At 49.5% G+C, this 270,323-nt stretch overlaps 5 protein-coding genes across 10 annotated transcripts; 4 read left to right on the plus strand and 1 right to left on the minus strand.

Moving 5' to 3' along the window:
- Positions 1–416: 416 nt before the first annotated feature.
- Positions 417–11,044, minus strand: THOP1 (thimet oligopeptidase 1). Its single transcript, XM_065422163.1, has 13 exons — positions 10,926–11,044; positions 9,470–9,673; positions 7,181–7,329; positions 6,499–6,606; positions 5,658–5,760; positions 5,078–5,238; positions 4,389–4,524; positions 3,936–4,302; positions 2,813–3,014; positions 2,096–2,282; positions 1,625–1,753; positions 865–1,001; positions 417–603 (listed from the first exon to the last, which is right to left on the minus strand). The coding sequence occupies exons 1-13, from the start codon at positions 10,939–10,941 to the stop codon at positions 445–447; spliced, it is 2,058 nt and encodes a 685-aa protein (XP_065278235.1). The 5' UTR covers positions 10,942–11,044; the 3' UTR covers positions 417–444.
- Positions 11,045–11,803: 759 nt separating this feature from the next.
- Positions 11,804–26,777, plus strand: SGTA (small glutamine rich tetratricopeptide repeat co-chaperone alpha). The gene is made up of 12 exons (XM_065421953.1): positions 11,804–11,911; positions 15,360–15,495; positions 18,014–18,117; positions 18,389–18,473; positions 19,880–19,979; positions 21,193–21,297; positions 21,489–21,627; positions 22,457–22,519; positions 22,927–22,964; positions 24,324–24,413; positions 24,834–24,957; positions 25,307–26,777. The coding sequence occupies exons 2-11, from the start codon at positions 15,396–15,398 to the stop codon at positions 24,946–24,948; spliced, it is 939 nt and encodes a 312-aa protein (XP_065278025.1). The 5' UTR covers positions 11,804–11,911; positions 15,360–15,395; the 3' UTR covers positions 24,949–24,957; positions 25,307–26,777.
- An 8,769-nt stretch (positions 26,778–35,546) lies between these two features.
- Positions 35,547–37,080, plus strand: SLC39A3 (solute carrier family 39 member 3). The gene is made up of 2 exons (XM_065422301.1): positions 35,547–35,753; positions 36,340–37,080. Exons 1-2 carry the CDS (start codon positions 35,547–35,549, stop codon positions 37,078–37,080), a joined length of 948 nt encoding a protein of 315 aa, XP_065278373.1.
- Positions 37,081–62,634: 25,554 nt separating this feature from the next.
- On the plus strand, positions 62,635–63,231 carry DIRAS1 (DIRAS family GTPase 1). The gene has a single exon (XM_065422246.1). The coding sequence runs from the start codon at positions 62,635–62,637 to the stop codon at positions 63,229–63,231; it is 597 nt and encodes a 198-aa protein (XP_065278318.1).
- A 23,806-nt stretch (positions 63,232–87,037) lies between these two features.
- On the plus strand, positions 87,038–216,130 carry GNG7 (G protein subunit gamma 7). 6 transcript variants are annotated; one of them, XM_065422022.1, is made up of 6 exons: positions 87,038–87,220; positions 111,514–111,590; positions 167,314–167,339; positions 206,831–206,870; positions 211,532–211,650; positions 215,769–216,130. In XM_065422022.1, exons 5-6 carry the CDS (start codon positions 211,570–211,572, stop codon positions 215,892–215,894), a joined length of 207 nt encoding a protein of 68 aa, XP_065278094.1. In that variant the 5' UTR covers positions 87,038–87,220; positions 111,514–111,590; positions 167,314–167,339; positions 206,831–206,870; positions 211,532–211,569; the 3' UTR covers positions 215,895–216,130. The 6 variants fall into 6 exon arrangements, with proteins under 6 accessions (XP_065278094.1, XP_065278095.1, XP_065278097.1 ...); XM_065422023.1 differs by having other exon boundaries at positions 87,038–87,201; XM_065422024.1 differs by lacking the exon at positions 87,038–87,220 and adding an exon at positions 87,252–87,292.
- Positions 216,131–270,323: the final 54,193 nt, after the last annotated feature.

Below are 270,323 nucleotides of genomic sequence, written 5' to 3' on the forward strand. Positions count from 1 at the left end.
GAGGGCTGGGGAAGTCTCAGCTCTTAAACAACGGTGCCACTTCTAAAATAGTGAATCCAATTTTTAACACGCCCCCCCACCCCCCTCTCGAGCTGCGCCCTGGTGCAGACCCTCTGGGTGCAAAGTTTCAGCTTCAAGCCAATTTGTATGGGCTACTTATAACACACACACACACACACACACACACACACACACCGCGCCAAAGGGTAACAGATTGCACCGCCTGCCCCGGTCATTCCAGAGAGGGGAAATGGCAGCGCCGGATCTAAACCCCTCTGCCGGAGGCCCTACGTTCGCTCTGGGGACGAAGAGCAACCGCGGTGTCAGCCCACCCGGCGGGTGTTTGGACGACAGAGGAGTCTGGTGCAGCCTGCTTCTCTGGCTCAGGAGGACGGGTTCGCAGACACAGGAGCTGGCTCTACTCACAGGGCGGCGGGCGGGTTTTCAGCAGGCTGAAGGCAGCGAGCTGGACTCAACCTTCAGTCCTTTACTGGCCAGGAAGGCATCCTGCTTGGGGTCTCGACCCAGGAACCTCCTCAACATGTCACACGCATCCACGGACCCTCCAGGACGCAGGATGTAGTTCCTGTAATCCATGCCCACCTGCAGGGGGAGACGGGGGGGGGGGGGGGGAGAGAGACAGAGGGGGAGGAGGGATCAGGGCATGGGAGACCAGCGAGGGAGAGAGCTCTCATCCCGCAATGCTGCTGCCTGTGCTAACCCCCTCCGCATGCTCTGGGCTGATCACAGCCAGGGAGGGTCTCCCCGCGGATCACCTCGCCCCTCCCACGGGGCCGATATTCCCACAGCAGGCAGCATTTCTATCATGCACTGGGGAGACAGACAGACAGGAGCTTCCATTACCTTACAGTTCATGATCCCCTCCTGCTTGAAGCGCGTGTGGAACATGTCCATGGAATACACTTCGCTCCAGAGGTAGCCATAGTACTGGGCATCATAGCCTCCAGCCAGGTGGCCAAACGTGGCCGGCATGTTCGTACCTTGGGAATTAAGACAGACACATGGTCTGCTGAAGAGACGCGCTGCAGGAGTCAGGCACTGAGACAATTGCCCGAGGAGCGGGCGGGGGGAGACACACTGGCCCATGACATCCTTGATTCAAGCTGCAAAAACCCGATGTGGAAATTTACCAGCCCAGGCATCATATCAACTTCCCTGTGATCGGGGGGGGGGGGGGGGGAAGGGGGAGATGATTTTCCACCATTCTCGGCACTCGCTTAACGCTGCTCCCAATGGAGTGAACGGCTCGTTCCCCGAGCCCAGCGCTCCTCGACATGCCGCCCTAACTGTGGCTGACATGCCCAAGCAGAGCAAGGCAAAGCTGCCTTGATAGGCTGGGGCTGGGAATAGCCAGTGGCTCTAGTCCCCCTGCTGTGGGGCACAGGGGAGCGATTTCTGCTGGTCTTTCGCCGAGTTGGCACCGGGCGTTTTGAGAGTCTGCCCTGGACCGTGCGGAGGCAGGAGGCCAGGAAGAGAAGAAAAGCTCCTTCCCCTTGACGTGATCTTCAGAGAGAAGATTTTACCGTGGACTGGGCGGGAGCAGCCACAGCCCCTCTCTCCAGTGCCTGTAGAGCCAGCCTGCCCATCAGTGCCAGGTGGGTACCTGGGGTGGCGGGGATGCCCAGCACCTCCTCGCACAGCCGGGCGTACTCCTCCACGGGGTCTGCCTTCGTCTGGGTGTGAAGGGCCTGGTCCACCTTTGCCAGGACGATCTGACGCAAGTTGAACAGCCCTGTCACAGGAGGGGAGAGGGAGGCAAAGCGTGAGCCAGACAGCGCCTCCGCGGGGAGGCCACGGCGGGTGGGTAACAGCCGGCCGAGACCGGCTGCGAGTGCCTGCTCCCCACCCCCCCAGCTCTGCCACGACCCCCCCAAGCCTGTCCTGCAACCTCCCACTATTCCAGTACTGAGCCCCCCACTCATGCCCCTCAATCCGGACCTGCAGCCCCTCCTGCCCCATGACTGCTAATGATCACAGGTGGGTTCCTTCCCCGCCAACCCCACCCCCCACCGGCACAGCAGGGGGGTGAGACAAGGCCGACCCCAATGGGAGGGGAAGGCACCATGGCGCCTACCTGTGTTCGCCTGCCTGGATTGGATGAGCTTCTCCAGCAGCTCGTCGGGCATGGGGCTGCCGGTTTTGTAGTGTTTGGACATGCGCACCAGGGGCTCCTTCTCCCACACCCAGTTCTCCAGCATCTGAGACGGGGCTTCAACAAAGTCCCGCTCCACGTGCGTCCCGCTGAACATGGCAAACTCCGCCTACGAGACGCACACGCTGTTACAACGCAGCCCAGTCGGAGCGGACACAGAATACCGACCCAGATCCCCCCTGTCCCAGTCAGTGCCCACCTGGGGGTGAGGAATGAGCCAACCCAGCTGGCCACTGGAAGCCCACAATTCAATGATCGGGCTTGGCAAGCGCGGAGATTGGAATTTAGAGCCTCCATCCGAAGTGAGATGAGTTTGCTGCTCTCAGGCTTGTCCCCGGGAGTGTTCGCTTGTCCCAAGCCGCCGCACTGCGTGGCACAACGGTCAGTTATCGCGTGAGTGTGGCAATGGATTGGCAAAGTGGGGGCTGCGGCTCATGGGCAGAGCTGGGTGGGATAGCAGAGTGTCGGAGGAGCTGCAGGTCAGGATCGAGGGGCACCGGCAGAGCTGTGCAGGAGGACGTCTGCACCCCTTGCTCTCTGCCTGGCTCTGGCCAGTGCTCCAGCCTTCTCCCCTTGCAGCGTTCTGTGGCGCTAGGAAGAGACAGCGCCCCGCTGCCCCCCATGTGGCCCCGCCCTTACCTGTGAGCAGAGCTGGTGCATGACATGGCCGAACTCATGGAAGTAGGTCTCCACCTCGTCATGCTGCAGCAGGGACGGCGCGTCCGGCGTGGGCTTAGTGAAGTTGGCTACCATGGCAGCGACGGAGATCTGACGGCTGGAGTCCGGCAGCAGGCAGCCCGGCTGCAGGCCGAAGCAGGCCGCGTGCCCGTACTTCCCCTCCCTGGAGTGGGTGGAGGAGACTGTCAGACGGACGTACCAGCACATCCAGCCCAGCCCCGTCACCTAGAGAGTCTATCAGAGCCCAGGGGTCGCCTACAAGGCACTGACGGATTCATGCAGGCCAAGTGCTCGCTGGGATCGGCTGGACCAACCGGACCCCTGTTCCTTCTCCATCGGGATCGAGGGACAGAGCCAATCCCACTGCAGGAGCACACAGCAGATCTCAAGCTGACCCTAGCAAGTGGTTTGGGATGGCAAAGCCCCCCAGCTGCCATCTCCCCAGGGTGAGTTATATAGGGGAGCTGGATGTTCGGCGCTTGTTGTGCTGCTTTGGTGGGAGCGGAGGTGGTCAGGCACCCACCAGAGAGAAGAGGGAGGCTGCAGGACGTGGGATTCAGGACTTCTCTGGCAGCTGTGGGGGTGGCTGTCACTGCAGCTCAGAAGGGATGGGGAAAACACCCCAGGGCTGGGCCTGACGGAGGTGTCAGACAAGGAACACACCCCAAAGCAAGGCGCAATGGAGAGCTGCTGGGTGACAGTGGGAAACCCCACTCAGCACCATATGCCCTCACCTCGTAGTCAGGCCCTGCTGACTGCAGGGATAAAGCTAACGCCGCTCTGAGGGGAAGGCGGGCAGTGCTGACGTACTGCCAGGGATGGATGGCACAAGGAGAGAGCCACAAACACAACTGCCACCCTCAGATGGCAGCGCCACACCCTGCCCGACTAGCCATAGGCAACCGGTTCCATAGTCACACTGGGAAGGAGTCCAGAGCCCAAAACCCTCCTGCAGACAGACTCCCCAGTCACTCCAAAGGGGGTGCAGGAGGTTCCCCCGTGTGCCTGGGTTACAAGATCCACCGTCCCCAAGGATCTGGCCCCTAAGCCCGTCTCCCTCGCTCTGGTGTTGCGGGGGACTCACCGGGGGTACAAATCCAGGTAGAATTGCCCGATGGTCTTGCCCGAGGCGATGTCCTTCACTGAGTAGAGCTGGACGTCCTCGTGCCAGACCTGGGCGTGCTCCTCCGGGTGGAAGCTCAGGCCCAGCAGCTCCTGGTAGATGTCCAGCAGGCCAGCAGTGACCACCTGCATGGGGAAATACTCCTTCAGCAGGTTCTGGTCCACGCTGTACTTGGTCTCCTCCACCTGGTTCATGTAGTAGCGCATGTCCCAGGCGTTGATGCGGGCGTCAAACTCCAAGTCCCGCTTCTTGCACTCTTTCTTCTTCAGGTCCAGGATCACGGCCCGTTCCTTCTCCCCCAGGGGCTTCAGCTTCTGGGACAGCTCATCTGGACAGACGAAGAGGGGGAAGATGCATGAGAGAAGGATGTGCAGGAAAACCCAGCCCCTCCCCTTCCAAAGCCAGGTGCGGTACCTAAGAAGGAAGCCACGGTCCTGCTGGTTTTCGCCATGTTCATTTCCAGCACGAAATCAGCGTGAGTGTCGAAGCCCAGGAGGTCGGATTTCTGAGCCCGCAGGTCCACCAGCTCCTTGAGGATCAAGCAGTTCTCCTGCAACGGAGAAGAAAGCTCAGCCCGTGGAGCTGGAAGTGCCGGGCAGGGAGGAGGCACAAAGGCCAAGGTGGAACAGAGCAGCCACCCCGGGAAAGCAGCAGCAAGTTAGTGCCCTCACGCCCAAAGGCTAGGCTAGGACCCCCCAAACCAGACAGCCCAGCCAGAGCCTCCACCACCCTTTCAAACCCTGGGCTTCTCCACTGAGAATGGTTATTGGGATGGCGGGTTGGGTGGCGCAGGCCCCTGGCCTGAGTCCCACCACGCTCGTTTCAAATGGGCCACTGAACTGTCCTCAGATGATGGTGGCCTGCAGTCGCCACTGATCTGGGCCAGGGTGACGCTTCCCCTGTGCCCTTGGCCAGCCGGCACCAAGGGGCTCCGGGCCACAGCTGGCACCGGTGACCTACATACGGAAACACTCTTTGGCGCTTGGCCCCCACGTCAGTGGCCTGGATGGGAGGCTGTGGCTTAGGGTGAAAGCCAGTGCTGTGCTCTAGGCTAACAGGTTTGCGTGCTCAGGAGTTCTGCCCCAAGACCTTCATCCATCTACCTCCTTGCACCTGGAGTTGAACATTTCCTCCACCTTCCTCCTCGTCTCAGGCACGTAGCATTTCTTCATGAGGGGGAAATAGTGCGGGTACTTCAGGGTGACCTTCAGCTTGCCGTCCTCTGTCTTCTCCAGGGAGTTCAGGAAGTCCTCGGGGAGCCCCCCTGGAGGAGGAGAGGAGACAAAGACGGACGGACTTTGAGGGTTACCTGCAGACCCCCACACGGCCATGCCGCTCCCCAGGCAGTGCGCTCTGGGGCAGCTTAATCAGGAAGCACGGGAAGGACCTTCTTCCCTGCAAACCGGCGAGCGCACCAGCCAAAAGGGGCTTTGTAGCTGGGTGTAACTGGCAACTCTCACGCTGCTTCACCTGGACCGAAGCAAGCTCAGGCCAGCAGCAGCTGCCAGTTATTTCTACTGGCAGATTCCCGCTTGATCGGGCAGTTACAGAGTGAGCTCGGAGAAGACGGGTCATCGTCACAGAAGGGGGATGAACCAATCTCTGGAGACTTAGCGCCAGGAGAAGCAAATCTTTCTGGAGGCGCCAGTAGGCCTGGTTCCTCCGACCGCGAGCAGCCCTTACCCAGTTCCTCCTTGGAGAAGGGCAGGTAGGTGGTGTCTTCGTTCAGGTTCTTGTTGAAGTCAATGCAGAGCAGGCTCAGCCTTTTCTTAATGGCTTTGACTTTCTTTTGAAAAAATATAGACAGACACGTCGTCAGACCCAACTACACCGGGGGAGGAAGCTGAGCATCGCCGTTGGCAGTGCGAGGTCAGTTCTGTGCGCACCCGGTCCCTTAGTGTTTGTTACTGGCTTCTCTCCCAACAGGGCCGGCTGTGCAGACACAGAGATCTCAACCCGGGACAGGCAATCTCTGATCACGCCTGCTGGAAGCCTGGCCATCACGCCCCGGGCCCGTCTGTGTGTGGCCAGCTCAAGGAGCGGTGGGTGTTTAAGGTCCATCCGGCCATCGGCTGATTTCATTTCCCCTGCTTGTCAAGTCCCCCAACCGCCCTCTAGCCCTTCCTGCTGCAGTGCGGCCCGTGAGAGGAGGGTTACCCTAGTCAAGCTAAATCTGCTCACTGTTCCCCAGCTCCCTTACAGAACCTCTGCCCCCCACATGCAAACTTCATGTTACTATCGCTCTCGGGCTGAGGGCTGCTGTCATTCCGAGGCTGCTATGTTCTACTGTGGCTCTCTTCAGCCCGGGATCCCAAAGGGTACAGAGATTAGCTCCCCCGGCTGACAGGTGTATTATCCCCACTTTACAGGAGGGAAAATCTGACGTGCCCTGAGTCAGTGATAGAGCCAGGAATAGAACCCAGGAGTCCAGGCTGACAGTCTTCTGGTCTAGCCACGAGATCACACTCCTTTAGCCGTAGTTACCCCTCTGTACAGCTATTTACCATACTATTGACAGTCTCACCTCCTGCGTCTCCTCCGGGAGGTGAAGACCATTTCGTTTACCCAGTTTAATCAGCCTCTCTAGATACCTCTTCGCTTCAGGCCTCAGGGAAGCACTTTCCGCCTTCTCCTGTCAGACAAAAAGGGGGAGCGTCCAGAGCTGAAGGGGCGACAGTGCAGGGAGTGGGGTTTGCTAATCTACAGCTGCGACACAGCCACAGCAAGTTATCTGTGTAGGTCCTACGCACGGCCTGTTTCAATGTCTGCGGACCCCGAACTAGAGGAAAACACCCCCCTAGAAGGGTTAGATTCAAGAGGCTGGTCCCCACGGATCCCAAAGCCACATTACAAATCATTAGCCAACCCTGAGCCTCCATGGGATGTAGGTCAAGGTCACCAGCCTCATTTAAAAGATGGGGAAACTGAGGCACAACAAAGGGCCGGGACTTGCTCAAGGTCACACAGTGAGTCAGAGCTGAGACTAGATCCCAGAAGTCCCAATTCCCCAGTCTCTTGCTCTAACTACTAGACGATATTGCCCTCACATTGTGATTTAGTTCTAAACTGAATAGGACCGACAGTAGGGAGAAGGACTCATTGAAATTATAGGGAGGTCCCTGTGCACTCCCTGTTGGGATGCTGGGCCTGTCGTCTACTCAGCACTGTGAGCCACTCAGGTTATCCTCCCCCCCCTTCCTCTGAACCTGGAGCCAGACGATCCTCTGGTACACGTCCTGCCTCATGCTCATCTCCACGTCGAAATCCGAGAGCTTTTTGTCCGCCTCCGTGCTCGCCGTGCGGATATCTTTGCGAGGGGAGACGTGCTGGGGGAAGTCCAGCGTGTTCCTCTGAACTGAAACAACAAAGCCAGGAGCTCAGGCTGCAGCAAGGGCCCCGGAGCGCTACAGGGTTAGTGTTTGAAGTAGGTGCCGGTTTCACAGTCTGGAGCCTGACACATAGCCCAAGTGGGGACAAGGCAAGCTGCTCCCACTGGCACGTCCCACACCTCACCCGGAACAACCCCTTCTAGCACGGAGTTCGATCCGCCGCAGCTCATTCAGTCCTTGAGATCTCTGTTGAGCCTCCTGGTCTCAGAGCCAGATCTGTGTGTCAACGCTACATTGCAAGTTCCTTGAGGCAAAGATCTTGGCTTCTGACTGCTCCGGAAAGCATCATATGGCTCTGTTTGGCAATACTATGTAGGGTGTTGGTGACACCTGACCCTTGGCACCCAGCCTGCCATGACACACAGGCAGAGTGGTGTGGGGAAGCTCGCACAGCGGTTGCCCATCTAACTCCTGGCTCTGACCGGTGCCATCTGTCTCCCATTTTTCATGAGCACTAGAATTCAAGCCCTAGTTCTAGGGGAAATCCTATGACGCTGTGGAGGCCAGACAACGTGTCCCTGTTAAAAGATGCTGCCCTATACACAACCACTGTTGTCTGCTTAACCGGAGAGACAGGATTAGACAGAGCACTGCTGGGTAATCAGGAAATACCTACACATCCCGTTTGCCACTCCCAGGAACTCGGGGGTTCAGGATTGGGCCCTGGGACTCTCCCTCAGGTCAGCGTGGGCTGGGAAGGATGCACCCAGCTATCACCGCAGAACTGGCATGGAGAACACCACTGTCATGCTAGCAAGGCACCTAGCAGTCAGAGTACCTAGTGCTCCCCTCCTAGAGATCACAGCGACTTTGTTGTGGGCACTGGATCTACCTCAAGGGCTACACCTCCCGCAGCAAACCTCATTACTGTAACTCCTCACTGGAGCAATCAATGCTGGAAGCTGCATCATACAAAGAACTTGGGCGTTTTGCAACTCAGGGATTTGATAAAGTCCAGCAGGGTTGGATTTTGGCCAAAGATAACAGGGTAGGGGGAGGTGCTTTGGTTTGGGGAGGTGCTCCAAACTCTGATTTTTTTTAATTGTTTAATTGCTAGGAAGGTCTTTTGAGACAGACTAAAAAAACCCCAAATAATCACATTTTAAAACAATGCAGTTCTAGCGTGGATGCTTCTCAAAGCCTCCGGGTCCACAGCCTGTGTTCTCCTTGCCCATTTCCACTTCAGAAGGCAAAGGCAGGGAGCATATCCCTTACCACCACTTCTGTGCAGCCCTGAACAACAAAACCCCGCAGCAGGGCACTGCTGTCCCCACATGAGAATTCTCTGTTGAACAGAGAATTCGGGTGTGCCCGGAAAGGGCTGACAGGTCTGCAGATTTTAACACCATCTCTGCTTAGTAAGGAATCTCCCACACACACTTGTTTTTTGTGTGTGGAAAAATCAGAGAAGGAGGGTGCAAACTCATGACACTTCCCTTGCACCACTGGTGGTCAGACTAGGGAAAAAAGATACTGCAAGCAGGGAAGGTTGTCTGATTTATGCACCATTGAGAATAAACAGGTGTTACCCTGAGGCCAGCTTCATTTATAAACACGGTGTTATTTTTTCACAGCATTTTAACTGTAGTTCTAAAAAGAAATACATTGTTTACACAGAGAAGGGAGCTCACACCCATGTGTGCCCATCCCACATCTGATCATAGAAGCTAGAGATGGAAAAGCCCTGGTCCCCCAATCGTCTTTCGGCCGATGCCTGGTTGTTTCCTACAGCACACTGTCGAGCCCTCTGTCCAGATACTGCAGCAATAGGCAACTTCAAAGTCCTAAGTGTTGCTTTTAAAAATCACAACTAGTGGGGCTTCCAGCAGCTCCTCTTGGAAACCATCCCACTGCCAAACTCATCGTCAGGCAGATTTTTCCTGACATTCTGTCTCTGTTTCCCATCCAATTTCATCCCACTCTTCCTAGTTATGCCCCACTGTATAAACACTAACGAGGACATGTAAGAGAGAGGCTAGTGGAGTTATGCAAGGAAAAACCAATTATTCTAGACACTAGAGATGCACACGAGCTAAAAAGCACTCAGCTACTAACAAGAGCTATAGAGGGTTCCAGAAAACAGCCAAATCCTGTTCATCCACGTACCTGTATATTCCACCTCCACATCAGCCAGAGCTTTGAGGGTATTTTCATAAGAGACCTCCCCCTGCTCCTGGGAGCCCACCCGGTCATACACCTGCTTGGTCCTCTCTAGGAGCTCCACGGTCATGTTTTCTATTTGCTCTGCTGTCAGGTCCCATCTTAGTCGGTTCACTGGGGGTCTGTGGGACTGGCTGTCCACAACGTTACCTGAATAGGTAGGAAAGAGATCTACATATAAGATATTGCCCTAGAAGAGTGTGGCGAGCTCACCCACAGATTAATAAGGCAGGGACTCAAAAGACAGGTCTGGCAAATACCACAGATGCCCTGTAACAAGCTCAGAAGAGAACCCGATCTGTTTGAACCAAAGAGTAAACGGAACTGTTTCCAGTCAATGTTTTACCCCCTCATTTATGGCAACCCCTTAACCAAAACTTGATCCCTTAATTACCCCGCCCTCAATCAGACACACGTAGGTTTGTTATTGCAGGAGGGCTGGCACAGATCTGTGGAGGAGCTTTGAAACTTTGGTTTGGGGGGAAAGTAACACACACAAAGAATGACAAAGAACTGGTGCAGCAGGGGGTAGGTGATGGGAAGATTACACCTTAGCACCTCAGTGTAGCCTTAATGAGGAGACCAGTGACTGCAGCAGACCCAGATGCAGAGCTGCCACCCAGATGCTGCTGGGAGTAACTCCACAGCAGCGAGCTTTATCTCACTCCAGCCCGGCAGCCCTTTACAAGCTGGGGAGCAGTCTCTCCTTGCTTGCAAGGGAAGTTTAAATAGACAGTCAGGAGCAGATGCCCAACTGAGAGGCGGAGAGAGAGAGAGAGAGGAATATTGGTTGGAAAGCTTCAGATTTACAAGTGATCTCCTGTAGCCGAGCTGGTCCCTGGATATGAGAGAGACAAGGTGGGTGAGGTGAAACCTTTTACTCAACTGGAGCTGGTGCAATAAAGGGTATTACCTCACGCACCTCGCCAACTTACAATCATCGAATTCCAGCTAAACCTGCCTCACCGCTTCCCATTCCCTCCACTCCGCCTTCCCATTCCCATCTCCTTTACTCTGCCCCCCACCCCAACTTCCCATCCTCCTTCCCCCCCCGCCCCAACATTGATCTCGCTGCTCTTCCTCTCCCCACCATACACACTGCCACCCCCCCAACCCTATACCCTCTCCCTATGCCCTACTCCCCTCACCCTATACTTTGCCTCCCCGTCTACATGCCCCCCACCTCCACATCCCCTCCCCAACCCTGCCTCCATGCCCAACCCCCACTCCAGCACCATCTCCCCTGCCCGTTTCCCTTCCCCCCCATTACTCCCCCTGCCCGTTTCCCTTCCCCCCCCCCCCCCATTACTCCCCCGCCTGTTTTAATTCCTCAGCCCCAAGCAGCCCTTCTTACCCCTCCCCTGGCCCCCCACGTGCCCCTGCCTCCCCAGCTGGGGGGTACCTGTGGGGGGAGCCATGGCGTGCGGGAAGGGCGGATCCAGCGGGCCTGATCCTGCTACCGAGCTCGCCCCAGTCCGAGAAGCGCGGCGCAGCCCCACACACGGGAACTTGCCCTGGGTCCTGCTCAGCCAAAGAACTGGGGGGGGCGGAGAGAAGCGGGCGAAGTGAAGGATTCTGGGAGGGTGGAGGACTGCGCTTGGCCAACCCCGGGGAGGGGTGCGGGGATGGGCACTGGAGTGGCCTGGCCACCGCAGGGGGGCACCCCAGGGACCCCCAGTCCGAGAGGGCACTGCCCCCCCCGGACAGGACCAGGGTCCTGATCCTGCCCCCCGCATGGGGGAACTGCTCCCTGCGGGTAACAGCACTGGGGGGGGGGGGCTCAGCGGGGCAGGGAGCCCAGCTCGAGGGGGGCTTGGGGGGGCTGGTCCCTCAGAATTAGCCCCGGGGGGGAACTGGGGGCACGGTGCTGGGGGGGGGGGGCTGCTGGACAAGGGGGGCAGAGGCCGGCGGGGGCTCAGCGCCTGGGGCAGGGCAGGGGGCACACACCCCGTGTCACAAAGGGGGAGAGGAGGGGCGGAGCTCTCTCTGTGTTGGTGTCTTTAGCGCCGCCCCGCCCTACATCTCTATGGTCAATCTCGGGGAAGAGCGGCTGCATGAGCTACCCTCCGCGATCCCACAATGCATTGGTGCACAGCCACACACGTGTCAGTGCCCGATAGTAAGCGCCTGGCTCGGAGCACTTCCGGTTACACCCTTTCCGCTTCCGTGTGACGGGTCCGGGGGAGCGACGCGCTGCGCCTGCTCGCCTGCTAGGGCTGGCCGGCCCCGCTCCTTTGCGCATGCGGCGCTGAAGGGAGGCTCCGGGGAAGCCTTGGCGCCTGCGCAGCTGGAGAGGCGGGAGGGTGGCCGGGAGGGGAGCGGGTCCTTGCGCGCTTGCGCAGTGTGCGCCTGGCTGTGGTGGGGGTGAGAGGAGCTCGGAGGCGCTTGGTGAGTAGCAAGGTGCACTTGGGGGTGGGGCCCCCCGGGCTGGGGCGGGCTCCGTCCTCCTGCTCCCCCCCCGGGGACTCGGGAAGGTCCCCCCGGGAGCAGCCCCCCCTCAGCCTCCCGTCTCTAGAGCGCTCTGCTGGGGGTGGGGCTCCTCTGGGGAGCTGGCTGGGGAGGGGGCCGGCTGGGGGCCTCGGGGGGAGCCAGCTGTGGGGAGGGGGCGGGGTGCTGAGGGAGTGGGGCTGGCTGGGGCGGCGGCTGGGGAACGAGGGCGGCTGGCGGGGGGAGCCGCTTTGGAGGGTGGGGGCTGGCGGGGGATATCGGTTATTGAAACTGCCATGGGACTCCTGTTTCCCAGACGAGCTGTTTTCAGAAAGCAGCTGCTGGCCTGGGGCTTTCTGTGGGTCGGGTTTAAATAACGGCTGGCAGCTGAGTCTGTTTTCCTGAAAGCAAAAGCGAATGTGGAAGCTGTGATGCGTTGCACAGCTCCTGTCTTGTACCCATCACTGTCGTGTCTCTGGAAAACCCTTAGGCTTTGTCTGCACACCGAAGGTGTGCTGCCTTAACTACACCCCTGTAGCTAAATCAGTACAGCCACCTATTGTGGGCGTAGTTATACCAGTATAAATATGCTTATACCATTGCAGCTTAATCTTATATGGGGAGGGGAATAAGCTTTACCAATAGAAGCATATTTATACCAGTATAACTATCCTCACTATGGTTGGTACTAGTATAACTACAGTATTGGCCCAGAAATCACATCCCGAACCAACACAGTTATACCAATACAAAAACCGTGAGCAAGCTTTAAGCCACGTCTAAACTATACTATACCAGCAAAGAGCTCCTAGTGTGACACAGCTTATACTTGCAAAGCACATTTTTACTGATCTAGCTTATTCCACATACACTCAAACAAAACCAGTAAACGTGCAGTTATGGCAGTATAACCATATCTGTTTTAGCGGCTTCTTCCAGTACACTGATCAAGGATCGCACCTCTGTCCAACATAGCTATTCTGGCAGAAGTCTATAGTGTAGACCTGGCCTTTGAAAAAAGTATATCTCTGCATGAGTTCCTGGGCATTGGGGATAGCCTTATATGTTCTTAAATTTGATTAAAAGCAAGGGTGGCTACCTTGTATTGAAATAGCAGTGGTGACTCTGGAAAGAGGCTAGGACTTTTCAGCTTGGAAAAGAGGAGACTAAGGGGGGATATGATAGAGGTATATAAAATCATGAGTGATGTGGAGAAAGTGAATAAGGAAAAGTTATTTACTTGTTCCCATAATATAAGAACTAGGGGCCACCAAATGAAATGAATGGGCAGCAGGTTTAAAACAAATAAAAGGAAGTTCTTCTTCACACAGCACACAGTCAACTTGTGGAACTTCTTGCCAGAGGAGGTTGTGAAGGCTAGGACTATAACAGGGTTTAAAAGAGAACTGGATAAATTCATGGAGGTTAAGTCCATTAATGGTTATTAGCCAGGATAGGTAAGGAATGGTTTCCCTAGCCTCTGTTTGTCAGAGGGTGTTGATGGATGGCAAGAGAGAGATCACTTGATCATTACCTGTTAGGTTCACTCCTCTCCCCCTCACACATGCATGCACTCACACAAGACTTAGGGAAGTTGCTAAATTTATGGATGATTGGCCCTGTAAAATGATCTGATGTGCCATCTGATTTATAGACTGGCCCCAAGTTTCAGGAAGGAGGAGAAGTTGTGGGTTAATAGTTACTCACCTGAACTGTCCATGGAGAATTGATAGGTAATGGTACTGAAGATTTTGATTGGGATATCTGTGTGTTTTTCTTTGCTTGTGGAGGAGATTCTAATCATTTTCAGTAGTTTCCATCTGGCAGGCACATAAATAGTTGTGAATCTTTCTGGTAACTGTTGTTCTGTGCGGTAAGCACCCAGTGTCCTTGTAAAGACACTTTCCGTCTAAGACTTGAAATATGTTTTGGTCGCTTGCCATGTTACGTGGCTGTTGTATGGATCAGGGTTTTCTGCCCCAGGACATACTATTCTAAGTTTAAGGAAGGATAGAAACTTTTTCCTCCCAATAAATGAGCCCTACTGATGCCTGCATTTATACAGTTGTGAAATGATTTAACAAAACCCATTTATTTTATTTCTTTGGACATGCGTTCGTTTAATTCCGTTCAGTGTGAGACTGATCAGAGTTTCTCTTTTCTGAGAAACAGGTAGAGCTTATGTGGGTGGGAGTATCTTGTTGATTGAATAACTTAATGAATTATATGATATTGGTTTCTAATTAAACTAGATAGGGGTTAAGGTTCATTGGCTGGGGATATGTGGGTAAACTTGTCCTGCTGCCGCATATGCTGTGTCTATCTTATGTGGATAGAGGACTTCAGTCCCCAGGACTCTCAAGCACTAAAATCACACATGCAACAGTAGAATGACTATAAGTATTATCCAGCAAACAGGCTCGTCTCCATGTGGTGGTAAGTGTCTTGTGGAACCTTTTTACTGTCCATCTGGGCAGAAGGGTTTTCCATTTAGTGTCTCATGGTCAAATTGGTCCTTGTGCTACACGACTGGTGTCAGTTGTCATTGATGGGTGTGATCCCAAGTCATGGTATGAGCTTGACATAAGACCTTTATCCCCATTTCCCTCCCACTTTTGAGATCAGCAGTGATAACTTGTCCCACTCAGTTCTGATCTGTGCTTTTCAGGTGACTATTATTTTGCTCTGGTGTCTCATTGAAATTTAGACTCTGCGAAGTTTAATTGAATCTTTACCCGCTCCCCTGCTAACTGAACCCAATCACCTGTTCAGAACGTCTTCTGACTCTGCACTAAGTTTCTTTTATTGTTAACCTGGTCAAGTTGCATAGGACTCTAAAAGTTTCTTTTATTGTTAACCTGGTCAAGTTGCATAGGAGCCAAAAATACCCAGAGCATGGTAGGAAGCTAGTGGACTGGCACAGGACTGGCAGTGGGGTATCCCTGAATTTTTTTCCCAGCTCTGATATTAATGTTGGGCAAATCATTTTGCCTCTTGGGCTCAGTTTCCCCTCTCTGAAATGGTTGTATATGCTCTGAGTAGGGGGTTGTGCTAGATTTTCAAGTGCTCAGTGTCTTCTGTCTTGACCGGTGTTTCAAAGGTACTTATGTGGCCCACATCACCGTAGTATCTGAGTGCCTCACAGCACCCTTGTGAGGCAGGGCAGTGCTGTTATCCCCATTTTACAGGTGGGAAACTGAGGCAGAGAGCTGAAGTGACTTGCCCAGGCTCACACAGGGAGTCTCTGGCAGAACTGGGAATTGAAGGCTTGAATTGTAGGCTAGTGCCCTAACCAGTGGACCATCCTTCCCCTCCATATGGATAGCTGTATTTTACTTAGTAGAACCTCACTGTTTGCCCTGTTGCTCATTAAATTGAACCCTTTTTTTTCTGTAAATTTTTTGTTAAGAGACATCAGAGCAAAAAGTTCTGACGGGGAGACGAAATGGCTGACAAGAGGCGCCTGGCATACTCCATCATCCAGTTCCTACATGACCAGCTACAGAATGGGGGTCTCTCTCCTGATGCCCAGGAGAGCTTAGAAGGTAAGTGGGTGGGTGTCTTCCCTGTTCATGCCTTCTAGAGCAGAGGTTTGCTCCAGGGCTCTTGGGGAACCCCAAGCAGATCAGTCCTTACTGCCTGCCTCCCGTTCAGCTGTACAATTCCTGTGGTGCTGTAGTCCCTAAGCCTTCCTAATCAATGAAGTGAAATCTTAGTGAGAAGGGAACCCAAAATGTTAAGCAGCCAGACAAGAGAACAACTTTCCTGCTAGCCTCTTCCAGGAGAAGCACAGGCTAACCCAGGAAAGGAATCTATCTATCTATATATCTATATCTATATATCTGGCAATTGAAATTTACACTGATCCAAAGTCTGAGACTTGCTATGTTGGGGCTTAGATAAGGGCTTGTCTGCGGGGGGCAATACGTCCTATGGAAGTGTGATTTCTAAAGTGCACTAATGTGCTGGGCATTCACAGGTCCGTGTAGAACCTGCAGGTGTGCACTGAATGTTTCCTAGTGTGCTTTAATGTATTTGTTGCTCACCAGCAAGGTGTACACGGACCAATTAACGCACGACACGTTAGTGCGCTTTAGAAATCCCACCCCATGGTGCACATTATCCCACTCTGTAGACAAAGCCCTAAGTCTCAAAATGCTCTGCAAGACTGAGAGATCAGGGAGCTTCTGATAGTACAATGCAATGCTAAAAATGAATACCTTATACTTGTTGGAAGCTTTCCAACCCTGATGTTAAGAACCTTCCCCGTGGGCGACCCTGGGTATTACTATGGGAGGACTGTGCCAGCGATAGGAGCGTATGGCCCTTCACCCAAATGCAGCACACACAGAGACTAGTTGAAAGAGAGGGTGCAGCCAGAGCCAGGATAGGGAGTGACCGTTGTAGGCAAAGGAGAAGTAGAGAAGGTTCTTTGAAGCATGGAAAAATTATTTCAAGTGCGGGATGCTGTGTATATAAAGGTACAAGGTAGAGGGGCTCTGCTAGGCTGAACTCTTCCAGCATGTCCTTAGGTCTGTCCTTAATGCACCGTCCTTGACCCAGGACTGGGAACGTTGGTAGGTAATGACATGTGAAAGAGGGGGGCAGGAGCCAGTGTTAGAGGAGTATCAGAGGGGGAGCCGTGTTAGTCTGGATCTGTAAAAGCAGCAAAGAGTCCTGTGGCACCTTATAGACTAACAGACGTATAGGAGCATGAGCTTTCGTGGGTGAATACCCACTTCTTCGGATGCATGTGTTAGAGGAGTTGCCCATTTTGTTTTCTATCTCTGGTATTGCCAGTGTATAGCCAGAGAGGCTATAGCAAGCAGCTCAAAGAGCTAGTAAGGAGCAATTAACCCCCTGCATTTAAGTTTTTTAAAAACATGCAAACGATAATTCAGCACTTCAGATGCTGCGTATGCTTGCAGGAGTGTAGATCTGCTTTGCCATCTGTGGGCAATATTGATTTTTTTCCTCCCTAAAGTCATCTGAGACTATGGGGAGGTTGCCCTTGTGACTCACTCTAGAAGCTCTGTCTTTGGAGCCAAGGTTTGCACATCTCCATTAAGTGTGTTGGGAAAACACCGGCATGTAAGGTACTGTGCCAGCTTCAGCAAGATAATGTTCATTCCAGCACCTGCCTGCCACTGTAGCCAAAGGACTGCTGCAGTCTTCTGATCCTTTAGAATCTGCCTTGTGCTCAACAGCTAATGGCTTGTGCATGAGGTTTTAGATGCTCTAATCAATGCGGTGTTATCCTTGATGTAAGGAAAAGATGGCCTTTTGTGGCTAAGGTACTGGACTGGGATCCAGGAGATTTGGGTTCAATTCTTAGCCTTGCCACAGACTCCCTAGGTGACCTTGGACAAGTTACTAAATCGCTCCATGCCTCAGTTTCTCCATTTATAAAACTGGGATCGTTCTTTCACAGACGTTGTATGGATAAATTTGTTTGTTTCTGTCAGATACTACAGGGATGGGGCCATATGAGTACCTAGCTAGAAATGTTTTGCTTACACAACCGCAACTCCATTAGGGTTACTTTTGTGTTCACATACCTTGTAAACTTTGCAATTCTCTTTATTTCTAAATGGGATTTTTTTCTCTTGTGGTTCCACGTTTCTCTTCTGATTGGCAACCTGTCCTAAAATAACTTTGCCCTTCTAAATGATTTCTTTGTCATACTTTTGCTTCCGTAGCTCCTTTCATTGAAGGGCCTCTCCCTAAACACTTTAGCAAACATTAATCCTTGCAATACCCTTAGGGACTTAATGTCCCTATTTTACAGATGGGGAAACAAGCAGAGAGGGGAAGTGATTTGCCCTAGGTGTGTCTCACGCCTAGTAGCAGATCTGGGAATAAAACCCCATAGTCCTAGGCACTCTCAACTGTTCCACACTACCACTCCATAGCTAGATTATGCCCCAATATGTAATCTGCTTCATATACATTTATATTTCTGATATCTTCATAAATTCAGACTCCACTGGAGGGAGGGAATGACACAAACAGGTGTTTAGAGGATGTGGGGAATGTTAAATGCCCACCTTCCTTCCCACCCAGTTGCTATCCAATGCCTGGAGACTGCTTTTGGAGTATCCATGGAAGACCAAGATCTGGTTGTGTCTCAAACGCTCCCTGAAATTTTCGAAGCTGCTACAGGAAAGGTTTGTGTCCTACAGACTTCTCTGATCTACTAATGAAAATCATTGTCTAAGCTCAAGGTATTTATTAATAATATTATAGATCTGAGATTTCAACTAAAACAGTGGAAAGCTACCCATTGTGCTTAGTTTCACAGCTGTCGCCCCGTTGGGGGAGTCAAAAGCTGGAAGCATTTAACTCTTAAAGATGCAGTGTCAGGGAAATTAGAGCACTGGTTTATAGTAATTACCAATGATAAAGCACAGCTTTCTTATTCTTCTTTGATATTATAAGGAGCCTCATTACGTCAGAACAAATTCTGAGCCAGTCACCCCCTCGGAAGAAGACATGGCTGAAGCTGAAAGACTTAAGACTGAAGGTAACCACATACTGGGCTGGTATATTGACAGGGGAAAGATAACATGGTATATACAGCATAGGCAACTAACAACGAAGGAGGCAGGCAGGCTTAACTCAAAAAGTATCTGAAGGTCTACACAGCAAGAAGGAAGAGGAATTGTGAGGGGCGATGTAATTAGGAGCAGTGGGGTGGAATTAAGAACGGGTTCATCTCTGTGTATACCCTTGCGGGGTCAGAGAATGCTCCACCCGTGTGGGCGATTCACCAGTTTTTATGCTCCGATGAAAGAGCATGCCTTTGTCTTGCTAGTTCCCCAGAGTGCTGCTGAAGCAGAAGGGTGCTGGAATGTTGTTCAGACTGTATGTATAGGAACTGCTTCCACCACCTAAAGGCAGCACCCTCTGTATGGGCATCTGGCAGCTCCTCAGCAGGCTCTCAAGCAGGAGGGGCAGAATCCTATGTTCAACTAAAACTGCAGAAGTGTATTTAGGTGGCAGAATGTAGTGGCTCCAGTTGGAATCTAGCTAGGAGACCCCGTTAGCGTTCGCTCTGATCATTGCATCCTGGAAAAGAACACGTTGACTGGAACATGGCAAAGATGTGCACGGTTTTCTTCTCGACTGTAACCCCTTTCCCCGGCAATGTTAAGACCGCATGCTCATCCTGGAAGAAAGTGAAACTCTCCCCACTCTGCAGCACCCCTAGTGGCCAGTTAGAGCAGTGCTGCGTGGCTCAATGAATCTGGGGATGGAGACTGAAAGCTGTTATGGCGATTGTGGGCTTGAAAGATGCTGAAGGGAAATTAATGAGGGAGCCTGCAGGATCCCTTCTGAAATGGCCGTGGTTAGCTTGGAAGCCCAATAATGCTAAAAGACCTACAGTTTCCTTGCTGGAGTCTTCTCCCTGCACTGTTTGCTGAGCAGATCTCCCAGTTGCACATATTCTGAGGCAGCAGTTCTCAGTCAGGTGGCCAAGGCCCCCCGGGGGGCTGTGAGCAGGTTTCAGAGGGTCTGCCGAGCAGAGCCAGCATCAGATTCACTGGGGCCCAGAGCAGAAAGCTGAAGCCGTGCTGCCCAAGTCCCTGAGCGACTTAGCTTCACTGGGCGCCCTGTGACCTGGGGCCCCAGGCAGTTGCCCTTCTTGCTACCCCCAATGCTGGCTCTAGCTTTTATATGCAGAACACAGTTGGTGTAGCACAGGTGGGCTGTGGAGTTTTTATAGCATGTTTGGGGGACCTCAGAAAGAAAAAGGTTGAGAACCTCTGTTCTAAGGGATGTGCAGAAGGGTGGAGTTTTCAGCATATCTACATGCTCCTTTTTGCATTATTTTTTAAGCAGAGGCTAAGAAGAATTGAGACCCCGGCCCATTGCTCTAATTGCTTCATCTGTTTGACCTGTTACAGAGACTTTTGTTTTTCCCTTTAGGTAATGAACAAATGAAGGCAGAAAACTTTGAAAGTGCTGTGTCTTTCTACGCAAAAGCAATTGAATTAAATCCATCAAATGCAGTATATTTTTGCAACAGGTACTGACAGTTAACTCTTTCTCTGCGGGTTTTTATATTCACATTCTTGTATTTTGAGCCTTGCCTCATTTTTCATTGTTTATGGGGCCCTCGCATGGTCAGACTCCTGATTTGAACCTTATCAGACTGTTCTTAATTTATTGTTTGTCCTTTGTCTTTTGTAAACTTGTGCTGACGTGTTTTCCTTTGACTTCTGCCTGCCTTGTGGCACTGGCATCTCTAGGTAGGGCTGTTTTCCATATCCCTGTCCTATTAAGCACTTGATGAGATATATGGATACCAAGTAACACTGTCTGGCTCTACTCGAAAACCCCTTTGTAGCTGCGGCAGACAGCACAGATTTGGAAGGATTGTGTTGATAATGGACGAAGCAGCAAAACAAGATCTGATCTTTCAGAGGTTGAGGATTGAAGGCCTGGTTTTCAAGGAATTCAGCATGCAGTTGTGTGCACAAAATGCTGATCTAATGTTCATTGAAATCAATGGAAAGACACCCATTCACTTGGCTCAGAGCCTGCGTGCCCAACTTATACTTACAGTTATGTTTGCATGTATACAAATGGCCATGTAATTAACCTATTAGCCTCAATGCATGTCCAACTCTTTGGAAAAATCATTTCATAAGCTGGCTTCCCCTCCTGAATTTTGCCTGTATCATGTGACCATTGAGGGCTTGAGTTTGAGGTGCTGATTACTTTCAATAGAAGTTGCAGGATTGAGGCATGAACAAGCATATTCCAGTATTTATATATATATTTTTGCCTCCACCTGTGTATGTGCGTGATGAGGGGGGGGGAGGGGGAGAAGACTGGGGGCGGGGGAAGAGCATAAACGTTATTTTGACCTGAGAAATCAAGGCATAGAGCTGTGATATCTTGTATTAAGAGATCAATTTCCATCCTGAACAATACCAATTTGAACAAATCTACAAACTAGTAGATACGTCTCCTTCACTCATCAGCCACTTCTGAGACAGCGCAGGGGCGGAGCCATGCTCCATGATATGTTTGGGAGAGAAAATGAAGGAGGATAGTGCATTCACCTGAAACTACAGGGGGAGCTTAGGATGGCAGTAGGTTGTTACCCAAGTTAGAATCTGAGCTGAAGTCAGGTTTTAAGTTTAAACCTTCCCTTGGGCGCTGAAGAGGGAGCATGAAGGGTGACCTTGATTGGCATATTCAGCTTCCTGTGCATTGCTTTCTCCACTCTCCAGGGCTGCGGCTTACAGTAAATTAGGAAACTATGCTGGAGCCGTCAGAGACTGTGAAAGAGCGATCGGCATTGATCCGAACTACAGCAAAGCTTACGGCAGAATGGGGTAGGTACTGGCAACTGCTTTTTTATAAAGGTGTTGACTTCAAAATGAATGGCAAGTCCTGTGGTAATGATACTGGTCGTGGTGCTCTACTTCAGAATGCTAACTAGGGAATATCCAGTGCTTAATGGTCTGTGGATCTTTGATATGTAACCTTCTATAACGGTCCTTTATTTTATGTCCCCTCTCAATAGCTTAGCCCTCTCCAGTTTAAACAAACACGCAGAAGCTGTCATTTACTATAAAAAAGCCCTGGAGTTGGATCCAGACAACGAAACGTACAAATCAAACCTTAAAATAGCCGAACAGAAAATGAAAGAAACCCCTAGTCCAGTAAGTTTTTTCCCATTCTGTTTGAGGGCCAAGCCAAGAATTATGCTGGGTTGGGGGGCGAAAAATAAATGTCTTCATTGTGCTACTTTAAAGTGTTACTGACCAGCTGTAACTGCTACATTAATGTCTCTCAGTATCTGACGGCGTTGTTAACTTGGGTTAAGTCTGGAATATAGGTGTACCGTATAAGGTGGTAATGGTGGGGAGGAGTAGGGGAAAAGGCAGTTTATAACACAATTAAAACCCAGTTAGAATAACTTCCCTGCAGCGCTGGGAACCCAAACACAGCAGCACTGGGCTTATCTGGAAAATGCCTAGAAAAAGTGAAACTAAAAAGCAGAGTTTCACAGCCCTAAATAATGTTTACTCTCTTATTGCATTTTAACCATGAAACTCTGTGTTCATTAGTTCTTACTAGTAGGAAGGAAGGAGATCTTTGAAGTATGTTTTCTTATCTTGATGGCCTTTTAAAAAGGGACAAACTTCGGAGGGAAAAATATCCTTGATCACACTCAGTTTTCAGGCCAGAGTATTTAGAGTTTGACTGATTCTCATTTCCACTAAGGGCCCTTTACACTGGACTTTAGTGCAAATGAGAATTAGGCCCTTATGGCAAGAGTATAAATGAAGAACCTTAAGCAACAGTCACTCTTACCTTTGTTTAGGTTTAAATCAGAAATCTGAGTACAGAATGATTTGCAGCTGTATCGATGTTCTGTTTAAAGACATACACCTTTAGGTTAATTGCAGCATGCTGTGAACTGTACTGGAGGCAGGTGGATGTTGTTATTGTGCCTGTCTACATTTATATTTGGTTTCCTCCTTGCAGACTGGAGGCACAGGAGGATTTGATTTAGCTGGATTGCTGAATAACCCAGGCTTCATGAGCATGGTAAATTTGCACACATTAGATCCCAGCCAGCTTGCATCTTGTCTGTGTATTTGGATGTAAGGAACGAAATGTATTGATGCATGGCCTTGGGAGTTCAGACATTTCACTAGCAGATCTGTTTTCATTTCATTCATCAAAGGATTGCTTTGAGGAGACTGAATTAAAGCTAAAGAGCCAGTTACTTACTCATAGGCTTTTCAGTGTGAGATGTGAGGATGTGATAGAGGCTCCCTGCTTTGCATGATCAGCCTTGTCTTGTGTGTTGTACTGTGTTTCTCTTGTCGCTACTCTTCCTATGAATATACCTTAGTGTCGCTGCCTTCACTCTGTGGAGTTGAATGGCACGACATCTGTATATCCACGCAGGCACTTCTTAAATAGGATGTAATCTTTTTCTTTTTAAATAGGCATCGAACCTCATGAACAATCCACAAGTACAACAGCTGTAAGTTCGATACCGTCTCGTATTTCTTCTTTGAATCACTCATTTGACTTTGTGCTTTGGTTGGCTGTTGGGGTACGGCTGAAGTGAGGTTCTGGTGGGTTCTGGGCTCATAAACGTGTATGAAGGCATTTAAAGCAACACGTTATTTTGTTCTGTGTACCAGTTGTGTTCATCGTGGCTTGACATGCTAAGGACTTGTATAGTAAAGATGTGCAGAAAGGGGAGGGAAGGTGGCCTGGAGTTACCACACTGAGCTGGGGCTCGGGAACTCAGGGTTTGATTCATGGCTCTGCCAGAGATGTCCTGCGTCACTGGCGAGTCACTTCACCTCTGTCTCATTCCTCGTCTGTGAAATGGGGATACTTTCCTGCATTGCAGGAGGGCTGTGAGCACAAATTCATGAGTGTTTGTGAGGTGCTCAGGCCATAAAATCCATAGATAAGCCTTTGTGACTCTTCTATTTATCCACTTAAAAGCACAATTACAGTTAGAAATGGGGTACTCGAACGGATTTCTGGGGATGTTATAATTTATTCTGATTTCCTGATCCCACTGGCTTGGCTTACAAGCCAAAGATCTGGTGTCCCCATATGCAATTGGCTCTTTCTGCCTCGTCCATCATCGCTCTGAATAGAGGCTCTGCAGTTGGAACTGAACAGCCAATGTTGTTAACGACACAAAAGGCCGGATAAGCTCCATCTTGCCCGCACATAGTCCCTCTGTCTTCCGTGAGTTGAAACACCTTTGGCCTTCCGGTGTCCCCAGATCTGACTTGAAGACACACCGTGAGCAGATCTCTTAATGCATTAGAACCTCCTGTATAAACCATGCATGCACAAGGCAGAATCTTCACATCTCTCAAGACCACAATAGCAGATACTGTAGCAAGGCCCATTATTACGAAGATCTTTACAGTATCTATACTGCAGCCCACTTGCTCTTGTGCTGTTGATAACCTCAATTACATTAAAATGAAACTGCAGCTGATGAAATTAATAAACAAATGGTGAATTAGGTTCTACTGTATGTAGCTTTTTGACCTTAAAGCTCAGAAGGCAAGCGGCAGGGGTTTCAGTACGATTCTCCTGAATGTCTGGCCAAGCAGTCAGCAATAGAACTGAGGAGGGAGGGATTGGATTACGCTTAATCCCATAAGAAACTCTGGCTCTTCACACTAATTGTAGGAGCGCCTTAATTTAAATTTAATTCTAGCAAGCCAAATCTTTTCCTCATTAATCATGAAACTGACATGCTTTGTGCTGCCTTTCAAAAAAAGTAACTTTTGTGCCTACCAAAAAAACTTGTAGTAAATGAAATCTCCATCTCTCTTTATTCTGAGCAATAAATATTTCTTTGCAGAATGTCTGGGATGATTTCAGGTGGTCAGAATCCTATGGGAGCAGCAGGAGCCAGCCCTTCCCCAAACGACCTTGCCAGCCTTATCCAAGCGTAAGTCGAATGACTTTTTTCCACCTCTTTGAATAGTCAATAGATGCATTTCAATCTTCTTGATCAAAAGTCAAAGCTTCATTTACAACCAAGCACCTTCCAGAAAACTTTAGTCTCGCCCCCTGCCTTTCAGTAACATACCCCAACTTATTTTCTTAAATAGAACAGGGGGTGTCTCTTGTGCCATGGGGAACTTAGTATCCCCTGGTCGCAGTGCTAGACTTCTCTGTGCTCCAAACTGCCCTGACATTAGGGTGATCAGTTAGTAAGTGTCAGAAATCGGTGCGGGGATAATAGGCACCTATATCAGAGAAAGCCCCAAATATAGGGACTGTCCCTATATAATCGGGACATCTGGTCACCCGGCCTGACATGCGTGATGAGACAAATTGATTAGATGTGTCGCTTTCTCTCCTTCAGAGGTCAACAGTTTGCTCAGCAGATGCAGCAGCAGAATCCAGAGCTAATAGAACAGTTACGAAGTCAGATCAGGAGTCGAACCCCCAGTGCTAGCAACGAGGATCAGCAGGAATGAGAATACCAGGTGAGTTCATAAGCCCTACGTTATACAAGCCAGCTCTATTGAGCAGGGACTTACTTCTATGCTGGTTACTCAAGATCCGTCTCATGTCTTTGGACAACCTACTTCACGCATTCTCTGTGCCTGTTTCCCTACTTGTAAAATGTGTGTGATAGCACCATACCTCAGAGAGACACCGAGGGTTAGTGGTTGTAAAGTGCTTTGAACAATACTATAGAAGCACAAGGTGCTATTTACATGTCCCTTGCTGGCCATCAAACAAATAAGTCTCATTCTATGTGCAGAGGGGTTAGGAGAGGGGCAATTTGAAAAACAAAAATCACAAATATGTCTTGTCTTCCTGTCTTTGCAGTGCTACCCATGGGAATTCTTCATTATAAAAAACTGGAAGCCATGTATGTGTTGCCATTTCTCCAGTTGGAAAAGAGAGAAAAAGGAAAACAAACCAGAAAAAAAAAAACTTTATATGACCTGCATGTTAAAGACAGATTCTCATTTTCTTCCCCTACTCCCTGTGCCTGCCCCTAAATCCCTCTTTTCCCTCTGGAAGATCCAGCAAGCAGTAAACACAAACCAGCATCAATTGTCTTTCTAGAACTCAGAAAACCAACCACATTGTTACCTGCTACGTTGAGGATTTTAATCCGTTTTCAAGGACACAGCACTCTTCACTGTAAGAAGCCTCCACCCTCCTGACCGGCTGCTTAAAAGGAGTGAACAGCTCCATTCCCCTTCTTACATCTTTTCATCATATTGAAGAGACGCCAATGTTTAAATGCAATTAACCCGTCGCAGCTCACTGAATCTCCTTGCACCCAACAGCTGGGTGTCAAAAATTGCTTATGTTCACTGCATTTCTCATTCGGGTGCATAGCGATACTGCTGATGCGGTTTCTACACAGGAGATTAAGATGGTGGACATCTCTAAAGGCATTTGTGAGTGTAAGTGTATTTTGAGGCATGGGTTGCCTGGAGTAAGACCATTTTCTGTGACTCCTTCAAATTGAGCATTTTTGATACACTTTTTTCAGATCTTTTTTGCCAATAATGACACAATTTATCTAGTGTTTTAAAAAAACAAAAGTCATGGTTCTATCTTTGTCAGCTGTCCTCTCTGCGGTAGTTGGGGAGGGAGAAGATTTGACTCCTTTTAGTTCAAGTTTTTAGAAGTTTTAGTTTTTATTGTCTCTCGCGTGTGAGTGGTTGCAGAGATCAGGGCTTCTGTGATAGAGATGGGAGTTGCAGATACCCGTTTCAGAGGGGCTCAAGTTGCTGAAAACATGGGAATGTGAGCTGGTGGAATAAAACTGCTGTTTGGATCCATAATATACTGACTGGTCACTAACTGTGGGACTGGCAAGGAGCTCTTATGCCTCAGTGTATTACAGGCAGGGTGGGGAGGGGACCCATGTAATTTATCAGAATAAATGTCCTGCATCTACCAGGACCTCTAGTATTACCAAAATGATTCTGTAGTTCAGGCGCTCAGTAGCGGACTGACTTCAAAATGTGTAAGTGAATCCATTGGAAATTCCACTAGTCAAGCTCAGAGGGACTTTATAAACCTGAGGTTCAAGCTAGAGTAACTCAGAGAGTAGGAGGTGATGTGTGTGAAGTCTCATATTGCCAGGTGCAAGAAAATCATCTAGTTTAAAGCTGGGTAGGTGTAAGAGATTAAAAACCCTGGGGGGGGATGAGTGAGGGGTGGGAAGTGTGCGTCCAAGTAAATAGGTTTTTGTTGTTGTTTTGATACCATCTGTAAACAACTTTTTTTAAATACTCTAACTGTGGTCACTGTAACTTGTGGAGAATAAAATACTTTGATGCTCTCTTTGTCATCCCTTTTGACCAAAGGTGACCAAAACAGCAAAGCCTATAAGCCACAGGGTGTGACTGGCTTGCCCAGTCTTTTCATAGGAATAATTAATTTGGGCCCCAAGCCTGGGACAGATCGCTCATGAGTGGACTGCTGCACCTGTATGGAGCTCTGCTCGCTTCAGTGGGATCTGCCCAGATACAGCAATCCACCGTGGTGCCAGCGCTTGCAGGATGGAGACCTTGCTTTCACTGTGCAACAGTTACAACTGGAGAAAACCTACATGTGGTTTTTCTTTCCCCCTCACTACCCCTCTTTGCTGCTTGTTTTTCTCCTTTACGTGAAACTCTCTCCCTGCATATTTCTAAGCAATTTGGCAAGAGAAACCTGACAGGATCTTTTATAAGTTACATTGAACATTAATAACAAGGGAGAGATGCCAGCTAAAATTCATAACCTACTTAGCAATCTGTGTCTCCATTTGTTACCAATTCCACCTTAGACTGATACAATTTACATTTTAAAATATTCTAATTTTCCGTTTCATGCAGCTTATTTACTATTGGCTCAGCTTGGCCATTGAAAATAGGCTAGTCAGTTTCACTTCATTTATATGCAGCTTTTAATCAGTTTCACTCTGGGTGTCCTACATTGGCAGTGTGCTGCAACCAGGGGAATGTTGCTACTTTGAAAATTAACTGGTCCCATAGCAATTTTTTTAAAATTGGTGGAAATGTATCATTAAATGTTGCAATAGCTGATTATTACTTAAACTCCTGGAAAATATTGGACCTAAATTCTTCCCTTAAACTATTGCAGTTTAGCAGTAGTTTTTTAGATACATGTAAGGACGTGTTTTAAAGGGACACTATCAATTTAAAAATCATACTTCTGTCTCAAGATTTTTATCAGTAACACCCAAGATTACTTGAAATGAAAGAGCTCAGTGAAACAAACAATGTCTTATTCTTGTTTCATTTTGTGCATTTGACAGCATTGTATAAAGACAGTTTTGTTGCTTTCCCTTTTAGAGTCTGTGTCCTTTGTTTAGGTGGGTCTTTCCCAAAGTAATGAGAGAAGAAACAGTTACAACCAGGAACATGAAATTGTAGAACCACAAAGCTATGGGGCAGTTGTGGAGCTAGAGATTAGTTTAAATTCAATATTTTTAAGCAATAAGGTTTCAGGCTGGTGATGTCCCTTTCGTGTGACTTGATTAGAGTAGAATATTTTATGATGTTTTTTCACATTAAGTAAAACCTCTTACGTCAGCAAGGCAGGACACATTGCAGCGTGTTCTTGCGTGAGCAGTGGTCGGGGTCTCTCGTCCCTTTTCGAGGCTGCTGTAAGATCACAATTCGAGAATCACTCCCGGGGGACTGCACTCTGCTTTCATTTCCCTTTTTTTGACTGACTTTACTGCTTTGGTTCCTTATGCGTCTTTCCCACCTGGGTTGTCTTGTCACCATGTTTATTTTCTTGTGTCTTTTTGAGCGTTACCCAAAGGATATTTTAAATTCAGTGTTGTAAAAACAACATCCACCTCACCACAAATTTTATTATGGACTGTTCAAGAACGGGCATGGCATTTTAAGACTGTTCTTAGGGCTTCAAACTTTCTCCCCCCATCTTCCTAGCAAAAACAGATAACTTTATAGGAAACGGCTGTGATTGGATGATCCAATGTAGCATGTGGAAAACAGCTACTATTTAGTCATGTCTAACTCTCTGGAATACCTGCATCTACAGTCCAGCTCACAAGCTGAAGGGGTGCAACTCCTCTCACTGCGTGTACCCCGTGCAGAGAACTTTTTGCTTTGGTGAGGCTTTCACTTTGTCCCCTGGGACCTTCTGTGGCTAGCAGTTCACATGCAGCACCTGCAGTGCTACATTTAAAACTAACTAATGCATTTAAATGTTTTTATTTTAACCCCCCCTCCCCCGCCCCACTATATTATAAAGATAAAACACCTAGAAAGTGAAACTGCGTGATGTCCTTGCAGTTTAGAACTTCAGTGTGGGAGCCATTGGCTAACTCTCTTTCTCTCCTCCTTTTGGTGTGATTTTTTTTTAAACAGTGGTTCACAGATACTGAAGGGTTTTTTTTAACCTTCCAGTTTAAGTCTTTCTAAATGGCAAAGTAGCATTGCATTCCTGGAGCTGGGTGAACGGTGTGTGTCTAACAAAAGTTTCCCTGGCAGCAGCGTTCATAGCCGATGCCTCAATGGATACAGTGAGGTTCTCAGCCAGAGCGGTGGCCTCCAGCTCCATAACCAGGCCCCCACCCTGGAAACAAACTGGTCTTTTCTGGCTTTGAAGTTACTTGTAGCTTCTGTTTTCCTCACAAGCATGATTACTTTGCGCAGGTGTAAGAAAGATGCAGATCTACAGAACAGGCTTTGCCAGGCCTGATTATAACTTCGCTCCCAACAAGAAACAATTTCTGTGGCTCTGTCACCAGCTATGAAACTACAAACTATGAAACTCAGCCCTTGGACAAAGTCCATCCCTTAAACTAGAGTAGTCCCAGGGAGAAATTGGACTCTCAATGTGAAACTTGAAGCTTCCAGTTAAGGTGCTGCTATGCCTCTCATTTCTATTCCTAGAGGTGAACTTCAGTAGTGAATATTGGTCTTAATCAATTCACCAGTGCTTGGTAAGTTTGAGCCTGGTGAGGTTCTTCGAGAAATACATGCTCCACAATAGGATGTCCCTTGGCCCTGATCCTGGGTTGTGCTTTCTAAGTGCTACAGTAATATCAACTAACATCATGTAGCTATGATAACTATAAGTATCCTCATCTTTTCCCCCCAGTTCCCACCTTCCCACTGTAATCTCAGCCAGCCACGGAGCCCTCTGGCACAAAAGAAGGCCAGATGTAAATAGGGAAAAGCAAAGATTTCTTGTGTCTGTCTCATTTGGGAGCTGGCAAAGGGAAAAGTTCTGTTGTCTCTTTCCTTTCCACTGAGCAGCCCTGACAGACCAGCCCTGCTTCATCATTCATCTTACCTCCCCGTAGAGGAGAGCACCTGCTGTTACCTTGGTGCAGCCTGTGACTTCCTGTTTCACTGTACTGACTCCTCTGCTCAGGGCTGTAAATGTCTGTCCTTCCCAACAGCACCTCTGTGTATTCAGAGCCTTCTGTTTCACAAAGCCAGTTGCTTTTCATCATCTTTGCAGATTTCCAATGAGCTTGAGAGGATTTCTTGCCCCCTGCCTCCCAAACCTTTGCTTGAAAAGAAGCAGGTTTGGTTTCTCCTCTACGTCCACCCCTCAGACTGGGAAATGCTGTTTGTCTTGTTGGCTTTTCGGCTTTGCTACTATTACATGTGCATGTGTCAGCTGATAGAAATGCTACTTAGCTCTTCCCCATGCAGGATCTTCAGTGCCCAGTTTGTGCCAGAAGCACAGCTGTTTGAGATGATGTGTGGTTGAAGGAATAGCGTCAATTTCTCCCCACCTTGCACTCAATTCATGATCATTCCTGACAGTATGTATTCTTAGGGCTTAATACAGTCCACATGGTAATGATGGGGCTTCCATTACCTCCCTTGCAGCTCTTCACAGTTGAAAAGCTCTTCGTTGGGAAAGTTTTTCCTTGGTATTCAGCCTAGATGTTTTCCTTTATTTGTTCCTAGGTATGTGTTCTTAATCTAGCCAAACCAATTCCTCTTCCTCTTTTGTGTGTACACCCATCCAATACTAGCGGCCATTGCCCGTCCCCTCTTAGGAAGTCCTGCAAAATGCATTTATTTTACATCCCATGGATTCTGATCTTCTTTCCAAACAAAATTCATTGGAAAACAGCATCTTGTGCATCAAAATATTTGCTGTTACCTATAAGGCCAAGGGTTTGTGGGGATGTGAAGGCCTCCTCCGGTAGCCTGGCAGGTGCAGAACTGATGTAGTGGGGAGAGAGTACCTAGGGTCACCCACCATCACTTACAGATGTTGAACTGCTCCTTGCCTTGTGTATTTACAGCAGTTTTGCCAAAGGTTGGGAGAATATTTAGTACAGGTGGACGTTTCCTAAGCTGTGGGTGAATGTGTCAGCCGGATTTCACCATAGCCCCTGTCCAACGGTTTGTGCAGTCAGAGGTGCAGAGCAAACTGCCTTTTCTGTTTGCAAATGCAATAGTAGGACTTTTCCTGGGAGCAGAAATCCAGACCTGTAAGCTGGAAGGCGAGTCATGCCCTAAGGAGCGTCTCTAGAGGGGGTATGTGGGGAGACACTTCTTACCTCTCACTCTTGATCATCCACCTACAATGCAGAGAGAGGAAGGTTCTGTGTTTAGAATTTTTATTTTTAAGGGAGAGGACCTACTTACTCCCCCATGAGAACGAAGTCCTTTAACTTCTCAACAGGACAGCAGCACAAGTGGTGGTGCTGGTTGTTCCCATAGAGACTACCTCCACCACTATGTGTCAGTCCTGAATTCCGGTCACCTCTAGAACTGAGGGTTCAGTCTCTGTTGTCTCTACCTCTCTGCTTAGACAGCCAGGGAACTGGTCCACACCAATTAGGCTAGTGTTTCTTTGTGATGTGGATGTTTGGCTGCTGCCCTGAGTGCCCCCTACTCAATTGCTTCATATTCTGCAGGTTGCTATTTTCATTCACTCCCACCTTGTCTGTTCTAATGACTGATGTAGGGCTAAAATGTTCCATCTCCCCATTGTGAGCTACCTTGGCTCTGGCTGATGTATACTGTTTTGGTAGACTTAGACTCCCCTCTAGCAAGGCAGTTGCTGAACTTTGCTAACAGCTTCTGCTCAAGCATTTTCTCTTTCAGAGCAGAGGCCTCTGTTGAAAGCTGCTGTTCTCATACTAATACCACCACTCTTCTCTTGCTCGAGTCTTATTCATCTGAGGGTCCCTCAGAACTTTAGATGCTAGTTCACTGTAGTGGGGCAGGGGGGCTAGTGCTTGTCCTGTTTTCCAGTTAAGGAAACAAGTACAGGGAGGGGATGAGAGTTGCTCATGGTCACCAAAGAAGTTCCTGCTGGAGCTGAAAGCAGAACCCGGGAATCCTCCTCCCATTCCCCAGTGCTGCTGGAACAAATGGTATAGCAGGGGGTGCTGAAAGCCACTAAACCAAACTCTAACCCCTTTATATAATAGAAACCAATTCAAGCTCGGGGGAGCGGCAGCACCCTTAGTTCCAGCACCTCTGCCCTCCCCTGCTGAAACCACCAGCCCCATACGTACAATGCCACTTTCAGCACCCATTGCCCCTGGACAGCTCTGCAGCCTCTAGAACAGGCACCGGAACCTTTCACAGCGGGCTCTTGTTTCTCCTCGGGCCCTCGTCAGCGACGCACCCCGGAGCCCGGGGGGGGGCGGGCATTGTCCTGGCTTCATGGGTAGGCGAGGCCAGAGACGCTGATTGGCGTTCCTTCCAGCCAGTGAGAAATGGCGGTTTCTCGCCTGGCGTCCCCAGCAGCCAATCACAGGTGGACGTCTCCGGAAAGGGTGGGACCTCAGTGCTGGGGGGTTGCCTGGGCGTGGAGCCGGCCAAAGATCCTGAAGGTAAGTGAGGAGGGACCGTCCCGGAACCCGGGCGCGCTGGGGGACAAGGCCCTGTTGGGGGGGCAGGGCAGGCAGTGGGGGCACCTGGGGGGGTGGGACATGGAGGGGGCAGACAGGTGGGGGAGGGGGATTTAGAGGGGAGGTCAGGTTGGGACAGAGGGGGAGGGGGAGGTTGTGGGGGCGGGGGGAGCCTGGCATGAGAGATCCAGGCCCTGGGTGGAAGCCTGGGGACGGGTCATTAGAGGGTCTAGGAGCCCTGGGCCTCCTGGGAGTCAGAGACAAGGAGCTGGGGGTGGCCAAGGGGCCCCTGGGGCAGGTGGCCACGTAGTCCTGGTGCTGGGTGAGCCTGGCACCAGGGACCAAGGGGCTAGTTTGAGGGGATGGGGAGGGGCAAAGACAGGGGTCGTGCTGCCGCCTGGATGCAAAACGAGGCGACTTTATCCTGCTACGGCCCAGCTCTGTGAGGCGGGTGGGATGTCCCCCCACATCCCAAGGCTGGCAGGGCTTTAAGATGTCCGGCCATACTTTGGGGGCAGTGTGATGGTGTAGTGACCCAACAGCAAAGCTAGGTGGAGAGTAGCCCCCCAAATGAGGGACTAGCAGCAGCAGCTAGAAAATGCAGTTGGGGTTCCAACCCTCATGTCTTGGGTCAGCATTTTTGATGCCCTAGGAACGTAGGAGCTACTATCCTCTGTCAGAAGACTGTTCAATCTAAATTTGCCGTGCCCAGCCCAGTTTGATAGGGCTGTCATATGAGTTACAGGCATTAACAACCTTCCCAAATATTTTCAGGGATCCCAGCATGGTCTTGTTTGTATGACAACATAGCATGATCAGAACATCATATCGACTTTCTCCTGGAGATCAAAGCATTTACAAATGGCAAACTTGATTCGTCACTGTCCCTTTTTTCAAGTCACCAGTCCAGTTTTTGTGTGCCTTTTCAGGGGGAGAGAGGGGGCATTAAAACAGTCTTTGGGTCTGGTACAATGTTATAATGCAACAATTTTGTTCTGGGAGAAATTATCTACAAAATGGTAATTCCCCTCTGCTATTAGAACCATGCAGCTCAGAAAGGAAAACATTCTGCAGAGGAGTAATACACTGTTCTTAAAAGATTGTGGGTTGCTCCAAAGAAACTAAGGGTGTTTCCAATCAGAGTGTATATTCAGAATCCTCTGTGGACTTTGATTGCTAATTCAGTATAGGCAAGACAGCTAATGTTGAATATGTTACCTTTAGTTAGACAAACATATGTTTTAATACACATGCATTGGGGAAGATACTTTCTTCGGGATTGACAACTCTGGAGAATGAAGTTCTCTCTAGCTACAGATCAGGCACAGTGAAGGTAGTGGCAGATCAACCTTACTGGCAATGTACCTAAGCCCTGACCTGGACGGACCACCTTGGAAACATGATAGAGGAGTTCTCTCTCTGAATTTGTTCACTCTTTGGCTTCTCTGCCAAGTTTGAAAATGGAACTGGTTGGCCCACTTGTTGACAAAGGTATTTTTTCATGATTGGGCATGCCTCTCCACCGAAAACTTGACTGAGATCCAGCAACTCACTTCACACACACCACCAGACAGCCATCAGACAGTAACCCCTTTAATTCACTACTGGCTTGGGGTTGAATTGGAACTGTTAACCTACAGATGAAAGGCCCTAAATCCTTTTACCAGACCCACAGCCATTTAATTTTTTTTAAATAAACAAAAGTGTAGAATAACCCAGACCAAGGAAATCTGTAGCCCCAAGGTTTTTTGTTTATAATCTCATTTGCTGGTCCAGTAACCAGGTATCCAATTATCTACCTTGTCCATCATTGGTTTGAGCATTGGTATGGCTATGAACATTTTATCTTTGTTCATTAGAGTGAAATATATTGTGGTTCAGATTGCTGAGTGCTCCCGGCCGTAAGGAACTCTTTACCTTTGAGTCACGGCAGTAAGAACCTCTCAACATGCCATTGGTTTGACTTTGTAACTTAGTTCAGTGTAATAGCTAAGGGAAGTGGGCTAGAATCTTAGCTGTGCTTCTTCCTAATTTCTAGATCTCAAGGGAAACATCATTGATGATCGTATACCTTTAAAAAATGTTTAATCTTAATTTAACCCATTTCTTCTTTTAAAGTGCTTTGTGGGATACAAATTGCACCCTGGCTGCATATGCCATGTGGGGGGAAAAACTTTTATGTTTCAGAGTAAATTGTTTATAATGATCCAGGGAGCTTGAGTTTTACATCTTTGTCTTCTGCGAAGCTACCATCTGTTTGTTCTTTCACCCACTCTGTTGTTGTTCTGTATGAGAAAATAAAGAATAAACACTGAATTTCTGCCTAGGGCTTCCCTTTAAAGCGGCATACTACAGATGGTTTAGGTTTTTGCTAAACAAAAATAATCATATTTCAAACCCTAATAACATACATGATTTCAGGATTGTTTATTCATTTAATTTAAAACAGGCTTTTTAAATAATTCAGCCATTCACCTGCAGAATTGGCAGCCCAAACATTGCAGCAGGATTTTCAGCCCAACCATAGCTACATTGCAATCCGGGCATAAGAAACTGAAACTGACCCAGCTAAGTAAAATTTAAAAAGAAAACCACATAATTGGTAAAAGTGTAATTTCAACAACATACCCTAGGTGAAGTAATATTCTTCCAAGGTGGCTTGAATTAAAGCCCTTATCCTGCAGTTGGATTTTGGTGGGTGCAAAGTTCTGCCCATGTGGATCCAATTGCAGGAGTGGTACCTACATTCTCTGCGTTTTACTGTGCCTGGGTCTCTGATGGTGCCTTAAAAACGGAGGCTGTCTCTATTCAGTATGAAAGATCCGGTGGTGCTTTTTACAGGATTATGAGTTTGCCCTGTGTCCTAACTTTGAAAATTTCCCTTTTCTCTGCTTACCTCCCTATCCCCATTTGTGCGTGCTAGCTGTTTGGTTCCCTCCGCTCCAGAGATGGCTGCATTTTAGTGGTGAGTGACGTAATTCCTGTGTATAGACTGAAATGCAAGTTTGGGATGAAAGGCGCTCTGTTAGATAGTATAACTATTTATTTACATAGGAAAATATCATTTGTCTTGCTCCTTTCCACAGCTAGCGAGCTCAGGAGCATGATTCTCTGGACACTTGTTTTTGCTGTTTAAATGCTGATGTAACAATTAAAGTAACTATCTGAAGGACCCCAGCAAACTCACTTTTCACAGAGTCCCTGGCAGGGGACATTCTCCAGGGAGACAAGATGAATATCAAAGCAGTCAAAGTTCTCTGTCTGCTGGGGGTCTTTTTCCTCATGCTGCTTGGGTCCCTCCTGCCCGTCAAGATAATAGAAGCGGATTATGAGAAAGCTCATCGCTCCAGAAAGGTCATTGCCCTCTGCAATTCCTTCGGAGGAGGGGTCTTCCTGGCCACCTGCTTCAACGCCTTGCTCCCCGCCGTACGAGAAAAGGTAGCTGTGGGCAAACTCGTTGGGGTTTTGTTTTGCAGCTGTAATGACTCCAGATAGTCCCTTCTGTTCTGATGCGGGGATTTGGGAGAGTCTCTGCTTTCAGATGATATTGCTTTGAAGATGTTGTCCGATATGATAATGGTGCTATGGGTTTCCCAGCGTGTTCAGGAAGCTACCACGTTATCAGACTAAACCCTCTGCTCTGCCAGCTAGTGCCCAACATCTCCACATAGGGGCTTCTCCTAATCCCAGTCCTACAAAGGCACATGCATGGGCTGCCCTTAACCCCAGACTCATCATTATGAGACTAGGCCGTCCCAGCTTCATTGCATATTAAAGTGCACACCATTAAACAGAAGCCATGGGAACCCCGGGAAGAGGCTGATCCTTAAAGCAAGGTGGAGGATCCTAGAGACCCAGTAACACAAGCCTGATGTACCCTAGCGAATGCCCGTGGTTGGGAACCTGCTGTGGTTCCGGCCTTTACATTGAAAACTTTTCAAGTTTAGGGAGGAGTCCCCCATGTCATTTTTAATGGTGAACGACGCAGCCAGTTTCACTGCAGATTCCTTTTCCTTTGTTCCAGCTTCAAGAAGTTCTCAAGCTTGGGAAGGTGACCACAGACTACCCCCTGGCCGAGACCATCATGCTGCTGGGCTTCTTTATGACTGTCTTTGTGGAGCAGCTCATCCTGACCTTTCGGAAGGAGAAGCCTTCCTTCATCGACTTGGAGACCTTCAACGCCGGCTCAGACGTCGGGAGCGACTCAGAATATGAGAGCCCCTTCATAGCATCTTCCAGAGGGCGCACGCTTTACCATGAGCACAGCCACCACTCCCACAGCCATGGCTTGAACGTCCAGGAGCTTTCCCAATCCAGCCCCTTGCGGCTCTTCAGCCTGGTGTTTGCCTTGTCTGCCCACTCCATCTTTGAGGGCCTGGCCCTGGGCCTCCAGGAGGAAGGAAACAAAGTCATGAGTCTGTTCTTGGGCGTGGCCATCCACGAGACGCTGGTGGCTGTGGCACTGGGCATCAGCATGGCTAAGATCTCATTAACACTGAAGGACGCTGCCAAGCTAGCACTTACGGTGAGTTTGATGATTCCTTTGGGCATTGGGATCGGCATGGGCATCGAGAGCGCCCAGAACGTGGCCAGCAGCGTGGCTTCTGTGCTCTTACAGGGCATTGCTGCGGGAACTTTCTTGTTCGTCACCTTCTTTGAGATCCTGGCAAAGGAACTGGAAGATAAGAATGATCGCCTGCTGAAGGTCCTCTTCCTGGTCTTGGGCTACACGGCCTTGGCGTTGCTCGTCTTTTTCAAGTGGTGAAGGCTGGAGCGACGGACAGTAAACCCCGACTCCTCCCCGTTGTAAATGGTGCCGAGAACAAGACCCCTTTCCAGCCAAGTAGGGACGCAGAGGAACACCACAGTCTGGGGATGTTTACGCATCGACCTGGCAAAGGGAGAATTGTTCCCTGGGGTGCACAGAAAATAAGATTGGGGAGTGTCCAAGAAGAGGTTTCGTGTGGCATTGGAACAATGGTTGGGGAGTTGGTGCAGAGATTGCTGGAGGTCGTGGTGAAGTAGTTGGCTGTAACGTTGCTTCCGAAGGGACCTTGTCAGCTGTGTGTTCTGCTGTTTGTCTAGAGATCCCACCCCCCCAGCACAGGATAACCTGTGTCTCCTGCCTTCAGGCTCTGGGCTCCAAGGAGGTGAAAAGTAATGGAGAAATCAAACAGAAAGCGGGCTGGGATAATGGAGCGTAAGACAGCACTAAGCTGCTTGTACCAGTTTAGTTTTGAGTAGAAACCTGGCTGGTGTTATTACCTGCCAAAAATATCAACTGTTCTGGGATACAACAAATGTCTTTTAGGTGTGATTTGGGCCAGGATCCTCTGGTGGCAGAGTGTCCGTTAACCCACAAAAAGTCCATCGGGTCGGTATTGTTCCTGAGAGATATTAATCAAAGAAACAGGCCAGAGTCCTTTTTACCCCCACGTGTCATGTTCCATCACTGTTGTCTGGCCCTTCGTTGCACAGTCACTGATGTGAATCTCTAGGAGTTTGGGTAATGATCACTTTGAAAAATGTAGCGTTAAAATCCAAAATCCTTTCCAAAGCATCCAGGTAGCTCTGGCTACATGGTCTTGAATTTGTACAAATGGATGTTTGCAATTTCCAGAATCCATAGTTCGGTCATTTCAATTGTCTGAGGTGGATTTTGGTTTGTGGGGGGGTCACCCTTGGATGGATCTGAAATGACTCTCCCAAAGCCATGTCTTCTATGTGCTAACGTGTTTGCTTCTCTCTTATACCGGCACATCTGTCCCATATGGTGACTGACGAGGACCAACTGATGGTGTCTGGCAACCAATATTTTAATTGCTACAGAACACCAGAGTTAATTAATCTTACTTGGAAGAAATGGGGAGGGGCTAATTTTAGGCCTCAGATGACCCCAGTTAGCAAGGGCCAATTAAAATTCAGTTTGGCTTGATGTGCCAATTTGGTTCCCGAATACAGAATTGTGGGCAGGTGGCATTGTAAACTTTCTCTCTGTTTTCTCACTCCGAGCTAGCCACCACATGGAGGTTTGGCTCCTGCGCTGCAGACACAGCCTATCCTGCTGCTTCTATCGCTCGTCCTTCATTCTGGCCTCTGGCTGTGATGGCGAGACAGGCATAGTGTCCATAATGACTTGGCTATTTCTGCGTGTAAAAAACATTCAATCAGATATGCAAACTACACAACGGCTGGAAAACATGAGTGGCGAGGGAGTATCCTTGGGGGTCTTTGATGCCGTGAGATAAGATAGATTGTATTCTTTCCTGCTCTCCCACGCCACCTTAGTATCCGGGAATCTATCCGTTTGATTTGGATCTTGAATCGTCCTCACCACTGGAGTGACTGAGACCTGGGGAATGAGTCTAGATGTTCTGAGTTCAATTCTGACCCTGCCACAGAAGCCCTGAGTGACTTTGGGTAGGTCTTTCCCCCTCTGTAAAAAGGGGCTGATGATCTTTATCCTGCCTCCTGGGGGTGTTGTGAGAATTAGCCAGTTAATGTCCCAGCTACGGAAGTGCTGAGTATTATCATTAAAAAGGGGTTGTGCGTGCAGTGAGAATGGACCCCAACGGGTTTGATGTGGGCTTTAATGTGAGGCCACGGGCAGTTCACAGGGGGCTGCTTTTATGCTGTTCATTTTGTAAATCAAAGGTGGGATGGGTATTGCTGCTGGTCTGTGTCTGGCTGCAGACCCTTTTGTCCTGCGCAGGCTTCATCCTGCAGGTAGGCGGCCAGAAGATTTGAGCACCTCCCAGACAGTGGAAGTGGGCGGTGTCTGAGTGCCAGGGTTTTCACTTGCCCATTTGTTCAAGAGCATTTTGTTTTCCTCCACTTCCACATTCAGAAACCTCCCGCATCTTCCAACCCTTAGCTGGCCAGGCAGGGCTGATATTACAATGTGGGAGCGGCAGTCTCTATCAGACTGTCACATGTACAGGCCTGTCAATTCTCTTATGCTCTGACTGTGACTGGGGCTGTGTATTTTGGGGTGACGTGACCCGGAGAAGCGAGGTGCAGACGAGTTGGCTCTCCCTTCTGTCGTCAGCTCTTTCCTGTAAGAGGAGCCAAAATCCCAAGGTGGTATCCAGATTTGCATCTCTCCTGTGGCAAACCACAACCACTGGCAATGGCTGCCTTTTTACTGGAGCTCCCACGCACCTCTGCCAGCGCTTGTAGGAGCCCCTCGTATTTGCTGAATGTTAATCAGAGCAAGGTAGGAGATGGAGCGTCTCCCTGTAAGTGATCCACAGTCTGAAGGATGCTCTCAAGCTAAATCAATAGCCAAGGCTCATCCCAGCAAAGCTCCAGTGATTTGCAGGAACGTGCCTACCCCAGTCCAAACCAGGAATAGATTTCCTGGCCCAGAAAGCTGCACTTGCTCAGTGGTACGTCTGAGTTAAGTGCCCCTCTCTGCAGAGTTTGTCCAGAGGAGAGAGCAAGAGTCCACGTTTCCTTCTCTGGGAAGTTAGCAGCATCTTCTGTCAGCATCCGTCCCCCACCCTGCTACTGCTGAGTGGGTGCCTGGCTCAGGCCTGCAGGAAGCCTCTTCAGGAGTGCAGGCGAGATTACTTACTCTCTGCTGGGACACACAGGAAAGCTGCCCCGTGGCTCTGGGCATGTGTTTGTGCGTGCGCACGTGGCGCCCCCCGGCGAGTGCTGCAGGTATCCTTCCATGGACCGTGGCTTTGATTTCATCTTGACGTTCTCGTAGCAAGATCTCAGGACAGATTGCTGGTCTTTATGGATGGGGAGCTGCAAGGTCCAGCCCAGGCGCTGCACCGTGTTGAAATCCTCCCAGTCGCATCAGATGGTAGAAGGGCCTTTGCAGCCGTTTACATGGACGGAGTTAAACTGGGGCAGGCGAGGGGTCATTCAGGTCCTCTAACGGAATGTCATGCGCACAAATACCATGCAGAGGAAGGGCTCCTCCTTTCCAGCGTGGGATGAGCGATGTAGACGTGCGCCCCATCCAGGCCCCTGGGATGATGGGTTTGGTCTGCCGAGGTTTTAACTTGTTCTAGCTACCGCTCAGCCTGCAGATTCTTGTATCAAGAATGTCTATACTGCCATTTCTAGCCCCGCAAGCCAGAGTCAATTCACCCAGGCTCGGTGCCTCGGCCCCCCAGTAGACACACCCCACGACACAAAAGGAGACAATGGCCAAACTTAAAACTAGTCTTTGTAACAAGGAGAAATACCTGGCTTTAGCGCAGTTGCCTTCCCGGCCCAGACTAGAAAGAACGATGAAAGCTCAGGGAACTCGAATGGCTCTGAAAATGTCACTCCCATTTTCATCTCTCTCATAAATGCTGGGTTTCTCCAAAGGAGTGTCAATTCGGGAATAGTGCTGTGGTTAGAGAGAGATAGCAAACCTGTTAGTGGAAACATCCCCTCGGCAGGGCAGAAGGTGTGTTCTCCAATCAGATATCCGATTTTCACCTTCTGTTAAAGACCAAGTGAACTGTACCACTTTGGTGTAGATTTCAGTTTCAAAATAGTTTATTTTACAAGCGTATGTCTCGATTCTGCAGTCGGATCCATACAGAGGGACCCTGCAATAGCACAAATCCGATCAGAAAATCGGCCCTAATGAAGGGACAAATAATTGAGTACACTGTGGGGCATGAGGAAGTTGTGATCGTTGTCTGTGTTGTGTGTCCATATGATTGTTGGTTCCCAGACGCGCTGACTGACCCTTCTTACCCTGCCTCTGTACCGTATTTCATTGTGGTCCGGGGTAATGTGTTTTTGAGCTAGACAAATGCAATGAATTGAATAGAATCTAAGCGAAAATCCATCAGCTGCTCTGAGTTTAAGAGCGAGGAGGGCTCCATGGGAAGTGAATTTTAGAGCGCATTGGGGTTCTTCAGTGCTTGTGTCACATCCTAAATGGATACGTGCAAACAGGGGCATGGTCCCGGTGCTGTGGTTGCCACATACAGACTCCTCCTTGGAAGAAGAGGCAGTCCCTGGTGTTTTTTTTTTTTAAGCAAGGGCTAGGCAGACACATCTGCAGCCTTTATAAATGGGACAGGGCGGTGGTTGTAAATAGGAATGCTGGTGTCGGTATTAATATCTAATATGGGACAGATCTAAATGTCAGATAACATGGGTTAGAAAATCAGGGGCTATCTGGATTTAAATGAGTATTTAACCACTGGGCCTCGTTGGGCATTTTAGATTGTAGTTCTCTGACCTTCTGGGGATCCCTTTGTAAGGGGGAGAATCTCTTCTTGGCCCATCTGCCCTCCTGGCATCCAAGTCCCCCATCCCTGATCTTCACTGTCCCCTGCTGTGGCTCTGTCCGGAGAGATGTGTTTGTCTCCTAGCTGAGGGGTTGGGGTTAAAGTCCTAATGCCAAAGCAGACAACACTAGCTACGAGATTTCTTTAAAAGAACTCTGTGGTGTCCAAGGGTCATCTGCTCAGGATGGGCAAATCTCTGCGTGTACCCCAAGCTATTACCAAAGGGCTAAAGGCATTTTCAGATTGTTTACACACACACACACACACACACTAGAGAGAGAGGGGCTGACACTGTGGGGATTGCTCTTGTGCAAGAGATTGTGTTCACAGAAGAGGAAAGTGAATTGAAAGCCCTCCTGGTATGGACTGAGGTTTGGTGCTGGATGCAGTCCCAACCCTCAACGCAGGATTGATTGTACTTGTTAATATTCCTGCAGAAGTACCCTTTAGAGCCAGCCTGGCACACGTGGGGCGAGGGGTGCTGGTCAGTCGTCATCCTCAGTTTCCAGGGTTCCAGCTGGGCTGATGGAAGGGGCGAGCCCTTTGCAATCAAGGCAGGTTTCTGTTTTGATAGACTTTGGGATTTAACCCCTTAAGAGCCACAAAGGTGGCCCGTTTTGCAGGTGGATCAGGGCTGTGGGGTTGCTAAAAGCGCTGTCTAAGGTCACACCTTTTCCTGTTACTCTCTGTGCCCCAGAACGAGCCACCCGTGTGTGTGATGGGAATATTTATTTAACTGCGCGGGCAACTTGTGGTGGTTATTTGTACGGTTGTTATTTTGTTTAGAAAAGCAGAACGCTGACAACTGCTCCCAATAAACACTTTGTTCTTTTCTTGATTTGTTTCGTTCACTTGTTTAGTTCTTAACGTTTCTGGGCCGCTCCGCCTGTTACGCCACGCCCCAGGCTGCTTCTCCGGATGATTCCCCGTGACGTACACATGCAGTGGTGTGCATTGAGCTTGTGGGTAAGGGGCCCCGATGCAACCAGAGCCTTCCATGCCATGGTCCAGTTCCAGATTTACACCCTGGGCCTGACTAACCGCAGAAGCCACTTGGAGTTGTCTGCTTATTCCAGGTAGGAATTTGGCTTATGGGGGCCAACTGCTCGTTGCCTTCCACAGGCATTTATACCCGTGCTCTGTGGGTGCACCAGGCCCCCATTCTCATCTGGGTGGGTTGGTTTTACAGCTGTGCACTGCCATGACTGTCCCAGGCACATGGTCCCGGTGAATTGACCCACGGCATCTAGTTGAGTAAACTAGGACGGTTGCAGCCAGGGTGGTGGTTCTGTATTTGTGTTCTGGTAGCGCCTATCCAGGGACCGGGAGCCCCGGGGCGCTTGGAGCTGTACAGGCAGAGAACAAAAGACGGGCTCTGTCCCAAAGTGCTGACAGCCCAAGTGCAGTAGTTGGGGAACAAACCTCACCATCCCTAAGCTTGATTCCACCAGGCCAATGGAGATGCCCCAGGGCATCTCTGACATGCTTCAGCAAACGCAATGCAGCTTGCAGGATTCCTTCCGGCGGGAACCTTGGAGTGAAAGGAACGAGAGGAGGAAGAGACCAGCAGCCGTTAAAATGAGGGAGGAGTCTTGATTTCTTTTTTTAATGAGTAACGGTTCAGCTCCTTCCACTCCAAGGGGCCAAGGAATTGTTCCGTACATGCTGCAGCTGGGCAGTGGGGGTAGGTTTATGCACCTAGGGAAGCCCCATCTTGGCCCTTTATCACTGGTAGAGGATGAGACCGTCTCCCCCAGGGGGTCACTGCCTACCATCCCTTGTAATCGGGGCGGGGGGAGGAGCATCGTGTTCGCAGCAGAATCCTGTCACTTGCATCTCCAGGGAGGAGTCTCCCGAGGATGCGGCGACCCCTCCCTGCTGGCTCTGTGCTGTTACTCGCTTGTTTCTCTCAATGGGAGCTGGGCTGACAGCTGCGTGGGAGCCGCACTCATTCAGCGACGGCCAGGCTCCTCCGCTGGCAGCTATTAATAGCCGCTGCAGATTTTAATTGCTGCTGTGCTGGCGTTCGCATGAGTCATCCCGCCTCCGGCTCCCACACGGGGATTCGCAGAGAGGCACTCAGCAGCCTGGCAAGCCCAGTCCACCAGGATCGGAGCTGGGGGCCCTCAGCAGAACAAGGCCTGCCTCCGCGCCCTCCCTCTAGTTCTTTCCCGGCTTCATTCATGCAGAGACTAGAGCCGCGTCCTGCCGGATTGATCTCAGGGCCATTTTAAAGTCTGAGCAGATTTCAAAAAAATCCCCCCTGCAAAGGCAGTTTTACAGCCACCGGATCAGGGTGGTCCTGGGGGTAGAGCATTGGCCTTGGACACCTGGGTTCCATTCCCAGCTCTGACACTGACCAGCTGTGTGACCTCAGGCAAGTCACCTCCCCTCCTGCTCTTTGTTTGGCTTGTCCGTTGGGACTGCAAGTTGGAGACCGGGACCCTCTCACTGTCTGGGCAGCACCCGGTATGACGGGGCCCTGATCACAGACACTCTATTGTCATTCATTCCTAACAATAATGCCTGTAAAACTCTGGTTTGTCCAGGCAGCCCCCAGCAGCGTCTGGCCGAGAGCTCTGCTATGTTACCTGCAGTGGGTCATGCTGCCAGCTGTTACAATAGCCGGAAGAAGAGTTGCTCTGGAGCAGTAGCTGTCATTGGAAATTGCCAGACTGTATAGCCCTGGGCTGATCCGCACCTCGTGTCCTGTGGTGTAAATCTGGAGTAACTCCCTGAAGGCAATGGGGTTACCGGGCTGGGGGAAGCTGGGTGCTCGGAATGTATCCAGTGCTCTGGTGACAGCAAAATGGGCCTGGTTGACTTGCGCAGGGTGTGTGGGTGGCAGCGACGCGATGCAAGAGGCAGGGTGGTGCAGTGGCTGGGGCATTCACCCTAGGGCTTGGGAGACCCGAATGCAATTCCCCTGCTCCGCCACAGGCTTCCTGGGTGACCACGGGCAAGTCACTTAGTCTCTCTGGGCCTCATTCCCCATCTTGAAAATGGATAATCGCACTGGCCAGCGCCGGGGGGGTTGGGATGATAAATTCGTTAAGGAGCGTGAGGCTTAGAAGGAACACAAGGGTCAGCTAGAGTAACCCCCTGCAGGATTGGTTGTGCCTAAACCATCCAGGATAGCTGGCTCCCCAGCCTCCTTTTGAGAACCCTCTCTTGAAGAGCTCCAGGGCAGATCGATGTGATTGCCCCAAGACATGGCTTCTTCAGCTAGGGGTTGCAAGTGCTGGTCCAGTGGAGTTTACACCAGCTGAGGATCTGGTCTAAGGGTGAGGATCCCGTCCCCGCAAAGGTCCCTCGGCGCCTGCTCCCCATCTCCTGTAAGCCAGTGGGACAGCATGAGTGCGTGGGTTGCAGCGACTGACTCTGGGGTGGGTGAGCAGAGGGTCAGGCTCTCAGGCAGGAGCATTTCACTTTTTGAGTCTGCATGGCAGCCTACAAGGCAGGATAGGGAATTTGTGCCTGATCCTGATCTCCCTCCGGTGTAAATCAGGAGCAAATCCATTGAGGGCAATGGGGCTCCACAGGCATGAATGGGACCTTGTCCAGACTAGCTGGTTTCAGCCATGGGGGCAGCTGCACCTGTGCAAATCCTCAGTGCTCAGGCGGACGGGTTAACCACCGATCCCCCGTTTGCACTGGTGCCTAGCGGGGGCTGAGCTCAGGTCAGTTGGTGTAAATAGCATCTGTGCCTGTTTGCATTGAAGCTGCTACAGTGACTGAAACTAGGGCAAATCCCTAGTGGAGATAAGGCCTCGGGGGGGGGGACCCCCATGCCCCCCTGTCCCAACCTCACCTGCTCCAGGAATTTTGTCCCAAAAGACTGCTGCAGTTTGGTGCATTTCGATCTGTTTCATGATCTTATTAAGCCTTGAATGGCTCTTGGGGATCAGAGCTGGATACGATGCAGCCTCCCAGCTCGGTGGCTGCCACTGCTGAGCAGAACCATGGCTGCGCCTGGGTGGCTTCTGCAGTAGCAGAGATTTCCCCGGGGCTGCCTCTTCCACCGGAGCTGGGATTTAACCTCAGGCAAGGCAGCAGCCAACAGGCTGGGTTCGATTGGGGCGGAGACAGGTCAGAAAACCATCACCCCATTGGTACCGTGTGCTGGCAATCTCAGCAGAGAGCCTGGGACGCATTAGGCCACGGAGACTGGAAAATCTTCTCCGAGGCAGAGAAGGTGGGGGAGGCTGGGGGGAACTTGCTGCACAGCTGGGCCAGCTTTGGGGTGGCCAATCTTCCGGGCTGCTAAGCTGGCTCCTTTCGGCAGCACTAACCCTTGTCCCTGAAGCTAAATGCAGACGGGGGGCAGACGGTTTCACTTGGACGACCTTGTTCAGAGTGGAAGCTTTAGGGGCCAGCTTTGTCCTGTGTTTGTACAGCGCCTAGCACAGGGCGGTCCTAGACCATGACTAATAATTAATAATTCCCTTGGTTTCTCGGATGGGCCTGCCAGCAAGGTTATGTCTTTAATACTCCCATCCAGTGAGAGGATGAAGGCCACCCAGTCATTTGTATGATGGTAACAGTTTCTATTAACCTCCCACCCGGGACGGGTTTGAAGCAGTGCCCAAGAGGCAAGATATTGCACTGGGTATCCCATGAAGAAGTTCCTGGGCCAGGAGATCTCAAGGACCCAAGACCGTGATCTAGGGATTCCACTTGGCATAAACGGGGGGGGGGGGGGTTCTGCAGTGGCTTTGGACTGGGACCACAGCGCAAGATCAGGCCAGCAAAGGGTAGAACTGGGGTTGTTCAATTAAAATCTGAAGATAATTGAGAGGCAGCACATTTTTTCTAAAAAATATGGCAGGAAATACTCTCTTATGCCATGTGCAATTAGCCGGTGGAACTCATTGCCACAAGATTGTGCTGAAACCCGGAGTTTGGTAGGGTTTACGAGGACGTTTTGATGGAGAATGAGATACAACGCTAAGAGGTATTTGTTTAAAAAAAAAAAACTTGGAAGGATTCAACCTCCCCCATCCCTCCCCACTTCAGGGCATGAGTCAGACACTAACTACCCGAGTCGGAAAGAAACTCATTCTCTGAGACCGAGATGGACCTTGCTCTGAGATCTACTGCTGCAATCCCTTCTTAACTGTAAACCAGTAGCAGCTGTAAAGACCTCACATGTAGAAAGAGACAGGCCCTGTCTAAAAAGTTTGTCTAAATAGACAAAAGGTAGAAGGAGAAACAGAGGCAGGAAGTGACTACCCCTGACCTGCTGACTGACTTTGGGTAAGAGGTGGGACTAGAACTCAGGTCTCCTACCCACTAGGCCATACTGCCTCTCAGCAACTCTGCTCCCTGTAAAATGAGGCAGAGAACCCAACCCCTCCACAGCATCTGCAAACCTTTCTGCTCCTGGTGAGGCTTTTAGCGCACAGCCTGAGACACCGCTAGTTTGTTGGTTGTCACCCGCATGTCACTTGAGGATACTTTCTCCAAGGTATCACTTGGGCTCTGTCAGGAGGGGCCAGATGTTGTGATGCTGTGAGACCTTGTTGGCAAAGTTCCAGCACCCAGCTGGCCATATATAATTTGCATATATTTACATACTTAAAGACCCACCCCCGTAATATTTGTGTGACCTTCCCCTGCAACATCATAAACATTGACCTGTTGGTTATTAGGGGCAATACGCCAATACATTAATAGGAGTATTGGGATCAAATAAATCAGCCCAGCTCTATTGACGTGAGCAGCAGTGCCTCCGTTGACACCAGCTGAGGACTGGCCCAACACAAGCAGGCTTTCAAAATGCTCAGGGAACTAACGGCAATGTTCGAGCGGCATAGCCGAGGCAGCCTTCCGGTGAGCCCATCACCTTAACTCTGCCCCTGCCCCGCCTTTCCAGGCCCCCCTTTCCAGCTGCCATGGCCAGACCCGCCGCAGGCACTTTCCTCTGGAAGCAGCTGGGCCAGGAGACTTCAGCGCCCGGTCGCCCCTGGGAAGGAGCCTCCAGCAAGGTCGCTCAGGTCTCTGTGCGGGGTTTCTCCGCTGGTCCATGTCCTCCCCTCCTTGCTGGGTTATCACCTGAGCACCCGGTTGCCTCTGCCCCCTGCCCTTCTCCTGGCTCCTAGGCCCAGCGGGGGCTGCATGAGGCTGGGGGCAGGTCTCCGGCCTGGGCCAGGCAGGGGTCAGACCCCCAAAGCCCCCCCTGGCCTGAGGGTCTGAATCCCCCAGGACCGGGGGGGGGGGGGGGGGGCTGCAGCATCCTTGCGCCAGCGGCTCCTGTGCCTCCCACCCCGGCCTGGGGGAGGAGTTTCTCTCCCCCCCCTCTCCCCCCCCCCCCCGGGGCTGGAGCTCTGCTGAGCCGCCCGGTGTCAGGCGCTCGCCAGCCGCGGCTGCCTCTGCGCCAAGCTGGCGGTGCCGCGCCGCGCCGGGCGGGGAGGGAGGAGCCGGGGTCGGGGCTGGGGTCCGGGCTGCGCCGCTGACCGATGAGCGAACGCCCCGCTCCCTGCGCGAGTGGCCGGGGCTGGCCCGGAGGCGGGGGCGGCCGGAGGAGCCGGCCGGGGGGCTCGGAGCGCGGCCCCAGCACACGCCGCGGGAAGCCGGCTGCAGCCCGGGGCCGGGCGGACGGTAAGACAGCGCCGGGCGCGGCTGGCGGCGAGCTCGCCGGGCTCGCTTGGTGCCCCCCGCCCAGTGCAGCCCGATCGCGGGGGGCGGGGCAGGGAGTCTTGCAGCGGAGCCCCGCGGGCCGGGGGGGCTGGCACTGAAAAGCACATCGGACCCGAGAGCCCCGGGCCCTTGGGGGGGGGGGGGCGGGTGTAAATGATCCCCCCCCCGTCCTCAGATCCCCCTGTCATCAGATCCATCCGCCGTCCTCAGATCCCCCCATCCTCATACCCCCCCTGTCCTCATACCCCCCCCCCAGTCCCCAGGTCCCCCCGTCATCAGATCCACCCCCCGTCCTCATACCCCCCTATCCTCATACCCCCATCCCCAGATCCCCCCTGTCATCAAATCCACCCCGTCCTCATACCCCCGTCCTCAGATCCCCCCTGTCATCAGATCCACCCCCCATCCTCAGATCCCCCTGATCCTTATACCCCCCCATCCCTCTATCCTCATACCCCCCCATCCTCATACCCACCCCCCGTCCTCATACCCCCATCTTCATATCCACCCCCCATCTTCATACCCCCGTCCCTCTATCCTCATACCTACCCCCTGTCCTCAGATCCACCCCTCTATCCTCTTACCCCCCCATCCTCATATCCCCCCTCTATCCACCTATCCCCATACCCACCCACCCATCCACACACACCCTGTCCTCAAACCCCCCCCCCCCCCCGTCTCCATACCCCTCTCTCTATCCCTCTATCCACCTATCGTCATACACACCCCTCTAGCCATCTGACTGTGCGGGCATCTATCTCTGCAGTCAGATCTTTATATACACACCTGTACATCTATCTACACAGGGAAGGGCATCTCTACATGCATGTGTCTATCTGTGTACATATAAATATATGGAGATGTGTATGTATAGAGGTATCTATGTATATCAATTGATGTACATATGCAGCAACCATGCGTACGTACTGAGGTGTATAGATTGATTTATGTACGTATTTCTGTATAGATCTAGCTATCTATCTTTCCTCTCTCATTTCCCTCCACCCCATATCTATCTATCTATCTATCTATCTATCTATCTATCTATCTATCTATCTATCTATCTATCTATCTATCTATCCCCAGCCACCCCCATCTATCTATCTATCTATCTATCTATCTATCTATCTATCTATCTATCTATCTATCTATCCCCAGCCACCCCCATCTATCTATCTATCTATCTATCTATCTATCTATCTATCTATCTATCTATCCCCAGCCACCCCCATCTATCTATCTATCTATCTATCTATCTATCTATCTATCTATCTATCTATCTATCTATCCTGTAACTGTTTATGGCTCCATACTGTATAGCGGGCATCTTCCTTTTGTGCTTTTTGCATTCTCTAGTGCAGTATTTCCTCACTGCCCATCAGGAATTAGCCGTTGTTTATTCCGTGCCGAGCTGTACACGACTATTCTGACCCTCTGTAGGCAATATATAAAAATAACCCCCCATCCACAGCGCTAGCTACGTGTTCTGTGCTGGAAGGTGATCATAAGGCAGCCAGCTGGCTCATGGAGCCCCCAAAATAAACCCCCTCAATTACTCCTCCACACACTCAATTTCCTAATCAGAGGGTTGTGCTGCTAATGAAGGCGCAGCCTGCTATTAGGTGAATTGGATCCAATAGGTATGGTTGCAATCAAGGTATTTTTGTTCAGAGCATGAACAGACGCGTGCAAACCAGGCGTGAGCTGTTAACGAGCTCTTGGAGTGGATGTGAATGTGTGTACGTGTGTGGATGCATGTGTGTGTCTGTGTGTGTATGTGTCTGTGTATCTAGAGTTCTATATATATACATACAAAAGAGAACTGGATAAATTCATGGAGGTTACGTCCATTAATGGCTATTAGCCTGGATGGGTAAGGAATGGGGTCCTAGCCTCTGTTTGTCAGGGGGTGGAGATGGATGGCAGGAGAGAGATCACTTGATCATTACCTGTTAGGTTCACTTCCTCTGGGGCACCTGGCATTGGCCACTGTCGGTAGACAGGATACCGGGCTAGATGGACCTTTGGTCTGACCCGATACGGCCGTTCTTATGTTCTTATGTAGAGCAGACACATATGTTTAGCTCTCTCTGTATATACATACATACAGGTCACACATACATGCGCACACGCATATCTAGAGGTCATACACACATGTTTATGGGTATATTTATCTCTAGATCTCTCTCTGTATATATACATAGAGCACACACACATATGGCACACAACACACACACGGCACACGCACACACACACGGCACACGCACACACACACGGCACACGCACACACACACACACACACGGCACATACACACACACACACACACACACACAGGCCATTGCTTGTGAAGCACCGTGGGAACCCTTGACGCGGCCCCAGGCCTGCACTCAGCTGTCCAAGGCTCCTGTAACCCAAATGGGAGATCAAACTGGTTTGGGCAAACCATGCAGCATAGGGGGTTGGGCGGACAGTGCTGGATACCGGAAGAACCCGGCTGGCAGTCCCACCTGCCCACACACACACTCCACCTGGTGAAACCCACCATGTTTCAGGCCCTGCCAAATGCCAGAGATGAAGGTGGGGCACAGTGGGTGCCAGGAGCACCCCCCCTTCTGGGCCATGCCCCCCCCCCATACCAGAGAAGTGGCTTGGAGAGTTAATCACCATGTGTTGCTCTAAGAATATGAAGGTTCCCCCCCCCCCACCCTGAAACTTGCCTTATCCTGGGTCCTGTCTGCTCTGGGGACCACAGGATAATGGCCTTGCTGTACGGATTCTGCTGGCTGGGGTAGCAAGGGGATGTCCTGATGAAGGTGACCGGGTGGGGTGCTGGGTGCCGTCTGACTCCCATCCATCCTGGATGAACTGAGGGTGCTCGGCTCCTCGAAGGATCAGGCCCCTCGTAATCATCTGAAAAGTGGGGGGAACCTATACTGTTGTCAGCAGCGGGTGCCTTGCCCCCCCTGGGGCCGTGGGGCTTTCTGAGGTCCTTGGGACGTCCCTGGGAACGAAGGGGCAGGACAGCTGTTTGCAGCAAAAGGAGGGGCCTGTCCCGTCACCCCGACAGCTCGGTGCCCCCCTCTGGCCTTCATATCATAAAGAGCAAGAGAGCCCAGCCCAGCGCTGCGTCCTGCACACGCCAACCCAAGCATTGGCACATGAGCTGGGCAACCCCCGGGGACGGGCGGTGTTTGCAGAGGAGGGGGGAGTGATGCCTAGGGGCTGTAGAGCTGTCTGCTCGCTCGCTCTCCCTGCACCCCTGGAAATTTACCACCTGCGATTGCTTCTGTCACCTCCTCAGCCCAAATCTACCCCCTTGCCAAGCAGGTCGGGAGCCCTCAGGCCCTGGGTGAGGCTGCCCAGTGCCACCAGTGATCTCCTCACAGCCTCCTGAGGGGCCTTGGGGGCGCAAGGAGGCTGCGAGCTTGGCGGGGCGAAGGCACCAGTGGCTCAGGGCGAAGCACAGGGATTTTGCACCCGGGGCTGGTGTCACCCGGTGAAGCAGAAGGTGGGAGGGACCCACCTCCCCTGCTGAGGGGCTTCGATCGCCCCCCGTTACCATGGGGCCCGAGCGCCTCACAATCTTTGAAGTATTTATCCCTACAAGCCGGCGGGGAGGGGGACGGCTATTGTCCCCATTGCACAGATGGGGAACTGAGGCACTGCCCCCACCGCCCCGCCCCACTATTTAGGCACCTGACTCCCATAGGAATCAGTGGGAGTGAAGAACCTAAATCCCTTTGAGGGTTCGGACCTAATCAGCTCACCCAAGGTCACCGAGGGCATCTGTGCCAGAGCCGGGAATTGACCCTTGTCTTCTGTGTCACAGGCTGGCACCCCAACCACTGCTTTACCCTTTGGCCTATCTAGCCCATCCCCTCATTTCTCTGGGATGTGCCCACCAGGGGGGAGCTGGAAACCATGGCACCAGAGTGGAACCCTTCGTGTGATCTGAAACAGGGGAGATGGGGATGGGTGTTGTCTGCTGCAAGTCTGGCTGTGTCTCCACTGGGGAGATGTAGCGTGGTGGTGGGCTGTGTGCTAACATGAGCTTAACCCTGAAGTAGCACTTAGTGTGGACATGGACAAATGTGTTAGCTGCTCGTGGTTAAGGCCAGAGTCCCTCGTTGCCTGGACATGACGGTCCCTTTCCAGGGCAAAATCATATTTATTATAATGCTAGCCTCCAGAGTTCCCAGCTGAGATCAGGGCCCCGTCGTGCCCGGCGCTGCCCAGACACACAGTGAGAGACAGGCCCTGCCCCAGCTGAGATCAGGGCCCCGTTGTGCCAGGCGCTGCCCAGACGCACAGTGAGAGACAGGCCCTGCCCCAGCTGAGATCAGGGCCCCGTTGTGCCGGGCACTGCCCAGACACACAGCGAGAGACAGACCCTGTCCCAGCTGAGATCAGGGCCCCATTGTGCCAGGCGCTGCCCAGACACACAGTGAGAGACAGGCCCTGTCCCAGCTGAGATCAGGGCCCCATTGTGCTGGGCTCCTCACAGACGCACAGCAAGAGACAGTCCTGCCCCAGCTGAGATCAGGGCCCCATTGTGCCAGGCGCTGCCCAGACACACAGTGAGAGACAGGCCCTGTCCCAACTGAGATCAGGGCCCCATTGTGCCAGGCACTGCCCAGACACACAGTGAGAGACAGTGCCTGCCCCAAAGAGCTGACAATCTAAATGGACAAGACGAAGGGCAGGAGGGAAACTGAGGCACAGAGCAGTGACGTGACATGCCCAAGATCACCCCGTAGGTGAGTGGCAGAGCTGAGACTAGCACGCAGGTCGGCTGGCTCCTAGCAAAGTGCCCTCACCACAGGGAAACACTGCCTCTCTTAATGTGCCTTCTAACATGGTCCATTTGCCCAGTGTAGACAAGGCCATCGAAGAGCTCTGTAGTTTAAAGGGTGGCTCAGTGCTTGGGTTCGGAACAGCAGAATCCTCTGTGTTCAACGCTTCAAACCCCAGCCTTTGTCTTTCCAAGGACAATAGAAGAGAAATCCCTGGTGTCTCCTGGGTGGTTCCTCTCTGTCCAAGATCCCGGCTGGCTGTTCAGCAGGCCTGGCAAACTCATTCCACTGAAGTTTGAATCCAAGCTAAAAAGCTCAGGAGGTTGAAAGCCTGGCTCAGGCTGGGCAGCTGTTCGCGTTCCGCTGAGGAGAGCGGCTGGGGACAGCAGAAGGTCGGCTGGGGGGAATGTGGGAAACTGCAGCAGGGAAAGGGAGCAGAAAGGAGAGAGAAGAAAACGCAGGCAGGTTCTGTGCAGTGGCCAGACAGAGCCCCCTGTGCTGGCCTGGATTTCAAGGCAGAGAGGGTCCCATCCTAACACAAAGCAGGGGCTGGCTGGGGAAATGTGTTTGGGTCTGGACCTGGACCTGCCCTTGGAGGGAAAAACCCGTGAGGTTAAATGACAAGGGGCAAAAAGGGTGATGGATCCGGGACAGTTTTGCAGACCCAGAGTATCAGTTGAGGGGTTCACACCCCAACAGCCTCCCAGCCCGCTCCCCAGCCAAACACACACACACAATCAGACCAGCCTCTTGTCCACCTGGCTGCTCCTCCTCCCCAGAAGTGGCTGGTTCAGGTGAGGCCACATTGTTAGGGGAGCTCAGCTCCCACTGAGGTGGCTGAAGGATGTGGCCAGATTTTCCAAAGTGCTCAGCATCCATTAGCATTAACCACAAGACTAACCCCCCCCCCCTCCCTCCATAGTATCTTGGGTTTCCCTTACCCCTTTTGCCTCACCCACCACTGAAATGCAGACACCTCTGGGCTGGAGTGCAGCGGCGGTTTAACAAGTCCCTTTCCAATGCCTTACTACAAGCCCATCTTTCCTGGGTCCCCCTGTTCAGTCTTTCACCAGCATTACATGAACTTAGAACAAAGCCTAACCAGCGATGGTTTACAGACACAAACAGGGCTGGGGTGGGGGTAGGGAAGAGAATCGCTAAAGCAGCCAGACTGGGAATTAAAGCAGCTGGTGAGGCGTCAGATGCACTAGGGGGACTTTTCCATTGCTGGCCTGTGCAGGCCCCTTTCCCCCCCTGTCCTCGCACCGGTTCCCCTCCCAGCTGCTCGGACCGTTGTGAAGGGATCAGGATGTTTTGAGAGCATGACGGGAGGGCGAACCAGCCTTGCCTAGGCCAGCCAGCAGATCAGAGGGACCTTCAGCCTGCAGGAGCCCTGGAGCAGGGGAAAGACAAAGGGTTTTATCATCTGGTTAACCCCCCCTTGCTCCCGCCCAACAGTCTCCTCTGTGCTGATTGCTCTGTGGCCCACCTGCCTACTCAGAGCTTTCTCTGCTCAGATGTTCAACTGGGGCCAGGTTTTCAAAGGCCCTCCGTTCCCATTGTTCTCAATGGGGCTCAGCTCTCCATTGTATTGGGGAGGAGGGGGGTGGATTTGACATTGTTCTCAATGATGAGTGGATTCTCCAATGTAACGGGGGGGGGGGGGGCAGGGTGGTGGATTCTCCATTGTTCTCAATGCAGGGGTGGATTCTCCATTGTAATGGGGAGAGGGGTGGTGGATTCTTCATTGTTCTCAATTGGGGGGGGTAGATTCTCTGTTGTTTTCAGTGGGGGATGGGGGTGGATTCTCCATTGTTCTCAATGGGGGAGGGGTGGTGGATTCCCAGTGGGAGCTGCTGGGTGCTTTGGAAAATCTGGGTGCCGATGTGGTTTTGTGTCTGTGATCTGAACACCCTGGGAAGATGGGCTGAGACTGAGCAAACTCATTACGCACAGGCCACCCAAGAGGTAACAGTTGCGGGGGGGGGAGGTTGGAGCTGGTGATCTGAAGCCGATGGTCTCTGGGAGAAGCATTTGTTTCAAGGCCTGGAGCAAGAGCTGGCCTAGAGAGAGATAGGGCAAGGCACGCCTGGGACTCTGCCAGTCTTGGGGTGTGGGGGAGCCCCCGTCCAGCCCAGCATTGGGCTCTGAGATGTTTGTGTATTACTGAAAAACAAAGGATGTCCAGCTGCCATGTAGCTGCCCCGAGACTTCAGCCTCCCATCTCCAGGGTGCTTGTCTTCACTTGCAAAGTAGGCCCCAACGTCAGTGCATGACCTTGCCGGGTCAGGGTAACTAACCCCGTCTGGGCTTGATTCTCACATCACCTGCTCCTTGCGCGGCCGCTCACACCAGTGCAAAGTGGGTGCGCAAAGTTTACCATTGTGCCCTGGTAGCATTTCACCACCACTTCACACTGGCATCTCTGAAGCAGGGCAAGGCGATCAGGTCCTCAGGGCAGGCTGGGATTGTTATGGTTAAAAATCCCTTGGGGACCAGCTGGGATGGTGTTAATCCAACCGGCCCTGTCTACACGGAGCGCTGGGGCTGGGCTATTTGCAAGAGTTCGGCACCTGTCTAGGAATCTACGAAAGTGACCAGATTTTCCCCAGCGTTCTGCACATTGGGGGCCCTGCCTTGAAAACCTGGCCCCAAGCCACATTCAGTCTCCTGTTAATTACTGGGTCTATACTGCGACTGGGGGCGAGATGCCCCCGGACCCCTGGGGCTGGGGGCTAGCCTGTGTCTCCGATGGAGGCACAACATCCACGCCGCTGTTTTCAGTGCACTAGCTCGAGTCTGTCTCTCTGGCTCGCTCCCAGCTACAGTGGAGATGCTCTTGTTGCAATTGGCCGAGGAATGATGCTAATCCCTGGCTCTTATCATCAGTCACGCTCAAAGCGCTTTACAAAGCAACTGTCGGTCTCGTGATCCCTCTTGCACAGATGGGGAAACCGAGGCACGGTGGTGAAGTGACGTGCCCAAGGTCACCCACCAGGCCAGTGGCAGGGCTGGGAATAGAAGCAGGTGTCCCTATTCCTAGCACAATGCTCTATCCACCACACCACACTGATGTCCAGACTCAGGTGCAGTCTATGGGGCAGATTAGCTTCAGCACCTCCCCAAACCTGTCTGGTTTTCAATGTCCCCATTCACTCACCCTGGCTTTACCCCACTGACTTTCACTGGAGTTGCTCATGAGGTGCAGTGACTAGTGAATCGGGCTGTCCAACACGAGCTCTCTGTTGTTTGGAGCGATTTCCGTCAATAATTGATGGGGACGGCAGAGGGAAATTTCTGAACGGTATTAAAGAATCTCCAGCGGGATTCGGGGCTGCTGGGTAATGCAATACACCAGAGGGGTGATTAACCGCAGCTCCTGGGGGGTGCTGTTGTTTTTCACGCTGTCCCCGGGGTTAGGAAGTGGCTGATCAAAAGTGTCTTTCGCTGCCGCCGCCGTTAAAACAGCCACAAACGCCTGTGTGAAAATGGCAGCTGCTCACTCAGCAGATCTGCAGCTTGTGTGTCTGTCGGAGACGGAGTCAGGTCTGCTGACTTGTGTGTCTGTCGGAGTCAGGTCTGCTGACTTGAATGCAGCAGTGGTGGCTTCACTCCCATTAGCCCTCCAGGAGGTGCTATGAACAAAATAGATGAAAGCTACGTGAGGCAGTGTGGTCTGGCAGAGTGGGCATCAGGACTCCTGGGTTCGAATCTCAGCTCTGCTACTGACCTGCTGGGATGGGGAAGTCACTTCCCCTCCCACCCTTTGTCTATTATGTGCTGAGCTCCTCCAGGCAGGGCCTGTCTCTCACTGCGTGTCTGTGCAGCGCCTGGCACTATGGGGCCCTGATCTCAGCTGGGGTGCCTGGGCGTACTGTAATCCCAGCAATATTCTGTCCCGGAGGTCACTAGCAACAGCATCAACTGGCTTCTGACTGTGGAAGCTTTGGGTCCAATTCTCTGCGGCCTTGGGCAATCATTCACATTAGTGCTGAGCCGGTATACGATGCTACGAGATCCGGGTGCCTTTGCATTCACTGGGCACTGGTGTGAATGACTGCGCGAGGCCCAGAGGAATTACGTCCCTTTGTTCTCAGTGTTGCTATAAGTCCGAAGAATTGAGTAGGACTTTTATGTCCCCGGTGGCATTCGGCGCTGCTAGTTACAAAGAATCCTTCCCTTTACTTGTAAATTCGTACCGTTTCCCTGTGCGAAGGGCAGAATGCATAGACTGAGTCTAAAATAACCTTCAGGAAAACAGGGGCAGGAAAGGACAAATGAAAAGTCTCCATTGGCGAGAGCACGGGGTGTGTGTCTCATTGGTCTGCACTGTGCACTGAGCCCCACACGGCTGCTGAGCTGGCGGCCCCACAGTTTCCCAGCTACCTCCGCCCCATGTCAACAGAGCAAAGCAGGTCAAGGATGGCGCACGTGTGGGGTTCCCAGTGCTCTACCCCAGCCCCCGGCTTTGATCATTCCGGTGCTGGGTTCATCCCACGGCAGAATCGGAGCCGAGGTTCTCCCCAGGCAGCGCCCACCCCTGAGTGTTGCAGGGCGCGGGGGGGAGTTTCAATTTCCCAAGCGTTTATTGGCGGCTGAAGGTGCCGATTTGAAAGCCCTGCAGACTGAAGCCTTTTATTCATCCTCCAGCCCCTGACTTCTCCATAGGCAGAGAGGGGAGCTGCCTCTCTGTGGCCGTCTCAATCCTCAGCTTGTCTGCTAAGCCTGCCGAGAGCCCGGCTGACTAGTGCTGGCGAATTTAGTGTCCTCCTGCTACTGGACTGAGAGCCCCCAAACTCGGTCCTTTCACCTTGGACGGCGACGCCACTGGCTTTCTGTCATTGCTGAACCGAGTCAGCTCCAAGCCGGGGACCCCAAGGCAAAAGGGGGCGGCAGCCAGCCAGCCCCCGCCCCCTCAAAGACTGTGATCTTCCAGCCAACCCTGCTACAGATGCTGTGCCGGTGGCAGCAAACTGGCCATATGGCTGCACTGTGGCATCTTATCAAAATAGAAAGTGCTGAGCTATTATTGGGAAGTCCACCCCAGGCAGCAAGGCAGGCCCCAGCATTGCATCCTGCACGTTCCCTGGCCCAGGCTGCTCTGGGGCAGGGGCCTGGGGCTTTCTCAGTGGGGACGATGCCACAAGGACTCTTCAAGGGCAAACAGACGGCGCGGTTCTTGGGCAGTGCCACCCCTCAGCAAGGGGGCTGTAGTGGTTAGAGAGAGGGGACTGGGAGTCAAGGCTCCTGGGCTCTATCCCCAGCTCTGGGTGTGGAGTGGGGGCTAGTAGGTTAAAGCAGGGGGCTGGAAGTCAGGACTGCTGGGCTGGCCCTTTGCACAGGGGTGAATTTCATCCAATAGGCGGAAAAAACGGACCCTTTGCTAGCGATGAGAAGGACATTTAGAAGAATGCCCCCCCCCCCCATTCCCAGCTCCTCTGGATGTACAGACCCCCCCCACACACACACCTTTTTATTTTTAAATAGCTAAAACAGCAGCTGCTGGGCAGACGTGACCCACGGTGCCACCGCAGAGCTGCCTGGCAGTGCAGGGCTGCTTGGAAACCCAGAGCGCCAGATGCTGCGAGTAATTTCCCCACCTGGCCTCTGGATCCATTGCCCGTTGCTGGGGAGGGGTCAGAAACCCAGCTGGAGTGGAGAAAAAGAAAACCCACAGAGGGTGGGGAGAAGTGGTTACCCCCTGCGGGTCGTGAGCCATCTCTCCTCTAGGCCCAGCACTGGCCCAGCCAGGATCCATTCCGGGGTGGGCACAGACCTCCAGCCCAGGGGTTTTCAGTGTCAAAGGGGAGATGGGAGTTAGCAGAGGCGCGTGGGGAAGGAAGAGAATTGGAACTGGACTCCTGTGGGGTGGACTCAGGGACCGATGGGCGCACGGCAGGAGTACCAGACGTTGAGAGGACAGGTGGTTTAGCTGCGAGGAGATTGCCCAGATTTTTAAAGGTGTTTAGGCACCTTAATCCCTTCTAAAATGTGGGCCTTAATCTTTCTGGGCTTCAGTTTCCTTTCTGTGAAATGGGGTTAATGAGCCTTCCTTTGTCTAGACGGTGAGCTCTTTGAGGCAGGGACTGGCTCTCACTGTGTCTGGGCCACGCCTGGCACAAGGGGGCCCTGATCTCAGCTGGGGCAGGGACTGGCTCTCACTGTGTCTGGGCCACGCCTGGCACAAGGGGGCCCTGATCTCAGCTGGGGCAGGGACTGGCTCTCACTGTGTCTGGGCCATGCCTGGCACAAGGGGGCCCTGATCTCAGCTGGGGCAGGAACGGGTTCTCTCTGTGTCTGGGCCATGCCTGGCACAAGGGGGCCCTGATCTCAGCTGGGGCAGGGACGGGCTCTCTGTGTCTGGGCTGCGCCCGGCACAAGGGGGCCCTGATCTCAGCTGGGGCAGGGACGGGCTCTCAGTGTCTGGGCCACGCCTGGCAGAGTGGGGCCCTGATCTCAGCTGGGTCCCCTAAGTGTTAACGAAAGAACAACATGCAGAAGTCTGATTTTGCCACCCCCTACTCACATGGCTAATTCTCACTCAAGTGAGTAACTCTATCCACTTCCATGGGACTATGCCTCTGGGTCAGGATTGGGCCCCAGGGGATGTGTGCTCAGGCGTCTGGACCACTTCCAGCCCACACCCACCAGTTACCCATTCCGAGACCTGGGATGGGGAAGTGAAACCTCCGTGGGGTTCCCCCCTCCATGCACACACTGTAGCCGGCCCTCAGGAAATCCTGGGTCTCTCAGCCTTCCCCAGCCCCCATTCTGCTGCTCTCCTGCCCCTCTGCACCAGCGCTGACGGCCGTGCCCCTCCCTTCCCCTTCTGAGCCTGCTCCGGAGCTGTAGGCTTGCTCTGTGGAGCAAGAGGGTAGCGTCCAACCGGACCCACACTCCGATATCCTGCCAGCTGGGGGTCCTGCGAGCTCCTGGCTGCCTGACCCATGTGGGGGAGGTTGGATGGCAGCAGATGGAGGTTTCCCGGAGGAGGAGGAGACCCCTGATATGCTGCATCCAGGGGGTGGGGGAGATTTTGGAGTGCTGGCTCCCCACCAAGCAGCACGTACCCCAGCCCCCACCCATTGCAAAGCAGGAGTCACCCCACGGGAGTCAGTCCCTCCGGCATGAAACCCAGGGAATCCCGGCCCCATCCCACGCCCAGCCAGCGTCTCCCCGAGCCCAGGGCTCCCTTCTGCGGCGTTGGGGGCACGTGACAGCAGCGGGGGAGGTTCCGGCTGATCGCCATTCCTCACCACCTCCGCTTGGCTGGAGAACACCCAAGGAGGCTGATTAGCATGCAGGGCCAGGCCGACCCTCTGCCAGCTTCCCTGGTGCACCCGGGGAGCCGCACTGCCCGGAGTCCCCTTCACTCCCAGGCCTGGGCTTCCATGGCCCATCAGCAGCGTGGGCCCAGGCGGCGGGATGAGGAGAGGGCCCCATGCTGACAGTCAGGGGTTTATTCTCCTCCCACTGCAGTGTGGGGCGGCAGAACCGATTCCTCCAGCACATTCCCCGCACAGGCGACCTGTGAGGAGGCAGCGCCGGTTCCAGGATCGCCAAACCCCGGCCAGCCGACCTGGTCATTCTCCCTCAGTCTCAAGCTCCAAGACTAGCACAGTCTGGGTTGCCCTGTGCAACTGCCGCTTGCCAGCTGCCGCGCTCCACCCCAGAGGTGGCTGCAGTTCAGCGGTGGGTGAGGTGATGCCATTGGCGTGCCAGGGGCCAGGGAAATCCAAGCGATTCGTGCGAGAGGGAGGCTGGCCAGCCAGCCAGCCTTAGGGTTGGGGGCGCTGGGCCAGGTTCAAGTCCTGGGTCTGCCACTGATCCTTATGGAGCCATGGCCCAGTCACTGACTCTTTGCACCTTATCCCCTCATCTGTGAAATGGGTACAGTGGCCCTGCCTTTGCCTCTCTTGTCTATTTCGAGTGTAGGCTCCTTGTGCCGCAGACAGTCTCTCCCCACATCTGTGCAGCACCTGGCACCATGGGGCCCTGATCCCAGCTGGGGCTGCGGGCGCGAACGTTACAGTCGTGCCCTCAGCTGCTGCAGCTTGAGGATTGACGACTGGCCTGTCTCCGTAGCCCCGTCCCCAGCCCTTTCTTCAGAGCCTGCCTTTGAGCCCGGAGTGTAAGGTGACTAGATGTCCTGATTTTATAGGGACAGTCCCGATATTTGGGGCTTTGTCTTACATAGGCGCCTATTACCCCCCACCTCCCTGTCCTGATTTTTCCCACTTGCTGTCTGGTCACCCTACCGGAGCGTAACCCCTGCGTCCCTGTCTGTCTCGCTCTCACCACCCCTCGGGGCCGCCCCTCCCGCTTGGCCTGCGTGGGTTTGATGAGCAGATCTGGGGAGCCCGGCGTCTCCCTTTGGAATGGGAGCTGGGATGAGCACCGGCTTCGCCGCTGGGCCCCCTCAGGGGCTCTGAACCGCTGCTGCTGCCGCCAGTGAAAAGCCGGGGCTGCATCTGTGCCTGGGCGTGTGGGACGATGAGAAGTCATGTGGTCTCGTGGGCACAGCACCCGAGCATCTCCTCCCAGCTGTACCAGTGACTCCTGCTGTGTGACCCTGGGCAAGGCAGGTGCAAGCTCCGGGCCTCAGTTTCCCCATCTCTGCAATGGGGATCATAGTGCTTAACAGCCCCTCGGCAAGGCTGGGGGAAGAATAGAAGCTAAGGGCTAAGTGTGGGGAGATTTAACAGCAATGGAAACCTCTGGGTCCAAATGGGAGTTGCTGGTACGAAGGAGACAGGGGCCCTGTGAATGCCCCCGCCAGGGGTGGAGCTAGGGAGCTAGATGCGGGGTTACATCTCTTACGGCACAGCCCAGGAATGGGGGTTTATTCCACCTTTGCATCTCCTGCACTTGGGGGCTGCACTTGTTGGCCGCTGTCGGGGGAGGCTACCAGTTCTGATGGCCCTATGGCGCGATGGGGTAAGGCAGGCACCGGGCTGGGGGGCTGGTCTTGTTTCTTATAGACATTGGCTGGTCTGGGAATTGACCATGAAACGGGGATGCGGATCCTTCCTTTCTCCCACCCAGTCTTTGCCGTTTGGACTGTGAGCATTTGGGGGGCCTGTCTGTCACTTGGAGCCTGTGCAGCCCCCCGTAGGGAGCCCCTGATCACAGTTTGTGCTTCTGGATGCTGTTGAAATAGAACTAACAGGAGAAGACCAGACGGAGCTGGGGTTGGGAGGGGAAAAGACAAAGACTAGGATCTTGCATTCACGTAGGAGAGGAGTAATTAGGGGTCTGGTGGGTGACACCACAGACTAGATGGAGCAAACCATATGGCAGGGCAGTGGGACCCAGGGCTGGTGCGAGGATCCGGGGCCGGGGGACCCAGGGCTGGTGCGAGGATCCGGGGTGGGAGGATCCGGGGCGGGGGGACCCAGGGCTGGTGCGAGGATCCGAGGAGATGGGGAGGTGGAGTGCAGGGACTGATGGTTGGAACCGGTATGACAGATGAGCTGTCTGCCGCACTGGGTGGTCAAACCCTACAGCCAGTCTGGCCCCTCCCGCCCTGCTCTGCCCGTTCCATTCCTGCCCCTCGTCGTTCCTACCCTGTGACGTGTCTCTTTCTCTCTCCCTTTTGTCTCATCCCCTTCCAGGTGCGTCAGCATCCCCCGTTCAAAATGCCCGAGCAAAGCAATGACTACCGGGTGGTGGTCTTTGGAGCCGGCGGTGTGGGCAAGAGCTCCCTGGTTCTGCGCTTTGTGAAGGGGACGTTCCGGGATACGTACATCCCCACCATTGAGGACACCTACCGGCAGGTCATCAGCTGCGACAAGAGCGTCTGCACCCTGCAGATCACCGACACCACGGGTAGCCACCAGTTCCCGGCCATGCAGCGCCTCTCCATCTCCAAAGGCCATGCCTTCATCCTAGTCTTCTCCGTCACCAGCAAGCAGTCCCTGGAGGAGCTGAAGCCCATCTACCAGCAGATCCTGCAGATCAAGGGCAGCGTGGACAGCATCCCCATCATGCTGGTGGGCAACAAGTGTGACGAGACCCAGCGGGAGGTGGAGACCAAGGAAGGGGAGGCCGTGGCCAAGGAGTGGAAGTGCGCCTTCATGGAGACCTCGGCTAAGATGAACTACAATGTCAAGGAGCTCTTCCAGGAGCTGCTCAACCTGGAGAAGAGGAGGAACATGAGCCTCAACATCGACGGCAAGCGGTCCAACAAGCAGAAGAGGACAGACAAAATCAAGGGGAAATGCAGCCTTATGTAAAGCACCGGACTGTCCCTCGTCTCTTCTCCGCCCTACAAGTTAAACATCGGCGTTGCCCTCCCGTCTCCCCCACTCCTCCCTCTCGCTGCATCTTATCACTGTGACTGCTCTGGGGAGCCAGCGGTGCACGCTCACCCGGGACCGTTTCCCTTTCCGATTCCACGCTCGGTACGTTCCCCTCCCCTGGCGACGAGGGCCATGGTCTCGCTCTCTGGAAGGGGGATATGCAATACTGGGAGCTGGGGCTGGATCGCACACGTGCATTTCGGTTTCGTTCGTTTGCAGCGAGATGGGGGACGCGTGGGGGAAGCTGAGGAAACGCCGCAGGAAGAAGACTCTCAATCAACGTTTTCTCTCTTCTCTTCCCCACTCTCTGGCTTTTGACTCCGTCTGTGGGTGCAGCCCGCGGGGAGACCTGTCTGAGCCTTGGCATGGACACTCAGCCCTTCATAGATACACTCACGTATTCCGGCACGAACTGAACAGAGAATGCTGCTAACACTGACAACTTTTAGCTGGGGCATAGTGGGGGGTGTTTTTTAATGCACGGGGGTCAGTCCTCATTTGGTTCTCTAACGCCGCCAAGACCCCAAATCTACAAGCGAGGGGGCAGAGGCTGCTCGCAAGACCCTTCCTTACCAGTCAAAGGAACACACACAATTCCCAAAGGGGTGATCTGATGTACGTCGCTTACCCAGAGACTTTGAAGGACTGGCAACGCGCTTCGTCCATCCAGGCTGGAACACAATCCCAAGGTCACCGCGGCCCTGCTGGGAGTGGGGCCGCTCTCAGGTTGTTTGCCCAAGTTCCAAGAGACGCTGGTTAATCACAAGGACCTGGAAGCCGACAAGGACACCTGGGGCGGGTACAATACCCCATCGGGCAGTGGCACTCAAAGGAGGGGTCTCTACGTTGTCGAAGGCCCTGGCTATTTGAACAGTGGGAGATACTGAAAAACAAAATGCATGTGATCGGCACAAGGAGGATTTTAGCTGGCCATGGCCAAGTTAAAGAGAACGGGACACTAGCCTAGGAGGAGCTGGCCAGGAATGGTCAAGCAGCGAGAAGAGACAGAACCCAGCTGGAAGGGAGTTATTTACGCCGAGGCAGCTGTGAGGTGGTGTCCAGAGAGAAGTGATCCCTTTCTCACCCCCAGCATTTGCCTTTTTCTTTTGTTGTTGCCAAAATGCCAAGTGGCACCAGCGCAGCGTGAGAGGTCGGTAGTGCGGAAGTGACACAAAGAATAGCACATATCTAGCCAGCAGTGGGGGCGAAAGGGCTAGAGGTGAAGGAGGAGGGGTGAGCGCCAGCACCTTGATGGTGTTTTGGACGCAATGTGGAGCCGGTGGGATTTTCAGGGCGTTGAGGGATGAGGGGCAAACTGATGGGCCGGCCTGGGCTGGGCTGGGCCAGGCCAGGCTATGCCAGGCTGGACTGGGCTAGGCTGGGCCGGGGCATGCATGGCAGTGCTAGGTTTGGTAAGAATCTCAGCCTGAGGTGGAAAGTGTGACTGGGGGCTGCCTTTGGAACATCTGCCCCTAGCACCACTGTCTGTGCAAACATCTGCCCCTAGCACCACTGTCTGTGCAAACAGTGTATTTCCAGGTGCAAGCAGGCAGCCCTTGGTTCACAACAGCTGCTGGTGGTGGTGCAAAACAGGCTATGGTGCACACACAATGGGTGGAGGTGCGAGACAAGCATATGCACGCAAAAACTGGGCACCCGCAGGCTTGATTGCCCATTGGTGCTTGCATTAATGCGTGTTCTGCGCACATGCAGTTTCCACACTTCCCCTTTTGCACGCACAGTCCCCTGTTTTTGCTCGTGGACTAGGGGCCTGCTTTGCAAAGCTGGCTGGATCTCTCCAGCTAGAGATGTCTGAATCCCTAGCTGCTTCCTAGCCTTCCTCCCCCAGCGGCCACAGACTCTGCAGAGGGCCACAGTCCAGCTCTGTGACATCTGAATCAGGAGCCGGGTGGAGGGGAAACCTTTGCACTTAAACCCTCATACCAGAGTGAGCGAGCCAGCGGCCATGGATGGCACAGGGTCTGCTCCAGTGGGTACCACCCAGCTTAGAAAGACCCTCCTCCCTGCTCTCCCAGTACCACCCTCCCTCCCTGCCAATGCACAGCAGCCGTGCGCCCCCTACCACTGGCATCCTTTGTAGTGACCCCTCCTCCTTTTAAATAGGGCCCTGGTCTGCTCCAGGGACAGCCCTGAGCACTGTAGCAGGCAATGCCAGTACTGCAGCAGGGGGCGGCCATGGCGGGGGTATTTTATCCCTACGCTCCCTAGGGCATTGCCCGTTGGGCCCCAGGTCCGACGGCTGCAGATGCTCAGGGGTAGCCGTGCCAAGTGGGGTGACCCCAGGCACATCCCAGCTGGACCCAAACCCTGCACCCAGCCCCTGTGGTTGAAATAGGCTGACCCAGAACTCTGCCCCACTCCGGCTGCAGATCCAACCTCTGCAGCCTGGGCCCTTCTCTGCGGCTGGAGCCCCTTGAGCTCAGCCCTGCCACTCACCAGCCCCCTTGACTCTTTAACCCTTCGCAGCCCGGAAGCTGCCGGCCGAAGCACAATGTGTGGGGCTCCTCAGGAGCCCTGACCTAGCACAATGGCGGGGAGCGCTGACGGGGGTGCCCCTGGGTTTGCGCTGCTGGGCCCCGGGGAATGAGGCCAGGCCTGCTGCATGTGCCGCTGGGCCCTGGGGAAAGAGGCCAGGCCTGCTGCACGCGCCGCATGCTGGACTCTTGGAAGTCTTGCATACAAGGCAGGTCTGGACCTGGGCCCAATGGCCTCTCCCTCCACCCCTCCCCCAGCTGCCTTGTTGGGGTCGCCTGCCGGTGGCTTGATGCCACGGTGACGGGTGCCACTGGACATCACCACGGCCACACGGATGGAGCCGGTGAAGGAAGCAGCACGGGGGGTGGGGGCAGCCTGGCAAACCCCAGGAGAGTCCTAGTTCAAAGCAGCACCCAAAGGGGAGAAGTTCTGACCAGACTTTATCCCGTGCTGCAGTGGGGGCAGGACTTGGCCACCTTGAGCCTGCAGAGTTGGGCTGCAAATCTGTGCGGGGCAGCCCGCCCCGGCTCAGCTCCCCTAGCGGGAGTAAATCCCCACTGACGTCAATAGGGGCTGCATCGCTTTACCCCAGCGGGAGGATCTGGCCCCCTCCAGCCCTGCAGACTCAGAGACAGCCACAAAAATGCCTAATAAGGGGGTGGGTCAGATCGCAGAGAGGGCAGCTGGGTGTGGGTGTTGGGTGTGCAGCTGGAGGAGGAAGAGGGGAGGGCTCTGTCTAAACCCCCGCCCAGCCCCTCACTCCATCAGGCAGGGCAGGATCTGGGGGCTCCCTTCGGCCCAAGGACTCCGCAGGAAGCAGCTGGAATCCCGCCAGGCACTAGCCGCGTTCCCTGCCGAGCTTGCTCCCTGGGTGGCTTAGCCAGGCGGTCCCCTCCCGCCTCCGCACCAGGGAAGGGATGTTCTGCTTGCCCAAACCCGTCCCCTAGGGGGCGCTGGGGGCCTCCTCACCGCTAGAGGCAGCATGTCCACTAGCGAGTAGGAGGAGTCTCTCTGCATCGGGGTTTGCCGGCGGCTCGTTCCTCCCGTCCAGGCAGCCAGCCGCTGTGCTGCGAGTTAACGGGGAGGAGCCTCGGCTATCCCTGGCCGGGGGTGGGCCCGCTGATGCCACCCGGGGGGGGAGTTTGCCAAGCCCAAATCCCTCCCACGTCCCCTGGTGGAATCTGAGCAAGCGGCCTGCTCAGCTAGTGGGGCCGATCCCGATCCGTCAGGAAGAGTAGCCTCAGAGGGAACCCTTCCCCTTGGCGCTAAGGGGAGCTGGCTAGGGCCCTCGGCGAGGAACCTAGGCTCTGACTCAAGCGAAGCAGAGTCGCCCCCCTCAGCGTAGCCATGCTCAGCCCATGTCTCGGACGGGGGGAGCCAGGCTTGGGATGGCCCCATTAGCCTGTTACCCCCGGGGATGCCAGGTATCGAAAGCAAGGCACGGCCGGGGGGACTGGCTGGGGGCCAGGCCCCCAGCAGGAGTTTTGTCGAGGCACTGACCCATCCACATCACCTTGAAACGAGGCCCAGTAATAATCATAACAAGGAGCAAGAGGTTCGTTTACACGTGTATCTCGCCCGGTCATATGATATTGAAGATAACGTACTCCCAGCTAAGAGACTGGCGTCTTGAATATTGTATGGTGCTTTGAAACTCAACTCTCGTATCTTGCATTGTAAATACCAGTCCTGCCTAGACGCCCCTCTGACGCCAGCATGAGATCAGTAACTAGCTCCCATGCATTACTGGCTTTTTAAAACAAACCGAACAAAGAAAGAAAGGAACAAGACGATATTACAATGTAGCCTTTATTCTAGAACTAGTCTTCCTGAAATAAATAAATTACTCCTGCATTCCCGCATGGTTGGTGTGATCAATGGCTTATAGCATGGCCTGGCTGGGAACATTTGATCTCCCCCAGGTGGAAGTATCCGGAGCTTGATCCCTCATCCGTCTGCGTCGGTCACTCCTGGACCAAGGGTCTTTGCAACCAGCCCTTTGGCTCTGCCTTGCCCAGTTCTGTCACTTCCCATCTCCCCTGGGTGAGGGCTGCCGTGCCAACCTTGGTATACAGCTTCCAACCCCTTCCTTCTAAACAAGGGCTCCGTGGCAACCTTCCCAGAATCCCTCCCCTGCCAAACGGCCCCCAGGAGGAGTGCTTCACCTGGGGCTAGAGGCTGCCTCCTTTGCCCCAAGGCGGGAGGTGCCTGCCCTAGACTCCCCCCCCCCCCCCCCATCGTGGAGGACCCAGCTTTGTGCCTGGTCCGTTCCGCTTATGAACCGGCAGCTGGAACGCACCAGCACGGGGTTGCCCTAGGGCCACGGGGCCTGGCGCAGGGTCAACGGACAGGGCCACCCCCTCAGCCCAGTGCCGAATGAGACACAGCAGCCGAGTCCCACCTATAAGAGCGGCCTCCCAGCTGGCCAGTCGCTTGGGGCCTGGAGCCACTGCCCTGCCACCAACCACCTCTGGAACCCCACCCATCAGCCCAGGTGGGACTCCTAAAGGGACCTCCCCCTTGGCAGCTGTCCCTCTCCTTTACCTGCTGGCATGGGGAGGTGCGGGGGGGTTACAGCACCTTGCTTCTTTATTAAGAGCCAGGCCAACCCACATTTTACCACCTGGAGCCTCAGGGCGGGCGTGCTGATAAAGCGTTGGGGATAAAGCGATAAGAAAGTGGGAGGGGAATTTTCTGCTCCAGGGGGCCTGCTGTCTTTGTCCAGGCAAGAGAGGACCCTCGGCCATAGGCTCCCACCCCCTGCAGGGTACAGAGGCTCCTGCATTCTTACCCCGCCACCCCTCCAACAATGGGCCCACGAGAGCAGCGTCATGGGCACTGTTCCCATATGGGCCCCCCCTTCCCCGTTCTCTGAGTTTCTGCGGATACGGAGCAGCTGGCACCTGGACTCCACAGCTCAGTGAGTGACACGGGATCTTTGCTATAGGGGCGGGTTGGTGGGGAGCCCGACACCTCGGTGCTCGTCAGCCCTAGAGTCACCCCCGCAGGCCCCGAGCTCCAAAGTGGGGATGCTGGGGCAGGGAGCAGGAGGGGTCACTGCCAGGCACTGGTGCGCTGCTCAGCGAGGGCCCTTGTCCAGGCAGAGGCAGGGCAGGTGTGTGAGAGAGACGGAGCGGGAGTGTCTGAGGGGCTCAGATGCATTTGAGTGTGTGTGTGTTTGTGTGATGGCGCAGAGAAACTCTGTGTGTGTGTGTGTGTGTGTGTGTGTGTGTGTGTGTGTGTGTGTGTGTGTGTGTGTGTGTGTGTGTGTGTGTGTGTGTGCGCGCGCCCATGCTGCTGCGGTGTGTGTTTCTATAGGAGCCTGGGGCTGGGAATGTGCACAGGGCCCCGGAGCCAGGAACAGCACCTGGCACCCGCTGGGAATCTAGGAGGCAGAGGCCGGCTCTCGGGTGATGTGGGTGAGGAGCTCACCTGTCCCCTCGCCCCGGCTGGGCAGGGACCCTGATCCAGGGTGGCACACGGTGCCCAGGGTAAGTGTCTCCCAGCATGCAGTGATGTCCCCCCTCCGCAGGCATCAGCTTTGGGAACCTGCTAGCATTACACCCAGGAAATGGATGCCTTGCACTGCCCCCCCACACACATCGGCCTAGTATCGGGGCTCAGCCGGGGGGGGGGCACACCTAGACCTCTCATACTGCTAGCTGGAGGGGGGCGTGGTGTGTCAGAGTGGGGTGCAATATGCCCCTCTGGGGGACAATGTATGGGGGTGGTGTCTGTAGGGCAAGCAGGGGGTGAGGGGTCAATACTGAGATGATGGGGCCTTAGAAACCCCCGGGGGCAGATCAGTGTTATTTATTCATGTTTCTGGAGACCCCAGCTGAGCTCAGGGCCCAGGGTGCCAGGCGCTGCTCAGACACACAGGGAGAGACCGTCCCTGCCCCGGACCGGCCGGCGTAGCTAGCCCGGCATAGTTCCCCAGGGGGACACTGTCTCTGGGACAGCTGTGTGAATCCACCCTCTGCCTGAGTCCAGATTGATTCCCCTGTCCTAGACAAACCCACAGCAGAGGAGAGCGATGCAGGGCGTGTGGGGGGGAGAGAGGAAGTGATTTGCCCAAACGACAACCCCTGTGTGGGGTGAACGGGGCAGGCGAGGTGCATGGGCCAGATGGGGGCAGGATGAGAGGGGAAGGGGGTGTGAATAGACACAAGCAGGTGTGCATGCATAGGAGCGTGTGTGTGTGTGTGACGGTGTGTGCATGCGCACCTGTCCGTGTGTGCATGTGAATGCATGTGTGTGCACCTCTGTGTGCGTGTGCGCGTCCCTGTGTGCGTGTGTGTGTGTGTGACGGTGTCACAGCTGTGCACGTTCTCAGCCCCTTTCTGTGCCAGCGCCCGGCCCCTGCCGCTCCCCTCGCCAAGGCAGGTGCCAATCACCGCCCCCTCCCCCTCTCTGTCAGAGTGCGGTGGCAGGTTCCCCTGAGGGGAGAGGGGCTGGCAGTGCTGGGAATGCGTCATTCGGCCCGTTGCCATGGAAACCATCTGCTCCCTGGGTGTTTGGAAGCCGGCTGCTTTGGGCACGTGGGAGATGGGGGGGTTGGGGCTCAGGTGAGTGGGGGCGGCTGGAGGAGAAAGGGGAGCAGGAGATGGCAAAGGCTGGGGAGATCCTACGTTCACCCCCTGCAAGGCCAGAAGGGTCTGATCCCTGGATCGCCCGGGCCGGAGAACAGCCCCCAGACCCTTCCCAGAGCAGAGCTGTGAGACAAACAGCCCGTCTGGATTTCAGCATTGCCAGTGAGGGAGAACCCACCAGGCCCTGGGGCATTTGTTCCAATGGCTAATTACCCTCACTGAAAAATGTACACCTTGGATCCCGTCGGAATCCGTCTAGCTTCCACTTCCAGCCATTGGAGCGTGCTAGGCCTGCCTGCTGGATCCAAGAGCCCATGTTAAATATTTGTTCCCCATGTAGATACTTATGGGCTGGGATCAAGCCACCCTGTAGCCTTCTCTTTGCTAAGCTAAACAGACTCTCGCTATACGGCAGGTTTTCTAACCCTCTAATCATCCTCAGGGCTCTTCTCCAACCCTCTCCAGTTTATCAACAACCTTCCTGAGTTGGGGGCACCAGAACGGGACCCAGGATCCCAGCAGCGGTCCCCCCAGGGTCCCCCCCCAATCGTTTTCAGAGGCACTGCTTCCCGGGGCAGAGTCCCCCCTCCTGTAAATATGCCCAACACTCTTTGTTCTTCGACGTATATATTTAAACCCAGCCGTAGTCAAACGCATCTTGTTTACTTGCGCCCCCCTGACCAAGCGATCTAGTTCGCGCTGAATCAATCCGGGACCCGTCCGCTTCATTGTTTACCACGCCCCCAATTTTGGGTTATCTGCAAACTTTATCAGTGATGCTTTTGGGTGTTCCTCCAGGTCATTGGCCAGGGGCTTACACTAGTGAAATCCGGAGGGCAGCCTTTCACACACCCCTCCAGCGATGACCGGGGCCCATATTGCCCGGCCCAGCCCCCAACTCATCGCGTTGCAAGTTCTCAGCCCCACCCTGGTCTCCTTCAGCCCTGCCCCAGGCCTCTCCTTCCAGATGGGTTCAGCTGCAGGTTTCCACGGGATCCTCGCTTGCTTTCCCTGCTCCCATCTGTCGCCTCGAGGGGCCTTCACGGGATTTCTCTGCCCTTGCTGTCGTTCAGCATCCGCCATACCTCCCAGATTGTTAGCGGCAATGCTGAGACTCGCAGGCAGCCTGAGCCAGTCCTGCTCCGCACCCTGCTTTGATTCCCACCCCTTGCCCAGTGCACGGCCTGGGAACACAAGCCAGACCCACGCTGATCTCAGCCCGTTTCTGTGAGGCTGCAAGAGCCAATGGACCAACCTCTGCTCTGTTCCAATGGGTCTATCCGCTTAGCTTAATCGGCTTCCTCCGGATTTATGCTGCTGGAGCTTCCATCAGGATCTGGCCCCTCAGTCAATCAGCTGCACACCTTTCATCTCCCCGGCCTGTAACACCAGCCAAACCAGAAAGCAAGTGACTTTTACCTGGAGGGATTTATTCTTCACAGTCTACCTGCTACCTATTTCTCATTAACACTGCAGCGATGAGCACTGGCGAGGGGGCGGGGCTGGCCGTTATCCCTGTGCCACAGGTGTGCACATCAGCTGCGTAGGTGCAAAAAGTGGCCATGGATTTACTGAGCTTCCTCCTCCTCCGGGCTGTTCTCCCCAACCCGGCTGGTGCCTTGGCTGGATGGCAGGGGTCTCTGGGCTCTGTGTTAGAGCAGAGAGCGATCCCGGCAGACCGGTCCGGGGGCAGCGCTTCGCGGTGTGAATCCAGGCTCACGGCCCCAGGGAGCCAAGTGCTGTACAGAGCCCGTCCCTGCCCAGGTGGCTGAGACAGACAGACTGGGGAGCCCAAGGGGAGCGCACGAGGTGGTTGTGCACGATGTAAGGAGCAGCCGCCGCACGCCAGCTGCCCATCCGCTGCCAGGGGCACGTGGCGAGATGGAAGGACCCCCCCTCCCCCAGCACACACACACACAGAGCACATCCACCTCCCCAGCACACTCACACGCACACACCCCAGCACACAGCCAGGACCCAAGACCCCCTTCACTTAGGCAGCTCTCTGAGTCCAAACCTGCCCCTGAATTCTGTGGCTTGAGCCCATTTCGACGTTGCAAAGCCAAACAAACCCCCAAGCCTGAGCCGGTCTCATCAGACGCTGCTGGGCAGGGAGGCAGGGAGGACAGAGGCAGGCGGCCTCGCTTGGCGCACGGGCAAGGACTTGCCCCCCAGAGATGTCGTTCTGTGGCAGAAGCAAGCTGAGGAGCAGGTGGAAGGGAGACCGGCCAGCTGCAGACTCCGGGCACTGCTTGTGCACAACCCTGCTTAGCCACCAGGGGGGGGAAACAGCTTCCAGGCCGAAGGATGTGACTGGTTTTTTGAGGGGGCAGCTATTGCTTTTGCTTGCACGATCCCAGCAGGGTTCCCAATCCCCACTGACCCTTTAGAACCTGGGCATCTCCCCGGCTACCCGCCTCAGGCAGCATGGCCCTGGCTGCAGCCCCGGAGGGGCTGGGGAACGAGTGGGGAGCCCCCGCACATGAGCACCGGCAGTGGTTCTGATCCGGGTTGCCCCAAGTGGATTTGCTGTCGTCGAAGTGACATCACTAGGTGGCAGGAGCACAGAGCCCAGGGCCTGGAGAGGGCATGAGCAAGGCTCTTGTCAGGGAAGGGACAGTACTAGCCCTACAGAGGCTCTGCCAGATGCCAGGGGCTGGGTTCTCTGTCTGCAGGAGGGGGCTGTGTGGAGACAGCAGGGGTTTCAGTGAGGGGGGGTGTATTTTCCCCCACTGTTGGATGCAAAACCCCAGTGAACTCCAGCTAGCCGGCAGTGTCTGCTGGGCCCCTTGAAGACTCGGTATATGCGGGGGAAAGGGCAGGGGATCTGCTGTGAAAGGGTCTGATCTCCCCAGCTCTGGTGCTGGGAGCACACGTCCCCTGCAATGGAGACGCTATAATGCAGGGTGTGTGATAGCCATAGGATGGATGCTTCCCACCATCCCCGAGGGCAGGAGCGTGCTGACATCATGGCAAGAGGGAGCCCTGTCCACTCCCACCCCCCACTCCGCCTTTCCCTTGGCTGCCACAATATCTGCCGGCAGGGAATGGAGACAGCGGCTCCCAGCGAGGGGGCACCGGATCCCTGCTGGCTGTAGAGCTGCCCTTGCCAAGCCCAGCCTGGAGGCGTGGCGTTCTCCCAGGAATAGCAATTCCCTGCACTGTGTACATACAGACACCAGCTAATCCCGAGCAGGGCTGGAACCTACGACCTTCTGCTCCAGAAAACCCCCCTCTGCCCAGGCTAACGGAGAGTCTCTTAGGGCAGCAAGCTAGGGCTGTCACCCACTAGAGGGTTTTGCAGACACACCCGCGTGAGCCAGGCTGGCACAGCATCCGGCAGGGGGCTGCAGTGCCCCTGCACCCAACCCAGCATGTTAACATAGCCCTGCCGCTGCCAGCTCCAGGGGCATCTCCCTCCTCCGCTCTCTCTTGGCTTTTCCCTTTGGCTCTCAGGTCTTTGCTATTCCCCCCTGGCTGGTTTATTGCACCCTGGCCTCAGCCCTGTATCATCCAACATCCCCAGCGTGGAGCGCCTTGGTTTCTCAGGCAGGTTCCCGCCATGCCCAGGTGCCAGGCCTGCTCAGGTGCAAAGCAGAAGGTGCAACGCCAGAGCCAAGCTGGCTGGGGAGATGTCCCTGTGCTGGGACGGCTGCATGGGCCTTGGCTGCCTCTAGCCATCTGGCCACACCTGTGAAGCATTTAATGAGCCAGGCTGGCTGTGTGGAGTGGGACTTGGGGCTTCCCGATGGACCACGTGTCTAGACTGGGCCTTGGAACTGGCAGCCCCGGGGAGAGCAGGATTGGATTTCCAAGACCCACTGGCCCCTTCCCTTTCAGGGATGAAAATTCCATAGGGTCATGGTCATGGCTCCTATAGGTTGTGTAGGGTCTGGCTGCATATGGCAATGACAGAGGCCCTGATTCTCCATCCCTCCCCCCTGCACTCATTTACAGCATGACAGAGTGGGTGTAGGGAAGGAGGAACTGGGTCCTGTGCTCCCCATCCCTCTAGGCTGAACCGGGTCCTGGCTTCATATGGAACAGACAATGCTTTTGAATGGGGAAACTGAGGCACGGAGCACTGTAGTGACCGCCCCAAGGCCAAACTGATCAGTTCTAGGGCCAGATTTCCAAGGACTCAGCACCCACAGCCAGGGCCAGATCTTCAAAAGAGCTCAGCGTCCATTTATTATTTGTATTGTGGTAGCACCTACAAGCCCCAGTCATGGAAGAGGACCCTGCTGTGCCAGGCACTGTACAAACACAGAACCAAAAGTGGTCCCTGCCCCAGAGAGTTTTCAATGTAGGTATAAGACAAGTGACAGAAGGTGGAGACCGACAGACAGACAGACAGAGGAGTACTAAAGATACACCTGCACTGCAATAAAAAACCCATGGCATTGAGTTTCAGAGCCCAGGTCAGTTGACTCAAGCTCATGGGGCCAGGCTGAGGGGCTAAAGGTTGCAGTGTAGACATTAGGGTTTGGCCTGGAGCCCGGGCTCTGAGACCCCCTCCCTATGTGACAGAAGATATCCCTCTGTCCACACCTTGTGAGGGATCATTTTAAAAATCCTAATTGGCTGGTCATTAGTGTCCTGATAGAACATGTGTGACAACCTTGCCTGGGAAGTTATAAGATTCCACTGCATGGTGTTAATAACTCACCTTCCAGACTGAGGTTGGCGAACAGGTCTGGCTCCAATCAAGCAATGTGTGCAGAGTCATCAAGCAGGAAGGGGAGACAAAGGAAACTCGAACAGCTGAGAAAAAAGCAGCAGGGACCATCCTTCCCCATAGTCCTTTTCTCTCCTGGAGCCAGATGGAAACGGTTTTCAAAAGGTGGACTGAAACTCAAAAAAGGAGGGGTAAACACTTCAAGGCACCGCTCCCTCTCTCTGCCCACTGCAGTCACAGCACCTGAAGGCAAAAGAAGCAGCGTTGGAATGGGGCAAGGATCCTGACCTAAGAAGTCAGACCGCTGAGAGCATGTGGTGAGAAAACTTGGCTTTGAATTTAACATAGTGTGTTAAGTTAGGCACCAGGAGTGTTTTAACTTTAGTTTTTTGTAACCAGTTCCGACTTGTATGCCTCATGACTTGTACTCACGTAAAATCTCTCTCTTGGTAGTTAATAAACGTGTGCCACTGATGTATCTAATCCAGTGAGTTTCAATGGAAGTGCCTGGGAAACTCCAGGTGGGATGGCAAGTTACGTGCAAGTTATTTCTATTAAAGAAATAACAGGCTTTATATAAACTTGCACTGTCCAGGAGAGGGCTGGGCAGTACCGGATATGACTGGGAGTACGCTGGGGTCACGCTTCAGTATAACCCAGGCTGGCTGGCTGCAGCTCACATGCAGACATAGCTGGGAGTTACTTGCATGCTGGAGGCTGTTTGAGAGCAGCCCAGGCAGGAGGCTACCACAGCAAAGCACTGTGAGTGTCCCCCCAGGTTAGAGGGCAGGAGTGACACAGCTCCTCATTAGTCTGGATTCTACCTGGGTACGTCACACCCTCTTGTGGGATTTCAGAACCCAGCCCGAGCCTGAATGTCTACACTGCAATATGTAGCCCCACAGACCAAGCCCCAGGAGATCAAGTTCACTGACCCAGTGTGTAGACATACCCAATGAGACAATCCTGGTCAGCTGATGGGCAACACTCTGCTCACCAGAGGCCTAACCATTGTCCGTTTCCTTGTAGCATCGCAGCAGAGGAGAGTTGGGGGGAGGAGGAGGAGGAGGGGGCTTGGCAGATTTCTACAGGGAGCTCGTCCCACACGTGTGGGGAGGCATGGGCGAAAGGCCAAAAGTGCGTTTTGGAAAATTAAACATGCAGGCAATGAAGGCTGGCGTCATGGGCCGATGGGAGGCAGGTGGCGATGCCTTGCGAGTTTATTTAGGCACCCAAATAAGGATCAGATTTCCAAGCACGCAGCACCCAACACACCAAACTCTTGAAAATCCGGCCTTGGGTGCCTGCCCAGTGTTTACAGTTTTATAGCTGCGCCGGCGGCCTTTGGGGACCCGAAGAAGAGCTCTGTGGAGCGCGAAAGCTTGTCTCTTTCGCCAACAGGCGTTGGGTCCATGAACGATACTCCCTCCCCCACCTTGTCTCTAACATCCTGGAACCAACACCACTGCAAACCCGCTGCCTCTGTCAGTTTCAGGCGCGATTATTTTGCTTTCAGTCTTTTGAAACAACCACTGACTTAGTCCCCACTGGCCACCACACCCTTCCCTTTTCCCATCCTCCCGGCTGTCTCATTGCCCTAGTCTCCTCCTCCGTCTTTCCACTTTTGCAAACCCCCGCCCACCCAGTGCTCCTTTCATTTATGTCACACGATTGAAGCAAAAAGAGAAGCTGAAATAAAATAACAAAGTTCCTTGCATTTCCACCCCCACCCCACCCCCCGACATCAAAGTGACACATTCGGCTGAAGACAGTGGTTCTGGGAGTCCGTGCTGCAGCGAGATGATGAAAGAGGAGTTTGTTCATTATGCATAAAGGACTAATTTCAAACTGCACGGGGAGACGGCAAGAATTTTTCCCTCTTAGCTCTGCCAGTCGAGTCTGCTGTCTCCCTTCCCCTTAGTAGTGTCCCTCCCAGATGCCAAACCTCAGCCAGTGGAGGGACCTTTGCCCTTCACGTCTGATGTGGGCATGGAGCCTGGATTGATCCACTGCTGCCTTGTGAGGGCTGAATCGCCAGTTCTCCTTTCAGATCCACACGGCGGATCTTAGCTCTGAGTTGCAGGTACGTCAGGAGAGCCAGATCCCGGCAGCGCGCTGACCCTGGGCGGGTCAGGAAGGAGAATTCACTTTTCCTTTTTGTGCTTTGGGCCTTTGGCGGGGTTTATATTTTCCTCTTTGTGAACGATTGGGAGGGAAAGCAGCAGCAATACAGACCCAGAAGGGCATCTGGGCAAAGGACAAATAAATACAGCGGAATTTGGGGTGCCCATGTTCAACACCTTGCATCCAAAAGATTAACCCTCTCAAAGCCATTTTCCAGTGCCAATGTGTCTGGCCTCTGTTTATGCTGATCAGTTGTGAAGATACAATGTGGAAAGCGATCACTTTGGTGTTTTTTAAGGTAGGGAAAGAATTTCAGCCTTTGTGGGAGCCATCCAGCTGCAAGAAGAAAAAGTTAGAGCACCCATTAGATTAAGGTTCTGTTTAGGAACAGTTTAGAAAGGGTTAATGATTATTGGGATGTTATAAGCATGTTACAAACATGAGCAGTGTGTGTCATAGGTAGTAATAAGCACATCAGTAGAAGGTGGTTATAAGCTACGGGTGGAGTTTATAATGAGCTATCGGCACAGATTAAAACCTCTATTAACCATTTGTTAACCCTTTATGAACTGTGACCTTTCATATAAAGTGTGAACAAAAGTGACAGCTGGTGGGAGTCACGTGTAGAGCCAGTTAGATCCTGACAGATGTTTAGCAAGCACTGGTAGATTTCACTGTCCTTGCACCATGAAAACATTGCTTCTGCCTGGCCTGGGACGTTAACGGGCACGGTTACCTGACTCACACAAGGTCACACAATAAATCTGAATGGAGATTAGAGCCCAGCCAGGCTTTGCGTTGCTACAGCAGGTCTAGACCTGATCCATGCGAGACTCAGGACTCCTTTGTTAACCATGATGGCCTGCCCTGCCATGACCCAGTAAATAGCTTCAGTGCAAAAAGCATCTGGCTCACTAAGTATTTCTTACTCACGACATAGTAGACACATTAACATACTAAGTATGGAAAAAGTACACCGTGTATACCATAGCTGCTGCTCCTGCAGCTGCTGTCCTGTGGGGCTGGCTTGGCTCAGCTCCCTGCTTCGGGGTGGTGCAGCATCTGGGGTTCCAGCGTTGCTTTGGGGGGCGGGCCCAATTTGTGTGAGCGGCATTTCAACCTGGCGCATGGGGCCACAGCACCACTCACTCATCTTTGGTCCATCTGGCCCCCCCCACACCGCAGTGCCCCCCGCAGAGCCTCCCTTTGACTCAATTTTGGGTTGTGACCCAAGGGGTGAGGAACCTTGCATTGGAGCCCAGCCTAACCACGTAACCTGTCTGGGTCTCTCTTCCCCATCTGCAACCTGCAAAGTACCAGTTCTTACTTCCCCACCACTCACCGCAGCGCTCCTAAAATCCTGTACAGCCTCAGCCATCATTGGCCAGACCAGCTCTGGGCGCGTTCTCACAGATCACATGACTCCTTATCCAACTGGCTGCTGGATTTTTGCAGTCCTGCTTAAAAATCAATGCCACTCCTCCTGGCTGAAATGTTGCCTGAAAGAGGCTTTGATGGCCCAGTGATGGATGAGAAGCTGCTGTGTGTTTATTTATGAATACTGATCTGTAACAATGGCAAGATTATGGTAAGGGACCCAGGCACAGATACTCAAAGGAGCCATTGAAATCCATGGCAGTTAGGCTAAAACCTTTGAGGGTCTGGGCTCTGGGCAGTGAGGTACAGCTACTGTATAATGATGGTGGGTAATTAGCATTTCCTGTATGACTGTATTGATCCAATTTCAGAGAGTTCTGGAAGGAGCATCACAGCAGATCTAGATGCGGGTGCCCTGGCACACACTTGAAAGACTGTTTGCGTCAAGGAACTTGTCTCTGAGAAGTTGCAAGCCTTGTTTTTGCCAAAGCTGGGAGCCTGGAGAGCAAAAGAACAAGGAAGAGTTAAAAAGCACTTCTCAGGGGTTGTGATGTTGGAGGGCTGGGCCTTTAAGGGCTGAGCTTCCCAGCCCGAGCATCTGGGCGGGGCTCTGTGACCCTCTGGTTGTTACGCTCAGCTGGTGGGAAGGAACCCAGACAGAATAAAGCAGAGCTTTGGCAAGCCCCACTCCCCCCCCCCCCCCCCCGTAAGTGCTCATTGAACACACCTGGGGTCACTTGTCACAAGCTGTCTCAGGAGAGGGAGAAACGCTGCAAGGGGAGTCTAAAGAAGTGGGGCCTTCCCAGAGGCAGGGTACGGGAAGCCTTAGGGAACAGTTTGAGACGTGGGCTGGCTGCTGTATTGCTTTAACATCTGCATTCTCGGAAATCCTTCGCTTTAGGAGGGCGTCTAGTCACTGTGTCAACCCAGGGGGGCTGGAACAACTTGTACGGGGGGGGCTAAGAGCCATTGAATGAAACTGTAAACACTGCATGTGATGGAAACCACTTCAAGCCAGGGGGAGCGGCAGCCCTCCCCCGGCATCCCTAGTTCCAGCACCTGTCAACCACTGACATTGCTCCTGGAGGGAGCAGAGCGGCAGGGTCTGAGCGTAGGTCAGGCCTGCTGAGTTAATCCCAGGCGAATGCCAACCCAGGGGCTGGTCCGAGAGGGGAAGAATTGTGTGATTCCACCTGAAGCCAGGGGGCGGCTCTGTCAGAGGCTGCCCTGGCAATGCCAGGAGGGCCCCGAGATGCCGTTCCCTGGGTAGCTGACAGCCTGAATTCTCAGACCTGCTGAGCAATCTCTGTAGTTAGCAGGAGCAGCAGGCGCTCCGCACCTTTGCAAATCAGGCCGTTAGTGCTTTCCATTAGTCCCACTTTGAAAACTATTTGGCCTTCTGACACGTACAAAAGAACCGAGTTGGCACGGGGAGAAATGGATTTGGGGAGAAATTGTGCATGGACCTTTCTTTCTCCCTCCCTCCCTCCTACTTAATGGGAATACACAAAGGGAATACCTCTGCCTCTTGTTCCCCCTCCTTACTGAATAAACAACCTTAACTCTGCCCGTAGTGGCATCACAAGGGGGAAATATGGAGTGAAAGCTAATATGGCTTTAATTGAATTAGGGCTCACATGCCTTAATCATAATTGTGTGGTGCTTGCATGGCATTGCTGCGGTTGGTTCAGGTGCTTTGCTGGGCATTTCCGTATCTTAATGTGTTTGGATTGCTTTTCAGTGCAGCCTTCACTCTGAATTTCCTGGGTTTATAATGCTTGCTTTTAGGACAATGATAACATCCCTCTGGTGTTTTTATCCTTCAGTTGCTGATAGGTGCTCTCCGTCTTAACGTACTGTAGTTTATTTTGGCTGAGAACTAGTCGTAGTTTTGTTGGTGGGTTAATTCACCTACAGCTTAGAGCAGAATAACGAAGCACAGCTGGGGCTGGAATAGCAGCATGCTCGATGCGAAGGGATGGCCACTTTCCCTGGGTGGTGTTGAATTCATTTCCTAACGGGAGAGCATCTATGAATAATAGAAAGCAATAGATCTGGTTGATGGGGGCTGCCCCTCCCTCCAAGCAAAGCTAATCTGGCCTCCACTGGCAGATGGCATGGGCACGCTTTACCAAACAGGTGGGTGGGGGACTCCAGAGACCGGACGCAACAAGCAAGGAGCCAAATCCCCAAGCTTATTTATCTTCCTTTTCCTACACAAAATTAGGCTGAGGTTTACCAAAAAGCCTGGCTCCTAAATCACTTAGGCACTTTTGAAAATACCAGCTTGTCAGGAGTAACATGCATGCTGTCCAGAAGAGTTTAGCTGGGAACCCCTAAGGATTCTAGGGGTTAAGAGTTGGAAATCCAGCCTTTAAGCCCTGATCTAGCACAGCGTTTAAGCACCTGCTTAACTTTAAGCACATAGATCATCCAGGGATGTTGAAGTGAAGCAAATATTTAAGCACTCTGCTGGATGTGGGGCTTGAATTATTTAAATTTTTACAGGGTGGGGTTGTTTTTTTGCAAATTTATTGACTCCTCGTTTGCTACACGGGAATAATATTAAATTACAGTCGGGGAAAGAGTATAGTGAAAGGGCTCTTGTTACAAATCTAATTGACTTTTCTGTTGATTAGGCTCCAATACTCTGGGGCTGGAAGAGTAAAATTCGTCTGGTCATTTCACCTACTGGTTCTCATTCATTTCCCTCGTGCCCTGGTGAGATGATGCCACGTCTGTTATCTCTTCTCAGTCCAATCCAATATCCTGCAAAGCTGGGAGCGGCATCTGGCCTTGGGTTTAGCAACGGCTGTGAAGGATGATTTAAACTCATTTGTGGCCGAAGCAGATTATAACACCGTTTGGTCAGTACAGATGGAGCCAAACTGGATTACAGCTGGGGTTAAGAAAAAAAAATCTGTCTCCCAGCCCAATCCTGCAAACACATGTTAACTAATGGGACTGCTACTGGAATTACTCCTGGCAGTAAGAACTGCAGCTGGCCACAATGTTTGCAGGATCAGGCCCTTGGTTTGGCTGGCTCTGTTCACACCGGCGGGCAGATCCTCAGCTGGTGTCGATCAGTGTAACTCGGTGGAAGTCCGTCTCTGCTGATTGACACCAGCTTGGGGGTCTGGCTCAGTGTCTGGCCCAGTTTTGTTCTAAGCAGCGAGTTGTGAAGCACGGCTGTTGCCGTCCGCAGCGCGTGGGGATGCCTGCTCTGTGCAGGGCGGCACTTTGACACAGGGGCCCGGAGTTGTGTTCTGCACTGTAGCAGAATAGCTTGTTAGCAACAGAAATGGGGACTCCAGTGATGGCAGCTGCTTCCTGCAATATCCCTTCCTGCTGGCAGCCACCTGTGTTAACCTCCCTCTCCAGCGACTCCTCGGAGGAAGACAAAAGAGGAGGCTGCAGCCGCGTGGCTGGGGGAAACAGCTGCTCTGTCCCCATTCACCTTCTCCTGCCCCACGGCGGGGCAGCTGTGGAATGTCCCTCACCTGCCTGCCTGCTTCTCCCCTTTCCTTCTCCTTTCCTCTCCTCTGATCTTGGAGCTCCCCACCCCTCATCCTGGCATAGGACTGGGCTAGCAAACCTCCCCTGCCTATTGCTGGGCCGGGGAATCTCTCCGCTCCCCAGGCCTGGCTGCAGGGAACTTGTAAACCACTGGGGATTCTTTTTTTATTTTCTGGGGACATTTTTTATGGTGACTGGCAGGTGGATTCTTTGTTCTTTTTATTCTTCTTATTCATTTGTATGACGGTAGCGCCTGGGCCAGGACCCCTGTGTGCTAGGTGCTGTACATTATCATTGCTATTTATTAGGTTAGGGCATAAATAAATATTTATTTATTAGGGGAATTTGTCTCTCAGCCATTGCTAGACCCACGTCTCTCCAGAGGCCATGGGTCAAGCTCGGGGGCAGGGAGATAGCAGCTTGCCTAGCACAGGCACATGGGTGAGATTGTCTGGGCTGCCTCCTCCCACTTACCGTGATGTCTCTTTGGAGCCCGGTGGCTGTTGCCGTCAGGAGCCTGGGACATGCCAGATGCAATTAAAGCCTCAATTTTCCAATAGGTTTCCCAGCGTCTGTACAGCAAGGGGAGCTCCCCTCCTGGGGGACGGTGCAGATGGCTGAGCCGAGCAAAACGGGCACTGTCCCATGCGTGCTGGGGAATAAACGCGGCGTTGCGGCGGGGGAGGGGGGGAGACTATTCCCTCTCTTGGCCTTGAGTGGCGCGGGGAAGTGGATGGGAGTCTAGATCCAGGGTGGGGCCTGACTCCTGGGGGCTCCAATTGTTGTACTTGCCAGCTGGTGGCCAGACGCTAGCATGGACCTAATCGATTAGACACATCCTACATCGGGGGCTCGCTCGGTGTTCGCCCTGCATGCACTGGGACCCCTGGGTCCGTCGGGCGAGTTGGGCTGAGCTTGCCCCAGCAGAGCAGGTAGGAGCCACTCTCCTGGTTGCAGGGGCTGGGCTGGCCTGGGGGTTGCCTCCCTCTAGCCAAGCTGGGAGGAGCAGCCATTGGAGGCTGGCGAAGAGTGAGGTGGGCCGCGCTGATCCAACCCCTCTGCCCCTGCCCCTGGTGGCTCTTCCAGAACCCAGGGCTGGATTCTGGGCCGCATTTTGCAGGAGGTGCAAACCAGGCAGGGACGACAGGGGGCATCACCTCGCCCTTACGCCCTCTGAGCTCTGGGGCTGCTCTCCTGGAATGCAGTGCAGCCCAATCACACGCCCAACATGGGTGCCTCTCATGGCCTGGGCATGCTGCTCCACCAGGAGACGGGGGTGGCTTTGGGCTGCTCTGCTAGCCCCAAACCAGTGGGAAGAACCCTTTGCACCAGGAGTGTGGCCTGTGGTGATGTTCTGCCCTGGGCACTGGGGAAGTAGCTCAGAGGAGCCTGAGTAGGGCCAGAATTGGGCTGCAGGCAGCGAGTCCCCAGGCCGGCGGATGGACGTGCCCGAGGGATGCCGTCTCCTCCTCTGCGATAATTGTCTGCTTTCTGGATCAGTCACAGTGGGCTCAGGGCTGCAGTCATCTCCCAACGGTTGATTAATGGTCCCTGTCTGGGATTCACAGCTCGGTGAGCTCCAGAGCCTCTTGTGACTGACTGACGGGTGAATGGACAGCCTGTCTCAGGAGCCGCTCCTCCTCCGCAGCCCAAGGAGAACAAGAGCGATGCTGTCGGCGGGGATCTCAAAGGGCTAAGTCTCACCATGCCCCTGTGAATGAGCTGGGTAACTCGCTGTACCAGGCCTGCTTCTCAGAAGGGGAAACTGAGTCACGGGGGAGTTAAGTGAGGTGCTCTAGGTCACCCAGCAAGACAGTGACAGAGTTGGGAAGAGACCCCAGGAGGCCAAGATCCCAGTTGCCTGCTGCAACCACCAGACTGCTCTGGGCTGGGATCAGCCCTAACCCGTTCAGATTTCTCTGTCTCTCTGTGTAGCTGGCTTCCCACCTCCCAGGACATGCTCTCTAGGGGCAGACAGCCTCTCATGAGACCACTGCTTGATCTCCCCCTCTCCCCATAGAGGTTCCAGGGCGGGAATCCCTGTGCGTCCTAGCACTCAGCCCTCCCCAGTCCTAGGTCCAAATGTGAGCCGTGAGCCAGGGAGACAAAGGAAGGACACCACCCACTTAGTGATTCTGGATCTGCAGTGCCTCAGTCACCCTCACCCGGTCATGACTGGCCGGGGGATGGTGGGATGTTATATAAAGCCTTGATTCATTCTCCAGCCTGGGAGCCCCAGGGAGCATGACTTCCTGCACCAGAGGAGGCAGGCAGCTGAGTGATCCTCCCAGCTCCCGGTCTGATTCACAGGGCCAGATCCTCCCTCTCTTACCCAAAACAAGATCTGTTTCACTGAAGCCGATGGGGTGACACCTGTGTCCATGACCAAAGGGTCAGGCCCAAAGGAGACAGTAAGCAGAGGTCTAAATAAGAACCAAGGGCCTGATTCTCAGTTCCTTGGGTGGGGGCAAGGAGGCTTTAAGCCACATTTGTGCTCCTTGTATACTGGGGCTGTGCAGGAGCCTACCTGACCCTGGGTGTAAGTTAGAGCAGCCTCAGAAGCTGCTCTAAACTTAGCTTTGTTTCCCCTGGCCCTCGTAATGAGTGTCCTGCCTGGGTTAGGATAAGGCACCTTGGTGGTTTGTCTGTGTCTGTGGGGCTGTGTGTGGGGAAGCTTTGCCCTGCTATGCTTGTTCAGTGGAGTATGAGAGGGCTTCAGCCTCTCTGGGGCTGTAAAATGGGCATCTTCCACCAGCTCTCTGACTGCTGTCAATAACATCCCCCTTCGCCTAGCTAGAGAGCTAGACTAGGGAAGGGTGGAGGAGGAATAAAGGTTTTATTGGCACATGTGTGGGACGGTCCCTTTCCTCACCAGCCACGATGGGGCTATGTGTGGGTGAAATGCTGGTAAATTTCACACCAGCCGTTGCTGATATTTAAAAGCACAAAGAAGTGAAATATCAAAAATCCTCCATGGAACCCCGAACTCTTGCTCTATCCTGCTGCCTGCCTCTGAGAGGGCCTCATGAGTTGATGAGATGAGTGGATTCACAGAAAGGTACAGAGGCTGCAAGACCGAGCCCGGGCATCTTGCTGTTGGAGAGGAAATAAGACAGTTACAAACAAAGTTGCAGCCAGAAGGATGGGATGTGAAAGGGTTTGGTTTTCTGGTCTCCAGAGACGCTTTATAGCAGTGTGAGCGCCTGTCATCTAGTTGCATGGACCATGAGCATTTGCCAGGTGGCTTTGAAATGTCACCTTCCGGGCACCTCCTTTGGGAGTCAGCTGAGTCTAGTGGTTAGAGCAGGGGACTGGGAATTAGGAAAGTCATTGTTCCCCACTCTGCTGCTGACTTTAGGTGTGAGGTTGGCTGTGTCACCTCAGATCTCTGTCTTGGTTTCCCCAGTCTGTGGAGTGGGGTTATATTTATCTACCTTCAAGGAGCACGTGGAGAACCTCAACTGAAAAGTACAGCAATGCTAGTGCCAAGGATTTTAGTGGCAGTGCTTTATTGCTCACTCCAGGAACCAGTGTGTGTGGGGGTGTCTGTGGGGGGGTTTCTTGTGCTGGGAAATGTCATGGGGCAGGAGTCTGCCATCCACAGCATTGGGACCAAAAAATAAATTAGTAAACTTCAAAATCAGTTATTTATTGAAGATGAAATTCACCCCTGTGCGTAGGGCCAGCACCCCAGACTGCAAACCCTTTGTGCCCATCCGGGACACAGTGAAATGTTCAACGCAGGCTTTCTAAATGAGCTCTGTTTTCAGCAAAGGGACCACTAGAGGCACCAATGAGCACACTAGAGAGCAAGGGGCTGCACTACTCTAACCTAAGCTTACTAATCTGGACTCTTGTCAAGGGCTAGATGGTTTTCTCCTGAACAGGCACCATAAGGAGAAGATTGGTTCATGGACTAACACACCTGCATTCCTTTGGCACAATCTTGTCACTGCAGGTGCAAGGGCCTCCTCCTCTGCAGCTTCCGACATCTGGGAGAGATTTGGGGTACCTCCACCTCGTTTACTCTCCATCTGACTCCAAAGCTCAGATGGCATGTGTGCCCTCTCTTTCTCAAGCTCTTGCTACCTCTTTTCCCCCTGCTGTCACTCATTAGCGCTCTACCTGCATTGCTTCACTCTGGAAAGGATTGGGGAACACAGATAGCATGAAAGATGGACAATGAAATAAAGGTGAATGTAGATTTTGTTTTAATGGCTGGATATTTTTTTAATGGCCCAATTGATTTATTTCTAGTCCAATACAGCTAGGGTGACCAGATAGCAAGTGTGAAAAATCGGGACAGGGGGTGGGGAGTAATAGGAGCCCATATAAAAAAAAGCCCCAAATATCAGGACTGTCCCTATAAAATCAGGACATCTGGTCATCCTAAATACAGCTCAGTTCTGATCGCCTTGCTCGTGGTTAACGAGGCAGCGTGCTTTGGGCCAGGGCTGCGCCTAGAGTGATAAGGCCAGTTTGGGGTGGCTGGGTGGGCAAGGGGCATTTCTATACTGGCAAAAGCCCCAGTGCAGATGCAGTGATGTGGATTTGGGCAGTGCTGGGGGGCCTGTTTGAGAGCCCTTGGCCCTGGTTTGCAGAGGCTGGGGCCCCTCAGGGAGGGCTAGTGGAGCTAATAAGACACAAATGATCCCAGTGATTAATAAACCCAGATGTGTGAAACAGATCTTGAGCTTCAGAGCTCAAGCCAGATGTTAATTGCATGAACACTTAACAATGAATGAAACAACAGGGCTCACACAGTGGCTAATTTAAATACATGTAAATAAAACCCCAGCAAAAACACCAGTGCAATTATCACACACCCCCCCCCGACCACATTGCTTATCAATATTGATGAACTTCATTTGAATGCCCCGCCTTCTTTTGGCTCCTTCTGCTCTGATTGGCTAGTTCCCTTGTCACTCCCTGGCCCGCCTACCGGCCCCTCCTCTCTTGCTCCCCGTTACTTGGAGGCCCCGCTAAGAAGGTTGCAGCCTAACCCGGCGGCTGTGCTGGGTCCCTCCTTCCTTGTTGGGGTGCTGGACGCCGATTGGCCCTCCCGTGCCGTCAGTCACGCCGTGGGGGCCCCCCCTGTCCCCGGCTGGGGCTCGGCAGCAGGTTGGGTTGCGCGGCGGAGGTTGGTGTCTGAGGCGGCCGCGGCGGCGGGCTCCCCTCCTCCGCCCCCTCGGTGCCCCGCGCCCCGCGGAGGGTGAGGAGGGGCCGGGCCCCGGGGCGGGGGCGAGCGGGAGGAGGGGGGGTTCTCGCCCAGCCTGGGAAGGGAACGACGGGAAACCCCGGCGCAGGCCGCGGCCTGGCGGAGCCCCCGCCCCAGGGACCCCCTCGGGGCCCGGCCGGGCCGGAAGAGGGGCGGGCGTGTGGGGGCGTAAAGGGGGCGGGGGGAGAGGAGGGCGGTGGGTGGGATGGGGGAGTGGAGAGGAGGGGTACGGGGAGTGGGGGGAGAGGAGTGCGGTGGGTGGGAGTGGGGGAAGTGACGGGGATGGGATGAGTGGAGTGGGGGGAGATGGGGGGAGTGGAGTGGGGGGATGGGGGGAGTGGGGGGATGGGGAGTGGAGTGGGGGATGAGGGGTATGGGGGGAGGTTGGGGGATGGGGTGGGATGGGAGTTGGGGGTTAAGGGGTAACGGCATGTGTGGACACTGGGGGGATAAGAGGGTAACAAGGGGTAGTGGGGTAACGGGGGGATAAGAGGGTAACAAGGGGTAGTGGGGTAACAAGGGGATTGGCATGTAGGGGGATAAGGGGACATGTGGAAGTCCTGGGGTAATGAGTGGGGGGAATAAGGGGGTACTGGATAATAAGGGTATATGTATCGGGGAGAATGGAGGAATAGGGGGCATGTGAGGATACTGGGGGAATAAAGGGGCATGTGGTTGGGGAGTAGAGGCTAATGAGGGGCATATTGGCATGTGGATGGGTGAGTTTGGGGTAATAGAGGGGCATGTGGGGGTTCTGGGTAAATAAGACAATAGGTATGTGGAGTGAGGGAAATAAAGAGGAATGTCGGGGTAATTAATGGAGGAATGTGGGGAGTTGGATAGGACTGTTTTTGGATAACTGGGGGGTGGGAACTTGGGGATATAACATGGCTATCGGGGACAGCTGGAGAGCATGGGGGTAATACGAGTTGTATGTGGGACTGGTAACATGCATATAAATATACATGGTTATAGTGTGTGTGAGACATAAATGTCAGGATATTCTAGGAGTAGTTGGAGGGTTGGAAGGTAGTAAGTGTGGAGTATTGGGGAACTGTTAAAGATGTGGGTGGGGTATATCACTGGCAAGGAGTTGATGGCTGGTTGAAGGTAGCTTTCTTGTTCTTTTGGGGAGTATTTTGGAGTGGTGTGAGATGGATTGTAAGTCACAGGCTAGTTTAGGTAGGAATAATTGTGATCAAAGTTTTTCTTTTTTTTTTTGAGGTGGGGAGGGGCTAGGCAGGTAATGTGGGTGTTGCAGACAGCAAGGGAGGGAAATTCTTTCTCCATCTCCTTGTTGAATTTCAGGCTGAGGTGGTATAGAATGGGGAAGCCAAATACTGGCAAGTGTTCTGGAGGAGCAGGGGGGATTAGGAAGGGAAGAGTTTGTGGGTGAGGGGGTGTTATGGCTCATTCTGGAGGCAGTGGATTTCCTCTCAAAGTTGTTTCATTAGGCTGTCTTGGAGGGTCTAAACACTAGTGTTTACTTTTGTACTAGGCCATTGCTAGCAGATGTGATCTTAAAATAGAAACAGAGGAAAATAACTAATTAGGTTATATTCTAGTGTTAGATTTATTTTGTTCTTTGTATCTTTTTATATTAGTGATTGTTTTGAATTATTCAAATTCCCTGTCAGTACAGCTTTTTAAAAAATCGTGTGGAATTGCACTTGATGGATGGATCTTGGCGAAACTGACAACCTACACCTATTTGTTTATAGGTGTAGGTATTCAAAAAATGTACTCTGACAAATACAACTCTGGTGACTTTACCAGTAGAGGAGCTGATTTCCTCACAGGCCACAGGAAGCAGTAACTTGATATTTAATCTGAGTCCAACTCTATAAGAGAACTCGAGGTCCTCAAGTAACTGTTCGTGTATTGGTTTTCTTTTGAAGCATATTAGCTTTCAAAATATCCTTAGCCTTACAACAGCATGGCAGTGAGCTAAGACTCTGATTCTGCAGACTTAAAGCATATTCTTAACTTTATGCACTGTGTGTAGTCCCATTGGCTTCAAGTATGTGGGTATATATTTTTATAGGATTGGGGCCTAAGTCAGCACAGCTTCATAAAGCAAACAATCCGCTGCAGTTTAACTTCACGGTGTTACCTAGATTACTTCAACTGTATTTATGGCCAGTATGAAATATATTATACAAAATAACACTGGCTAAATATTTAAGTATAGCTTTTTGTGTATAAGCTTCTCATATGCCTTCTGTAGCTCTAAAACAAACAAGAATAACACTTTTTTGTTTGTGGTCTTCCAAGTGTTGTAACATGTTACAACTTCCAAAGGAAGCAGTTTTTAAATGTACTTCACATGTTCCATTTGTAATGTTCCTTATTTCCGCCTTGAGATAGTATTTATAATTATCACTTTGTCTTCAAAATATTTTAAAAGCATTATCTAAATGCTCACAACATAGAGGGAGTTTTACAGGTGGGGAAACTGAAGCACACTATTACTTGTTCTAGTCTGGGACAAGCAGAAAGGATGGTGCAGTGGTTAGGTGCTAGCTTGGGACTTGGAAGACCCAAGGTCAGTTCCCTACCCTACGCAGACTTCCTTTGTGACCTTGGGCAAATCATTTAATCTCTCTGCGTCATAGTTGCTCATCTGTAAAATGGAGATAGGGCAATGTTACTATGTCTCAGGGGTACTGAGGATAAATACAGGAAAGATTATGAGGTGCTTAGATACTGCTGTAATGGGGGGCTGCTGGATAAGTTCTAAAGATATGGGAAAATAGTGTCAGAACTGATGAGAATTTGGGGAGTTCTAGCTCCTGGCTCCCAAACTCATGCTCTAACTACTAGACACTGTTCTCCTCAAACTTGAGCAGACACTCTGGCCTTCAGAAAGTATTAAATGCCATTCCCCCCCCACTGCTGGTGAAAGTAGCCCACTACTTTGTAAAATGAAAATCACATAACTGAATTTGTCCCTTTTAGTAATAGGGGGAATCCTGATTCCTTCTACCGAAAGACATCCCATAAGCACAGTGGCTGGTCCGTTGAGCCTTGGTGCTGGCAAAATGCCTCGGCTTAACTGGTTGTCATTAGAATAGTTTATGCCTTGTGCAAGGCTTGAAATAGTCACTTGTCCACTTACCAGTAACTAGTGGGACGTTTTCCCCGACGTGTTTGGGAGGGGGTGGAGAAAAGCAGGATTTTAGCTGCCATTTAAAAAAAATACCTTCTTGTCCTTTCAGTTGTGAAGAAATGGCCTTTGCAGTGCTCTCTTACTGAATTTGCAGACCCTGGGGCTGTGTAGAATTGACAACTGATCAGTTTCACTGCTGCTATTCAGAACCCTGGGGGTAGCAATAAAGCTGAAAAACAAGCATGACCGTTTCACTGTATTGCTGCTTGGAAAAAGGCAGGCTCTGGGGGAGGATGGCCCAAAAATGGTGGTTGCAAGAATTGCAGAGAAACAGTCCACAACAGATGAGGTATTTTGGGGTTAGGGCAGCTAAGGGTAGGAAGAGAACTCCTCTTTAAGAGCTATAGGGGGACTTAATTTTATCAGACCCCTGCTAAGAAGATAGTGATATGAAAAGTGAACCCCTTGCAGAGTTTCAAACAGGGTGCTAGGATCCCTAGGATAAGAAGCTATAAACTGCAGCTTGCTTCAGTCTGTGTTTTGCCTGTCAATGCTAGAGGTTTACACCAGTGTAACTACAGTGGTGGCTAGCCATGAATGCTTGAAATCCTTTGTCTGGACAAGGTCTGTTTCCCCATCTCTAAAACAGATAAAAGGGTTGAGACTTGACTGGCTACTGTTTGAACAAGTGATTTGAAGTGTCAAGTGTTAAATTATCATTTGCCTTGTCTAATGTGTTTAGCCACATGCATTTTTTAACTTGGGTGGTACCCTGACCAGTTGTTTGTCAGAAAGTGTTGAATTTGAAAATTGCTAGTATGACTGGTTTGTAACCCTCCTGATAGGTTAAGAGACCTAACAGGTGATAAACACTATGTTGCCAAGGTGATGTTATGTTCTCCTCCTCCTTTATGGATCTCTTAGTTTGATGTGCAAAATGTCAGAAGATATTAAAGGGGGGAGGGAATGACGTTTAAGAAAAATGTAAGTAATGTTCCTTCCCACAGTGCTCTGTGGTCTTACCTGGTTAATGAACTAAACCTGTTGGAGAACCACCAGCAAAGCTGAAGAGGGCATAATTTTTAAACACATGTCTTCATGCTGGTATCCTCAGCTTGTTAAAAAAAAAATAATAATTACCCAAACTTTTGCAGCATAGATAAAATTCAAAGGGCCAAATTCTGCCCTTGGATTCATGCATGAAACTTCTTCGACTTCAGTGGGAGTTGCATGTGCATTGCATATGCATATCTGACGGTAGAACTTGTCCCAAATTACTCTGGGCTAGCCTACAGCGCTGTAGGTTTTATTGCTATCACATGAGCATTCCACCTTTCTATTTGCTCTGGTTCAGCTAAATAGGTGGCTGTGGCACTGCAGCAGCTCTGCCTACCCAATGGAGTCTTCAGGACACTTTGGTCATGGATGTGGCTTTGATGTGGGGACTTCAGTACCCCAGAAGGCTAAGACCAACAAACAAAGAGAATCTTTGGGCCTGGTGGGTTCAACTTTCAACCCCCTTCCTCTCAGGTGGTCCTCAGCTGCAGTGGCTTGGCTTAATGACTACCAGCCAGTTCCTGGTAACAAATCAAACTGTCTGACCTACCCTTCCTCAGGAAGGCACTGGCAGACTGTAGTCTTCAGGCAGCTCCCGGCCCCACCCAGGCTTCTTTCTGAATGTGGGGACTGCCAGTCTGCTCTCCTTCCCAGTCAGGGCCCCACTGAGCTGTGCTCCCTCCTTTTAACTCCTCCTTCCATGTCTAAGGACCAGCACAGGTGTAGTGGGGCGGTGGGGGCTCCATGCAGCTCATTAACCTGTTCCTGACCAGTGTGGGGTTTGTGTATCTCATCACAGTAGCTTAACAAAATATACAAGAATAGACTGATGAACTTGATGTATATGTTGCATTTTCTTTAAATACACCAGTTATGCAACTTTCTTTCATGCATGAGTGTTTGAGGTTTCTAATATTTAAACTTCTTATATTATGGGATAGATTATCATGGCAAAGGGGTGTCTTTGTTTAGCCTTATTTTAAATATTGCCTGTATTTTGCAACTAGAATCAAAATTAATTTAAGTCAAGAGAAGAGACTACAAATGGTCAGGAAAATCAAGAGAAAATCTGCTTAATTTTGAAAATGTTGAATATTCACTACACTGATTTATTTTAATAAATAGAAATCTTAGAAATGCCTGTAGGCCTTCTTCAATACAAATGTCTTGTGCAGAGTGGAAGCAATTTTTAAAGCGTGTGAGGAGTGTGGTTTTTGTTTTTTAACATGGAAACCAGATATTTTTTTTTCTGAATTGGGCTACATGTATGCCACTGATCTTAAATATGTGTTTGACTGAAATAGCTCCAATAACTCATTACTATCTTTGGACTAAACTTGTTCTAAATACTTTCTATGAACAGCTTTTTAAAACTACTGTTTACAAAAAAAGAGGAAATTCAGGCAAACTGTTAGTGTTGAGACACAAACCAGGAAACTTAGTTAAGGCAGATGCTGTCACATAATTTGCCCTTCCCCCACCCACTCCAACAGACACAAGCGTCTCTGCCTTATTCTGACCTGTCCTAGTGTATATTGGTTTGCAAAATCTTAAGCTTTTCAGACATGTACTTGGAAATATTACTTTTGTTTAAAATATTAAAAAGTGTAAAATCTGAGAATTCCTGAGTCACCTATGTACTGCTTTACTTTGTTATTCCTATAGTAGGAGGAAAAAAGGTATAAAATGGATTTGTGTGTGTGTACTCTTTGAAAATAACCCACCCTTTTTAGTGTGAATATGACAGTAACTGAACCAAAGGTCTTAGTGCAAGCAGGATTTCCTTCATTTTTGGTCCTGAAGCTAGTGTCATGAATACGGGGCCTATGACAGTTGCAGGATGTTGTTCATCATACTCAATACCTTGCCCAGTCCTGCTCCGGTTGCTGTAGAGACATGACACCCCTCTCCTTTCCATTAGTCCTCCTGGAACAATCAGCATGAGAAATTGGCATTCTATTAAAGTTCTTCAAATGGTTTTTCAGCTTATCCCATTCAGAGGGCTTAAGGTCTATTTTTAAACATATAGAAGAGTTGAGGTTGTTGGTGGTTTTTGTTTGTTTTTTTTTCCCAAAGCCCGGCAGGATTTTTGTCCATTTCTGCTTGCTTTGCTCTTACAATTTAGTCCTTGGGTGTTTTCTGTCCTCGTCGTCTCTCTCTCCCCCCCCCCCCACGTGTTTTAACCCTTTCCTCTAAAATCAGGCAAATGTTTCTCTTCAGATGTCATTCAGAAATTGCTTTTACAGAAAGTAGTTTTTTCTTCCTAGTTTGGTGGGTGATATCATGATCCCTGCAATGTGCTGGTGGTGAAATTTCTGTTTTGGCTGGCAACAGAATGATGTTTTTGCTCTGTAGGTCATGACTGTTAGTGGATTATTGAAAAGGAGAGCTGTGATACTAGCTGTGGTACACCACTTGAATATTCCCAAACACAAATTCTGTTAACTTTAAGATTACTATGTAATTCTTTATTTAAGAACAGTTCTGAGGGCAAATAGTTACAGAATTTAAATGTAGAAGTCTATAAAAAATCCTTAGTTAAGGTTAATGAATGCAATCACTTCTCTGATAGTACACCTCTACCTTGATATAACGCTGTCCTTGGGAGCCAAAAAATCTTACTGCGTTATAGGTGAAACGGCGTTATATCGAACTTGCTTTGATCCGCTGGAGTGCGCAGCCCTGCCCCCCTGGAGCGCTGCCTTACCGCATTATATCCGAATTCGTGTTATATTGGGGTAAAGGTGTATTGTCATGGTTACATTTAGAAGATAACATTTTGCTTTTGTGGTATCAACCATTCAAGCAGGCAGTATTGCTTGGATGTTTAAGGGCAATTGTCTACTCCATTAAATGGAAAAGTTTATTCCATTGAAGAGGCTGATCAGTGGAGGTAGGATCAATCTTTCAAGAGGATCACTGCTCCTTTCCTCCAGCCTCACACTTCCTATTGTGATATCTAGAACAAAATGTTGGCAAATCATTTTTCCTATGACCTGTGAGTGTACTGAGCCCCTGTGGGGGCATTCTGCAGAAAGTTTTGTGTTCGGCTAATACAATCAGACTGATTTAATTGCCAGCTAATCCAGATTAAACATTGTCGTCATTCCAATCATTGAATCATATGTGGAGTTATGCCATTAATCTTGACCCATAGCTTCCTATTGTTATAAAATATTGGCTTTTAAATCTTGAAACAAAAGGCATGTTTTCAGCAGGTAATATATAAAAAGGAACCATTGTACAGTACCTGTTAGATCTAGGAAATAAAAGTGGAACAAATCTTTTGGCGCTGGGGATGTTTTTTGCTTGAGGAGAAGTAAAGCCATGTTGCTTGGAAATGGGGAAACAAGTGTTCTATAAATATTCTTCTTCTTTTTTTTTTTTTTTTATTTAAATGAAGTGGTGGCAAAAAGCAAGTAGGGATCAGAAGGACATGCTGAACCAAAGGAATAATGTTTGAGCAGTTTTGGAGAGGGGTAGCCTAAAAGGAATAGGAAAGACAATGGAGTCAAGTGTGGAAGGAAAGCTGTAGCAAATTGAGGCCACAACTGAAAACCAGTCCAATAGTTTGGAATCTCATTTCATTCACGTGGTTTTGGGACTCTGTCAATTTGGTTTTGTTGAAGTTTCTTATAACCTGCTTAAATGGTGGCTAACCAACAAGGACAGAAGTAGCCCTGGAAATCGTGATGAAATGAGCATAGAAATCATATACTGTAAACTATGCAGACAGAAGCTTCTCTAGTATCCTGTTTAAGGCCAGGTTTATGCTACAAAGATTTATAGGTATAGCTATTGGTCACGGGTGTGAAAAAACCAGACCCCCAGCTGACAAAGGTATTTCTGCAAACCCCCCAGTTGTAAAAGCAGCTATGTTGACACAACTTCTGTTGGCATAACTAATATGTATGGGAAGGTGGTGTTACTATAATGGCAGAAACTCCTTGTATCAGCATATGCTGTGTCTACACTACCAGCCTCTGCCGATAGCCATGCTGATTAGCTATACTGGCAAAGCCTGTGTAGTGTGGACTAGGCCTAAATCTGTCTTGTGTAATGTAAAAGTTATTGGAGGCTGAGTGGGAAGAAGGGATGTTGAACATCATGAAGAAGTGTAGTGAGAGTAAGGAAATCTGTCACTGTGCCGTGAACAGGGTGTGAAGATTCAGGGTCTGAACTATGGTTAACTTAGTATGGAACCTTAATTCTAAATTTCTGGATTTCAAATAGTTTTTAATTGCAATAATCTAATGTGTTGGGTTTATATGCTTAAAACTCTGTTATTTTTTGTCTAGGGCAGTGGTTCTTAAACTTTTGTACTGGTGACCCCTTTCACATAGCAAGCCTTGGAGTGCGACCCGCCTTATCAATTAAAAACACTTTTTTGTATATTTAACACCGTTATAAATGCTGGAGGCAAAGCGGGGTTTAGGGTGGAGGCTGACAGCTCACGACCCCCCATATAATAACCTTGTGACCCCCTGAGAGGTCTCGACCCCCAGTTTGAGAACCTCTGGTCTAAGGTATGTGTGTGGTAACTCAAGTCTAAATTACTCCCTTTCTTCACAGTTTTTAAAATCTTGATACACTGCTACCTCGATATATCGCTACCCGATATAACACAAATTTGGATATAACGCGGTAAAGCAGTGCTCTGGGGGGGCGGGGCGGGGCTGCTCACTCCGGTGGATCAAAGCAAGTTCAATATAATGTGGTTTCACCTATAACGCGGTAAGATTTTTTTGGCTCCCGAGGACAGCGTTATATCGAGGTAGAGGTGTACTGTCTCTTTTTATGATAGGAAAGCCACTGGCTCTGATTTCAGATTGACAGAAACTATCAAGAAATCATTTCTGAGCTAACATTAAGTTGGAGCCTGGACAGACCTGGAACAAAAAAACCCAACTAAGTGGCAGTTGGCTTCTGGCTTTTTCCACACTCTTCCAGTTTACAAATCTGTTGCACTGTTTTTAACACTTTGCAAGCGGTTTCTATAACCTGCTATTTTGCAAAGACAGGAGCCTCTCTCTCTCTCCATTGCTTAATCTCTAAAACCTGTTAGTCTGGAGCAGTCACAATGCTTTCAGCAGAATGTTTGTCTATAGAACACTTCTTTTCGCCCCCATGCCATTAGTTCGGAGAGTCTGGAGTGTCTCATGTATTTCTAAGAACACGCGTTGTTGCATTCTTTGCAGGATACTGCCATTTAGCTTGGGAAGTCAGGCAGCTGGCAGGTTCCAAGAATGCACTTTACGGCACTAACTGTGCTGAAACCAGGGCTCTCCACTTAATCGCCATGTATCGTAACCAAAATCCACCACATAACTGGATTTTTAACTAAGTCTTGGAGGGTGGGGCTTGGATCTAACCTTGCATGAAAATAAACTAATGGTTCTCTGCAGCAAGGGTATGTATTAAAAGCAGATGATCTGTTGAAAGAAGTGCATTGTTGCACTGGCTGAAGAAGTACAAAAGGTCCCGTAATTCCTTTATTTTTCCGGGGAAGGCAATTCTGTTGGTAGCTGCTGGTGAAATAGTAACTGGACTTATTTATTCTTTTAATTCATGGCAAAGACACGCAGGGTGGGTGAGAAGAACCCTTTTGGGTAAATTACTTAATTTTCATGTATATATTAGGTAAGGGTGTGAGAGCAGGAATATTTGCTTTGAGTTAAGGAACAAAAAGGAGCATTAAAGCTTTACTTTAGTCAACGGGAACAGAAAACACCAGTCCCGCCAGAAGGACTGCAGTAAATACCCAAGGGTTTCCTTTCCTTCATGATCACAGTATGTTGTCCCTGATAGACTATACTCCCTCCTGTCTTTTGGAAGGAGACATTCTAGGGTTGATGAACGCAGCCTTTTGTCTGTGTTGCAAACCCTTTCTAAGCAGGGAAGTGGTTAGTCACGTGTATCATTGCTTTAATGGAAAGCTGTTCCCTTGTCACATATAGGTAAGTACATCATGTAGATGCTTAATTTTATGATTTAGGGTTTTTTTGGGAGGTGGGGGTGTGATTGGGGAGAGGACCTGGGTAATCATTTTTTTTTAAAGTTTGGTTGTTTTTTTAAATCATTCTTTTACCTTTATGGCTGGACCATAAATGTTGCTGATTGCTTCTCTTCCTCTTGTGATGGTTTTAATTCTGTTTACTATGTTTGTTTGGACAAAATTAGGATTCCAGATTTTATTGCAACATGGTGTTTCCCTTCTCCTGACACCCTAGAGGTAGAACAGTCCTTTTTGTGTATTCTGGTTTATTTTGCCTTTCACCCCAGAGTTTTCTAAAACTGGCAAGTTTGTATTTTCTTTTTTGTACTATAACAATCTGAAATTACAGACATAATTCAATTTTGAAAGAGCTTCCTTTAGGTACTAAGCAATTTATATGCTGAGTTTTTTCTTGACCTTGTCATTAGGTGGTTCTGATTTTTCTTTTGGATCTCTTTAGGAGTTGGGCTGCTCTGACTAAATTTTCACTGTTAGTTCAGATTCAAGACCATGTATTTTTGACTTTTCTGCTGTTTTAAATCTAGTAGGCAGGACTAGATACTGAGAAAAAAGGGTATTCTGGGGTTTCAGTAAACAAAGTGAAGATCAAACCAACTTCTATTTCCTCGGATACCCCACATTCAAATTTCCAAGGAAGACCATCCGACTAGACTAAGGTCAGTCTGTAGGGCTGTTATGTCCGTCACAGAGAATAGTGTCCCTCAGATTGTACTTCATTTATCCTGCTCATTTGTATGAAGACCTACTTTTGCTGCTGCTGCAGTGCCATTGATGTTTGCAAGTAAGCTGTGGAAAGAATGTCCATAGTAGAAATTGCAGTAGAATTTTTTTAAGTTTTCATTTCAACTCCTCTGCAGTTGTGTGTATCATTCTACTGAGGGTACATAAATTCTACCCAGCATTCTGAATGAAGAGGCTCACTTGCAGATGTTCTTCTGGGAAAGGTAACTCTTCTGCAGATATGTAGATGTGAGATCTTGATTTTAGTAATGCTTTTGATGCAGTGCCACATAGCATTCTCATAAGCAAACCAGGGAAATGTGGTCTAGATGAAATTACTATAGGGTGGGTGCACAACTGGTGAAAGACTGTACTCCGCGTAGTTATCAAAGGTTTGCTGTCAAATGGGAAATAACTAGTTTGCTCCGTAGGGCTCTGTACTGGGTCTAGTCCTAGTCAATATTTTCATTAAGAACTTGGATAACGGAGTGGAGAATTTAGTTATAAAATGTGTGTAGATGATACTAAGCTGGGAGGGCTTGCTTGCACTTGGCGGACAGGATTAGAATTCAAAACAATCTTGACAAGTTAGAGAATTGTTCGAATTCAATAAAGACCAGTGCAAAGTATTTCACTTCAGAAGAAAAATCAAATGCACAGCTACAAAATGGGAAATAACTGGCTAGGCATAGCACTGCTGAAAAGGATTTCAAGGCTCTAGTGGATCACAAATTGAGTGAGTCAGCAATGTGATACAGTTGCAAAAAAGGCTAGTATCATTCTGGAGTGTACTAACGAGTTTTTTTCTGTAAGACATGAGAGGTAACTGTCCTGCTGTACTGGGCTTGATGGTGCCTCACCTGGAGTACTGTGTCCAGTTCTTGGCATCATACTTTAGGAAAGATGTGGACAAATTGGAGAGAGTCCAAGGGGGGGAGCAACAAACATGATAAAAGCTTTAGCAAATCTGACCTTTGAGAAAAGTTTTAAAAAACAAACACACAGAAAACCTGGGCATGTTTAGTCTTGAGAAAAGAAGTTTGAGGTGGGACCTGATCAGACTTCAGATACGTTAAGGGCTGTTAGAGGACAGTGATCAATTGTTCTCCATGCCCACTGAAGGTAGGACAAGAAGTAATTGGGCTAATCTGATTTAGGTTAGATATTCGGAAAAACTTTCTAACTATAAGGGTAGTTGAGCTCTGGAATCAGCTTGCAAGGGAGGTTGTGGAATCGCTGTCATTGGAGGTTTTTAAAAACAGGCTAGGCAAACCTCTGTTGGGGTGGTCTAGGTATATTAGGTGCTGCCTTAGCTCAAATGGCTGGACTAGATGACCTCTTGAGGTCCCTTGCAGTCCTACATCCTATGATTCTATGCTTTCCTGTGGAAATACCCTACAGGGGTGCCAGGCAGTTTTTTCAATAAATGTATGGTATTTGCCTAAATATACATATATAATGAAGGAACTGTGTAAAAGCTGATTAAGGATTAGATTCTGTTTCTTAAACATGGGATTATTTACAGGGGTCCTAGAAGCTGACTAACTTATGTAAAAGGCAGCAGCAAGATTGAGTTACATGCAGGGTTTTGAGCATAGAATGCTGTGGTGAGTCCTAAAAAGGACACTACATTGGTTAGTACAGATAGAACAGGATCTAAGTGACAGCAGTGGCTCCATGCTTGCAACATACCAATGCAGATGAGCCAAATGTTGTTCATATGGCAGACCTGCTCTGGAAAAGTGGCCTGTGGGTTTAGCGCAGGAGCGGCACCAGGGTTTTTGCCGCCCTAGGCGGCAGCGCTCCTCCTCTGAGCATTTGGCGGCGGGGGTTCTTCCGCTCTGTGTCTTCGGGGTACTTCTGCGGCGGGTCCCGGAGCGAATGAAGGACCCGTCGCCGAATTTTCGCCAAAGACCCGGAGCGGAAGGACCCCCCGCCGCCGAATTTCCACCGAGGATGGCAAAATGCCATCCCCCCCCCCCCCCCCAAATCCTGCCACCCTAGGCGACCGCCTAAGGTCGCCTAGTGGAAGCGCCGGCCCTGGTTTAGTGTAGTAATTATTTTCTAACAGCCCTGTGGAGCAAAACCAATTCAGAGAGTTTATGGAGGACAAGGAAAAGCTTGCTCCAGAATATTAGTATAAAAATGTTTGCATGTGAGCTGCAGTGGGTAACTGTGACTAGAATATAATTTGGCTAGGCAGAATTCATTACACACACAGTGGAGGCTGCAGTCTTCCTGAATCTGAAACTCTATGCTGAAGAACCCAGCTTTCTGGCTAACAGTGTGGTGGAACTTGGATCACGAGCAGCTGCAGGGTGCAGTCTGCAAACCCTTGGGGCCACTAGGAGCTGCACGTGTACAGAAGCAGCAAATTGCTTTGGAAAACTTCAGCCTTTGTTGTGGTATCATAAGTGATTTGGTAGAACCCTTCATCTTCAAGAGCTCGTTGCTACAGGATTTACAGGTTCTTCTCATTGTGGACTCTAAACAAATCTATGATTGGGAAGAGAAGAGGACCCTTATTTAATTGTGGTGTCTGTAGTTGCCAAGAATGAATGGAAATAAGCAACTGTCTTCTGTGCCCGACCAAAAAGATGTGCACTTTGGACTAGGTGCTAATTAGGTATCTGACATCCGTTGTCTTATCACCACATGCTCTGCCTTTCTTTAGAGGGATAGATCTAGGGTAAAATTTTCAAAAAGCTCCTAAGTCACTTGAGTGCTTTTGAAAATTGTACCCCGGACTAAGACAAGTGGTTCAAATTTCTAACGACCTTGGAGTTACACTAGAACGTCAGAGTTACGAACACCAGAGTTACCAACTGACCAGTCAACCCCACACCTCATTTGAAATCGGAAGTACACAATTAGGCAGCAGCAGAGATGGGGGTGGGGGGGAGAGAGAAACAAATACAATATAGCAAGGTATTAAATTTAAACTACTAAAAAAATTAACAGAAAGGAGCATTTTTGTTCTGCATAGTAAAGTTTCAAAGCTGTACCAAGTCAGTGTTCAGTTGTAAACTTTTGAAAGAACAACCATCATGTTTTGTTAAGAGTTACAAATGTTTCAGAGTTACGAGCAACCTCCGTTCCTGAGGTGTTCGTAACTCTGAGGTTCTACTGTACAAGTTCTGGATTTAATCAGAAAATTGTTTGAGAACATTTGATCTCCTCCCCCGTCCTCCCTGCACATCTCTCTGTTGAATCATATTGGTGCTTCCATAGTCCATTTGGTTAAACATCCTATGCTTATGAATATTTTTGGGGATAGGTCAAGTAGACTGATTAGACCTATGCCTTTTTGAAGCACCTGATCGCCAATAGTATCTTCTTACATTTCAGTATGTGAAATAAACGAACATGATTTACATTACTGGCAAATAGTTTCATGTGCCTCTCCCGTTCTTTTTGTTTTGTAACTGGCACTCATTTCAGTATTAAACACTTAAGGGTTTATTTTAAGATAGGGTGGACAGCCACAAATTTTCTACTATTTTCCTTTGAACTAGGAAGGGATGGCTTGGTGTTGCCTTGGGTAAGCGCATCAGTCTTTCGCTGCTGGGGAAATGGGTTTGTGTTTTGGTGGTTTTGTCCTAGTGGACATCTGAATATATTGCACAACTTCGGTACAACTTTGTCAGGTTCCGTTGGAGAGGCCCAGGACTTGGAATAGCAACAATTGTTATAGGCCAGGAGGGTGCTGCATTGTGGGAATAGCTTACGCAGTACCAGGGCCATGGTACCAGTAACTTCACTTTTCTAGAATCTCATGGATCTAGAAAAATAGGTGTATCAACTAATAAATATCCTAAGAGACTAGTTGCTCTTAGGTTGCATATTGCTGCTATAAGATGCCAAGTTACTCCGCTCTCTAGTCTCTCATAAAAAGTTGCTGGGGTTTTAGCTGTAGCTTGAGAGTAAGCACTTCCTACTTTCTTTAGTAAATAACAGCTGGGAGAGATTGTTTGGATAATACTGTATATGCTGTTACTTTGCAGGTGAAATATGATCTCTTTGCAGCTCAAGCCATTCCTTGCAGTTCTGTGATTAATAGTATTAAAGGAAGTGCTTATTACCAAACTTTCTGATGTTTTCAGATGGAAATTGTGCTAGCATTAGAAAGATTAAAATATCTCCCCAATGACCAGGAAGACACAATCTGAAAAAAATTTGTTGGAGGACAGGAAATTTTGTTAAGCTTACCAAAAAGCCAACAGCTATCGGAAATTCAAAGTTGAAGTTGACACTGGCACAATAGCATGATATGAGGGTGTGGCTTCAGCTGAATCAGTAAGGCTGTGACGGACACAAGTATTAAAGTTCAGTGCCTTTCTAAATTTTAACCATGTTGATTCTGATTACCACAGTTTCTTAAGAACTTTTGGCTCAAAATAGCCGTATGAAGTTTTAGTTACTTCTATACACTAACTACAGAAACAAGAGCTACACGATGTATGCAAGAAGGCAGAGAATCTCTAGTGGAATTCTGGCTTTTCATGTGAACGTACTGTTTTAGGTAACTTTATGTATTTAAGTGTTTATTGTTGCACCACAGGGTCCTCTTAGCTATTGTCCTCTATGTAAATAAGGCCGCAGTGCTGCAAGCTTTTTGCCTGCTCAGACTCGTGGGATTGACGTCAGTGGGTTGGGTTAACTCTCAGGAGCAGGGTGTAAGTCGGGGTGGGCAAACTACGGCCCACCAGCCGTTTTAATCCGGCCCTTGAGCTCCCGCTGGGGAGCGGAGTCTGGGGCTTGCCCCGCTCTGGTGCTCCAGCCAGGGAGTAGGGTGGGGGCTGCTCCATGCAGCTCCCGGAAGCAGTGGTGTGGCCCCCCTACAGCTCCTACGCATAGGGGCAGCCAGGGGGCTTCGCTCTGCATGCTGCCGCTGCCCCAAGAGCCGCCCCCACAGCTCCCTTTGGCCCGGAACCGTGGCCAATGGGAGCTGCAGGGGCAGTGCCTGCAGACCGGGCAGATTGCAGAGCTACCTGGCCGTGCCTTCGCATAGGAGCTGGAGAAGGGACACGCCGCTGCTTCCGGGAGCCGCTTGAGGTAAGCGCCGCCCGGAGCCTGAGCGTCCCCTCGTGCCCCAATCCCCTGCCCCAGCCCTGTTCCCCCTTCTGCCCTCCAAACCCCTCGGTCTCAGCCCAGAGCACCCTCTTGCACCCCAAGCCCCTCATCCCCCAGCCCCACCCCAGAGCCCGCACCCCCACCTGGAGCCCTGCCCTGCACCCTACCTTCCCGCCCCAGCCTGGAGCCCCCTCCCGCATCCTGAACTCCTAATTTCTGGCCCCACCCCGGAGACCGCACCCCCAACCAGAGCACTCCCCCCTCCCGCACCTCAACCCCAATTTTGTGAGCATTTATGCCTCGCCATCCAATTTCTATTCCCAGATGTGGCCCTCGGGCCAAAAAGTTTGCTCACCCCTGGTCTAAGTTCTTACATATAGAATACGATTCTATCAGGAAATCTGTTAAGTAGCAGTGTGTGTCTAATATATTTGAAAGGAGTTGGAGGGAATGTTAAACAGCAAAGCAGCAAAATGCAAGTATATTATTAAATGATCCAAATACTACTTGACTTTTTTTTTTTTTTAAACAAGATGAACATAAAATCCAAATTAGTCAACTTTTGTGTGTGTTTTGCATTACTTTTTAAATGTTGACCCTCTGTGGTTTCTCTGCCTTCCTCACCCTGCCTTTTTCTGAATTTTAGCCTGATTTACATTTTTACATCCATTATTTTTCAAGTTTGAAAGCATAAGAGCTTGCAGTGGAAGTGCTGACATAATCATAATTACACTGCTGTTCCAATATAAACCCTTGACTGCATTAGAGAAATAAGGAAACCCTTTATCATTTTCCTACATAATCTGAAGACCGGCTGATGTTACATTTGTTGTAGCCAAATATCCCTCCCTTTATTCGGGCTAATATTCAGGAAGCGTTTACATGCAAATAACGTTTCATGAGAATTTACCTGTTCTCACTATTGTCAAGCATTCAGAAATTGGGAGACTGGCTTAAATCATGAGATTTTAAATATACCACATTTTAGATTTGTTTTATTTTCCTTCTATATTTTAAGCCTTAAGGCTTACGTTTTCAGTTATTTCCTGTGCAGCCTTGTGAGCTAAGATAAATATATAATTTCTTTAATGAAAGCAGATATTTTCATGTAATCTCCTAACTCCATGAGCTGGGCCTTTAAGAAAAAGCAGAGTATTTTGAGGGGCTGGCAACGCTGTGATGCTTATTCCTCCTCTATAATGTCAGGTCACTGTCCATGACATTCTTCTGTAGGTGATTGTTGTGGAAATGACTGACGGGGAGAAAAACCTAGGAGCAGGTGACCTTGTTGCAAACAAAACGCTATGTCTTAAATATCCCTAATGTCTCCAAATCTTGTGATTTGTAACAGAAGAAATACAGACTATAAAGAATGATGGAAGAAAAATACAGAATATGTAGCATTACCAGATTTGTTTCTAACTACTCTTTTCAGGGTTTTCTGTGAGCTGTCAGTGTATTTTTATTAACAGATAACTTTGCCAGAAAAATCTTATTTATAAATAGAAGAAAACTGCTTGTGAATGTATGGCCCATCTCTTGTCCTTGCCACCAGTATCTACCAATTAAACATCTTTCTATGAACATGAAGCTTATTTGCAAAATTAGATTTACAAAGATCCATTGCTTTATAAATATTAGTTTACTTTGTCTGACATTGTAAACAGATCTAATTAAGGAAGGAAAAGCTTTCAAATGCTAGAGAAATCCCAGATTTTTTTGCCTGTGGCAGCTGTTGCTCCTAATTTTTATGGGGACTGTGAACTTAATTCCAGTTTTATTTGCCAGTATATGTGATGACTGTAATGTTCTCCTAGTGAGATGGCCAGAGTTGAAGAAGAAATAGCTTGCCCAAAGCCATCTGGTTTCTTGGGATATTGCAGACTAACCATCATCTGTTCCAGAGTCTAGACTGTTTGACTGTAGTGCACAGTTTTGGTTCTTGGCATCAGGTAGAAGGGTAACAGAGATCATGGGCCCCTTATGAAAGGGGAAAACCTGTAGCCAGGTGGCATCTGGTTATTGTCCTGCAATGTTCCCCAAACTACTGCAACGTGAGTGGTCATTCTAGAAAAGGGGTCCAGTGAAAGTGTTGCTATCAGTAGGTAGTTTGGCATGGGGAGCAATGATTTCAGAAATGATCCCAGTACCTCTGCGTCATCTTCCTAAGAACATAATTGATCTTGTTTGTCACTACTTTAAACAGACTAAGGATAGCTCAGTGGTTTAAGAATTGGCCTGCTAAGCCCAGGGGTGTGAGTTCAAACCTTGAGAGGGGTCTGGGGCAAAATCAATATCAGGGGGGGAGGGATAGCTCAGTGGTTTGAGCATTGGCCTGCTAAACCCAGGGTTGTGAGTTCAATCCTTGAGGGGGCCATTTAGGGATCTGGGGCAAAAATCTGTTTGGGGATTGGACCTGCTTTGAGCAGGGGGTTGGACTAAATGACCTCCTGAGGTCCCTTCCAACCCTGATATTCTATGATTCTATGATGTCTAATCTGGACAAAACCCACTTCTAACTCCTTTAGTTTACGTAACACCAAAACTTATTGCAAAGTTGCAGGTCAACTGGAGGTCCTAGCAAAGGCAAGTGAAAACACAAGAGAATTACTAAACAAACAACTGAACTCCAGTTTATGCGGGGAGTAGGGAAATGCCAGTTTGTGTGTGTGTGTGTGGGGGGAAACGGGGGTTAAGTATTTTGGGCAAGTTGTTGATCAAGAATTTCTATAGCATTCTGTCACAAAGGCAACTAATTTCAAGAGCTGCCTTGTGCTCTGATTCTCTTCCAAGTTCTTCCTGGGCCCTCACTTAGTAGATGCATTTCTACTTCACCATTCACTGATCAGAACGATCAACATAATACCTGTTTATGATCACTAAAACTTGATTGGATCATCAGGCAGCTGAGACTTCCAAAACCCAGAACTGTGGGGGGAACCGTGATTACTTAATGTGTAAAGAGCTTTTGAGAGCCTTGGATGAAAAAATACTATAGAAGGGCAGGGTATGACTATTTTATAAATAGGCTTTTTGCATGTTCAGAAAGGGTTATTAGCCCGTTTATTTCTACAAGGCTCTCCCACACAATGCAGGTTTATTTTTTATCCAAGTATTTTCACTACATATACAAATTTTAGAGATTGTGATCGCTTGCATTGCTAAAGAAGATATATGTGAGGTGCATTTAATTATATGGTAATATCCTCTAATCCTGTGTGATTTATCCTTTAATATTACAAGGAGTGAAATACTGGAATAACTTGGGATGCCAAAGTGAGTGCTCTGTAGTCGTCATTGCACTTTCATTGCACAGGGTTGTAAATCCGATGGAAATGGATAGTGCTGCAGTATGCCTTACTGCATTGTATAGGCTTTTGTCATTGCATTAAAGAAAAAAAAGCAAGTTCTTTATGGCCAAGAAGATGCTCAGTACTCTAGAGGCATCTCCTGGCAAATAATAATATCTTTACAGATGAATGCAGGGCCTTGGGCAGTGAGTGACTTAGTTTATTGTTTAATGGCCAGAAGGAGGCTAGTTGTACAGTGTTTCATTTTCTGGAAGTGAACCTGAGTTGGGTTATTATCATGCTGTTACTTTCCTGTGTTTTATTAAAGAGATTTTACACTTCTGTTGGGTTAATGCTCCTTTAATTCATTTAGTGTCTGCTTTTAATGGCCATTAAGTCAGTTTTGACTCCCTTTATGACTTTACCTCCAAACAGGAGCAAAGTGGAAAAGCCAAAGGAGGAGGATGCGTGTTGTGCTCCTGACGCAACTTCCGCTCCTCTGCCTATTACATGAAACTTTATGGGTTTTCCATATATTTTTGGAGGCACACAGCAGCAGTTTGCTGTGAGCAAAATTACATTGGTTAGCTCCGTTCCAATTCATGCTTTGTTGTTTTTGCAATCTCCAACAGCAATTTGCCTCCCCTCTGATTACCTACAGCAGTATCCTTTTGACGATCTCACAGTAGAGGGTTCAACATAGGTACCCCATTCTTTCTTTCCAGATATTTGGGAGTCAGAAACTTGAAGCTGCTGCTTACCTCAGGATTCCATATGATTTTTGGTAGATTTTACTTTTGATTTATCTCTAGACCATAATTTTGAGAGATTAGGGTACAGATGAAAGGATACAAAAACCCAATTTTTAGGTTGTAGTAGAGTGGTTTGTAGACTCCTTTTTCCTCCAAAGATTCTCCGGAATTACTTTCCTTTAGACCTCAGATAACTGTTAATGAAACGTGACCATGTCTACCTTAGCACCCTGAGGGTAGCAGTATTCTTGTAATGTCCTCTCTCCATTTTAAACCATGGCAGTGATCTCTATCCAGACCTATGACTGTTTCCAACTCTTTATATTGTTTCTAGAGAACCTTCCTCCCCTGCAATACAAACATGGAAGATTCATAACAGGAATAAGTAAACTTCCCTAGCTTCCTGGTGATTATCACTAATGACTCCTCTGACTTTCTAAAACTTGAAATGCATCACTGTTTTACTATGTCCAGCCACATCACTGGCTGCACATTAATTAAAAAAAACAAACAAACAAACCCACACCTCTTAAACTGTTAATGATTAAAGTCGTAAACAAGGAGTCTGTCTAGGAGGCAGGAGCTGCAGTACTTACTATCACATGAGCTCACATAAAGAATGGTATTGTTACACTGTGGCCTAGCAGGCCATTGATAATGTGGGTTGTTTTTTTGAGCCAGGACAACAGAAAGCAAAACCTGAAGAGACTTGAGAGACTCCAAGTTTTGTGTTCCCCCTCCCACCCCCCAAAATAAAATGGGGGCTTGGCACTCCATTGTACTCTCCTTTGGCTACAGTTAACATGTGTTTTAACTAGTAGATCTCTCTCACCTTTGTTTGATTTTTTTCCTCCTCTTCTGTCCCTCTCTTCCCCCCCCAACCTCCCCACAACTATAGTAGTTGTAGAGGGGCTCAAAGTCGCCAGCATTTTTTGTCACCATGCTCTCTAGACCTGCTCCGAGTAGGCATAGTCTAGAGCAGGGGTGGGCAAACTTTTTGGCCTGAGGGCCACATCGGGTTTCTGAAATTGTATGGAGGGCTGGTTAGGGGAGGCTGTGCCTCGTCAAACAGCCAGGCATGGCCTGGCCCCAGCCCCCTATCAACCCCCTCCCCCCCCGCTTCTTGTCCCCTGATGGCCCCCCCGGGACTCCTGCCCTATCCATCCCTCCCTGTCCCCTGACCGCCCCTGGACCGACTGCCCCCTGCTGCCCCATCCAACCCCTCCTCTCATTCCTGACTGCCCCCCAGGACCCCTGCCCCATCCAAACACCCCTTCTCCCTATCCCATGACCGCTCCCGGAACCCCTGACTGCCCCCTGCTGCCCCATACAACCCCCCCTCCTTCCTGACTGCCCCCGGGACCCATGCCCCCATTCAACCCCCCTGTCCCTGCCCTCTGACTGCCCCGACCCCTATCCACACCCTCGCCCCGTGACCAGCCCCCAAACTCCCCTGCCCTCTATCCAACCCCTCCCTCCCCCCACTCCCTGCCCCCTTACCCCACTGCCTGGAGCACTGGCAGCGCTACAGTCGTGCCTGCCAGAGCACCAGGACATTCAGCCGCGCTGCCCGGCTGGAGCCAGCCACGCCTCCGTGCAGCACAGAACACGGGGTCAGGCCACAGCTCTGCAGCTGCGCTGCCCGGCAAGAGCTCGCAGCCCTGCTGCCCAGAGCATTGCGCTGAGGCTGCAGGGGAGGGGGAACAGCAGGGGAGGGGCCGGGAGCTAGCCTCCTAGGCCAGGAGCTCAGGGGCCGGGCAGGAGGGTCCCGCGGGCCATAGTTTGCCCACCTCTGGTCTAGATGACTAAAGTGGTAAAAATGCAATTGCCCTGTTAACATGAGCATTCCTACCTATGTCACCCCTGGTGGAGCAGCATTAATACCAGTGTAAAAGGAGACTCACTGACACAGCCTTGGTGTAGCAGACAACTACATTTTAATTCACTTGTTCACATAGGGTGCCCCTCTTCAGCAGAGGGTATCAGTTTGGTTGACGAACATTGAACTGCATTACCCTAGGGAGAAGGGCATTTTAGCAGAGGGGATAAATTGAGGACACAGGTCGCACAAGTCAGCAGCACAACTGGGAACAGAGCCTGAGAGTCAGAATTGCTGACTTTGTTTTATTACGGCAGATTTCCCTCCCTCCCTTTAAACTATCACACACAGCTTCCTGGTTTTTTTTCCATCTTACTGCAGTAGTACTTTAATTCTTGACTCAGGCCTGTTGTGCTTAGATGTGTCAGCTGTGAGACCTTGCCAGTCATGCTGCAATACTGAGACATGGGTGAGGAGGGCTGAGTTGACAGTACTTTATACTCTCCCTGACTTCTCTCAGTTTTAGATATTTCATTTAAGATGGTGGATCGTTTAAAGCCACACTGTCCAGAGTGGTAAGGCTAAAAATAGCGTCTCTTCTTCATTCAAGAATCCAGTTTTGGGGTGGTGTTCTCCCTTTGCCCCCTCAATATCTCAAAAAATTTAACCTCTCTGGAGGGTTCCAGCCCAGGAGGAATCTTGTTGGCTAACCATTCCCTGAGAACACAGGGCTGTCATGGAAATGTTGAGGCAACTTCCTGTCATCATGTATTAAACTACTTCAATAACACTTGAAGCTCTGGACACAGTGTAAATGCAAGGAATGAAATTCTGGCCCCATTGAAGGCAATGACACAACTCCTATTGACTACAAAAGAGCCAAGATTTTGCCAAAGGTTTTTCATTGTAGTAGGTAATAAATTAAACACTGTTAAGTTTTTGCGCAAGAAATGAGGTTTTTCTCTCCTGCAAAAGCAGATATGGAGCTAAATGTTTGTAAAATATTAAACATATCTGATTTATATAACTAATAATTCTGGGGTCTCAGCTTGGCTGGCTGTATTTTGAAACATAGTAGACAGTGTTGCCTCAACCAGTCTGATTTGCGTTTGAGAAGTATCTAGACAGCTCACTTTATAGGGTACGCTATACATTTGTCATACCGAATCACAGAACTCTAGGGTTAGAAGGGATTGCAAGGGTCATCTAGTCTAACCCCCTGCCAAGATGCAGGATTTGTTGTCAGCCATTTGTCTTGGATGGTTTAATCTAGCCTCTTTTTGAAAACCTCCAGTGAAGGAGCTTCTACGACTTCTCTAGGCAATTTGTTCCATTGTCCTACTGAACTTACAATTAGGAAGTTTTTCCTGTGATTTAATCTAAATCTGCTATGCTGTAGTTTGACCCCATTGCTTCATGTCCTGCCCTCTGTGGCAAGAGAAATGTATCTCAGCAACTTTCTCTACCTGAAAACATAATTCTGGAAGGTTTTATTTGCAAGTTCTTGTCTATGATTTATTAGGCTTAAATCAAATATCCACTTAGTATGTTTGCTCTGGTGAGGAAGCAAACAGGAATACTGCTGTAGGCGTGGCCTATGACTAAATCTTTCTAAATTCTTCATTTTTATTTTTTTCTTAGGACAATGTCTGTCTTCATGACAGGCTTTGCGTTAATAGTTTTGGCTGATTTCTCTGGTCTTTCTTTGAAATTTTCTGTTTTACGTCTTTAGAAAAGCATAATGTGTACGTGATCAGTTCCATCGTATCCATATCACTCTCGTCAGCAGGAGAGAAGTTCTCTGATACCTCACTGGCTGACTAAGCACTTGGAATATTTCTTCATTCCTTACATGCCTAACAATAGATTTAAACAACAAACAAACCCTGTATTTATGAATGGCAGTTGTTTTGGTGAAGTAGCCATCTGCAGGCATAAGTAAGAATTACTTGGTCACAGAGCTCCAGCCTGTGTTGATGCCAGTGATCAAAGTCTCAGCCAACCAGCATGAAACAATAAGCTAAAATGTACATCATAGTTATTTTTGCACCATCAAAACTTAAATGGTTTAATGGGGGGGGGGGAATATTCTCTATCCCCCACAATCTCTGATCTATCAGTGCAAAGAGGCGCTCTCTTACCCACTTGGCTAGTAGCTAATCCGTGTGTGGCCTTCATATAATAAATGCCTGCCAAGAAGGAAATACAGTATCTAGTTGGGCTCAGTGTCTTTATGCTTTAGTACTGCACAGGACATCCACTGTTCTGGGAGCAGACAGCTACAAAGTATATTCAGTGCAAATTATGTTTCTTGTCAAACACGGTAACCATGTCTTGATCATTGTAAATTCTCTTCTCTTCTGTTTTGTTTTTTTTAAAGGAAAAGTGTCTTCAGTCAAGCCAGAGAAATCAGCTACCTTGGTGCTGAAAACAGTAGTTTTGACATCCTCTAAACAGGTACATTTTGTGTTACAGTGCACCACAACACGCACCTAAAATAACTGCTATGCCTCTTAATGACTTGCCCATGGCTTGAGGAGGGTGGTACCAGTATGCTTAGAATCCAATCAGAGAGACCGCCAGGGCAGATAAGACTTGCCGCAGGTTTGTCAAATGGTGATTGTATGTTCTGTTCTGTATTTTGTTCTTTTCCCTATAAAGGATATGGGTTTAGATGGAAAGATACTAGGGGATATCGGGCAGGGAGGAGCGGGGAGGAATGTATGTGTGAGATTGGGTAGTGCCAGTTCCCTTAAAGGGTTAACTGCCTGCTGCCCTAATCCAGATGCTCTGTGTGACACTTTTCTTGCTGCGAACTTTAAATAGTTGTGTATCCAGCCGATTGTTGCAGAAAGCTGTTTCTATCCCTAAAAGTAAATTTTCAACACTCTGTACAGCGATTTATTTGAACAACTACCTTTTGGGCTAATAGCAGTTAAACGCTAAATCTTCATGCATTGTGCTAGGGCTGCATCCTGAAATGCTGGAGCTGCCATTTGCTGTCTTTGGATGATGTCAAGTTGTGACTGCACTTCAGGCATCTTTTAGTAAGAAAGGATTGTTACAGTTCTCTAACTTTTGGATAATAGTATGAACATGATAGATCTTGGGTCTTCTCGAGAACCCCAAGCAGCAGCCTGAATTGAGCGTCACAAGGATAATTGATTGAACAGTATAAACGGTTAGGTCACATCTACAGATTTAGAATTTGTCGTCTGTGAAGCCTATAAGAATAGGGTGTAGAGACTTGTTGAAGGGCACAGTGCACAAACAGCCCCTTAATGTGAAACATTACAAAAAGGCCAACTTCTGGCTTTACAAGGTGTCTACATGGCCCCCTTGACCATTGTATCTGAATGCCTCACCATCCTATTGTAAAGCAGGGAAACATTGCTACCTGGGTTTTACAGACCGGGAACTGAGGCATAAAAAGACTCAGTAACTTTCCCAAGATCACACAAAAGAGTCTATGGTTGAGCAGGAAGTCAAAACAAGGTTTCCCAAATCCCACGCTAGTGCCCTAACCCCTGCACCGTCCTTCCCCTTATTGTTCCATAGAAAATGAAAAATGATGGTTCATAAAACCGTAATGCTTTCCCATACCTGACTGCTTGCTTGTTAAATCATCTAGTCCATCCCCAAGAGACAATGCAGGATTGTTGAACCCTTTCTCGTGCTTTGTACAGGCTAGTGTTAAATCTTTGTTTATGGGGTGATTTCTTCGGCAGATTGTTCAACAGGCTACTGGATTGTGCTGTTCAGATTACTTTCCTGTTCAGCCTAAGTTTTCCATTGTATTTTATCCCATTATGCTAGGTTGAGACCTCCCGGGGGCTGTATCCTCCTAAGTTCCTCTTCCTCCTTGATGTTCACATGTCCCCTTTGCTTTCCACAATTTTTTTTTCATTGCTTAGCCAAGTTTTGGATAGTTGGCTTCTGAGGGAGCACACCAAATCTATCCATTCTCTGGTAGTTTTTTGTTGGGAAATACAGGGAAGACTTTTCAAATACTAAATATTTGATTTGCCTTCCTTGATGTTGTGACAATGCGGTTCTGGCGGAACCCAGCTGAGAGTGCCAACTCAGGACAAATTGCTCAAACAGGGCAGTTACAGCCCAAGGCTGGGGTTTTTCCACCTCTAAGGCAAACCAAACCAGCCAGACTAAGAGGACTTCGGTCTCACCCCACTGGCTAACCGCAAGTCTCACAAGCAATCTCCTTAGACACTCCAGTTTCCCAGTATCACCACCAGTACCACTCGTTAAGGGGACAAATGGTTATGTAAACCAATACCCCAGTAAAAGAAAAAAGGTTCTCCTGATCCCAAAGGACCAAGCCCCAGACCCAGGTCAATATTCAAATCAGATCTTACCCACAAATCACGCTGTTGCCAATCCTTTAGAATCTAAAATCTAAAGGTTTATTCATAAAAGAAAAAAGATAGAGATGAGAGTTAGAATTGGTTAAATGGAATCAATTACATACAGTAATGGCAAAGTTCTTGGTTCAGGCTTGCAGCAGTGATAGAATAAACTGCAGGTTCAAATCAAGTCTCTGGAATACATCCCCCGCTGGGATGGGTCGTTCAGTCCTTTGTTCAAAGTTTCAGCTTGTAGCAAAGTCCTTCCAGAGGTAAGAAGCAGGATTGAAGACAAAATGGAGATGAGGCATCAGCCTTGTATAGTCTTTTCCTGGTGTAAGAACACCTCTTTGTTCTTACTGTGGAAAATTACAGCAAGATGGAGTCTGGAGTCACGTGGGCCAGTTCCTGCATACTTTGCTGAGTCTGAAGGCATATTTGCCTTCTCTCAATGGGTCCATTGTATAGCTGATGGTCCTTAATGGGCCATCAAGCAGGCGAGGCAGAGCTAATCCCAGCTTCTCTGGGATGTCACCCAGAAGCATAGCATAAGTTTGCCATACAGACAGTATAGAGCCAATATTCATAACTTCAACTACAAAACTGATACACACATATAGACAGCATAATCATAACCAGTAAACCATAACCTTGTCTTAGACACCCCATTCGACCCCCTTTATACAAGATTTGGGTGCCACTACAGGACCTTGGTTGCAACAATGATCTATATGGTCCCAGTTTATGTCAATAACGTCACAGATGTGTACACTCTTCAGATATTTCTATATAGATTACTCCTTCATAGTCACTGCTTTGTCAAGCAATGATTTTCTCCCCCCCCCCCCCCTTGGATCCTAAAGCAGTGATATGGTAACTTAAAATAATGTTAAGGTTATTAAGTAAAACTGACCTGCCTTGCGGGTGGTACCTCTTTAAACCTGTCCCCTTCATTCAGGTGACCTATCCTCATACTGTCTTAAGTCCTCATGGAACTGAAAGCCAAACAAACTAGAAATCAAATAGATTGAGCTTGTCAGCAAGGAAGTTGGAGGAGAGGCGCTTTCACAAAACAGTTTGCTGGTTCTGATGTGCACATTCCAATATTTTTAAGAGAACGATGCCATTGGTGTGCTTGTCCCCAGTGTCTTTTCCTGTCGCTGGTAATAGACTCTGGCTAAAGACTTTAGAATTGCCACAAGAGGGCAGTGTGTCCATGAGAGTTGTGCTTTGCAGCATACAGGAAAGCTGCTAGTGCTTTTAAAGTAGTGGAATCAGTCATTTGCCAGGTTTCAGAGTGGTAGCCGTGTTAGTCTGTATCAGCAAAAACAACTAGGAGTCCTTGTGGCACTTTAGAGACTAACACATATATTTGGGCATAAGCTTTCGTGGGCTAGAGCCCACTTCATCAGATGCATGGAGTGGAAAATACAGGAGCAGGTATAAATACAAGAAAGGATGGGAGTTGTCTTGCCAAGTGTGAGGTCAGTCTAACGAGACAATTGCCAGTTATCTAAGAAAGATCTTTGGTCCCTGGATATGTTAGCAGGCATTCACTGGCTAAAATGAGGCCCAAGTGATGGTTGTACCAACTAAATGTGGTTAGAGCTGTCCATGTTTGTATGACTGGCAATTCCGCCTGCTTTCTCCAAATGGTAGCAGAAATGGAGTAACTTCCTGTTGCTGTGTGTTAACAACCAAAATGTCCCCCAACCTGCTTCACTTCAAGGGCAGAATGTAAATCAACACTTTTTTTGTTTTGTTTTTTGTTTTGTTTTCCTCCTCCATTTCTCTATTGGCCACCTAGTGTGCTAGAACTGAATTTGATGTGCAGGAAATGTATCCCATGCAGCATTCACAGAATTGGAGGAGAGTGCCCTCCTGTGGGCTGGATTGAGTCAAAGCATTCATGGACTAATTTTCTGTTGATCACTGCATGTTGCATTAGTATCGGCTTGTCTGGCCCAGAGGTTAACATATTGCCAACTGGTAATCTCTCTAGTAGGTGCTAATTTTATAACTGCAAACGGGAAGTATATTTCAATGTATAGACACTGTCTATGTAAACCCCTGCACAGTGAAATAAAAATTACATATTCAATAGAGTGGTGAGTTTGGGGGGGCTCATACTTTTTCTTTAGCTTAGCTTCCTACCCCTGCTGTGTGGCATTTTTTCCCCCCCTCTTGAATTTATTCCTGAAGTAGGGCACATGTTTGAAATGTCACTGCTAGATTTGGCTTCTATTTTCAGGATGCATTTAAGAGAACGCTTTTGTTCCATTCAGCTCTTCTAGATGAATAACCAGTGCTCCATCAATGGACTCATTCAGAGCGCTCTGTGCTACGAGTATGTCTTTAAAATACAACAATCTTCATCCAGCAGGCTCACTTTTTTATTTTATTTTTTTTAAATTATTATTATTTTTTTTAAATTCTGGTGATTCTTGTCCTCTTCCTGGAGTTAAATGAAGATTGCTCTGTTGCTGACCTAGATCCAGCAGGAATTATGTTGCCCTGTTCCAGTTATCACTGTTGTATCCAGAGTATCGTGTGTTCCCAAGATTCATTAAGGCATTTATCTAGTTTCCTTATTAATGGACTCTCTGAAATAGCTCATTGGCTTCAGATCAGCCTCTAGAAGTTAGGGCACTTGTATAATATGAAAGCACATTGAAATGAAACCTGTTCTGGGAGAAACGTGCAAATCTAAGGCCTTGGCTACACTTGGCAATTCTCAGCGCTGCCACGGCAGCGCTGTGAAGCGCGAGTGTAGTCACGCCGCCAGCGCTGCGAGAGCTCTCTCGCAGCGCTGTAAGTACTCCACCTCTCCGAGGGGAATAGCTTGCAGCGCTGCAAGCGAACGTGCAGCACTGCAGGCGCTGATTACACTGGCGCTTTACAGCGCTGCGCTCGGGGGGGGGGCGTTTTCACACCCCTGAGCGCAGCAAGTTGCAGCGCTGTACAGCGCCAGTGTAGCCAAGGCCTAAAACAACACTGTTAACCTTGTTTCCATGTCTTTCCCTATTTGCTAAAGAGATTTGTTTTTTCCTTCTCAATCTCTCTTGTAATCCCTCAATTCTGTATTTAAAAACTGAATTTGTAGTTTCTCTAATGATGAATTAAGGTCTATTCTGAAAGTAGGGGCACCTTACTTTAGGTGTAGTTTGACACTGGTTTGGAGGCAAATCAGACTTACCTCTGGTTCATTAATTTCATTACAGGAACCTGTGTGCCATTACATTTGGCCTAATATTTGCCAGTCTTAGTCTGGAGTGGTTACAGTGCACATCATGTTAAATACACAATGCAGAGCATTGTATATACAGCCTATGGATAAGGCTATATTAAAATATACCCTTCAGGTGCCAGTCCTTAGATACGAGCTAAAACCTGACCACGTGTAATTAAAGATCACGTGGTGCTTTAAGAATTGTTAACTTCATTGTGCCATCTAAGTTTCAGCTTTGGAACTTATTGTATCTTTTTTTAATTCTCTTCAACTTCAGCTGAATACTGTTCTTCCTCCAATTCCTCTCTTAAACTGTGGTAGATTGGTATGCACTTTAAAATTGTCCCAACTCTGAGGCGTCTCAGTGGCATGTCACTTTGAATGCAGTGTACTTACCTGAGATAGGTGTTAAGTTAGTATTTTTAAACTGCTAAGAGCTCCTCTAATGAGAGGCTGCAAATGCAAGATATTTTAAACAGTTACTGGGCTGCCTTTAACACCCAAAGCCATTTGTCCAAACTAAAAATTCTCTGAAGTATTTATTATGAATAAAATTTTAATTTAAATCTCATCCGTTACACAGCAGACATTTTTTTCACCCTGTTAATCAAAAGCTAAATAAACTTGTTGAAAACAAACTCCCAGCTTGAACGTGTGCCAAATACAATGGTGAGTTAAACACTTTTTTTTATGACGGAAATTGCAAGTGACCTTAGACTGAAGCTATTTTGCCAAATCATGGACTGTCTTTTACTGTTTTATATCCTGGGCGTGTGTTTCTCTTCATCTTCTCTCCTCCCCACAACCCACTTTTCCCTAAAAGGGGAAAGAAAAAGGTTGCTTTTGATGATGATAGAGACTGAAAAGATCTGGAAATCATTTAGTACATTTCTTAGCCAAGGAAAGGACTATTCCTGTAACACACTTCTTCCCCTAGTTACTTTTCCAACCAGTTTGAGGAAACTGGCATCCCTGTTAATGTTTTTGAAAATAGTTTTCAGCGTTACCAGTGAAACACAAGTTCTGTTCTTTCCATGGATGCTGTCCTCTCCTGAGTGATCTGCAGTGTTAGCTATTTAAAGCCTTGGGGAAGAGCATAACAAGATATTATTAAGCAGGGTATATAACCCCAAGTATTTGCCATGGAATTAGCTTGTCCTGTTTCTTTAAAGAATAAACTCTTGCAGATAGAATGTGGCTATCTGCAGGGTTTATTGTGTATAAACTTTTTCCCTATTGCTCATTAATAGAAAGACAAAGCCTAAGACCATGGTTGCATGGTCATATATCATCTCTCATTCTCAGTGTCCCAGAATGCTTTACAAAGAAACTACTAAGATACTGGCAGTGAAATGATTGAGTAGGCAAATGTGGTTGCCATCATGTGCTTGCCTTGAACATCAAAGAGGGTGTCTTTCTGAGAGGGTATGCTGGCTATCTTTTTTTTTTTTTTAACCTCTTCTCCTTTCTGCAGGAGCTCCTGGCTACTTAAATCCCTCTTTCCCCATAGCTTCTCAGTCTCCGGACAACTTCTTTATCGCTTCTGTTACCTGTTACTCTGTGCACCTTCCCACTAGGACCCCCTTTGGAACCACTACACATGCAGAAATCCCCTTCTCCTAGATGCAGGGAGCACAGGCTCATCAGACCGCTCTCCCTGTCTTCCAGCAGCTGCCCTGTTTAGAATGTTTCCTACTGGCTTGCTGAGACGCCCACAAGCAGGTGTGACTGGAGTTTAGTAGCATATTTCCTGGTTGTTTGAATGGTTCCTGTGGATTTCCATCTCTAAATATTGATCCCTTGATGTATGGATTACTACAGAGCAGTAGGAGAGGAGAGAGGCGGCCACCTTTTTGTTTTCCAAGCCTGCCATTTTCAGGAATCCGTTATCTTCAGAGCCAGTTCCCAGAACAAGCTTCCTAACCCCTTCACAAATGGCAACTTGCTCTAGAATCTAACACCTGCAGAATGGCTGTGGCAGCTGCTTCTTACTGAGAATTCTGGGTCATACTCTTGGCTTTGGAAAACGTGAAGACTGCTGGGATGAGGAAAGATTCAAAAGTTGCTGATCTTTTGGGGACTCCGATGGTGGGAGGCTCAGCTTCCCCTGTAATTGGGGTAAGCATACCCGACGTGTAGTGTTAGCTGTCCACCTAAAACTGTCTGACAATGCTGATTTTAATCTACGGGGCTTCTTAGAAAAGTGACATGATTTGTAACTTGGTCTGCCACTAGATTGCTATCCCGGCACTACATACCAGAATTAAAAAGAGCATTCTTATTGTCCAGCTAAGACCATTGTCTGTGGAATATCTCTCCTGAGCAACTGCTCCTTCAGTAGTGCATCACCCCCTTTATGCTTACGTAATGCTGATGTAACAGTGAAGTACAAAGCCCTGGTATGGGCCTTGGGCTTGTGACCTTCTAGCCCAGAAGTGAATATTACAAGGTGAGCCATACTGACCTCCTTCCTAGATGGTTACCTCACAATTGCAGGACTACCGTGAATCAAAATCATGTGAGGATGTGTCTTGGTGTCTGAGTCAATTAATTAATATTAGTGGTGCTTTAATTAGCCTATTGGTACACTATGTAACATGTCCCTAAGTTACTTGATTAGTAATGTAGCAAGTGAAATCCTGTTTGCAACTAACAAGTAAACCTCTTGCCATCTGACATCTTGGTCTTCCATGAGTTGGTACCTATTACATCTCAATGCCTGCAGTATTGTCCAGTGGCTGGAGCACTAGCCTGGGCGTTGGGAGATCTAGGTTCCACTGTGCCACTGACCAGCTGTGAACTTGGGCAAGTTACTTCACCCCTATTTCCCCTCCACTCTGTCCACTGAAAATTCTTTGGGGGCACGTACTGTGCCTCGCACAATGGGGCTTTGATTTGGATTGGGACTTGTTGGTGCTATTGTGATACAAATAATAAACTGATTCGCCATCTGGTCAAATGGCCGTTGTATACAATCTGAAGTTACACAAAACCATAAGCACTGAAACGTCAATTCATAAAACTGCTGTCAAGCTGTTTTGCTGTTGTGAAACAAGCTATCCTGCCACGGGGCTGGGTGGAGTGCCTGTAGCTGGAGTCAGTGCAAAGGATATATTGCCGACTTCACATGTTCAAAAATCATGTCAGCCCTCTTCCTGTCCCCCCCCCATTGTGAGATGTACAAATAAAAGGTGATGGTGGGAGGTCCTTTTCTGTTGGCCTTTTTGGTCTTTTAGGTTACGCTCAGGCTCATTTTCAAGCTTTTTCCCCCTGAATCCACAAGGGCTAGAAACTTAAAAACCAAACCCCCAAGATTCTTTCATCACAATATTCCAGAAGGCTGACGCTTTAAAAATAAATAAATAAATAAAAGACAAATGTTGACGTTTAACAAAATCCCAAGATAAAAATCGATAACATCACAAGACTTTGCCACGGGGATCTCCTGCTAACCTCCCGCCCACCAGCCCCCCTCATTAGGGGTCTTTCAGAGCCTATTGGTAATGAGTGAAAGGTGGGATGTCTGTCCCATGCCTTCAGTGTGAGGGCTGTGATAAACAGTGAGTACTGCAGTTAATATACTGGTGGGCCATTTGCCTTCCTGCATACCTTTCACCAGCTAAGAAATGATGAGAACAATCAACATAGCCTGGTGAACTAAATTAGGAGTGCATCCAATGCAATGCATCCTCTTGGCTCTGGGATTTTTGTTTTTCCCTGCAGGGCTATTGGCAATAAACAGGATTTCTTGCTGTCATTCTTTCTGTTCTCAATCAGCTTGGTCACACTGCATGATGTCTTGTGCTTTTACCTTTGCACTGGGAGTGATGGTGTGGGGAGGGAGGGAGCAGTGTTTGTTTCAGCAATCCGAGGTCAGGCTTGTTTTCCCTCTTTCGGAACAGGCTAGCCCTTGGAGTGGAATTCTGCAAGCCCTGTAAACAAAAGGCTTATTTCTGTGGAAAACACCAAAGGTGGCGCTCTGTTTATCAGGAAGACTTGAAGAGGGGTTAGTATTTCTGAGAATTGTTCCGGATTATGCTAACGCTCTCACCCCTAGATTTTTGTGCAGACTTTTGGACTGAATATGCATGAACATTACAGCAGCCACACATGTTATTAATCAGCCCTGTGTTTAGTATCTGACAGTGCTTGCACTGTTTACAAGCCAGTGAGGGGGAAAACAAACTGCAGCAGCAAGCTTTTATTCAGAGTAAACAAAACAGCAGTTTGTGACTCCTAAAGTAAAATTCTTGTAAGGGGGTCTTGCTAGATGTGTGTTACCTGGTTGAAGTATCTTGGAAGGACACATGAAGCTAGTAGTCCAAACATATGATTTGCCTGCTGATTGTAGGCATGTGCTGCTTTCCCTCTTCCTCATTAATAACGAATATAACATCTATATTGAAGTGCCCAGTTGCTTCAGTCAGGTTTGGGACCCCATAGCGCTAGGTGCTGTATAAATGGTACCAGCCCTGAAGAGCTCACAATCTAAGGGCTAGTCTACACTTACCCGGTAGTTCGACGGCTGCGGATCGAAGTTCCGAGTTCGATTTATCGCGTCTGGTGTGGACGCGATAAATCGAACCAGGAAGTGATCCCCGTCGACTGCGGTACTCCAGCTCGGCGAGAGGAGTACCGCCAAGTCGACGGGGGAGCCTGCCTGCCGCGTGTGGACCGCGGTAAATTCGAAGTAAGGTATGTCGAATTCAGCTACGTTATTCACGTAGCTGAATTTGCGTACCTTACTTCGCCTTGGGGGGTAAGTGTAGAGCAGGCCTAAGGGAGTAATTTAAAACCCTTACAAAAGCATTTGAAAATATTGCCAGGAATCTGAGCTGTTCCTTTTTAAACTACCATAGGGAAATATTAATCAAATGTTTCCACTGCCCCTCTTTTCTCAATATGGCTTGCTGCAATTGATATGTAATAAAAGGTTTAACATTTTTTGGAAGGCTTTGGATTTTGGAAGTGTATTTTCTGGGATTGGAAACACGAGCTAGAGCAGCTGATTTAAAACCCTTAACATGCCACTTTGTGTGTGGAGGAGGTTGTTACAGTTGAACTATTCCCTACATTCAGCCAGCTGGTTCAGTAAGTGAATCCATACCACAATTGCATCTGCCTGCTTTGCCCTTCCTGTGTAAACTTTGGGGTCACCTCCCTTCTGCCGGCCAAAGATTTCTGAATGGCTTATGCATCTGCTGCTCACTAGATTAGTGGAAAGTAAGTAACAATTATACTTATCCAAAAGATGGATTGCAGAAAGGAACAGCCTCTGAAATTGCTCTAGGGCTTTTGTAACAAGCTGGCCTGGTACTCCATTATGGTGGAGAACGTGGACCTGGTGATTGTAAAATAAATGAGCTTTATAACTGTTAAAAGATTAAGGGTGCCTGTTGGAATCCTAAGAGTTTTGTGAGCTGGGTAATGCTATTCATTCAGATGAACAGTTCAGGCATAAGGAACACACATCAGCCTGGGGGTAATATATGTTTCTTTTCAAAATGGCACGTTAAGGAAGCTCTGATAATCACTGATAGAAGAGTAAACCTGAGGTGAGCACTTGTTTGTATCACTTCAGTTTTTCCATTAATTAGGTGTAAACATTTTAGGAAGTTCGTGTTTGGTGTTCATAACTTGAGCGCAAACATATGCTCTTCTATGTGCTTTAACATACCCCCAGAGGGGGGTACAGTGCTTGTTCACAGTCACTTGTTGAACTTTCAAAAATGTCAGTGCGCAGGGAGCCTCACATCTCTTCTTATGGTCATATCCCATGCGGGGACCCGTTGGTTCTACTCAGCACAGCTTCATCTCTAGCCAAAAGGTAGATGAGTTCTGGTGAGAGAGTTAAGTCTTCAAATAAAGCAACCCTTGAGCTTCCTTCTGCAGTCTGAAAATTGTGGTTGACTCCTTTAGCAGCTTGCTATTTATCACTTCACTATTTATCACCTCTTACTGAACACCAGAAGCATTTAAACAACTGTGCATACTTTGCAGGGTCCAAGTAACTGACTATTTAAAGCTGTTTGCAGATTAGAAGCCCCTAATGTTCTCTGCTATTCCATGGTGTAAAACTGCATGCAGTAGTTCTGAGCCAGCTTTGGAATGGATGCTAATTTTTTCATTTAAATCTCATCGGGAAAAGCAGAAAAGTAGTGCATTGCTTGCACTACTTACACTCCTGTGGCCCTATATTACTGTGAACCAAATTCTGTGGTGCCGTTATAAAGATTGGGTAGGTTGGGAGCCTAGCGAGGCTTTTCTAGGAATCCAGTTACTGAATTATTTTATTGTCCCTCTGGTGGTTTGTTCTTGGAGGGATGAAGTCTATGTGACGGGTTGGATCACAGAAACCCCCTTGGGAGCTGCCACCCAATGTGCAAAGACTACCCCTGCTTCTGTTTTCCCTGCCAGCTCAGGACTCCAGCACCCTGTCTTGCTGAGCCAGACACTCCAGTCTGCTCTAACAAAGACTCAAGGTCTGAATCACTTGTCCCAAAGCTGCAAGTTTACCTGAAAACAGCTCTCAGTAGTGTGCTTGTCTTTAGCACTCAGATGCCCAACTCCCAATGGGGTCTAAACCCAGATAAATCCGTTTTACCCTGCATAAAGTTTATGCAGGGCAAACTCATAAATTGTTCGCCCTCTATAACACTGATAGAGAGATATGCACAGTTGTTTGCTCCCCCAGGTATTAATACATACTCTGAGTAAATTACTAAATAAAAAGTGATTTTATTAAATACAGACAGTAGGATTTAAGTGGTTCAAAGTAGTAACAGACAGAACAAAGTAAGTCACAAGCAAAATAAAATAAAATGCGCAAATCTATGCCTAATCAAACTGAATACAGATAATCTCACCCTCAGAGATGCTTCAGTAAGCTTTTTCTCAGACTGGACACCTTCCAGGCCTGGGCACAATTCTTTCCCCTGGTACAGCTCTTGTTCCAGCTCAGGTGATAGCTAGGGGATTCTTCATGATGGCTTCTCTCCTTCTCTGTTCTCTTCCACCCCTTTATATATCTTTTGCATAAGGCGGGAACCCTTTGTCCCTCTGGGTTTCCACCCCCCCCCCCTCACTGGAAAAGCACCAGGTTAAAGATGGATTCCAGTTCAGGTGACATGATCACATGTCACTGCAAGACTTCATTACTCACTTGCCAGCACACACATATACAGGGAGACTCACAGGTAAACAGCCATCTGCAGACAATGGGAGTCATCAAGATTCCAAACCATCATTAATGGCCCACACTTTACATAATTACAATAGGCCCTCAGAGTTACATTTTATATTTCTAGTTTTAGATACAAGAGTGGTACATTTCTACAAATAGGATGATCACACTCAGTAGCTTATGAGCTTTGTAATGATACCTTACAAGAGACCTTTTGCACAAAGCATATCCCATTTGCATTATAGTCACTTATTATCAATTTTTTTATAAAACTATCCCAGTTACATTATATTCACTTATTATCATGTTTTTATAAAACCATGTAGACTGCACAACGTCACAGTCTCTATCTCTGCTGACTCTGAGCTGCTTTCACCGTTATCACTTAAAATGAATTGTGCTGTTGGACTGGGCCTTAGAGAGATGATAGTTTGGTTTTTGCTTAGGGAAGTGGCAATTCATAGTACTGGACTGGTTAAAAGCTTTGCAGTTTGGGGTGGGCAATACAAGTGAGGTCTGACTCTAGTGTAACCTGAGAGTTAAGAGGGTAAGTTCTTTGACTTCATGTTGTACAGAGACACTAACTAGTGAGAGATGGCAGGGCATCTGGAAAAGCGGTTCATTCCGGTCCCTTATTTAAAAAAACACTTGTTATTGCATAGAAATAGCCTAAGTACTTAGTTGCTTATTGATAGTTTAAATTACAGTAGACTGGTATGCAACACCCTCTCCCCCTTTATAGTGATTTAATTAAAGTTTAAGTAAAGGTGTGTGTAGGCCTGCAGCCTTCGGTACTGGATGTTGAAAATGCCTCTAGTGGCAATGGAAAATGATTAGTAGATAGCACTGTCTTCAAGAACTTGTCCCCACATCCTAAATGGGTGAAGACACTCCTTGATTCTCTAATCTTTCACTTGACCCTTCCTTGAAGTAGAGGCAGTGCAGAGGTAACAGGCAGCTCCTGCATAGTTGAGTTAGCGTGGCATGTTACACAGCCCACTGCCTCGGTCACCTTCTCTCCTTGGCTTTGACTTAAGTGCTCACCTGACATTGAGTTTCAGTAAGCTTCCTTCTCAATCATTGGTGCATATTCATAGCTGAGATTTGAACTTGCATCAAATCAAGCAAGTCCTTGCTGCTTCAGTGAGAATCTGATGCATCAGCCGGCTCAAACGTTGGCATCTGTTCCAAAGAGGGAAGAACGAGGGGAATTCTAACCACCTGTTCTTCCCCTGCTAGCATTACTCTGGTTAATTCTTCAGAGGGTCACTGAGTCCAAGGTTGCCTCAGAAAGGAACACATGGCCAATGTTATGGAAAATTTAACTGAGCAAGAAGTGTGGGTACAAGTGGAGCACGTGAAAGAGACAAGATGTTGTCTTGACCTTGTACTCTGAAGAATGTCTAGGTCCCCAGTGGTTGTCCAAAAACAAGGCTTTTGAGAGGAGCCAATTTGAGATCTTACTACTGCTGTTTGCCCTTTACCTACAGTAGCTGTCCTGTTAGTAGCATTCAATTATATCCCATCTCTCTGTTGGATCTCCCAGTCTCTGTGCTGTTGGTCCTGACACTGATCTCTACAAGCAAGCTTTTCGTGTTGAGACATGACCTTTGTCTCAGCCTCTTCCATTCTGTCTCTTCTCCTTTGTCTAAAGCCTAATTGCCGTGCTTAGTGGTTTGGGGCCTGATTTCTTCAGTCTGCCTCTTCTCCTGTCATAGGTTACACTGTTATCAGTGGAGGTGCTGAGCTGGAGTTCCCGGGCAGAGGAGCTGTCGGTAACAATGAGAACCCTCTGTTCTAAACTTGCTCTCCTGACCCCTGAGTCATCCAGAGCCTGGTTTTGTTAATCTTTCGGATCTAATGCAAGGTCCTTTTTGAGGAAGGCATGGTCTGAAGACTGGAGTTCTTTCTGGGGCTTGGGGATTTTACATTTACTTTGCACATAAACAGATTTTCCTGCAATGAATAATTAACTTAAGTGTCCAGGGAACAGGAGAGGGCACCTATTGATCGTTGACATACATGCAATTATGCCTATTAATAGCAAAAAGGAGACTGCATTTAATTCTAAAGGAGCTTTTCTACAAGTTCACAAAACAGTACTAAACTGTTACAGTAGATCTCAGTATGATTATCAAAGTCTCAAGTTTTTCTCTTCATCCCCACCTTAACTTAGTATTCAAGCAAACAAAAGGGGAGATAATACATATTATTTAGGCACATGCAAAATTCTTTGCAGTTCCTAAGTATTTGTAGTGATAGCTGGCAGTTTTGCCTATGATAAAGATTTGCAGCAATTACTATCTCGTCTCAATGAAATGACATTTCATTAAAACACTTCCGTCCAGCCAGAGTACAGAAGGTATGTCCGTCCCATTGACTGAGGTTTAAATAAATCAGAGGAAAATAATGGTGAAAGGAGCCAAGCACTCCTGGGCCCAGATCCCAGTAGAGATATAAGCGTAAGTGACATGTTTTCACTCCACAGAACATTTTTGTTTGTGTTCAGACAGTAAGTGGGGAAAACAAGCTGACTTAGATTTCAGCTCAGCTGGATTCTTGGAATTGATCCAGAACACACAGACCTCACCTTTGTCTTTAGTGCAGTAAGCAGCGCTGACCGGAAAAAGGTTGAGCAATGTCTTACTGGTAAGCAGGAGGGCTCTTCCGAAGGAGAGTCGGAAGGTGATGCAGGAGGGGAGCTTCTCAGTACATATAAAAACTAATTGTGCCTTTAATGTTTCCTCTCTGACTTTTAATGTTCTGTTAACATTCTAGTCCAGGCCTAGAACATCTTTTGTCCTTGCTGCTTGAGAAAGTTAGGCTTGTCACCAGAGCCGTTTTTAGCCATCGAGACTTAAGATACTAAGGGGCTTCAATGTAAAAGCGCTATCGTGTAGAATTCCCCCCTCAGCATTACGTGGGGGCAAATTCTTCTGTTTGTTTGGATCCCCTTGTAACGGGGGAGGGACAGTCTCAGAGCTTTTAAAGCACCAAGCCTGGTGTTGGTGCACAAATAATTTAATCAGCCATTGAATGTGATTGGCTAAGCAGACTGCAGAGAATTTGAGAGCAGATTGCTATTCCTAACTGAGTGCACTCATCCAGGAGTTGAAATTGGAGATGACTGATCTGATGTTTCAGATGCTGCCAAGTCAGACTGAGCATCACAAGAACACAGCTTGACACCTAGGGCATGCACGTACATTATGTATTTTAAAAAAAATCCCTTGCCAATGTTTTTCTGGCATATTCAACAGGAGCCCTGATCAGAAACACTTCAAAATTCAAATGAATCAACATGTACCTAGGTATACAAAATTCATACTCGTTGTGTACAAACTGTTTTCATTGTTGTAATAAACAAGGCCCTACATTCACTTTGAAGTATTACTACAATAAAATCACTGTGTAAATAGGGCAAAATATATTGCCCCAGTTTGTAACATCAGTAATAATGCATTAAATGGATGATGCATTAAGTGACTGTTAAGCCTGTGAATTCCAGTTCATTTTACAAAGTGAATCATAACTTTGAGCTCACAAACATTGACACCTGCTATGCCGAAGGAAAGCTGGAAGAGGTTTATTCTTGCCTGGATGACACATAGGGGGACTCTCTAATCTTTTAAACCCGGGAGTGGCTATTCAGCTGTAGTCTAGTTTGCATTGGTTTTGTCTGCTTGCAGCTGAAGCTGCTTCGGCATGCAGGTGTGCTGTCAGCACTAGCATTGCCAGCCTTTTGTCATGTTCTGAGCAGTTCTCGACTCTTCTGGTGTCTGACTGCTTGACTTTTCTTGCTTCTTTCAAGCTGGGATTGCTGCTGACCTGAGACAGCGCTGTTGGCTCATGTGGAATTGTGCAACAGTGATCACTCTGGTTAGGCTCCAAAGGATGTTCATCCCTCTTAGCCAGAAGTCCTACTTCAGGGGGTGTAAAAGAGCTCTACGGTTCCATGCAGGAGCAAAGGGAGATGGGAATTCTTCTTATGTGGCATCTTCAGTACTGGAGGTTTGCAGCCACAGTAGCTCTTTTTGTATGGTCCTTTTGCTAATCTCTTTGTGGATGAGTATAGTCATTTTGATCCACCCAGGATACCACAGCATCCATCCAAGATCGCTTTCTGCCTTTTGTTCCCTCCCAGTGCCCGTAAACATGCATTGCTGGCTGTAGCTCTCAAAATGTGCCCTGCATATTGAATCTTTTTTACTAAGATCTCTAAGTAACACTTACTCCGGTGCTTTTGGGGAATTACTTTAATTGGGTGGCAGGATGCCAGAATTTTTTTTTTTTTTTAATCTAGTCCTCTTTGGAACCTGGTATTTGATTAATCAGTAGTACGGGAACAGCAGCTGTTCAGCACAGTGACTTTCAGCTTTAGTGTTGCAGGAATCATTACTGTGCACTGGAATACATGAGATGTACTGGAAATGTCGGACCTTCCCCATCATTTTGAATTAAGTAGAATGGCTATGGCAGAGGCAGCACCTCAATAAATGGTTTAAGTGTTGAGCTCCTCTGAACACTGATGGTATCACACTGAAGTCTCTCTTTCTGGGAAGTGTCTAGCAAAGCAAAACTTCAATTTGTCCCATTGTTCTCCTGCTGAGCATGATGTTAGCACCTTATATTCTGTCAAAATTATTAAACCACCCATTCCATGAGGGGAGGGATAGCTCACTGGTTTGAGCATTGGCCTGCTAAACCCAGGGTTGCGAGTTCAATTCTTGAGGGGGCCATTTAGGGATCTGGGGCAAAAATCTGCCTGGGGATTGGTCCTGCTTTGAGCAGGGGGTTGGACTAGATGACCTCCTGAGGGCCCTTTCAACCCTGATATTCTATGAAACTTCTGTGTACACATTCAGCATTAAAGTATTGTCTTGTAGGGCTGACTAATCCTGCAATAAGCAAACTCCAATTAATATAATGAAGCACTGTTGTAATGAAAATCCCGTGACTTTTATATAAGGTGGAATAACAAGTTACGTATCAGTAACATTGTTGAATCCGCCTGTAATTTGGTATGATGGGGGTGTTCTGGGATCACTCTACTCAATTTTACAGCCTCTGCTGTCTCACTGCAAACTCTTCAGACTCTAACATGGCTTTTCTTGGAGAGAGTTTTCCCTCTTCAAAATAAAATCTTTCTTGTTTTGTTAACTCTTAAACTGGAACAGTGTCCACAGCTGCAATTTATTCCTGGTGCTAAACTACCAGTGAGAATTCATTACATTGAGAGATTGGCAGAACTAGGTGAGTGAATTTGCAGCCACTTTGAAGGAGATAACAGAGATTAAGCATTGGGCTCACTCGATATAGACTCCCTGGAGTCAGAGTTGAATCCCAAATGGATAGACTCTGGCTATCTATCCCCCTGAAGTAGATAAGCTGAGTTTCATGCAGTTCTGTCCTATGTGGATCTCTCCACAGACCCAAGAGGCTCTGTCTGTTTTGTGTGGGTGCTGAAGATTCCCTGGGACTCAGAATGTCAGGTATCCAGGCCAAAATCCATTTCTCTCCCCCGCCCACATACACACAACTGCAGTGCTGTGCATCTAGATGTCATGACCTTTCGTTGGTGTTTGCCTGTACAAATAAAGTGCTGAGATCCCTTTGGGGATGAAAGGCTCTATATAAATGTCAAATACTGCTATTCTAGGGGGCCACCTAATATGGAATTTATGGCTCTTAAGAGTTCTACAGCAGGGTAACTGACTGCAATGTGCGAGTGGAACTCCAGTAGTGTCCTGTTCCTTTCGTCATGGGCTAAGGTGTGCTTTCTTGTTTGGATCAATGTTTTAATACTTTGCATTTAACTAGATAGCACCTTCTGTATAGGAGTCTCAAAGGACTTTTCAGATATTACTTAAGCCTTGCATCACCTCTGAAATAGGGAAGTGCTCCCCCTTTTTACTGAGGCACAAGTGAAGGGACTTATTTAAGCTTAGACAGGGAACCTGTGGCAGAGCTGGGAATAGAGACTAGCTTTTTCCAATCCTGTCCCTTAACCAGATTGGTTTGCATCAGCAATGTCGAATTGGGGTAACCCACTGGTCGTCATCTGAGCACCATTCCACTTTTCTTGTAAGTACGTCCGATGAATCTGAAGCATTTGGGAAATTCATGTGTGAAACGTGCAGAGCACCATCAAAGCTTTAAGATGCTTAGAGTTGCACGAGATGGACCATAAAATGTACCATGGGGGAGACTTTCAAAGACACACATGGCAGCCAGGCACCCAGGTTTCTCATGTGCCTTTGAAAATGTCCTGTCTTTACACACACCTCATTTAGGTGGGAAAGAAGGGAAAGGCAGCTGCGTGCAGTGTACCTATTTGATCTGCAGATGTCGCTGTTAAACCACTTAACTGGTTTCAGGGGTAGAAATGCTGCTCTTTTGAATTCCAACACTGTTGATACTGGCATTTTCTCTAACCTTAAGTAAAGTAGGCAAGCTTTAAAAAAGGTTTATATTCTCGGTAAGGCTAACTTGCTTTTGACTTGAGGTGCAAATTGCATCAGATGTTGCCACTGTGCGCTGAATCTAGTTGGCATGTTTGGCAGTTGCTTTGTAACTGTTTGGGTGCCAGAACGAATGCTCAGAACACTCTAGCGAAGCCTTAAAGTATTAGGCATCTTTGCAGAAAGCAATATACACCTCTACCTCAATATAACGCTGTCCTCGGGAGCCAAAAAATCTTCCCGCGTTATAGGTGAAACCGCGTTATATTGAACTTGCTTTGATCCACCGGAGTGCGCAGCCCTGCCCCCCTGGAGCACTGCTTTACCGCGTTCTATCCAAATTCGTGTTCTATCGGGGTAGAGGTGTAATTAGACTTAAATTTTCAGTAAAATGAGGAAGCCACCAGGTGGCAGCTCTCTTTGTTCTGGTGCATCTCAGCTGTTGTGTTGTTTCTGGCCCACAGATTCCAGAATCCCATGGACTGAACACCACAGTCTAGACTAACTGACAGACAGAATTCTTCTTCTGTTAGGTAAGCAAGGAGTAGACACCAGTTATGCAAATTCTCAGCCATAATCTTCCTTTTTAATTTTACATTTTTCAAACTGTCTAAATAAAGATGTTGCCATCTCATACAGTGAAATTCAGAGCCAGAAACTAGGGTAGCTCACAGCTGCACTACCTTTGTGGATCAGTTATGTTTTTAAAGGTGGCTTAGTCACTTCATGCTGAGCATTTTTGCTCTTGGTATTGAGTGTCTGCTGAGAAAGCGGTGGGATTGAAAAATGGGTAGCAATCTCCTATGGCAATTAGTTTAGTTTAAGAAAACCCTCATAGCTAATGGATTTTATCTAATGCTGATTAGCTGTGCAGTGATGCTGAAGTATCCATAGGGATGCTATTAAATACTAAAGCGGTATTCACATACTTGATGGTGAATAGGCATAGTATTGTTTGTGCTCTTGTATACTAATACTGGGAGTGACTCAGGTACTGTATGCAGAGCTTTTTACATCTAGGTTACTGAATCTGGACTGAGTTGAAAAAAAATCTTGTTAGTATTTGACTATTCTGTGGCCTCTGTTAAATGAATTTCTTCCGGTCTATGTGGGAGAGGAGGAGGGGGGCAGTCTATCACAGTTGATAGTCTAGAGTAACCATGAACACTCAATTCACTTATTTGCTCTAGAGGAATAAAACTGGCCCCCTAGCGCTGAGCTGCATTGGGTATTTCTGTCCTTGTACGTGAAAATCTATCATGCCACTTCATTCATTCAACACACTTCTCCAGCGCTCATTTTAAACTCTCTGCCATCACTTGTTCCCTGTAGCGCATTCCCTATGTCTGCTGCTCTTTGCATAAATCTTAATATTTCCTCATAAATTGAATCCTTCAGATTTTTGCCTTTTTATCCAAGGAAGTTTTTCTTGCAGTACAAGGACTGTTATGTCATGATCAAGTTCAGTGATTTTCAAACTTTTTTCTGGCGACCCAGTTGAAGAAACTTGTTGATGGTGTCCCTAGCCTCTGTTTTCCAGAAGCTGGGAATGAGCGACAGGGGATGTATCACTTGATGATTCCCTGTTCTGTTCATTCCTTCTGGGGCACCTGGCACTGGCCACTGTCGGAAGACAGGATACTGAGCTAGATGGACCTTTGGTCTGACCCAGTAGAGCCATTCTTATGTTCTTATGCCTGCGACCCAACGGAGCTGGGGATGAGGGGTTTGGGGTGTGGGAGGGGGTTCTGGGCTGGGGCAGGATGTTGGGGTGCAGGAGGGGGTCAGGGCTCTGGGCTGGAGGTACAGGATCTGGGGTGGGGTGGGGATGAGGGCTTTGGGGGGCTCAGGGCTGGGGCAAGGGTTTGGGGGGGCTCAGGGCTGGGGCACAGGCTTATCTCGGGCGGCTCCCGGTCAGCGGCACAGCGGGGGTGCTAATGCAGGCTTCCTGCCTGTCCTGGCACCGCGGACCGCACTGCGCCCCAGAAGCGGCCAGCAGCAGGTCCGCCTCCTAGGCAGAGGCGCACGAATAGCTCCGCGCGGCTCTTGCCTGCAGGCACCGTGCCCCCCCTCCCCCAGCTCCCATTGGTTGGGAACCAGCCAATGGGAGTGCCGAGCCAGTGCTCAGGGCGGGGGCAGCGCACAGAGCCCTGTGGCCCCCCTGCCTAGGAGCTGGACCTGCTGCTAGCTGCTTCTGGAGCGCAGCGCGGTGTCTGAACAGGTAGGGACTAGCCTGCCTTAGCCGGGCAGCACTGCCGCCGGGACTTAACAGCTTGGTCGGCGGTGTTGACCAGAACCACCGCGACCCATTGCCTTACATTGTGTGACTCAGTACTGGGTCGCGACCCACAGTTTGAAAACCACTGATCTAGTTAACTATTAGATGGATCTCTCTGTTTCACTCTCTTAAAAGTCAGCATAATTTAATCTAAAAGTTTATGCCACACTTGTGTGGCATAGAGGTGCAGCACATGTTTAAGTGTCAGAATAGAAACCTGATAGGTCCCGTAGAAGTTACTCCCAGATCTTGCTGAAGACCTTACAGCATTAACTTGACACAATGAGCTGGAATGAGAGATAAGTGGAGATTTAATAAAACGTTGCTTAGTTGGTCAGTATTTGGCAGCTCACCAACAAGGTCAAACGGTTGCTACCATGTGACGATCAAATCTCTTCCCAAGAAAACATTGGGAAGATTCTTGTAAACATACTAGATTCACTATAAGTATGTGGTTTTCTGGGAACTAGTTGAATGCAATGCAGAGTGCTTCAACTGTGTATAAATATGCGTATGTATTTGTATGTGCTATCATTCATTTGAACTACGGTGAAGCAAACTGGTTTTGTCTTTACTGAAGAAAAGTGTCTGTCTACAGCAAATGTAGTGTCCGCTTTCCTTAACTTCAGTTAGTCAAGAGGTCTCCCGCGGGGGCAAAGTTGCAGAATGTTGGTGTGTACTTACACCCTGCCCCTGAAAGAGACTTCTCCTTAAGTGAAAGTTTAGATTCTTTTGGAGGTGGTGTCCTACCAAGTGCTATTCAGCTGTGGGGATAATCAGCTCGTACAACAATCCCTTTTATTGATAGGAAAGGGGAAACTAAAGCACAGAATTTGTGACTCAAGATCAATAGATGCTAGAAGCAAGGGCTAACTGTGTCCCCTGGTCTAACCACTGGATAACACGCTTCCATTCTGCTGCTTGAGGGTAGGGTTGCCAACATTCTAATTGCACAAAACCAAACACCCTTGCCGAGGCCCCGCCCCCCTCCCTCTGTCGCTCGCTCTACCCCACCGTCATGCACTTTGGCTGGGCCAGGGGGTGAGGGCTCCAGCTGGGTGTCCGGGCTCTGTCGTGGGGCCAGAAATGAGGGGTTCATGGTGTGGGAGGGGGCTCTGGGGTGGGGCTGGGGATGAGGGGTTTGGAGTGCGAGAGCAGGTTCAGGGTTGAGGCAGGGAATTGGGGTGTGGGCTCTGGGGTGGGCCTGGGGATGAGGGGTTTGGGGTGCAGGAGGGGGCTCAGGGCTGGGGTGTGGGGTGCAGGCTCTGGGAGGGGGCTCAGGGCTGGGACGGGGTTGGGGTGCGGGAGGGGCTTCCGACCTGGGGCAGGGGTTTCAGGGCGCAGGCTTTGGCCGGACGGTGCTTACCTCAGGTGGCTCCCAGTTGGCGGCACAACAGGGCTAAGGCAGGCTCCCTGTCTGCCCTGGCTCAGCACTGCTCCCGAAAGCGCCTGGCATGTCCAGTCCCTAGGCGGAGGCACAGCCAGGTGGCTCTGCGTGGTGTGCACTGCCCATGCCCACAGGTGCCACCCCCTCAGCTCCCATTGGCCGCGGTTCCTCACCAATGGGAGCTGTGGAGCTGGCACTCAGGGTGGGGGCAGCATGCGGAGCTTCCTGGCCGCCTCTGAGCCTAGGGGCTGCAGGGACATGCTGGCCGTTTCTGGGAGCTGCGCGGAGCCAGGGCAGGCAGGGAGTCTGCCTTAGCCCCACTACGCCACCGACCGGACTCTTAACAGCCCGGTCAGCGGTGCTGACCGGAGCCGTCAGGATCCCTTTTCAACTGGGCGTTCCGGTCGAAAACCGGACGCCTGGCAACCCTGTCTCTGGTATACTACTATCTTATCTAGCTCCCAAAATACCATGTGGGAAGGAGTTTTCAGTAGTCTGTAGCACTAAAACCCTGAAACATACATGATGTGTGATACTGCTTATTAACTAAAGTGCCCCTACACCCATGACTCAGAACACAATTTCTAATCACTCTGTGGTGCTGGCTTCCTAACACGACTGACATCTGCATTCTCTGTAAACTCTGCACACAGTAAAAGGTTTGTCCTATTCTAGACCTGTTATATAAACCATCTCCAGCTCATATTCTAATTTGCAAGTGTGTTTAATGTCTCCTCTTTGAGATCAGAGATAATGTGAGGGGGTGAGCTGTCTGCTGAGTCAGTCTTTACTGCCTCTTGTTTTTGCCCTCCAGCCCTCCTACACACTCCACCTGCATGCTGGTCTAACCTTTAGCAGCTGAAATCTTGATGTGGTTTTTCTCTGTGCAGTGGGTAACAGTCAAGCAATCTTTGTTTTCCTTTTGCCTAAACGATCATCCTCCCCCCTCAAATACAGTTTGGTTTTTTTCACAAGGAGATATGGCTAAAAAAATTTTTTTGGAGGGGCTGCTGCAGATGAAGAGAAGAGGGTTCCTACTAAAGCGTGAGCACTTAAGCCTACCGGGGTGTCTCTGTGTTGGCAAACAGCCAGAATAATCCAAACATGTCTTTCCTTTGAAACATCTAAACTCCTTGCAAATGTGAATGCGTTTATTGTCTAGAGGCAGCCTAATTACAGGCTGATACTTCACTATCCTACAACATCATGTGCACAGCCTACAGAACTGGGTCAGTGTCATCTAATGGACTTCAAGATAACTTAGCTCAGTAATAGTAGGAGAGTCCTAGATCACTCTGTTGGAATAAATTTGATTTCTGCTTTTCCTGTGGAACATCAATAGCAACTCATTTCTTACTTGCATGAAATGGTGTGTTTGTGCCTATGTTGGATGTACATGTCTGAATTGTCCAAAAAATAAACTATGGGTCTGTTGGCATTGCTTCCAATACCACCATGCAGCTAGTACACTGTTGAGTTGGCCTATATTAAAACAGATTATTTTTTTTTGTCTGCCAATAAATTCCTTAATTCTTGTGGCATAGGAGTTCTCTAAAGCCTGGTCCACGTTTTTATTGCGCAAAATGCGGACTTCAGGCTTAAACTAAGCCCATCGTTGTAAAGAGGGTTAGGAAACCATGGCTGAGTTGCACACTTCCACCTAGTTTACAGTCCTGTCTGAACTTGTAGACAAGTCAAGAAAACTTTGTCCGGCTGTAAACTTTTGGTCTGTTTTTAAATGCAAATCTTCGGTGAGGTTTTGCTGGAGGACTTAACTGAATAATCTAGCCATGGCACTGTTTTTATATTTGTCCTATATTACTAGGACAAATATATAAAGTATACCTGGTGTGAAAGCCCCCTATCAAATGTCAAACTCTTATTTTTGTTTGTTGTAGAACTGTGGTGCATAGAACACTTGAGTTTGACAGGGCTGCTTGCTTACATTCTCTAGCTGTTTGATTTCTCTAAATATAGATGCATGTAAAAATGCTTCAGCAGTGTTAACTTTGCATATTTTCAGTTGCTCTCCTATCTCTGTTCAGGGTGCATTATACAGCCTTCTACACCCCCCCCCCCCCACCTTGTTCCTGTCTCTACCGGCTTGCATTCCACAACCCTTAGAATAGTATTTCTCCTTTCCTCTACACTGGATCATTTGTTTAGGATCTGTTTAAATTTTGAATCCTAGGAACTGTCTCCAAATCACTTAAACTACCAGACACCTTTGATAGTTACATTCAAACTTTTTTCTGTGGGGCATTTTAAGTCTCCTTCCTACTTACTTAAAAAAAAAAAGTGGATTTTGGCAACTTTAAGTGACTTGTTGCTATAGCTCAGTGTGTGGAATTAATTTTGAATCCCAAAATACCATCTGATTAAGTGCTGTTGCAGTTTGCTTATTAGGCAGCCAGCTCTTTAATCAGTTAAAGGTCTGAAGGGAAAGTTACTTTTTTTTTTTTTTTTATGACTGATGGCAGCTTTAACTGGAGAAATCAACCATGTTTTGAATTCTTCCTCCTCATATTGTGTATACAAGAGCTCATGCATGAGCTCTTCTTTCCTGTGAGAAGAACTTTGCTTCACAGCAGTCCTAACCAGAGGAACTCACTACATTATTATTACATGCCTTGTAGCCGTGGAAGGTCACAAGAAAAGTGTGTGCAAGAGCAGCTCTGTGGTCAACACTTTGCAGAAATTGTTTGGACAGTGGGCTTTTAAATCTGAGGGGCTCCTCAGTTTTCCACTCAGCACCAGTGTTTATCATTGCTGATAACTTAGGACAATTTCCCCCCCCCCGCTTCTTCATGTTACACATGTTGCTCTGAGGCCAAATAAGTCAGAACAAGTGCAACTCTTCTCCTGATTCAAAAGATTACAGTACGTCCTGTTCTGCCAGTCTTCCTTGATGTGACTCCCAACATGCTGTTTTTTATTTTTGCAGTGGGATTGAAGATTGATTTTGTTTTTGTTTTTTAGTAGTTTATATATTCAGTAGAAGCAGGCTTTGTATTTTACCTCAGTCTCTTTGGGTGAGAGAAGCCATTTGGTTCTGTCTGACTTTCTTTAATTGCATTTTCTAGCATTTCTCTTTCTAAAGGACACCAAGTGGTCTACAAAATTAACTAGTAAATGCAGCAGGTGTCTAATAGAGCACAGCAACCCTTCTCTGAGTTTTTTTTTAAATTGTCACAGGCATTTTGAGCCCAGGGTGGGTGCTTTTTTTGGTTATAGATCTAAATGGGGTAAAACACTGCACAACAGTTCACAGCAGGAGGTCATTACTATGAGGCTTCAGAGAGGCATAATTACTGGAGCTGGAGCTTGACCAGCATGCTGGTGTTAACACCTTTTTGCTCCTCTGAGAAGCACAAGGAGATGTTTTTAACTAGGGGTGTCACACTTGGTAGCTTGTTGTTACCCAAGCTTCTTGCGCACACCTAGGAGCTCCTTGCACACTCCATTACCCCCAAAAGCTCCCTGGGGTGCCACCCTCCCATCCCCCTCTTTTTCAGGGACTCCTTGCAACTCCCCAGTCTCCCCCAGCTAGGGGCTCTGTGTGCCCCTCATTTCCTCTCCTCCCCCCAGTCTGCTAAGGACCTTTATGCCAGGCAGAGTGACACACCAGGGTCTCCCATTCTCTCCCGTACCAGCACCATTGCAGAGGCTCTGTGGGGACCAGCTATGGGGGGGATGGGGGCACAATCTCCGCCCATCAGGCGTTGTTCCCCCATTCTTCCCCCATGCCAGAGTTCTCTCTGCCCCCTGTTCACACCTTCCCTCCCTCTTCTGTGCCCTATTCCCTCATCCTCATACCAGGGTCCCACATCCCACCCTAATATGATGGTATATGTGCATGCCCCCATTCTCCTTCCCCCATTGTTCTTCATTCAAAGTACCAATGTTAAATTCTGTTGGGACGATGAGCAGGGATGAGGTACAGTATTGTTATTGTGGAAGGTGTTCATGGGGCCATCAACCAGGAGTTTGATCTATAGACAGTTGCAGAGGTGCTTGAGGCTGTGCTAAAGAGTTCCTTGCGACTCTATGTGTTCCTGATTGCCCCCCCCTCCCCTTTTGGTTTTTCAGTTTTCCCCAAAATCAATAGGATTCTGGCCATTGATTCCTAGAATGTTCCCCGAAACTTTGGAATCGATTGACTGTGACCTTCAAAAGTTACCGAGTTACAGACCGACAGAGAAATGCTGTCAAGCTGACTGTAAAGTCTCTGCAAACTCGACCAATTCTCACAAGTAATCAGGACCACTTTATTGAAGAAAGATGGCACTTCCTCGGTGTAGTTAGTCCCTTCAGTGCCGTGCTGGTACTGATTTGAGGAAGTAGTACCTCTCACATCAGGTGCTGCAGAAAGCAGTGCTCAACTTTCCTTGAAGGCCCCCTCGCCACGATCTAACTGGATCACAGCTCTTGGTGTATTCAACAGATTTCTGGCCATTAATAAACAAAGGTTGGTCAGAGTCTGGCTGCCGCCATGTTGATGACCTGCATAGGAGACTCTTGTGCCCCTTTACAAAAAGCCCAAATCCCCAGGTTTTGCCTCCTTTTCCTTTCCCTGTTAATTAGGGCAGTGGTTCTGCATTTATGAATGGCACATAGCAGAGACCGGAAGCGTAACCCCTTTGCCACCTCTCAACTCCAATCAAAGTGAATGGTGGTTGTAGTACTGGGAACTGATCCTCAGGTGCTGGCTTGGATCAATATTTCTGCAGATAGTCCTCAAGTGGAGTATATTGCAGAAATGCCTACTAAAGTCACTTCATTAGAGAGCCTCTGACATACAGTGCAGAAAACCTAGCAACAGGAGCAGTAATCACATCATCCAAATATTTCCTTATAAAGTATTGGCGGGGCTGCAGAACACTGCCAGCAGGAGTGGTCCATACTGCCAGTAATTCCCCTCCTTTTTCCTTTCTCTGTGGCAGTAAAGACTTGATTTATGCGAAATCCACACCCTTGACAGTAAGGTTTGTGTGGAAATTTCTGAGATGTCTGCAAGATGCAGATTCTGTAACTGTCATGTCTACAAACTCAAGAATAACACCAGGGTTTTGCAAAACAAAAATATTTTATCGAAGGGTGTATGTCACTCACCATGTAGCCATTCAGAGCAGCAACAGAAACAGCTTTTCAGACAGCCCTAAAACAAAAGGACATGATTCCTGAGAACCTTTTGAGGCAGCATCTTTTAATGCCCTTTTTGCCATCCTCAAAAGAAGCCTAGGGTCACTTACATTGCAGAAGCAAAGGATTGTAAAAGCAAACTAAGGCATACTTCTGTACTTCTTAACTCTCGTTCACTAGTTGAGAAAAATGTCTGGAAAACAATTCTTCTGATTGTGGGACAACAACCTAACCTATTTCCAAAGAAATATAATTTTTTTTTACTGTTGTTACTTGCATATTTACTGTTGGATCATGCTGAGTACAAACCAGCTGCAAGAACCAAAGGCTCCAAAACGTAATTTACTTTGTTTAATGACTCTGGCATGAGTTGATGTGAGCTTTGGGAAGTTTAGTTGTGCTTCAGTGTTTCTAACCCCGCTTGGGATCTGGAGCTATAGGAGATTGTGCTCATCTCTTAGAGGACTGGCCCCTCTAAAACAGTGGTTCTCAAACATTTCTGCTGGTGACCCCTTTCACACAGCAAGCCTCGGAGTGTGACACCCCCTCCCTTATAAATTAAAAACACTTTTTAAAAATATATTTAACGCCATTATAAATCCTGGAGGCAAAGCAGGGTTTGGGATGGAGGCTGACAGCTCTGACCCCCCCCCCCCCCCATGTAATAAACTTGTGACCCCCTGAGGGGCTCCGACCCCCAGTTTGAGAAACCCTCCTCTAAAAACAAAACATAGGCCACTACACAAAGGGATCACAAAACTGGGTGACGGCAACAAAATGGCAGATGAAATTCAATGTGGATAAGTGCAAAGAAATGCACGTTGGAAAACATAATCCCAACTACACACACACACACACACACACACACACACACAGAGAAAGATCTGGTGTTACTGTGAATAGTTCTCTGAAAACATCTGTTCAATTTACAGTAAAAAAAGCGAATCACGTTAGGAGCCATTAGGAAAGGGATAGACCACAAGACAGAAAATATCATAACACCACTATATAATCCATGGTACATGCACACCTTGAATACGGCGTGCAGTTCTGGTCACCCCATCTCAAAAAAGGGCATATCAGAATTGGAAAAAGTACAGCGAAGGGCAACAAACATGATTAGGGGTATGGAACAGCTTCCATATGAAGAGAGATTAAAAAGACTGGGACTGTTCATCTTAGAAAAGAGATGACTAAAGGGGGAATAATTTTTACAGAAGTCTATAAAATCATGGCTGGTGTGAAGAAAGTGAATAAGGAAGTGTTATTTACCCCTTCACATAACACAAGAACCAGGGGTCACCCGATGAAATTAACAGGCAGCAGGTTTAAAATAAACGTAGGCAAGTACTTGTCTGCTCTTAGGGTGGTTGGTGGGGGTGTGTGTGTGTGTGGGGTGTGTGTGTGTGTGTGTGTGTAACTATACACCTCAGTGAAAGGCAGGCTATGTGGACACTGCAGTACGTAGCTACACACGGCGGTGAAATGCTCTGCCAGCTCCCTGCTGCCAGAGTCTCCCACTGTAGTGGGGAAAGGCTCCAGCAGCAGGGAGGCAGCGGGACACTACACTCCTAAAAATAGCAATGTAGACATGGGAGGTGCTTCTTGGGTGTATAGAGAACCATGTAGAGTATGTACACTAGGTTCTGCTGTATCTCTACTCTGCTCGCGTGAGCAGTGCCGTAGCATCTAAACAGCTATTTACCCCCTTGCTAGGTGGGTGTACAGTGTCTGTACTCTATACGCTGGAACTGTTGGAGACCTACTCTTCTATTGTAAGACCTTTCGGGCAGAGGCCCATCTTCTGTGTGTATTCTGTGAAGCCCCTCGCACAACTGTGAACATTAATCAAAAATCTGTGTTCTGGGGAAATGGGCAGACACAAAACCAGATGTTGGAAGGGTACTGAATTCTAGTGATAAGGGTGTTTGTATTACACTGATGGACTCTGCATGGGAAATCAATGCAGTGCATTTATTTGTATGTGGGAATGTTTTCAAAGCTGGCATTTTTCTGGTGGGATCATTACCTTCTAGAACCTCCCAGAAGTGACGCCGTCCATCAGTCTATCCTTTTAGTATGTGCAGGTCGTCTACTCACTTCTCCAAATGAGTTTACACCTTTCTGTTTTCACTAGCTTTGGAAAATGGCCCTTCTTTCCCACAGCAAGGTGCTAGATTTGACAGTTCTCTTTTTCACCATAGCCGTTTCCCAGCCCCTTACCATCATGAACTTTGCATCTGGAAAATGTATTAATGGGAAAGGGTTTACCCCCAGACTTAGCCAAGTGTTATGCTAGTTTTAAAGGGCCACTTCCAAGCTATGTTGTAAACAATCGTCTTTGCAGATTTTGGCTTCATGTAGCACTTCATTTTAAAGATACCTCCACTACTGCTTATCAGTGTGCAGTGTAGCCAGACCCTTCTTTCGGCGGTGTGTAGAGTACATACACTAAACTGCCCCTCTTCCCCCTCCCCAGCAAAGGTATAAATAGCAGTGTAGGTGGCGAGGCACTGCTTTGGTGAGTAGAGTAAGGACACTTCTAAACCTTGTGGGTATGAACCTCAGTATGGACCACACTCGGCCAAACAGTGCCTCCCCCATTGCAATGTAGCATCGTGCTGCAGGAGTCTTTCCCTGCCACAGAGAGAGACTCCAGCAGTGGGGAAAGACTGGCAGCGGGAAAGATTACACATCACAGTGTGGACACAACCGGCTTTTCACTGCGGCATGCAGCTACAGGTATCCTACACCCTGTTGCCATGGTATGCAGTGTAGACATAGGCTAGAAGACCTTCTCCGTGGCCTTGTCCACACCACTTTTTGGGGAAATTGCCCATCATTGTGCTCCCACTGCTGCAGCTCCAGTAGCAATGACTAGGGAGGCCTTAAGCAGCCACCAACATTTAACTACCATACTCCCCAGACCTCTTCTGAGCAGGATTAAATGATGTGCTGGCGAAGAACACCAGTGCCCTGGCTATACTATCACTCCTGACATGTCTTCTTCCAGTGGGGGGTTGTAACAACAGGAGACGTCACAAAAAAGTCTAGCATACGATTCCAGAGAGATGCCGCAGGCAGGTAGCGAAGTTGGGATGCAAGAGATTTTATGCTTAGAACTTCTGAAGGAGGGTCACTTTCTACAGTGCGCCTTGAGCTACCAGTCTTCCTTTAATGTGAAGCAACAATGTAAACATGTGGCCAGCATGGCTTATTTTGTGAGTGAGCCACATAAGATTTGACATGTGCCAAAACCTCTCGCGTGTAAACCGTGAGTCGCCTGGATTCTGAGAATGCTGTCCTATTGAGTTCCAGTGGTGGAGCCTTATGTCCCCACCGGTGGTGAAATTAATTTCTTTTACACCACCTACCTTAACACGCTGTGGACTGAAAATACATTGAATGTTTTCTGTTCAAGGGGGAGCAAATGTCTCCTTACAGTTCCTGTCTGGCTTCTGTTTTAGTTGCCTTTATGGAACATCCTTTCGGGGGAAGTGGTTGCATGATTCAGAGAAAATACGGATTCTTTTTGTTAATCTCTGTGCTGTTAACTTGGCCTGTTGGGGTGGAGGGAAGGGAGCATGTATGAGGGGGAGGGTGATTTTGTCAATTTCAATCATAGATACAACCATCTTGAGGAAGTATGGTTAACTGGCAAACTCTGATTTGATTTACATAGATGATCCTCACATGCAGCTGAAACAGGTGTTGAGCAGTCTAAAATTCCAGTGGTCTAGGAAGCACAGTTGTGGAGGGCTCGCCAGCTTGATCACATGGCAAGCGTTCTTAGAGAAATAGAAATGTACAGTATAGAATGAATATTGCTCAGTACACAAAAACCTTCCTTCTGAAACTGAAAACAAACTTTTTACCTAGACATCTATAGGCACATCACTGCAGTTAAGGCCGGCCTCTGGTCTGTGTACTCTAGTCTAGCCTACTTACATCTGTCAGGCTAGCTACTGTTACCCTGAACAAGCCAATTGGGCCCTCCTGGTAAGAGCAGCCCCACAGAGCAGAACCTCATGGCTATGAATTTGATTAGCCATTTGGGACTTACAGAAAAATATAATTGTTTAACCCTTTCTCCTCCCTCCTATATTTTTGTGTGTGGTTAAGTGACACTGTTAATACACTCAGTCATAATACCAGTGCTCATTGTGCTGTCACTCACTAATTCTGGCTTATGCCCCCTCTTTTAAAGCGGCTGGTTGGAGGCGCAGTGGACTGCTACTCTGAGTTTCTGGCAAGCTCGGGAATTGAAGACAAAATGCTGCCTGTCCTTAGGATAGCTGAGAATATGCCACAACTGTCTTGATGAAAACTGTTCCACTGTGCAATTATCTTTGCTGTCAGTTTTTCCTAATCAAAGCAAATTTTATCCTGTTTGAACTTTGGCCAGTTGCTTCTGGCTTTAAAATTGGTTTCCTTTCAGGTATTCAGAGTATCCCTCCACCATGCTTTGGGCAACTGTGCTTAAAAGAAATAAGCTTTCTGTTGGGTCTTTCCCACTAGGTAATGCCAGCAGCCTCTTCTCAGTACTCATATAAAGTATGACATCTGTTCTCCAAAAATGCACTACTTGAGCGTTGCTTTCCACCACTGATGTCCCCTTTGTGCTGTCTAGCTCTTTCCTTTAACAAGGAGGTAAGAAATTTAACAAGTAACAGAACTAATAAGGTTTGTGCATGATACAGTTCAGCTGTTAACTTTGTTTTAACCCTCATCCCTCTCTTCTTTTGTTACCTTGTTTTTACTTTAGAATTACATTGTAAGGTTCTTTTCAGGGCTTCGCTTCTGTTGGAGTGGTATTGCTCTAAGCATGCTTTGTCTTAATACATCAGTTGGCAGTTAAATGGGCAGAGGATACCCAGAGATAGAGCTAGTCCCCGCCCCCCTTTAAAAAATTTTTCCCTCCAGCTATTTCAGTAGCTAAATTAACATGTTTACAGCACTAAAATGCTAAGTTCATGCTTACAAGATCCCGTCTGCTGCTGGTCCCCATCCTCTTTGAGGAGTACAAACCTGATCAAAACTTGTAGCACTGAGCAGCTTGGTGATTTGCAGAGACTGTCTTAATGCAAAACAAGCCTATTGAATCTTTTTTTAGCCTTTGGCTTGTAAATAAATAAGCCCCACAGCTCTATTTGTTGGAAAGATTATCCCTGTCCAGACACCAGAGCCTTGCAATAGTTTGTCTCCTGTCGCTCTTTCCTTTTGGTTCCCCTCCATAACCTTGGGTGCCTTCACTGAGTCCAGTGTCCTTCCAGCGACATTACGTAGTTATTTTCTATACTGGTTTTATTTTTTTTCATTCTGCATTGCCCATGGGTCTTTGTGGTGAGAAAATCCTTCGGGTTTTCAAAAAGATGCCCAAGTCTATCACCATCAGTAGTAACTCTGGGAACTGCAGAAACAAAAGGATTAATGGCAAACAAACATACAACATGTGCAGTCCCAAGTGGTGCAAAAATATTCGGCATCACAGCCACTGCTGAAGTACAGTTCAGAGCTAGGCCTGTATGTGTTGGCTGCCTGCTGTGCTCAGTGTATCACCAATAAATCAACCCAATGGATAGTTGAATTTGATGGGGTTCCCAGAAGGGCCTGAGAAATGGCTTTCTGCTGTGGCCTGTTGCTTTTGCTGCCGACAAATGGGAGTGCTAAGCATGTGACCTCCAGATAACCATAGTCTGTCCTGTGCCAGTGTGTGCTCGGTTGAGCCCTTGGAGTGCTTCACGTCTGCTCGCAACCCAGTGGGCGTGAGGGAGAACGATAAACAAAATGCTTATTTCCACAAGGGCAGGTGCTCTTTTTGCCTTTTAATCAGCCGGAATGTAAGTTACACTAGTTCTGGTAGCAAGTTCCGAACTTCAGTGCAGTTTTTCTTCTAGTGCCGCAAAAAGGCGCAGCTGATGTGTGTCCTCACTTCCTGAAGGACTCTGAAGGCAACTTTCCAGGAACCCAGCTAGAGCTTGATGTTTGTTATATGCTCTTCAAACGTTGCCCTACTGTCTGCAGATTGGCATGCAAGAAATATAACTACAGTGTACTACTGAATGGTCAGCTACAAACTAACTTACCTACAATTTACAGGTCAGGCCTATTGAGGAAGGGGAGAAAATCATTTGCATTTGATTGCATGTTTTGGCTCTGGTGTAAGTGCAAGGTTCTTTTCTGGTACTTGTGAGAGTGGGGTGGGGGGGAAAAAGAAGAATTCCGATCATTTTGGGTAGGCAGAAGTGGTGCATGATCATCTTTTGTCTTTCCCAATACTGTGTCATGTGCCTTCATTTAAATCAGCCAAACAGATTCAAGGCTGCAAAGTTTTGCTTCTGGGTTTTTAATGTGAGGGGCTAGTGGATTATTAAGGCTGAGCAGCAGCAAGGGACTCAATAAAGCATTTTTGTTCTTGTTCGTATAGATGAGTTTGCCTTCATAAATCCAGTCACTGTCTATGCAACAAGACAAGTCCATAGGGTGTATTTTGGGAGCAGACTGCGGAGCTAGTCTGAATACACCTTTGTGGCTCTCAGGCTTGGAGCCAAACTAGCACCTTCCACATAAGGCAGGAGTCAGCTGGAAAGTTGCTTAGCACAGCCCCTTGTTGGGGTAGGCAAGAGGTGGCTGATGACACCCAACACCTCATTTGTTTGTTTCTGGTAACGAGTTCCCCACATTGTTAGCAGGGCCATAAATTCACAGAGGAGCTCAATTTACCACAATCATGGAGTTATTTTGTGATGTAGAGAGAGATTTCTTCTCCTGCCAGAGTCTGCAAAGAGAAATATGCGTTAGTCCCAGCCTCGATGAGCTTACATTATCTGTTGCTCTTTGTTCGACTTAGCACACTGGGGTCCCAATCCTGTTGGGAGTCTAGTTGCTACCACAATCCAAATAATAAAGTTTATAATGAGTCTGCTGTTGGGTTTTTTGTTTTCTAAGTTTATCCATTTACACTATGTTGAAGTCCCAGCTGTGCACACTTTCAAATCAGCAGTTTTTAAGTTTCTGGATTTACAGCCCATCTCTCCAGTTAACTGTGTGAATGAAAATTGTCCTGACCTTGGTTGGTCTGTCACAAAACTGCAAATTTGCTGTGGACTTGTTTGCATTCCTAAGAGAAGGCAGTCTGCTGTGGGAGCTACAAAGCCACAAAGATCCTAGGGAGACTCTAGTTGTCAAGGCTCAAAATGTTGCACAAGGAAAGGTGTACCATGCAAATAGGCAAGGAAGTTAACTCCAAGTTTGAGGAGAAGGGAGTATTTTTGATAGGCTCTCACATAATGTGGTAGGCAACATAATCTTGTAACGGCAGATACCTAGTTGCCAAACAAGGCAAAACCAAATGAAACATGCATGGGGCTGGAAAACACATTTTTAACAGGTCCAGACTATGTGCCAATCCCTAGAAAAAGCTTTGGTGTTGTACCCTTCCCCGCCTTCCAATCTGAGGTTTGTTCAGAGCTCCAGAACATGACCCAGCCTCAGTCTTGGTGATAGGCATTTTGTTTTGCTACAAATCCAACTTATAAAGAGCCCATCACTGTGGTATCTAGTATTTACTTTTGATTTAAGAAGGAAGATTGTATGAAGCAGTCACTCTAGGTTTACCTTTTCTGTTGACATCATCTACCATATTTTGAGCATGGTTACCTTACCTTCTGACTGGAAGACTTGGTAATTCCAGGGTTTCTGAAAGTTGAGGGTTGTCTGTATTAACTATACCGGGTGAGAAGAGCTGCGCCTGTGTAATAGGAGATGGATGATGGATCAAATTTACACCTATAGGAAACATCCAACGAAGTTGCAGCAGGGATAAAATAGTGGCAATGAAACGCTGTGGCCTTGCTGCATGGTGGGTTGTTTTCCTGTTGGATTAGGACTCATGTTTAGCTCATTTTATTTCACTAGTGTGAGAACTGGCATCTCATTCAGTCCCAGCACCCAGTCTCAGTGGATCTGCAATTCAGTAGTCCTTGACGTTCCTTGAAGTAAGCTGCCAGTCTTGGAAGATAAAGCAATACTGAACTGAAATTGTCACTCTCTGCTCTGGAACCTCTCTCGTATCTTAAACTGATTTCCAGAGTTGATATAATTTGAAACCCACATTGGAGTTGTGTTAACACCTCAAGAACAGAGTTTTTTGTTGTGGCTTCGAGCAATATGGGACCATCCATAAGACAACTGCATGTTTTGTGGCGGTGTAGGACCCACTTTCAGTGGACTCATGAATCTTCCCCTATTCCTCTTAAGATAATGATTACAAGGTGTCAAATCAACTTCCACAGCTGACTATAAAATGCAACTTTGACATTGGGGGAGGGGTAGTTTGTTTTTGTTTAGAGGCGTGTCTTAACTTAGTAAATATTAAGATGACTTTTATGTAAATACCTTAATCTTACAAACACAGACACTTGAGAGAGCACTGCATCCCTGGATCACTGACTTCCCTTCATCTTGTGTTCACACGCATGGTGTCTCATGCTGCTTTGCGATCAGGGAGTTGCTATTCAGTAATGCCACATATTCACACTCGAGTGCCTACACAACATTCTTGTCCTCTAGTGGGACAGGAAGCAAAGGCTGAAATTGAGAACTGGATTCATTTCCTGATCAAATGCTTTGCACTTCCCGAAACATGAAGGGTTCTTCCAGAGCTTTTTAAAATAAAGTAATAAAGCACTCTGTTTCTCAGAAAGATACACATTTTTAACCAATTGAAAGACTAGCTATTCTCTGTGTATCCGTTCTAGTCATTGTGCATTTTCAATCCAGCTGAGTCTTTTCATTTAAAAAAAAAAAATAAAAAAATTTTTTGGCTTTGGAGAGAGCTGGTTCTGTAGATGCTATGCCTAAAAGATAGGAATGACTTTTTCAAGCATCAAGTAGCTGTAGGTTTCAGCATTTGTTGTTGAGCTTACCTTGCAAGCTATCCAGGATTCAAGGTTGCTTCCTTTTTGGATTTTAACCATAGGAGTGTGACCTCCAACACCTTTTGTCTAGACTTAGCCAGCATTTACCCTTGAAGCACTGAATTGTGACCATTTTTCTAACTTTTTTCAGTCATACACATGCTAATAATGGTGGTACTGTGTGTACCTGACACACCCAGAAATACTTGTATCTGTGATTACTGGATGTAACTGAAGCTGCAAAGGTTCAAAAAGCAGAAGGTATTTGATCTTTTGTCTGCCATCTCCTTCTCTTCAACGTTGTAGAGGGTCTCTGGGCGGGAGGCACTGGGCATGGGGGTCTGTAGGCAGGGTTGGGGAGCATGCTGTGGTTCTCAACTTATGGCCCAGGTAACACATTGTGGGCCGCATATGATAAATAGGTTGAGAACCACTGGTCCAGAGTGTAACAACTGGGCCCCTGCCATGGAAGGAATAGCAGTGTCAGCAGAAGGTTGGATTTGATAGAGAGACTATGTAGTCTGGTTTCAGAGGGGTAGCCGTGTTAGTCTGTATCAGCAAAAGGAATGAGGAGTACGTGTGGCACCTTAGAGACTTAACAAATTTATTGAGCATAAGCTTTCGTGGGCTAAATTTGTTAGTCTCTAAGGTGCCACACGTACTCCTCGTTCTTTTTATGTAGTCTGGTGTGGACCATAAGCCTTGGGGCTTTTCTTGGTATCACATTGCTTTTGCATGTCTTCCATGCTCCTTGCTACCTTTTTAGTTGTTAGGTTTTTGCCCCTTCCCTCAAAGAACCCTTCTTTCAGGTATACTAATTGCAAACCCCCAATCAGAATAAATGTTTTAAAACTGCCAGGGCTAAATAAACTAGTGTTCGCAGACTGAGTGAAATAACTTCCTGCAGTGATGCTATATGTGATCCTTCTTCACTAATCTCTGTACAAGATTTTTTTTGACCATTTCATGAATAGTGTTAATGCTATATAAAATATGGCATTGCTGTAGGAGCAAAGCCTCTTGGGTGAGCAGTTGCTTATTGTGTACTGCATGGCTGTCCTACAGCCCTACTCACAGCGTCGTGTGCCTGCAAAGGAAGACTTCCATTCTGTCCTTGGTCAGAACACAGTCTGCTCTGCTGCTGAGTCTCTTCTGTACCGAAATAGACAAGTTGTACTACTCATTCAAAGTGGGTCACACTGTCTTTCTGATTTACTAGAGGGAAGCAAACACTCACAGCTCTGGTCAAAAAGACAGATCTATAAATCACATTAAAAACTGCCTGCACTGTATTGTCCAGTAGCTTAGAGAGGTGGCAGCTTCATTAAGAATCTGAATGTGTAAACACAGCTTGTGGCTGACTTTAATCATGCTAGTAGCCCCATTGAGCAAAACTTAAGTGTTTGTGGGATTGAGTGGTAGGGTTGCATCCAACTTAATTAAAGAGCCACTTTTAAACTGATTTTAAGAATATCCACACAATGACTTTGCACAGACTTAATTTATTTTTGTAAACAGATTTGTGCTAAATTGGTGCAAATTGTATAGAGACGACCTGCTACATTATTCTAGGTAGAAACTTGGACTCCCCACTGCACCTTATACAGTAACAATATTGGACTTTTGTAAGGTGCAAATAACACCCCTTGTTCCACCACACACAGGACAAAGTCAACCCAGTAAGGGTTAGATTAGAAGGCCAATTTTCTGTTACTGGGTCAAGCTTTCAATCTACTGACTCCTCAAAATTGGATGAAAGCCTTTTCTTTTGTGACTGTTCTACTTTTCTAGTGCCTTGCATTTACTATCTGTTCTGCTTTGAATAAGTAACTTTTTCTTCCCCTGGAAAAAATCAGGTGGAGCAGTGTTGAGTAGGCTATTTAATATTGCTTGGGAGAAAAAACAAAAGGAAAAAAAAATAAATCTTACTTTTTCTGTTCACAATAACTACAAGGGCTGAGCTGACAAGAACACAGTTTAATGTCAAAGGTATTTCACAGCTTGCATTGCTGATAACCTTTAATTTTTGCTGGTGCTTCTTTAATGCACAGGAGTTTAGGAGTTAATCTGAAACAACTAGAAACTGATGTTTATGTGAAGATTAAAGCCAGTGACATTTACCAGGCACTTACTGGAGAAGCTGATTGGGAGTCGATGGATGGGGTATAGAGTTTTTTGTGTTTTTGTTTTTGAGCTGCCTCTTTGTTCTGCGGGGTTGCTAATATTCCCAAATGCAGTATGCTTTTATCAGTGGCATCTGTGGTGCACAGCCTCTGACTCATGTGCTCTTTGAGTGAGAATGACACATGGAGAGCAAAGACAAACCACTCCCTTGGCTCAATGAGCACTCTACAAGAGGGGGAAGGAGATATGGTCATCTTGGAAGGACCTTTTTAGCAGTACTCTTAATAATTACTACCCTGAAGTGGAGGAATTGTTTTTTCACTCATTTAGCTTCTGCAGCCTGTGTGGTAGGGGAGGGGAGTTGATGACAACCATCCTGTTAATTGATGGAAAACCCTATATGGTTGAGGTCCCACTTAGTAGAGGCTGGTAGTTTGCAGAGAGGGAATTGATCAGAAATTGGCCCAGAGACCTTTCTTTGAATGTTTGTGAAGCACCACGTGTCCTTTACAGCACACTCTGAAATTTTCTTAATGTAACTGAGGACATCCTGTGTGCTCTGTGTCCTTACTTGGCTGACTCTCTCAGCTCAGAATTTTAATGTACCACATTGATGTGCTACTTGCTCCAAACAATTCATCCCACAGACATACCCATTCTTCCAGCAGAGGCACTGACAGAAAGGGGAAATTTGGCACCAAACTACTTCAGTCAGCGGCACCAGGTCAGGTAGAAATAGAAGATACAGATTGCTGATCTCTTAGCCTATTAACAGAAGTAAAGTATCTATGAGAGTCTGCTTCCCAGCCCAATACATCAAAGATTGTTAATCAGTTTATTAGCTGAAATTCCTGCAATGCACCTGTCCTGTGCAGTGCCTGTGTATTTTAATAGCATTTTAATTGCCAGATATCAAGTCAGATTCTATAGCAGTGCTGTGACTGGAGGGCTGTATTTCTCAGCTGTGACACCTTAGGTGCGAGTGTCCAGGCTTTCTTTAAGTTGCTAGGACCTGGAGGTAGCTGTTTACATTATTAGAATGAAGAGGCTTGCACTAGGCAAATGAGTCAGGCAGCCTGCTAAATTACCTTTTAGGTGCATCAGTCCCACCACCCGGCAGTTGAGCTCTGTGTCTGCTCCAAAGATCAAACTAAATGTTTGATAGAATGATAAACTGATATCAGAAAGGTGTTAAACCTTGCCTAGGAGATCTAAGCAAGGCTGGGCACACTTCTCAGATATGACAAGTTTTGAAGTGTGGGTGTTCTTGAACCACACATCTTAATGACTTGCCTGGTGTCCTCCTATAGGTTAAGTGAGGAGTATGATATTTTTACTCAAATATATTAATATCGAATATGCAAATTTAAAATCTGCTGATTCTAATCCTGGCTTTACAGCCTTGCAATTCGCTTACCCAATCCTTTTGGTTAAATGTCTCTTCTCCTCCCATCACTACTCTTGGTATGGGCGGGTGGAACACCTGACAGTGAAGGCCTGGAGCTGGTGATCTTGACATGTTTATGCTCTTAAACGTTCAGTTTGGTCTTAAATTGATCCTCTGTGCTACACACTGTGGCATAAATCTGAGACTCTCTTCATACTAGACCTGTTGTGCAGAGGATTGTTTAGCCACTGCCAGAAAGTATATTTGCCTTATAAGTCAAAGGAGTTTGAGTGGTAAACACATCAGTAGGAGTCCTTAACTGGCACGTTGATGTTCCTCCATTGATGTCATGTATGTAGAGCTCTACACATTTACACCAGCTGAGGATCTGGGGCATTGATCTTCGAGCTGTGATCTTTCAAAACAGAACACTGTGGAGCCAAAGTTTTCACTTTTGGAGAGAATTTTTATAGCCAACTTCCACATTGTGGAAATGTGGCCATGTTAAATACAACGGCATTCACAAATGCTGTTCTGCTTTCAGGTAGCTTTTGTATTTGGGGGCTAGGAAGAATAGGACAACTTGAAAACCAGTTTTTTAATGCTATGATCTGAGATCTTGGCAAGCTAACAGTATGTTACAAAGTCCCAATGCAGTGACTAATTATCCATGAATAAGCTTTTATCACTTTGATCATCTCTGCACAGAAATTTTTTATCCAGTCTTCCACCATTGCATTTAATACTGCTCAGATTCCAGACAAATGGTAGGGAATTGCTGAAATTTTTCTGCAGACAGCCACTTTCCAGGTGAGCTCTTTGTTGCCAAAGGAGTACAGTGAGTCTGCTGCAACAGTCTGTAGTTAGGCACATCAAAAGTACATCTTTGCCCCTACAGGAACCCATTGTGTTAAACAGCACTTAGATGGCCAACTTTTGAAACTTAAAAGCCTCCAGAAGAGAGTGGGGGACAGATAGGGGAGTTTCCATATTGATTCATATTCTGAGTTGAAGTTGATTGAGTATCTAACAGCCTTGTTGCATGTGGGTGGGGAGTAAAGCACCAGAAGGGGGTCTATAGTATGTTTCTGGGAAAGTGAAATATTAATTCTGGTGTTTGCTTAAGGGGGATTACCCACAGGTGACCCTTCTAGGAATATAATAGCATGAAATTAAGCTATTCAGTTTCACTTTGAAGATGTTGAATTTCAATCTCTCTTTAGAACACTTTTCTTTTTTGAATTGTGGACTTTAATAGAAAGTCTTCTCTAGTCTTGTGGCTGAATATCATGCTGTGCAAGTGAAATCTCTTTTGGAATGCTGAATTCAAGAAATGCATGATATTATGGCTGTTAGACTTAAAAGCCACTAATGTGAAATCTGGTAATATTAGGACCTGTAGTAGTTAAGAATATACAAGTATTTGTGTGACTTCAGCAGAAGTGAAAAATGGGGATTAAGTCTTTACACTTGAATTGGATTTCCCAATCCATAAACCTGTTGATTTAGTGTCTGGCTTCCATCCTAAAGCCTCAGGATATGAGAAATGTTCTCAAACCGTGTACCACTTTCTGCGGAAAGTGTCTTTGTTCCTGTGTCTCTGTAGAAGTAAGCAAGATAGTGACCAGTTTAATGTGCCTTAAAAAGGCACAAGTTTTAAACCTGGTGGGTGGGGTGAAAGTGGATTTGAAACTTAACTTTGACTAGTCTAATGGTCTGTCTTCACTGCAAGGTTAACCTGAATTATAATTCTGTCCTCTCACACACGTTCTTCACTCGTGTGGTGCTGCTATTAACTCATGTTGGCTGGCCCATCAGGAGGTATGGGCTAAAAGCTTGAGTTAGCACAAGTCAGCTGCTAACATGACCACTCTGCAGTGTGGATGAGTGCCGCTAGTTCTCCAGTTCCTTCCAACAATTTCCCCTCTGTGCCCAGAAAGTTCAGACAATTTATTCCATAATTGACGGGAAAAGATAATTCATAGAGTGGCTCTGTTTACCGCAGTGCAAAGAACCACCGGATATGCCCTCAGAAGTCTTGGCACCCACACATGAGTGGAGATCGCTCCAGGATGGGCACAACAGCCCGAGTGGTGTTCACAGTATGGGTGCTCTCACTTGAGATAGGCTAATTCAAGTTAACTCCAGTGAGCTACACTCTGCCATGAAGACATATCCTAACACATGTTTAAGTCATAGAGTTTTAGGCCAGAAGGGACCACCAGCTCATTGTCTAGTGATCTGTGCTAGTGGTCAAACGCCAGCCACTACCACACTCCACCCAACAGCCAGAATCAGGCCAAAGTATTACCGACCTCAGGAGTCTAAACTAGACCATATGCCTGATCTAGAGAAGGCTGTCACTATCATGTTACTCCTGTTCAAATCCTAGTCTAGACAAGGCCTTAGTGTTACCTGGAATCCCAGGGCAGGATTCTTTCCCCTGCCCATATTCTGTACGAACTCCAGCATGACCTTAACATTGACAGACATGCCCACGTCTTTAGCAACTCCTGCAAAGTTTCAGCTTTAAGTGGCTTAGTAAGTTTTTATGTGCTAAAGATAGGCTCGGTGCGCGTGTGTATTAGCACTTTGTTTAAAAAGAGCTGAGTGCCTGGTCTTTTTGACACCAGGCACACACTGAACAGCGCCACGTTTATCTGGCTTGGAGGTGAAGGACTAGAGGCCTGAGAAACGGGACTTGCATGTTTCATTCCTCTGCTATTGACTTTCATGAGGCCTGGGGTAACTGTGGCCTCAGTTTTACCCCTTTGTAAAATAGTGATAATACCTAACCCGAAGATGATACAAGGCTTGATTAAAACATTGTAAATTAGACGCTTTGCACTGAATAGCACCTTAGCCCCAAGCATTCTGAAGGCTCTTTAAAAAAAAAAAAAAAAAAGGGGGGGGGTGGGGTGGGAAACAAGTGTTCCTGTTCTGTATAAATGCACATCGGCGCCCCTCACAATCTGTTGTGTGTTAATTTCTTACCATTCACCAACAGTAGTGCTTTAATTGGGAAAAAAATCTGAAAACAAAGGGAAGGCAGATTGACTGTTCTCCCCCCCCCCCCCCTTTAACAGTTGCTATGGCCACCCTTTGTGTCAATTTTATTTTTACATGCTGGGGAATGGTTCAGTGGAATGTTCCATTTTCTTTAATGGACTGCAGTCATCAAAGGAATGTGGAACACACTAAGGAAAACCGTGTTGTTGGAGCAGTGAACTCTGCTTCACTTTTGCAGCTCCAGTTATGAAGTGGCATAATTTTTTCCCTACAGTAATTTCATAAGAATGACAATACTGGGTTCAACCAACAGGCCATCTATTCTGGTATCCTGTCTTCTGACCGTGGTCAGTGCCAGGTGCTTCAGAGGGAACAAACAGAACAGGGCAATTATCGAGTGGTCCATCCTCCTGTCGCCCAATCCCAGCTTCTGGCAGTTAGAAGTTTAGGGACACCCAGAACATGGGATTGTGTCCCTTATTATCTTGTCTAATAGCTATTGATGGACCTATCCTCCGAACTTATCTAATTCTTTTTTGAACCCAGTTATACTTTTGGCCTTTACAACATCTCTTGGCAATGAGTTCCACGGGTTGACTGTGCATTGTGTGAAGAAGGGCTTCCTTACGTTTGTTTTAAACCTGCTGCGTGTTAATTTCATTGGGTGACCTCTGGTTCTTGTGCTATATGAAGGCGTAAATTACACTTCCTTATTCATTTTCTCCACACCAGTCATGATTTCATTGACCTCTATAAAAGTTATCCCCCCTCTTAATCATCTTTTTTTTTTTTTTTTTTTCCCCCCCAAGATGAACAGTCCCAGTCTTTTTAATCTCTCCTCATAAGGAAGCTGTTCCATACCCCTCATCATTTTTGTTGCCCTTCACTGTACTTTTTCCAATTCTAATATGCCCTTTTTTGAGATTGGGTGACGAGAACTGCAAGCAGTATTCAAGGTGTGTGCATACCATGGATTTACATAGTGGTACTATGATATTTTCTGTCTTATGTATCCCTTTCCTAATGGCTCCTAACTTGATTAGCTTTTTTGACTGCTGCTGTAAATTGAGCAGATGTTTTCAGAGAACTATTCACAATAACTCCAATCTTTCTTTGTGTGTGTAGTTGGGATTATGGTTTCCAACGTGCATTTCTTTGCACTTATCCACATTGAAATTCATCTGCCATTTTGTTGCCCAGTTTTGTGAGATCCCTTTGTAACTCTTCACAGTCACCTTTGGCCTTAACTATCTTGAATAATTTTGCATCATCTGCAAACTTTGCCACCTCCCTATTTATCTCCTTTTCTAGATCATTTAAGAATATGTTGAACCACACTGGTCCCAGTTACAGATCCTTGGGGGCTGCCATTATTTACCTCTTTCCACTGTGAAAACTGACCATTTATTCATAGAATCATAGAATATAAGAGTGGGAAGGGAGTTCAGGAGGTCATCTAGTCCAACCCCCTGCTCAAAGCAGGACCAATCCCCAACTAAATCCCCCTACCCTTTGTTTCCTATCTTTTAATCCGTTCCTGATTCATGAGAGGACCTTCCCTCTTGTCCCAGGGCTGCTCGCTCTCTTAATTAATGTCTGGACTCTAGCATGCTGTATGCCGTTCGGAAGTCCAGAGCTTCATGCAGTTCTTGGCTTTGCTTTGATTTTTTTTTTTTTGGCAGTGGTGTGAGGAGCTCTTCAGCTTCTATCAGATTCTTGGCTTTGATTCACTGTGCCAGCAAGTGTATCATTTAAAGTGGAGTGTTTAGCCTTGCAGCAGAATATCTTTACTGCTTGTCTGCAGTTCTCAGCCACACAGGGTGTAGGTTTAAATATGCATCATATTTTACTGTTGCAGCACAGTTCCTAAATTGTCAGCCAATTTTAGTTGGCATCAGATTTTGACTTCTTTTTGGTGGGGAGTACGGAAGCGTTCTTCTGCTCTCAGTGATGATTCACTTGTTGCAGGTTTAAAGTACCCCTCATTTGAAGTGAGATACCTACCTCTAAAGCAGTGGTTCCCAAACTTTAACAACCTGTGAACCCCTTTCAATAAAATGTCAAGTCTCGTGAACCCCCTCCTAAAAATAGGTATATCTCAATATTACCTAGAAATATTCATCTCATAGAACTGGAAGGGACCTTGAAAGGTCATCGAGTCCAGCCCCCTGCCTTCACTAGCAGGACCAAGTACTGATTTTTGCCCCAGATCCCTAAGTGGCCCCCTCAAGGATTGAACTCACAACCCTGGGTTTAGCAGGCCAATGTTCAAACCACTGAGCTATCCCTCCCCACCCTAAGGTGTTTCTCCTTTACCTGAGTATAAATTATAACAGCAGTGATCTTGGAAATATAAAATTTGTTTTTATGACATGCTTATTACACACTATTATTTATCATTACAGTATTTTTATTACATTATGAAAATGGCAACATTCTTCCAAGATCTCACTTTCGTAGCTTTGAATAAGCCTGTTATAAGACAAGGCTCCTATGTTTCATCAAGGAGTATCAGATGTGAAACAGCATGAAGATATTTAAGAAGCCAACCCAGAGTTCCTCCTACACAAGCATTCAGGGCTTGAGCAGTCCAGGCAAACAACGCACATTACAAGAAAGCTTAAACTTGTTCTTCATAATAATTTAAAAAACAATCCTAGCTGCCTATTTAATTTTAAAAACAGCAAAAAATATCCACCTCCCTTTCCATTTCTTATAAGGAGTCTTGAAGTTGAAATCTCCTCAGTGTGATAGATATGCTTGCATTGATCTGCTTAGCTCTTGGAAGTCCAGGGGCTCTGGGCTGCTGGCTGCATGCTGCCTGGGGTCCCTAGGCACAGCTCTGTCCGCCATTAGGGAATTTTTCCCTGAGAACCCCCTGTAACATTTCACGAACCCCCAGGGGTTCACGAACCCCAGTTTGGGAACCACTGCTCTAAAGTGACTTTTAAGTAAATAGGCTTTTGTTTTTGTTTAATCTGCTGAGTTTGGGAGAGGGTGCCTGGGTCTAGTTCTGATTTTAGAGGGGGAGTGGGTGGGTGGGGGGCATTGGCAGGGTCACTCCAATAAAACCAGACCTGGACTCAGCTGTCTGTTGCTACTTTTCAGTGACTCAGTTTAAATACTACAACTAGACAACACAAATACTCAAACAATCGCTGCTGCATGGTTTGCCATGAACTTCCCGTTGAAGCCTCCTCTGCCCTATGTTTTTTCTGTTAAATTATGTTTTGAACTGACCTCTCAGCCAGTGGGTTGCTGATCTTTGTCATCTAGCCCCATGCATCCCACTGGAAGACCCCCGTGAGCTGATGGTTTCTTTCCTTCTTTCTTTTTAAAAAGTAAACTTCATAACATGACAGAAAATAGCGTCAAACTGGGCCTAAGGGAAGGTGTGTCTCTCGCTGCTGCCGTGTGTCTTACTTCAGACTCCGAACAGTGCGTTGTGCCTTATTATGCTGTAACCAAATGAACTTTTTATTTTTAACAAATCCTATTTTAGAGACTCTAACAGAATCCTCAGCCAGCCCCTTATTTGGCACTGACTTGACTTACACATGGCCCGCTACCTCACTCTTCTGACTATTTAAGTGCTTGATGAGGCATTAATAAGCTTCAGACTCCTACTCTGACATTTCAGAGACTCAGACTTCTGCTGCATCGGAGTAGTCAGGGACTGAGCTGACTGACACTGATTCATCTGGTACTAATGGGTGTTTGTTTTCAAATGGTGTGTATTTTCCCACAAGGTTCAGCTGTAGAACAATCCACAGCATAAAATGAGCTTGCAGGAGCATTGAGTCAGAAATCCTGCTATTCAACTGTCCCTCTCGAACAGATCTTCAACGGGAGAAGCAATGCACTGCGACTGGTGGCCACATTAGATGTCACGTGACTCTTCGTGATTGCCCAGCTCAACATCCACTGCTTCCCTTTTCATATCCTAGCTATCTCACTGTGCTATGGTCTTGTGCCCATATTCTCTAGTCTTGATCCCAGTCTGTCTCGTGCCCAAACTTGTGATGCTACAGATGGACTAGCTCGTGGTATTTTTAAGTGTGGGGGATTGTGTAATTAGTCACTCTTGCAGAATCTGTAAACTAATGAGGCCAAAGAATGCATAATGCTCTCTGAGCATTGGTAAGCAGCAAATTTGCTACTGTCAAAATTCTTTACAAATTACTAACCATCACCTGTAGCTCTCAATAACTAACATTATGGGCAAGCACCCTAGAAATAGCTGCAGATGTTACTGTAATTGGAGCAACTAGTATTCTACAGAGCTCTTGTGTATGCTGGGAATTTTAGCCATAGCTGTTCTGGGGCAAACCCTTGGTGTAAAGGCTAAGATGCTGTAGGCCACAATTTATCTCAGATGCAGTTTACCCCTTCTTGAAACTGACATAAGCTTACTCTGGTGCTAATTGTGTTTTATAGCCTGTCTACATAAGAGAGCTGCACCAGTGTAAACCCAACTGTTGCTGGCTATCACTGAGTGTAACACAGGTAAATCCCCAGTGTAGATAAGGCTGGAATTTCTGCTCTTTTCTTTGCCTAGAATTACTGAATGGGAAGAGGAGGGGGAGATGCTCAAGCCTTTTTAATATAGTAACTTCTCTGCAGCTGGTGATCTGGTGCATCTAGAAACTCTTTAAAGCATGGTTGAAAGGAGGCAGTTGGTGCATAGGGCACCTTTTAGTCTAAAGATCTGTTCCAAGTGACAGTTCGCTTTTGCAGAAGACTGAAGAGGAGGATTAAGAGTAGCCTTGTTAACCCTTCCAGGTTGGCCATTGAACTGTTGGCCTGGAAGTAGTAGTAACTTGAACTCTTTTGGGTGTTGAGCTGTGGCTCTGATAATTGTGCTCAAAACCAATGTTGAAACCAAGAAGATTTCTATGAAGAATGTAACATAGCTCACTTTGTTTCTTAGGAGGTTATGGAAGGATCTTCCTACCTGTAGTGTGGAAGGGGAGGAAACTGACCTTGCACAGAGGGAGCTTCAGGGGCTGTTTCGCCCATTAGTGGCAAAATTGAGGGATGTTTACGTTTGATGACAAAACTCTAGGGGTCAGAACATACACATCTCATTACTACTGATTCTTGTAACTTGCCTGTTATTTCTGGCTAGGGCTTCCTTCCAATCTTGGTGAATAAAAACAGACCAATATTCCTATCACTGGAGATTAACCATTTATTCCAGATGGAAAATTTTGTGTGCTGTGAGGCCATTATTCTCTTCCTACCATGCTGGGGAGCAGTTTCCTAGTGACCTGATCATCTGCCTTCATATTTTCAATTCCATTCCATGGGAGCTGCTTGTCTGTTGTCAGAGCAATTACATTCTCCGGCAGAGAATTAGTTTTACTTCATTTACTTTAATGCTGGGCTGCTATGCACATAATGTCTGTGGAATATTGAAATCCCTTGTGTGAGCGTGGTGAAGGAGGGGGTGAATGGATGCATGTACTAAATATATTTTGATTGTGTTTTTAGTCTTCAGTGACTAATTCCTCCTAGCTTTCTGCGTCTCCTTTTACCTTTTCTACAAGCTAGTTGTGTAATAGTAACGATGCTATCTGGGGCATTCACATTACATCCCCTCCATCGCAATTACCCACACTTTAAATTGCAGCACTTGTTTTGATCCTAAATTAGGTGTTCACACAGGGTGGAAGCAGGGACGAGCTACAGCATCCTGCTGCCTTATCTGTCATCCCAGGCAAAGAATTTAACTAATCTTAGGCTACGTCTTCACTACCCGCCTGAATCGGCGGGTAGAAATCGATCTCTCGGGGATTGAATTATCGCGTCTCGTCGGGACGCGACAATCGATCCCCGAATCGACGCTTGTACTCCACCAGCGCAGGTAGGAGTAAGCGCCGTCAGCGGGGGAGCCACAGAGGTCGATTTGCCGCCGTCCTCACAGCGGGGTAAGTCGGCTCGGATACGTCAAATTCAGCTACGCTATTCGCGTAGCCGAATTTGCGTATCTTAAATCGCCCCCCCCCCCCCCCCCGTAGTGAGGACATAGCCTTAAACAATGCCCAGAAAGATCATCAGGGTGTCTGAGTAAAACTTAAACTTCATTGAAAGTTGCCCCTTGCTTTGACCTATTCTGTTCTTTCAGGTAAAACCCTTTTGCTCTCTTAATCCAGAATTACCCTAAACTACCATACGCATAGCATGAAATGAGGGCTTTTTCTCCTTTTAGCCTTTCTCCTCCACCCTGCTTGTAATCACTCTTTAAAATCATTGGATGAGCCCAAAGGCCTGATCCAGTGGGATGCCAAGTACCCTCCTCCCACACTGACCTCAGCAGGAGTTGAAAGCACTCTACAGGATTATGCCTCAAGTTTGGATGCTGAGCCCTATAGTTCATAACCCACAACAGTCACAGCATTCTGAAAATGGTCAAAATGCAGCATTCCCTGAAAAGATGTCAGTGGCTTTTTGTATGAACTTGGTCCTTCAGGATTCTGAGATCTGAAGGAGTCTGATTTAGGAGAATAGCTTCATGGATTAAGATTAGATTTTCAAAGGCACCTAGTGGATTTAGAAGCACATGTCCCAGTGGATTTTTAAAATCTTGCCCTCAACTCTTTGCCACACACGTGTTTCTTTTTTCCTCTTGTCTACGGGTTTATTAAATACAAATCTCAGATGATGGATTTTCTTATTTCTCTGAACCTTTTGCTGCAAAAACAAAACCTTATGTGCAGTGGAGAGAGGCTTGCACACAGGGCACGGATTCCTCCAGGTCGGGGGAGTAGGCCGTGCGACTCACTAGCCTCAGCTGACAAATGTAGGCAAAGTTTGACAAACAGCCCACTCTGAGTGGAATGTGTGGCAGTTTTACTCTGAGGTTTAGCATGAAGGTGACTTTATAGAGGGGGTGGATAAAGTGGGTGGGTGGAGGAGGAGAGCAAGACACTGAAGACTTAGGCATGTTCTTCCTGATGGTTTTTAGCCCTAGTAATAGTTAATGTCAAAGCAGCTGTCAGTCACCTCCAATGCACCGATATACAGGATCTTTTCAAAGCACAGTCTGTCCCTTTGCTGACGCTTCGTTTTAATTATAATGTTCAGACATTGGATGTTCAAGGTATAATCTAGTTAAGACTCAATTTGAGGTGAAATGCTAATGCCCATTTTTGCATCCAGTCTAAAATTGCAGTGTTATGATTGGTTCCTGTGCAGTTACTTGCTACTCTGTATACCGTTGCTTCTGCAAACTGCTGACAATCTCCACTCGGTACTGACAAGACAATGCACCCCTATGCTTTCACACATTCATAATTCTTATTTTGTAATGATGGCTGTTCTCCAGAGAATGTTATGTAATGCTTTGTGATGGAGCAAATAACCACGGAGTCTGCCCTGCTTTTATTTCTAAATATAAATGAATCCTTTCTTTCTGAGATGAACTGCTGCTGCTAAGAACTGTGCACTTCTCATTCTAGCGTTCTATAAGCATGTAGATTATTATTCATCATGGTTACAGTAGTGCCCATGGATCAAGCATGATCAGGGCCAACTTGTGCTCGGTACTGACTGTGTAGAGCAGTACACAGTCCCTACCCTGAAGAGCTCACTATCTAAAGCTCTTTGAAAAACACATGTTGAAGAGACCAACTGATATTGCATTGTCTTCTCTAAACCGTTCTAGTTAAAACACGTGTAATCTGAATCTTATGAATACATTTTCTTCAGTGGGACACTGCTAAGATTAGCCTGTTTGCAGGGTCCAAAATAATGTTTTATAAGCAGATATTTTCCCGAAACAGATGTATTTTTAATCACTAAACATCAACGACCAACCCGACAGCAATAAACTACTGTGCAACCAATAGAGAGGAAATTGTTTTAGTAGTTTCCAATGATTTTATAGAAACAGAATGTTCACTTATTTTGAACGGTGGTAGGAAAAATACCTTAAATGTCCCTAAATTAAATTCAAGCTTTCTCCACTCTGGGGACTATTTTCAGAACTAATTATGCTATTTGTGCTGTAGATACCAACGCTGATGCTAGCTTACTCTCAGGAACAAAACTGTGGCATAGCAGAGTCCATATGCTTTGGGAGTTAAGCAGTTCTGTTGTCGATATCACTTTTTTTTTTTTTAATGTAAGGGATCTGTTCCATGAGACCGGTGGCCACACAGACAAAGACTAAAGTCATCTGTATGGTCTCACAGCAAAACTCCTTGAATGGCTGTAAATAACTTGTGAATTTCTCAATAATAATCTTCTATGGCACCACTTAGCAACCTCAGATTTTCTGACCTATTGAAAAATGCCACTAACAAGTCAACGTGGAATCTGATACGTCTGGTACTTGTGGCAAATTAAGGTGCAGCAGTATTCTGAGTAGTGACCTGCTTTTCTGAGTGGTTCCTCTTTCTCCTGCTGTTCTTCATTTTCCCAGGATGAATAAGAAAAAAAGTCTGTCTTGGAATGACTCAGTAAGTCATTACTGCATTATGACACTAGTGGGGTGAACTTTAGATCTGCATCCACGAGACTATCACCAGACTCATTCTGGAGATCAGAAAGGGTTAAAATAGAGGGGGGAAATGAGACTTAAGTCCTGTTTTAACTAATTATTGGAATTTGAGGCACTGAGAATCAGTTTTCTGAGTAAAACATGATTGCTAGAAATTGCACTTCTGGTTTAGTTAAGTCCTGCCTTTTTCGTATGCTTAAATTAAGTTCTGCAGACAGTTGGGAGCCGGTTGTAAAACAAGTCTCTAACAGGTAGTTAATGGCCTATATTAAAATGAAATTGCACAGAAAAGTGGTATTAAAGCTGTAAATGAGCTGCTCTGGCTTGCTCTGTTTGAATAGAAATACTCACCGGAGTGCAAGTTGGAGAAATCTCAATCAGAGAGGGGACTGACCAGCATGAGGACCAGAATGATCCTGCCTAATTTTTATACACTAAACCAGGAGTCTCGACAGAGTTGCCACTGTATTGTGTAGATGCAGAAGGGGATGTGGGATTTGTTGTATCTTTTGTTCAGTGCCCCCCACCCCCACCCCCTGAGGTCTCAAGGTGGAATTCAGAAGAACCTGTACATAATGGTAACTTGCAGTATGTTCAACTCCTGATTAGCTTAGCATGTGACAGTTCAGTCCTTTGCAGTGTTACCTTTTTATTTAACCTTACAAACACACTGGTTTGCCTTATTACTCGTGTGTGTGTGTGTAAGTGTGTGATTCAGCTTTGTCCTTTCACTCAAGTGAAAAGTGATGCTTTGCTTTTGCTTTTCCTCCTCCTCCTCCCCTCTCTGAGCTTATAGAACTGAGGACAAGAACAGTAAACTGAACTCACTGTGTGGGCAATGATCTGCTGTAGGAGGGTTCCCCGACCCCAGAGCCTCAGCAGTGATGCAGCCGATTGACGTAGTTTTTCCTGCATCAAAGTGACTGTTGCCTAGCTGCCTCACTGAGCCTGCCTTTTTTGTTTTAATGTTCCAGTACAGAGCTGTGAAAAGCCCACATGCGTTTTTACTCTCTGAAGCAGTGTTGGCTAAATGCCTGAAAAACATTCTCTAGCAGTTGTGGAAAGAATCCCATTAATTTTTACAAATATTTTTGTTTCCCCCTCCCCACCCTTCTCTTCAGATTTACAGTAGTTCTCCGGAGAATTGAAACCTCATTTCGCTGGCAGAGGCTGAGCAATCTTGATCAACTAACTTCAGTGCTACAAATTAAATTTGACACCAAACCACATAGAATTTAAATGTGTATCTGACTGTTTTTACCTATTGTAGTACATTTTCCTCATCTCCAACCACTCTCAACTAGCTGAATTGTTGAAAGTGTATCCTCATGAAATGAACATGGGCTTTTCCTTGAAACTGGAAAATATTGAGTACTGGCACGTGTACCTGACACTGCTGGTTGTGTTTCTCATATGCTTATGCATCAGATTTTAAGGTGTAAACTGTAATAGGGTGGATGGGATTATATTATCAAAATGATTTTAAAGTTCCTGAGAAAATGCTGGACTGTCCATATCTTGTATTCTTGTAACAGCAGGTATTGATTGCATTTTCCATCAGCTGTAAGAGCAAAGAGTTCATTACACTAGTTGAAATCATCTTGGCAGATGGCAGTAGTACTTTAGTTGTAAAAATGCGCTGGTAACTTTTTGCATTGTACAGTAACTCCTCACTTAATGTTGTAGTTATATTCCTGAAAAATGCGACTTTAAGTGAAATGATGTTAAGCGAATCCAATTTCCCCATAAGAATTAATGTAACTGGGGGGGGGGAGGGGGTTAGGTTCCAGGGAAATTTTTTTTTGCCAGACAAAAGGCATTATATATATTTTAAACAAGCAATTAATACAGGTATTAAACAGGCTGGCAGCCCCCCATCAACTCCCCTACACCCCCCCCCCAGTGTCTCCCGCCTGCTGGCGGACCTCGCAGATCAGCACCTTCCCCCTGTCTCCTGCCCGTGGCAATCAGCTGTCTTGCGACGTTCAGGAGGCTGCGGAGAGGAGTGAGGACGCGGCACACAGCCTCCCCCCCCGCCCCCCCGAACACTGCAAACCAGCTGATTGCCACGGGCAGGAGGGGGGGGGAGCCTGCACGCTGTGTCCTTGCTCCTCCGCCCTCCTTCCTGCCTCCTGAAGGTCGCAAACCAGCTGATTGCCTCGGGCAGGAGGTGGGGGGAGCAAGGGGAAGGCGCTGATCCGCGGGGTCCGCCAGTGGACTGGAGGTACTGGGGGGGGGCGCGTAGGAGAGCTGATGGGGGGCTGCCAACCGTGGACAAAGCAGGCGGCCAAACGACGTTATAGCGGAGCATTGCACAACTTTAAATGAGCACATTCTGTAATGGAGCAGGGACATAAGAGCGAAATAACGTTAAGCGAGAGCTTATGCTCTAATAAATTTGTTAGTCTCTAAGGTGCCACAAGTACTCCTGTTATTTTTGCGGATACAGACTAACACGGCTGCTACTCTGAAACCTGTCGTTAAGCGAGAGGACGTTAAGTGGGGAGTTACTGTAATTTGCTCTCCCGGATGAAAAAAATTCAGTAGCCAGTGATCATGCTCATTTGTCTTGGAGTATGACAAAGCTAGGTGAATTCTCGGGGAGTTTGTGCCTTCCTCAGTAATTTATCCAACACTGGTTGCTCTTAGACACTGTTCTAGTAGATAGACCATTGGTTGTCTTCAGTCTGTCACTTTAGCAACACTGTGACAATTGCAATAGAAACCTGTCTGTCTTGCGCCTTTTTAACGAGTTAAATTAGAACTTTAAATTGAAAGAATGCAAATTGGGGATTAAAGGGACATGGCCAGGTCAAATTTGGTCTCAAACTTTTTTCTTTTAAAACTAGGTGGCTTTTTTGCAAAGCCTACAGCTAATCGAAATCTTTCCATAACACGTTTTATATTGAAAAGGTTTTTTAAGTGACACTTGTGCCGCATGTACAAACTAAACTTTATAGAGTTCAGCTAGTGCATGAGAATGTGCAGCTCAGATGAAACTGACCAGTCAGTTAGATTTTCCTAATTTAAAAAAGAGACCGGTAAAAAATGATGGAAAGATGAAATTAGATGTTTTAACGTAAGGTGAATGTGTAAGGCTGTCTGAGAATGCATTGGGTATGGAACTTGCTCCTGCACCTATTGAACCTGTAGCAGGATAGCAAGCTAAGGTCTTCTGACATAGGTTCATAAGGTTCAGAAGTACTGGCGTGTTTCTGAAATGTATTTTGTGTAAATGATTTGAGTAAACTGGTAAAATTCCATTAATCCCCTTTTCCTAGGCCATGACAAGTGAGCTGATCATGGGATATGAATTTCCTGTTGCCTTCATTGCCCCCACTACTCAATGTAATAAAACAGCATGCCAGAAAATCAGGTTGTCCCTGTCACTTGTTCCATTTTAGGTTCATTTGCTTGATAGGAAGGTTATGGTTTTCCAGCTTTCAGCTTGCTCCAAGTTCTCTGCTAGTCCCTTTTTAAAACTAGAGCCCAAAGTTGGAAGTACACAAAGCTTTTTAGCTTGTAAAGGTATCTGACATCTTCAATGTTGACAAGTGGAAATTTCTGGTTTAAAAGTTTTGCTTAGAAATTATAGTAGTCTCATTAAGAATCTTTAATGCCATGCAAAGCCAACTGAGTTTGTTTAAATCTCTTACTCGGAGCTGTGGGTAAATAAACTTGATTCATTCTTTCCCCCTTGTGTTTTAAAAACTATGAAGCAGAATAAATTTTTGAAAAGACTGACTCCTTAAAGAATGCTGGTTATGTGAAAAATGCCCAGTACTACAGAGTCATGCTGGTTACGTCCTTTATCTGCCCCCTTATCCCTGCCAACATGGAGTGCCTCAGGCATCAGCTCTGCTGTATGCCCAAATACCTTCTTGCCCTTGGATGTCTCATTGCTTCCTTCAGCTTTGGTCATCACTTCTATCATTTTGACTTTCAGCCCCTGGCTAGAAAGTGATTTACTGAATGCTGTACAACTGAAGTGACCCTTCTTCATGGAAGTTTTAGTTTGTGCCATCAGATACCATGAGGCTGCTATAACCTCAGGGACTTCCAGTATCTGATGTTGCAGACGGCAACATTTTGCAACATTCTGAGTTCCATTGTGAAGGGTGTAAGTGTGCACTAGATGCTAACTAGTTCTGTGTGATCATTTCAAGGTAACACTCATGTCCAATGTTTTTTCTTTCAGGAATAATCCAGGAACAGTGAGGAAAGGTATGTACACACTGGCCATTTTGAGCCCTTTTGTATAACTAAAATTGGCATGCGGTTTCATGGCATACATGTATGTCTGATAGTATTGGTTTCTGGTCTTAGCATTAACAACTCTGATAGTTCAAACTGAACTGAACCTTAAACTGACCATATCATTAGACCTACAGGACTAGCCTTCGGGCAGGATTCGCTGAATTGGTCTGTGCCACACACAGCTCTCTTCAAAAGAGGTCTTGAAAGGACTATTTTTAACAAGCAGAGCAGGTTACTGCTGAGTGGTCCTGCATCACATGTTAACTGCATGATGCATGGGCCAGCTATTTTCCTTCTTCTGCAACAGTAAAGGGAGGCGCCCTGCTCTTGCGTGTGGCACATAAGGCACATTGTGGGCCTGGGTCTAGATTTATTTGGCTCATATTTTATATTTCAGGGTATCTGCTTTCCTCTTCTCTCTTCACATCCATAACACCCCGGATGTGGCGCTTCTGAGCCTTTATGACCAAGCTGTCTCATCTCCTCTCCATCAAGTTACCTTTGTGGTTATGCCTGCTGAATTGCAGAAGATCCATGTTGCACAAAATCTCTTATCTGCCACAGGCTGGCTAAATTCTTGTAGAAATCTTTAGAATTCATTAGGTTGCAGTAAGGAGTTGAGCAGGACGAGCAGTGCACACTGAAGTAGCTTTTTTAGATCTTGCCGAATTCCCAGACGTTGCAGCTATTATCTGCCAGAAAGCAGTAATATAAGTAATAGCATGTCCTTGCCTGAAATACTGTGTTCGTGTCTCATCTCCCTGCCTTAAAAAGAATATAGAAGAGCATTAGGGGTGAATAAGAAGAATGATTAGAGGCATGGGGAAAGCTCCATACGAAAAGAGAGAAGATTGGGACTCGGGGGGGGGGGGGGGGATTGTACATAAGTATACAAAATGAAGAAAGGTAGAAAGTGCAAATGGGGGCTCCTAATTATCCTCTCCCACAAATAAGGAGACGTTCAAGGACGCAGAATGACGACAAACTTAAAACTAATGAAAGGAAATGCTTTTCTACACCATGCACTTCACCTGAAGAACTCGCTGCCCCTGGCTGTCATTGAAGCCAAGAGCATAGTACAGGGGAGGGCAAACTACAGTCCGCAGGCTGGATCCGGCCCATCGGGGCTTTCAATCCGGCCTGCGGGACATCCTCGGGGGGAGGGGCAGAGGGCTCCGTGTGCTGTCCTCACCTCACCGTCCCCCGCAGCTCCCATTGGCCAGGAACGAGGAACAGCAGCCAATGGGAGTTTCAGGGATGGTACCCGCAGGCGAGGGCAGCGCGCGGCAGAGCCGCTTGCCCCACCCTCCCCCAGGAGCCACTGCCAGACTGCTGGCCACTTCCGGGAGTGGCGTGGGGCCATTAGCCCTGCTGCGCACCACTGCCACCCCGGAGTCGCTTGAGATAAGCAGTGCCGGGCCGGAGCCCACACCCCAACCCCTTGCCTTGAGCCCCTTGCCGCACCCCTCCTGCACCCCAACCCCCTGACCTGAGCCCCTTCCTGCACACCGCACCCCCTCACACACTTTACACTCCCTCCCACACCCCAACCCCCTGCCCCAGCTCTACATTCATGGCCCTGCATGCAATTTCCCCACCCAAATGTGGCCCTCGGGCCAAAAAATTTGCCCACTCTTGGCATAGTAGATTCAGAAAAGGATCTGACAAGAACGTATGCAGTCCCTTTGGGAAAAGGAAAAGATATTTTAGAAAGGATAAATACACCCTTGTGTGTCAGCTCTTAAACCAACAATTAAGTGACAAGGATCAGTAAGAAACTCCCTCCCTCCTCCCCAGCAGGTTATAAATCTTTCTTCCCTTCTACTTCTGAAGCATCTGGCACTGATAATTTTTATTTGATAAGCCACTAGCTTGCTGTGTATGGCAGTTTCCATAGTTCTGTGTTCCACAGGCTGTCATGTAATTATGATGCGAAAGGCAGGTGGTTTAGGCCAATGCTCTGTACTAATGTGGTCCACACTGGGGAAGAATTTGAGAGTCCTTGTCCTAAGTGTCTTTGGAAGGTGGCACTAAGTTTAAAGTGCTGTACGTACCAGAACTCTGACTCCTATTAGTGAAACCTAAAAACATCCTTGTCTTCAATTAGCAAACCAACCGACGTGAAAACACAAGCCCTTCTCTTGCTTGGACTCTTTCACGGACATTGTAAGCATGCTTGCATACAGCATTCTCTGTGGCACAAAGCACAGAATTCTAATGGGATTGGTATTCCTGGTTCGTGTAAATATGCCATTCAGAATACTCCCGGGTGTGATTTTGAATAAGGTTGTCCTATAAACATTGATTTCTACACCTTGAAGCACACACTCTTTTTGCTGGGCTTAAGTTGCTAGAATTAGTGTATTAAAAAAAAAAAAAAAAAAGCGGGGGTGGGGTGGGGGCAATATGTTTGTATTTATACTTGAATAAAGCTTACATTTCTCTCAGTACAATTGCCAGATTTCAAAATATAAACCACTGCCCTGATGGGGCAATCTATAAACCACAGTACAAATAAGTGACTCTCCAACTTCGCATCAGGTTTATGGTGAAATCTAAAGAATTGGCGTTCCAAGTGCGGAACAGGGATGAGTAGAAACAGCATGATCAGTCATTTCCCTGTATTAGAATGAATGATAGAAGCACTGAAACCCTTAAGAGACGATGGAACAGAAAAAGTAAATTACAAATACACTCAAAGTTTTCCAATATGAAGTGAATGAATGTGGATTGGTGATTGTAGGTTGCCCATCTTTAAATACTGATCATCCTTTGTATAAGACATGACATGGTGTATTCTGTACATTTTTCAGTATCTATTTCTTAGCCATTAATTCATGATTTACAATTTCTGAAAATGCATCTTCCACTGTGGGGTTCTGAAATGTGCATGATCTCTTCAAGCCAACAAAGGGACAGGTACCCTCCATTGTCATGATTTGCATGTTTTGTTCAAACAGCAGAGGCATTTTCTAAAGAAATAAGCTTCCTTAATCAACACAATATTGAATGCATGCAAATTGGAACGTCCTTCCTTATTCCGAACAGGCAGGGCAAAGGTCAAAAGAAAAGCCAACTCGCTTAAGGCTTTTTCTTAAACAAGATTTTCCTTGCATTTTACATTCACATTTGTAACCTAATAAGATTCTGACCTCCACCCCCAGAGATGTAGAGAAGTTCAATTTTATATATATATATATATATATATATATATATATATATATATATATATATATATATATATATATATATATATATATTTCACAAAAATGCATCTTGCTTAGGAGGACTGGTTAAAATTCAAACTGAAAAACCTTCTAGTATTATTCCCAGATGAGTGCACATTTGGATGTATCTTTAGATAAGCACAGGATTCGGTGTACACTAGGTGGTTACTCTCCACTTGTACCAGCCTAAAGCGTCTGTTTTTGAAACTGTGGGCATTGATCATGATGCAAAACATACTCCCTGTAAACTGGTTCAAGGTAACAGTGCTATAAATGTGAGCCTGCAGTCTTGGAATTGGATCATTGTGTCAGGTTTTACTGAAACCGGAAGTGATTGCAACAAAAATATAATGCAGAATTAATTGTTTTGCCTCAAGCCAGTCACTTGCTAGGCAAAGTAGGATCTAAATTTGGTGGGTTTGTAGTAACTTCTTAAGAGAACTATTTTAAATTTTTGGAACACACACATCTGCATCAGTCTGTTCTTATGTCAATTTATGTAAACTTTGGCGCTGAGGCAGTGGGACATAATTATTTTCAGCAGATTTAAGGATGAGTAGGCAGAGTCCAAGGGCTTAGCTAAACTTGAGAATTGTAGCATGTGAATTTAAAGTGAAATAGATTTATTGTGGAATAAGTGTCCACACATGGGGTTAATCAGAAACAGTGAATCTGAAACAACTCCATGTTTAGACAAGCTCGTATTAATTAACTCATTTGCAGCCGATGAAATGCTGCAAATGAGTTACTTTATGTCTTGTACTGAGGCTCCCCTTTCCAAGGGGAGGACAGTCCTTTCTCTGGTAGCTCAACACTGAGTCTTCAGTAGAAACCATACTGTGGCACTGGGTTGTGACACTGACATGAGGTCATGCATCACTGTTTCGTACCAATGGCTAGACACATTGGTTGCTGTGACACCTACAGATGCCTAGACTAGAATCTATTTTCTACAGTGGTTGTCACATGAATGTCTATTTGAGAGATACAGGTTTCCCAGGAAAGGTGTAGGAGGCTTGAAGTGTTTTGGTCCAAGGTGGATAAAAATCTGTTTGCTAAATCAATCCGTTAGTTTTATTTGAATCAGATTTTTTTTATTTAAATGAGATTTTAAAAAAAAAAAGTAAACCTGTTTAAAACTAAATTTGAAATTATGACATAAATTTACTACAACAAAATAATGTAAATGTGCTGCATCAGTGAGCCCTCAAATAAGTTAAAGGGTGCTGCTCTTTTATACAGAATGTGTGCTTGGGGGGCATCTTTAACTTTTGAGGTCAACTCAAGCATTGTAAATAATGTCACAATGTCATGTTACTGCATTAAGTATCTATATCTTCCGTTGTTACAGTGGAGTGAATGCTGGTATTAACATTTTTCCAAACTTAAGTACTTTGAGTTTCTGGAGTGCAGAAAAGCTTTCATCTTAATTACTTTTGGCTAAGTTCAGTTTACGGGTGCAGAGAGAATACTTCCTTCACTTGGACTAATTCATTCAAAGTTAAGAAACCAACTGGGAATTGAAGAAGCAGAAGAGCTCATTTTCCCTCTTCAAATCTAGGAATTAAAATCAGGGGAGAGAGTGAAGAGGTCTACTAATTCTAAGATTTTGAAGAACATTGGGGCCAGATTTTCAAAGGCACCTGAAGATGCAGAATAGGGGCCTAGTGGTTTTTTTTTTTTTTTTTAAATCCCACTAGGCCTCTATCTGCAGCTGTAGGCACCTAAATACCTTTTTCTGTTCACCATGGGGTCAGATTTTCAATCTTCAGTTCACTTACTATAGTTAATATTTCTTTTGTTTAAATATAAAATATGTTTTGATAAACTTTTTATGTATCCTGCACACTTAAAATAGATTTCTTTAACAATACAATTTTAAAAGGCCTGGTTTTGTACATTTTTAATTGAATTCCAGTTTCCATCCAAATGCAACTTGACACAAATCCCAAGTAAAATAATCTCTGAAATAAGAAATGCATCATTCACCATTTAGTAACATAATGTAAAAATTAAGAATCTGAATAAATGTATTAAGCTCCATAAGAATGGCCATGCTGGGTCAGACCAATGGTCCATCTAGCCCAGTACCCCATCTTCTGGCAGTGGCTAATGCCAGATGCTTCAAAAGGAATGAACGGAATGAACAGGGCAATAGTCAAGTGATCCATCACCAGTACCAGCATCTGCCAGTTAAAGGCTTAGAGAGAGACAGAGCATGGGGTTGCATCCCTGACCATCTTAGTTAAGTCATTGGTGGACCTATTCTCCATGAACTTACCTAATTCTTTTTTGAATCCAGGTATGGTTTTGGCCTTCACAACATCCCCTGGCAATGAGTTCCACAGGTTGACTGTGCGTCATGTGACTGAAATATTTCCTTTTGTTTGTTTTAAACCTGCTGCCTATTAATTTCATTGGGTAACCTCTGATTCTGGTGATATAAGAAGGGATAAAGAACACTTCCTTATTCACGGTCTTCACACTAGTCAAGATTTTATAGACCTCTGTCATATCCCCCTTAGTTGTCTCTCTTCCTGCTGAAAAGTCCTCATATGGAAGCTGTTCCATACCCTTAATCATTTTTGTTGCCCTTCTCTGTACCTTTTCCATTTCTAATATCTTTTTTGAGACGGGGCAACAAGAACTGCACACAGTATTCAAGGTGTGAGCATAACATGGATTTATATAGTGGTATTATGATATTTTCTGTCTTATCTATCCCTTTCCTACCTGATTCCTAACAATCTGTTAGCTTTTTTGTTTGCTGCTGAATATTGAGCGGATGTTTTCAGAGAAACTATCCATGACGACGCCAAGATTTTTCTTGACTAATAACAGCTAATTTTAGACCCCATTATTTTGTATGTAGAGTTGGGATTATGTTTTCCAGTATGCATTACTTTGCACTTTGCAATAAAATGGCAGATGAAATTCAGTCACCAAGTTTTGTGAGATTCCTTTGTAACTCTTCGCAGTCTGCTTTGAACTTAACTATCTTGAGTAATTTTGTATCATCTGCAAACTTTCCCACCTCTCTCTTCACCCTTTTTCCAGATCATTTATGAATATGTTGAACAAAACTGATCCCAGTACAGATCCCTAGGGGACACTGCTATTTACATCTCCCCATTCTGAAACTGACCATTTATTGTTACCTCTTGTTCACTATCTTTTAACGAGATGCTGATCCATGAGAAGACCTTCCCTCGTATCCCATGACTATATAGTTTGCTTAATAGCCATTGGAGAGGGACCTAGTCAAAGGCTTTCTGACAGTCCAAGTACATTATATCCACTGGATCATCTTTGTCCACATATTTGTTGGCCCTCCTCAAAGAATTCTAATAGATTGGTGAGGCAATTTCCTTTTTAAAAAGCGCTGGCATTACATTAGCTAACCCTCCAGTCATCTGGTACAGATGCTGATTTAAGTGATAGGTTACATACCACAGTTAATAGTTCTACAATTTCATGTTTGAGTTCCTTCAGAACTCTTGGGTGGATACCATCTGGTCCTGGTGACCTATTACTGTTTAATGTATCAATTTATTCCACGCATATAATTGCTTAAATAAATGTGTATAGACGGTGTCAGCAAAAAGTACCAAATTTAGTTGGTTGCAAATAAACATGTTTTAATGGTGACCGACTAATGAGAATGAGCCTTCCTTTAGGAAAATAAAAAGTACAAATGCAGAACTAGATTGAAATCAAATGATTTAAATCAGTTTTGTTTACTAATTTAAATTGTGATCAGAATTTCTGATTTTAAATCTACCCTGCTTTGGTCACCCTAGTTATTCCTTTCTTTTCTCCCTCTTCCCCCCTCCCCCCAGTCACCTTACTACTTTCTCTTTCTACCTGAAACTGAGCATTCACCTGCTAGATGCAATGCTGGGAAATAAGGAAATAGTGTTAATCTAGAACATCCTATTAAGTGCTTTCAGGTTGGGGGGGCGGGGGGAGGAGAGAGGGAATGGGAGAGGGGAGAGATGAGATCTGTTTTTTTGTTTCCAGGATAACATCCTGCTGGCCTTTTCATCATGCTGTTCTGTATCTAGTGCTGTATGAAAAGTCTCATTTGTGACATGCACTTCTGTATATACAGATAAATTGCTGAAGTCTAAAGCACAATATATTATAAAAGCAAATCTCTAAAACACTACTAGTTTATAGGTCAGGTCAATATGACTATTTCTTCATTTTTAATATTTTTGTGGGACAGATTACTAAAACGGCATCTGTTACAACATACATTGTCTAAACCGGGAGAAGTTTGAATGGATTTATATTCTAGTCTGTACTAGATCTTCTAAAACATGTAGCTCTACAAAAATTAGAAAACTAAAGGTCGGCTATTGCATGAAGATTCATTACTTGTTTCTCTCCTTCTATAACCTGTTGTGTAATTTGTCAGTTACTCTTTCTTTTTTTGGTCTCCCTGTCTTTCTAGCCTGGAACTCTTTCAAATTAGTTACAACTACTCAGTCCTTAGCTCAACTCCTGAACTTATTCCAAGCCAACGTGACTTAACTTCCTGTAAAAGAGACAAAAGAAAGCGACCTTCTGCTTCCTTTCCCTGCCTAACAGATTACATGGCCCATGTGGGAGTTGCTCCTCAGTTGCAAATCCTCACATGATGTTGCAGTCATCAGCATTACCAAAAGACCCAGGCTTCCGTGAAAACAGCTACACAGACACTGCAGTCACAGGCTGCAGTGTAATTACTTTGATGGATGAAACAAGTGGAAAGTAGTCATCGAGTCAATCAAGCTGTATTTTAATCTGGTTTAGGGAACAAGTATCCTCATTTTTACTTGCATGCTACTGACTTAATTAAGGGATCTTGGCTTCACTGCTAATCTATTTTAAGTCCCTTGTGGGCACCTCATTTTTGCCCTCTGCACACATAGCCCTAATGAAAACAAGGTTAGTCTATAGAAAGGGAGTGAGAGCAATAATCACAAGACTGCTCTCATACCAGTATGTTTTGTTTTATTAACATGAACAAAGGCATTAGTGCTTACTGTCCTCATGTGATGTGACCACTCCAAAAGGTCAAGCACATTTATAGTGAAATTACCAGGAGCTGTCTATGCATGGGAGTGAAGCAGTTTCAAAATATGAATGAGAAATCTTGTCTGCAGTCAATTTATGCTAGTAATTGAACCTGGCAGAGGAGTTAGCATGTGAAAGAGTTGTTTTATTCCTCTGGCAACTTATTGCCAGGCTTCAAGGGCATCTTACTTAACCGTTCATTGAAAACTTGCTTTTCCATTGTTGAAGCACTGTTAATTGGGGCATGTCAAAACGATTTAGTGGCTAAGGCACTGGGCTGGGATTCAGGAGACCTTGGTTCTCTTCCCAGCTCTGCCACTGACTTGCTGGGTGACCATGGCCAGGTCACTCCCTCTCCATGTCCCCACCCACCTTTTGTCTTTTTTCATTTAAACTGTAAGCTGCTGGGGGCAGGGACTGTCATTTTAGTATGTTTCTAGAATAGTGGGGCCCTGGTATCAGCTGGGACCTGTAGGCAGTACTGGAACACAGGCATTCCAAGAGATTTCTTTTAATATTTGTCATATGATATATGGGGGAGATGCCAACCACTGCTTCTCCTTAAAGATGTCATGGATACCATAAATCTCCAGCCACTTCCAAAGAAATAACTTACATAGGAACTGAAGTTTAGAGGTGATCTGGTTTTTCAGTGTCATTAATAAATGCACTTTCCTATGACATGGGCAATTATTGCTATTATTAGTGCTGTACTACCTACGGGCCAACAAAGAGTGGCACCCAGCTGCGCAAGGTGTGGTACAAACAGAGTAATAGATGGTCCCTGTCCCATCATGATTTCCAGAGCAGGCTGGCTGCAATCTGAACAAGACAGATGCTGGGTGGGGGAAAGGTAAAACACACCATCCGAACTGCATCTTTAGGATAGGTGCTGCTCTCCTCTGCTTAGCTTTAATTATACAAGCTTAATTTTTTTCCCCCCTGTAAGATCTTAATTTTAATATCCGGGCTTCAAGAGTGTTGTGTTGGCCTGCAGTGGAATAAACTGTAGAAGGCTTAAGCATGGATTAAGAGGGAAGCCAGATCTGCAAGGGTGAAAAGAGAGCACGTAAAGGAACAAGAGTAGATGGATTGAAAAGGATATTTTAGAACATCTTGATTGCTGTTGCTGTGTGAACTTTACTCTAGTTGTGATTACTGCTGAGTGAGATTGAAACCTGATAAGCAAAGGTTACCTCAGAAAGATGGCATCACGAATCAAATATTTATAAGAAACTAGCATTAAGACTTGCTTTCTCTCTGCTTCACTTGGTTCGGCTTACGAGCAATAAAAGATTACTGGCACTACTCAAACACACGTCACTGTGTGGCTCTGCCTTGCTATAGGTAATAGTCATTGGTGTGCAAAAGTGCCCATTCAGTCATCCTTTGTCTTCCTTTTTATTTAAGTCTCTAGCTGTTTTAACTTGTTCTCCTGCAAAATGATGATTCCTCTCTGGCATGCTGTGCACCACTCCTCCATTCCTAGCTTCTTTTGGGCAGATCACTCTTGAATTAATACTGGGGAAGGTGTTTAGGAATTTTACTGTGCTCTAGGTTGGGCTTTTCAAAAGCATCAATGGGGCATTATGGATCCTACTTTTCCCAGTGATGACAAAGCCCCAGTCTCTGGTTTATGAAGACTTTCTTGCCTTTATAAAGCCCTGTCAGCTGCACAAGTCAGGGAAATAGGTTGGCAAAAGAAGTATTCAAATATGGTTTGTTAGAGGTGCTAACACAGTTTCCCTGCCAGTGTGCACAGAGCCTTTATGATTTCCAGAGCAGGCTGGTTGCTTAATTCTATCTTGAATCACTGTGTTCCTAATTAAGAGCTTTAAATAGCACTCTGCGCCACCAGATGAGATGCTGCATCTACCAGGGATTGCAGTTGTCTTGACACAGGGTCACCGAGGGATTCGCAGGGTTAGGTTAGAAAGTGGAAACTGCCCAACTCTCCCTGCTTGAAGTAATTTTACTTGGTGTCCGGATTCTTGCCCATGGCTTTGCAGTAATGTCTGGTATTTTACTTACTCTGTTTTGCAATATTTAGCTTTCTTTAGCAGCAGACTGTCTTGGCACCCTATTTTCAAGGACATGGTCACCTCAATTCATGCTACATACATTGTCAATGGCACAACAGTGTTCAGTGCCTTTTTTTTTTTTTTTTTTTTTAATTGATTCTTATGTTCCCTGAAAGTTAGTACGGTATGTTGCTGCAGTTGAAAATTGCTTACCTAGAAATCTGCATCTTTCAGAGAGTTCTTTGTGTGCTCACATATCCCCATCTTCTTTATTGCCTATGCTTCACATAGATTGAAAAAGAACTCGTGTCTACATGTAAAGGGGTGGGGGAGGGTGGTGAGTGCACCCAAAGGGCATATGGGATATACGTGTAACTGTTCTGGCTTAAGCTAGGAGTCTCCATTAATTGAGCAATTAGTCTTCCTTCTTAATGCCTTCTGGTATGATTCTACCACCCTCTTAGTTTACTTTCACTGCCTGTGAAATGAACACCTGAAAATTTGGGACTGTCCTGTGTAAGGTCAATATTAAGGAAACAGTCAATGTATTTTCACAGCATAGCTCAGTTAACTTAAACATAGAAACAGTGTGTTGTATGAAGAGGCTGTTCTTAAGTTAGAAATCAGTGCCCTTCTGGAGAAATCAGTGACATTTGCTCTATGTGCTCTTCTAGGAAACTCTTCTGAAGCAGTCGATTTTATCAAAAGGATTCCTGTTAGGGTTGTCGATTAATCGCAGTTAACTCATGCGATTAACTCTCAAATTGTGACTCATCGCAGTTTTAATCGTACTGTTAAATAATAGAATACCAATTGAAATTAAATATTTTTGGATGTTTTTCTACATTTAATTAAATATTTCCATGGATGTTTAGGGGGGGAGGGATAGCTCAGTGGTTTGAGCATTGGTCTGCTAAACCCAGGGTTGTGAGTTCAATCCTTGAGGGGGCCACTTAGGGATCTGGGGCAAAATTAGTACTTGGTCCTGCTAGTGAAGGCAGGGGGCTGGACTCGATGACCTTTCAAGGTCCCTTCCAGTTCTAGGAGATAGGATATCTCCATTACTTTATTTATTTAAATATATTGATTTCAATTACAACACGGAATACAAAGTGCATAGTGCTCACTTTATAATTTTGAATACAAATATTTGCACTGTAAAAATGATAAACAAAAGAAATAGTATTTTTCAATTCACCTCATACATGTATTGTAGTGCAATCTCTTTATCATGAAAGAGCAAATTAAAAATGTAGATTTTTTTTATTACATAACTTCACTCAAACAAAACAATGTAAAACGTTAGAGCCTAAAAGATCACTCAGTCCTACTTCTTGTTAAGCCAATTGCTAAGACAAACAAGTTTGTTTACATTTACAGGAGATAATGCTGCCCGCTTCTTATTAACAATGTCACCTGAAAGTGAGAACGGGTGTTCTCATGGTACTTTTGTAGCCAGCATTGCAAGGTATTTATGTGCCAGATACGCTAAACATTCATATGCCCCTTCATGCTTTGGCCACCATTCCAGAAGATGTTCTTCCATGCTGATGATGCGCGTTTAAAAAAATAATGCGTTTGTTAAATTTGTGACTGAATTCCTTGGGGGAGACTTGTATGTCTCCTGCTCTGTTTTACCCGCATTCTGCCATATATTTCATGTTATAGCAGTCTCGGATGATGATCCAGCTTATGTTGTTCATTTTTAAGAACACTTTAACTGCAGATTTGACAAAATGCAAAGAAGGCACCAATGTGAGATTTCTAAAGATAGCTACAGCACTCCACCCAAGGTTTAAGAATCTGAAATGCCTTCCAAAATCTGAGAGGGACGGGGAGTGGAGCATGCTTTCAGAAGTCTTAAAGGAGCAACACTCTGATGTGGAAACTACAGAACCCAAATCACCAACAAAGAAAATCAACCTTCTGCTGGTGGCATCTGACTCAGATGATGAAAATGAACATGCGTCGGTCCGCATTGTTTTGGATCGTTATTGAGCAGAACCCGTCATCAGCATGGACGCGTGTCCTCTGGAATGGTGATTGAAGCATGAAGGGACATATGACTCTTGGCGCATCTGGCACGTAAACACCTTGCAATGCTGGCTACAACAGTGCTATGCAAACGCCTGTTTTATTTTTGAATGTAATGGGGGAATTGAAAAATACTATTTTGTTTTTATATTTAAGATTACAAATATTTGTGCTGTAAAGTGAGCACTGTACACTTTGTATTCTGTGTTGTAACTGAAATCAATATATTTGAAAATGTAGAAAACATCCAAAAATATTTAAATAAATGATATTCTGTTGTTTAACAGTGCGATTAATCGTGATTAATTTTTTTAATCGCTTGACGGCCCTAATTCCTGTGTATACTGTACATGCTCTCCTTAGTTTCTCATACAAACCTCCTTTCAAATGAACTCGTAATCCATAACACAGTAGTCTGGCCAGTGCCTAAACCAGGGGTTCTCAAACTGGGGGTCGTGACCCCTCAGAGAGGTCACAACGTGGTTACATGGGGGTTGCGAGCTGTCAGCTCCGTGGGGCTGACAGCCCCGAGCCCCTATTAAAATTAAATCCCCCCCCATTTTTATTTTAGTGGGGGGCTAACACTTAGAGGCTTCCTGTGTGAAAAGGGTCACCAATACAAAAAGTTTGAAAATCACTAGTCTAAAAGTTGTGATATTAAAGATACAGCATCAAGGTTGCTGGACCAAAAATCTTGCTTGCTTGTTTGTTTTTCTTTTTTCTTTCTGGTTTCCTTGACCAGAAAAAACATGTAACTATTTGTTGGGGAGGGGGAAATCCTTCCTTGTTCTTTTCTTAGTGAAGTCAAGGCCACACTCATGAGAGCAGCGCACAAGAACAAAGTAAACACGTATGACATAAGACAGAGAACAGCTCACATTTCAAACTTCGAAGGAGTTGTAATTAACAGGGGAGGTTGTGTTAATGGAAGGGGAAATTACCTTAATTGTACTGTGCAGAGATGCCCAAACATTGCAGGATACAGGGACACGTGGCAACTTTCCAGAGCCCCGAGGATAGCACTTTTTTTCAAAAATAACAGGAGTACTTGTGGCACCTTAGAGACTAACAAATTTATTAGAGCATAAGCTTTCGTGGGCTACAACCCACTTCTTCGGATGCATATGCATCCGAAGAAGTGGGTTGTAGCCCACGAAAGCTTATGCTCTAATAAATTTGTTAGTCTCTAAGGTGCCACAAGTACTCCTGTTATTTTTGCGGATACAGACTAACACGGCTGCTACTCTGAAACCTGTCACTTTTTTTCAGATCCCCTCTTCTGAATGGGAAATGTAACAGTGTGGGAATGGATAAACTGTACAGATAGAGAATGTTGAGTCCTGGCTTTAGTTTGCTTCTCTCCTCTCTCCCCCCCTCACCCCCCCAAATCTCCCACTTCAATTCTTTACATGCCTTTACTTTCTCTCCACTCTTTCCTACCCTGATCCATTCTTTCCATTTCTTCTTCTCCCCAGCTTTCATTCCAGGCAGCCATCAGCTGCCATGCATGGCTTAAGGCTGAATGGGGCCTGAATCCAGCAAAAGACCACCTAGCACAGCTGGCTCCATACCTTGCCAATGCTTGCTTCTCCTCTGGCCTCATGGCAGACCCCAACATTGTCTAGTGGTGGAGCCTGTGGGTCTTCCCTTAATCCACCCTGCCATCTACCAAGTAGGAGAAGCAGCAGGGAGCATGGCATGCTGGGAAATTAAGTCCCAAAATCTCACAGGCCACACTTCCTAGGCTAGCATTACCTTGGGTATCAGGGAATATGACACTGAGGCCTGGTCCACACTACCCCCCCACTTCGGACTAAGGTACGCAAATTCAGCTACGTTAATAACGTAGCTGAATTCGAAGTACCTTAGTCCGAACTTACCGCGGGTCCAGACGCGGCAGGCAGGCTCCCCCGTCGATGCCGCATACTCCTCTCGCTGAGCTGGAGTACCAGCGTCGACGGCGAGCACTTCCGTGGTCGATCCGGGATCGATTTATCGTGTCTAGACAAGACGCGATAAATCGATCCCAGAACATCGATTGCCTGCCGTCGGACCCGGAGGTAAGTGTAGACGTACCCTGAGTGATGTGAGTTGGAGACCGTTACTTACCAATAGTAATGTCCTTCCTCCATCATGTCAAACATGACTGCAATGCACAGTAGCATCGAAATCCCTCCGCCTACTCTTCTTGTAGGAAGCATCGAATGCTAAGTGCTCACAATGTTCTGCTCTCCTTTTTGGTCCTGTAAGTGATTGTCTTACTAAAGTAGGGCAATAAGACACAAGAACATAATGGCTGGGCAGTGACGGGATGAGAATCAGTGACATTTGTTTAATGACTTTTGTAATATAACTTGAGGCTGTGCACTTACACTGCTCTAATCAGGCACCACAGTCTGTGAGATGAAGAAAAAAAACCTTTCTGTATGAGAAATCGAAGTCAAAGATTCTGAGAAAAGAAATATACTCCTGGTGGTTGTGTAAGTTTGACTGGGTCAAAATGAAATCTACTTCTAAAAATAGAGGCTGTCAATATTAACTGTGAAACATTTGTCCTTTAGAATGTGAAGAAACGTGGGTGTCATCAAATTAAATCATGTAATCTATGGGCAAATACACACTCTGCATTTAAATTCATAGAAACTTCTTTGTGTGAAAACTCGGCCACCATTCAGTGGTTCAGTAGAGATTCATATCAGACACTTGATTTCAACAAAAAGGATTTTGTCCTCTGCAGTTAGTCAGGTTTTCGTCCCACAGTTTGTGTAAAGTGCATTCTGATGCATGTTCAGTAAAGGAGAGAAACACTCTGGGCTACTTGTCCCAGTAGCAGCCTTCTGTTCTTTAACCCCCTGCAGTACTTGTGATGCAACTCTAGAGGGGCCTAAGTGCATAGTCCTGTTACTGCTGGCTTCCTCTTCCACTGACGGGGGGTGAAAGTGCAGTTAGTCGGTGACGTTCAGCACACACACTCTTCTGCAGCTAACTTGCACACCCTGACTCAAGAGATTTCTCCAACAGCCAGTATTGCAAATTCAACCCTGGATCTTCAAACCAAACTGGGCTCATTTTGCCTCTCACATTGTCACCAGTAATAAAGGTTCTCTAATGGGAACTTACCCACACACAAAGCTATGAGCTAACAATAGAATTCAGAAGCTCATTCTTCCAAGACTGTAGTGGATCTGCAGCAAAACTTTGTATGCTTGGCAGTGCTGCTGGCAGACATGACCCAGACGTGCATACAGCAGATATGATGAATAAGGAGGTGCCGTTTTTATACAGTCACTTCTCTGACTATAGCTGCATTGTAAAGCAAAGGAAAATGTTCTTGTGAAGGGTGAGAGTTCACACTAAATATCTCTTGTATGAAACTGGAAAACTAGCTTTTCTGTGCTTGTACCAGATTAAAGCAAATGCCAATTCACATTGGCACATTAAATGTTCTGTTCAATTGAAAGGTATTGGGAGTTCTGCTGGGATTAATACCAAAAAGGCCCTTTTGGAAGACTGTCTGACTCCTAGGTACATCCGCCCATTATAGATATCACTTAGTCTGGTAAAAATGTTGATGTCAGATTACACTGATGTGCACTAAATTGCTTGGCAGAGAAGGGCCATAGCTGCACATTCCAAGAAAGACGTCTCCTTGGATTCTTCCTGTGAAGCAGAACAGGGGAAGCAATTCTAGTAATTCTGATAGCTCTGGGTTGGCTGGTCCCAGCTCTGTCGTTTAGAGTCTGCTTTTATCTTCAACTAACAAACATTTTCCTAAGAAGCAGTAGATGAGAAACCCCACTTGGTGTTAAAATGGAGTAGAGAGAAAACACAAGGAAAAAGTTTCTAGCTGCAATGATTGTGAAAATCATGTTGGCTGGCTCAACCGGTCTGACCTTCCACATCATCACTGTACTCCTGGCAAGCACTCTGTCATTAGGAGCAAAGTGTTCAGACTTCATATTTTAAATGCGGTGTTGTGGTCATAAAGACTCCTTACGAACATACAATGTGCAAAGAATTACTCTGACAACTAGAAAACATGCTGTGATTTATAGGCTTTTTTTTTTTTTTTTTTTTTTTTGGAAGTCTGTTCAGAGCTGGTGTAGCAGACTGTATATCAGGTTTGTCAAAGCACATGAAAGAGGTTAGTGTATGTTTGGCACTCATGTTCTTGGAGAACTTTTTTTATGGGCATGTACTTCACCAAGACACATCCAAGGGCTTGTCAGTATTTTTCTTGTTTGCTCAGCATCATCTGAATGCTGGTTCCCAATAATGTGAAGTTTGACTAAGAACAGTTGTGTCAAGTTGATAGTTTATTTTGCTCTAAACTGAGACATAGGGCTTTTCATATGAAGTAAATATTTGTCATAACATCAATTTTGGCAAACTTTTTGCTAATAAATATCTAGGCCAGAAGCCTCCTTGCACAGGTATTTGCAAAAGACTGAATCTGTGATGTCCAAACCTTTTTATAGTGGATTATGTTTATTTATCTAATCTGTGTACTGTATGGGAAGAGACTGTCTAGGAAGGAGTACGGCAGGAAGGGATCTAGGGGTTATAGTGGACCACAAGCTAAATATGAGTCAACAGTGTGATGCTGTTGCAAAAAAAGCAAACATGATTCTGGGATGTATTAACAGGTGTGTTGTGAGCAAGACACGAGAAGTCATTCTTCCGCTCTACTCTGCTCTGGTTAGGCCTCAGCTGGAGTATTGTGTCCAGTTCTGGGCACCGCATTTCAAAAAAGATGTGGAGAAATTGGAAAGGGTCCAGAGAAGAGCAACAAGAATGATTAAAGGTCTTGAGAACATGACCTATGAAGGAAGGCTGAAAGAATTGGGTTTGTTTAGTTTGGAAAAGAGAAGACTGAGAGGGGACATGATAGCAGTTTTCAGGTATTTAAAAGGGTGTCATAAGGAGGAGGGAGAAAACTTGTTCACCTTAGCCTCTAAGGATAGAACAAGAAGCAATGGGTTTAAACTGCAGCAAGGGAGGTCTAGGTTGGACATTAGGAAAAAGTTCCTAACTGTCAGGGTGGTTAAACACTGGAATAAATTGCCTAGGGAGGTTGTGGAATCTCCGTCTCTGGAGCTATTTAAGAGTAGGTTAGATAAATGTCTATCAGGGATGGTCTAGACAGTATTTGGTCCTGCCATGTGGGCAGGGGATTGGACTCGATGACCTCTCGAGGTCCCTTCCAGTCCTTGAATCTATGAATTGTCATGATTTTATAGAGGGGGCTGTTGCTTACATTTTTATTTTGGAAGCTGCAGAAAATGTGTTGAAGGGGGAAGACTCCACCCTGCACTGACTCTTTACTTACTAAAATACGTTCAATTGGACATCTCTGTGCGGATAGTCATGCGAAGGACTAGTCCCAGAGCAGGCTACCCTCATCTCACCTATAGACAAAAGCCTGAAAAAAGAATTAAGTCTTGAATTGTGCCCTAAAGGTTAACAAGTTAAAGCAGTGCTGGACCAGATGTAGCGAACTCCTCTGTGAAGAATGTCTTCTCACCAAGCACCTGACTGCCTAATCTTAAAACTGGTAGATGACCAACTTCTGTGACAACTCAGAGATGGTAACTTCCTGGTTCTTAACCACTTAGGTCTTTCTAGATCAGTTTGTAGATTTGCCTGCAAAGTAAATGGAAAAGATTCTTGCAGTAAGAAGGATCTGGCTCTGATTTCAAGCACAGCCTTCCCTACCCAGCCCTCCATACAGTTTCGGAACCCTGATGTGACCCTCAGGCCAAAAAGTTTGCCCACTCCTGATGTAGACAGTACCTACAGCAATCCAGTACCACACAGGGGCTTTGGTTCAGTGCTGATCTGAAGGGAAGGCTGTTGCTTACTAAGCCACCGGTATTGATTCATGTAGCACCTTGGATATCTCTAATCTCCGTACTGACCAAGCCTGATCCTGCTTATAGTGGGATATCCCAATAGATCACAACTGAAAGCATAATAACTGCAGGCTAATAGAGAACAAATAAGCTTTTGGGTACTACTAACATTTTGCTGTAACCGAGTAGTTGGAAAAAACATGTTTTCGCTACTTTGAAGCCTTTCTGAGAGGGTCATCTATCCTGGGATTTCAGTAACATTTTATCACAGCTGTGCGTCTGCTGAATTGATATTTAGAAAACCGGGTAAGGGTATTTCTGGCCTAGTACCTGTAGTGCAATATAATTCAGAAGCCGAGGTTTCTTCCAGTAACTACCTTTTAAAAAAAAAAATGCTTATAGGCATATTGTGCCAGTGAAAGTTTTAATGGTTACGTTACCTCCAGTATTTACCAGCAGTCTTAGCATCTCAAGTAGCAGTGACTGAACAAAAGGTTGTTATGCCTAATCATACAATGAGGATATTATAACTTGTGGTTCTGATGTCATTCCCAGCAAACTCACTTTCTACAATCAACTTAAAATCCTATGAAACCAAACGCCTTAACCTTTCCATTCCTCTTATATGGAGCTGTGCAAAGTTTCAGTAAATATATCCCCTCCCTTTTTTTTTTTTCTTATGGTGTATTTATTCTTCCGAGCTCTGACTGTCCCAGTGCCATTTGTAAATCAGTGCTATAATAAGAATGATGCGCTCTGGTGTATTCCTCACAGTAGTTGCTTTGACTTATTTGAGTGTTGTACAGGGTATTTTTATATTCTCTCTCTAATAATATGTGGCTAACTTGCTTTGCAACAGTATGATCCTATTTCTGGGAGAGAATAAATTTTAGTGGTTTGTTTTTTACTAAAAAAAAAAAAAAAAAAAAAAAAAAGCATTCTGCTTACCAGATGCTGAGCAAAAATACTTGACATTTAATTCTTCAATGCCTACTTACCATGTAAAATATTTTTTGCATAGATCTGCTATTTATGAGGGTAGCTGCTTTTATTCTGGTAAGCAAATTAGTTTGCTGTAAGGAAAGATGTGTTTTACAGACCATAGATAACCTCTATCCTCTAGCTACAGTGAGATAAACAGATATAGTTTAGCTTTGCTCTGTTACTATAAATGGCATGTTACTTACCTGGGTATTTCTCTTCACTCCTGCATCCTGGTTTGAGCATTGGCCTGCTAAATCCAGGGTTGTGAGTTCAATCCTTGAGGGGGCCATTTAGGGATCTGGGGCAAAAATCTGTCAGGGACAGTACTTGATCCTGCTGTAAAGGCAGGGGACTGGACTCGGTGACCTTTCAAGGTCCCTTCCAGTTCTAGGAGATAGATAGGTATATCAAGTCCACCCAAAAAATACCTGAAGAACAGCAATCTTATTCAGTGCCTTGAATCACTCCCTTCATCCATACATTCCCTCTCCCCTCCAATTGGTAAAATGATGCCAAACCTTTCTTAATCTCCCAAATGCCAGCTACTCAAAGGGCTCACGTGTAGACTTTGGCAGAAAAGCGGAATTCTGACAGTTCTGTGTAATGATGCTGTTAGCATCTAAAGAATAGTGCATGCAGGCATTGCCCTTCTTCCACAAGGGTTTGGCTTCAAAATGTGGTGTGCAGTCTTAAGCCATTTTGGGTCCATCATGTTCTTGGTGGCTAGAGGACAGTTTTGTTGACGTTATGCCTGTTGTATGTTTCTGTCCAGTTTTATTTTGTACACAAGTTCAGGTGCAACTTAGTGCTAGGCTGCTGCTTGGCTGCTGAAGGTGAGAATTTTGCAGATGCATGACATTTAACGTTGGCCTCCATTTAAGACCCTCTTTGTAGGGAGGGGGAAAAAATGTGGCTACTGGACTTGGATGGGTTTTCCCCTCCTGGTGCCCTTGCTCATCTTGAGAAAACAAGATTAATTTCAAAACCTCTCCACCCACTCGGAGCATGCACAGGAGCTGCAGAGCAGCGAAGGAAAGATGACATTTGTTTTTGATCTGGTGCCAATTTAGATCTGGGACAAATGACTCTGAGAGCAATGTGGAGCAGAATTATTCATTTTAGTAGGTGGTGGCAGCTTTGTATTTTTCATTGCTTTGTAAAATCTCCTACTTTTCTCTTTGCATAGTACACTTTTTTAACTTGCCTCCCTTCTGTACAAATCATAGACCTCTTGATTCAACTAATGCAGCATTGTATGCATACCTGCTCAATCCAGCACATTGTTCAAAGCTTCGTCCTTACCATTTTTCTTTTAATGTCTCAGAGGTACTTCCACCATTTCCTGACTCGGGTCAGGTAGACTATGAAAAAGTCAAGGGAAGTTTCCTGATGTTCAGCCTAAACTTCCTTTTCCTTAATCTCATCCTGTAACTCCTAGCGATACCCTCTTGGCCCACTCTAAAAATTTCTGAATTCCCTGTCTCCCTGCTTAGTGTTTACACATGTCAGATAGTTGTAGAGTTACTATCAAGCACCCCCCCTCCCCTTCCCACCAATTTACAACCTCCACGGTGGTTTAGCCAAGCTGTACATATTCAGCTCTCAATCTGTCCACTTAGATCAGCCCCTTCTTTAGGGCTCCAATTCAGGACAGTATTTAAGCATGTGCTTAATTACAGATGCTCCCCAGGTTACTCAAACCCGACTTAGGGAAATCCGTGGTGGGTTGGTTTGTTTGTTTTTTGGCGTAATTGTCGGAGATACGTTCCCGACTTGCACAAAATCTGACTTGCGCAAGGCGTTCCGAAACGGAACGTTTGCGTAAGTTGTGGAGCTTCTGTACTATCTTGAACAGGGTTGCTTTCCTAAATCAAGGTATAATGACTTATGCACGATCATTTTTGTAATTGTGGTGTATCAAAGTAATAAGTCTGCTTCAATGTAGTAGGCTAAATAGTATAGAGCTGCCTTTCTGGGATGCAGTACTATTTCTTGTTGCCTCTTCTTCCTAAAATGGATTCTTTTCTGTATATACTATTATCCATTTGTGTTTTGCTGTACCTCCAAATGTCATTGCAGAACAACAGGACTAAGTGGTTTTTTGTTTGGTTGGTTGGTTGGTTTTTTTTGGTAGTAGGACTTTCAAAGAAAGATCGAAGACATCATTTAGTTATGCCCTTGTATAGAACTGTCCTAATAAAATACTTTGCGAAATGTATCTAGGGCAGGTTATTAAAAAGTCAATACTAATTCATTGTTACCTCCTGTTCAAAGTCTATTCCAGTGTGGTAACTGTCTAATGCTAACAGTCTTGTATCTAGCAAGCACTGCTCTTAACAATAGCATGAACACCTGTATACATTTTGTTCCTTTACTTAAAAGTTACTGCTCCTCTTCAAGGTTTAAAAATAACTACCCAAACTTCTTTGTACAGTGTATCTATTTTCATAAAGAGCATTACCCTTTTTCCTCAGGCAGTGTCACCGATCTCTTTGGTTACGGGTTACACGGACTGTTACCGTATGTATTGCTCAAAGGTCATAAATGCCCTTAGCTTTAAAAGCTCTTATGCAAATGACGGTTTAATATTTAGCAGACAAAACTATTGAGCAGTTGTGGGGTTTATTATATCCCATGAGCAAGTCTGCAAACATTCAGGGAATTTACTGAATCAGAGTAAAAAGGAGGAACTATCCTGCTCCTCTCTGCAGTATGGATTCTTGAGCATTATGGATAAAATTCAGCCCTAGATGCTAATAAGCCCTCAAAATAGTACTTCTAAGTGGGACATAAGTGATTCATATTCCTTGTAATGGCCCTCTGCACATGGGTGAATTTCACCACAAAACTTGATTGTTTAAGCCACAGGGAAAGTAGCTGAGAATAAACCACAAGTGATCAAAAGTAGGAAGATTTAAAGCAGGAGAGACTCTGATAATAGAGGTGAAGCATTTTTTATGTCTGGTTACACAGCTGTGAACTCTGCATTACAGCTGTGTTGTAGTTTTGTCTCTGATCTGCAAGGCAACTGTTACTCCTGAGACTGAACTGCCACGTTATAGCCATTAGTGCTCGACTCACCGGGCTCTATCAGCATATTCCTTTTTCTCTTTTCCCTTCCCTCCCAGATAAAAATGTAATTAATACTGACCAAGACCCTCTAGGACTAGGAGAATGAGAGGTACACTATGGCCTGATTTTTCAAAGGCACTGAACACCTGCAGCTCCTATTAAAATTAGTGGGAGCTGCAGATGCTTAGCACTTTGTGCACAAGTGGCCTGATTTTCAGCATACATTATTCCTTGACTGAAATTAACTAAAATGCACCCAAGGGAAGATGTTAATGTTGAAAGTCTTGCTCTGCTCCCAAATCCTGACTATACCTCTTCCAAAATCCTAATCCCTCGACATCTTGAAATCAAAGTCTTTTAGCATAAGTTAGGTATTCGTCTAGCCTAAATTATGTAGTGGAGCATTTATAATATAACTAACTCTCTTACACCATGGACTAATATTAAAAACCCTGGGAATAGCTTCAGATCTTCAGAAAAATAATCAAATTTATCTACTCAGATGAGGGAGCTGTGTTGTCTGGTTTCAGGAAGGGAGTAGATCTGTTAACCACTCTAATTGCTTGGCTTTCATGCATGGGAGGACTTGTAGGTATCTGGGAGGTGGCTGAAATAGGCAGCCCATGTTGAACCTGCATGCAAAACGGAAGCCAGCAGTTGCTTCTGTTCTTGCATTTACGTGATTAGTTACAAAAGAACTCCTGGGTGGTGAAACCAGGTAGTGACTTGTGCACATATTTAGCTTCATGCTTTTGCTGCTCCTGCCAATTTAAAAAATATATATATATACATATTGGTTAGAAATATAACTGCTGTAACACTGAGAAGTGCCTGGTCACACTGAGTTCAATAGTACAAAGGTTCTGATTGTGTGAGAATGCACTGGCATCAGAAGTCCCCACCTACCTGACACCAAAGGCTTTTTAATGATCAAATGAAAAGGGAGGGAGTGTTACTTTTAACACCAAGCCTATCTGCAGTAGCATATGTGCATTAATCTACTCTGTTCTGTGAAATCTTCAAGTTTACCATAAAAAAAAAAAAAAACGAGGAGTCCTTGTGGCACCTTAGAGACTAACACATTTATTTGGGCATAAGCTTTTGTGGCTAAAACCCACTTCATCAGATGCATGCAGTGGAAAATACAGTAGGAAGATATATACACAGAGAACATGAAAAAAAGGGGGTTGCCATACCAACTCTAACGAGACTAATCAATTAAGGTGGCTATTATCAGCAGGAGGAAAAAAAACTTTTGTAGTGATAATCAGGATGGCCCATTTCAAACAGTTGGCAAGAAGGTGTGAGTAACAGTAGGAGAAAAAATAGCATGGGGAAATAGTTTTTAGTTTGTGTAATGACTGATCCACTCCCAGTCTTTATTCAAGCCTAATTTAATGGTGTCCAGTTTGCAAATTAATTCCAGTTCTGCAGTTTCTCTGTTGTAGTCTGTTTTTGAAGGGTTTTTGTTGTCGTTGAAGAATTGTGACTTTTAGGTCTGTAATTGAGTGACCAGGGAGGTTGAAGTGTTCTCCGACTGGGTTTTGAATGTTATAATTCTTGACGTCTGATTTGTGTCCATTAATTCTTTTGCGTAGAGACTGTCCGGTTTGGCCAATGTACATGGCAGAGGGGCATTGCTGGCACATGATGGCATATATCACATTGGTAGATGTGCAGGTGAACGAGCCCCTGATGGTGTGGCTGATGTGATTAGGTCCTATGATGGCGTCCCTTAAATAGATATGTGGACAGAGTTGGCAATGGGTTTTGTTGCAAGGATAGGTTCCTGGGTTAGTGTTTTTGTTTTGTGGTGTGTGGTTGCTGGTGAGTATTTGCTTCAGATTGGGGAGCTGTCTGTAAGCGAGGACTCGCCTGTCTCCCAAGATCTGTGAGAGTGAGGGATCGTCCTTCGTGATAGGTTGTAGATCCTTGATGATACGCGGAGAGGTTTTAGTTGGGGGCTGAAGGTGATGGCTAGTGGCGTTTTTTGTTGGGTCTGTCCTGTAGTAGGTGACTTCTGGGTATTCTTCTGGCTCTGTCAATCTGTTCCTTCACTTCAGCAAGTGGGTATTGTAGTTTTAAGAATGGTTGATAGAGATCTTGTAGGTGTTCCTCTCTGTCTGAGGGATTGGAGCAAATGCGGTTGTATCTTAGAGCTTGGCTGTGATATGGTCTGGATGAAAGCTGGAGGCATGTAGGTAAATATAGTGGTCAGTAGGTTTCCGGTATAGGGTGTTGGTTATGTGACCATTGCTTATTAGCACTGGAATGTCCAGGAAGTGGATCTCTTGTGTGGACTGGTCCAGGCTGAGGTTGATGGTGGGATGGAAATTGTTGAAATCATGGTGGAATTCCTCGAGGGCTTCTTTTCCATTGGTCCAGATGATGAAGATGTCATCAATGTAGCGCAAGCAGAGTAGGGGCGTTAGGGGACGAGAGCTAAGGAAGCGTTCTAAGTCAGCCATAAAAATGTTGGCATACTGTGGGGCCATGCGGGTACCCATAGCAGTGCTGCTGACTTGAAGGTATACATTGTATACCATGTAATGTTGAAAATAATCATATTCTAGTACAATTCCAAATCTGTGTGTTTTAATTCTTGTGTGTCTTAAGTGGCTGATGCTGTTTTACAGAATTTCATATTCTCTCTAGCAAGTAACATCTTTAATGGGAAGGAAATGGAGCTATAGACCTCTTAAGATGTAATGGCAAAGGATTCTGGGAGGACAGTCTCCTAAACTGCTCCAGTTTCTAAACATTTATGCAAGTAATGGATCTTATAGATGGGGCGGTTGCTATTGATCCACATAGGCTCTTTCCACCTATTATCACTTACATTGATACTAATGTGTAAATTAGTGCCCTGAAAGAGGGAAAAATCCACTGGCTAGCTTAAAAGAAACTCCATGGAGCTGAAGCTAGAGAATAGGTCGTCTTGGTGTAATTGTATTCTCCTCCCCATCTTGTAAATGTGCTTAACCCCCTTTTCTCCATGGGCAGTGCTTCCAGGAACAGATCTTGTACTGCTTCCCAGAAGAGGAGAGAAACGCATGTTTTTTTGGTAAATTTTCTAGTGACCTTGCATAATGGCACTCAGTCCTGTATTTTTACCATGACCTCACCTGCGCTTACTGGCTGATTAAATCAGGCGATGAACATTCATTTCGGTCAGTAGCTACATTGAGATCTCTGATGTCAGCAGTAGACTAGCCTCTGATCTCTCGTGTCAGACTGGGGCAGTGCCATTTTAACACTTTGGGCTTTGTTAGCTATAAACTACAATGCCCATCTGTACACCTTTCAACCGTTGTGTATCAGTTAATGCTCCCTTTCCCCAACACAGAAGCTCTTGTTTTTATGTCAGAGAAAACGGCTTGGCATTTTTACAGGGGTTGCACAGTTGTAACTTGGCAACCACGTTAGTACACGCTTTCACTGCAAAGCTGGTTCTCCAAGCTCCTCTCCCGCTAGCCATATGTTTACTGGGGAAGTGTATAAAATGGTCAGTTCAGTTCAGAGTTTACTCTCTGTCCCTTACTCACTGAAGTCCTTGACTCCTCAGTTCAGAATTTTAAACCCTTATTTGCTTTCTAGAATAACAGGAAATGATATTTTTCCAGCTTGCTATATGTGAAGCCGCATCTTCAGCATATTGACTAAATCCTTAGAAAGCTATTTTTTCATCCCATCTATCCTAAAAGTCACTTGCTTACTTTATTTTGCTGATCTAGTAATCTAAATCGTAACTAAACCCAAAAAATCAAACTCGAAGCAGCAAAATAAATGATGGCTGAAATTCACTAGTGTCTGGATCTGGGGGACCATGGTGGAAAGCAAATACCAAAGGCAGGGGTCCTCAAACTATAGTCCCGGTTCTAGCCTCGGTTTTAATCCAAGAACTGAGAGTCAGAGCATATACCTGTCAACCCCAAAAGGAAAAGTGATAGCCAGCCTCAGATACTCGATTACTTGGATTCCACTCATCTTGAAACTCTTGTTGGTCAGGGGTGTAAAAAAACACACCCCGACTGACACATTTTTTACCGGCAAAAGTGCTGGTGTGGACAGTGCTATGTTGGCAGCAGAGCTCTCTCCTGCCAGCAAAGAGCAGCTACACAGGAGACGTTACAGGGCACCGCTGTAGCAGTACAGCCGTGCCGCTGTAAGGTCTGTAGTGTAGACATAGCCTAAATTGCAAGTCCTCTGGGCTGGGATTCTCTAGGAGAGTGGTTCTCAAACTTTTGTACTGGTGACCCCTTTCACATAGCAACCCTCTGAGTGCGACCCCCCCCCTTATAAATTAAACACATTTTAATATATTTAACACCATTATAAATGCTGGAGGAAAAGCGGGGTTTGGGGTGGAGGCTGACAGCTCGCAACCCCCCATGTAATAACCTCACGACCCCCGTAGGGGTCCCGACCCCCAGTTTGAGAACCCCTGCTCTAGGAGGTGTTCAGTGCCCAGGGCTGTGGAGCCCTAACCCTAGATGGAACACTTGGGCAGAATATAAAATATTTGCTATAGGAAAATAAACTAGGTTAATTTCACTTGCTAGTCCTCATGCACGAGCACTGTGCTGCAGCCTTTGGGCTGTAAACTCTGCGGGGAAATGTTTAAGCCCAAACCAAAATGCAGACACTTCTCTTGCGTTTGTTAATTCCTCTTAACGAACAAAAGTGAAATGGGGGGGGAGGGAGGCTTATCTTTACCTGACACTGTCCCTTTAAGGCTGTGTCCCCAACCCAAAATATGGCTCTGTCTGCAGAGATTCTTGCAGTGCTCTCACCGTGTATTGTTTCACACCATAGAAATTTGGAGGTTTAAAAAAAAATTACAGCACACAGGAAAAATTTCAATAGCTCATTCAGCTGTTGAGCTACTGATGCAGGAAGTGTAAAAGAAAAATGGAGCCTGCTTTGTTCTCCCCAGACAAGAAGTAAAAGCCATCACCAACAGCCACTCTCTGTTCCAAAAAAGCATGAGGTCATCGTTAAAAGAAATAACCACCAAATGAGTGTACACTCGGTTACCAGTCTCCGTCCCCCTCCTCCTTTCCTGAAGCACTAGCCTTGCTCTGGGTTCAAGACTTGTGCTAAGTATCAGTTCAGTAACATGTGCATTACCTCATGTCAAACCCCACTCAGCTTCTGTAGTTGCTGCCAGTGCACTCCTGGCTGTCATCCAGGAGCAGTGTGGGAAGAGCACTTTTTTCCTCCAGGGTCAGTGCCGGTCAGTGATCTGCAAGCAAGGATTCTCTTTGGAGCCCTGTCGTCACTTTAAAAAAAAAAAAAATGTTAGGAGACGGTGTGATTAAAAATAGTTTAATGTGTATAAGAAAAGCAGATTGAATCCCTGTTGTTATTAGAGAGATGAGGTGGGTGAGGTAATACCTTTTATTGAACCAACTTCTGTTGATGAGAGAGACAAGCTTTCAAGCTACACAGAGCTCTCTGACCTGAGGAAGAGAATCACAGCTCAAGACAAGTTCAAATAGATCGCTTAGCATAAGTAGTTAGCGCATATTCTAAGGGACCATTCAGGGTGAACGGTTTCAGAGTAGCAGCCGTGTTAGTCTGTATCCGCAAAAATAACAGGAGTACTTGTGGCACCTTAGAGACTAACAAATTTATTAGAGCATAAGCTTTCGTGGGCTACAACCCACTTCTTCGGATGCATCCGAAGAAGTGGGTTGTAGCCCACGAAAGCTTATGCTCTAATAAATTTGTTAGTCTCTAAGGTGCCACAAGTACTCCTGTTATTTTATTCAGGGTGAAGTGTCTCGTTAACACCTCTGTAGTTATAGGACAAAAGGGGGGTTAGTGGGTTATAGATTGCTTTAATAAGACATAAATCCAGTATCTTTATTAAGACCATGATTTTTAGTGTCTAGCAAAGTTATGAATTTAAGCTCCGAGGCTCATCTTTTGAAAGTGCTGTGCAGGTTTCCTTTGAGGATGAGGATTGGTAGGTCAGATATAGAGTGATCGCTTTGTGAAAAGTGCTCACCCACAGGTGATATGGTGTTTGTGTTTTATCATCTTCCTGTGTGAGGATCATTCGAGGGCGTAGTGGTTGTCTGGTTTCACCCACGGAGTGGGGTAGTTAGTGCACTGCATGAGGTATACCACATGTTGATAGGCATGTGTAGGACCCATGGATCTTGAAAGGAATGTTGATCATTGTAGCAGTGGAGATATGTCTGCAGGTTTTGCATCTGTTCTGGCAGGGTCTGGTGCTGCTATGAGTTGGTATGTTCTGGTCTGTGGGGAGCTTGCTTCTGATGATGATGATAATGATGGGGGCTTATTTAAAGCCCAGAAGAGGGGATTCAGGAAAGATTTCATTCAGGATGGGGTCCCCATCGAGTATGGATTGTAATGGTTTGATAACCCATGTGGGTTCCAGTGCAGGGTGGTAAGTGACAATTAGGGGTGTTTCAGAGTAGCAGCCGTGTTAGTCTGTATCCGCAAAAAGAACAGGAGTACTTGTGGCACCTTAGAGACTAACAAATTTATTAGAGCATAAGCTTTCGTGGGCTACAACCCACTTCTTCGGATGCATATAGAGTGAAACATATATTGAGGAGATATATATACACACACATACAGAGAGCATGAACAGGTGGGAGTTGTCTTACCAACTCTGAGAGGCCAATTAAGTAAGAGAAAAAAAACTTTTGAAGTGATAATCAAGATAGCTCAGTACAGACAGTTTGATAAGAAGCAAGTGTGAAAATACTTACAAGGGGAGATAGATTCAATGTTTGTAATGGCTCAGCCATTCCCAGTCTTTATTTAATCCTGTGTTGATTGTGTCTAGTTTGCATATCAATTCCAGCTCAGCAGTCTCTCAGCAGTCAGTTGGAGTCTGTTTTTGAAGTTTTTCTGTTTTAAGATAGCCACCCACAACTAGGGGTGTGTGGGCAGAGGGGGTTTTATTTCTGTATTGAAGCAGGTTCTCTCAAGGTATTTGGGTGGCCCATGCCACAATGTGGTAACTTCTCTGGTGCAGTGTCCTTGTTTGGTGAAGGTGTTTTTGACTGTGTTAAGGTGTATATCCTGGACCTTCTCCTCGGAGCATATTCTGTGGTATCTGAGTGCCTGGCTGTAGATAACAGATGAAGGTAGGTGTGGTGATCCGTGGGTTTCTTGTATATAGTTGTCTGTAGCGTTCCATTGTTAAAGCTGATCATGATGTCCAGGAAGTTGATGCTGGTGTGGGAGTGTTCTAGAGAGAGTTTAATGGACGGATGGTGGTAGTTGAAGTTGTGGTGGAAATCAATGAGAGTTTGTCACCTGTGACGAGGATGAAAATACCATTGATGTGTATCAGGTATATAATTGGTTTCCTGGTGCATTTGGTCAGAAATTCTTATTCAAGGTGGCCCAGGAAGAGGCTGGTATATTGGGGAACCATCCTAGTACCCATGGCTGTTCTCATGATTTGGACAAAGTATTTTGTTGTTGAATTTAAAATGGTTATGGGCGAGGATGAAATGGATGAGTTTGGCAGTGTATTTGGGGTGGATCTCTGAGTGTTGTCCATTGTCTTGTAAATATTTGAGGCAGGCAGCTATGCTGTCGTGAGTGGTGTTGGTGTATAGAGAAGGATTGGTGGATAACCTATTGCTGTGGCTATCTTTCAAGAGATGCAGGACACAGTATATAATGTTTTCATCCCTCATCTACACTGAACTACAGGAACTTCAGAATCCAGGTCTCTGCTCAGTGGTTCAATGTGCTCTTCCTGAGCCATAGATCTGTGGATTTTTTTTGTTTTCGTCTGGAAGGAGCGTTGTGTTCACTCTGTGCTACCCTTCTCCTAGCTTGAGTTGTAGGTAGGAATAATGTGCGCTAAACTATGTTCTGAGGAAACCAGTCCTAGATGTGAGAGGGTTTTCAAATTCCCCCGAGTAGTCCCAGCAAGCAGCAATCAGGCCAGACTTTCAAGTGCCCACCATCCTCAACTATGGGGCAGATTTTCCAGAGTTCAACTCCTGTTTGGCCCTTAATAAGGGCCAGATTTTCAAGAGCTCAACTAATTTATCCACTTATATTTTTATCTAAAGGGGAGCTGAGCTCTTGACAATCTGGCCCTGGTTGCAGGGGCTCTGCTATTGCAAAGCTTGGCCCTAAGAATGTGTGAAGAAGGTAAAGGTGGGTGGGTGTACGTACATACTGTAGCATTATTTGATGGTGCCTCATCTCAGATTGTTCTGATCTATAAAACTGGCCTGTCCCCTCTACTGAACACTACAAAATTAAGATAATTTAAAATGAGAATTATAGTCTCTTCCAGGGTGTCAGGTCCTAACTAGCCACTGAGTGAGAGGCTCCCCCAACATAGCTTTTAAACTACTGAGCTATATGCTTCCCTATAGTCTTGATGCCTTTTTAGCTTGTCTCCTTTGTATCTGCAATTAGAATGTGAGAGGGAAAGGGAGGGAACAGGGCTGAATTTGCAGGTACCCTTTTTTCCCTTTCTCCTTAAGTCCCTGATGGTTGTCCCCTGCTGGGCACAAATGAAGTATAGAACCTACTTCAGACTGCCAGACAAGATTGCTTTTCTAGTGCTGATGATGAAAGCAGTGCTAGGTCACTGATGCAGAAAGATGTTCACAGGGGGGACTGGCTTTTGTGTCTTTCTGAGTGTGTGCACGTGTGCACACTTGTATATAGCTCCACAACTTGCTAATGGTGTCTGTCTTGTACTAAACAGTTTTCCTCTCCTGAGGTGGAATTACACACTCTGCTGTAGTATAGTGAGGAGATTTTAACATGCAGCAGCTGGCTTACAAATTGCAGTAAATTAGAGGCAGTAGCCAAAGGAGATACTGAAGGAGCAGTATGTTCTTCTCTCTCAAACCTCTTTCTCTAGACATCTACTTCATAAATAGACTCCCCAGGGTGCAAATGCTGAGCTTATGCCCTGGCCAATTCCATCAGCTCTTGATGGTAGGATGTGTGGCAGACAGTTCAGTCAGTTTCAGAGATTTGGGATGTGAAACCAAAGCAAAGCTTCCTCAGCATCACGAAGTGCATTCTTGAGATGCTTTTCATGTGGCATGTTGAACTCTGTGACATCCAGAAACATCCATCAGAATTAAGTTATTTTTATTTAATATTTAAAACAAAACAAAACGCCAACATAGCTTCAGCAGTTAACTCAGATGTTAACTTGTTTATGTAGCCAGCTAGGAGTGACTACTTCCCAGCTATGAGAAGTATGGGAAGAATTCCGAAACCAGAGGGATCAATGCATATTTATTTCCTACTGTAATACTTCCTGTCCTTAAGCTGGAGAGCACCCTGTGGGTGGGAGGGTGGAGGTAGCACTGATTGCATAGAAGAGAAAGGGATTTGTTGTTGAGCATTCCATTTTATGCAAGGTTAATGATTAAACTGCTTTGAGTGTGTCTCGTATTGTAATACACCTCAGGACACCTCACCTCATACCTTGCAAACGAAAACATGTCAGGACAAGTCACTGTTTCTCTGTAGTTTTTCGGTGTATGCTTCTGAGTGTTGCAGCTTCTTCCGCTTAATTTGGATGTTGTATATTAAACACTGCACTACACCAAGATAATGCAAGGAGTAGGATGGAGGGGTTGGCAGGAGGATGGTGGATCACTTTGAATGCTCTTGATGTGGGGGGAGGAATGGAAAAACTAGACTCCAAGATGTGCAGAAAAATTTGCCACTTAACTTGTTTGCCACCGTACTGACCGGAGAACTGAACTCAAGTCTCTTGCTCCTGAGCTAATTTTGAAGACTATGTTCAGACAGGCAGGGTGTTTTGATGGAAAGGAGTCGGGGGTATGATAGTGGGCAAATAATCCTTAAAAGCCAAATTAAGATTGAGTGCCAGGGTGTTTTTTGAATCTTGTGTTCCACCCCAGTACTCTAATGTACTGAGTCACGATTTCTCACAGCTGAGTACAGTAATCACTGGTATCACTGCATTGTGACTCAGCAAAGCAATCGTTTTGCTGCTATAAACTCTAAAATCATTAGAATTGTAAACAACGATGGGCATGAAAAATTGCTTTGGGAATAGGGAAACTGTAGTGAGAAACTCTGAGGATTCTCTCTAGTTTATGGGAATAACAAACCAAACAAATTTGAAGTGATCCCAGGCTTTGAGGACTCTTGGTTTTTCATGACTTAATATCATTTTTCAAATGTTTGTTGCATTGCAACTTATGGATCACAAATCAAGATGTATGTTAGTGTGTAAGCAGTAATAAACATTGTGCAAAGCATTTTATCAGATCTTAAACTCTAAAGAGACTGTTAGGTTTTTGAACCCCTTAAAGGGAATTTATGTATTTTAAATAGAGAAACCTGCTTTTACATCAGCCTTATTTTGAACCTTTACATTCTGTTTGATTTATTGATGGAACTTGATTTTCTGTCACAATTACATGGGAACGTTTCTGCAAGGGTTTCTCCAGCTAACTGCTAGCCAGTCATTAGATCAAAAGAACTGGTTTGTGGGGCAGTGGTGGCAGACTATCACATGCCTCTATACACCAATGAGATTGTTTTATATCCTGTGTGAGAAATGGGTTTCAGTTAACTGATCTAAATATTTCGTTAATTGAAAACAGTGGATTCTGGCCTTCTCACAACTCAATCTAACTTTGCTGTTGGGACGTACTCTTCGTTTTTCATGATCAGTTTTGCCTTTATCTTTTGCCTGGAATTCATGCAACCCTCCCCAAAACAAAATTCTTTCTGCTTGCCTGCTCTGTTCCTACTTCTGATTTATTGCTGCTCTGTCCCTCACCCCCATTCTCGATTTACTTCCTGGTTGTTGCAAAACTGTGCAGTCCTTCCTCCATGCTTTCAACACTTGTTTCCTTAAAGAGATTTCCAAACATTGCCAGTTAGTACAATACCTGTGTTGTATTTGCGTAGACGGTCTTAATTTCGTTGATCGCCTTCTCTCCCAGCGGCTGCCTTCGTAGTATTTTGCTTGCATTCGGGAGTGTGCAGAAATGCTGTTCTTTCGACAGGTCTGTGCTGCTGCTGCTATGTGGGAAGTGTTATTACCTTGTTGCTGTAGCATGTGTCCTATGCTTACATCACCTCTTCAACATGGAGTTTTCAATGACCAGGTGATCATGACCTGTAGTTTGTTCCCTTTCGCAGGTTTTCAGAGTGCTGTGCTGTTGGAGGAAGAGGAATGTGGAGATAGGCAGAGAACTTCAAGACTGCCTAACTTTCTGAAGCTTATCACTCTAACCATTCTGTAATTGCTCACACGACCACATGAATATACATATAGGAGTGTTTTAACTTTGCATGTACTAATGCAACATTTCTGAAACTCAGGCTGTTTTCCCTGCAGAAGCACTGTCTTCCTACTCCATCTCTCCCTTCTCTGATCCAGCACTCTAAAGAGAGTTAAAACCTGCCTAGGCAAAGGAGGAATGAGGAAAGAGATTTCTTTCCAATTGCATCACTTTGCTGAGTCATGAATGGAAAGCAGTTTGCAGTGTTGTAGCCTTGTTGTTCCCAGGTTATCAAAAACGAGGTAGGTGCAATACTTCTATTGGTGCAATACTTACGTTGTATTTACATACACGTTATTAATTTCATTGATTTCCATCTCTCCCAATGGCTGCCTTTGTAGTAGTAATAAGCTATATTACCTCACCTACCTTGTGTGTGTCATATCCTGGGACTGACACGGCTACAACACTGCAAACAACATGAAAGAGATTGAATTTTGCTGTTTAAAATGGAAACCTCACAACATGAAGAAGGAAGCCAGACTAAACAGAAACATCTACTTCCTGATGCAAGAAACAAAACATCATCCCCAGAGGACTTACCATCCGTAACCCTCTGACCACTAGATACAACTTCAAATATGCTGAACGGCTCTGCAGGAGGACTCCAGAAAAACTGAGGAACCATCTCCTGCACCTTAGATACTTCCGAGGGCACCCCTTCGACTAAGAAATCATCACATGCTCCCATACACGGGAAATCAGAAAACCCAATACAGAAGTTGGTCCAGTAAAAGATATTACCTCCCCTACCTTGTTTCTCAGCAAAAGCAGAACAGTCTATGGAATGTGAACAGTCTTCAGTTCTATTCTGCCTTTGCAGAGTCATGAATAGAGATGACACAGAAAGGAAAGGTCTTCCTAGGCAGATGTCTAAATATTCTTTTGTGCCTCTATCTATATCCTTGTAAGGAATCATCCCTGTCTTACAGGCAGGGCCGACGAGAGGTGGGGGAAGCCGGTACAAATTACCGGGGCCCGGTGGTCCGGAAGGGGGCCCGGCTTCCCCCCCCCTCTCGTCGGCCCTGTTTAGCCAGTCCGCCCTTGCTGGGGGGCTCGAAAAAAATTTTTCACCGGGGCCCGAACCCACTCTCGGCGGCCCTGCTTACAGGTGAGGAACGTTGGGTCGGAAAATTATTTGCCCAAGGTCATACCACAAATCAGTGGCAGAGATGTGAGAACAGCCCAGGTGTCCTGACTGTCTTGTTTCCTTTATTCACATTAAAATTATATTCCCAAGTACATGCCGCTTTTAAAATGTTCTCCTTGGGAAGAAGAGGGTGGATCAGATGTGGCCTAAACCTCATTCCGATATGAACTAGCATAGGATCAAAAATGCTTTGCTCAAATATACTTCCATAAGGTCTTCTTCCAAAGGATTTCAGGTTGGGAGTTGTTTGCATATCCATTATAAATCTACTGGATGACATCTTTAAAAGTTTATTTGGGCTTCTTAAAGGTCCTGAAACAGTAATCCAAGCTGCTGGATCTTTTGTGTTCATGGTTTCCAGTTGCTAATGACGCGTTTAGTCAATTATTTACCAGGGTAACGGAAATTTTTTTTTCAATTCTTGCCTGGCAAAGCAGTCCTGGAATGTGACCGGTATTATAGCTTGGCTACCTGAAACATTCCAGCAGTCTCAACTTGAGGCAATTTAACTATCCACCACCTTTTCAAAGAAACTTATTGAGATGTTCTTAAAGCCTGGGAACACACTGCTACCATGTAGCTAAGACTAGAAGCATGCATGATCAGATCTGTCCTTATAGCAGCCTTTTTAGCTTGCTTAACAAGAGGGGACTGCTGTCGGTGGGTGCAGTGTGTGTGTTGAATGGGTGCATGCTGGGTCAATGGAAGAGCAGCACATAGGCATTGTAATAATCCGAGTTGCATAACTGCTGTATGCTCCAGTAGCCGAGGGATGTTTTTATTTGGCTAAATCTCCAATGTAAAGCTACCTGATGTGGAAATAAATACTAAATTTCTCATTGAATTGTTTAAAATGCTGTTCTAGAAATTGCACTTGGAAGCCATGCAGTGCAGCCGAGGAAATGCACACAGCTGCAATGCCTCCTCTTTTCCCTCCAAAGCTCCTTTTCGTTTAACTTCCAGTGCTGCTGCTGCTGCTTCTCCAGCAGCTGTAGTTATTCCTGCGAGAGGAGCCCAGGTGAGCAGCTGCTGGCTGATCATAAAGTCTGGAAGCAAACAACACATGTCCAAGCAGTTATTTCTTCCCTAAACTTAGAATGAATCCGCAGTAAGAAACCATTGGCCTTCTCTACAGCACCTTTTCTCCATAGCTCTGAGGGCTTTACGAAGGTGGGTTAATATGGCTTTGTCTTCCTAGTGCATTCCAAAAATTTAACTAACCCTCAACATCCCTATGAGATGAGCAGGTATTTCCATTTCCACTTAATCGATGAAGAAACAGGCCTGGGCAGGTTTAATGACTTGTCTGTGGCCCCACCAAGTTCTTTCTAATCCTACAGGAGAGTCCATACAAGCTCCCCGCCCCTAACAGCTGCACCATTTGGTAACATTTGCAGGTGGGAGTGCTACTGTCAACTGGGACTGCCAGCCTTCTAACAACTGTCCTCTAACCCTCCTCAGAGCAGGTTTAGACAATACGCTGACTGCCAGCACCTCGTCTCTGCTCTCATCAGTGCCACCTCCAGTGGTAGCAATGATGGGAAATCAGAAAAATCAGTCTAGTGTACACAAACCCTGGATATCTTGATCTACAGCACAGCTGCTGGAGTTGCAGTTCCTCCACAGGCTGTGTTGAATTTTTGCATTTGTCAGCCTTTTCATGTCCTAGATTATAACCAGGCATGTAGTTCCCTTGACAAGAGAAGCAAGGTATTCAATTTCATACCTCCATATCTTAGCAATGGCTTGGTGCACCTGCACTGAAATGCTGTCCGGGCTTAGAATACTGGCTGGGTCTTTGAGATGAAATTTCATCATCCTGTCCCCATGACTCCAATTGCTAGGTTAGAAATGAAAATGAAGTTAATTTAGAAGGAAGCTAAATGCAGGATAACTGATAATGGTCAATTTTCCCTTTCGTCTGGCTGTGAAAGCAAAATGTAGAGCGGCCTTTGCTTCTCAAGTGTACTTCAAATGTACCTTCTTGAGTGAACCAGAACATTTTGCTTTCAGGAGAGGCTGATCTGAACATTTTATTCAGATACAGTACAGATATTAAGTGCACTTGGAAACGTTCAGTGCATGTTCATGAAGGCCAGAGGTAGCATCTGAAATAGTTTTTATATAATAGAAATATTCAATGGTTACTCTTTTGGGAGATGGGGAGGAGACTCTGATGGTAGCAATTTGTATTTTTAAAACAAAACAAAGAGTCTGGGCTTTGAAGAATTACACAGTCAACACTCAAAGGCATAAACAATGCCGGTCTCCCTTTGTTATGCATGTCAGAGCTCCAGTTGGCCATTTTGTGCCAAGTAGTGAGGTCAAACCCCAGAAACTGGCAAAAATTAACAAAAATGAGGATGGCACATAGCTTCAAATAGTCCCTTTGCATACTCGTGTTAAGGAAAACTAGTTGCGTTTCAACAGACTTGAGCTGCTGGGTCCTAAATGTTCTGCACTGATCTGATGACAATTACAAAGCAACTCTTTGGTCAGATTATCTGTAGATAATCCCAAGTAAAACTAGGATTGTAGTTTTTCACCCATGGTCCTACTGGATATAACAACTATCCAACCCTTCTTTGTTTATACATGATTGCAGTGCATTAACAGATAAATGGGGCATAAATCTGGGGGGTTCAGGAGATTTAAGCTCCGTGTGTTCAGCAGAAAGCTCAGGCACTCACTGTCAACCTGTGGTGGTGAGTTTAGTGCAACTCTATTGTAAACAAGTGTGAAAACTTCAGTTTACTAAGGTCCAAAACTCAGGCCAAGCCATGGTTGAGTTGGTTTTGTATGTAAAGGAGGTCTGTATGGTAATGATGGTAAGATAATGATGGGGGAGGGGAACAACTATTTGAATGCCCTCTCTAAAAACTACAGGGACAATCATAGTTGAAACCCATTTCCTACCTAATGTTAGTATTCGTGCTACAGAGGAACATTGCAACTTTTAAAAATCTAACTTGTTTTTCAGTCGGTATGTGGCTTATGCGTGTGGTTTTTCTCAGCTTGGACAGTCAAACAAGCTGAATCACTTTCTGGTTCTCATGCAATAGCTCAGCACTGCAGTGTTTGGGTTGCAAATGCTGCAGGGGAACAGTAGTTCTCAGTCTGTTTAAACAATACAACAATCATAAGTACCTGGAATACTATTTGAAGCTACTAAAGTAATCAGACTGATCCGTGGCATTTTGTGCGTAGGGTTTCTTCCTTAGACAAGTGGTAGATTTCTTGAGACCATATTCTGATTTAGGAGCGCTGCTTGCCTTGCACACCTTGTCAGTACAAAGAGCATCAAGATCTGGTGCACTAATTCACAATCTGTCCCACTGCATATTAGGCCTGGACTTCCTTGCTGTATATAAATTTCACTGTCATCTTGTCCAGACAGTTGTGTATCATTGATCTGCACTGTCAAGCAACTGGCACATTCCATCGCAGAGAATTTCAGTGGTAGATTATAATCCCTATATATTAAGGCAGTGGACTGAAATCAGGACTGGGAACTTCAGATTTCTAATCCATGCTCTGTCACTGTGTGTGACCTTGGACAAGTCCCTTTTCTGTACATCAGTTTCCCCATCTGAAAAATGGGGCTATCATCTATTTGACCAAGACCTGAGCAACACTGGTCTGGTCTGGCGTAGTTGCTTTGCCAGCACTTCTATGGGCCCCGCTAGTTTGTGTGTAATTTAAGCTTTCATTTAAAAAAAAATCTTTCATTTAAAAAAGCTTCCTAGCCTCTGACTGTAAAGGAAACTTTCCAAATGTGACCTAATGCAATACTTGTCATTTTGACTCTGCAGATGACAAAGCAGGACAATTAATCTCAGTTAACACTGAAGCCTCGTTATGACAAATGTACAGTAACTATCAACTGTGCTACCTTGATCATTTTAGCAGAACCATTTAGCTATTCTGGAATTATTTTAGGTAGAGGAGAAGTTGTACCACTTTTTTTTTTCCAATTTGACTCTTGGACCATGATCTTGTGAGGTCCAATTGATATTTTCATAGCACTTTGTTTCCAAAGTGCTCTAGACATGCTAAGTATTTACATTATTATGCACTTTGGAATCCTTTAAGCTGAAAAGCTGTGTAGAAATGTAGTGTGATCTGTAAACATTTTATCACTGGTGGCATATAATGCATCGTCTCTAATCTGACTTATGTTTCTTGGGCACTTAAATATTGCTATTTGTCATTATTGCTGTTATGTCATATACATTTCACAATACAAAGATATTCTACCCCCCTCCCCCAAAACAGAGCAGAATTGTCATTTATATCTCAGCATCCTCCTTTCAGTCCTGAAGCTGCACAACCCCTGTTAAGATGGCAATTGTATCCCATTACAATAGGCCACTGGTCTCATTGCACGTAGAGAGCCATATGGATTTACTTTCATTCACCGGAATGCAGTTAGACTATGAAAAACCAGGTGAAGCAGAAAAGATGCAAAATAAAAAGGCTGTGTAAAGCGACGTAATCTTGCAAAAATGATCAACTACTTTCTACCATGATAACTGTAAAGAGGGCTTGTCATTTAAACATAGGTTAACTTGGTTCAAATGCCATTCTGTTTCTGAGCTTGCATTCCTGGGTGTACCGAGGCAACATGGGCCATTTCACAGCCCAGCCATAAGAACGCTGCAAGGTACCATCACAGAGCAGAAATATACATGGTCCTTTTGTTGTATGCATTGTATTGATCTTCAAAACGCTTGAACTTTATTTTTCTTTTGCAGTGTTGTAGCTGTGTTGGTCCCAGGATACTAGAGAGACAAGGTGGGTGAGGTAACGTCTTTTATTGAACCAACTTCTGTTGGTGAGAGAGACAAGCTTTCGAGCAACACGGAGCTCTTCTTCGGGTCTTTTTTTCATGTCCCTTTCTAGTTATTATTTCAGTGTCTTTATTGTTTGAATCAGCAAAGCAAGGTTTAGCATATTCATTAGGATGTTCTCCATCTTTAGCAACTGTTCCTCTACTCGGGACTTACCAGGAGAACATTCCCAGGGAAATATGGTCTTCAGCATCAGTTTCTCAACAGTGTAACAGTAACGTAGTTCCTGCTTCGCCTGATGCCTTCTGGTGTAGAATAGTGTCAAAGATGGGTTTATATTGCTCTCCATTCTTTATTTTAAGGGAATCTTTAGGCTGCACTTTCTCAAACCATTAAATCGCAGTAGCATGCAGATGTTAGTATGTGCCACTACTTCATGCGCTTATCTAAGCAGAGGATCCTTATGATGGTATTCATTCCTCCCTGCTTGGTGTCACATCTAAAACTTAGATTGGAAACTCTACGGCAGGGCTGTTGTCCTATCTCTTCTTTTTGTTGCAATAAAACTAATAAACATACCAGCAGTGGCTCTTAGTGACGCTCCGCTTTGAAATTGGTAGAACGTGGAGTATATTGCTCTCTAATGTTTGTTGGTATGTCCTATTACCAGACCCATCCGCTGGGGGAGTTTTTTTGGTCAAAAAACAGTATAGTGCAGCAGAAGGAAATCTGCCTACCTTCCAAAGAATGAGTTATTTGTGGGCTTTTTCCAAATTAACCATTTGAGGGATTTCTTCTGCACTTCTTGAAGTGACCAAATGAAACCTCATTTATAGGTTAAAAGTGAAGGACATGCATTCATTGATTCTGTGTTGCAAACGATTGCAGTCGATGGACAGTGCGTAGCTGTAGACGGACCCTCTTAAGCCAGGGTGTGGGAGGAGTAAGGACTCTTGCCCTTTGCAAAAGGTTTAGACTATCCGCTTAAGAATTGTAAAGCTAGCATAAGAGGCAGATAACTCTGGTGCATGGTGACAAGACCTGTCCTTTGCTGTGTCAGATTTATGTCCCTCATCTGGAAACGAAGCTGAATGTTTATGTAAACTAGCTCAAATTTGTGCATTATCTTGCACTTCTTCGTACAATGCACTGCTTAGGGTATTGCTACAACTTCATTAAATAACAGGCTTTGGCTGATTCACCGGTGGTGTTTCATAAACAGAAAGCTGTAAAGGTACAAACAAGTGACTTGTGCTGTTGCAAACATAAATGGCATCTGATTGCTTGTATTTCCCCCCTCCAGCTCTGTGATAAGTCCTTATCCAGATGAACAATTAATATTTTAACAATGACTATTTGGCTACTTTATTTGCAATAAGGTCTTGATGGTTCTCTTCCCTGGTCCTAATAGTACTGCATATGCTGTAGGAAGTACTCCACTGTAGCTGCCTTTTTCATGATAGTCCTGCTGTCTAATAGGATATTTCACCAGGCTATAACTTACTTTCTTTAGATATGTAAATGAGACATCACTGATCCAAACACGCTGTTGGCTGCACTAAAACCAGCAAGGGGCAGGGGGAAACTAGCCTGCCTTTCACACTGTTAATGCCATAGACACGTACTACTAATTAATACGTAACTCTGGCTTAATTTAGTATAAGAGCTTTTTTTCAAGATAAGGTGCCCTTTGCAGCTACCAGCTTACGTTGGTACAATCTAGAAAGACTACTTTTTAAAGCAACTATTTTCAAAACTCTGTATGTGTGAGAGGGAGATGGAACTGTGGTTGCTTTATCATGGGAAAAGATCAAATCTTGGAGCGTCCTACGCGCGCGCTCTCTCTAGTCAGACTGTGTCTAGAAAAGTGCTGAGTCATACAAGTTAAAGCTGTGCCAAGCACCCTTATAGGCAATCTCAAGGAGGCAGATTGTACTGCGGGGAAGCAAAGGTTTTAAGCTTGTGACATTTGGGTCTCGTGAGGGTAGTGTGCTGAGACAGCGGATTAAGATTTTTGTAGGATCCCATCACTTTTTTAATTCCAGATACCATGATGCCCTGACCTGCAGAGTTATCTGAGTTTGGATTTGGGTAGTTGCAGGTGCCACCAGTTTGGGGCAATATCTACTTTCTGTTGTGAACCACCTGGATTTTCTCTCTGCGGCTTTTCTTGAGAAACCAGCAATTCTACATGAGCTGACTTGCTTCCGCCTGCTTTAAAAAAAAACAAAACAAAAAAAAAAACTTTGCCTGCTCTTTTAAAATACTGTTGACTACAAATTCTCCAGTAACAGTATGTTAAGGGTTGGTACCTTGCACTGATATGTTCTAGTGTATAGGGAAAGAAACTTCCAAAGAAACTCCTCCCTACTGCATTAGGGAGTAGTCTAATAATAGAATTAGTAATGTTGGCTGAGACACCATTTGTTTTTCTTCAGCATTCGATGTTACAAAACGAAATTCATGAGTAGAATTTGTCATGGATCTAAAAGTTCAATGAGGATTGCACAATTCTGCCAAGCAAAACATGCCCAGAGCATGCCATTCTGGTCTAGAATACACCCTTTTAATGTCTATATTTAGACTGAGAGGGATATTTTTAAGCAGGACAGATGCCTGTTTTTCCCTCTTAAAAAGAGCAGTTTAGTGTCTGCTTTGAAGCTGTCTGAGTTGGAAAAATTGTGGATTAAAGCTAGCACACCAGGATTCCCGTAGGTGGCTGACTAGAGATCCGGGAGTGTGGTTCATCTCCAGCCTGGTGCTTGGTCTCATTTTAAGTTCAATTGCGATGATCAGGGGTTTGGCAATTGGCGTAGGAGTTGCAAGATGGGAGGCAGTGTTGACACCATCCCTCCCTCTTGTCTCAGTTCCCAACAGTTTCCTTCAGCTTGTGGATAAGTCACTGTCAGGAGATGCCCAGTAGGCTCTTTCGGATGACCCCTCTGTAACTGCCCTGGGGTAATACAAATGTAGCAGCAGCCTGTGGGACTGGTCAGTGGCTGGTATCAGGGAGCAAAATTTGCCAAATGGGTCAGGCTGAAACTGTGGCAGAGGGTAACACTACTGCATATTACATGCTGCGTCCATGATTGAACACCAGGGGACTGCCAAGTCGCTCGTCAGCAACAGACTTGGATGGCAGTAGCAGAGGTTTATTTTAATTTGAATAAACCTGCCGCTAAGTAGATAGCACCCAACATTGTTTTTGTTACTTTCTGGCCATTAAAAAAGGGCATTCAGTTATTCTGCCTCGATTGCCCTGAATATAACTGGCTTCTGCACTGCAAATTCGTTCACGGGATGAATGTAGGAGTCCTGGACAGTTAAATTGTTGCCTGAGCTTTGCTATGCGGCCCCTTGGAACCATGTTTGTTCTGAGCCAGGCTGCAGCCACCTTCAAATCCAAGGCGGTAGCATGGTTGAAACCTTGCTTGTGTCTGTGCTGCACAGCTAAACAATACTAGCTGCGGTGGAGACTCACCATGTCTTAAGAGTCCCCCAGTGTATCTGCAGCATTGATGGTACCCAGGTCTCAGTCCCTTTTGCATTGGACCTTCCATCCCAGGGCAGCTGAGCAGGTCACACTTCAGAAAATGGACAATGAAATCCCTTAATGTTGCTTTCTGTGACTCTGGACCATGCTGCCACCTTTTCTGAAACGTGTCGCCTCCACTGGCGCTGCTCTTGTGTACTTGGATTTCATGTGCACTCATGTCCTTCTTTTGCAAGACCTCATCTGAGACACATGCTCTAAATATCCACGTAATGGCCTTGCATCAGCTCATCTGACTTGCTTCTCTGCTTCTTGTCTAGCACTGGGCTCCTTTCTGGTGTGAGAGCTTTTTCCTTTGTTGTTCCTGCAATCTGGAAGAACCTCCTTGGGTCTCCTCTGCTCCTTGACTATCCATCTAAATTCAGATCCCAGTGGAGACTTCTCCCTGATCGAGACGTTTGAGCTTCTTACTCTGCTTTTCAAAGGCACCCATTTAAAAATCGCAGGGTGGTGGTGGTGGTAATGTATGTTGTTTTGTATTGTGCTAGTGCCAAAGGGCCCTAATCATGGATCAGGGCCCCACCGTGCGAGGCCCCGTACACACAGAGCAGAGAAACAGTTACTGCCTCAGAGCGTCCAGTCTAAGTATGAGATGAGACAACAGGGAAACACAACAGAGAGACCAGGAGAGTGGGAACCTCAGGAAACCATGAGACTCGTCTAACTAAAAATGTTTCACCTACGAAAATTGAAAAAATGTTCCTGTTAATTTTTCAGTCTGTTTAATTTGTGCATTTGGTACCACTTTCTGCATAGTCTTTTCACTTTCCTCTGTAGTTAGTGTCTCCCTTGCTGAAAAGACCCTTATAATATATAAACAGGAGCACAGGAATTACCTTTTCTTCAAAATGTATCTAATAAAGGGAACTTGGGGAAAAATCACAACATAGTACATGGGATCTCTTCCAGAATGGTTACATGGGTGTCTTGTTGCAGTTCTGAACAATGACCTCTTATCAGGTTCAGTGTGAAGAAGACAAGAAGTGGACGAGAAGGTGAAATCCTGCTGTTTTAAGACTCTCCCTGTCCAGCTTTCTGAGAGGATGTAGCACAGAGTGAACCTTTCGCTTCTTAAATCCAACCTTTCACACTCTCATTTTGCTTTGTCGTAGCGTTCTCAAGTGCTGGGGGCTAGAACTGATGGCAGACAATGTCAACGACTAACAACATAGCCCAGGCCCGGAAGCTGGTGGAGCAGCTCCGTATCGAGGCTGGAATTGAGAGGATTAAGGTGAGAAGGGGATTGGGAGTATCATGCACGAGTAACCTTTCTCTCAGTGGTTAGGAGGAGGGGAAGAGCCTGTGCCAGTATGGGCTACGAAAAAATAAATGAGGTCCTCTCCATGTTGCTATTGAATCAATGCCTGTTGCTAGCAAGTTTCCTTTAACTCCTGTGCACAAACACCGTTTGGGAATGGCTGCATATTGCTCTGTTAACGCTTGTTTGGAAAAACATTCAGTCACCATTACAGTCATGCTATGGGCAGAACCAAATCTCTCAGCTCTGCACTAAAAGCACATGCTGCTGTAACCTCTTCAGTGGACTTGGGTTTTGCAGCACCTGTTAGTGAATTCTGCTTCCTAAATGAGTACTGCACAAACCATCTCAACTTTTATTTCTCTCTACCCTGCCTGAACACAGTTCACAACCTCTGCCAAAGGGTCTCTGGCTGCACTGCTGTTTCTCTGTCGTTGCTGTGTCTTCGAATACAAAACAAATGTAACATCTCTGTACACACACACACACGCACGTTGAAGTCTGATTTGAGGCATTTTATCACGGCATTGTTGAAGAGTTTGTTTTGGGCACAGGGAATATGCCCTCTGCGCCCTCTTTCCAATTCCCAGGAGGCATGGTGGATGTAAGAGTGGATCCTTAAGGATTTTACTCTGTTCTGGGATCCATGCTCCTCTCAGCCCTCCGGGAGGCTGCAGTGTCTCCATTGAGCATGTGATTTCCAGTGGGCAACTTCTGCTGAAGGATGCAGCTGCTAGTTCGTGCATTAGCACCTTGTACTAACTGGCCGCGCTGGCCGCAGTCATTCCTTATCCATGCCTACAAACTCTGTCATCTCCTGTGACTCTCCTGACCTCTCCACCCCAATGAACAAGACACACAAGGTCATGCTTAGTGCCCTGGAAGAACTGCACTTGTTGTCCAGATGGCCAGCACTGTCACTCTAATCTGGAAAACGACTTGCTTTGTATGCACTGGTTTTTAGGGGCAGAAGGGTTGTAATGTTTCTGCTGTCAGTGGCTTGAATTGAAGCTCCCGGGGAGCGGAGGGGAGGTGGCTGGCTGGGTAACTGCAGAGAAGTGTTCATGAAAAATCACTTCCTGTCAGCAAGCAGAGCAAAAAAAGCCTTTGGATGGCGATGAAAGACACAGTAAAAACTAAAATAATGGTTAAATATACATTAATTCCTCCTGGTTTTAAGATTTAAACACTTCCTGGCTGAAGAATGTTTTCTTTGACTGTCAGTTCCTGCAACTCTTGCAGGGATAGATTCATCATCTTGAGCTTTTGATGGGCAGGGGAAGCTGCTTCTGCTTTGGAATTTCTTTTAAATCCAGCCTGAGGTTTTGTAGCTGTTTTTAGGGGCACCACTTTCCAGACTCCAGTGATGCACTCATCTGAGAGGCCAGTTTGGGGAAGACACAACAAATTACAGGTCTCCCTGGCACAGACATTGCTGAGTCTCCAAGTATTACTAAGCATCTCTGAATTTCAGATCCAAAACCATGTGTGGTGAAGAGCAAGAAAGGTGTGGGTATAATTACCTGCCTTTGTGCTTATTGTAGAGCCTTTGCTGGGGGAAAGAACAACAGCAGCGGGACTGCAACATACCACTATGTAGCATGTATGGAGAAGATGTGCTGTCTAGGCCAACTTTTTGGTTTTTTGTTGTTGTTTTTTAAAGCCACAAACCAAGCCCTGTCCAAGCAATCGATCTGCTGGTCCTGTGAGAGAGTGGGTCAGATGCACATGATTTTTGCCTCCCCCACGTCTTTTTTCCCTTCTACATCCTCCGTTTTCTTCTCTGGATGTTTCACAACTAAAATGAGTGAAATGTCTATCTGCATTGCAAATAAATGTGGGTGAACTCCTATTTCTATTATGGGAGAAAAAGGTGGGCTTCCTCAAGGAGTGATTACTAAAACGTCAGCTATGAAGATAAATGCAAATGCTATGCCAGTCCTCTGACGCTCCACTGCCAACATTTTGTTGAATGAGTTGGGAGAGGAGAGTGGCAGTATGTTCACCCCCAGCTCCAGGATTAGATACTCAGAGAATAGGGCAATGAATGACTTCAGCTGGACCTGACACTGTGCAGGTTTTATGCTTCACCAGCGCATCACAATGCTGATCGATTGCACACTTCTCTCCTGTTCATGAATAACTCACTGTGCCATCCAGCCTCTATAGTTTTCACACCTCTAGTACAGAATATCACCTAGCATCATAGAACTGGAAGGGACCTCGAGAGGTCGTCTAGTCCAGTCCCCTGCGCTCGTGACAGGACTAAGTATTATCCCCGTTGTCTCTCTTCCTACTCCCTTATTCAGTTCATTTCAACTGTTTATAGATCAGTTAAAGATTTAGGATCACTGCCAGGGCTTTCAAGCCACCTACTGTCAGATTCCTGTCAAGATAATCTCTCTCCCCTCCCTTTGCTCTGGAATTAGGAGTCATTACTGTTCCTTAGAGCCTCATGTCTGAGGTTTGACCTTGTCATTACTGTTCCTTAGAGCCTTCAGCTGGAGGTTTGACCTTGTCACTGATTGCAGAAGTGTCCCCTCCACATATTTGGTCAGGATGGCTAGTGACAGTTGATGTTTGAAACCTGCCATGACTCCTAGGCTTACAGGACTTTTTGTATTCTTGCACTAGTCTCCGAGACTCCAACCACGGTTGTGTACTAGGTGCAGTGCAAATAAATAGTGATGGTCCCTGCCCTCAAGAGCTTATAAGAAGACAGAGGGTAGGAGAAAGTTATAGCTGGAGAAGTGAGGCACAGATTAAGTGAGTTGCCCAAAGTCACAGTCTGTGGCAGAGCCCGGAGCTGAACCCAGATCTCCTGAGTCCCAGCCCAGTGACTCCAGCACAAGGCCAGCCTTCCTCTGGCTCTTTGTACACTGAGTTGTTGCTAGAAAGTTTAGAAACTGAAATGCACCAAATTACTGAATCTTCCAATGTAAGCTCCTCTTCTGCAGGCTGTACTAGGATGTATCCTGACTGCATCCTGGGGTGAGGGTATCGTATAGGCTGTCTTCCTCCTCATAATTATTTACTTAATTACTCCTACCAGTGAGATCTGTTAGACTAAAATCCTCTCTCAAGGGCAATAGTGGAAGCCCCTTTGCTTGGGTCAATTGTACATGGTGTGGACAAAGTACTAAAAAAGCAAATTAAAGGACCATTGTGCTACCCAAGGATGTGGGATGGAATTAAATTTGATAGGTCTTTTCATTCTTAAGTCTGTGATTGCGGGTAGGGTTTGCAATGGCATGATCTGATGCTGAAATAGAAACCTAGAATAAAGCTATTAAATATGAATAATTCACATCTGGGACCAGAAGAGACCTCCGTGTGATGTGATGAATCTGTATGTTTTGTGTTAGCCTTATGTACAACCAGCTATTAAGTCAATAGCAAGGGATACAGTGTTAAGTACGGTCTCCAAAGCTGACGAAACCTCCCTGACTTAAACCTAACCACGTATCCCAGTCTTCTAATTACTAAAAGGTGCATCCAAGTTAGCCGCCCTTCCATCTAGTGTCTTGGTTGGGTTGTTACTCTGGGTTCCAAGTTCTCAGAATAAATCTCTGAACTAAAATAAGCAGAATCTTAAGTAACAGCTTCTAATGCTTTCAGTGCTGTGGTTTTCAAAACCTCCATTTTTAGCAGCAGAGGATGACCACTTCCAGGCATGTATTCTCTCCTAACGTCCTGAAAGATGACAGAAATATTCCCCCATCCCATAAGTAATAATTTAAAAAATCAATCTCTCGTTCTAGTAAAAAGAGAGAGAGTTTTCCCTTACACTTCAGTTTATTTTTATACCTGAGTCTTAAGCATTTCTTTCCACGCTCATTTCCCCTTTTTATTTCTGGTGATCAGTTTTGTGGAGTTCCCATAGTGAAACATTGGACTTGTAACTTCACCACCACTACAATTCCAGTCTCTGTCCCCTCCTTAGAATACTTGCTGCACATCTGTAGAACTCAAATGTTTAAGAGCAGCTGGTCTGGTGCAGGCCGCGTGGGTTGAGTGCTGCCCATGAGGGAAGTTGGTGGGGATATCCAAGGCATTCTCACTAAACCTGTTCTTTCTCTCTGAACATTTAGGTCTCCAAAGCATCTTCTGAACTAATGAATTACTGTGAGCAAAATGCCAGGAATGACCCACTGCTGGTTGGAGTACCCGCCTCGGAGAATCCTTTTAAGGACAAAAAGCCTTGTATCATCCTATAGCTTTCTTCGCTCTCGCGTGCACACACACTCTCAGGCAGGGCACCGTTCTGTATCGATTGAAACCAAGTCCCAAACTTAAAACTGCGCAGAGGGATAAACACTAAATGTTGGATTCAAATAGAACTTAAAATCTCAAATTGGAAGTGTTCAGAAAGGGGCTCGGCTGCTCCTGGGCGGTTTCCATACTGAGAGGGGTTCCAATTTAAAAAACCGTCAGGGCAGGCGGGCGCATTATTAATACTAATTCTAGTTTCAAGGGTGGTGGGGGAAACAAGAATTTAACTGCATTTGCAAATGGGATTCATGGCCTCTTAAAAAGATGGAGTTTTGACCTTTTAAAGTATTTGGGCAAAGCTTTGGGTGTGCTTTTGATTCAATTATTCCAGTTGACGTATTCAAAGAATTTCAGTCTGATTGCTCTGTTTCTTGGGGAGGGTGGTGGTGGCTGTTTTAAAAAAAAAAAAAAATAAAAAAATAAAAATGGATATTCTAAATTAGTCAATTCAGAATTAGTGGTGGGGGAGGGAGAGCAAAGTGTTTGGCAGCTGCATTGTAATGTGTAACGAAATCATGAAACTTTCTCTCTCCATGAAATGTGGCATGTGGTTCTGAAGCATCATATGATCTTATGGTATTTGTTACAAACGAATCCCATTGTAGGGAGTATACTTCGTAGAGTAACCCATCAGCCATGAAAAATGAAATGACTCTCCTTAAGTCGGGCTTGGCCCAAGGCAAAGGAGATGTGGGTGTTTACACCCTCTGGTCGCAATTTGGATTTTTAGTTCTGTGTGTTGTTGCCACTATTTTCCTAGCAGAATTGCGGTGTTGAGGGATTCGTTCTGTTCTGCAGTATCCTGTTGCCACTTTTCTATCCTGGCCATTCAGAGATTCTAGGTCCAAAACACTAGAACTGGCCACTATTAACCTCCCAGCTCTCCTTCCCTCTCATTAGTCATTAACATGAATCTGTTGCATTCAAACCTATTCGGGGAGGAGCGGGGCGGTTTCAGGCTGTCAGGAAAAAGTATTAACTCCAACAGTTCCCATCCCTTGGAACTATGAAATTTAACTAATTTTTCATTTACCAACATAACTACAGGCACTGCAAATTTGGGAAAAAACTCGACACAGAGCAGGCAAGGGGGAAGGGAGGTAGTCGCTTCTCCTTTGCCTGTGTCACCTGCTGCAGGATATAAGCGACAGTAATAACAACTGGGCTTTTTAATCTGCTTTGTGGATCCTTGCTGCAGCGTGTGGGTTCTGAGCACTCCCTCCCCTGCAGTGCAACCCAAATGGTGCTTGGGAGAAAGATCAGAGCTCAGGGAAGTACTGCTGCCTCTCCCGTGTAGTTAGATCTGTTACCATGGGGCGCATGCTGGGAACGTTTTATGAGGACACAGCAGAATTCTGAACAATCCTCTGGCCCAGCAGCAGGTTTGCTTACCAGCTTATAAGAGAACCTGTCCAATACGGTTGGCTTTATCTAAACAGTCAGGCCTAGATCTCGTCCTACAAGAGAATACCTAGCTTTCTACGGAGAACCTGGAGAAGCCGGGGAGTGGCCCACTTCAGAGGGATGAACAAGCTGCAGAACAGTTACTAATTTCTCATTTCTGATTTAAAATGGGAGTTGAATACTGGCAAATTCAAGGTGCAAGTACTAATCGTTTTCACTTGACTCACAGGGTGTCCATTTGTACATATCCTTGCCACGTTTGGGTCCAGATTGTGTTCAGGATGAGAAGGAAAAAACCCTCCGATACGGAATCCCAGGAAGCCTGCCACACTGAGCCATTTCCCCAGTGTTTTGGGTCTGTTTGAAATGTCCAGGCCTTCAATAGAAGCCCACTGCTTTGCATTTTTGGCACCCTCAAATGATGGCAGGCCAGAGAATGCTTCCTGTCGCCAGGTTGATCTCTGTGCGCTAGACAAGAAAAGCTAGAGGAGAACCTGGGTTTGAGCTTTCATGGGAACTCTGAGGATTTTGGCTCTTCTGAGGTGCAGTCTGGGGGAGGGAAGACTTCCATATCAGTAATAGAGACTGCACACACCTTTTAATAGTAAAACGAGCAACCGGGGATCTGCCTTGAGCCCAGCCTAGGCAGGCACTGCACCCCAGTTACATCCCTGGCGCTCCTGGAAGGGAAAAGCGTTGCAGCGTGTGACGCCCTCGAAGGCAGTTCCGGAGCCCAGGCTGTGCTCTGGATTGGCGATCCTGGCATGCCATCCAACAGCAGTTACTTGGAGTGAAACGAAAGGTGGGGGAAGGGGGAGCTAGTGCCACAATACAGGCTAAAATCTGTAGGGATAATAGCAGAGTCATTGACACCAGCCCTTTGGCAGAAACCTCGTTTAGATTCTTTACCACTCAGTGCGCACACAGTGCCTGTCTGCTTGGGGAGTAACTCTCAATCTCTATCCATTCAATCTGAGATTTACTACTGGGGAGGGGGGACCTAATAATCGGAGTCTGCCTCTCCTAAATGCCACTCCACTCTACCTGCTCATGCAGCTGATTGACAGGGCCGGCTTTTGACAGGACGGGAGCGCCTGTCATGCAGGAGGGACGCGCTCTGTTGATCTCATGGGTTCCAGATATTTTGCCGGCAGCTTTTTATTACATGATCATTTGTCTTTTTAAACAATTTTTTAAAACAATCACATTTGTAACACTACTGCAAACTGCCGCACATACCGTACGTCGGGCTGCTGCTTTCACCTAGCTTTCCGGGGCCTTGTGCTGAGCTGAGGGAACTTTGACCTTCCACTGGCCTTTGCAAGGGCCCTGGGTTCCAGTCCTGAAATCAGCCAGCAGTCTCATAACGAGTTGCCGACTCCCTTTCCTGCCCTGCCTTCGCTTGTGTGCCACAGGAAGTGGGCAGCAGTGGGGAGGGTATTGCTTCCCTCTGCAATGAGCCTTCCTCAGGGCACGCTCGTTAAACGCCTCTGGGCTGGCACAGCATTCCCGCGCCTCTCCCTTGCACTGTAACCTGCTGGCTTGCTGTAGGCCGTCCAGTGCACAGTGTTCAGCTTGATCTGTCAGCCGAGAAATCCAATGGGCCTCTCCCCGGGCAGCCAGCTGCCTTTGGGGCTTCCTGCAGGCTGAGCTATGCCTATGAAATCGGCGAGCGATGCCTTTGTTCTCCTTTATCCAATGCGGTTTAAAACTCTGTCGAGGGTTACTCCTGTAGTGGGAAATTAGCACTGTCCCAAGGGGTGTCTGGGTTTCTCTCCAGTGGGGCTTTCTCCAGTAGATAAAGGATTCCTTCTGTTCTTAACCTAGTGTGGGTCCAGCCTTATTTTTCTACTCCAGATTGCTGATTCTTCCTTTACGTTAGAGAACAGTGTATGGTGCTATCGTGGGCAATCTAGGCAGATGCATGAATTTCCGGGTCAGCCAGAAGACCTGGGTTCTTCATGTGCATAGGAGAGAGCTAGTGGCAGAGGTTACTGCAGAAGCTATCCACTTCTACTCCACTCCAGACCCAAGCGAAGGATGGGCCAGTCTCATTAGCTTGCACAGCCTGAGGAGTCTCCCAAAACCTACACCTCTGAGGTTGATGCCATCCCTCGCTCCACTTCCAGCAGCCCTTTCGCGTCCCACGCCACTGCCATCTCCTCCCCAAAGCTCTTTCAAATTGTCCCTGAGTCAAGCTCTCACCCCCTGTACCATTTCTGCAGGGTTCGTCTTTAGTAATCCTATAAACTGCTGACCCTTGGTTCCCCCACAGGTCATTCTGCTGTTGAATTCCGCCAGCCAGTCATTTAATAGTTTAGCAAATTAGTGTCCATCTTCCTTTTCTTTCTCTCTGCCTGGCATATCCAGTTCGGCACCTTCACCTAACCTCCCTCTGTCTGAATCCCTCTAACGTGCCAGCCGGTTTGATAACCGGGGAGGATGGTCCTTTTCACTATGGACCTGTAGTGGAGTTTAGCCTGTGCCATATTATCCCACGTGTGGAGAGGGGCTGCGGGGGAATGGTCTTCTGGTGTAGGACACAATTTGACAAGGTGTGGGGGAGATGGAAAGGGGAGAAGGGACAGGACACGTGCCAAGCAAGAGCCAATTCCTTTGATTCATACAGTTGATGTTTTTGTGGTTTCCCCACAAGAGCTATGCAAAGAATATGGGGAGGAGGGAAGCTGGGGGCAGCTGGCAGCTCGGGGCCCCACTGACCCAGACCACGTTTTCATGAACCCTTCACAAGTGCATGCCCTGTGCTGTCAGGAGTCCCTGCCTCTCCTCGGTCTCCACTGATGCCGATGGAGGCGAAGGGAAGTCCTTGGCCCTATGTAAGGGGAATGGGTAGGGCAAAGGCAGCTGGGACTGAACAGCTATTTCCGAGTGGGGCGGGAGGGTTGGAAGGAGCCTTGCCACTTGGTATCTGATGTATCTTCAACTGGTGACTTGCCTCGAGGTGGAGAAATCCTCAACCGTTTTTAGTTTTTCCTTGTCTGAGTAAATGGGTGATCATACTGTAGATGTTTTTGTATAGCATAAATAGAAGTGCAAATTACAGTAGCTGCTTGTACTTTGTTAGTGCATTTGCCAAAAAAAAAAAAAAAAAAAAGACACTTTCAGGACTTTTTAAGTGCTCCGAAATGTAAAGGGGGGAGGAAGATTGTGAGCTCAATCTGTGGCCAGCCAGCCAGTGCCAACTCAGCACTTACTCCACAAAGGCCTTTTTGGGTGGCGAACACATGCCCAAATTGGTCTGAGGTTTCTTTGGCATGTGGTGAAGCTATTGCCCAATATAGACAGGTGAGGGATGTAATCTCTAGGCCAGCCCATTCCCCCTGCTCTTGGAGGGCTTCCCACTGGGCTAGCAAGTAGCCAGGAGGCTACCCTGCTGTGTGCCAAGTATCTAGGCCCCAACAAACCGGATAGTGACACAAGAACGAAGGCTGCATGATGCCTCTAGCTGGAAAGATCAGGCAGTTCTCCCGCTCCTGGAACGTCCCTTACGGCCTTCCCCATAGATGGTCTCTGTACTTGAAACCAGACATTTGGTTGCCTAGGATTTGGGAGTATTTCCCATCCAACCCCCCCCTTAAACAGCCCCCTCGTTATAAATGTAACTCCAGTGCTCTGCCTCTCCAGGATGCATCTTTGGTCCTGTTCCTCTTAGAATAAAGGCAGCTTTCCGTACCGAGCTCTGACCAGCATCCTTACCTGTTTGAGCCAGGCTTATCCATTAGGAGAGCAGGCCAGCCCGAGCCGCAGTGCTTGCTTCTGTGCCCCCTTTGCACTCTGGGGCACTGGCACGCAGCAGCCCCGTGACACACACGAGCACTGAGCTCTAGGTGCTTCGAAAAAGCCAACCCCTTGGATACTGTAGTGATCTCTGGGCCTCAAGCACTGTGTCCATCTCCTTCAATTCATGTTCCAGCTGTGTGAGGAGTGTTCCGCTCATTGCCCTTCGGAAATGCTAATGGGGAACTCATCACTCCTTGCCCAGTTCTGGGAAACAAAAGTCCCTCTTCCTTTTACGAGAACTTAAAAAGTCAACTTTATTTAACTAGAGTAAAAATAACGCCTTTCCGTCATCAAACCGAGAAGCCACGCGTCTGACACTTCGCGCTCTTCATTTCTTTCTCTGGTTTATTATTCTGATTATTATTATTTTTTTGCCAAACTCTGATATTGTTGCCAAATGCAAATCAAGGGTTGTAAAAACTGTATTTTAGGAAGTAATCAGTGTATGTAATGTAGGTTCTTCAGAATGTCTGCATTTTTGGATCTCTGGTTGTTATTTCTGGTGTGCCATAGACCAATTTCTTGCACAGTGTTTAATATTTTGTGGAATTGTTGTTAAAAAGTGAATTGATAACACAATAAAAAGGCTCACTTTTCATTTTACCTGGTATGCTGTTTATCCTTCGTACAGCCACCTGCACTGAGAAGCCATTTCTGCTAGCTAGGCACAGTTCCTGAAGACTGAGCAGAGTATTATCTTGAATGCCAGGGTACCAGAGACTAAACACAGCCGGCTCGATCTGCAACTGGTGAAAATGAGAGCAGCTCCATTAACTTCAGTGCCAGTTTTCACTACCTGAGGATCTGGCCCAGTATGAACCAAATGGAAGAGACTGTTACTATTGGCTAGGGCTAGCCAGCATCATTTTGCAGTTGTAGTGTGGAGGTTTTAGCCCCAAATTCCCGAAGTGCTTTACAGGAATCTCTTCCGCTGCTGTCGAATTGCAGCAGCTCTGGGCTGGGCTATGACAGCAACAATCCTACACCGCAGTTCGGGGCAGAAGTGAAAACGCATCTTCTAACTGAAATGGCAGGAGACATGTGGGAGGGCAGTAGCCTAGACAGTGCGGTGGGAGGTTCCTCAGCCCCTACTCAGTCACTGCACTCCAGCGCTGAGCTCCCTGCAGCAACCCTCCACTGCACCATTCCTAGAATCCCTGAAACTGGAGAGACTAGCAAAGGCGAACTGACCTCCATTATCTAGTTCAGCTCCCCCGCAACTAGTGCAGTCTTGGATCACGGCACACCTGCCTGATTTCCAACCCCTCTTCCTGTTCTAGGCCAGGGAGCCAAGAACCCAGGTGACCCCGCACCGCAATCCCTTGCTATTCCAGCCCCCAGTCTTCTCCGGGAGTGCTACGTTGTGCCGAATGCTCTGGTGTGGGTGTATCCTCAGGAGAGACTTTGACCACTGGGCTAGTGCTTGTTTGTGGTGCAAGCCAGGATTTGAATCCGTTTCTCTAAAGAAAAATAATCGGGTTTTATTTCTGGTTAAGCACCTTCCCTGCAGCAAATGGCTTAAAAACAAAATTATGTCAGGCATTTCCTTCTCTTATCACCACTGGTTCCTACTCTGCAGACCTCCCAGGATTGTCCAGAGGGGGCCAGCACGGCCTGACTTGTAGGTGTTTCAAAGCCACTGCAGCTAATCAGACTTACCCAGGATTCTCCAATAACCAGGCATTACTGAGATGAGACATTCCTGAAAGGGACTGACCCCTGCAGGGAGACACTGGACCAGATCTGCACCTTCTGCAGTCAATTGCACTAGGGCAAAATGTTTGGATGCTGCTAAATGCAGGTTTTAACCTACTTTTGATTGTTTTGGGCTTCCTTCTTTTATAAAGTCACTTGTCAGATTATCATCTAAGTAGTCATCCACATCAAGTGTTTATTTCCCTGGGGAAGAAACAGCTGGAGCACGGTAGCCAACCCCTCTGGCTTGTGCCCAGTTCTGAAGTCAGGATCGTTGAAGAGTTGGAGGATTTGGAGAGCATGTTCAATCATCAAAAATCATTCCTGTCCAAAGCAACCGGGTCACGTTACTGATTGATTTCCTTGCAGAATATGCCTGACTTGTGCCTGTGGTAGCACCTTTCACGCAGGGAGCCTCAAACCACTTCCCAGCCAGGAACCCTGCCCAGTTCCTGGGAGGCAGTGATGGGTTTAACACACTTCTTCCCCCCATGGAAATGGAGAGTTACAGCAAAGTGACTTGCCCCTGCAACGCGTCTCTGGAACGGGGATGAGACCAGAGCCCAGGCTGTAGGTCCCTTACTTGAACTTTACACCTTGCCCCTCCCAGAACCCCAGGAGTCCTGATTCCCAGCCCCTACTTGGTCTAACTGCTAGGCAAAGCTGCTTTCCCAGAAGTGGGGATAGGACCCAGGAGTCCTGACTCCCCCTACATTATACTGCACCCGAGCAAGAATTCTGGAAAATCTCCTGCATTCACTTGCACCTCTCAATGTTGTAACCTGTAAGGGAGAAATTTCCCTTATGAGGCCATTAAAAATGGAGCAGATTTCTAGTGTGCAGGTTACAGAGCACTAACGGGAGGCGATACAGCGGAAACAGTGTCACGGGGGGCCAAGTACCAGGGCGAGTCCCAGCTTCTGTGCTCCAATAGAGCAGGGTGGGGGTTTGTTCATCCGGCAGGGATGGCTAAAGCTTTGAAACGTCCCATCCCCCCCAGTAAAGATGGATCAGAGCTGGAGCAGGGATGCCAATGAATGAAGGGCAGTTCTTCCTGCCGTCTCCTCAGCTGGCTCATCACCGGCTGCTGCAGTGGAGTTCTGTGTCCCCCTCGTCCCTGACAGGTACCCCCTTAGAATCTGCATCGCCGGCTACTCGCTGCACCAAGGTCCCGGTGGGTGTCCGAGCCGCAGCGCCCGGCCAGCAGAAGGCTAAAGACGAGCTGCAGATAGGGAAAGCTCCTGCAAACGAAGGGTCCCACCCACGGATGTCTCTGGTGACCCCGCTCTGGGATGAGTCCGGGCTCAGAAAGCTACCCTGCCCGTTGCTCCTCTCCCTTCTATCGCTGCCCCTCTGGCAAAACTCTTGCCACTCTGCGCTTCCTAGAATCCACTGTGTTGGCACCTTTCCTGGCATCCAGGAATAGCCACATGCCAAACTCCAAGCAGCTTTTCCACCTCTGGAAATCCCCCCTTCAATACGTGTTGTTTCGCTCCTCGGGCTCCAGGATTCCCAGCACATGACATGGAAAATCCCCCTTGTGCCCTTCGTCCAAGGTCGGAAAGGGCTCGGCTGCGACGGGCAGCCTGGCTGTGGCCGAGGTGCTGGCCTGGGCCTCGGGAGCCCTGTGTTCTGCACCTGCCTTTGCTGCTGCCTCCCAGCAAACCTCAGCAGTCACATGGGGATGAGGATCCTTCCTGGCTCGTCTCTTTCCATTGCACACCCGGCAGGGCAAGGCCCCCCCGATCTCAGGGGCCTGGCTCTAGTGCTGCTGTCGTGCAAAGGACGTGGCGTGCTTAGCAAGGCCTGTCTCCCTGTGTGAGTCCCCCCGCCCCCATTTGGTTCTCCCAACCTGCGTAACCAGTGCCGATCCCTTTCTCCTGCCATGGAGGTGGGATGGCTGCATGCAGCTCTGGTGTGGAGCTGTCCTGCAGTGACCAGACCCACCACTGATGACATCTGCCCCCCACACACACACACATACCACCAGAGGTGGGTGGCTAGGCCATGGGTGCACAGGGCTCGCGTTCTCTGGCTCCATTTGCCACCACGGGCAGTGTCGAGGGGGGTTTGGTGGCAGGGCAGCCTGGAAGGGAGCCCCGTGGTGGCTGAGTCGGAAGCAGCCCTGGTCTCAGCGAAAAGCCTTGTGCTGCTCTCCGCTTGCACCAGCTGAGCTGGATTCCTGGGAAGCTGGGGCCACGAGGCTGCAGGTGGAGCCCTGCGTGAGCCGGAGTGAAAGCGAGAGCCTCGTTTCTTCCCCGGGCTGACGCGGTTCCTTTCCTCTTCTCCGAAAGGGGAAGTAGACTCTGGGCTGAGCTCCCCTTTCCCGTTCGCACCAGCTGCATTTACCGGCAGGCTCCTCTCTCCGCCTGCCCATGCCCAGCTCCTAAACCGGAAGGACGTGTGTGCCTTAAACCCTCCATAGCCAGGCTTGGGGTGCAGCGGATGCTGCCTGCTGGGCGCGCAGGCTGCAGGGAGCTCGCCTGCCTCTCTGGCTGGGCCACGCTCAGGCACAGAGGGCTGCTAGGCCTCATCTCCCTTGGCAGAGCCTCCAGCCGCAGCCACCCTTAGCTTGCTGGGGCAAGCCCTGTGGAGGAGCTCCAGTGCACAGCCTTCCCTGCACCGAGGTTCCCTGCAACGGTACCCCCACCTTCGTCCGCACCCCCAAGCAGGTGCTGCCCTCTGCTCTGCAAGGCTGGGTCTATGCTGCACAAACAACCCCAGGGCAGCAGTTCTCGGAGCCTGGGCTACAGCCCTGCCTGCCCCGGGGGTACCCGGTGAAGGGGGCGGGTCTCAGAGCCAGGCCGCCTACATGGTTGTTTTCAGTCCCATAGCATGAGCCCAGCCCGATGAGCCAGGCTCTGGACTCGCTGCTGAGGTTTGTTTTGTCTTTGCAGCAGGGACGGACCCTAAGTGGCAGCCGGACGCCCCCTTTGCCTTCACTGTGTGCGCTCAGCTCCGCTCAGGATCAGGCCTCCTGGAGCCAGTGGGGGCGCCTCCCCCAGCTCTGCCCAGGGGCTCCCCGTGTGATCCCGCTCGCTAAAGTCAAAGCGCGGTTGCTGCCGCTGCCTCACGGTGGGCCTGGTTTGTGGGCTGCAGCGCGTACACACACCCCAGCTGCGTGTGGTTTCGGCGTGTAGGCAGGTTTGCACAGCTCGCCTACGTGGGGCTGGGAAGGGGGCACGCCCCCGGCTGCCGAGCCGCGGTGGGTCTGGCCTTTCAGGTGAGGCCGTGCAGCCTGCTACCGCCACTGGCTTCCTTGGTCTCAGAACTCCCTTAGCACCTCGTCCCGCACTGTAGCAGGCCCCTGGCCGGTGCCGGCTGCTCTCAGCCCCACGTGCTGGGTGCGTGATGCTCCCTGCCCTGGCTCTGCATTCAGTTCCCCTTTACTGCTCCTCTAGCCAATCGCCCCTTCTCTGGCACGAGGCCTCCTGCTGGCAACGCCAGCCAAGGCGAAGCCAGGTTGAGTTCCTGGAACCAAGCAAAGTCTCAGCCTGCGGGTGTGGGGAAAAACTTGGAGCGGATTCGCGGCCGCCCGGCCCAGGCAGGAATGTGGCTTGCGAACAGGCAGTCTGGGGCTGGAGCTTCCTGCAGATGCTTGGAATAGCTGGGATTTTTCAGTGTCTGTTCGGAGCTACTGAGCTGGAAACGGAGCGGGGAGGGTTTGAGGGGGAGCTGGAGCTAAGCGCCCGCTGCATGACAAAGCAAAGGGCTCAACTGCAGCCGGGCTGGAGAGGGACCCACCTGCTGGAGCCCAGATGTACGGACGGGGCCCCGGCCACTGCATCAAGGGCAGGTTCAGCTGCATCACCCCTGGCCCGTGTCCGGCTCAACCTGCCTGTCTGCTTAGCCGAAACCTGGCTTGGGAGGGGGAGCCCCCCTGTTTGCCCCACTTCCCCCCAGAGGGCTGCCCCGGGCTGGGCAGAGCAGGGTTCAGGCCCCTGTGCTTGCTTTCCGAGCTCTCCGAGTGAAGATGTGCTCAGAGCCCGGCTGTGGCCGTCCAGCTGCGCCAAGTAGCAGCGGCTGCAGCTGAGAGCTTCAGCCTCCACCCTGGATTGCATGAAGCCGAGCCAAGCTGGAGGGTGGGGGGCTCTTTGCCCAGTGGGCTGCCCCTGTCCCCACACTGGCCAGCAGGCCCAAAGGCTGGTGCATGGGGGTGACCGTCCAGTTCTGCTCTCTGCGGTGGGGCGCTCACCAGCAATGGCAGGAATTCAGGCCCTGAGCCAGGGGCGTTTGGGAAGCCGTTTGCCTCATTTACTAAGCTCGTTCCCCCAGCGCCCGTGCGCGGGAGGGTGGCAGCCGTGTAACGCCATGACCCAGCGCCTGGCAGTGACTCAGTGGGGCTGGAGCAGCTTGCAGCCGCTCAGCCAGTGCAGCCTGTCTCTTTCCTGGATCCAGCGTGAATGGTTGAGCTCCTCCCAGGCGAGGCCAGAGGGCGGCTGGCTGCCAGCACCAGCCGCCCGTGCTGGTCCCCCGGCTGCAGCTTGCTTGGGGCAGGGGCCCCTCTGCGGTGGCTCCAGCCAGGGTCGCAGCAGTCGTGACCTGCTCTCGCCTAGCGAGGGCCGTGTCCTGGTGCAAATCACGGGCAGCTGAACTAGTCGGGGGCCAGCTGTGACTGCATCTGCTCCCCCTCCTGGGGGAGCCCAGCACAAAAACTCAGCATGGGAGGGAGAGGGGGGGGCTCCCAAAGGCTATTTTGACACCCAGCCTTTGACCCTAAGGGCGGCAGAGGCTCTGGGGAGGGTGGATCCGGCAGGGCTGGGCCTAGGGAGCTGGGCACAGTGGGTGGGGCTGGGCGCAACATGGTTGGTTGGGCAGGGGCCACACAGCTTTGGTTGTGTCCCGTAGCCAGGGCCATGGCGAACTGGCCATAAATGGAGCAGGACCCTGAATCTCTCTGAGCATCTGGCCCTGCCCCCGGGGTGCTGGGCGGGTTTTTCTCTCTTCCCTCCCGGCTGAGGAGCCACCAGCAAGCGGCAGGAGCCTCAGCTCATCTGCCCCCATGGGGCTTCCCGGGGCTAAGGAGCCGCTGCCCTCAGTGGGTCTGGGGGGAGCCCTGACTGACCCCGAGGCCTACGCTGAGATAGCTGAGGGGCCAGGGCCCTGCCAGGGGCCACGCAGGGGAGAGGCACAGGGAGGGCCCAAACTAAGCCGCTGCCAGCAGCTCTGTGCCCACGGCTGGTGCTGCTTCTGCCCTGCCACTGGGAGGGGCTGTGCCCACGCCTGAGAGGGGCGGGGAGGCCTGAGAGCCAGAGGATGCTACAAATAACCCGGAAAGCGGGGGTGCAATCAACTCCATGTTATAGAGGTAAACTGAGTGAGAACAAAGGATAAAACCCAGGAGTCCTGGCTCCGTCCCCCCTGCTCTGACAGACCCCCCCCCTCCCAGAACCAGCGGGAGAACCCAGGAGTCCTGACTCTCAGTCCCACTAGACTCCCCCCCCAACCCCTCCATCAACCCTCCTTTTTTTTTTTTTTTTTTTCTTCAGAAAAACACTTCAAATGAAAAAATCTTTCTCAGATAAAAGCCAGACTGGCCTTGGGGGCCGACCCTGCTGCTGTTATCCCCCCCGGCCCCGGCTCAGCTCCCAGATTCCTGGAACCTCTCTTCAAAGGAAACCTCAAGTCAGCGCAAAAAAAGCCACAGCCCAAGCTGGCAGAGTATGAAAGAAACTCCTGCCCCCCTCCCCTGCCCCACGGGGAGCCAGGGGAACCCAGCCTGGGGGAGCTGGGTGGGGAGGGGATCCCAGCCCCATGCCCTGGTGCCTCAGGTGGGTGCAGCGTGGCCAGGAGCGAGGGGCCAGGCTGGCCCGGCTGGCAGCAGCCCCAGGACCCGGCCACTGTGTTGGGAAAGTTGCTGATGGAAAAAAGCTCTGAGCTGCTGCTAAAAATAACCCTCCCGTATTCCTCCAGCAGCTATTTTTAGCCTTGCTGAGGCTATAATGATCTGCCCTTGGCGTCAGAGGCCAGGAAACTCCTGGCACCTCGGCCTGCCTGAGGCAGGGGCCTCCGCGCAGCCAGCCTGCGCCCTGGGCTGCAGAGGGGCATAGGCAGGGAGCCCTGCCAGCAACTGCCTGGTTAGCCCCCTGCCCCCCAGCTCTGTGCCTGGCCCACAGCCCCCTGCCTTCCAGCCCTGCCCCCCCAGCTCTGTGCCTGGCCCACAGCCCCCTGCCCCCCAGCTCTGTGCCTGGCCCACAGCCCCCTGCCTTCCAGCCCTGCCCCCCAGCTCTGTGCCCGGCCCACAGCCCCCTGCCCCCCAGCTCTGTGCCTGGCCCACAGCCCCCTGCCTTCCAGCCCTGCCGCCCCCCCCAGCTCTGTGCCTGGCCCACAGCCCCCTGCCCCCCAGCTCTGTGCCTGGCCCACAGCCCCCTGCCCCCCAGCTCTGTGCCTGGCCCACAGCCCCCTGCCTTCCAGCCCTGCCCCCCCGCCCAGCTCTGTGCATGGCCATCAGATCCCAGGAACAGCCCCCTGCCATTCCGCCCCCCCCCCGTCCCCAGGCACAGCCCCCCTCCCCTCCCCCGCTATTCCAGCCCTGGGATTCCTACCCGCCCCACAAGCACTGCTGATGCTCCCTAACCCCAGATATTTGTCCACACCTACCTGTGTCCATGTTTAGCACACGACTGTGTGTGTGCAGGTGCATGTGTGTGTGTGTGCGCGTGCGCACATGCTGCCCGGGCAAGTGTATTTCTGTGCATGCCTCCGCACATCCGAGTGTATGCACGTGTGTATCTGCAGACCTGGGCAGGTGTGTTTGTGTCTGGGCAGTGTGTGTGCGTGTGCACGTGTGCGCGTGCATAGTCTTTTAACACACACATGCACTAGGCTGCGGCCTTGTCTCTCTGGCACGTGCACTGTGTTGCAGACAATCTGCCCTGGGTGCCCTGCATTGCCCAGCAGCCGGGGGGGGACGGGGACGGACGGTGCACACGAGCGGGCACTGGGGCTGCTGCAGGCTCCAGATGCCATGTGGTGCTGGAGGAACAGGGGGCGGGGGGGGGGGGTAGTTAGCACACACGATGCCCTGTCCAGGAGCACTGAGCATAGGGCTGGTAGCATGTTACTGCCAGGACAGAGCCATTTCTCTGCATGAGGGACCAGGCTTTATCGGGGGCAGGCTGGGGGCATCTCCTCTGGCGGGGGGCATCGCCTTCCCTTGCAGAGTGGGCAGCATATCTTGATCCACCCTCTTTTTCTGGGCAACCCCTTCTCCTCCCCTAGGGTCCCCGAGGGATGGGGGCTCGTGAATCACCCACACGCTGCGGAAAGGGGGATCCCCATGGCCCGGGAACCACGCAGGGGCGTGGGGGAGGCTGCGGTCGGAGCTGCCCCCAGCTGTGGTGAAGGGGATCACGTCCGCTCCCCCGAGGGTGACGCTTTGTGGCCGCCAGGGGCCAGTTCTCCTTGGCGTGAGCTGCTCCCGCGACGCACTGGAACAGCTCCACCCATGACGCCACCGAAGGCTGGGGACTTCCACTTGTCACACACACATACACACACACCCCCAGCGCACTGTACTTCCTGCCGGGGGCGGGGAGAGCTCGGCTGGCTTGTGACAGCGACAGTCTTGCTGCAGAGAGACACCCACCCGGGGCCCGATCCTGCCCAGTTCGCCCCCACCTGGGATCACGGCCATAAACAGCCCCTCTCTCCCCCCAAACACACCCACCCACCAATCTGTGTCCTCGCCCCCCAGGCTGGGCAGCATGGGGCCCAAGCACTTGGGTGGAGGGAGCTCTCAGGCTGATTGCTGAGTGAGAGCGCGTGCGTCTGCCCACTCAGCGGCAGCGTGGGCTAGTGGTCAGAGCAGAGGACTCTATGAGTGGCTGCTCTATGAAAACGACCAGTCCCAAAGAAGGCATCGGGGTGCAGGCTGGTGGGGTCCTAGTGACACTGCCCTGGGCAGCTGAGGCTGCAGTGGCCAGAGGTGGGTGTCGGGGTCCCCCCCCAAGGGGGCTGATTACAGGAACTCCCCCCCCCCAACTTCTGGACTCTCCCTCCTTCCAGAAACCCCCCGCGGGAAAGTCCTTTGCAGCTGCTGGCCCTTGGGAGCCGTGCCAGGGAGGTTTCTGCTGAGCTCATTTCTAGCCCAGGGCCCGAGCTCTCCCTGGGGCAGATGGGGAGAGACCCCCCCACGGGGGGAGCCCCAGGAGATGGGCCCTGGCCAGGGAATCCCCTCAGGCAAGGTCTGTAGCTCAGTGCCTGAGCTGCAGAGCCAGCCCAGGGCCAGTGCAGGGATGGGAGGCTGCTGGCAGCGCAGGGAGCGATGGGGGTAACTCAGCTGGGGCCGCTCAGCATCGGCGTGGGGTGCTGCAGTGACCCTCTCCAATGTGGGGCAAAGCCCCCGAGGCCCTGGGAGCAGTCGCAGAAACCCTCCTGTCCCACCCCTCAGTTACAGCGCCGCACACTGCTCTCCTCCACCGCCTGGCCCAAACTGCTGTGCCTTGTACCTGTGCGCTGTTAAACCGCTGCCGTGCTGCACCCCAGAAACAGCCGCATTTCAGCCCCCCTATAAACAGCCCCGGGACCCTACCCCAGAGACAGCTGCATTTCAGCACTGGACAAGGGATTTTGGTATAAGCAGTTGCCATGCCCTGCCCCAGAGGTGGCTGCATTTCAGTAGTGGTTGTTTTGGGCATAAACTTGGTCATTAGATGAGTCTGTAGTCTCCCTGCCCGAGAAGAAATGCCAGGCAGAGCTACAAATGTTGGGGCCGGGGGGTTGTTAATTGATTAGCCGGGGCAGCGTGGGGCAAATGGGGGGAGGATTAGGGGCCTGGTTTGCAAAGATGCTGCCCAGCTCCCATCACCTTTCCCCAATGCCCAGGCCCACAAGAGCCAGCAAGTTTGCTCTCTGCGTGCACGGGGCAAGGGGATCAAACACCCCAAACCTCCCATCCTGTGGGACGAGCAAACCCTTCCGAGTCCTGCTTCCTCGTGCCCGGCTGCTGCCCGCGACCCCATGACCACCCCGCTCTGACAGCCTGTGTTCATGGTGCCACTCAGCCCCAGGGAGGGAGCTGCCCTTAGCCCTGGCCAGCCGCCCCCATGTGGCTGAGCTCCATGGAGCCCCCCCAGCCCCTGCCTCTGTGTTTGGGGAATGGGGGGGTGAGGGGGGAGGTTGTGACCACACATCCCCATGTTGCCTTTTGTGTCTCCATTGCGCACATCTGCTCCCCTGCCAGCGTGTGCCAAATCTCCATGTCAATGGGCCTGGCGGGCGCCTCTCAGCAGCAGCTGGGAGAGCCCCCCCCGCCCCTGGCTGGGATGCAGGAACGCCAATGGTCATGGCAGCTGGCTAATTTCCCCTCCCCCGCCCCCCCCCCACATACCCCCGCTGCCCCCCTCCTGCTCCGGCTTGTGAAGGGAGCCGTGGGGTTTTCTGTGTGCTCCCAGGGACACCCCCCCCCCCACACACACACACACACCCCACTGGAGCCGTGTATTCGAGTCAGGAAGTGTGGCCTAGTGGCTAGAGCAGGGGACAGGGAGTCAGGCTCTGAGTGGGGGGTAGCCTCTAGGGACTAGAGCGTGAGACCTGGGAGTCAGGAGTCCTGGATTCAGAACAAGGGGTTGGCTGGCGTTTAGAACGGGGGACTGGGAGTCAGGACGCCTGGGTTCGCTGTCTACCTCTGCTGCTGACTTGCCGCGTCGCCTTGGGCCAGGCGCTTCCCCTTTCTTGTAAGTGGCGAGAACAACCCAGATCTGCTCCCCCAGCACCCCCACTCCCCTCACAGAGCCGTGGATAGAACCCAGGCGTCCTGGCTCCCAGCCCCCACCCCAGCTCACTAGACCCCACTCCCCTCACATAGCCATGGATAGAACCCAGGAGTCCTGGCTCCCAGCCCCCACCCCAGCTCACTAGACCCCACTCCCCTCACATAGCCATGGATAGAACCCAGGAGTCCTGGCTCCCAGCCCCCACCCCAGCTCACTAGACCCCACTCCCCTCACATAGCCATGGATAGAACCCAGGAGTCCTGGCTCCCAGCCCCCACCCCAGCTCACTAGACCCCACTCCCCTCACAGAGCCGTGGATAGAACCCAGGCGTCCTGGCTCCCAGCCCCCACCCCAGCTCACTAGACCCCACTCCCCTCACATAGCCATGGATAGAACCCAGGAGTCCTGGCTCCCAGCCCCCACCCCAGCTCACTAGATCCCACTCCCCTCACAGAGCCATGGATAGAACCCAGGAGTCCTGGCCCCCAGCCTTCCTGCTGTAACAACTAGTCAATACCCACTTTGAAGGGTGGGGTGGGGGTGAAGCCAAGGGACAGCCCTAACCCCCCCCCCCCCCCCCAGGCTCCTACAAAGACTCTTTTTCCAGCCAAGACAGGTCCTTCCCCTCTTGCTCCAGTTTATTCTCTGTTTTAACCCATCATTTGCCTCTGTCCCCAGTGCCCCAATCTTCCCCCAGGCCTGGCCCTGCTCAGCCTGGGGACCCAGGGAGCAGTGCCCTGCGCTCCCGGCGGGCGGGGGATGGGAGAACAGAGCATCTGGGCAGCAGGACGCGCCAGCCCCTAATTCCCGAGCCCCGGGCCCCGCCTGTCCCGGCCTGCAGAATGTGCTGAGTAAAGCTACCCAGGGAGCTGCCAGCGGGTGAGCCAGGGCTCTATCACCCCGTGAGTCACCCTGCCGAGCCGGCACGGAGGGAGAGGGGGAGGGCAGCAGGGTGGGAGAGTGGCCGCAGAGCCTCAAGGCCACCTCCCACTGAGACCCATAATGACAACATGCTTTGCAATGTGTTAGAAGGGGAAAGAGAATTTGTTAGTCTCTAAGGTGCCACAAGTACTCCTGTTATTTTAGAAGGGGAAAGTGAGGCACAGCGCGTGGCCGTGACGGGCTCCGGCTCACCCAGCAAATTAGCATCAGAGCCAGGAATGGGACCCAGGAGTCCTAGCTCCCAGCCTTAGGTCCTAGCCACCCACCCTCGTTTCCCTGGGGGTGGGGGAATGGAGCTGTGCCAGCCCAGTGTAACTCCAGCCTGGCCCCTGCCCGTTACTGGGCCAAGTGGGAGCGGGTGGCGAGGGGAGTCCCGGGCCCAGCTGCTGCTCGTGCCCTTTCAGCTGAAGCTGGGGGTGTTTGCGAGGCAGGTCACAGCTTCCATTGTCCCGCTGCCTGCAGCCATCTGCCCAGCGCCCCAGGCCGGGCGGCGTGTGCTGCCATCTCCATGAGAATGAGCCCCCTGACCCCGTACAGCTGGTGCCCCGGCCGGGCTGGAAGCACGTTAAACGTCGCACACGCCAGATGGGGAGTGGGGGGGGGACATCTGTGTGATGGGGGAAAGGGGGGTCCTCAGCCGGATCCTTATGTCTGGCCAGATCAGTCCTTTGCAGCAGAAATAAGCCAGGGACCCGGCTCCCCGGTGCCCCTCACCCCATGGGGCCAAGGCCCAGGTTTCTGGGCCGGTTCTGATCCCGTCCCTGCCCCTCCCTGTGTCTCTGTGTCTGGCTGGGCTGGGAGGTGCTGGGCTGCCCACTCCCAGGCGGGCGCCTCTCTCTAGCCCCCAAGTGCCCTGGGCAGGGCGGGTCTGGAACTGCAGGGACCCCGCACGGCCCTGAGCAGTGAGGAGATATCCAGGATCCCCTTCCCCGACCCGCACAATGGGCTCTGTTGGGGGGGGTTGGGTCCCCGCGCTGGGCACCATCCCCGTGAGCCCTTTGTAACTTCACTCTCCCCATTAATTCCCTGTGATATGGCCCCCTCCCACCCCGGCCATGACCCGGGGAGATCCCAGCCCGTCCGGAGCAGCTTGTGCCTGGCTCCCGCTGCATTGTCATACACAAGGCAGCCATACGCTACCCCACCCCCACCCTGCGCCCCGCTCTGACAGCTGTTTGTGGGGCCGGCATTGTGCAGGGTGACCCAGCCAGGCCCCAGCGCACGCGCCAGCCCCCGGTTTCCCTCCGCCCTGGAGCTAGCTGCAGACAAAGGAAAGGGAATTTAAAGAGGGGAGCAAATGTGACTATAAATAATTGTTATAACCCACCCCCATCCTGGTGGGCAGGACTGATCAGCTGCAGGGTGGGGGGTCCCTGCCAATCAGGAGGACAGGGGACTTGGGATTTTCCAACAGGAATCCAGCTGAGTAGCTTGTATATGCAATGGCCATGCATGTGTGTGCGCATGTAGCTGCATGTATGTGGATGTGCATGTTTGCATGCGTGTATGTGTGTGTGCACCATTTCCCTCTGCAGAATGTAATCAGAAGTGCTTAGCTGTGTGTCATATGCCCTAGACTGCTGACAGCTAATGAGGATTCTCTTCTAGCACCACTGGCAGAGGTGTGTGTGTGTGTGTGTGTGTGTGTGTGTGTGTGTGTGTGTGTGTGTGTGTGGTGGTTATGTACAAAGGGCTCTGGGTTTGCATTGGCAGAGCCCCCAGATACTTTCTCTGCTGTGCCAATCCAGCCTGCGAGCCACACACTAACAGCCCCTCTGGGCTGTGGGGGGGAGGGGGCAGAAGCAGCAGCAAAAGTGACCCCAATTAAAAACAAATAAGACACTTTCTGAACCCCCTGAACATTTCATTTGGGTTTGGTTGAGGGGGTGTTTCTATTTGCATCCACAATGGTTTCTATGGGAGAGAGAATATAATCGGCTGGAGTCACGTGAACAGGAAGCTGGGAGTCAAGACTCCTGTGATCTAGCGCTAGCTCTGGCAGGGAGTAGGGTCTAGTGATTGGAACGGGGCTGGGAGCCAGGACTCCTGGGTTCTAGCCCCAGCGCTGGCAGGGGAGTGGGCTCTGCCCCAAAGAGCTCCCAGTCTAAGGATCTTTCTCTCCCATCCTACAGCTGGAGAAGTGAGGCCCAGAGAGACATGACCAAGGTCACGTGAGTCAGTGGCAGAGCCAGGATCTGCGCCAAGGTCCCCTGTGTCCCAGCTTAGGGCCCTTAGCCCCACGGTCTCCCTTCCAGCCAAGTCATTGCCTCGGGGCTGTTAACACTTTGCATCCTGTCTGGAATTTGACAGCGCAGGAGGAGCTGGGGGTTCAAGATTTCACTGGCACCCTCAGGGCAGCCTCATCATCCCTGCAGCTTAGGTCTGGTTTGTTGCGATCGTCGGCTGTTGTTTCTACTGCAGTTTGGCCACCCCCAAGTGCCCTGGAACGACCCCAGCAGGCCTTCCCCTCCAGCAAAACCCCGAGCGTGACTTAGATATCCCGAGAACAGGACTGTCGCGTTCTCCTCGGAGCCGCTCGAGCTCGTGTTCCTGGTTTTGTTGTTGTCAGTTTTTAAACGCAAGCTGAGAGTCTCATGTATTCACCTGACTCCAGGAGCTGGATCTTAGAGGCGGGAAAAAACCCAAAAGCCTGAGAGTTGGCTACTGCCCTGGGTGTGTGGTCCCTTTAAGGGGAGCTGGGGCCCCAGTCCACCTGTGAGGGGCTGTGTTAAGGACAAGGAGCCCATCTCTGCCCACCTGTAAGCAATTAACTGCCTAGGTGGCTGCTTGGCAGCTAATTGACTGAGAGCCCCTGGGCCAGGGTGGCACTGGAGGAGGTGCCTGCAGGGGGGGGCAGAGGTTGTTTTGGCTCAGCTCAGCTCAGCTCAGCTGTTGGGAGAAAGCAGCAAGTGGGAAGGGGCCGGCTGGAGAGAAGCTAGCCGAGGGCTATGGCTGGCCCAGCCCCCGGGGGACAGCTGGGGGCTCCTGCTCTGAGGTATGTGAGTTTATTTTGCCTGAGAATCTGGGGTGGGGGGGCCCTGCATGTGGGAGAGGATGGGTGGCTGGAGGGGCTGACCAGGGGGTGGGGGGTTGTACCCTGTGTAATGAGAAGTGCCCCCTCCCCAAAGGGGGCAGTGGGAAGGTCTCTTGTTCTTGTGCCCAAGGCAAGCCCAGGGAGGGAGCTGACGGCTCTTTGCAGGGCCCCAAGGGGGCCTGCCTGGGGGTGAGGCCCCCTCCCAGTGCCCAGCTCTTGGCTTTGCTGTTCCTGCCCCGGTCCCAGCCCCCAGCCAGCCCCAGTGGGCCATGGGGGTGGCCGCACCAGCCTGGGCGGAGCAGTGGTGACATGGGAGTGGGCCCAGCCAGCCACCCCCTGCCCCAGGGGGGTTTCATGGGATCAGGGCTCAGCTCCTCCCTGAGCCCCAGGGTGGGTGGGGGCAGCTGGGCCCTGGGTGGTGAAATAAGGTCCCTGCGCTGGGCCGTTGTCCTGCATGGGCCCCTCCAGCTGCCTGGTGCCAGCCCCTGTACTAAAGAGGGGGTGCCAAGGAGCCCAGCTGGGGGAAATGGGGGGACAGGTGGGGGGAGACACAGGCTGCTCTTTCTGTCAAACACCCCATAGAAGTAGCCCCAGCAATGGAGGAGGCTGGAAGCTCATCCTGCACTCCCAGGCAGAAATGGGTCCAGCCCCCTGGCTCCCCGCCTCTCTCACCCCACAGCCCCTCCAGCAGCGGCCGCTCTGACCCCAGCGGGACTGGGATTTGCTGATTGGGTTTGGGGCGGGGGGGGAATGCAGGTCCCGCCCAGCGCTGTTCAAAGCTGGCACGTGCTCTTGCCTCACCCAGGCCGAGGGGTCGGATGTTTTCAGTGGAAACTCCCTCCCCAAACACATGTGCCCCTGGGCGACCCGGGACGGACAGGATGGGGAAGGCAGGAGGGGCCCTGCGCTCTGGTAGGTGGGTCAGCCCCTGTGGGGTGTGCCGGGACAGTCGGAGCTGAAAACAGGCAGTTAGATCATAGCCTGTCTCTGGGCAGGGCACCCGCAGGGGCCCCCCCCCCCCCGAAACTACACCCCTTCTCTCTGAACCTGAGCGGGCTGGAGCGGCTGGAAAAGTCCTGGCCCCAGCCCCGTGGGCTGTGTGCGCTGAGGGGCTGACGGCCCTGGCGGCCCCACTGCGGCTCGGAGGGGTTGTCAGAGCTGCTTGCACGGTTCCCCTCCCCTTCTCCCTGCTGGCACCGGCGTGGGTCCAGAGACCCCAGCCCCGGACGGGGGCAGTGGGCAGGCTGCAGTGGCATGGTGCCAGGGTGACTGGGCTGGGCATCCCTCTGAGGTCCTCTGTCAGATTTGGATTCAGTTTCCCCCTGAGAGTCCAGGCTGATGAGTGGCTACCCCGTGGCACCGCCAGCCTGCCCAGGGTCACCCTACGCCTCTCCCCGGGGTTTGGCACAGCAGGGATCTCCCCAGGCCCTGCTCGGGTGCAGCCGTCAGGTCTAGCCGTGGCTCAGGGCAAGGGATTGGCAGCACCCCAGGGAGGGGCAATTGGGTCAGGAAGCTTTCTAAAGGTGCAAAGGCTGCTTGGAGCACAAGCACTGAATGATACACACACCCCCTGTCCCTGCAGCCGTGGCCCATTCTCCAGTCCCGCCCCCAGAGGCCCTGGAGCTGTTGCCCAGACGTACTGTGCAGCCAGGTTGTCTGTCACCCCATATCCCTGGGATGCCCAGATTCAGTGCTGCACGCCCTAGTGCCCCTGGGGAAACTTCCCAAAGACACAGCTTCTGTCAGCCCGCTGCTGCGTGATCTCGCCTGCGGTGCCCCCACCCCCCGCTTGCCCATAGCTGGAGCAGCCTCTGGTTGTCAGATCCAGTTAGATGCTGCAAAGAAGGCTGGTGCAGTGGTTCTTGCCAGGCAATGCCCTGTGCCATTTTTACCAGCTCTGCCCCAGGGTCCATGGGGAACAGTGTGTGAATTAGAACAGCGTTGGGGCAGCTCTAACTTACACCAGTGATAAAGCAGGTCCTTGCATAAAGGGGGCTTAAAGCCACCTTAGCCCACTGCTATCTCTGCCCCCTAGCCAGGAATGGGGTCACTGAGGCTTAGGCCCCGGCACTCTTTGGGGCTGCCAAGCCGGTGCCTCCCCCCCTTTGAAAACCAGAGAGAAAACAGCCAAAAACCACCAGTGTCTTTGTTCGTCATTCTTTGGCACCAGCCCGTCGCAGACAGAACGATGCTAACCCAAGGCATGGGCAGCTGACGCATGCAGCTCCCCCAGCCCCGGGAATAGCCCCGCGATGTGCCAGCACGCACGGGGGAGGAGATCGTGGGGCGGGGGAGGCATCTCTGCAGAGGGACGCGGACCCTGGAGTCCTGCCTGCCTTGTGCCCCTTCTTCAAAGGTCTCTTGCCCCGGTCTGAGCTGCCACTGCAAATCCTGCTCTTCGGGGGTGCTACTTTGGGGATTTGTTCAGGCTTGGGAGAGATTAAACCCTCCAGGGCCTTAAACTTTCCCTTCCCCTGTGGCCAGGATCTATCTTTCTTCACTGTTGTTGTGCGTTGTTAAGCAGCTCCACCCCAGAAGCGGCTGCATTGCAGCGGCTGGGAGGAAGTGGTTTTCCTGTACCTGGCCCGAGAGAGGCCTTGGGTTGAAAGATGCCATGGGCAGCTCAGCAGATGCTGCTATTTGATATTATCTTGACTAATAACCATGCAAATAAGTCACTTCCCCCTGGGTGAAAGGGGTTTGAATGGGGCGGGGGAGAGCTGGGATGAATTCATGTCCCTACAGCGCTAGGAGATCTGCAAATGGGGGAAGAGAGTTAGCCTGCCCCGTCTCATCAGTCCCTTTTCCAGAGGGGCGGCCAGGCCAGACCGGGCGGATGTGGGGGGCGACCCCCAATGAAGCAGGTTGGTGTGGGGGGCGACTCCCAATGAAGCAGGTTGCCTCGAGCAGCCCCAGTTGCTGGGCTCAGGTGTCATGGCCCTGCTTTCCGTCCCATCCTCGCTCGCTATGAGCCGAGGCCTCTGCGCTGGGCGCGGTCCGAGGTGGGGCCTGTCTTTTCAGTCTGTCTGTACTGCAGCCGGCACTGGCCTGGGGGCAAGAGCGAGGGCGCTATTAATTCCCACTGTGCCCGTGCCGGAAGCACATGTTCTAACCATTCGGCTAAACCGCCGGTGGTGGTTCATGGTTTCCTGTTCACCAGCTGCTGTGTTACAAGCCAGAGGTGGCTGCACTTCAGTGGCAGGTAGAAGCCCTCCCTGTGGATATTGGGTATTGCAGAAGCTACCCAAGGAAGCTGGGGGAAGAGGGGACGTTAGAGCAGGTGAATGCAGGGGCCTGGCACTCCAGGAGCCGACCCTTTCCGCCCGCCCCCTGGTTTGAGTCGGCCTGCGCCCGCATGCAACATACCCACTCATGAGTAACCTGACTTCTCTGCGGCTCCCCACTGCTGGGGAAGTGGCCCGCCTAGGAAGGCTTTTACAAGCGCTCTGCTGTGGAGGAAATATGGGTGGGGGCAGGCCTGGCCCCGGGCTCCCAGCCCAGGCGGTGCCTGGCTGGCAGCTGGTTTGCTTTGCTCCTGCTCTGAGCACCGGCCAGACTCGGTGCTGAGTGGCCGAGTCACTCCGGAAGCCGGCTTTTGCTGTGTGCTGTTGTTGATGTGAGCACAACCCCCGCCCGCTCCTTCCGCCACAGCCCGGGTGCGATGCCAGGCATGGCTGGGCTGGGGAAAGGGCTTGTTTTCCAAGCGCGGCGTTCTGGGAAGCACGGCGCTTTCATCCCAGCCCCGCTCCGCTCCAGTTGCAGCTGCAAAAGCAAAAGGACAAATAAACAAGCAGCTGGGCTGGGCCAGCCAGGGCTGGGGAGTAGCCGCCTGCACTGCTCCTGCAGGGGGAAGCCAGCCTGGGCTGCCGGGAAGGGCTCAGCGTGCCCCCCGGTGCCGGCTGACTGACCCGCTTCCTCCACTAGGAGCCACCTGCAGGGGCAGGCGGGACGGTCCAGAGAGATCCTGGTCCCTGTGGCATCTCTCGGGCCGGAAGCGCCAAGTCCCCAGAGCAGGGGGGGTGGGGGATTCATGCTCCTGGTTTAGCCCCATTTTAGAGACTGGATCACATCTGGACTTTCCGTGGGGGGTGGGGGGGGGTGGAGAATGAACCCAGGAGTCCTAGCTCTCCACCCCTCCACTACTGCACTACCCACGAGCCTACGCTCCCTTCCCAGAGCTGGGAGGAGAACCCAGGTATCCTGGCTCCCAATGTCCTTTTGCTCTAACCACTAGACCCTCCTCCCCTGCCAGAGCCGGACATGGAGCCCAGGGGTCCTGACTCCAAGTCCTTCCCAGAGCGCAGGGCCTCTGCTGAGGGACACTCAGAACAAGAATCACCTACTGACGTCGCGTCCACCCAGGGAGCTCCGATACCGGCCCAGCATCGAGTGGGACGGGGACTGAGCGGGGGCAGGAGAGTCGAGGAAATGCCCCTGCGGTGCCCACACGCATACGTGCCCGCTCAGGGGCACCATGCTGGGAATGACTAAACCCGCAGCAGGCCTGGCCCACCCCTCCCCACTCCTATGGCTGCTGCCCCACCCCCCTGTGACCTCGCTGGCCCACAGGGGGCGCTGCACCGGGTGTGAAGGGAGCTAGCCCCGGCAGGTTTTCAGTATAACGCCCTCCCCTGCCAAATCGGGTACCATTCCACCGCAAGCAACAGCACGGATGCTAGTGAACAGCTGGGGGCGCACGAGAGGGTGAACCAATGTGTTTCTGTGGGGCCTATGGAAAACATGGTGAACTTTTCAGATGGGTTGAGGGTGGGGTGGTGTCTAAACTTTCTGTCTATCCATCCCTAGAGCCTGTCTGTCTCCAGCCTTAGATGTCTGTCTATTGCTCCCTGTCTAACAACCCCTTGCTGCCCCCGCCCCCAAAATCCAGATCCTAGTCCCTGGCCAGCACAGCGTCCCCGTAACCTGTTTTCCATTATCTAGGCCACTCCAGCCCCTATCTCTGCTGGACCTTCTGCCCCGCAGGGGCCCCCGGGACGCCGCTGTCCTTTGTCCTGCGCTGCCCTGGGTGCACCTGATCTCCGTGACCCGCATTCCTGTTAATCTCCGGCCAGCCTGGCGCTTGCCGCAAAGCCGGCTCCATGCTCCAAGGCTGCTGTGCTGGCTCTCGGGGCAGTGGGCAGTCTAGGGCAGGGGGAGGCAACCTAGGGCACGTGTGCCGAACGTGGGACGCGAGCTGATTTTCAGTGGCACCCACGCTGCCCGGGTCCTGGCACCGGTCCGGGGGGCTCTGCCTTTTAATGTAACTTTAAATGAAGCTTCTTAAACATTTTAAAAACCTTGTTTACTTTACATACAATAGTTTAGTTCTATATCTTAGACTTCTAGAGAAAGACCTTCTAAAAACGTTAAAATGAATTACTGGCACGGGAAACCTTAAATCAGAGTGAATAAACGAAGACTCGGCACAGCACTTCGGAAAGGTTGCTGACCCCTGCTCTAGGGCAGGGGTTCTCAAACTGGGGGTCGGGACCCCTCAGGGGGTCACGAGGTTATTACATGGGGGGGGTCGTGAGCTGTCAGCCTCCACCCCAAACCCTGCTTTGCCTCCAGCATTTATAATGGTGTTAAATATAAAAAAGTGTTTTTAATTTATAAGGGGGGTCGCACTCAGAGGCTTGCTATGTGAAAGGGGGCACCAGCACAGAAGTTTGAGAACCACTCACTGCTCCAGGGTGTCTGCGTCCCCCTGCTGTCCTGTAGCAGGATCTCCCGCGGCGGGACAGGACGGGCCGCCCCTGGCCAAGGGCATGCAGAGAGCATGATGCAGCCTGATCTCTGCCCCAAGGCCTCTTTCCCGGTACCCAGGGCTGAGAGCCAGAGGCCAAGGCACCGGCTGGGTCTGGGCCGCTCGAGTCGCCTTCCCGCTTCTGGGAGGGGAGTAGGGTCTAGTAGTAAGGGCAGGGCAGGGGTTCAGGACTCCGGTTCCAGCCCCGGTTCTGGCAGGGGAGTGATGGCTAGAGCAGGGGAGGCTGGGAGTCAGGACGCCTGGCTTCTGGTCCCAGCTCGGGGCGGAAGTGGGGTCTAGTGGTTAGAGCAGGGTGGGACGCTGGGAGTCAGGCCTCTTGGCTGTATCCCCAGCTCTGTCACTGGCGGTTTGACCTTTGGGGAAGTCTTTTTCCTCTCCCTCTGCCTCAGTTTCCCTGCCTGTGGCATGGGCATAATTAGCGCTCACTTCCCCAGCTGGCAGGGGGGTGATGAGGCTCAGTTAACGAGGTGAAAGGGGCTAGAGCCACGTAAAACAGTGAGGTGGGTGCCCTATGGCTGATGGACATCCCCTAAGGGCGGGGCAGCTCCCCCCTCCCCCCCAGCTCGGGAGGAGCCAGCCACGTGGCTCGCTGGGATGCCGAGAGTGCCCCGGGCCACACGCCAGCCGGGTCACTGACTCAGCTGGTTTCAGGGAAGCGGGGTTCCCTCCCACTAGACATTCCTGCACCTGCTCGGCAGGGTGAGGCCCTCTGCCCCAGGCAGCCACCTTTCACCCAGCTAGAGAGACAAACAGCCCTGCCCCGGTCTGCGCCCCCACGCTGGGCACCGCTGCCTTCCTGCTGCCCGCCACTGGGCTAGTGTCTTCCACACGGTGCCCTGGGGCAACGGGCGGAGCTGGAGCCGCGGTGCCCAAGGGGGAGGAGCATGAGTCAGAGTCATGGGCAAGTTGCTCAAGAGCCGCCTTCCGGGGTGTGGGGCACAGACCTGGGCCAATAGCTTCTGCTCCTGGTGAAAAGTGCTCCCTGCCGCAGGCCGAGGATCTCCCGCCTGGGCCGCAAACTCTGCTGCGTGCCCCGAGGCTGCAGCTGGCGGCGCTGGGGATTCTAGGCACTGTCACCTTGGGCGAGTCGCTTCCCGGCTCTGTGCCTCAGTTTCTCTGCCTGGATGGTGGCATGCTCTTGAGGAAAGCCCCTATAGCTGCTGTGGGTCAAAGCAGGGGCCCTTCTGGTCGCTGGCCTGGTTATGGGACCGGCTGTTGACTGGGTGCCCCCAATGCAATAAGGGTTCATGTGCCCAGGAGTACCTGGAGTAGAGCAGGGTGAACTTGTGCTTGCAAAGATAGTGGGGTTAGAGTGGGGCTGGGAGCCAGGACTCCTGGGTTCTAGTCCTGCTCTGGAAGGCAGGCGTGTGCGGGGGGGTCTAGGTTAGAGCAGGGAGCCCTAGGAGTTGTGGGGGGGCCCCCGACTTCTATTCGTGAGTGTGCCCTTGATTTGCTGTGTCAAGTCCCTTCCCCAGTCTGTGCCTTCGTTTTCCCTCTCGCGGACGTGGCTGGGTACCACCGTTGGCATGGACGTTGCTGGGAGCTGCAGGAAGCGGGCACCTGCGGGCGGGGCGTGGCTCTGAATCTAAAGCCTCTGGAAAAGGGCAGAGGAGTCTTGTTAGACTTTAGAAGGCTGTGGCTGGGAGCCAGCCAGATGCCTGCCCCTGGCAAGGTCTGGCATGAGTCTGGGGATGGGACGGTGCCCGCTTTCCCCACCAGCTGCTGCCCGCTGTTCCCATTTCTCCCTGCTGTTGTTGCTACGTTTCCCATTTCCTCTGTGGTAACCAGCCGCACCCTCCTGCCCCCGGGCCGGGCCCCAGAATCAAGCTCACCCCATCCTCTAGCGCTGAGTCCTGGAAGGTAGCGGGGCCCCGCCCTGGGCTGTCACGCGAGCGGGGCCGCCTCCCCTTGTTTACTGGTGAGGATGTTCTCGCTAACACGCTCTCCTTGGGCGCGGTCCCCCAGCCTTGCCCTAGGAAGGCGGGTCCCCTGCTCCCCTTTGCCTCCCCGGCGGGCACCTGGAGCACCCACAGTGAGCTCAGGACCGGAAGCCAGGACTCCTGGGTTCCATTTCCCAGCTCTAGGGGGCTAACATGGTTTAAGGGAGACAGCTGAGGCCTGGGGGTCAGGGCCCCTGGGGCCAGCGCTCAGAGGGGCGTGTGGGCTGAGGATTGGCTGCCTGGCGGCTGGTGCCCCCTCTGTGAGCGCTGTGCAGTCAAGTGGAAAAATCCAAGGACAGGGAGGCAGGACGCCTGGGTTCTCTTCCTGCCTCTGTGGCTGACTCACTGGCTGTGACCTCAGCTGAGTCAAGCCCCTGCTCTGTGTCTTGGTTTCCCCATGTGTGAAAGGGGGGATCATGAGACTCGTGCACCTTGGCAAAGTGACTGGGGATGCGCGTGTGACTGTCACTCTGCATTAGTGACGGGCTTTGGAAAGCTCGGCCTGCAGCCGCTCTGGGGGTGGGAGGCTCAGCCTGGGGGTCGATGGAGCTGGGGCAGGGTTCCCAGCTGTCCTTTGTGGGGCACCTTGTCCTGAGCCTCTCCACTGGGGCTGCTACCTGTGAGGTACAGAACGCCGGGCCCATCACCCTGGCCAGCGGGCAGCAGGTCCTGAGCATCCGGACACATTTCCCGGGATGCTTCCCTCCAAAGAGGGACCATCCTGGGAAATCCTAGACCGGTGGCAGCCCCTCCGGCCAGCAGGCTGATCCCCGCGCAGCCCCCAGGCCTGGAGGGAGCCGCAGCAGGTCAGTGCCGTGGAGATGGAGTGTCTTGCTGGGGCCCCCCAGCTCTCAGCGTCCGCATTGGCCTGAGCAGGGTGGGGGGGACTTCTCCGTCCTGGTTGGGGGAACACCAGCCCTCCCCTCCTGCCCCAAAGCTGGGCTGGCCCAGGGGGATCCTGTGCTGGAGCAGACGCTCTTCATTCTCCCCTCCTTTCTCCCCCCCCAGTGCCGGGGGGGGGGGGGAGAGCCCCATAACATCTAGGTCCAAGCTGAGGCCCCCCTCCCCACAGGGGCACTCACCTAGCTGTGCTGGCTTCTACTGGGGCAGGGGCATGTTCAGGGGTGTCACAGCTGGGGGGGGGGCCATTCCCAGCTGAGGCCTCTCTACTCTGGACCCCTCATCTCCTCCCCTATGGCAGCAGGATCGGACGTGGGGGCCAGGGCCCCTTTAGCTAGAGCTGGAGAACCAGACTCTGCAGCTGGGACGGCAACAGACGCCCCCTCCCACCCCCCCGCCCGCCCCAGGGTCACCCAGTGAGTCGGACGATTCTGAGACTGGAACCCGGGATCCTCCCGTCTGCTGGACTTTTGCTTCCCCACTGACCGATGGAGACGGGCGGGGAGCAACAGCCAGGCCCCCCACCCCATGTGTCTTCCCCCCCCCCCCCCCCAGATAGAGTGGGAGGTCGCAGCTTTCCCGTCCCAGCCCGGAGCTGGGAGGGGATGGAGCCGGCGCTGCTCGGCCGGGGACGGGACTGCGTGTTCTGTGCCAGGGCTCAGGGCACTGCCTGCCCAGCCGGGGGCACCGTCCCCCTGGCTCATCCCAGGAGAACCCCCACCAGGGCACAGGCTCCCCAGGTGCTGAGGGAAGGAGCAGGCCGGCTCGGGGAGGAATCCTGGCTGTGGGACGCAGGCAGTGCCTGGAGGTACCTGGTGGGGGCCTTCGCAGCATGCGCGGGCGGGGGAGTTTGGGGGAGAAGCTGCCTGGCAATGGGGTGGTGATGACTGGGAGGCTCACCGGTGAGTGCGGAGATGGGTGGGCAGGGCCCTGACAGCAGAGAGAGAGGGGTGTGTGTGTTCATTGTACGTGTGAACCTACTCACAGGCATGTGTGCGCACGGGCACTGTAGGTGTGAACATGCATGGGGGTGTGTGCACAGATGTAGGTTCATATGTACTTGTGCCTGTGTACCTATGTGTGCACGTGTCACTGTGCATATCAAGCCATGTGTCAGGGGTGTGGTGTGTGTGTGTGCACTTCGCTCTGAACATGTGTGCGGTTACATGTATCTGCATTCCATGATATGATTCAGGTGCATGTGCCTATGTGCAAATGGGCATGTATGTCAGTGATGTGCCCCCCGTGCATATGTATTTGTATACCTAGCTTTAGCTGTGTAGGCCTGCATTCATGTGTGTGCATGCATCGTCACACATGAGTGCATGTGTCAGCACGGATGCCTTGGGGTCAGCAGCCATCACACATGCATGGGTTCCCAGGTCTGTGTGTGCGGACATGCCAGTGTGAGCACGTGCAATAGATGTGTCAGTGTTGGCGTGAAGTTCCCCTCCCCCACCTCTGTGAGATTAACCAGTCGGGGCCTGATTCTCAGCGGAGACGCTCCTGATTTACCCAGAATAAGGGAGGGCAGAATCTGCCCCTTGATGCCTGGGCTGCTTGGACTTTGCCCCTTCCCCTCCATTCTCCGGCCCGAGCTGGGACCACAGGAGCCGAACCCCACTCCTCTACTGGGGGTTGGGGGGTGGATCAGTGCCAGAGGCGCCCTCCAGGCCAGGAGCCGTGGCAGTACGTGCAGTGCCCAGCGCCGCGGGCCCCGATCCTGACTGACTTGGCTCCCCGGGGGCCTACCGCCGCGTAACTGTCACCGAGCGCGACCGACGCCTGGCGGCTGCTCTGCCCTGGCTCGGCTCCCGGCGTCTGAGTGGGAGGTTCAGACAGTGGGACTTTGTGAGCCGCGCTGTTTATAAAAGGTGTGTGTCTGCAGCCGGCTCCTTCCAACCGCCCCGCGTCTGGGCCAGGAAAGCCATGGAAAGATTTGAAAGGCCAGGAGAGGAGATCCCGAGGGGGCGGGCGGGGAGCCTCAGACAGGGGCTTTTCGGCAGCCTTCCTCTGCCTGTGGATGTGAGAGAGAAAGAGAGCGAGGGCGGGCTGCCAAGCGTGTCTGGAGGCTGACCCCCCCCCCTTGTGATGGCTCTGAGCAGGCAGGGGTGGGCCGGGAGGAGGATTGGGGTTTGCAGGAGGCTTGGTGGGGAGCAGAGGGAGCCGATTGAGCTCCCCCCGTCCAGGAAGATGCAATGGAGCGGGCAGTCCTGCGTGCAGCGCTGCAGTAGGAGGGTTAGGCAGAGCTTCCACTCCTTGCTGGCAGGCAGTGAAGGGGTTAACACTGGTGCTCTAGAATGTAGGGTCCCCGCTGGCACCCCTTGAAAGAAGGCCGGGGGCCGTCTCGCCGCGCTGTCCTTGCAGCTCTCGCAGCCCCAGGCAGGGCCCACCCGCTGCACTCTGCAATCCGGAGAACAAGGGTGGCTTGGGGGGGGTCTCTCTGTGCCCCCGGCTAGTGCTTTGTGCCCCCTCCCCAGCAGCAGGGCATGCCCCACCATTTGGCAAACGCTGCCATAAGCTATGTCACCCGAAGCCTTTCGACGGCTGTCCAGGCCAGAGTGCACTGGGGTCACTGTCCTGCTGCCTGGGCTGCCACCTCTCCCCATGGAGCCCCTCGCCCCTGGCACGGTGCCCCATTGCATCAGGCAGAGCTGAGATTACGGCCCGGTGTCCTCTGCTTGTGGGAACTGGAGTGGTGCCAGGAGCACTGGGCCAGGGCAACCCCCGGCGCTGCTCCCCCCTCTCCCCCCAGCCCTGTCAGCCGGCCTGGCCAGCGAGTGAAATTAAAGCATGTGCTGGTTTCCTGAGTGCCAGGAAGCTCTGACTCCGCACTGGCTGGCTGGAGGAGTCAGTGGTTGGGGGGGGGGGGGGGGGGGGGACGGACGATGTGGGGTCAGGTTAGCCGTGTGTGTCATGCATGTTCTCTTGGCCCGGGGGACGTATCGCACTCCGGCCACGGTCGGTTACAGGGCTGTGGCTGGGACAGTCACTGAGCCGTCTGTCTGGCTCTCGCTGGAGCAGCGTTGGGGGGCTGGCTGGGGCTCCCGTGGTTATAATTAGGGACGGGGCCAGCCCGTTCAGACAGAGCATCACCCAGCCCGAACCTGCTCCCTGAACCCCCCAAAGCTTTGAGATCCTCGGAGGAAAGGCATAAAGCACAGGGGTCACAACAGGCTCCGTGCATGGGCTCCCCAGCTGGGGGTCACAAGCACCCTGTCCTGCCCAGCTTGCTGAGTGGGGCAGGGGTCACAGGCAGATGCAAGGGGGGGGATCCCAGGTATGGGGGATCCCTGCATGGGAAAGGGGACAGGCTGTAAACCGACGGGTCACCCCAGGGTTGGGAGCTGGGGTTCTGGTTTCAGCACATTGTGCAATCTGATTGCAAATTTCCCCAGCTGGCCCCAGGCACGCATGCCCCTCCCCTGCCCAGCGCCTGGCAGAGGGTGCAGCAGGACTGGCAGGGGAACTGCATGTCTTGGTGTGTACATATGGCATTTGCACTGGCATCATGGCTGTGTGTGTGTGTGGCATTTGCACTGCCATGGCTGTGTGTGTGTGTACAGCACAGGGCTCTGGCATGGCTGTGTGTGGGGCACGGGAGCTGGCATTGCCACAAACCCTCTGAGCTAACCCCATCCCCTCTATTTCACTCTCCTCTCTCTTCCTCTGCCATCTGCTTTCCATCCCTCCGCTGCCAAGCCAGCAGCCCGGCTCCCTTTCTCCCCCCTGGGGTGAGCTCTGGGGGGCGCATGGAACCGGGGGGAGGGGGAATCCGTGCGGGGAAGATCTGGCGAATGTGCCCCAGACCAGAAAAGTCTCCAGACAAGCCCTGAAGCAGCATCGCTGTCTGGGCCGGCAGGCCCTGCTTGGAAAATCCAGCTCAGAGGCCGGCAGGGATACCCTCCCTGCCTCCCCGCCCCACTGCCTGGCAAGGGCCCAGCCAAAGCCGCTGAGTCAGACGCTCCCAGGCCAGATGGCAAGGGAGACAGCAGGGACCAGCCGCGTGGCGGGGGGGGGGAAGGGACATGTCTGGGGGATAGCCCGGGAGGGGGGCCCCTCCTGAGCTGTGGTGAACACCCCCAGAGCAGCTCCCCCGTGTACGGTACAGAGCTGGAGTGAGGGACTCAGGGCTGGGTGCCTGCTACTGACTCAGGGGCTGGAGCTATTTTGGGGGGCAGAGCAGGCCTCTACCACCTCACCCCGCTATTGAGTGGGGGCCTGGGAGGGGGCGTGGCTTGTCGGGCTGTCTTCCCCCCCCCCCCCCCAAGAGCCCTGTGATTCTGCAGGAGGGAACTGTCCCCCTTTAACATCCCTGTGTGTGAAGACCAGCCTGCACCGGGGTCCCAGCCCCCCTTCCTGTCCCTTTCCTGAACCCCCCCCCAGCCTGGGGGAGCATTGGTCACCCAGTGTAGGAGCTGGTGGGGGGGGCTCACATCCCAGGCCGGAGGCTAAGAGCATCAGGGAACCCCCCCGAAAGGAGGGCAACGAACCCTTCCCCCCCCCCCCGAGACTCCCATGGGCGCCAGGACAGGACTCAGCACTCCTGGATCCCATGTGCCGTTAGATCATTTCCTGCCCCTCCAACCCTTGGAGGACGAGGGCAGCTGCCGTTTCCCACGTCCCTGCCGAGCGCTCCCCGGTCCCGTGGGGCCCGCGGGGAAGACAGGGGGAGGGGGGGACGGACACCCCACCTGATGTCACTTTCTCATGTGGTTTTCCCAGCGGGGAGGAGGGCGAGGCCCAGCCGGGTGGGGAAGGGGAGCTCTGCTCCGCTGCTGCTGGCCAAGCCACAGGCAGCCTACACCCTGGGAAAACGCTGCGTTCTCACAGTGTCTGTCCGCTCGCCCGGCTGGCTCAGGGCAGGCTGCCACGGCCGTGGGATCCGCTTCCCAGGCAGGGCTGGGAATGGGCACTGGGTCAGGACCGGGGGATGCAGCCGTTACTGGCTGGCTGTTTCATCAGATCTAGAGCTACCAAGTACGGTATATGTTCTTATGTTCTTATAAATGCCGAGTATTTTATCGATCTGTTTATCCCCATACACACCTACCTCGCTCACCCCAGTAGCCGAACTCATCCGGCCCAGCAGCCCATGTTTAAAATACACTGTGAGCCACGCTAGCTAATGCCCTCGGAAACCACCTTTTGTCCTAGCCTTAATGAACCACCCCTCCTTCTCCCCCCCCCCCCCCGCCCCAAGGATGACTTAGGCTACGGGATAATTCGATCCCCGAATCGACGCTCTTACTCCACCAGCGAAGGTGGGAGTAAGCGCCGTCGACGGGAAGCCCCGGAGGTCGATTTTGCCACCGTCCTTACAGCGGGGTAAGTCGGCACCGATACGTCGAATTCAGCTATGCTATTCGCGTAGCTGAATTTGCGTATCTTAAATCGACCCCCCCCCCCCGTAGTGAAGACGTAGCCTTAGGGTCTGGATCTCCTCTTCCTCCGGGTGGAGTAACTCAGGTGCCTTCAGCTGTTGCTCCTGATTTACATCAAAGGGAGCGATTGGCGGATCAGACCCCACAGGGGCTGCTGGGACTTCCCAACTTCCCCTCGCTCCTCTACCATCCAGGGCTGGCTGGCTGCAGCCCCTGGAGTTCAAAATCCAAAGGGCGTGTATGTGTGTGTGCGCGCGTGTAGGGAAGGCTTAGGGAGAGGGTTATTTTTGGCCTGGTTCCTGGGAAGGTGGGGGGTGGGGGTGGGAAGAAGGAACAATGAACAATTAAAAAAGAACAAAGGATGGTGGTTACCAACCCTAAGAGGAGGGAGAAGCAATCACAGAGTGGCTCTGCAGACCCTGGGGGGAGAGTGAGTGTGTGTGTGTGTGTGTGTGTGTGTGTGTGTGTGTGTGTGTGTGTGTGAGAGATGAACAATGCATGGGCCTGCGGGGGGTGTAGAGGAGGTTGGAGAGCTGTGATTGATTTTGTGTGTGAGTGAAAATCATGATTGTGGCTGTATTTACATGTGTGTGTGTGTGATGATGATTGCGTATGTGCCTGTAGATACGTTAACATGGTCATGTCTATAATTAGGCTTGTGTGTCTGTGTTATAACAGTGTGGGTCTGTGAGCGGGTGACATTCTGTGCGTGGCTGTATGGATGACTGTGCAATAGGCTAAGATTTTGTGCATGTCTTGGTGGTTGCGTGCGTTGTACAGTTGCACAGGTATGTGCCAGTGTAACACCATGCATACCGTTGTGCTTGTCTGTGTTGTGAGTGTGTGTGCACAAGCCCATGTAGGTCGTTGTGCCAGGGTGTGTGTGTGTGTGTTGCAATGTCCTGTACCTAGCTGTGCTTCTATTCAGAGGCTGCCCGTGTTTCAGCGATGGTGAGAATTTCCCTGCGTGCGTTACTGGATGGGGACCATGGTAACGCCGCACGCACGGTCCGCCTGGGGGGGTGCAGCTGGCGCTGCTGCTCGGCATGTGCCCACCAGCCTGAGTGCTGCTCCCGGCGCCAGCCGAGATGCCCATATGTAGCCTCGGCGCCCTCCTGCCACTGATCACCAGGCTGCTGCAGCTGGGGCCTTGGTGCTGCTATTCAGAGGGGTTTCAGTGCTGGGTTTCAGAGGAAGGGGAGCTGGGCGGGGCCTGGCTGCTAGCAGGGGAGGGTTGCTCTGACATGGGCCCAGAGATGCAGCCGGGGGCCCCACCTGTTTAATGCCTGTGTGTGGGGAAGGTGGGTCGTTATCATCATCCCTGTTCTATAGAGGGGGGAAACTGAGGCATGTGGCAAGGCAGGATCTTACCCAGGCACATGGCAAGTCAGTGCCAGAGCCAAGTATAGACCCCAGGAGTCCAGCCCACCCCTCAAACCACTAGTCCCCACTCCCTTCCCAAAGGAGGGAATAGACAATTAGAACCCAGGAGTCCTGACTCCCTCCCCACCCCCCTTCTCTAAACTACTAGATGATACTCCCCTCCCCCACCTAGACCCAGGAACAGAACCCAGGAGTCCTGTCTCCATGCCCACCCCCCTTCTCTAAACTACTAGATGATACTCCCCTCCCCCACCTAGACCCAGGAACAGAACCCAGGAGTCCTGCCTCCATGCCCACCCCCCCTTCTCTAAACTACTAGATGCTACTTCCCTCCTCTCCCCTCCCAGGGCCAGGGGTAGAACCCAGGAATCCTGGCTCCCAGGGCCCTGCTTTCTCACAGGAGCAGCTTATCCTTTGCCCCCAGCCCCACAGGCTCCATGCTGCCCCCTTAGCTCTGAGTGCCATCAAGCCAGAGCCCGGCGGGCCAGCCCAGCTGGGGCAGGGGCTGAGAACAAACCCCGGTGCTCTTCCTGCATGGGAGGGCGGCAGGACAGGAAATCCAGAGCCCTTCCCAGCACAGCGGCTGCGGTGGGATCCTCCGTGCCCCCGGCCCCCTCGCCGCCTGCTCCTTTCCTCCTCGGCCCAGGCTTGGCCTTGGCAGGGCCGGGGCCTTCCGCATTGTGTCTGGATTTCAATGCTCAGCGGCCCCCGTTGAGCTTTCTCAGGAGCCTCGCGACTCCCTGCACAATGGGGCAGCTGATAACGCCTTTGGCAAGGGGCTGCTCTGCCAGCCGGGGGCACTGCTCCGGGAGGGGGCAGGGGAGCGAGGGGCTGCGTGGGGGAGAGGGAGGGTTTGAGGCTGCAAAGAGGGAGGGGCACTCAGAGATGCGGTGGGGGAGGGGGCACCCAGAGTTGGGGAGGGGGCACAGAGATGCAGTGGGAGAGGGGAAGGGGGCACCCAGAGATGCGGTGGGGGAGGGGGCACCCTGGGGTGGGGAAGGGGGCACCCAGAGATGTGGTGGGGGGGGAGGGGAGGGGAAGGGGGCACTCAGAGTTGAGGTGGGGAAGGGAGGGGGGTTGGGGTTGGGAGGACACTAGGGTGACCAGATAGCAAGTGTGAAAAATCTGGACAGGAGGTGGTGGTGGGTACGCGGAGTCTATATAAGTAAAAGCCCCAAATATCGGGACTGTCCCTATAAAATCGGGATAACTGGTCACCCTAGAGGACACATTGATGGGGTGGGGGAGGGAGCGGGCGCAAGGCTTGGGAGCCACGGCGGGCCCGATCCTGCGAACGCTGACTCAACCCCGTTAATGCCCTCGGGCTTCGTAGGGTGAGGCGGTGAACGGGGCTTGGCAGGATCGGGGCCTAAGCTCAGACGCCGGCCTGTGTCTGGCCCCTTCTGCAGCCCACCCGGTTCCAGGGCTTCCCAGACCCTGCTCCCTGCCAGGCCCTGGACTAGTCTGTAATAACCCTGGACTCACCAGGACTCACCAGGATCTCAACGGCCATGATGCAACCTTATGCAACTGATTCCTTTGTGCCAGTCAGAGTTTTCCACCCCTCCCGCTCCCCAGGCTATTTCAAGGATGAGGCAGATCAAAGTCAGCTGAGGAATTTCAGACGGGCGGTGGATGAGAGAGCATGACGGAGGCTGGAATTTGAACCCCATTGAAATGTAGGCGCCTGATCACATTCAGATCCTTTGAATGGCCCAGCTCTAGTGGCCAAAGCATGCGATGGGGCATCAGGACTCCTGGGTTCTCCTGCTGGCTTTGCCACCGAGCGCCATCAGCCAAACCACCTCCCCTCGCTGTGATCCAACTGGCTGGGTGACGCTCGCAAAGCCCCGTGGAGATCCAGCGGCCCACGAAGCTGGTTATTACTGGGGCAAAACATATCAAATCCAAGTCTGAAAAGCTTCAAAATCCTCCCTGGCTTGGGATGGTTTTTTTTCTTTTCAAAAACGGTCCAGGTTAGTGTGTGGGGGAAAGACGCCGGCCAGGTCTGGAGTGAAACCGAGTCCGATTCCCCCTCACGAGCAGCGCTGGTTTGTCAGGACGTTTGGAAGAATCCTCTCTTTGGGGCTGACAATCCTGGGCGCGCTGGCGGGCTTTGGAAAGCCCCCGGCTTCTGCAAGACAAGGGGCTGTTTGGGGGCCAGTGTCGCAAAAAATTCTGCGTTGAGAAACGGCCTGAAAGGGAAAGGTCCAGGAATGTTCAGGCAAAATTTGGAGCCAACATGATGCTGACCAATAGGATCGCATCATTTCCTTTATGCTCCTGTCTGATTGGCTCCATCTGTAGTTCAATTGGAAGTGCTCTGGGGCAGGGCCTGGCTCTTTGTTCTGTGTTTCTGCAGCAGCTGGCACAATGGGCCATGATTAGGGCTTCCGGCTGCTACCAATAATAAATAGTGATCATCCTAATTAATAAGCTGTCCAGTTTGTTGTTGTTTAATCCCACAACCTCCCCTCCCCCCCAGTGTTAACAGCATCAGTCTGGGTCGTTTCTCTGTGATTGCTGGTGAGGAGCCTCGCGCTGGTCCTTCCGTGCACCTTTTCTCCTTCACCACCAGAGCTGGAAACGTCCTCCTTCGTTAAATGGCGCCTGAGCTGCGCACCCCATCGCCCAGCAGCCCGGCTGGAACGGTGCTGCCGTTTCCTGGGGTCAGCCGGGGCTGCCGATACACCTTGCTGTGCTTGGCCAGTTCTAGCCCTGACCCAAAGTAACCCAACTTTTCTAGACGTTCGAAGTGCTGTAAATAAGAGGCAACTTCGTCCCGTAGACGTGGCTCAGGGATGGGAGGCAGCAGCTCTGTTCTGTGACCGCGGGGCAAGTTGCTTTGCTGCTCCGTGCCTCGGTTTCCCCTCCCACCTTTTGCCTGTTCTGCCTGGGCGCTCTTTGGGGCAGGGTCTGGCTCTTCCTGTGTATCTGCAGCGCCCGGCACAATGGGGGCCCTGGTCTCAGTTGGGGGGCTCTAGATGGTACTGGACTAGAATAGCCATGAAGTTGGGTGGTTGGTTAGAGCTTTGGGCAAAGATTCAGCCCCAGGCTCCTCCACTCCTGTTTGGTTCATGGGGAATTAGCATCACCTACTAAACCTGTCCTGGCCTTCCAAGAGTCTGGCTGGCAGCGGCCAGGTCGTTATTATTTATATAACGCCCTGTCAGCTTGGGAACCACAGCAATGAGTCACTCATGCCTGACGAGCTCATCACACAGGTGAATTTTCCAGCGGTTACATCCAGCCGCAGCTCAGCGCTAGCACAGAATGTTCTTGCCACCTCTGGGCATGATGCAGCTGGCAGGAATGGCTGAGCGGCTGCACCAGATCACAAGTGAAGCGAGTTGGGTGGTCTCAGCCCACTGTGCCGGTATCTCCTCATGCCAGGGGCATGGGGCAGCGGGGGGCCGCTGGGTGAGGGCGTCTGAATTCAGCAAAGGTTCTGTTAACCCTTCCCTCCCCCGGTCTCCTTCCCCGCCCGGCCCCATTGGGCTCAACACAGGAAGCACTGGGTGACTGTCCATGACCTGTGTTCTGCAGCAGGTCAGACTGGGCCCTTCCGGGGTTAATCATCTGGGGCCCAATGGCCCTGCCCCTCGCCAGGGCAAAATGGGGGTGAAGCGCCACCCACCCAGCAGTGACGATTCACATCACGTTGCACCGGTGTCAATGACGGCAGGGTCAAGCCCCTGCCCTGGGGACCCGGATCCCCCCCGCGGCAGTTTGCACCACGGAGCTTTGAGATATCCCCCCCGTCAGTCCTTCGCAGCTGCTCTCGCTGAGGCCTACGTGTGACCTGCATCCGGGTTCAGAGACTAGCTTGGCTCCAGGCCAGACAGATTCCCATGATAACGTCAAAGAATGGCTGATTTAAGGCAATGTCCTGGGGAGATCACAGCTCTCCGGAGAGGGGAATAAATTAGCCCCTGCTAGCAGCAGGTGTCTTATTTTGTTCCCTCTTTCCACAGAGCGATGTTCTCACCCGTCCTCCTCTGCTTGCTCTTATGAAACTGGGTTAAAGCAACGTCGCGGTGACGCAGCTAGCCCTGGGCTGTAGTGTTGGGGGCAGATCCAGAGGACTGGAGGGCAGCGGGGTTAGTGAAGCCATGAGAGCAGCCACTCTGCTTCTCCAGGCGGAGTCGCTTTAACTGGGGGTCTGTCCTGCAGAGGTCACTTGAGCGAGACCAGCCCCACGGTGAAACGGCACTTCACGTTCGAGTGAAGGGACCGTGTGCGGACAGGACTCGAGTTCGGGCCAGCACCAGAGTTATAACTCAAGTTATCTCTGCAGTAAGAGAAGCCGTTAGACTGGGTCCCTGTAGCCAGCATTACGGGACATTGGGGGCAGGAAAGAGCCAGCCAGGGCACCGGGGATCCCAGAATCCCAGAAGTCTGATCCTGTTTAGTGCAGAGCTATTTGAATTGGCCGTCAGGCTAGGGCAGGGAGCTGGGCCTCAAGACAGGGTTCAGTTCCTGGCTCTGCTACAGAATACCCATGTGACCTTGGGCAAGTCACTTAATCGCCCTCTGCCTCAGTTTCCCCATCTGTAGGATGGGGTTAATAATCCTCCCAGTCTTTGTCTACGTAGGCTGAGAGCTCTTTGGAGCAAGGGTTGTGTGGGCAGCGCCTGGCACAACAGGGCCCTGATCTCGGTTACTGTGTGTGGGCAGCGCCTGGTACAACAGGGCCCTGATCTCGGTTACTGTGTGCGGGCAGCGCCTGGTACAACAGGGCCCTGATCTCGGTTACTGTGTGCGGGCAGCGCCTGGCACAACGGGGCCCTGATCTCAGCTGGGGTCTCTTAAAAGTTGTTGTAATGTAAATAACCCTGCTGCCATGTGTCTCCAACCAGCCATCTTCCCTGCCTGGCAACTGGCTAGGACGGGCCCATCTGATGGGCTTGGGATCCTGAAGCCCACAGAGTGAGAGGGGTGACTATCTGTGCAGAACACGGCGTGGGGCGGGGAGGCGCTGGCCAATAGCAAGTCAGGACAGGGTGGCAGGGAGGTTATGCTAGGGCAGCCTGGGGGCTCATGAGTCTCTGCATCTCCAGGCAGGCACTTCCCGAATACGCCAGGAGGCAGCTTAGCTCCGGGGCCCATCTGTGCGTCACACCATCCTGCCAGCGCGCTGAGGCTGTCAACAGGGAGAGCTCTGGAGAGCACCAGCCCTGTGTCCCGGGAGGGATCCGGGGCAGAGGAGAGCAGCGGGGAGCGGATGCAGGACCTCACCGGGACGCTGGCGGGAGCAGGGAGAAGCACCATGGAACCGCACACCAGGGCAGAGTGGGAGGCACCAAAGCGGCTCCATGGCATGAGCTCGGCAGCCGGGGCACCGCTGCCGTGTCTAGCAGGGCTGGGGGAGCTGGGGCTCGGCTCGGGATTCTGCCACACCCATTCTGGCTGCACAGCTCAGGCAGGGGAGACCAACGGGGGCGGTCTTGGCCTTTGGGTCTGATCCTGCCTGGCGCCAGCGCCACATGCCATCAGCACCCGGCGAGGGCATGGAGCACGGATCACAACAGAGCCCCAACATTGTTGGACCAGGAGTAGCCCCAAACCAGAGCCACAGACCCAGCAACAGCCCCCAACAGACATTCTGCAAGAGCAATGTTGGATCTGAATCAATCTCCATCCATTCCCCTCCTCTATCTATCTATCCCCATCCACCTCCTCTATCTATCCCCATCCACCCGCTCAATCTATCTATCTATCCCCATCCACCCCCTTGATCGATCGATCGATCTATCTATCTATCTATCTATCTATCTATCTATCCCCATCCACCTCCTCTATCTATCCCCATCCACCCGCTCAATCTATCTATCTATCCCCATCCACCCCCTCAATCTATCTATCTATCTATCTATCTATCTCCATACACCTCATCTATCTATCTATCTATCTATCTATCCCCATCCACCTCCTCTATCTATCCCCATCCACCCGCTCAATCTATCTATCTATCCCCATCCACCCCCTCAATCTATCTATCTATCCCCATCCACCCCCTTGATCTATCTATCTATCTATCTCCATACACCTCATCTATCTATCTATCTATCTATCTATCTATCTATCTATCTATCTATCTATCCCCATACACCTCCTCTATCTATCTATCCATCCCACACCTAGTTCCAAGTGCTCTCTCTCTCTGACTCTCTTTACTCCACAAAGGACAAAGGAATATCCAACTCTTAACCAAAATGAAATGCAAGGAAATTGCACCGTCCTTTGCATCTTTTCTTTTCTTTCTTTCTTTTTTTTTTTTTGCCTGGCCTGGTGTTTGGCTGTGGGGCAGGGGAGGATCTCTCTCTCTCTCTCTTTCTCTCTCGCTCTGTTTGTATTTTGGAGGAGCGGCTCCAGCTGACGTTAAACGTTGTTTTGTTTTGTTCAGCCGATTTTTTTTTTTTTAAAGCAAAACAAAGTGTCTGTCTGGCTCCTGTGCTGGGTGAACTGAGTGGGGGATGGGAGAAAGCTGAGTAGGATGCGGGGGGCTGAGTGGCAGAAAGGGGGGGTCTGCACCGGGGATAGGGGTGCTATGTAGAGCAGGGGGAGCCGCACCAGGGATGGGAGCTGGGGGTCCTGAGAGAGGGGGGAGGTGGAGAGACCCCCAGAGTTTGTGGGGTCCTCAGCAGCCCGGGGTGCCTCTCCCCATGGAGACGCCCGGCCAGGCAGCCTCATCAGGCAGGTGGAGCCAGCCAGTTTCCCACGCTGCACCAAGGAAGCAGGCGAGGGCCCTTCCCGAGGTCACTGGCAGAGCACTGGGAATGCTGCAGAGTCAAGTTTACGCTGTAATTCCCGGCAGGTCAGGGGCGTGCGCCGGAGCCCGGAGCAGGCCAGGCCTGGATGCGGGTTCCCAGCAGCCCACGGGGGGACCCTGAGTTGCTCCCTCCATGGGAAGGAACTCGCTGTGTTCTCAGTGCACGGACACCAGTCCCGTGCAGTAGACAAGGCCGTGCCAAGAAAGCCTCGCTCCGCTCCCCATTGGTCCGGCTGCAGGGCTCCGACCTCCAGCCTGTTCTCTGACAGAGGGGAGGGCGGCCGTGACGCCAGACGGAGACAACCGACGTCCCCGGCTGGGTGCTGCTTGCCAGATGGCTCTTGGGTTTCCTTGTAACTTACCAGAATCAGCTGACGGTTTCGTGTTTACACAGAAGGACTGAACTGAGCAACGCTTGATCCGTGCGGGACGACTGGAGCTGGGGGCTGGGAAAAGTCGAGGGCAAGACGGGTTTGTTGTTGCCATCAGAAGCTGGGATGCTGTGGCTTTAAAGTCAGTGATAAATTAATAATAATCCCTAGCACTTGCACGGTGCTTTTCAGCCGTAGATCTCAAAGCGCTTTCCAGCCTCCTTAGCCTCGGCTGGGGAAACGGAGGCAGAGAGCAGGGCAGTGACTTGCCCAGAGTTCCCCAGCAATGCAAGTGGCCCAGATGCAGATAGAAGCCACGCGTCCTGAATCCAGCACTCTATCCCCTAGTCCACACTGCCTCCTTGCCCGGTTAAGGTAGGGAACTCGCCCAGGGAGTGGAGAGGGACCCTCAGTCCTCATGGCCTGTTCAGCCCTCAGCTTCTCTGCTGAGGTTGCCAGCAATGGGCCACTTCATGCCATCGGCGATGGGCGCCCGTCCCGGTGGAGTCTGGTCAGGTTTTGGTAACTTCTGAGCTCTTGCCTTTTCCATTTAGGATGGGGACAGCCATGACCCCACGAGACCGAGGCCTGGCTCTCCAGGCCACGTGGACAGAAGCTTTCCAATGCCTGTCCTAGAAGGGCAGCGGAGGGCTTGTGTTTGGTTTCTGTGGCTGGGAACGCTGCAGAACTGGGAGTTTAGATGAAACAGTGTCAAGACAACCCAACTCGAGTGGAGCATTGCTCGGGCGGAATGAGCGATAATTCGTCATTTGCCTCCCAGTGGCAAAGAACTCACTGCTCAGGGCCCATCTGAAATTTGGGGAAGCTGCCACCCCGTGGCCCCCCAACTTCACACCCGCTCGGACCCCCACTAGCATTTCATCCTCAGGAAGGAGGTAATTCTCCCGGCTCCCTGCGCCTCCAACGTTTCACATAGTTCCTCTTATTACAGTAGCATCTAGCGACCCCCCCACATTGTGTCAGGTGCTGCACAGACCCATGGGGAGAGCCAGACCTCGCTCTGACAAACTCTGGGGAGGGGAAACTGAGGCACAGCCTGGGGAAACAATTTGCCCACAGTCAGCCGGCAGAGCTGGGATTAGAACTCAGGTCTTGTGAGTCCCCACGTGGCGCTCTAGCCACTAGACAATACTGTGTCCCCGTAATTCTGTTTTGGGAAAGCTGAGCAATAACCAGGCTCTTAGCAAAGGCTGCGGGTTGTTTGCACAAGCCCCTTGGCTGGCCCCAGGGTGCTGGATTCCGCAACTCGCTCACGGCTAAATTACCAATCTGCAGTAGGGTTTGCAGCACTGTCGGGCTAGTTGGCTCCCACTGGTATTGTAAGGACCCCCCACCGCTCCCTGCCCCAGCCTGCAAATACGTAGCACGGGGGAGCTTTATGGGCCGAGTCGTGTGTGTGAAGTCACACGCATGTGCAAATGGGATGCGGAGGAATGGGAATAGCTGAAAAGGCAGATTTTCAAGGCGAGCCCCCCGCTCAGGGCCAGAGGTTTCCCAAGCGCTCAGCAAACAGCATCGGTAGTAACACAGCTCTAGTAACTTGACTGAGAGTCTTGGAAGGCTTGGGTGTTTTCTCTTAAATCCCCAGCTCCTGGAGTCCTGGGATGACCCAAGACTCTCAGTTTCCACTGAGAACCAAAAAAACAGTTTCTAGGCCTCCTGGGCGTGGAGAAATGCAGACCTAAAGGGGCAGGAACCAGAAGGCAAAGAACATGAAACCCACATTTGTGACTCTTGTTAAGATCTTGTGATTTTTAAGCCAATCTCGTGATTTTTTAATGCATGGGGGTGGGGGGAAGCAAAAGTGCAAGGTGCTGAGCTCTTGTGAAAAATCAGGCGACTCATTTCAGAGTCTCTCCTGCCTTCCCCCCACGGTAAGTATTCCCTTTCACTTTATACACAGCTCAGTCCCTCTGCCCCTTCATGCCCTTCTCCACAAGCAGTGTCATTACCCCTCCTGCCCCAGACCTAGCCTCGAAGTCTGTTTAACCACCCCCTTTGTGTGCTGGACAGCAGCTCGAGGACAATTAATTCCTCACTTGGGCTTCGTTAGCACCTTTTGTCTTGGGACCTCACAGGGCTTTATGGGCAGCAGCCTCATAACAATCATTGGAGGCCAGGAAGCATTTATCCCCATTTTACAGGTGGGAAAACTGAGGCACAGGGCGGTGAAAGGTCACACAGTGAGTCAGTGCTACAACACTGCAAAGAAGCCCGGAGGCCTGACTCATTACGTCCCCCCCGTCCCTTCCCCCCCGTCCCAACCACTAGACCCCATTCCCCTCCCAGAGTCAGGTGCAGAACCCAGGCGTTCCAGCCCCCTGCTCCAGCCGTATAGCTCACCCAGTGTCTGTGATCTGGGTCTCCTATGCTGGCTGTGCAGGGGCTGCACTCGATACATGTCTGTGCTCCTGGGCTCCCCTATGCCCCCTTCCCTGGTGTGTCTGGCCAGGGCAGCCAGGGCGAGCAGTGAGCACCTGTGGTACCTCCACCTGCTTCTCCTGCGATGGCCGTGGGAGCGTGTCCCAGGTGTTGGCAGCACACAGCTCCGGCAGCACAGCAGATACCCCCCTGCCTGCTCCGGCCAGTTTGCACCAGCCGAGGGCCCTGGCCCATTGCTAGCAATGGCATTTACACTGGTGTACGTCAGCGGAGAGTCAGACTGTGGGGAGCAGGGCGGGGGGTCTCCAAGGAGCCAAACCGCCTCTTCCCTTGGGCAGCTTAGGCCAGCCTCTGCCCGGTCTCGCTCCCAGCCCCGCCTCAGAATGGGGCTGGGCCCCTTTAAGGCCAGGAGCCTGCGCTTGGTGCTGTCACTTCCATGACACTTTCCCCAGCAGCTGGCCCCCTGCCCAGCCTGAGCGAACATGCCGTCCTGCCGCCCAGCTGGGACAGAGCCCAGCCCTTTCCCGGGACTCACTCCCAAAGCACGTTGGGAACTCCAGGCCCAAAGCTGGGCACTGCTCCCAACCCACAGCAAGTCACCAACCCCCGTCACCCCCCAGGTGCTGCAGGTAACCTTCCCACCCACCCGCCAGCCTGCATGCCTCACTGCAAACTCCTGGCTCCGCTGAGACTTTGGCAGCAGCTGGTGCATAGGGTGGGTAGCTTGGCGTGGCTGGTGTATCATGGCTGATGGTGCCACCTTAAACAGGCACAGAGAGCCAGATCTGCCCCAGGGTGGCATGCACACAGTGCCTGGGTGTGGGTGAAGGGCAAATCAGACCTGAGGGCCCCCGGCATGGGACCCAGCCCCATGCCCCCACATGGTACAGCCCCTATCTTATCCCTCATCCTCTGCTGCAAGTTGCAAACAGCAGGGGCAGCTGAGACTCACCAACTCATTACACGCAACAAATGCTACCCAGTCCTGGCTGCCTTGGGGCTGGATTTGAACCAGCGACCTAGAGGGGGAAGGCCCTTGGCCCATTGTCGTGAGTTCTCAGGTCCTATGGGCAGGCACTGGGGTTCGTTCATCTCTGGCCACTAAGGGAGTTTGGCTAGTGGTGCAGTTGGCGCCGACGCCTCCCCCCAGCCCTGGGCGGGATTGGATGTTCCAGGCACACCAAGCCCCGGTGGGCACTGATGCGAGCAGCTGGCTGTTTAAAAGAGCCAGCGCACTGACCCTGTGGACTGGTCCCAGAACGCAGCCACAGCCTGTCAAGGGGGGCCAGGGTCAGGGGCTGGATCTGGACAGGCAGGGGGCGCGCTGCAGCTGCACCCTCTCCCTGGGGCCTGGGCTGGGCTGGAGGGGAAACCCTGAGTGTGTTGGCAGGGGACAGGGGCCTGACTGTCCTTTTCTCTCTCTCTCCCGCCTCCCCACCGGTCTGTCCCGCTCTCTCATCCCGCCTCAGGGCACAGACCTGGTCCAGGTTTTGCCTCCCTCAATCCATTCCAACCACGGTGCCTCCTGGTTCCCATCACCAAAGTATCCAGCCCCACCCCCCACCCCAAATTCAATGGAGAACCCCTCTGCCGCGGCCCCACCAGAGTCTGAGCTCCTGCCCGGCTCCCAGATTCTGTCCCTGCCCCTGGCGCCCCTCTGCCGAGCTTTACTCACAGCCTAACATCCAAGGGCTTGGGGGCAGGGGCCCAGCCTGGGGGTTCGGGGGGGGGGAAAGGGTCTCAGGGGGCGATAAACTCTCTGAGTCACCCCCGTATCCGCGGGATGCGTCACCCCACGCTGTGGCTGCCCCCCCCCCAAAAGCTGCCGATTCCAATTGGGAGGGAGCTTTAAGGTTGGGGAGGGGGCAGCCAAACCGCCTGGAACCACGCGGGGTGCGCTCTCCTCTGGGGACCGTTCACACCCCCCCCCTTTCCCCAGTGCAACTCTGCTGGGCCTAATCCTCAGCTGGGGCAAATCAGCAGAGGCTCCGGCCCAGTGACTTCAGTGGCAACACGCCTGAACCAGGCCAGAACATGCCTCGCGCTCTTGGCTCCGCGCAGGTAAACAACTGAGCAGCCCCGGGCGCAGCTGGGAGAGGCTGTCAACAAGTGCCCGTGTGCTGCAGCAGCTGACGGGCCGCGGCCACGCCGGGGGCTTTGTGATCTGCAGCCCCAGCTGGTTCCGTTGTGCCTGGCAGCTGCTCAGCGCCGGGCTGAGGAAACCAGGAGTAGCGCTGCAGAGAATAACAACCCCCATGCCAGCGTCGTCTGGCCTGGTGCTGCCCACTGCTGCCGGGATCGGCCCGTATTCCTCTGCACATTCCCACCGCGGCCGGAAATCCGGCAGGCCGCCGTTGCCCCCGGCGTCCTCCAGCTAATCGGCCTCCCCACCCCTGGGAGGTGCCGCTTCAAAGGGACGAGGCCACAGAACCTGTCCGCCGGGGCGTGTGGCTGCCAGCTCCCCAGCCGAGCATTACGTGGCCCCGGGCTCGGACGCGGGCTCTGCTCCCCCTTTCGCCGCGGCCCCTGGCCCCTTTTAACCCCTTCACTGCTGAGCCCCGTCTTTCAGCAACGCCCTACAAACCGTGGGTGGTGACCTACCTGGTACCAAGGGCTGCAGTGGGGGGGAAGGGGTAGATTTTGTTGGCAGGTACCTGGTACATGAGTCAGCACCCAAGTGATGTATTCCAGCCCCAGCGATTTAAGAACATGTTGGAGCTGATAGGGCTGGGAGTCAGGACTCCGGCGTCTATCCCCAGCTCTGGGAGGGGAATGGGGGCTAGCCGTTAGAGCAGATGCAGATGAATTTTAGTCCCTGCTCTGCTCATAGTTCACTACCTTGGGCATGTCGCAGCCCTTCTCTGCCTCAGTTTCCCACCTTTGTAAGGCCCCACATAAATGATGGCTGCTGCCTGTAGGGACAGCGGCACGCTTAGCAAAGCGTCCTCAGGGACTGGCATCCCCAAAGCAGCAGCCGGGTGGGGTCTTCACAGCCCAGCCCCCTCCTCACCCACCTGGCTGTATGGAGCAGGGAGTGAGCTCACTCTCCTGCCAGGCAGGTGGGTGGCGGGGTGGGCATCGCCAGGCCAGTCATTAAAGCAACGTACATGGGGGCTGCAAAGGCTGTCCAGTGAGAAGTGTGCTTCGCACCAACGGGGAGTGTTTCATACTCACTTTGCACAAGTGTGCACGACTATACAAGGCCGGGCAGGGGAAATTCAGGCCCTCTGGCCTGGGTCAGCCCATTGGCAAGAGGGCCCCGACGCTCCCGCACCTTGCCCCCTGGGAGATATTGCCGCTCCCACCCCGGGCTCACTGTGCACTGGTGCAAAGGCAGGAGGTGCAGGGCGCTGGAGCCTCAGGCCCAGAGGCTGGCTGGATTCATGGGCCTGACTGTGGCAGCGCAAATCAGGAACATTTCCATGCAAGTCAGCGTCAGGCCCAGCAAATCCAGGGCCGCCTGCCCCAGAGCTGCGGGGTGTGGCTGCAGGGCTTTGCACTGGGTGCAGTCGGTTGCACTAGTGCAAAATGGCCAATTTGCACTAGTGTCAGTGGCTCAGCAAGGGGCAGGATGAAGGGGATGCCTCCCGGGGTGTGCCCCACAGCTCAGAGCCCGAAGCGCCTCTCCAGCTGCAGCCCCCTCGCTCCTGAGAGGCTGAGATAAGGCCGGAGACATTGTCAGGGACAGGAAGAGGCAGATCCGGTCCGGCATTCCTGCCCTTTTTTGGTTTATCTGGAGCCCACCTTACTGCTCCCCTCCCCCCGTCGTGACCTGACCTCACGCTTGCTGGGCCGACCCCGGCTCCCCTGCCCTTTGAGCGGATCCAGCGGGGCAGCAGGGGACAGGGGCACAGCGGTGTGTGTGTGTGTGTGTGTGTGGGGGGGTCCTCATTTTTTAAATAAATGGGAATGTTCGGCCCCAGAAGGCAGGGGAGGGGCTGGAATTCCAGCTGCTGGCTGGTTTGTCATTGGCTAGAATTCCAGTGGCCAGGGCCCCTTTCCGGCTCTTGGGGGCCCGGCACATTGAAACCCCCGGCCCCCTGTTATTCTGGGAGCCAAAGTCAGGATCCCGTTGTGCCGGGTGCTGCACAGACACAGTCAGAGCCAGGCCCTGCCCCAAAGAACTGCCAGTCTAAACAGACAACGGGCAGGAGGGGAAACTGAGGCACGGGGGGACAAGATCCCAGGTGTCCTGAGTCCTGGTCTGGCGCTCTACCCACCAGTCCACGCTGCCTCTGAGCTGACTTCTGCAAGAGCCCACAGCAGGAGGCCAGCGTGCTCTCCCGTCGCCCAGGCTGGGCTGACCCGCTTTTCCTGCCGCATGAAACAGCCAACACGGGCGTGCACACACCCCCTGGTTTTCTGGCTCTCCTCTCGCGCGCCCCATGGTGTGAGTCAGGAGCGGTTCCCTGCAGGCGCTGGGGGCCTGGCTCTCCCCCTGCCTGCCATGGCAGATCAGAGCGGTGGCGTTGACCCCTGCTTTGCACTGGTGAAAAGCCCCCGAGCTGAGCCAGGACAGACTTGATTTCCCACTGCCCTTCAGCTGGCCCCCCCGGCCACTCCTGTGCAGAGTCCGAGCCGCTTCCTGCCTGGGTTCTGCTCCTGACTCTGGAAGGGGAGTGGGGTCTAGTGGTTGGAGCAGGGGCCTGGGAGTCAGGACTCCTGGGTTCTGTTTCCAGCTCAGCGAGGAGTGTGTGGCTAGTGGGGGCGGGGGCGTAGTGACTCAGGCTTCCTAGTGTAAGCAGGAGCAGAATCAGGCCCTCTTTCCCCACCCCCGCTCGACTCCCCCGGCCGACTGCCGGGTCACTGCTTCTGGGGTAACTGAGGCAGCCGGTCACGAGCGGCCCCTCCCATGCACCCCTGCCCTCTGACTCCATGGTCCGGAGCCTCCCTAGCAATCAGCCAGGGCATAAGCCCCCGATCCCTGCTCCATCTCCCCATCACCGAGGGCAGGGCAGGGCAGCCGGAAGTGCCCGCGGCCCGCAAAGCCCTTTTCTGTCTGTGCTGGGATGCGAGGCGTCCGCTTGGTCAAGAGCCAAGTGGGGCCGAGTGAAGGCTGAGCCAGCGTGGCGCCCTGCCTGCCAAGCGGCAGCTTGGCACGATGCAGCCTGATTACAGAGGAGCGCCAACCTGACAGGCCCAGAGCCGGGGGCGGGCATGCCAGGCTGGGGTGTGGAGGGCCAGGGGCAGGACGCTTGGGGCAGGGCTGCAGGGGATGTGTGGGGAGGGGGGATCCAGGTATCACTAGCGTGTGCGCATGTTGTGCGTGTGTGTGCGTCTGTGCAGCATTGTTTACTGGCAGCCAGGACACTGTTTTCTTCTGCGTGGCCCCCACTTTCCCTGGGGCACCTGTCCCAGCCCAGCGTGTGCAGCCGCTCCCCTTCTTCACCCCGCACAACCCTGGGCTACGTGCACCTTGCCGCTGTTCTCCCGCTGGCCGTGTTTGGTGAGCGCTCCGTGTTTGTGTTCCCGCTGGGGTGTTTGCGGAGCCCCCGGCCTCTGAGACAAAGACGAAATCACAGCTGGGTTTCACTTGGCAACGGGCCGGGGATGGTTCCAACCCGCTGCGCCTGGCATGGGGAGGATGGAGAGTTTGTAGCCACCTGAACCGGATGCAAACTAGGCTAGATACAAGATGCGGCACCGTGTGGGACCCTGCTTGGGGCCGGAACGCGAACGGGCTTAGGCCGAGAGCCAGGGCTGACCAGGTGGGGGGCAGAGGGGGCAATTCTACTGAGCCCCCAGAACGCCTGTAACAATGGGGTCGTGCGAGAGCCCTAAACTCATCTGGTGGGGAGAGCGAGGGGCTGGGACTCAGGCCTCCTGGGTTCTGTCCCTGGTTCTGGGAGGACAGTAGGGTCTAGGGGTTAGAGCAGGAGACAACGTCCCGTCCAGGTCCTGCCGACTGGCCCCTCCTTCTCCCAAAGCCCTGTCTCCTCAGCTGGCTCTGGGGCAGGGTGAGAGCCAAGGCAGCATCCCCCAGGCTCTGTGACCTGCTTGGGATTCCTGCACCTCCCGTGGCAACTCGGGACATCCAGGCCAGGCCCCAGACCGTTGCCTCAGGCTTGGCAGAGCTGACATGCTGTGTCCTGTCCCAGACGAATCACCCGGGCGCTAACTATGTATCTGTCCCAGACCCAGCCTCCTCCCCTTGTATGGGAGAGAAACGGTCCCAGGACAGGAAAAGCAGCAGCTACAACAAGGCACTCAGGGTTGCATCCATCTGCTGGAGCCGAGGCACGGGGAGGGGACCCCAGAGCCGGTCTCTGGGGCACTGCCAATGGGTTGGCCTCTCTGGCCGTTGAGCGCCTGCTGCTGAGTGGTGGGCACAGGCCTGAGCCGAGGGGCTCAGGGGAACAAAATGTGCGGTGGGACCTGAGAGGCACAGAGTGGGGGAAGCGCCATGGGGTGTCGCAGTCCGAGCAGCATGCAGAGGCCTGGGCCGTGGGTTAGCAGAGCTGCAGCGGCACTCAGGTGTGTCTGAGCCCAGGTGTGCCGTGGCCGGGTCTGGGCAGCACCCAGGCTGGGCAATGCTAGCTGCACGCAGTGTATACGCTCCTGCGGCGGGCGGGCCAGGGTTTGAGCGGGACCAGGAGCCAGCAACATTCAGGTGGGCGCAGGCAGCGCAGCGTGGAATGTGCTTGTGTCTGCAGGGGATGGGCCCAGCCAAGCTGCCTGGTCAGACTCAAGGACAAGCTGAGGATGCAGCCCTCAGTTTTCAGGGACCTCGGAGCTGAACCCACGGGCCAGGAAGGCGCGTTCCTCCGGCCGGCCCCACTGACGCGACCGCAGGCCAGTTCCTCCCCCCACTGAGGGGCTGTATTGTGCAGGTGGCCGGGTGGGGCTGATGCAGAGAGGTGCCCTGGGCCTGTGAGCGAGTGTGTGTGCAAAGCTGCCTCTGCTCCCCGCCCAGCCCTGGGGTGAAGCTGGGACAGACCAGCAGGTTAAATCAGGCCAGGGCACAAACAGCGTCTCTGTCTCTGCTGCTTGAACGGGGAGCTGAGCTAGTGAGGAGCAATGGAGGCTCAGGGCGTGAGCTAGCCAAGATGTGCAACCCCCGTGCACACACGCACACCTGTGCACGCACAGACACACCCAGAGCCCAGCACAACCACGTACGTGCAAAACCATGGACCCCCCCACCCCGTGCAACAGATTCCCAAGGTGCTCAGCGCCCTGCAGGCTCCCCCTGTTCTTTATGGAGACGGGGTGGGGGTGGGGGGGAATTCTCCATTGTTCTCTGCTGGGGGGGGGGTTCTCCATTGTTCTCTGCTGGGGGTGGGGGGGAATTCTCCATTGTTCTCTGCTGGGGGGGTTCTCCATTGTTCTCTGCTGGGGGGGGGGAATTCTCCGTTGTTCTCTGCTGGGGGGGGGGAATTCTCCATTGTTCTCTGCTGGGGGGGGGAATTCTCTATTTTTCTCTGCTGGGGGGGGTTCTCCATTGTTCTCTGCTGGGGGTGGGGGGAATTCTCCATTGTTCTCTGCTGGGGGGGTTCTCCATTGTTCTCTGCTGGGGGGGGGGGAATTCTCCGTTGTTCTCTGCTGGGGGGGGGGGATTCTCTATTGTTCTGGAGGTGGGGCTGCCCACTCTGCCCTGTGCTGGGAGGCAGGATCGCACTCTCGTCTCCAGCGACCTGCTTGCTAAAGTCACGAACTGGGCTCTGGAGACGGCGCTGTGCCGGGGCCCAGCCACTTTGCACCAGGCCTGTTGATCAGATTATTCCTTTTCCTTTGGCAGGTCATGGCCTGCCACGGCCGCTTGCGCCCCAGCCCCAGGACGTGCCAGTCTCCCGCCACCAGGACGCCTCCCGGCTGGCTTGAACCTGGCAGAGGCAGCTTTGGTGCTGAACAGGGAACTAAGAAGGACCAACACCTTCCCAGTGCGTAACTAATCGTGAATATTAGCCAGACAGCCAGGCAGCTTCGTGAACAGCGAGTGCTTGCTGCAGGGCGGCGCGTGCCTGCGGAGGTGACATGAACTCAGTAGCTGCTGCAGCACTTCAGTCCCCCAAACAGGGTTAACAACTGGTGCTTTCTGATCAGCTGGGACTAACTGCCTGCCCCTGGGTGAAACTGACATGCACCGCATGACCTATCCTAGCAGCACCAACTTCACCCCCCACCCCACCCCAGAAACAAGGTCCTGGGGGAAGCCAGAGCTGGTTCCGCTCCGCTCCTAGAGACCCAACCAGCAGCGCTCTTTGCAGGCTGCTAGATTAGCCCCCCTGGTTTGGCGAAAGCTGATTGCAGCAGCTTGCAGGGTGTGAGTCCTTATCAGCGCTCCAGCCTGTGCCTTTGGAAACTGCAGAGGTACTAGTTAGTGCAGCCTTTGGAACACAATGTTCTTCCATCCCAAGGGCCCCGGGTCATGCGGTGACAGAGGCAGTGGGTGTGGGTGTGGGTGTGGTGGAGGCGAGGAGCGGTGTGCAGCAGAGAGCAGGCCGGCTGGGGGACATGGGGCACAGTGGAGGGAAGCAGAGAGAAAACTGGCTCTGTTTCAGGGCGTTGGGTGAAATCCTGCATTCCCAAGGAGCTGTGCACCTGGGGTGAGGGGCCCAAAGTGTTTTGCAAAAGAAATGCACCCCACAGCGCTGAAATGCAGCCACTTCTGGGGCGGTTGGAGGGGGAGGCTGGGAGTCAGAACTCCTGGGTTCTATGCCCGGCTCTGCTTCTCTGTGTGGCCTTGTGCAAGTCACTTCAATGCTCTGCACCTCAGTTTCCCCATCTGTAAAAAAAGGGTGTAATCCTTCTTGAGTGGTGCTAGGAGGCTGCATTTGTTAATATTGGGGAAGCGCTTGGAGCTCCTCGGCTGGAAGGTGCTAGGGAGGGTGTCATTAACGAGCGTGCCTCGTCAGCGC

This window comes from Emys orbicularis, chromosome 24, assembly GCF_028017835.1.
Source record: "Emys orbicularis isolate rEmyOrb1 chromosome 24, rEmyOrb1.hap1, whole genome shotgun sequence".
Taxonomy (NCBI): Eukaryota; Metazoa; Chordata; order Testudines; family Emydidae; genus Emys; species Emys orbicularis.

Bases quoted from the DNA above. Each gene is read 5' to 3' on its own strand.
- THOP1 (XM_065422163.1), bottom strand. The intron at 4,303-4,388 runs GTACCGCACCTG...TCGTCTGTCCAG, and splicing joins GACCGTGGCTTCCTTCTTAG to ATGAGCTGTCCCAGAAGCTG. The intron at 604-864 runs GTAATGGAAGCT...CTCCCCCTGCAG, and splicing joins AGGGGATCATGAACTGTAAG to GTGGGCATGGATTACAGGAA.
- GNG7 (XM_065422022.1), top strand. From the start codon at position 211,570: ATGTCAACGACTAACAACATAGCCCAGGCCCGGAAGCTGGTGGAGCAG. The intron at 211,651-215,768 runs GTGAGAAGGGGA...CTGAACATTTAG, and splicing joins CTGGAATTGAGAGGATTAAG to GTCTCCAAAGCATCTTCTGA.
- SGTA (XM_065421953.1), top strand. From the start codon at position 15,396: ATGGCTGACAAGAGGCGCCTGGCATACTCCATCATCCAGTTCCTACAT. The intron at 18,118-18,388 runs GTTTGTGTCCTA...TGATATTATAAG, and splicing joins TCGAAGCTGCTACAGGAAAG to GAGCCTCATTACGTCAGAAC. The intron at 22,520-22,926 runs GTAAATTTGCAC...CTTTTTAAATAG, and splicing joins ACCCAGGCTTCATGAGCATG to GCATCGAACCTCATGAACAA.
- SLC39A3 (XM_065422301.1), top strand. From the start codon at position 35,547: ATGAATATCAAAGCAGTCAAAGTTCTCTGTCTGCTGGGGGTCTTTTTC. The intron at 35,754-36,339 runs GTAGCTGTGGGC...CCTTTGTTCCAG, and splicing joins TCCCCGCCGTACGAGAAAAG to CTTCAAGAAGTTCTCAAGCT.
- DIRAS1 (XM_065422246.1), top strand. From the start codon at position 62,635: ATGCCCGAGCAAAGCAATGACTACCGGGTGGTGGTCTTTGGAGCCGGC.